The sequence below is a fragment of the Corvus hawaiiensis genome, chromosome 25 (assembly GCF_020740725.1).
Source record: "Corvus hawaiiensis isolate bCorHaw1 chromosome 25, bCorHaw1.pri.cur, whole genome shotgun sequence".
Classification (NCBI taxonomy): domain Eukaryota; kingdom Metazoa; phylum Chordata; class Aves; order Passeriformes; family Corvidae; genus Corvus; species Corvus hawaiiensis.
Genome location: NC_063237.1, coordinates 5,814,304 through 6,076,827, shown reverse-complemented (window position 1 = coordinate 6,076,827; position 262,524 = coordinate 5,814,304). Strand labels below are relative to the sequence as shown.

The following is a 262,524-nucleotide window of genomic DNA, read 5'->3' as shown; positions in this document are numbered from 1 at the left end:
AGCAGAGGGGATGCTGAGGGTCAGGCATGGAGCAGCAGCTCCCAGAAGGTCCCCGGGGATGGATTTTTGCTCCTCACCAGGCTCAGCTCTGCCCTCACACCCTTTCCTCCAGGCTGTACAGACCGGGCCGCATCTCCAGATCATCACTGCACCAAAAAGAGCCTCTTAGCCTCTGATTTAGGACAAATCCCAGCATTTCCCGTGGACAAAGCCAGCCTGCAGGAGCTGTTGACACCAGCTCCCTCCCCAGCTCTGAAGTTGCATTTGTGAAATGGCTGTATTGATCCCAGCAGGTAATTACTGGTTAATTACTGATAATTGCTCCTACCACGGCAGTTCCTGCAGTGGCTCTGTCACTTCTCTCGAGGTGAGGTCTGCAGTGTTTGATAAATTCTCACCTCATGTTTGAGAGCTTAACAGGTTTGCAGCTGTTTTGTTTGAGATTTGGTTTGGGGTTTTTTTTTAAAGGATGGTGGAGGGATTAAAGAAGCAGAGTGAGTCTGTGGTGTCCCCTCCTCCTTAAAAGTGTCACCTGTCCCTTTTACCACAGGTGTGTACGTGGCACGCTTTTGGGTGACACTGCCCTGAGAGACTGCAGGACACAGGGTGGCAAGAGAGCAACTGAGATTTGGCAAATAAATGGTAAATAATTAAGGATATGACTCCTACAGGGCTGATTTTTCACTGTCACATAAATAACAGCAACAACAACAATAATAACAGGCCAATATTGCCAGATACCAGGGGGATTAAACATCAAATTAATGTTTAGCAAGGTTAGGATTAAGCAGAAATAACAGCTTTATGATTAGAGTCTGAAACTGCTGCTGATAATGACTGATTATGCTCCTGCAGAGGAAGAATTACAAGTGCTTAAGGACAAATAACCCTCCCGAAGTTGCTGGCAGCCTAAAGCTGAGAAGCACAGACATAAATCATCTGTGTAATGGGGCTGGTGCTTTGTGGACAGAGCAGGGAGGTGAGGGAGGATGTGAGTGGTTTCCAAGAGATAAAACGATAAAACACTTGCTTGTCTCCATGTCACCGCTATCAAAGCGCCGGGGAGGAGTTAAACTGAGCAAAAACAGGATAAAAAGAATCTTCTCAAGTCCTCTCTGCGTGGGATTTTGGAGCCCTTGTGGCAGGGCTCTTGTTTATGTGAAATCATTTTATCTGGAGCTTGGCAGCGTCTGTCTGCAGTTTCCAGCCCATTAGGTTGGTGTTTATGGAGCTCCTCACCTCCTCTGGGCTCCTTCCATGGACTGGTTTTCCATGGGTTTGTTTTCTCCCGGCCTGGACACGGCAGCAAGGCAGAGGCAGCAGATCTGTCCCGCCGTGTAAAGATGGAAATGGGGGAGAGAGAGAGTCCTGGGGGGAAGCCCCACTCACAGGGGAGAGACATGGAGCAAGTCCTGACAGAGCCTTTCACAGGAAAAAAGCACTGAGCAGAGCTGGAAATGGGGCCGGGACACGGGGTGGGAGCAGTGACAAGTGAGGAGACTGAGTGGGGAACTGCCGTGACAGAGGGACCGAGTCTCCTCCGCTTGCAGGATGTTCCATCCCATTCCATACACAAATCCACCTGCTGAAACACCCCTGGTGTGTGGAAGCCCCATCAGACTACTCACAATAAGGAAGATAAACCTGGGGTCCCAACTGCGCCGTTTCTTTGTGTCAGTTCGAAATTCACGGTCGTGCTAACGCAGCAAACGTGATTTTGTCTGAGTGAGGCTCTCCCAAAGGCACATTCCTGCAGCAGACACAGTGATGGGGAGTGTTTTCATCAAATCTCCCTCACCAGAGATATTCCAGAAGCATCTGGACACCATCCTGTGCTCTGGGATGAGCAGGGAGATGGGAGCAGGTGGTCCCTTCCAACCTGGGACCTATCCTGGGATTCTTTCTGCTGGGATAGTAATATTTGCTCGACTCATAAACAGAATTTTCTGGGCCATTATCACAGAAAACTAAAACCCTGCTGCACATGGATCTGTGTATTTGCAGGAGAACCTGAGGGGGGAAAAAAATCACAAAGATTTAATGAATTAAAAACGAATTTTCATGGGATGATGGCACTTCAGCACATTTGGAAACAGATGAAACTCTTCAACACATTAAAAGGAAATCAGACAAATCCGTGATGTGTGTGTGCCACATCCTCCCCATGTCCCCTGCCACTCAACCACCGTGCTCAGAGTTTATTGTTGTCTACTCCGGGCAGTGTTGAGCTCCAGCACTTCCCAAACACCCAGTTCCTATGGATGAGGAGCAGAGGGTCAGGCTGCCCCCCACCCATGCTGGATTCCCCTTTCCTCCTTTTGCTGTTGCATCTCCCTCCATTTCCTCCCAGCCAGGAAGAGTTTCACAGAATCACAGAATCACAGAATTCAGACGAACACCGCTTGACTTTTGGAAGTATGAAGTTTTTCTGCTCCATGTAATTACTCCAGATCTCCAGGCAAGCCTCAGGCAGCTCTCAGCCTGGCTGGAGTCCCTGCTTTTTCCACAGGGAGGGAAGCTGGGCGTGCTCCCTGGGGATTCCAGGAGGGTTCCGCAGTGAAGTACACGATGGACAGATCACAAAATGACCAAAGGCAGCAGGAGGGAGGGCCAGGGGGGCAAAATTTCACTGGACAGGGCTTCTGGGTGGCCAGATTTCCATAAAAATTTGGGAAATCCTTTTCCTGGGAGCAGTTCATGCACTCCCCAGTGCAGAAGGGCTGCAGAGAGCTGCAGTTCATGAGGGGATGTTGTGGGCACGCAGTGCCTGTGTGTTTGCACTCGGTCTGGGCTCATCCTGGCTGGCCTGGGCTCTCCAATAAAAAATAAATGTTTAAAATAAACCTTTAGCATCACTGGAGTGGATACAGAATGCAGAAGGTTCCGGGCAATTGGCAGAAGCTGAAAAGCGTCCATTTAAAGGCAGTGTCCTTTAAGAGTGCCAGCCCCAGGCAGGAGCACAGCCCAGGCAGGAAGTTTGTCAAACGCTGGTGACTAATTGCAGATTAATAAGGCGAGGGAAGCTGCTGGTAGCTCCTCACTGCTCCTCCTCATTGCCCCTCCATCTGTCTCCAGGCAAACACCAGTGAGATGTTTCGTGTGATGCATCAGGCTCTGGAATCGAGATAAAAACAACGAAAAGCAGAAAGAAATCAACACCAACTTTCTGAGGGAAGAACGAGGCTCCTCTGGCAGAATGGGGACGTTTAAGGGTTTCTGGTTTCAGGTTACACTGAGTAAAGCCCCGGTTTGTGGAAGCCACCCGTTGCACACAGAAGTGATGATCCTGGCTCTGATCAGGTCAAAGCTCTTGGACTGAGCTGCCAAAAGGACTTTTGATCTGCAGCAGCCTGGAAGGGCCAGAGCTGGGTGGAATTGTGGTACCAAGGCAATAACTGTGGTGCCAAGGCGGAAAGAGAAGCTCCATGTCAGGCTGGTGAGGAGGAAAAGCTCTTTCACCATTTGCTGGTCACTCCCAGGTCTGGGATTTTCCAGCTTTCCTGCAGGACTGTGCAAGCACATTTCATTTCTTCGGTGCCTTGCTCTCTCTGGCTGATTTACTGCACCCAGGACAGTCTGGCCATCGAGTTTGGCTCGTCTGGCTCCAGCTGGCTGCTGCCCCTTGGAGAACTTCCCTCAGACCTGTCCCTATCTCCCACCCTCCTGCCGAGCCATTCCTAACCCCTGACCCTTCCCACTTCTCTCTGAGCTCCTTTTCCCTGTCCTGCTCCTGCCTGGGGTGATGACGGCAGAGGAGCTGTGCCCGGGAGGGCTGTGATGGATGGGCTCTGCCTGCAGGACTGTTTGCTCCAAAACCGTCAGGAACCTGACACAAACCCAGCCTGTGGCAGCTGCGGGCTCTGATTCACGGCCCACACGAGGCCTCAGGAGCACAGGGCCCGTGCCTCCCCCACTTAGCTGATCAAATGAAAAGAGAAGAAATTAAGTCTTCAATTAATCTTCCCCTCTCCCCACCAGGCTCGCCTGTGGTGCTGAAGCTGATCCACAGCAATTTGCCAGGAGCCAACAGGGAGAGGGAAGCAAGCTGGGAGAAGGGGCAGGTCAGATGTTTTGCCCAAACATCAACAAGAAGCCAAAGAGACAAAAGTGCAGGGCGTGACAAAAAAGTTCATTTTTCTAAAGTTAATATTTTACTCACTGTAACATTAGTAGATATAAGGAGTTGTTTCATAGGATCAACATCTCTGACATTCATCTGTGACCTTCAGAAATAATGTTGGTCCTAAAGCCTGGCCAGCCCAAGCCCAGATGAGCAGGAAGGAAGGTCAGTGGTTCCTGAGTGAGCACCAAGATGTGATGCCCAGAGATGGGCAGAAAGTTTGGCAAAAGAATCAAACACCACCAGCGTGGGTGTGAAAATGGTGCTGAGCCCCCCTCACCTGAAATCACGGAGTGATGGCTTCCCAGCTCAGGGCGCTGCCCTGGATTTGGGCAGGGACACAATAACAGGGTTATTCTTGGCCAATCTATCAGGGGACAGTTGGTTTGCTTCGCTGCTTGGCCACCAAAGGCAACGAAAAAGAAGTTATAGGAAATACAGAACCGGCTGCTGCCAGGTTAATTAACCAGCCGGGTTAATGAGTTTTCGGAGCTGCAGGTGGCTTCAGCAGCCGTGTGCTCCAGGGGCATGGAGCGGTGCTGCCGGTGCTGCCACGGGAATTGGGTGAGTGGAATCAATCTGAGGCCCCAGGGCTCAGTGTCTCCCCATACGGATTCGATTTCTCTGATCTTTGTCGAGAGCGAGGATCGATTTTACTAAAGATGATGCAGAACAAAAGCCCTTTTCCTCATTTACTGGAGCTGCATCCAACCAGGCTGTGTGAAAACAGCTCCCTGATCCCTGGAAAGTGCCCTGCCGGAACTTTGCTTTCGGTATTTGCACCAGTTTGGGCTGGATTAGCCAGAAACCCATGAATGACTGTTTTCTTTCCCCAGTCCTGGATTACCCTGGATAATCTAAATGTTTTCAAGCTGGGAAATAAAATGACCAAGTTAAACATCCCTCCACAAGCCTGAGAGCTGAGCTCTGCCATGGGGATGGCTGCTGTTTAATTACTTTGCAGAAGTAAAGGGCCTTTCTTCATTTAATGACCTCTGCAGCACCTGCCGTGCCAAGCAAGAGGAAGGACGGTCCTTGTGCTTTGAGCTGGAAATGAAAAGAAGCCTCCCAGAACAGCTCCCAGCAATTCCTCCCCTCCCAAGAGCCAGCATCCCCATGCAGCTGGGTGAAGAGTTCTCCCTCCTGCCTACACAGCCAGGTAAACGTGGGCTGGCAATTAAAGTCCGGATTTCAAACTCTAAACGAGTTTGCCTTTGATTGCTGTGCGTCAGTCGCAGAGCAAATCATGTTTATTCATGACCCTGCCTCCCAACCCGCCCGGCGCAGGGGGAGCTGATGCTCCCTCCACATCCAGAGGCACAGCTCCTAATTCCTGGTCAGCAGCCTGGTAGTCCTTTGGACAGCTAAAACCAGCCAGTCTGGGTCTGACACAGCAGAGGTTCCAGGCCAGGCTGGATGGAGCAGCCTGGGCCAGTGGAAAGCTCCCTGCCCATGGCAGGGGAGGAACTGGATACATTCAAGGTCCTTCCATCCCAAACCATTCTCCGGTTCCATATTTCACACAGCACCTTCTTTGTGCCTCTTATCACCAGGCTGCAGAGTGTGGGATCGATGGGAGAGGACACAGCTTCTCCTTTTCTCCAACTCACTCACCTTTATCCTCCACTGAAAGGGGAATATTTCCAAAAGTGGCCGGCAAGAGCTGTTTACAGAGCCCAGCTCAGCAGACGTGGACATTTGTTCTTGGTTATAAACATGTGGTGGAACAGAAACCTGCAACAACTGAATAACCCCGAGCTCACTTACCCAGCCAATTTCCTTTCACAGGCTGCTGAAACAACGGCTTGTGGAAATTACTCAGGGCAGCCATGGGAAATCAGGCCCTGGACTGATCACAATTTTGTCTTCCATTCATATTTATATATTTGGCTTCATTTCCTCAGCTGTTTTTCCATGTATGTGATTGTACCAAGACCTGGACACCCCAATTAAGTAATTTTCCACCCCAGATCTCCTGGGGGTGGACAGAGCCTTGCCTTGCACTGATATTCTTTGCTCTGCTGCTCTTTGCACGTGGGAGTGCACACATAGACATTAAAACAACACTCAGCAACTACCAAAGGTGAGGACAGGATGGAGCTCTGGGTGAGATCCATGGAATTCTCCAATATTCCTTTAGAGACTGGTGTAAAACAAAAAACAAAACCAGTTTGGGTGGAGGTTTGTGACAAGACCTGAGCTGTCACAGACTGGGCTGTGCCTCACTCGCTGCTTTGGGAATACTGGAAATGGAACATTCTCAAGTGGCTGAAAATCTTCTCCACCTCAAGAGCTCTCCCCAGGTGGAATAACCTGCAAGGTTTGCTAAGAGTTTTCAGAGATCCCTTATTTCATACAAATCTTAATTGTCAAAACGTTTCTGAGCCATGGAAGTCAGTAGTGGCTCCCACTGGCAGGATTAATTCTGGTCTAGGTGCAGCGACAGAATCTGGCCCTTGTGGGGGGATGAAAGACCACCTGGGAAGATTTTTCCCCTAACCAAACCTTAGTCCTGATTCTCATATTGTGAAATATTTAGTGTTTTGTGTGTAGGTCTGGCACAGTCCTTCACACCCGTACATCACTCTCAAGCAATGCCCAGTAGAAAATCCAGATTCTGCTTCATTTACTTGCTGTTTTGGAGAGCCAGAGGAACAAAAGAGGTGTTGGTTTTTTTTCTTCAGGCTTAGAATCCTAATCCTTATTCTCCCAAGACCCACAGAGCCCACAATAAGGAGATATCACCCTTTATCCTCAAAAAATGAGGAAGAGATTTATCATTGGGAACGTTTCTGAGCTGTCTGGCAACACCTGGAGAGATTTATTGTATTGTGACACAGAGAACCCTCATCCTGGGCTGGGAGCATCGTGAGAGCACAACCCAAGGTGAAGGAGTGGACTGAGACTCGATATGGGCAGTCCCAGAAAAGTCCTCTAAAAACCTCCTGTGCCTTATTTTAATAACACACAAAAAAGTTATAATTTCTGTCATTTGAATTTCAAATCCAACAGAAAGATCTACCTGATGCTTCTATTTTAAAATGCAATTCTTTCTTCTCTTTTCTTTTCAACTCCTTTGCAGAACCAAACATCATGTTTCATCTCCAAGCACTGAGATTAAAAAAAGCCAAAACAATTAGTGGGGAGCTGATGAAGGTGACAGGGTCATAATTAGTGCTGTTCCTCTCCAGCATGTGTTTATCATGCTAACAGAACAAGTCACTCACAGGGTTAGAGTCATGAGCTGCAGGAGCACACATGCCTTGTGCAGCTCTCACACTGCTGGGGCTGTTCTGCAGGGGGAAAAAAGCACAAGTTCAAGGTTTTAGAGAGAGTTAGAGCAGTCAATAAACAGGAATGGTTTGGATGCTGCTGGGGGCTCAGTAGTCCTGACACCGTAAAGCCAGAAAATTGCTCCTATGTGGCATTTTAAGGGTGGTCCCTGCTAGGGCAGGAGCAGTCCTGGTGATAATTCTGTGATATTCCAAAAGAAAATGGGTTTGTAGCACCAGAGACTCTTGTACTCTGCAGCATCTGCACCTGCACGGTGAGCACAGAGAGCAGGAGATGCTGGAGGCAAATCCCTCAGGAGCCCCAAACCAACCTGGGGGAAATCCGTTTAATTAAATACTTTTAAAGAACCCTTTGCAAATCCCTCCTTTCCACCCTCCGCACTCAAACACTGGGTGCTCCTCACAGGATTTTGCAGGGACTTGATTAATCTCCCTAAAACTATTTTGTCTTCCTGTATCCACAGCTGAAAATGAGCAGCAATTACCCGGGGAGGATGTCCCTGTGAGAATCCCTTGCTAATTAGGCCTTAAGTGATTAGTTCCCTTCCCATCCTGCCCTAAATCTCTGTATTTTTTCCTCCCTGGTGTTGGAAAGTCAACTGGAGAAAAAGAAACAATCAGCAACTATTATTTAACTATGTGCAAACACATGTCCAGGAGGAGCAGAGCAAGTGGGGAATGGGAGTTGTGGAAGCTGTGGAATGAACTTCACGTGGAATGTCCATTTCTTGCTCTGAAATGGGATTAAAAATTGGCTGATTTTGAAAGGATAGCAACAACTCTGCTTCGAGATACACCAGCCCTCCACTGACAGGCCAAGGAAGAGCTTTCCCTGGTTCAACAATCCTGCAGTTCGGTGCCATATCCCACTGGCAAACCCAAGAGCCGCTGGCTAACCAGCATTTCCCATGGCTGAGCCCTTGCTTTGGCTGGGCACTTTTGCGTTTGTTCAGCAAATACCTGCAGGAGAACGCGCTGAGCCATCAGTGCTGGCTGCAAACCACCCCGGCTCCATCTGCCCCGCTGCAGGACAGCTCCACATCGCCGCAATCGTAATTAACCCATTGCTGCCTTAACGAGCGGCTGTTTGCTCACTGCTGGCCCGCTCGGGGTGCTGAGAGAGCAGGGTTAATAAAAGGTGCTGCTTTAGAGCCCTGACGTGAGAGGAAAGTGCCCGGTTACGCTCACTGCCACCCGCTATTCGCGCTGCTCAGCGTTACGGGGATTTCTTGCTGGAATATGTGGGCAAATTCTAACGCAAGAAAAGTGGGAATAGGGCATCTCATCTCCCAGCAAATTCTGGCAGCGCTGAGGCAATTCCAGCTCCTCTCTCCCTGCCTGGCATCTGCACTGGGCTCTTTGGAGCAGGAGCAGAGGATCCTCCAGGTTCCTCCCTCGGTGCAGGAGCAGAGAACGCAGACTCGAGGCAGGACGCTGTGCTGGGGCGTTCCAGAGCTGCTCGGATCCCAGCCAGGAACAGGCAGATCCTGCTGGATTTGCTGGTATCAGACCCTTGTTTGCCAGAGTTCTTTTGTTCCCTTCACCTGCCTTCTCAGAGAACAGCCACACTGGGAATGCTCTTTGGAAATCATGTTGGAATGGGGATCAATACTGGGATCGATGGGGCTGTCTGACAGCCAGGATGGGCTCAGGATGACAGGACAGCGACAGAAGAAAGCAGGGATGGGGGGTTTGGTTAATAAAGTGAAAAGGTCAGGCAGCACAAGAGGTGACAGACAGGGAAAATGCCTGGGAATACCCTGTGAAAGGATCTCCTGCTTCCCGAATTCCAGCCCCGCAGCCAGACAAGAGCCGTGCCAAGTCCCACAGCTTTGCAACCAGCTCCTAAAGACAGAGCTTTCTTGTCTGTTGGTTCAATAAACAGAAGCCTGTTATCATATTTATTTGCTGATTGAATCTAAATTACAAGTGAGCTGCAAGCTGCAGAATGGCTCTGTGGAATTAGCAGCTCAATCCCGCTCTTTTTTAATAAGGGTTCTGATTGCAGCAGTGATACATCCTGCAGGCTCCGCGGCTAAGCCTGAAATGAATTCAAAATAAAAGGGAAAAACAGGAGTGGAGACAATCTCCAAGTGTCAATTTGCCTTTTAAACCCAATTTACCAACTCCTGAAACAACCCTTTGCTGGTAATGGAGGAATTAGTGAGTTGGAATGCTCTTCGGAAGATGTTTTTTCCCTAAATAAGCTGGGTTTTAATGTTTAACTGGGAGTTCTGGCAAAACTTAGGGAAAAGCCAGGTCTGGGAGCCCAAAGTCAACTCCTGTCCCCTGGGCAGAACCCTGCTCATCAGGCATTCAGTGCTGACCTTTCCTGCTTTTATTGAACAGGGCTGAGCGTCTCCTCCGGGAGGGCGGCGTGGGCTCATCGAGGCAGGTGAGCTCTCGGCAAACAGAGGTGAGTCTCCTCCTGAACTTTGCACAGATTCCCAGAGGAGACACGAGTGCGTGTGCCAGGGATGAGCATCCCAGCCCTGTAACCCCTTCAGGGATGCCCTGGGAAGAAGAAAAGGCTGCAAATCCAACCCTATCCCGTTTTCCCAATGCTGGTTATTGTGAGGAGATTTCCACTAACAAAGGTCCTTCAAACACAGATCCATAATAAGTAGCTTTTCTCTCCTCAAGAATGAAACAGCCCAGCTGGGAAAAAAGGCACAATTTGTGGAATTTGCTTTGAATTTCCCTCCCTCAGAGCATCCCCAGATCCTGAGCAAGACTTTTCCCAGGCTATGTTAGCACAGCAAAATGCTCCGTGGATGAAAAGCCATCCCAATCCCAAGGAAGGGTGCTAACAATAGAAAACAAAGTGCCAAGTTCACATTCCTGCGTGTGACAATTCAAAGGTGTAATTTCCATGACAGTTTTTCTCCCTAATTAGAAGCATAATTAAAAATTACACTTCAAAAAAATGAAGTAGTTTGCACTTTTTTCCCCCCCCCACCTATTTAGGGGTAGAAAATCCTTTGAGGATCGGTCTAAAAGCGAGATTGCATGAGAAGAACTACTCTGAAAAGTCCTTTGGAAACAGAATGAGCTGAACACTTGGAAATTCAACTCTCACTGTGCCCACTCCCGTTTGGGTAGGAAAGCAGTGCACTGACATTAACTCTGGGTCAAGCCCTGCTGTTGTTTGCCCTTTTTGTCCTCTCCCGCCATTTATCACCCAGAATTACCCAGGTCCCAGGGTAATTTTCTCTCAGAGCACAGCCTTCATTAGACACTCAAGAACTGAGCTGTGAGGGCACAAAAGTGCAGGGAATGAGGCAATTTCTGCTGCTCTTTGGCAATTTTGGAGCATCAGGACACTGAACCGGGTCGGGTTGGTGTCAGTGGTAAATACAGGGAGGTTATGGGCAGGAGCACATGCAGGGCATCTGAAATGGAACTCAAATCAAAAATCTGCAGTGCAGATAAATATCTAAAGTCGAGGAATTTGAATTTTCAAACCTAACTTTCCTTCTCTCCATCCTGCATAAAATCGTAAAGATGAAACACCCCTGATGAGGTACTTCAGAATTTTTATTGATTTCTGTCTCAGATGTGATGGTTTTACCAACAAACGTGTGAACCAAGGATGGAAAACTTAGACTTCAGGCAAAAAAAAGAGCCCATGAACGTTCACCCTTTCATGGGAGCCGCCCAATTTCTGTGATGACAGGCAGAGCTTCAGAACACTCAGCTAATTACACGGTGCTGGTAATTATTGGTATAAAACCGACGTTAAAGGCAGATGAAAAGTGCTGGTGTCATTTTTAAGGCACAGAGTTACAGGGCTCAGAAATGTCAAGTCAAAATTTCAGTTTGAAACACAGTTCCAAGCCTTTTCATGCGTGTGGTTTTTAATCTAATGACAAGCTGGAACCCTGCTCTCACAGAAATCACATTTCCAGAGGAAAGCTCTCAGGTTTTATGGATCCTGCTCCTTCTTCACAAGGGCACATCCAAACCACCCCTCTGGCACCAGAGCTCTGTTTTAAGGGAGATTTTTTGGAATTGTTTGATTTAAAGGGAGAAACCATCCAGTTGTGTGGTGCAACGTGGGCCAGTGGCAGGTGTCCCTTCCCATGAGAGATTGGGATGAGGTGAATTTAAGGTGAATTTAAGGTCCTTCCCAACCAAAATCCTTCTGAGATTCCACATTTTTATGAAATCCTGCCTCTCCCAGCTCCTGTTCAGCCACACAGGTGGGTCAGGGCTGCCTCTGCCTTCAGCAGGCTGACAGCAGCACAGAAAGAACTCTCTATATTAATGTAAATTACACTTAATTAGTAGAAGACAGTAAACTTGTGCTATAGGCAAAGAGATACAAGATTGGATGCAACATGAGCCATAAAATCCGAGGCATCCTACCACACACACCAGGCCCATCTGCTGACAGCAAGCCCTGCTCTAAAGACTTTGATGCCTTGATTATGCAAATCAGGGCGATTATTCCATCCTCAAGACTCCAGCAAGATAATTACCCAACAATAAATCACCACAACTCAAGCGGCTGCAAATGAATTTTAAGCTTTATCGCCATAATTGCAATTGGATGGCGGTTATTAACTGAGCAGGAGAGAGGACATCAGGCCCCAGAGATCCCTCCCTGCTGCTCCTGAGTGAAATTGGAATGGTTTGGCTTTGCTCAGCCTGCCTGGAGGCTGCAGAGGGGTTTCATTTTCAGGAATATGGCTCGGCTTCTCTATAAATACAATTTTCACCTGCCCACTAGGCTGGTTTCTGGCTGGTTCAGACTCTCAAGGACTGAAGCAAAGCATATGGAGCGAATAGCAGGGTTTTAGCAGGTCCTGAGCATAATTTTGTTCAAATTATCACCATTTGAGAGGAAAAAACCTCAGTCTCTTACCTAAACCTGGTTTGGTGGTGACTCTTACCTGCCTGGAGTTCTCCAGGTTCTTGAGTATGAGAAAGCAAACCCAGATAAAATCTTAAAATTAAGCAAAGCACAGCTCCTGCAAGAGCTCTACAGAACAGAGGGAAAGTCCCCAAGGCATGTTTTATAATAAAAGTTAAGCGCCGTCATTTTTGGCTCCTTCAGACTGCGTTTCCTTTGGAAAAAGCCACATTCCAAGCGAGAAGGAGCCAGGCCTGGAATTCCCTCCAGCTGTGCTGCAGCAGGAGCTCCCCGTTCCCTGTGCCACAGGTGCCTGTGGTGCTCCAACAAACCAGATGATGTTTCCTCCAAGGTTAATTTAATTTATGTTCAAACATAATCAATTATATGGATTTAGGACAGACATTTGTTGCGGGTTTAGGTGATAAAGGATGAGATCAATTACAAACACGTTTACAAAGGAGGGAAGTGCCTGATGGTTTGGGAAATTTAGAGATATTGAGAGTATTTGACGTCTATATTAACTCAAAGCCCTAAATGGGCTGGGCTTGTTTACATTGCTGCAGTCTTATTACAGGGTGAATTTTACCAGCTGTCTTGCTGAGCAGTCATTTAGCCTTAAACTATAGTTAAAACTGTCATGGTTTTAAGCAAATTATATTGCGTAAAGTAATTATTTCCCGAACTGCAAAGAGGATCCAGGTAGCTCGTGAATCTCATTTCTGAAAAAGAGATAGGAAAGAGCCCTCCAGGAAAGAGCCATGGATTGGGAAGGGTTCTTGCTCCAGAAAAGGCCGAGTCAGCTCGATTCAGTGAGCTGAGCACATCTGGGAACAGAGCAAGCAGGAAGGGAGCAGATTCCTGCTAAACCAGCCTGGTCCTTAAACGCCTTGACCATTGATCCCAAAATACCCAGGCAGAACCCGTTTCCTTCCCAAAGTGTTCCTGCAGCAATAAACAATTAATCCTGGCGATTAACACAGGCTTCAGGCTGGCTGCGTCTGAAGGAAAGCGCTGAAGAGGCGTTTTGGGGGAAATAAACGACAGCAATTAAGGGCTGGGCAGGGTAAGGAGGAATATCCTTCATGTTTGGTCTGGCAGCAGCATGGCAGAGCTCTCAGAGAACCCCTAAAATCCCTCTGCAGCCCATATTCCCTGTGTGCAGCGGGAAGTTCCCCTCAGAGACCCCCAAAAATGCCCTTTGCAGCCCGAATTCACGGAGTGCAACAGGCGGCTTCCAGCGGGATTTGTTGAAGGGCCTGAAAACTTTGCTATAATGAGTTCTTTGCTGTAATCTATTCAAAGCTTTGTCTCGCAGCCTCTCAGCAGCAGACTGTGGCCTGTGGGTGGCTGTCCCTGGGGTTTTCACTAATCCCGAGCAAGTGCAGCTTTTCTGCCTCATTGAGAACCCGCCTTTCCCCGGCTTCTGAGCCTCCCCAGCTCCTGAACTTCTCCCCAGCTCCCACTCCCAGCTGAATGTTTGGGTTCCCTCGCACTCTGCAGGATGTGTGTGAGTGTGAGTGGCACCAGGAAGGGCCCATCTGTTTCCCCTCCTCTCTGCTCTTCCCATCTCACAGCAAAATGAAGAATCCCAGCCCAGGACAGCAGGGCTGGCACCGTGAGGCTGTGGAGTGGCAATTTGGCATTAATGACCGTCAAACATCCATCATGGGGGCAGAAAAGGGATCTGTGGGCCTGGTTTAAAACGTGTGCTGCCCAAAAATCCAGCAATTAAACCCCTCATCAGCACAGCAGGGCAAAGCACCATCGACTGTCCACTGAGTGGCCACTACAGCAGCCCAGAATGATGTAAATTAGGGATTTTGAGGGCTATTAAAATGCCTTTTTTCCCCCCAGAAAGCCAGGCAGGTTATTTAATGCAGATCCTTCTGCAATCATACCATGACAGAGGCACAATGAGGCAAAATTCCCAGAGGGTTCTGGATCCTAGAACTGCCAGGAGTCAGCCCTGGGTGTGGTGCATGGCTGTGGGATGTGACAAGACTGGCTTTGATCATCTATCGAAGTGTTGTCAGTCTCCCCCTGTGTCTCGGGGAGGAAAAATTGCAGCTGGAGCATTGATCAGCACCAGAGATCGGTCACCACCAGCCTCAAAAACAAGCAGCCATTAAAAACCTGGAGAAAACCGAACTTACCTGCACAAGGTGACATTGCCACCTGCCCCGGGGACCAGGCAGAGGAGCAGGAGGAACTCTCCAGTGCTCCAGGGCTGGCTGCGGCTGTGGGGACTCTGCCCCTGTGAAATATTCCCACTCCCTGTGAGCCAGAAGCACCCTGAAGTCAGTGGGGGTCTGTTGCATCACGGAGCAATCACAATTAACTCTAATTACACATCTTCACTGGCTGCCGAGCTTTGCAAAAATAACAAGGAGGCAAGAAAAAAAGAAAACCTCAGAAAAGGCAGAAGAGAGGCTCTTGCAATCCAGGTGAATTTTTCCAAGCTGATTGCCAACACTCAAGGCTCCCAAGGGCCTTTGTTAGAAAAAGCACCAGACAAAGAGATGGAGACAACAGGAAGACTCATCTCCTTCTACCTTTTAAAGTAACCTAGTTCGGACCCAAAATTTGGGACACTCAGATATTTGGGGGCCATCACAGCTGAACATTTCTCTGCTTCCCTGGTGGGACACAGCTCTGACAACACCTGAGCAACCTCATGGGTGCTGGAATAGCAAGGAGCTGAATTTTCTCAAGTTTAATCAGAATTAATAACCTGCACTGGGCCAGGTGCTTTTAAATCCTCCTCCTCTTGTCCTTATCTGTCCTGCAAAATATTGCATTCGGGGAGGCGAGCTGCTGGTGAGGAACAATGGCCCTGCCACGGAATCCCTTTCAGCAGCACATCCTTTATCCTCGTCCACAACAAGGAAATTAAGAGAGTTTTTGTAGCTTCCAAAAAGCCGCTCTGAGAGCAGAGCCTGTGCTCTGCCACCCCAGCGTGCACATCCCAGCCCTTCATCCACGGACAAATTGCTGTGGACTCCCTGCTCCGAGCCTGGATTTGCTCTCCAGAGAGCTCAGCCAATGTTTTCATAAACACTGCCACAGCAAATTTTATTCTATTTGAATATGCACTGATAGCATTTCCCCAGCCAGGGGTCCTGTGGGGATTGCACAGACCACTTTAGGGGATAAAAGCAACCGTAAGAAACAGCAATCGATTAAAAAATATAAAATATATATCAACTGCAAGCCCATGATAATCCAAAACTCTGTCTTATCTTTAATGAGACAGAGGAAAGGCCAAAATGTGCCCAATGCCCCACAGGAGATCAGTGGTGCAGGTAGGTCAGATCCCTTTTCCAGCCCTCTCTCAGATTAGAACCTTCTGGTGTACTGCTTTTGGGAAAAACACAAATATTTTGAGCCCACTATTGAGTGCACTATTGACGTTATTGGTTCATGGGAGTAACAGCATCCTCCTGGCCCACCCTTGGGAATGTGCAAGAAGAGGAGAATTCATTTCCTTCCCAGAGATATCAATACCCATCTTGGCTTCTGAAGAAATCTCACACCCAAGACTATTGATTTCCTACACTTGAAATGAATGGATCCAGTCAATTCCAGAGCTGTGTGAACAGATTGGACTTTGGCTCAAACACACTGGGAATGCAGCAGCTCCAGGGCACCAAAAGCAGGTCAGGGGCACCAAAACCTCCTCGGGGGCCACAGGAATGGGGTGAAACACGATGTATTCCACAGCTGCCTGTCTCCCAGGGGCTCCAGCAGGGGAGGACACCCTGTCTACCTCTTTCTGCAACTCGGGGACTCCAAAAATGGCTGTTTTCTTATCTGGGGGGACACATTTCACTGGACTTTGCAGCACTCAAAGCACAAGCCATGCCCTCAGCTCATCAGCTTCTGCTGCAGCCCCTCATTGTCACCGGGGCTGATGAGTCACTGCCTTCATTAAGAGCACAGCACATTTGGTGGGACATTTCCTGACGTCTCAAACCGCATCTGCAGCCACGTCCAGAGCCTGCATTTCCCAGGGCTGGATTTAATATCCTGCAATTAAAAGCCAGCCTGTGCCAGGCCCTGGGTGCTTCCTCTGGCAGGACTAAGGAGCTGCCACACCCCAGGGCAAGGCAGGGAGAGAATCGTCCCCCAGAAGCCAATTCTGACCAGTAATTCCCTGTGCTTCTTCTGCTGAGCAAGGCAAAGGCTCCCTCCGCTCTCCAAGTGTGCACAGGAGGCTGGGAATGCTGCTTGTTTTGGCAGAAGAGATGAGAAAACCACAGAGCATTCGAGTTCAGAAGGCTCATTATGACTAATCTGCCTTCCTGAGCTGCAGGTCTTTTACTCCAGAGTCAGATATAGGCCTGCCCTGGCAGAGAACATCTGCAAGGGATGCTAATTTGGATATTTGTAATAAAGGTGGCACAACCTGCAGGCAGATGACTCTGCAGCAGCGCTGGGAGGGAGCACAGGGTGGGAGAGGGGCTCTGCCGGGTCCCAGCCGGGTCTGCAGGAGGATCCATCTCCAGCACTGCACCAGCCTGGCTCTCTGCTGCTGCTGGAGAGGCAGACTGGGCTCTAGCTGGGGAAATATTCACCCTTAACTGGGATTTAGCATTTCAGATGTTAACTTTGGGGTGGGCTGTGGGTGCCACAGAGAAAGGTTGAGCAGCCTGGGCTGACTGTTGCATTTTCCTCACTCTCCTCCTCACCTGCACAGTGCTGACCCTTGGCTTTCAGGAGCCTGAAGAACCAGCGTTTTGGACAAGTTGCTGAACATCTCCCAGGAGTTAACAAGCACCCTTCTCCTGCAGTGAAACAGGAAACAGGGCGAGTTCTGCACCATTCTGAGCTAGTTTTTGTGGGTTTGTGGGGTTTTTTCACTTTATATGAGACCTGAGAAACATTTAGGAGTGTGCATGATGCACTTGTACCAGTTAATCAGAGTTGGAGAGGGTTTGGGTGGGCCTTTTTTATACAGGAGGAGGAGCTGAGTGCAAACTCAGGTGGTTTGCTCTGAAAATCTTCCTCATTTTTATATTTATTGAATGTTGATGCCAGAAAGAGACAGGCCTGACACAGAAAGCAACAAAGTTGTGATAAACTTGCAGGGAAGTTCATTCCACCGTTCAGGATTGGCCCTTAAAAAAACTCTGCCTTATCTGAGGTGAGTCAGAAATGTTTCCTCTTCAGCATTTGTGGCCAACTCCTCCTTGCATCACAGAAATCAAACTGTCAGTCAAGACCCCACTGCTCTCTTCAAAGCTTTCCACACCAGCAGCCTGTGACAGAGCAGCAAAAGAATGAATTATCTCATTGTCAGGGACTGATCCTCCACTGCCATTTCCCTTTTCTGTGGGGTGGCGCAGTGCAGGAGGCACCTGATCTCCTTCCATTCCCCGTGCTGCTCCGAGCCTTCTGTTACAGAGGCAAAAGGAGAGAACATATGGTAAGGAAATACAGAACAGTCAGGATATTTGCCCCAGGAACAGCACTCCACAAACCAGAAAAGCCCTGAAAAGAGAAGATTTTGTTCCTTATGAGAAGGTTGCACTTGTGGGTTTGAAGTTTCATTTTGTTCTGGCTTCGGGTTCAGGGCTGGTTTTCTTTTATCTGTCAGTTTTTCTTGTTCTTGTGCTTCATTTTCTCCCGTGATTCATCTGACTCTAGGGCAGTTATTGAAATCCTTGATACGAAATGCAAGGGAAATGAATCTCACTTTAAACTTCCTAAGGACATCTCCATCACCTGATTAAAGTCTCCTGCCGTTTTTTCCAGATCTTCCCCTTACAGAATGAGAGACAAGGTGCATTTCTGGCAAAGGCAGATGTGATTTGTAGCACATCTCCCATCAGGCCAGCCATTATTTTAATCCATCGTTTTCCAGGGGAAAGAAAAAATGCTTTTTTTCTTTAGTAGGACTGAAAAAAACCCACACAGAGATGACTTTTACAAGCAGTTAAACTCTGTAAATCAAAATGCTGAGGCAGATGGCAAAGAGTCAGTGAGACTCCGAGCTCGTTCATTAAACACCTCACTCAGTTCTCAGTTATTAAATTGCTCTTTTCCTGACTCAGATTGGAGTTGATTTTCTTACGGATGGCTGGATGGAAAATATTCTTGGAAGCCCAAGGAGTCAAGGAGAGGACAGACTCTTTTCGGCCTCAGAGGAAGCATAAACATCTCAAAGCAGTCTTGTCCATCCATTAAATAAATACATTTATTTTGAGGCAAGCAAAGTGTATGAAAGCTTTGCTGTCCTGCTTTCCAGGAGAAATAATTGTTCTATAGTAAGCTCATTTGGCTCCCTTGGCATTGGAAAACTCACATAAATCGGATAAAAAGGAAATTATTGCAGTAACACTTGGAAAGTTCAGGAGAATTCAGTTTGACTGTAGCTCTGAAGATGACTCAGAAAGACAAGGGTGTGCACACACAACAATTCAGGAATGCAACATCCCAGGAGATTTAGGGTTCCACCATCCAGAGAGATTGAAAGCAGCATTTGAGAACCACTCCTTTGGAGAAAATCCCCCAGAAACTGAATTTCTTTAAAACCTCATTACAGAGATGGGTTTCACTGTGTTCCTTCCTTGTCTAGGGCCGTTTGGTAATATGAAAAATACATTCAGAAAAGGTTTTGAGCCATTACTGCAAAAAAAAGAGGAGCTTTCTTAGGAAACACCCTTCAGATTAGGGACTGCTAATGCTCTGAAAGTGAGGTGGTGTTAAGGATATTAAACTATAAGAACATATTAAAATTTTGCAACAGCAGCTACACTTCCAGGAAATGGTTTCTCTTGATATTTGAATTGCAAAGAGATCTCTTTACCAGCACAGGGAGTGTTTAAACAAGGAACACTGCTGAGAATTCCAGCCGGGGTTTTTAGCAAATCCCCAGGACGTGCTGGGACTGGGAAGGATGCAGGTGAGTGATGCCCCTCCTTGGCAGTGCCCTGTTCCGCTGCACCGGAGGTTTACAAGCTGTTAACAGCGGGAACAACACCTACAGCCCGCTTCCTCACACGGAAATTCCTGCTCTCCGTGCTGGCGGGCCACTCCATGCTTTCCCTGCCATGCCAGCAGCTGAGCACACGCGGGGACAGCGCTAACCTTGGAGCTCCGAGGGTGCCAGCGCTCCAGGAGCATCCCCGGCCGAGCATCCCCGGCGCTCACCTGGGAGTGCCTGCGCGGGGCAGGGCAGCCCGCGGGGAAGGGCTGGTCCCCCCCGAGGGGTTCCTGGGGGTGGGAACCCTTCTCGCTCCTCTCTCCGGGGCTGCGGTGGGAGCGGCTGAGCCCCGCCAGCCCCCCCGGCCCCGGGCCCGCGCTCCGCCCGGCGCTGTCCCGGTGCCGGGGCCGGTCCCGGTCCCGCATCCCCGGGGCTGGAGCCGCCCATCCCCGCCGGGGTGAGTCCGTGGGATTCGGGGGAGGAAACTTCGCCCCCTCCCCTCCCCTCCCCTCCCCGCAGCAGCAGCAGCAGCAGCAGCAGCAGCAGCGGGCGAGGCAGAGAGGGAAGCGCTGCGGGAATTCGCATCCCGCGGCCGGAGAAGGGAGCTGGAGTGGAAACAGGTTGTTGGGATCTCTCCGTGGGAGGAAGGGGCGGCTCTGCTCAGCCGCTAGCCAAGCCTGGGCTCTGGGAAATGGAGACGGAGCTGCTGCCTTGCCAGCCGGCGGTGTGCTGAAGGAGATGGACAGCGAATTGCTGCGGGAGAGCCTGGCCCCGGGATCGCCTCTTCCCAGGATGCTGAGCCACTTCCCGAGCTCCTGAAGTTCCAGCGGTCGCTGGCTCAGCCCGGGGTTAACCACGGCAAGTTCCACCTGCACCACTCCCAGCTGGCAGGGGTCAGGCAGGTGATTTTCTTTCTTTTTGCTCCTCTGCTTGTGCGTGAATGCTGAATACCAAAAAGTCTGCCTGAAAGCCTGGGAGAGCTTGAGAAAAGCCACGGTGGAGAGTTGTGGTGTTTTGGATATATTTGGCACACAGTACTCACACCTCTGCTCGAGGGATTCATATGGCTTGAAGGTAAGAGATTCGTGTCGTGATTTTCTTCCAGAAATACAAATGTTGTGAATATCCCGGTGAGGAAACACAGACAGCAGTGGCTGCTGTGATCACCACTGCCTAGAGATGTAAATAAGGACAGGAGAAAAAGGAAAATATTTGTCGTTACACCAAAAAGATCCATTAAGCTGTTCCCTTCCGCAAGAGAAGAGGTGAGAGCGGGTTTTCAAACTGAAATTCAGGCTGTCTCATTTCTCCATCTAAACCACTCACTGCAAAGCAACAAACAATTGTTATTGTACGCTAAAGAGGCATCTGGAGTTGCTAAGAAGCTGGGCTCATTTTTAGAACTTTGATGTTTAACATTGCATAGACACAATGGAGAGCGAGAGTGACAGGGAGAAGTGGAGGAGGAGGATGTGTAGAGAGGATGTAATGTAGGTACATTCCAGTTCCCCAAGGAACAAGACTGTTCAGTCAAATTGTTTGAGGGAAAACACTCTTTTTGTCTCTTACCACATTCATATTTTTACATCTGGTAAGGCAAAACGACTTTCAAATGTAATGCTCAGTCTGGATGGAGAACAATCTTCCCCAGCGGAGAACAGGGGGTCTGTCACCCTTTCCTGAAGAACCCCTGGAAGGAAACCTCTCCGAAATACTTCTCTGAATGCTGCAAGCACATTTTGTGTGAGGCTCACAGTCGCCTTTGTCTCAACCATTCCTGTTTGAATCTTAATACTTTTTCCATTGCCCTCCCAGTTCTAAGTTCCATCCAGCTTTTGGAAACCAGTGGAAAGTGTGGCTTTAGGGCAGGGAATGAGCCACCAGGATGGTGCTGGGTCCTGCTCAGGGCTGGAGTATTTTTGGTCCAAATTGTTGTCTGGAGGTTGTTTCTACGCAAGATAACACATCCCCACTTGGTAATTCTCAAGTTTCTCTCTCATCCCGACTTTCCCATATGCCAGACATGGAGCTGCAGAGCCCCCAGCATGTGGAGCATGAATCACTGATCCTCAAGTGAAGCTCCAAGTTAAAAAGAAAACAGCTTGGGTTGTGTTATAAATAACCAGCCCCAGGGTTATGATAGAGCTGGTCAGATAGGTTACACATGTAAAACAGCGTGGGTTGGGTTTCCTACGTGTTCGGGGTTTCATGGAATTATTGTTCTTTAAACACACAGTGGTCTTAAGAACTCATGACCCTGTTTTTTTATCTCTTTGAAGTAATTGCTTGTAGTAATCTAGAAAAACCCAACCTCTTGGCAATATTTCTGACTCCGTCAAGTAAAGAGCGCTGTTGTTTTTATCCCCCCCCTTAACTTCTTTTCCATACTGCAGAAATTCTGTTACATTCCAACCTTTCTTCCTTACGTCTGAAGAGTGTTTTTGTAAGAGAACTGTCCACTGATTTATGAACCACTGTGTAAAATCTGCTGTGCTTTCCACATTTCCACGTAGCTTCCATGGAAAAGAGGTTCACTGTCCACTGGAAAAGCACGAGTGCAAGTGTTAGGCTTTAGAGAGAAGCTTGTGACCCCTCACAAGCAGGGCACCAGTCAGTGTGGGTATATTTTACGTTGTACCCAGGCTCAAAAAGCTCCTTCCCTGTGACGTTCTGCTCCTGTGTCACTCTCACTCCGCAGGAAAGGCTTGGGCACGATTTAGACGGGATCAGTGAGCACACAGTGTCCCCCACGCCCACCCTGACGCTGCTCCCACACCCCAAATCACCCTGAGCTGAGCGGGTTCCACCGCTGAGCCTGCCCAGCTGAGGGGATTTATTGATTTGTCCCTGCACTGGTGTCACGAGGGCGGCACAGCGTGACCCCTCTCCGTGCACGCCGTGCCCCCGTGCCAGGCAGCAGGACACAGATTGCACTTCATCTGCTCAGCCCCGCTCAAGAGCCAGACACCTGCCTGGCGGAGATACTCAGCTCTGCCTTAATGGCACTTCATGGATGCTTGGAATTGTTCCCCCTCGCCCTGCCCCGGCTGTTCCAGGCTGCACCACCAGCAGCAGAGGCTGCAGGCCCGGGGCAGGGGTTAACACCAGGGACAAACCTGCTGGGAAATGCAGCTGGAGCAGAAAAACCTCACTCTGCAGCCAGGCTGAGGGTCTGAGGAGCGCAGAGCAGGCAGCACCCGTGACAGAGCTGCTCCCCCTCAGTGGCACAGGCCTGGCACAGAGAGTTCCATTCCCTGGCTGCTCTTCTCATCAAACCCATCCTTTGCTCTAATCAGCAAATCTCCACCCTCCCATCCTCTGTTTACTTCAGCTTCAGAGTTCTAAATCAAGCTGATGGAACCATGGAATATCCTGAGCTGGGAGAGACCCACAAGGGTCATTCTGTAACAAATACCACACACAAATTCTCTGAAACAACAGCCAAAAAAACCCATTGAAAAATACTTATCTTCAAGGTTTTGTAGCTCTCCAGTTATGAACAGGATGGATTTGGCTCATGCCCCTCACAATCCTTTCAGGATAACTTGTTTTCAATTTCACCCTCTGTGCACAAATTCCTCATGAACATGGAGGAAATCTGGGAATCAGAGCTGGATTTCCCACATGCCCAGAGCTGAGATTCCAGTGCCAGGAGATGCAGGACGGGGAACATGTCCACACTGAGCTGTAAAGCCTCCTGCCACAGGATGTCTGGATGCAAAGCATTCCCAAATGCTGTGGGCCCTGGGGAATTGCAATTCCAAGGGAAAGAAGTCCACAGATTGTTAATAAATGCATAGAAACCAGGCTGGCACAGCAAACAGCTGGGTGATGGGGGAGTGTTTGCAGACATATCATAAACATTGCTCCATTCTACACTCTTGCCCAGGCAAAGGCAACGTTGGATAAAAGGATCCCAGACTGGTGGAATTTTGACCTCCCAGGGTCAAAAGGCCACAGGAGAAAATAGATTGGGATGAATGTTGAAATGTATTAAGGCTTGGAATATAGGTTTGGAAAGCTTTGTCTGGGATCAGACTTTGCTGTCTTTTACAAATAAAAACTTTCAGTAACTCCTGAGGAGCAGGGAGACTGAGCAGTGAGTGCCAGGGTGCTGCCAGCGAGATCCTTCGGGGAAGGGGGAGGCAATTGTTTAAGTCCTGTCAGATGCATCATCCCTTGTGCTGTTACAAAACCAACCTATATTCAATCTGAAGTGATTGCTAATAACTATTAACTCCTCTCCCAATTGTTCCGCTTCAATCATGTTTTCTCTCGCTGTCCTTCACCTGGGTATTTTTAACATTATATATTTTTTTTTTTTGAAGATGTGACTATGTGTTCAGTTGCTGCTTCTCTGTACATCCCTCCCAATTATCCTGGTGGGTATTTTTCTCTCAACCCCCCAGAATGGGTTTATTTCTGGTTTACTCTTCCCTGTTGGTTTCCATGTGGTTATGTGGGAGGCTGCACTTTCTTTATCAAAGCAGAGAGCCATGATTAGTCCATTCAGAAAATGTAAATGCAGCCTTATGTGTTCTGGAGCGCTGGGGAGAGGGAGAGACTGCAAGGAGCAATAAAAGCTGTGCTAATAGAGCACAGCCCCGAGCCCTGCAGGGCTGCCTGAGCACAGGGATGGCCACACTTCACATTTCCCAGGGAGATAAATAAACCCACTGAGCTGCCTGGGGAAAGATAATCACAGAGCAGCCTGAAGGAGAGACAGCCTCTGCAGCCTGTGCTGGGCACTCTCTTGGCTTTGTAGCTCCTTTCTCCCTCATTTATCCCAAATTTCTCCATAGCCTTGGCTGTTCCGGTGTGAGGTGTCCCAGGGTCTGCAAACTCTGAGTGGCTGATAAATACACATCTATTTATCTGATCAATACACATATAAATACCTATATTTGATTCTGCTCACTGCCCCAGGTTGCCAACTGCCAGCGCTGGGGATGGATCAGCAAAATCAACACCATTGAGAGTGCTCATTGCAATCTGCAGCTTCAGAGAGAGAAATGAACCCTTCACCAGCAGCTCAGGTTTTTCAATCAGCTCCCCTGAATGCTGCAGCTGACACACTCCAGCAGAGAACTTGGAGCTATTACCTAAAATACGGCACCTTGCGAATTACTTGTCTAAACTCCGTCCTATTTTGATATCTCAGGCAAACTGGAGCTTCAGCAAATTGAGATTCTCTGCAACAGGCACTCTCTGACTCCCAGCCCCTTTGTATCTGCTTATTTCAAGCTTCTGCATATCTGCATGACAGCTGAGAAAAATGTGATTATCTCTGGGATTACTGGAGTCTGGAATTAGATTTCCAACATTTCACCTGTTTTCTCTAAACACCTTTGAGTTCCAGCCTTATCTCCATCCTTGGAACCCACCCCAGAGAGGGGACAGGCCACCTCCAGCCTCCTGCTCTCCTTGAGACATCCCCACACAGATCTGGGAGGTGAATTTTAGTCACCCAGATTTGAAAAGCCACAATTATAAAGAACTTGCTAATTTAAAAACCCTTAAAAATAGAAACACCCCCCCCCCCCCCCCCCCACACACACACATTCACATACATATTGTTGAACAGGAAGAATCACTCATGTCCCAGTACGTGAATCATTCATCACCCCCATGAGGTTATGGATGCTCTAAAAATGTGTTTGTGAGTACTAAAATGGTGATTATAATAAATACTACGGGAATACTGCAGCCCACCATGTCCAGGCATGTGTAAAGCTCCTTATTTGCACTTTGATGGCAAAACTGTAAGAATTAGAGGGTTTTCTTTCTCTCACTAACTAGGAAGTCAAAAAGTCAACATCAGAATTTCCATGTGGGTAGAGTCCTACATATTGGTTTATTTTCATTTGTAAAGCAGGTTGTGGTCCATGACTGGGGCCTGTGCTGTATAACAGGAGGTTATTAAAGCATTACAGTTATTATTGTAAAGCATTATTATAAAGCATTATTATTAAGCACTTTTTTTTTTTTTTTTTAAAGTGGCACATAAGGTACCTGTAAAATTTAGGTTTCTGCTTATCTTTCCTCTCTAGAAAATGAGACTAAAAGAGGAGTCTTCTCCTCAAATTTAGCAATTGGATGCAAAGCAGGATTTAGTGTTTCCAAGGATAGCACCGAGGGAACTGCTGGGTCAGGGGGATCCCTGGCTCTGGCTTTATTTCCAGACTGGAGACAAGGACTGAGAGTAAATTCCAGCCCATTTGGCCACACGGAGCTCCCACCCCCACGGATTTATATCCATGGATAACTCCAGGGCTTCCTCCCTGTCTGCTCAAGGCTGCTGGGCATTGGAGGCCTGCCTGCTGCTCTTCCCGAGCCCGGATCATTGGGAGTGGGTCAATATTATTTAAATTGCTGGCCAGGGAACAGAGCCAGGGCTCCCTGGAGCTGGGGCAGGCTCAGGGCTGGGAATGGACCAGGAGTACAAAGCTCAGCCCAAACGAAGCCACAGCAGTTTGCACAGCAGGGAGGTGCTCAGGGCTGAGTGTTCCAGGCACAAAAAGCCTTTCCCAGGCCTGTCCTGGCCCCTTGTGCCCCTGTGCTTTTTACAGCAAAAGCTTTTGGAGGAATAAGGACTCTGAGAAGCCCAGTGGCTGCAGCACAGTGAGAGCTCGGGTGGCACAAACATTTTTGGAGCAAGATCTGAGGAAATTGGGCAGATTTTACCGTCCTTGTTGCCCCAGAATGTGTGAACATGGAGCACCTGTGGTGGGATGAGGCAGCACTTTTAAAAATGTCTTATTTTGATGCCCCAGTGTTGGTTCTGGAGCGCTGAAAGAGCCGGGGCTGGCTGAAAACTCCTCTGCCTAAACTGTTCCCGCTGGCAATCAAAGCAAACCAGCACCTGCACAAAGTAACTGCTTTTCTCACGACTTCTCTTCCTTTCCTCCCCCCACAACACAGATTCGGTGATTTCTCTGCCAGCTCACCCTGTTCAGCTGCAAAGGCTCTGGGTGCAGAGCTGCTGACAGGGGTCGATGTCCGAGACAAGGCATCACTCCTGGCACTGCCACTTTACCATTCCCTGGTTCCACCAGCAAAGCCCAAACGTCCTGTCTGGAGTCCAACCTGCATCTCCTGCGAGAGATGTTCTACTAAGGAAAGGAGAATCCATTCTGTGGGAGGATGTTTCTGCATGTGATGTCTGGTTCTCTGCACTTGCCTTTGTCATCCTTTCCAAGTGTTATTTTTATTTATCTCAGGATTTTTGGTTTTTTTCCCGCTCAGTGTGAAGGAAGAATCAATTAGGAAATTACAACCCTGACAGCAAATGACAACGAGGGATAATAATATTAATAAAGTCAAGATTCTTTGGGGCTACACTTTGCAATTCAATTTTTACCGTTGAATTCGTGATTCAGGAGGCCTCAGAACCACAACCATCAAAATTTTCCTTAAGAGACAGAGTTTGTAGAGACAATAAACAGACTTTAGAAAAAAGAATGAAAAAACCCCCAGGCAAAGCAATTACTAAAGAGAGAGTTCAACAACTTGCACATGTCCATCAGCTTTCAGGGTTCCCATGAGGGTATTATTCTAAGACATCTTTGATGCGTCAGGTGGGACAACACAGTGACCACTAAGAGTGGGTCTGATTCCTGATGTGAGGGAAAAATCAAAGTCACAGGAACAACAGCAAGCCCTGATTACAGAGCAAATCACATCAGTGATTTTTTGGGGATTTTTTCCTGGAGAGAACCACAGGCTCGAGCAAGGGATCTGCGCCTGAGCATGGAAAAGAGAATATTTATTTTAGGATGACAAAGGCCAGTGCCTGCAGCAGGCTTTTCTTGGGCTTCTGTGCCTGTTTCACCTTCAGCAAGTTGGGCACCTGTCTTCAGATCATGATTTTAGTCCTCTGCACTGTGATTTTTATTGCTGATGAATTAAACAGCCCTGGGTTTAGTCCTGCCTGGGCTTCCACAATAACTTGTACCCAGCACCTTAATTAAAAACACTAGAGCTCCTTGTAATGCTTCATCTGAAAGAAAATCTGCTCCCTGCCAAGCAGGTGGAAAATATTCATGGCTTTCCAGAGCCCTGCTAATGACTTTGTGGATTAAAGGGAAATGGAAATCATACGGAATTCACTGTCCCGATTGCCGGATTTAGGAATTGGGTTCGTAATGGATGGAGTGCGCACTTCCCAGCAGGCTGGAAATTTTGCTGACTGTGTAAAAGTCAAATAAAATTTAGGAGAGCAGCAGCTGAGTGTGTGCAGTGATCCCAGGGCTGGGACAGAGCGAGAGAAATTCCTCAAATCCATCAAAAAATGGAGCTTTGAGTCGCACGTGGCTCTTTCTTTTTCTCATTTGAAATCTACTTTTGCTGCCTGTGCTGCAGCAGCTGAGGGCCAAATCCATGTGAAATCACAGCAAAAATCCCATGGGGAAGAACTCCATGCCTGGGAGCAATAATTCTTCCAAGAACATGAGCTTTTGTGGCAAAACAAGAAACAGCAAACGAGAGCTTGTGGCTGCATGGGTGGGGTAAGCAGAACAGAGAGGGGACACGGTGATGCAGCAGCGTCAGGGTGGAAACACAGAGCAGGGAGGAATTAAATACTGCAGGTATAAAAGGCAACGAACCGTTCTGTGTATCTGGAAGCCACTCAGGAAGGTCAGACCGGGAAGGTCAGGCAAACACTTGTCATGAGTGGCCCCAGGGCAGAGCAGGAGCCGCAGGACTCTCCAAGTCCTTTCCAGGATAACAGATGCTGCTTTCCAGAGCTGCTGATCCAGCACGATTCCTGCATGGCTCAGTGCCCACTCTGGGGCAGCAGCTGGAAAAGGACGAGTCCAGAGGTACCTCTTTCTCCTCTCCTTTTGCCTGCAGAGACGACAGGGGTGGGTGCTGGAAGTCAGGATTTGAGCTGAATAGCTGAGCTGATTTAGCCCAGGGATTAAATGATTAAAGATCATTAGGATTTGAAATTTGAGGAGCACTGTATTATCGAGGAATACTTGAAGCCTCCTCGCCTTCCCTCTGTGATTGGAGCCACGAGGGACAGGACAATAATTCATTAAGCGTTTTCTTGGAGTTTTAAATGCAGGGAAGTGGCACTTGGAGCAAGCGGGAGCCACGTGAGCGCTGTGCTGATTGACACGTCCTCATCAAAGCTGCTAACAGCGACTCGGTGGCAAATATTAGTCACGGATGGTTGGGGGCAAACTCCCACAAATCTGAGGAAAAGAAGGGGGGAAGGGAAAGGGGGAAAAAAAGAACCCTCCTCTGGAACTCGCTGCTTTTGGCAAACATTTTCGCAAACAAGCTCAGGGGGAGGAGTGGCAATGGAAAGAGCAGATGTTCAACGAGTGCTTGGTGACATAAGTGGAGGGCAAATATTTGATGGCTTCAATCTGAATTATTATTATTTACTTTTAATAAAGTGTGGCTGAAGGACTCAAGAGCTGAAGTATCCCTGTGCCAGGTGCTGCATAAACGTGGGAAGGAGGGGAAGCAAAAAGGGTTTATTCAGCTGAGGAATTAACACAGTCTATTTCTGCAATTAAACTGTTTTACACTTCAAATGCCAAGTGCCAAAAAGTGAACATTAGACAGACAAAACCAAATAATGAAAAAAATTCCTTAAATATTTGCCACATTTTAACCAGCACTTAGAAGTAAATATTTTGTTCAAATTTCAGCCACTTCTGTACATAACTAAGGGGGGTGGGAAGTGAAGAGATTCAACCTTTCCAATTCCTCAAAAATAATACAATTGGCTCTGTGACTGATTAAGGGTCATTTGCAGACATTGGTGGACAATCGCAAACACAGCACAGATTCTACAGGAATATAGATCACCAGCATTCATGGAGCTGGGAATTTATTAGATTAGTCAGAGGCTCAGATCTCATCAAAGAGATTTGGCATTAGGATACAGATAAAGGAATTATGAGGCGAAAAAAAGGGCTTTGTACAGAACAGGATGTTGGGTCTATAGTAATGCAATATTTAATAAGAACCAATATCTTCCAGGCTGAAGAGCTGTCTCTGACAGAGACCATCTCTATGTGAGAGCACAGGGAAGGAATAAATCCTTCCCCTTTAGCCACTGAATATCAAGATGTGCCCAATATTTCTGGTTGTCTGTCCAAAGCTGAAAGCACAGAGTCAGAAACGATTTTTAAAAAGGCTTTTCTGCCCATCCTCTCCACCCAGCTGAGAAGTGCTCAAGTGGGCTGTGTCTGGAGCAGCTCCAGCTTGAAAAATCCATCTGCCAAATGTTGCAGAGATCAAAGCTTGCCCTGTACCCACAGATGCTTAAAGAGCAAGAGGAACCCATGGCTCTGCTCGAGGAGTCTGCCAGGCAGGAGTCAAACCTCTCCCGAATTCCAGGTGGGCAGGGGGAGTGCTGGGCTTTTCTGGGAGGAGATTGTTGCTGGAGGGAACTATTTATACCCCAAACTGCTCCTAAAATGGTTATTTATTAAAAAAACCCCAACCAAACAGCACAGACAAATCCACTACAACCTCTCCTAGCTGAAGTTACTGGGTTTGACTGTTTAGCATGTTGGAGTGAGAAAATGTTCAAACTGGAGAATTTCTGATAAAACCATATTTGGTTGCAAGTCTTGAGTAAAGACAAGGCCTTAATCTTTAATTTTAGAGATTCCTTTTAAAATGGAATCTGCTTTTTATTAGCAGAAGGACAGGTTAAAGGAAGTTGCAGGAGTATTCCTCCCCCTCTAGGGAAGGTATCACTGAATTCTTCCCTTCCACGAGGACTTGCCAAGTAACCTGGAAGGATGAGATTTTCAGAGGGCCTGAAAGCAGCAGGCAGTGAATTCCCAGAGAAATTCATCCTTCTCCTGAGGGTCCAGCCTGATGTGTGCAGGAGCACAGTCCTGGGGAAGGTTCTGGTCCATCACAGGGATGAAGGACAAATACTCTATGAAAAAACTTCTTCCCTTTCCTTCCTGCAATGCAAATCCAAACTCGGGCAAAAATTCCACAGGGAAAGAGGGATGACTGAAGGAGCAACACCACAAATGGAGAACCGAGAAATCTGCCTTAAAACCAGGGCTCAGCCTCATAATTCTAGAGTTACAAAGCGCTGGGATTGTCCTGCCAGCCCCTCCCAGAGCCGGGAAACCCTCCCTGCATTCCAGAGGAGGAGCTGAGGCTGCTGAGGGTCTCTGCTGCTCGGGAGGGGGTGAATCACAGCCTGGAATTTCTGCAGGGAGCTCTGAGCAATGCGATTATCGGGCAGGGAAGTGCTGGGAACAGAAAATATTGTGGCATCAGCAAGAGCAGCTCGGGTGTGTGACTCGGAGGCCGCGGCGGCAGGGGGTTGCTGTTATCCACAGAGCCCCTGCTCAGAGCTTGCTGAACAGCAAGAAAACTGGGATTAGGTGCTCAGGGGGACCTGTGAACACTTTCTAGCAAGAGGATCCAATTAGATATTATGCAAAGCCAGGAGTGTTTCTGAATCAGAAGTGAGCAATAGCTGTAATTAATATACCTTTGATATCTTGGATAGCAAAGGATCTGGAGAAGGGGAGCCAGGAGAAAGGCAGAGGAGGAAGATTTTCAAGAGGCTTTTGGAAGGAGCCGATGTTAGAATTGTTGGTTTGATCGATATGAAGGTTGCAGTGTCGAAATTAGAATTCAGCCCCCTAAAAGCCCCAGCCTGGCCAGGATTTTTGTCTCTAATTCCATCCCTGTGGGTGCAGAGGTGGCCAAACCTCCTCCCTGTGCAACGTGCTGGTTCCTGGAGACCACTGGGAGGGCACGGGTAGTGTGGAAAGCAAAGCTCTGCCCTCCCCAAGCCACAGCCCCTGCTCAGAACCGCTCAGGTGCAATCAGTGCCAGGGCCCTCGGTGGTCCCGGCTGTCACCTCCCCGCTCTGCACTGAACAACTCAGTGCCCGGGGAAGTCGCCTTTATTTAAAGCCACCAGGACTCTGCTGGGTGAATTCTGTGGCAGCTGCTCCTGCAGGAGCCCAGGGCAGGGGGATGGGGTTTTTCAGCAGCGTCAGCAGCGCTCTCAGGTCAAGGCAGAATTTACAATATTTGCCTCATTCCTGGCCTTTCCTCCTCCTCCTCAATGCCTGCAGACACCGTCCCCTGAGCAGAAATAAATGGGAAAAGGTTCTCCCTCAGTGCCAGCTGTTCCACACCGTCCTTGCTCTCCAGGGAACCACGACCAGGAATCCACAGCAATTCTGGGCTTACATGCAAAAAAAAAAAAAAAAAAAAAAAGTTAAACTATTCCAGAAGCTGCTTTTTCTTTTTTCCCCCACAAAACCCCTGAACAGGGAGACAAAGCAGCTCCTCAAACACACTTTCCCCTTCCCTTTCTCTTCCACCTCCTCCCTACTCCAAAAAAAATTTTTCCTTGATTGGAATGTCTTTGTTGCATTCTCAGTGGAGCCCAGCAAACATCTTGAGGATAGAAAGGATGTCAGTTTGACAGCTTTTCTATGGCCCATTGACTCCAAAATTTCAGAGGAAAGTGACAATATTCAGGGAGGCACTGTACTGTGCAAATTCCACTTAGACATTGATTTCTGTGAAAAGCCTTTGGAGAGGATCTGTCTGTGAGCAGTCTCAGCAGCCTGGTGGGACCTCTGGGCAACAGCAATTAGGAGGAAATATCAATCTGGCAAGATCTGCAGGCAAAATACCTCGGGGACAGCAGGCAGAGGCTGTTCTGAGGCTGCTGGGGGAACATCGCCCATGGGGGTATTGTCACTGGGGGCTTTGCTGTGTTTCCCTGCTGGGTGCACACTGAGTTCGGCCCCAGAATTGTGTTTGGAGTCCAGAGGAAAGCTTAGTCCCTGAAAGCTCAGCCTGAACTCCAGAATTCATCTTAAATGTGTCGTGTCTGAGAAAAAACCTTAGGGAATTCCATGCAGAAGCAAAGGCTGCCTGAAGTTTTGGCAGGCAGCCCCCACATCTTTACCAAGCAGATGCTGCAGTGACACGAGTGACAGTGGCTGACACTCCTCAGGATTTTATGCCTGGAAGTGTTTGCAAGGAGGGTAAAAACCAAAAGGAGAGTTACACCTTTTTCTGAGGAAAAAAAGGTTTCAGATCCTGCCAGGGACACGAAGGGTTTTGTTGTGTTGTGAACATCCCACATTTGCCAGGGAGATCTCGTGCTTGCTTGCCACAAGTGTAATTAGATGATCCATCACGAGGAGCCAAGGAGAAATACTGGCACGGCAAACAAACATTTTTCAGTTTGCTCTCTGGAAAAGAACGGGGAGCTGACAGCAGAGGAAGGGAAACCTCTGGCTCTGCACTCCCAGCCTCCCTCCTGGCTGCCTTCTCCCACAGAGCAGATTCCCTCCAGCTGCTAGAAAACTGCTTCCCAGTCAGGTTTGGTGGAGCAGGGCCCCTCAGGGAGGGTGATATGAGGGGGATGAGCAGCAGGGATGCTCGCTGGATGCTGCTGCTGCTGCTGCTGCACTGCTGCCATCAAACACGAGGCTGCAACCTTGCAGCCCTGTCCTGCCCTTGACCCCGCGGCAAATCCATATCTGGATTAGCTCAGCCACCCGGGACATCTGTGGGGACTCTGGGTGGGAATTAGAGTGGCTTTGCAGCAGTTAATTCACAAGAGAATTTGTTCTCCTTTGGACTCTTTTTCCCTTTGAAACCAAGACTCTGTTTTGCCTCTGTAGAGGAACCTCAGAAGGTCAGAGCCAGGTGCCATTTGCACCTTTTCCCTGTGTTTATGATCCCTTCCCTCTCCCTTTTCCCCAGGAAAATGCAGCTTTCTGGGCACAGGCACAAGTGGGAAAGCACTCCCCTTTCCAGCCAGCTCTTTAAGTGCTTCTTTCTTCTCTGCTGAGGAACTAACAGCACTAAAATCCAAAGTGCTCCTCAAAGCAGGGCTGAGAGACTCACAAAACACCTTAATGGCCACCAAAATGCTTCCAAATGATGCCAGTTCTGGGCCTGGAGAAAAGAAGGTTGTTTTTAGGATTGAAAACTCAAACTCTCCAAAGCTGGGAACTAACAAAGTTGTCCATGTAACTGTAGTTTGTACCACGAGGATGTGTACTGGATACAGCCTTTAATTGTGTGATCACACAGCTTTAACTTCTAGGTTTTGGTGTTTAAGTCTCCCTATTTAATGCAAAATATTTGGAACTTCTGTTTCATTTTCCCAAATTAAAACTTCTTTTTCTAAAAACAGAAACACCCAATCTTTTCGTTTGTACAGCGTTCAACCGTGAGCTTTTAACTTTCTTCATGATGCATATAAAGACAAAAATTATTACTGTGAAAATAGTTCTATTTAAAGAAAAAAAAAAAAAAACTCGTGGAAGATATAGAAGGAAATGGAAGGAAATTTTGATTATCCAGGGATTTTTACACCCTCCCTAACCACCATTGAGTAAATTCCTGATGAATGGACACGAGAGACGAGCTATAAATGGTTCCTCCAACTCCAGCACGGAGCTGTAGCAGCCTGGAAAAGGCTGCAATTGCTGTGCCCATCTCCCTGTCTGTGGCCTTTCCTTTGGGAAGCCGATTTTGTTCCTGCAGGTCAGAACTCAGAAAAAAACCAGAACACGCCCAAGGGGCTGATCTTGCCCATCCCAAACCATTCCATCCCTTTTACACCTCAAAGACACTTCTCCATGTCCCTGCGGGTTTTTTTGGTTTTTTGTCCCACCCTGCATTTTCTGCATGGTTCTGCCTCCTCGAGATAGTTTTGCATTATGAAAGGGCAACGGGAGAAGAGAAAAAATTGTTGCTGTATTTAGCATTGATTTTTTCCCCTTCACTCTGAGTCACAGAAGCTAACATTTAATTAATTTCTGACACTTTGACAGCTCCTAAGAAGACATTTGTAGAGCTATCAAGTGCTGCTGATAGCACTGTCAGACAGACACTTTTTGAATTATCAGCTATTAAGGACCCATATGCAACAAATTTCCAAGGATTATTATCCAAATTGTTCTCTGAATGAGAAAAGCACACAAAAGCTCAGTGAAACATAAAGAAACCATTGTTCCCAGGTGAATTTGATATTTGCAAATGTTTTGCTATTTTGATCACTTACATGGTTTAATAAATCAAAGTCACTTTGTCTTTTGCTAAAGGAAATTAAGTGGTCCTGGTTTGGGGTGTCTGAGAGCATGGCCAGATTTCCCAGTCACTGTGGTCTTTGTGGAGATGCAGCTTGGGAAACATGGAATATTTGCTCCTAGGAAGTGCTGAGCAGGGAATGAGGCCACAGAAACATGGAATTGTTTAGGTGGGAAAAGCCCAGTCAGCCCAGCAGCAGCAGCACTGAAGCAGGTCCCCAGGTGCCACATCCACGGGGTTTTGAGCACTTCCAGGGACACTGACTCCACCACTGCCCTGGGCAGCTTGTGCCAGTGCTTGACAGCCCTGTCCATGGATTTGTTTTTCCTAATATCCAATGTAAACCTCCCCTGGCACAACTTGAGGCCTCTATGAAAGGCTCAGGGGCTCCCAGTCAGGTGTTGGCGTTTCCAGCTCTACCTGCACCACTGGCTGGGTTATGGAAAGGTGAGGAATGATTTATAAACTGAGGCGATTCTCAAATTTGATCCCAAATTGCTTCTCCTTTGTGGAAATCCCTTCTCTCAGTGGGACACAGATGTGGTGTGGGAATATCCATCATTACAGCCCTGCCCTGGCAGTTCTGCAGAGAACCCACCTGACCAAGAGCTGAAATGTCCTCCCCACACAGCCAGGAAAAGCCTTTTCTGGTGGCCAAACATCCTGCAAGTCTCACTGCAAACGTGGAATTTATTTTTCATATCCTGGCACCAGAGAGGGGCCCCAAAACAGCAACACCCAGAACTCCCCTCACACTCCACATCCTCCTTTAGCTTTGTTTGTTCACCTCCCTCAGCACAGAGGAGCTTCTTGTTGTCTGAATTTCAAGTTAATGACACACAAACCTCTGTCCCAGCAGCAGAATTTCTTTAGTATATTGTGACAGCACAGAGAGACAGAAAAGGTCCAAAAGCCACACGCAGTGGATAAAACAAACACCAAACCCTCCGCAGGTTTAGGGATTTCCACAGAAATCCCACGATTTCTCACATTGCCTCTGTGGGAGTGCACAGCACGTGGCCATGGGCCATGGAATGGTGGGGTGTTGCTGTGGTGACACAGTTTTCCAAGGAAAACCAGGAAAACCATCTTCCCAGTGCCAGGAGCTGCTGAGGGCTGTGGGGTGGCACCAGTGCTGTCCCCACCATGTTCCCCTTCACTCTGTGACCTCACTGGGGCAATGGCAGAGGCAGCCCAGCGCTGACTGCAAAGCTGCTGCTGTCAGGTTCCATTATTGTCACTATTCAGGTCTTGGGCTTTAAAATTTATTTATTTCACTGCTGGAGGAAAAAAAATAAGGAAAAGACAAAAGAAAAAAAATAAAAGGAATACAGCCCAAAGCCCCATGAAACACACAGAAAATAAACAAAGTGGGTCATGGCACTTCTGCCCTGAGCTGTGCACACCTAACGGAGCAGGGAATGTCAGGGCACACAAACCCCAGGTACTTTGCCTGACCCAACTTTAACACAGAATAACTGACACAGAAATCTGGGGGTGAGCTGGAAATAAAAACCAGCTTCTGGAATCCCTGCCTGGATCAGTTCTGCATCTCATTTCCAGCCAAACATTTCACCCAGGGCAGGGAGAACAGGCTCCCACGATCGAGGCAGCACAAGCCTGATTGTTCCATTTTTATTTTCCATGCTGACCTCCAACGGCCTCTCCAACACCTCTGCACCAGGGTGGAGCTGGCACCTGGCACTTGGACCCCCATGGATCCCCTCAACCTCTCGTGGTACGACAGGGACAGGAACTGGAGCCGGGCCCTGAACGCGTCGGACGCGGCGCAGAAGCCGCACTACAACTACTACGCCGTGCTGCTCACCCTCCTCATCTTCGTCATCGTCTTTGGCAACGTCCTGGTGTGCATGGCAGTGTCCAGGGAGAGAGCCCTGCAGACCACCACCAACTACCTGATCGTCAGCCTGGCCGTGGCAGACCTGCTGGTGGCCACGCTGGTCATGCCCTGGGTGGTCTACCTGGAGGTAAGGGTTTGGAATTCCTGGGTTAAGTAAGGATGGGGAGGGTTTAGCAGCCTGGAAATCAGCTCCTGCAAGGCCTCCTGAATTTCCCCAGAAGTGTTTTTCATTCCCTAAATACAGGTTTTTTCATTCCCTGAAGTGCAGGGTTCTTCATTCCTGAAATTGCATTTTTCCATTCCTGAAACTGGAGCGTTTTCGTTCCCAAAATTGCCTTTTTTTTCCAGATGGATGTGAGAGCAGGTGGCTTGAAACCCCACTGCTGCTCAGAGGACTAAATGACAGCCCAATTGCACCAGAAATACGGGGTCAGGAGGGAAAGGACCCCAATTTTGTGTTCAAAACCACGCCATGGGTATCACACTGAAACCACATCACATTTGTGTGACTGGAAGGGACCCACAAGGATCACTGAACCCAGCAATCAAAAAAAAATAGCAATCAAGGCCCTGTTTGTGAAGGGCTGCAGGAAGGCAATTGTGGAAGCAGGATGGGAATCCACAGCTTTTATGTCACAATAAAGGAGAGAAAATCACTTTTCACACCTCTGCCTTCAGCACAGAACTGCCCCGAGTTTACAGTTAATTTCCAGGCACTCATTTCGGAGAGGGAATGATAACAGGAGAGGAGAGGAGGGGAAGGAGCCATAATCAATGAGCCCCTGATGCAAAGCAAAACAAACCCACTGACGTGACAGGGCTGCCGAGAGAGCACAATGCTAATTATCACTCGAGTTAATGATTGTTTTCATGGCACCCAGAGAACCTAAAGCCTCGTGCCTCTGCTGAAGCTCATTGACACGGCTGCAGGCTGGTGGGAGGGCAGGGGCTTTTTATGTCCTTCTGCTCTGTTCCTTTTTTACCACAACCCATTGGGAGAAGCTCCTGCTCCCTCACGTCCGGCCAGAAGAATCTCTCAGACCGTTTTAGTTTTAAGGCAGAAGAATAAACCACAAATGAGGCAAAATTCTCTCCCCTTTCGGGATTCACGTGTCCAGGTGGTCAGGAGCCACAGCTGCCTTGATCTACCAGCTGGACAATTTTCTCCAGGTTTTGTGTCACAAGCTTAGGCAAAAACTAAAATCAAAGTGAAACACTTAAAACCCCCCCAGCCTTGGTGCAAAGAGATCTTTTACCTCCAAATTTTGGAGGTTTCCCCTACATAAATGGGAACACCAAGAGAAAGAACGGCAGTTCCCAGCTTCTCCCAAACCATGCCCTCAGGTTTTGCAGAGGTTTAGATCTGGCTGGAAACCTTTGCCTTTGGGCAAATTCTCCTCAAAGTTCCTGATGTAACTGTGTCTTAAGTGCTTTTTTAATCACCTAGTATTCATCTGTCACTCAGGCTTCAATGCAGTCATTCTTCCTTCTTTATGCTGCCTATGGTTATGTATATCAGAGCAGAAATAACTGAAGAATAGATATCTTATTCATTCTATTTTCAAATGCAGTAGGGCTCTATTTTTGTTAGAGGGAAATATACTTTTTTTTCATCACATGTCAAACACAGCAGTCCGAATAATTGCTACTAAACTTAATTGGCAAAGTTCAGCTTCAACAGCAAGAGAAGTGAAGAGAGAAAAGGCTACTGGTGCCTGGAAGTGTTATCATTAGTTCTTTGTCTTTAGCACATCGTGTGGGGCGTTAAAGGCTTTTCACTCTGAATTAAACTCATCTTGTTCACCAGAAAAAAAAAAAATATAAAGGTGAGGAATGCCTACCCGGATTTTTTAAACTAAGAAATGATGGGAAGCTCCTGCTCATCTGCTGCTGACCTTTGCTGGGTGTAATTGGAAAATTTGTCTAGGAAAAAGCTGTAAGTACAATTAGAGGTGTTTGGGAACTGAAATGAATGTATTTCCTGCCTCATTCTGCTTTGAAATACTTCAGAGAGCTGTTTAAGCTCCTTCATCTTCCCTTCTGCGTTGGAGGAGCCTTGTGCTCCCTGATGTCACTGGAATGTGAGCCCAGGTTTGCTGTTTGGGCTGCCCAAATCCGCAGAGAGCAGCAGGGTGGAATTAGGCAGGATGGGATCACACCGGCCCTGGGGGGAATGGTTTGGAAGGGGCAGAGCTCTGCCTTTGAACCAGCACAACCCCAACCACCCACCAACCTCTCCATCTTGGTGCCAAACTCTCCTTTTGTGCCCTCTCAGCAGCCCAGCCCCAGGGAGTTGCTCACCGGCCCCGTTCTCTCTTCGCAGGTGGTCGGGGAGTGGCGCTTCAGTCGCATCCACTGTGATATCTTTGTCACCCTGGACGTCATGATGTGCACTGCCAGCATCCTCAACCTCTGTGCCATCAGCATCGACAGGTGAGGGCTCTGTGCCACCAGGCTGTGCCAAACCCAGGGCAGCAAGTCCCAGCCACCTCTGTGTGGTCTCATTTCACCTGGGGCTCGGAGGCTTGAAAACGGTGGGAGTTTTTTGAAGAGCAACTTAAAGGATCTCGATGAGCTCTGAGCAGGGATTTTGTCAGGAGGTGAGGAAACACTGGTCCTGGGAATGCAGATGGGATCGTCTCTATGTTCCCATGAGCTTGGTCCTTCTGTTTGTATTCTGGGATGGTGCAGCAGGCCTTAGTGGGAAGCGGTGGAAGAAAAACTCCACGCTGAGCTGACCCAGCCTCACACCTCCTGGTGTGGCTGCAGCCACCCTGGGACATGTGAAACCTGCCTTGCCTCACACTCCTGTGCTGGGCCAGGAGCTGGGTGCAATGCCAGCCCTGGCAGGGTGACAGCAGGAGGTGTGTGTCCCCTGCAGGTACACAGCCGTGGCCATGCCCATGCTCTACAACACCCGCTACAGCTCCAAGCGCAGGGTCACCGTCATGATCGCCGTGGTCTGGGTGCTCTCCTTTGCCATCTCCTGCCCGCTCCTCTTCGGCCTCAACAACACAGGTGAGGGCCGTGCCACCTGCAGCTGGCTCCTGGCATCTCCCTGGGTCCCCAGGTAGCCAGGAATAAATGTGGGATCAGGTTTGAGGTGTACGTGAAGTGTTCTCTCCCACTGTCATCCCTTACTATTTGCAGGCTCATTCTGGGTCTGTTTCATCTCTTGCTGTTCCAGAGCAGGTCTCAGATTCATCAGAACTGAGGTGATGCAGAAGTTCACACAACACCAATCTGTGTTACCTTAGCATTTGTCCACTACAAACTCAAAATCCTTCTCCTTTTAAAACACATGAAAAGGAAACCCTTGGGACAAAACCTTCCCTGAGGCAGGAGAGAAAAGGACGGGCGGTTCAGCCAGCAGTTTCCTGGGAAGACTGGGTTGGGTATAGCATGGGATCAGCAGCCTTTAGCTGCAAGGCAAGCAGTAGCCAGGGGCTTTTGGGGTGATGTGCCTCCCTACAGCCTGAGGGGAGCTGGCGTGGTGGTCCCCTCAGCGGGGACAACAATCCTGAAAGGTTTTCTCTTCCAGATGAGAAAGAGTGCATCATTGCCAACCCTGCCTTCGTGGTGTACTCCTCCATCGTGTCCTTCTACGTGCCCTTCATCGTCACCCTGCTGGTCTATGTGCAGATCTACATCGTGCTGCGGCGGCGCAGGAAGCGCGTCAGCACCAAGCGCAGCAGCCACGTGCTGGACTCGGACACGCAGGCCCCCCTGAAGGTACCCAGCACTCTCCATCCTCCCCCTCCCTCCTCCTCCTGCCCCAAACGACCCTGCCTGGACTAGGCAGAGCACCGGCTCGCAAAGGTGGATGCTGTGGTCAGTTTGGGGTCCCAGTTGCACGCTCTGGGTTCTCAGCTTGCTGGCTGGTGCTCCTCAGGCCTTTCTGGATCTCAGGGGGTGTTCCAGCAGCAGATCTGCACCAGGAGCTTCTGCATGAACCCAGAGCATTTCCTTGGGCTGGGTACCCAAGAACAGAGGCTGCACCATTGTCTGAGTCAGGCCTGCAGAATCACAGAATCAAGGAACGGTTTGGGTCAGAAGGACCCTTAAAGACCACGGGCAGGGACACCTTCCTCTATCCCAGGTTGCTCCAAGCCCCATCCAACCTGGTCTTGGACACTTCCAGGGATCCAGGGGCAGCCACAGCTTCCCTGGGCAACCTGTGCCAGGGCCTCACCACTCTCGCAGGGAGGAATTTCTCCCTAATATCCAGTCTAAACCCACCCTCCTTCAGCTTAAGTCCATTCCCCCGTGCCCTACCACTCCAAGCCCCTCTCCAGCTTTCTAAGGTCTCCCAAAGCTCGGTGGCAATGCTTGGCACAGCTGGGGTGCCAAGCTCCTCCCTGGGAAGGACAGTTCTGCAGGGAAGCAGCCTCTGCCAGCGGGAGCTGTGTGTGAGGGAGCCCAGCTGGGCGGGCTGGGTGTGAAACCACTTGTCAAAACACTGCTCTGGCAGCACACGCAGCACAGCCGGGGGGATGTGCAGTCCCAGAGACTCCAGCTCCAAACTCTGCTGCCTCAGGGCCGCTGGAAAGGGGGCAGCGAGACAGGGACACGCAAACACCAGCAGAGCTTCGTGGCCTCCTTCTTCTGGTGAAGAGCACAGGGGGTAGCAGCCTCCATCACTGCTCCTTCTCACAGCAGTTTTCCATCCTGCTCAGCCCCTCAGCCACACTGATGAATTCCTGATTAATTCCTTTGTATTCCCACGTGCCTCCCCTTACCAGCTTCCCTTCCCAATCCCTCTCTGCCTGTGTAACCTCTGAGCTGGTGCTTGCCCCTTAGGACAAATGCACTCATCCAGAAGACGTCAAGCTCTGCACAGTTATTGTGAAGTCCAATGGGAGCTTCCAAGTTAATAAGCGCAAAGTGGTGAGTGTTAAAGAGAAGTGGGAGCTTTCCAGAGCCTTCAGCCTTCCCCTTCTCCCTCAGGACACAAGGTTAATTTATGTAGGGTGGGAGAAAAATAAACTTAAGAGCAAAGGTTACCATTCAATCTCAAAATTTAAATAGCCTTCCCATTCCTTGGAGTGAAGCAGGGGGTTTAAACTCACGGAGCTCAAAAAGCCAGATTAAGCTCACCTAAAGATCAGCTCTAAAAGCCATGGCATTTGAACATTTTTGTGCCTTTGATTTCCTTCTCCTCTCTGTAATTTAAATCTTGGACTGCATTGGCTTTGTTGGGTTTTGCTAGTTGATTCCATTTTTATTCATTTGCATTCCGAAAAGCTGAATAAAATCTGTGGAGAGTGGAGACAGCGTCTCCCCCACTTCTGAGCCTCTTTGTGCCAAAAAGGAGAATCCTCCAGTGCAGTTCTGTCAATCCCATCTGCCCAAAATATCCGTAAACACACCAGAGCCCTTTCTCCAGGCGCCATGCAGGGAGGGAGAAGAGGGATTGACTGCTCTCCAACATCATCCAGCTTCACTCTGTAAGGAATGTTCGTTGCTCCTCTCTGTGTATTTACCTGTCATTATGTTGTGGACATTTGATTCTTGTCCAGGAGGCAGAGAGTCACATAGAAGAGATGGAAATGGAGATGGTGTCCAGTACCAGTCCCCCTGAGAAAACGGCCCTCAAACCCACAGCACCAAGTAACCACCAGTTGATTGTGCCAGTTGCTTCTAATCGGGGCAACAACTCTACCCTGCAGGCACCCCTGAACAGCCCTGGGAAGGTGGAGAAGAATGGCCATGCCAAAGAATCCCACCACACAGCCAAGGTCTTCGAGATCCACTCCCTGCCCAACGGCAAGACGAGGAACTTGCTCAAGGCCGTGATCAGGAGGAAACTGTCCCAGCAGAAGGAGAAGAAAGCCACCCAGATGCTGGCCATCGTGCTCGGTGAGAGCGTGCCCTGGCTGCCCTGGGGGCCCTGCAGAAATCCCAGTGCCCGTGTCCAGTGCAGGCTGGTTTTCCAGCCCCCCCCAGAATTCATTTCACCCAATACATTAGAGAACAGGCAGGCAAGGGGCTGCCCGTGGGAGGGGTCCCTCCTCTCCAGCCACGCACCGCTGGCAGTGCTGCACTAAAGGTGCCCAAAGCCGCCCCTCTCGGGGGCATCTGGGCTCCCAAAATGGGAGAAAAGCTCGTGGGCTTTCTGGAACAAAAGGCAGCAGAGCTCAGCAATGCTGGCACCTCTGAAGGGCAGAGTTTCTGCTGTGTCTGGGCGCATTACAGAGCAGAGGAGCTCTTTAGTACCTGGGCAGAACACAGACCAGGGCACTGAGCACGCACACACCAAAATTCCTCTGGGAAACATATTCCCCTTCTGCCAAAGAGAACCTTACTGTTCTCACAGCCCGAGAATCTGCCCAGCTTTCAGCAATCAAAATCCTCCTCTCTCCTTTTCCCCCCCAGGTGTTTTCATCATCTGCTGGCTCCCCTTCTTCATCACTCACATCCTGAACATGCACTGCGACTGCAACATCCCGCCGGCCATGTACAGCGCCTTCACGTGGCTCGGCTACGTCAACAGCGCTGTCAACCCGATTATCTACACCACCTTCAACATCGAGTTCCGCAAGGCTTTCATGAAGATCCTCCACTGCTAAAAGTCACAAACAGCATCCGCATTTTTTTAGGAACGGAGGGGGAAGAGGAAGCGACGCCATTCACGCACAGCAGGGCAGCCTGGGAGGGGGCTGGAGCTCTTGAGTTGGGCACCACTCAGTGCCCAAGCACCTTGTGGGGATGGAGCGAGGTGGGAGGGTCTCTCACCCCGCTGGGTGACCTCTGGACCAGTCCCAAGGGCGCTTTTCAGAGCCACCCTCACGCTGTGTTGGAAGTGGAAGTGCAAAAATTGAGGCGTTCTTGCTCGGTTCTCGCCCGTGGCCACCCGGCCTGGAGTGCACTGGACACAGAGTGGCCACGGGGCCGCGAGGAGGTAGCGCTGGGTCATCGGCACAACTCTCACCAAAGACAAGGCCACCCTTCCCTCTTGGCAGCAGGGGCCAGACAGGGCCTGTGGAAGCTCCGTGCAATAGCTTTGCCTTCACCTCGAGCTGGCTCACCCGGTGTTTAACTGCTGAAGCCTTCAGAAATTAAACAAAAACCAACCCAAAAACTTTCAGAGGTCCCCAAGTGGGTCGAGAAGGTTCTGCCACCCACAGACCCAAGCCCTGCAGCAGCGTGGGCCTACAAGCCACAGGTGGAAGGGAGAAGGGGGCATCAATCTCACGCCAAACCACTGCATTGGTGTAAATAGGAATAGGATGGATTTTGGAGCCCAAGCCAAAAAATAAAAAAGAGATGGAGAGAGAAACTCAAGGAGCAGAACCTTGTCTTGCATGGTGTACATCCAACAGGACCCCCTCATCTCTCATCAGCGATTTCTGCCCACCAGCATCTCATCTCCAGGCTCTGCCCAGGGGTGACGCTCCGGGGAGGGGTGGCGGCGTGGTGAATGTACAGACACGAGGACACTGTGCCAGGGAGGCCCCTGCAGCCCCAGGGGCACCCTGAGCACGCCAGCCAGGTCAGGGCTGGTTCTTCTCACCTAAGTCAGGGACCCCAAGGAGCACCTCGGGTCTGCTTTGCCTCTGTCTCTCCACAGAGAGTGCAGAATAACATTGTGCCTAATTTAAATCAACAGTCAAGGAGATAAAACTGTGCATTTTGGAAAAAGCCAGAATAAAAACCCAAGAAAGCCCCTACCTGGGCCAGCTCCTGAGTCCAAGCTGGACTCTGGAAAGGTCTGGATGTTTCCAGCATCCTTTACTCTCTGCTATCTATTTTTCCATGGATTCTAAGAATTGAAACCCCATTAGAGCCTCATTTCACCATGCTGAATCTGGCACTGCCAAACCCACGCTGTGCTTGCTACTTGTACTCAGTTCACACGATATTTTGCAATATCTCTGTAAATAAAACACAGCAAGGTGAATAAAACCATGTGGAAATAGGTCTGGCTAGAAATTCCTGCAGGATGTGGAGCAGCAGAGGGTTGCAATAGCCATAAGCAGGGGCAGGCTCCCAGGGTGCAGTTTCCTGCTGTTTTCTAAAGGAGTAAAAACACAATTGGGAGAGCAATAGAATCCCTTTTTTCTCTATGCAGTTTGTGGAATAGCCACTCAGTTTCTGCTTCAGATGAGGTTGAAGATCTGCCAGGGTTTCCTTCAATTCCCTGGATTTCCTGTATTGCTAACAGCACTGTCCTGTGCTGCTAGGATGTGTTCCAGCTCTGATTCAGGAAGAGATTATGCCAAGCAGCTCTAACACGTAATCTCAGCTGTTTTCTAAAATTGAAGCAGCAGTCCCACCTTAATCCACAGGTTTCTGTTCTAAACCTGGCATTCCTAGAATGGGCTGGTATCCGGGGGATCTGATAGTCAGCCCACAGCCTTGTGTAACATTTGAACCTGGCTCTTCATAGCTAAAAACATCCAAATTGGGAGCACCAACTTGAGAGATCTCAGGCACACATGAGCTGTTCCTTTTCCCCCCAGCTTTAACCAAACGAATTCACTCAGAGATGGGAATCAACTTGGACTCCTACCCCAATATTTACAGAATGATGCAAAGTCAGGAGGGTTTTGGGCAGAAAGATAGCAACAAGCTACTGGTCCATTTTCCAACTTATTGACAAGCAGAAAGATCCATTTGACTTAGGGAATTAACAGGTGGGAGCTGAACCAAAATAGTAAATATTCCATATATAGACAAAAAAGCTTTAAGGCATTTGGAAGTTGCCACGGGTGATGTTTGGCCTGTACTAAAACCTGGTGTGAGCCCTCAGGATAAGTGGAATGTGAATAATATCTTAACTTGGGGCTGTAATTTCACTTTGTGTCCAGTGTTAACCCAAGGAGAATCCTCATCTCCAGTGCTGTGTACCTTGCTCCCAAATTTTTTCTTCTGAATTTAGAAGCAGAACCTTACAGCTCAACCCACCTGAACCACTACCTGAAAAACTTCCAAAAAATGTCATGGAGGAAAAAAAGCTGCTGGAAAAGGGCCCATGTCCTTCATGTGCTGCCAGCTTGGGCCAAAAATCCCCAGGTATCATTTCCCAGAGCTTCAGTGTTCGCTGTGAGGAATTACCTGCAGCCCATCGTTCATCCCCAGGACATTTTAAGCTGCTCCTTCCTAACACTCCCGGCTAAAGTGTGGGAATGTGAATATCCCCAGTGCCCTTGGGAAGGTGGCAATGCTAGCTCTGGCCATCTCTGCAGCAGGTTTTCCTTCCCCATAAAACTCCTGCACTTCCAGACAACAAATAAAGCACTTTGCACCCTGAACTGAGCCTGCAGAACCCTTTTGGAGACAGCACCAAAACTCATCCTCACCTCTGGCTTTCCAAGGAATAAAGCAAGGCCAAGAGCAAGGACAGTCTGTGCTGACACAACGAGAACCAGTGGCTGGGATGGAACCTGTTTGTAGGAGCTCCTCAGAACCCATCACGAGTCAGCTGCACCCCGGAGGACTCGGAGGCCTCTCGCCCACAGGTCTGAGCCTGGCAAATCCAGACCTCACTGTTCCTTCCACTCGGAAAAAAAAAACCCTCTGCTTCCCCAAAGACTTCTGCTGGCAGGACGTGCTGGTGGTGGGAAGGGTTCAGAGCTGTTTTCTAAAAACACCTTAACGAGAAGATTTCATTTCTTTGTTCCTCAAGAACTTCAGAGCCTTGCTCTAGCTCCTCTTTTGTGATTCATTATTTATAATTGAAGCTTTAGTTCTGCTTATTGAGTCTTCCTGTTTCTGCTTTCCCTCCCTGTGATTCCCAGCTTGCTGCAGCCCTGGGTGGGGCTCTCTGCACCCCCAAACAGGTTTGAATTAAAAGCCAGTGAATTCTGCCTGCACTGTATTTGCTGCTTGCCTGCTTGCTCCCACTCCACAGAACTGTTAATCTTCCTGGCTGAAGAGTAAATTCACTCCAGTAGGTCTAACCAGCTTATCCAATCCTGCTGAAATAATAATAATAAAAAAAGGAAAACAGGAAAAATAAAGCCACTACCTCTTGTGGTGAAAATCCCCAGTGCAAACACGACTCCGCAGGGAGTCAGGAATGTATAAAATGCCCATCACAGGTACATGTGGCACCAACCAATGTCTTCATGCAGCACTGTAATTAAATAGAGACTTGCACAAGCCACCCTGATGTTGATCTGGTTGTTTTGTTCTGTTTTACACCAGTGCTGGCGCTTGGCTCTGAGGGCTCAGGCCCCAGGGAGCCACGGCTCTGCTGCAGAGTTCAAACACACGCAGGAAAATCTGCCTTCACATGAGATCTGGCTTTTTTCTGACTTGCTTCTCAGACTGTTCTCCCTTTTCCCCCCTTATCTCAGTCTGTCCTTGAGAATTCTGCTGTTTGTCTTGCCTGAAGCCACAAGAATCAGACAAGGGAAGGGAGAGGTGCAGAAAGGCACAGACAGAAAGGAAATGGTCTGAAATTTCTCTCCTCTCCCAGACAGAAGTGGGCTGGGGAGGGTTGCAGGAGGAAGGGGTGGAAGGCAGAGGTGCCTGGCTGAATTCATGCTGGAGAACTTCATTGTTTCATTTAGGAGTATTTCTATTTATGCTGCACTGTTTCCTCAAGCTACACACTCAGGTGTTTGGTGTTTCTGCAGGTGGGCACTCAGCCAGGCTTCATCAGCACTTTTTAAATGAAGATTATTTTCTTTATATAAAAGAAGAAGAAAAAAATAATAATAAAAAGAAAATCCTTCCCACTGCTAGGAAAGAAAACTGTCTGTCCATCTCCAGGAACTAACAAACTAAAATTTCAGTTTATTGGCATTTCAGATACAAAGGTCTGCTCACTTTTGAGCCAACACAGAATAATCCCTGCTCTGAAGCCCTCAGTTTATGCAGAGACCAGAATCTCCAGAGCTGCTGAGTTCAAATGAGGCTGAATTCTCCTTCTTGGATGATTCAAATCAGTGCCACCATGACTGAGGGAAATGTAGGAGCTCCAAAGCCCCCCTCTCCCCCCCCAAACACATCAGAATAAATGATATTTTCAGATCAAACAGGACACACCAGGCTGTTTTCAGCCTGTCTGGCCTGAGCCTGGCAGGATCAAAGGCAGCTGCTCTGAGGTTCACCCTTACAGCCAAATTTTATTTCTGAGCCTGTGGACAAAACCCATTCACAGCATCCAAAAGAGATAAAAAGAAGGATCTGCCCATCTCCTGGGGCATCTGAGTGAGTTCTACTGCTCCAGGTCAGGCCTGACACATCCATGGGTGTGCTTTGTTCTGCACACCCAGGGAAAAAAAAAAAAAAAGATAAAACCAGTTACTCTTGTTAAATTAACTCCCTGTCTTTAATCAAAGCTTCTTTTAATGACTCCAACTGCTCCCCCAAGTCTTCCTGACGGTACCAGCCTGTCTGCTTCATAAAGAGCTTTTGACTCACAAATAACAACTTTCTTCACCAAAGAAAGAGTGATCATGGTGGACTAAACATAATTAAGGCGCAATGAATAATTAACAGACCTAGAAATGCCTTTAAAGAGACTTAAGAAGCAAAGCAAAACCCTTTCAAATGAGAGGAAAACATTGTGCCTCACCAAGCTGCCATGCTGGGCCCGGGAAAAAGAAGTGGGCTAATGAGAGCAAGTGAGCACATTTAGCCAGTTCAGCTCTGCCTCCCTGCTGCAAGCCTCCCTGGCACGCAATCAACAGCAGCCTGGGCCCTGCTGAGCCTGCCAGGGGCACAGCACCCCCAGCCCAGCTGCAGCATCCGTGCCAGGCTCAGGGAAGGAAGGCAACAGCGCAGCTTTGTCCCTGCTCTTCTCAAAAGCCATTTTTCCTGGTTTTACCCAAGCCCCCGCCCGCCAGGGGAGTTGGTGACACGTAACAGGGGCACAAGGTGTTGCACCTTGTCAGCAAAACAGCCACAAAAGCACAGGGAGCTGATGGAAATGGGCTCTGCAGGGGGATTGGGTGTTCAGCTGCTGTCCCTGCACTGGGGAGGCTCCTCAGCACAGAACAGATGGGGTGAATCAGCCTCCCAGACCTCCTGGCTGAGAGGGGACAGCCTCATCAGCAGGGCAGCGGCTGTGTCTCCTGCCTGTCCGGGATCTGGTGGCCAGAGGTGCCTCTGGACTCCTGACTCTGCACGAACAGGCTGCTTTCCCACCCCACGAGCCTTCATCCCCTCCCCTCCATTATCCCACACCCCCTTCCAGAGAACTCCCTGCTGGAAGGGCTGCCCTGAGCCCCTTTGGGGCAATGCCACAGCCCAGCTCATCCTGGGGACAGAAGCTGCATCACCTTTTTACCCCGAGTCTGGCAGCCTTGGGATGGGGAATATCACAGGGATATTTAGGGTGACCAGTTCCTGCCCACAGCCTGCCACACTGCTGTTCAAATAGGCAGGGCCCAGGGACACATAAAGCTGTGCCTGTGGCCTCAGGACAGCAGGACAGAGAAGCCAGGCACTACTCAGATCCTTTTTCCCATGGCTGATCTTGTGGGCTTTTAATGCTGCACACTGGGAGAAAAATAAATCAGCAGAGTCCAAGTGTCCTCATGGCTGTTTCTGCTTCCTATCTGTATCCAGCTGCTCCATAAACCCTTCTGAACTGTGTGCAGGGCAGATGTAAAGGGCTGCAAACATCACCTGGGAGAAAATCAGGTCACAACCTCAGCCTTTGTCACTGCATCAAATGTTTCATAACAACCATTGTCAATATTTATTTAATAGTGCAGCCACAAAGCTGATTTTTCATTCAGGCCATGTGAAAAAAGCAAGAAAAGCCCAAACTGACATCAGCCAGAAATGTAATCTCGTCCCCAAGTGCTAACAGCAACACAGAGAATCTCTGAGCAGCTCCTGAGCGTGAGTTCAGAGAGCTCTGTCAAATCACCAGCTGGAAAATGTACAAAGCTTCAGAGGGAAACCCAGGAGCTGCAAATCTGATTGAACAAGACAGGTTATGAGCTGGGAGCTCGTCTGTGTGAAGAAATGGGCAGTCAGTGCCAGTCTAAACAAATATGTACATCTCTCTCTCTGAACACCTCCCTCCCCCTGGGACAGCTCCAGTCAAAAACAAAAGTGACTTTGATCTGGCATAATTCTTCGAGTTTGCTAGGAAAAAAAATCCCCCAGCAAGATGGCAAAGCGGCTGCTGTGGGTCCTGCGGAGGGACTTGGCACGGCAGTGACTGTGCTCACAGCGGGGCCAGCTCTGGGGGTGACAGGAACGTGGCATGACGAGCTCTGGGGAGTGAGGTAAACCCACCCTGGATCAAACCCACGGCGTGAGACGAGCCCATGACACGAAATGGTGATGATTCCGTGATATTAAAGAGCTAAACTCCTGCCTCTGCCTCCCTCTGGGCCGTGGGCTGTGTTCCCTGCCAGGGAATCGCTGGGATAATGATGAAGAATGTGAGGGTTTGACCCAGAACAGAAGTGGGAATGGGCCCCAGAAGCCGACCCCACTGAGGGGGCTGGCTGAGAGCAGAGACAGCGGGGAAATGTTGGTGCCTTTGTGTCACTGAACACCCACCTGGCACCGCTCTGCTCTGACTGCCAGTGCACGAGCAGGAGCAGGGGCTCAGCCTCTGCAGGCTGCAGCCTGGGTGCCAAAGTCACACCAAATTAACCTCGGGGACGCAGATTTATGATTGAATTATTGCGGCTGGCATTTTACTGCGCTGCAGTAATTGAGTTTGTGCGTGTTCCCAGCTGGTGGCAGATGCTCCGGGTCACATTCCTTCATCATGTTTACATCAAAATGCCTACCTGGAGCTTGCTGGGAGGGCAGATTATGCAGGCAGTGATTTGCTGGGGCTCAGGTAGTGCCTGGTAACCTGTTTAGCTCTGCCTTTGTGTCTGAGCCCCCCTAGCAAAGGGAATATTCAGCTCCTTGGCAGTTCCAGGTTGTCTGGGAAGGAACACGTCTGATTGCCTTTGTGATAAACAAGCCCTAAATCACTTCAAAGTTGAGGCCAGAATCACTGGGGAAGATTACAGACAGTGAAATAGTAGGGACTGGAAAGTGATTCAGAGATACCAAGGAAAATCACAGTAAATTCTACCTCCTTAATTAAAAAAAAAAGCAAAAGGAAGTTTTCCATGAGCAGACTGAGATGCTGCTCTCCACCCAGCCAGCCTGACAGAGCTGGGAACAGGCATTTAAACCCCAAAGCCTTGGGGGAAAGCTGTCACCCTGTGGGTGACGTCCCAGGGGGTTCATCCCAGCACATCCTTGTGCTGCAGGGGAAGGCAGAAGTGTGCTTAGGGAGGAGGAGCTGCATGGGGCTGCACGAGCTCGCTGACGGGTTTAACTCATTGGCAGGAAAGCTGTTTTTGCAGCAAGGCTCATCCTCCAGCTGCCTAAGTATCCAAAATTCTCAAATCCATGCTGATGTTTGAGGCACCATTTGAAATTTCCCCCTCAGACTACAAACACGGTGAGGCCAAGGCATGGCCCAGATTTTCCAAGTGAATTCCAGGGCTGGGCACCCTGCTGTCCTAGATGGGCTCTGAAAAAGGTTGGAAAATGTGATCTTGGAGGTCTTTCCCAACATTAATGATTCCGTGGGGCCAAGGAGATGCAGCAGCAAGCCCCACGAGCTGCTCCCAGACTCCCAAAATGACCTCAAAAGCAGCACTTTCCAAGCTCACCAGATTTCTGAGGAATTCCGCTTTTTCTCTGGTTTTTTCTCTTTCTCTCATGGTGGTTGTTGATTTTTCCCTGTCACTTTTTAATGTCTGAGTGGGCTCATGTCCTGTGGCATTTTCCAGCATTCCCTGGAGCAGAACACGACTGTGCTCAGCCAAAAGGAGCAACACATTGGGCAGCAAACAGCCCTCAGCTCTCCCGGGAGAAATCCTGCTGGGGGTTACAAAACAAGGACTTAAACAAAATAAAGGCAGGGCAGCCTCAGCAAAACCTTTTGGCAGACTGGAGTCTTTTCCAAGGCGAGAAAATTAATTCCCTGAACTCCTCATAAGGATTTTTTCCTGCTTGGAGCAGATATTAAGAGTTTGCCCAAAGAACAGCAATAAAATCTTGCTGGTGGTAAGAACACTGCTCTGCCTTGCTGAGGAACAGGCTGGTGCTGAAGAGCAGTGAAAGTGCCATGGAACGAGGCCAGAAATGCCCCAAACCTCAATTCTGTCAAAGCTGAATTTTTTCAGTGTCCACAATGTTTCTCTTTTATTTCTAAAGTAATAGCCCTGCAGCACAGCAGCAAACAAAGGCTCATTTTAGCCCTTATTGCAGCTAATTACTGCACCCCCTGATTGCTGACCCTGCCTAATGCTCCTTTCTGGAATTGCTCCAGATGGACTTGGGAGTCTTTAATGGGATATTTTCTAACCAGCGAGGCTGGTGGGGGTTATTTATTTATTTTTATTCAGAAGAAATTCCCTCCAGGACGGGGGGTTCAGTCACATTCTCTGGGTTTTCTCTGGGATGATTTGGAAGTGATCTCTGATATTTTTTTTAAGGGAAATTCAGAGCAATGTGTTCCAGGGATGGTTTTCTGTTCCTCCCAGCACGCTGCTGCCGCTCCTTGCCACAAAAAGAGCTCTTCAGACTTACAGATTCCGTGATTCCATGACCTCCCAAACCCAGGCTGAGCAGCAGATTCATGGCTCTCAACCTCTGAGGTGCCCTGTTGTTCTTACAGGAGGGATATAAATATTTTCCTGGGCTTTGTTTGGGCACAAAAGATTTTTCCCAAGGCCACAGAGGGTGTGAGGAGCACTGAAGTGCCAAAAGGAGAGCCTGAACTGTGGAATCTCCTCCCCAAACTGCCCCCACAGAGCTGAACTCCACCTCTCACCTCCAAGAACCTCAGGCTTTAAAAACAATCACTTTTGGGCTTGGGTTTGTGGGGATTTTTTCCCAAATAAGAGAACGAGGCCAGTAGCAAATTGCACAAGAGAAGGGTTTCCTGCTGTGCTCTGAGCCAGAAGAGAGGAAAGCAGCAGATGATCAAAAGATGTTGAACTTGCTGGGGATGAGATGCCTGCTAGGAGGAAACAGCAAGTGCTCCTTGATTCCCAGTCAGGCCCCTTTTCCCCATTATTCTAATGGAAGTGGAGCTCACACCTGCGTGCACTGATAGAACTGGGTGGGGAGCTGCTTTCTGAAGCGACAGCGTGGTTTGATTTCAAAGCAAGGGGACAAAACCCCTCCCCGGAGCTGGGGAGTAGCGCAGGGAAGGGCTGGGTAGCCCGGGCAGGGAGCAGCCCGAGCAGGGCAATTCTGCCAGGCTGTGGAAAGGCTGAGAGGAGCCAGGCACGTCTCACACTGACGTCTGACACAGCACAGAGCCTACAACCACCTCCTTGCAAGGAAAAGAAACACAGAATTCACTATTCCTTCTTACATTAAAATCACTCCCTCCTACATTCACATCATTGCTGTCAGAAACATCTTGATTTTCCACACCTAAGGGGCTATGGAAAAAAACAAGCATTTCTGCTAAAAATAAGGGTTTCTTTTTCCCCACAAGCTGTATTTATTCAGCTCTCCTTTCCTCTAAAACGCAGCATTATTTTAATTTTAATTTAATCCCGTATCTGCATAATTGCAGCACTGCCAAACAAACAAATCACAGTCACTGGGAAGCAGGAGCAATGCAAAACGTGGATTTAACTGACTTCATTTCCAAACATTTTCCTGTGAACATTCCCCACAGAAGAGCTGCACTTCTCACTGAGATGTCCACGTTTTGATCACGACAAGCATCTCCCCTTCAAACAAATTTTACATCAGAAAATTTATATTATAGTCAGATCCCGCACTGAGAGCACTTAGGAAATCAATCCAGCCCCAGCTTTCACCCCTTGTGAAACCATCCCCTGGTTCTGGTGATTTATTTGCTCCGAGTTTCTTTGTGTGCTGTTTGTGGAGAACACCGGGTCTTAAAAGTCACACCCTGTGTCTTAAAAGTCACATCCATTTCCCATGGATGTCTTGGATAGAAATGATGGAAAGGGAACGCGGGCAGCCCAGATGACACCCCAGGATTTACAGAGCACGGGGTGACTCCAGCAGGGATCAGGGGGTGCAATGACATCAGCTTTAAGGGACCTTAAATTTCCCCCTCCAATTTTCCATCTTAACCAAGGGACCAACCCAAACCATCCTGGGATTCTCTGAGGGTTTTGAAGGGAAATTGATTTGAAAATATCCTCGTGGTTCAGGCTGTCTGGAACTGCTACAGCACAGAGAAGTTCAGGGCAGCACTCCAGAGTCATTCCACAGAATTCCCTGGCAAAATCAGCAATACCACCCTGCTCACCCAAGCAGCTCTGGGTACCTTAAAAACACAATTTTTGAGGCAAAAAGGTCAATGATTTTGATCTTTTTGAATCCAAACAAGCTGTTCAGGAGGTTTCTGGCCTGCTGCTGCTCCCATGCCCTGCCAGGAGCTGCCTTGGCTGTGAACTTTGGCAGCCCTTGGGTAAGAACATGAGATAATCAGCAGCAGATTTATCAGCAGGGACAAAAGACTGAAATGGAGTTGAAAAAGGGGGAAAAAAAAAGTGGGGGGATGGAGATCTACGAATAATTTTAGAAATAAGCTGCAAGTTGCACAGTCACAAAGCGGAGGCTGGAATGCACTTTTCCAGAGTTTGTAAAGACTCATTTAATTTCTATAGAAACTGAGCAGCAAACAGGTAATTTTCTCTGCAAATTGCTTCTATCACCTCTGGAATGCTTTGCAAGAGCAATGTATTTCCCTCGTGTCTTCTTAATCCCCTGTTATTTTCATTATAAATTTAATTAAGCTCTTGTAGAGAACATTCCATGACATAAGAGCTGAGTTTTGTTTTTCTGCTGCAGCGGGGACAGAAAGGAGCTGCTGAATTATGTGGCAATTGGATTGCTTTTTTTCTGGGTAAATATTTCAAATGACACCAAGCAGGGGAGACATTTGCTGAATCAATACAGCTGAAGCTGAGGGAAGGAGCTGCACAGGAAGGACTGAGCATCCCAAGAATTCTTTCCAGCCAGGCCTCTCCTCCTTGGGCAAAATTAGGGAGCATCAAGAGCAGATAAATCAGGGAAATGCCAGGCTTTTAATGCCCCACACAGCTGGGGAAAGGAAGGAAGGAAACTGAGGAGATGCTGGCACAGAGGATGGGAATTCACTCCGTGTTATTTGATGGGCACAAGCTACACAGATCCTTCACTGCAGTTACAGCAGCCTCTAATCCCACCCTGAACATTCCCTTTCCTTCTCCAGCCCTTTGAAAACCTGCATCATAAATCAGTATTTTCCTGCTGTCTCTCTGTTTCCATTCTTGAGGAATTTCTGTATACACCAAGCTTTTTTTTTTGGGTGGTTGCAGAAAAAGGTCCATTTTTTACACTCCCTGCAACCCAAAATGTCACCAACATTTCACTTCATAACCTGCCCAGCTCCTCACTTCACCAATGGCAAATGTTAAAAATGAATCATTTTATTACAATTTATTTTAAATGGTATCTAAAAGCTTTGGTGTCAAAGCATCGTGAAAAACTGGGTTTGAATCAAATACACATCAGTTCTTTAAGTTAACATAAAATGAAAATTAAATTGGTAGAGGTTGAGCTGTTTAACCCCTCTTTTTAACCCGTTTAATCTCATGTTATCAGGCAATAACAGCTCTCCTGCAGAGCTGGGGGTGTTTGTTTCTATTTCAGCCTCTTCCCAGCTCAGGTCATCATCCCACCAGGCACGTTTGGGAACGCTCAGGAGCCACAACGGGATTGCCAGAGCTGCACACAAGCGCTGCTCACTGTCACAAAGGAATCAAATCCACCAAGAAGATGTTTTTCACAGGAGGGATCAAGCTCTGGAACATCTTCCTGAAGGAAACCAGGAATTATTTCCCACGAGAGACACGACTCAAACCTTGGCCTGCAAACAGCCAGATCTCGTGTGGGATTGTTCTGGAATTTCTTTTCCCTGTGCTGCATCCATTTCAATACTCTCTACCAGTGATTTTTCCTTCCTTCCTTGTTTTATTTGATTCTTGTTACAGAAAGGAGATGTCAGGAAATCTGACACATTGCTGTGCCAGCAGCAGGTGAGAATCTCACGATTCAATTCCCACCTGTGCCAGGACCACTTTACACCAATTTTCTCTGTAGGAAAACATGGAATAAAAGCAATAAAACCTGTGGAAGATGTGGGCATGTGCTGTGCACAGCTTCAGCACTGCCTGTGTGAACAGGGAGTGCATAAATCCCTGCACAGGAAGGATTCAATAGGAAAGCACTGCCTAAAGTATCACCAAGCCAAAATGTTCTACGAGCTTGGAAAAGAACTTGTCATCAAATAACTTCATTTTCTTTTACTCTCTTAAGTGTTCATCCTTAAAACCTTCCATTTAAAAAGGGGAAATATTTTCCTGTAATCAGCAGGTGACAGGACAAGATGCTTTAAGGCATCACACCTGACGTGGGAAAGCTCAAGCTGTAAATTCCAGAGCTGATGAATTTACAAATCTGTCCTTCCTGGGATAAGTCTGGGTCTTGGAATCTTGGCATCATTCAGAGTCCTGTTCCCAGGTTTGTTCTCCTTGCCCTGGAGCAGGGTGATGATGTTCTCCCGCTGGTGCCTCACTGCCAGCTGCAGGGCCGTGCACCCGGTGATGTCCTCCACGTCCAGCAGAGCCCCTGCCTTGAGCAGGGTCTTGATGATGGCCATGTTGCCCTTGAGGACGGCGAGGTGCAGCGGCGTCCAGCCCACCTTGTTCCTGGCATTGACGTCGGCCTGGCACTCCAGGAGGTTGATGACGCTGAGGAAGGAGCCCCTGAGCACTGCGAAGTGCAGGGGGGCCCAGTGGGACCTCTCGGCCGTGTTGGGGTCGGCCCCGCAGCGCAGCAGCTCGCTGACCACCGGCTCGTCCCCGTAGCGCGTGGCCAGGTGCAGGGGGGTCCAGTCCATGCTGCCCTTGGCGTCCAGCCGGGCGCGGCTGCCCTTCAGCAGCCGGATGATCTCAATGTGCCCCTTGAAGGAGGCCAGGTGCAGGGGGGTCCAGCCTTTGTCCGTCCTCAGCTCCACGTTGGCCCCGTATTTGATGAGTTTCTCGCAGATCAGGTACTTGCCCCTCACCACGGCCAGGTGCAGGGCGCTGTAGTGGTTCTGGTCCAGGCTGTTGACAGAGATCCCGTTCTTCAGCAGATAATGCACCACCCTGAACTTGCCCCTCTCCACAGCCACGTGCAGCGGGGTCCTGAGGTTCTTCTGCTTCCTCTCCAGGTCGGCTCCCTGGCTGGCCAGCAGCTTGACCAGGCCGATGTGCCCGAAGCAGGCGGCCACGTGCAGGGCGGTCTTGCCGTCCACCTCCTGCGTGTTGGAGTCGGCCTGGCGGGACAGCAGCACCCGTGCCACGTTCTCGAAGTTGTTCTGGGCCGCCAGGTGCAGCGGGGTCCAGCCGTCGTGCTCCTGGGCGTTGACGCGGGCCTGGTGGTCCAGCAGTAGCCGCACGGTCCTGTCATCGCCGTGCTGGGCGGCGAAGTGCAGCGGGGTCCAGCCGTCCTCGTCGGGCGCGTTGACGTCGGCCCCGTGCTCGATGAGGATGGAGCAGATCTCCGGGAGCCGCCTCTGCACGGCCATGAGCAGCGGGGTGCAGCCGCAGCCCGCCGGGCTGTTCACGCTGGCCCTGCAGCTCAGCAGGAAGCGCACCTTGCCCACGTTGCCCTGCATCACCATGAGGTGCAGCAGGGTCAGGCCGTTCTCGTGCACCCTGCAGAGCTCCTCGGGCACCATCTCCTCGGGGCTCCCAGCCTCCCTGCACGGAGGTGGGACAGGAACCTCCTGGTTATCCTTTCCTAAAGGCAGGGACACAAAATGGGAGAAAAAAGAGTGAAACAGAGTGGAAAACTCCCAAGAAGGGAGGGAGAGCATGTGACTCCTGATAGAATGACATGAAATAAAGTCATTTGAGAGACAAGGAATATAAAATAAGGCCAGACATGCAGTGGGATATTTGGCCTCTCCCTCACAGTATCTATTTCCTGTATAGTTCATTTTCCTTAACTCAAAATGTCACCCATGTGGAGAACCTTATGAGCCACATCCTACAAAAAAACCAGACAATTTTTGTAGCTTCCCCTGCTTTAATTTTCAATTATAAAGTCAGTCCCCTACTTACCCCCACTCCTGGTGTCTCGGGGGAAGGGGAACTCCTCTTTGTCACTCTTGTTTTCAGAAAGGGGGAAAGAAAAAGGGTAAGACAAAGTGTTTATTTGCATCCTGTAATGTTTGCACAAAGTTCTTTGCTGCTGCTCTGCAGTTTTGTGTCATCATTTGAGAGTTTTTTATCCAATCCGATTTTTGCACCCAAAACTCAGCTGAGCAAATCATGACACAACAGGAATGGAGGAGCCTGAAGATGATCTCTGGATATCCATGAGCTTTTCCTCCTCATGCATATTTGCTCCCAAATGCACACATATTCTGCTTCCTGACTGCACGGCAGCATCCCAAAATTATTTCCTTTGTTGTTTAGGGACCCCCAAGCCCCCACCTCTCCAGGCCTCTGGTTGCTTGCACAGCTTGGCAAAACCCCCTAAATACCAGTAATTCCCAGCTCCTATTTCTCCCTGTTTTCTGGGCACAGTTACTCCAGTGGCTGGGATTACACTGTGACTAGCCAGAAGCCTGATTTTTTTTCTTAGCCAGAGAAACACGGGGATTTGAAACTATTTTTTTAATTTCTGTGAGAGTTGTTCAGACTGGAACATCCTCAGTTCTGTGCCATGAGCAGAACCCCTGTGATTCTGTGTTTGCTTGTGTTTCTTTCAGTCTCTGAGGCCACCATGATAAACCCACTTCACCTGAGCAGGTCTGGAAAAGGGTTTTCCTCTTGGACTATTTAGTGCATTTGTTAATTAATTTGCAAGAGTTTTTTATCCCCATAAATGAATTACAGAGGCACAACCTGTGCAGACACACCCTGCAAAGGTGCTGATGTGCACCTCTGAGAGGGGAAACAGCCTCAGGATCTGTAAGAACAAGGAGAAGACTCAGTGGAACTTCCTGAGGGGTGCTGGGGGTTCTCCTCACCTGCTGGCTCCTGGAGATGGCTGGTTTGTGGGACATCTTCCTGACAAGGCGCTCGTTCTCCGGGTCCAGCACCAGGCTCTGGATCAGTGCCAGCAGCACGTCTGTCTCCACAGGGATATCTGCCAGGGCAGAGCAGTTCAGCTGTGCAGACTGCCCCGGGGTCCAGAGCCAGGCAGGACCCACGTGACAAGGAAGGGAAAAGGGATGAAGGGGATGTCTGACAGCAAAAGGGCACCAAGCTGTTAAATCTTGGAGATGTAGCTGGGAAAACTACACATAAACTTATCCCCTGCTTGTCAAGCCATGGCGCTGACCCTTGGCTAATCCACATCCCAGTCCCACCTGCAAAGCTTGGCCTCTGCTTGGGGTCTTGGTCCCAGCACCTCTTCATCAGGTCGACCATCTGGTGGCACTCCCCGGGCCAGTCGTCCCTGACGAGCTCCAGCCCCGGCCTCTTGCCCGCTGCCACCTTCACTATGATGGCCATCATGTTGGCCCCTGGAAGAAACCAGCACACTCTGGGTGTTCTCCCAGGGAAAACGGCTGGAATAAACATTCCAGGGGTGCAGGGCTCGTGTTTACCTGCGTAAGGTTTCTTCTGCATAAGGACCTCCCAGATGACGATCCCGAAGCTGCAGGAGAGCAGAGACCGTGAGCACTTGGGCATTAAATGCACTTACTGCTTCTGCTTCTTGAGAAACGGGAAAACCAGCAAGGAAGTTCTTCAGGAGGGAAGGATTTCATCGCCCAGGCCAAAAAAATCAGGCCTTATGATTCTGCCTCATATGTCTCTCTTAAGAGTGGGGTCATCACACTCCAAAGGGTCTGTGCAGTGAATGAGTGACTTGGAGCCTTTCCTGTCAAAGTCAGGCTCTCAGTGCCTTTTTTCCACTTTATTCACATTGGGGTTTAGAGCCCTGGGAACTGCAAGTTCCTGTGGCCATGCAAATCTCCCTTTCCCTCTTGCCTTGGGTCACTCTGTGCCGTAGAGGCCAGGGAGCTGAGGGCTTTCCAGACACAGACATGGAGCTCCTGTGAATGTGCTGCAAAGCTCTTTGCCCAAAAGGAAAAAAGCCAAGTTGAAATTTCTCTGCCCATTCCTGACCAAAATGAAGCTGAACACTGAGGCTGATAAGCCAGTATTGAGGTTGTTTGAAACCCAGAATGAATCTCAGCAGTGACTGGGATGAAAGAGCAGCACTGGCTGTTCTGGGCTCTGATCTCAGTCATTTTTATAAGAACTCACAGCAACAAAACAGGGTGTGATGGCACCTGGCAGTGCTGCAGCTCCCCTGGCTGTGTGTAAGAGCCTGGGGACACCCCTGGGTGCCCCGTGGCAGCCCTCACCTGTACACATCGTACTTGATCCCCGGGGGTTTGCTGTTCTGCAGGAACATTTCGGGGGGGATGTAGCTCAGAGTGCCCCTCAGAGCTGAGCTCTCGATGTACTGCATCCTGCTGGATTGCTCCATCCACTTGGACAGCCCAAAGTCCGAGATCTGCAAGCAGAAACAGGGAAAGTGCCCCAAAATGTGTGCTCACACTCGTCCCTCCTCCTGTCACCTGGACATCCTCCTATCCTTTGGGGTCAGGGACAGGAGAAGGTGCCCAGCAGCTGGAACCTGACAAAACCCTGACAATTTGCAGCCACTGAGTCCAGTTGGAGCCTTAAATTCCCAGTGCTGGCCCAGATTCCCTGTATGATCTTGAGAACACCATGTAATTTGTACACCAGCTACTTCTTAAAAGCCCCACAGGTCGATCTTTCACGGAATGTTCCTGAAGAACCTGATTTACTGGGATACTCGTTTGGCAAAAAGAACCTCTCCCTTATTTGAGAAATAACGAACCCAGCACTAAGGCCATACCTTGACGTGCATATTCCCATCCAGGAGGACGTTCCCTGGCTTCAGATCCAAGTGCAGCAGAGGAGGGCTCATGCTGTGCAGGAAATTCATGGCCAAGCCCATCTCATGGATCACCCGGAATTTCAGCTGCCAGGACATTCTGTGAGTGGGAAGGATCCTCTCCAAGGACCCCCTGGCCATATATTCCATCACTATCCCCAGAGGGCTGTTGCACACCCCGTAGATGGTGACGATGTGCTGGAATTTGATTTTCTCCATCTTGCTTGCCTCCTCCATTAGACAGTTCATGCTGGTCCTGGAAAAACGAAAACAAAACCCAAAAAATACAGTGGAAGCAAGAAATTTTATCAGTTGATTCACAGGCTCAGTAACTCTGTAGTAACTCAGTGATACCCAGCCTTTCTGAGCACTGCCTACCCCAAAAACGTTCATCCCAATTTCCCCTTGAGTTGATGATAATGATGCCACACAGTGATCCTCTGCAGACTAAAATCTGACATAGAAGGTCTTGTGACTTCCCAAAATGAGCTGAGGTTTATTTGGGCAAAATCAGCCACCACAAGGAAAGAGATGAAAAACTTGCACTTATTTCGGTCCTTAGCAGGCCTCCAGTGACCACAGAGAGCCTGTGCTTGTCACACTCTGGTGAAATGGCTTTAAACTGCCAGAGGGCAGGGGCAGCTGGGATACTGGGGAAGAATCCTTCCCTGTGAATGTGGTGACGGGCTGGGGTGGAATTCCCAGAGGCTGCTCCATCCCTGGCAGTGCCCAAGGCCGGGCTGGAGCAGCCTGGGACAGTGCAAGGTGGCCCTGCCCATGGCAGGGGGTGGCACTGGATGAGCTTTAAGATCCCTCCCAACCCAAACCACTCTGTGAGTCCATGAAATTCCCGGTGTTCCCCTGGCAGCAGGATGCCAGGAGCAGGCACAGCCCCGTGTCACGCCTTGGCCATTCCTGCAGCTCCACCTGTGCCTGCAGCCCTCTGTCCCTGGGCACTGTGACTCTGCTCCCAGGGGGAACCCAGGCACGTCTGCTCCTCGCTGCCAGCTCTGGCAAACTGGTTCTCCAAAGTTTCACCCTTCCCGACCTGCTGAACGGGTTTGGGGTGCCCGGAGCGCTCTGGAAGCAGCCAAGCAGCAAAGTGCCAGGAGTGCCTTTAAAAAGCACACCCTGGGAACGGAGCTGAGCTGCCAACAATTAGGCCAGGCCATTAATTGATCTAAAATGGTTCAGCCAAGCAAAATCTTCTGCCAGACTTCCTCTGGCAGGCTCCTCACAGTGAGACCTCCCCGTGGGCTGAGGAATCTCAGGTATTTTACTACAATTGATAAGACACAGAAGTAAAACTGATTAATTTGACTCTTTTTTTTCCTCCCCCAAACAAGAACAAAATGCAAATATAATATCTGCAGAGCAAACTGAGGACAGTCACTGCTCAGCCTGAGCTCAGTTGTTATCAGTAACAAGAAATCACACAAGTGTGAGATTTTTACCCAGGCAGGATCCTTCCAAGTTGAATGGAGTGAAATTTTAAATTAAATAACTTCATCAATGCAGTTGTTTCTCCATCAGCTCTGGCTGTATTGGATGTTTTATCAGCAGTGGTTGTGATTACCTGGCCCTGCGCCATCTCCAGACCCAAGGTGGGCACCAGAAGGGTCTCTGCAGGTGAGAGACAGAGCAAGAAGTCGAGAGGAGCAGGCGCTCCATGGAGAGGAAAGAGATGTCTGGAGGCTACGGGAGCAGGGCAGTAAAACCAGCTGTAAATCCTCTGCCCCTCATCTCTAAACCTGGTGATTTGGGTGATTAATTCAGTGTGATTGATACACATCAGCCTCAATGGGCAGTGAAAGCTGCAAGTAAGTCACCAGGCTGCTTTTATGCATGTTTGAGATGCTGCCCTCAGCCCCAGATGTCAGCCCTTGTTCCTTGTGTCCCTTTGCACATCCACACACGAAACAGGGAAAGGCAGCACTCCACACCCTTTTCCCACTCCCTTTGGGTGCCAAACCCTTGACTTTCCCTGAGTTTTAACCCCAAGTCCATGCAGCTGGGATGGCCAGTGAGGAGCGGAGCAGAGCAGAGCAGAGCAGGGTTACCTGTCCGTGCTGGAGTCCTGCAGCAGGTACGGGGAGCACTTCACTGCATAGACCGTCCTCCACCTCCTGTGCTTCACCTGGTACACGTGGCCAAAGCCTCCACTGGCCACTCGGACCCAGTCATCCTCAAAATCCTCCTTGTTGAACACGGTTAGGCTGCCCAGCTGCCGGCCCCGCTCCGCACTCATGGCACAGCAGGCACAGCCCGGCTGCTCCTCCTGCCTGGCTGCTGCCAGGAGGCACAGAGGAGCTCAGGCTGCCCTGCCCTGCCCGGGAAGGTGGGGATTCACCTGAGGGGAGCCCTGTCAGCTGCTGCCAAGAGGTGGATCCTCAGTGTCGCCGCGTTCAGTTCACACAGGAGCTGCATTAATTCCAGCCTGGGAACGTGGCTCTGCTCTCTCCTCTCCAGCGCTGGGTGGGCAAATCCTCAAAGAATTCCAGGTGGAAAATGGTGCAAACAACAGCCCTTTAGTGGTTGCTGAGGATGGGATTCCTCACCTAAGGCATCCGAACAGCCTGGGGGAAAGGGAGGTGGGGAAGTGGGGCTGGGCGATGCTTGAAGGGAACAGAGAAATGCACGAGGCTCCTGTGCAGAACTGTACATGAGAGAGGTGGAAAACATTCTAGAAAGATGAACAGAGGAAAAAAAAAAACAAACCAGAAGTAGCTGGATGGAGAGGTGGAAAACACTCTAGAAAGATAAAGAACAGAAAAAAACCCCAAACAACCAGAACTAGCACATGAGTGCATGAGCCTGAGAAAATACCTCAGCAGAAATACCAGAAATGTGGTAAACCAGAGCAGTCCCCTCAGGGATAAAATAAAATCTGCTGTCAAATCCCTGGAAAAGGGTGTTTGGAGGAACTAAGGATGGTCAGAGCAGTTCAACCCTCCCCGTGTGAGCACCAGGAGCAGCACCCACACCTTCAGCTGTAAAAGGGTTTAAAGACACTTGTCTGGGTCTTGTGAATTTGTGTCTTTAATGCCTCAGCTCTCTCTGGAGGTAACTCAGTGTCAAAAACGAGGTGGTGCTGCTTTCCTCAGTGCTACTGCAATACAAATAATAAGTAGCACTGCTGCAGGGTAATTGTCTCACTGCCAGTAACCTTGACTTGGGATTTTTAGTTCTGCAGCAGAATCTTGAAGAAAACCTTGGAGGAAGCTTGACCCAGGTGGAAATGTGAGTTACTTCTATTACACTGACACGAGGTGCCCCAGCAGTGGACTCCCTTCTTTTAAGGAAAGAAGGAAAAGAAAAGGGAAAAAAGCCAGCTAGGCTCTGCAGCCTTTTAGGGAGAAAAAAACCCCATTAGAACCTGATTGTTGCCAATGCCCTGGCACTCCCTGGGAGCTGCCCACCAGCAGTGATGCCCTGCTCCCCTCCACGCCCACCTGCCAAACACTGTTTTGGAGCTGAGGACAAGCACAACAGGGCCCCATTCCCTCAGGTTCAGGCACAGACAAGACAAACACTGCGATGCTCAGGTTTTATTACAGAGAGTTCAGGAGGCGGGGAGGCACTGGGGGAACACGATCAGTCCATGGCTGCAGAGGGGCAGCAGCTGCTTCTGTCCCTCCCCACACCTTGCAGGTGCATTTCTGGGCCAACAGCTCGCGGATGTTCCGGCTCTGACAGCAGGAACAGCAGCTGAGGAGTCCTGCTGGTCATTCCCAGCACACACAGGGAGATCCCTGCCAGAGGTGCCTTTCCTCGCCCACTCTCTCTGTGTCGCAGCTCCTTCCACACCCCACGAGGTCCTCTCCACCAGCAGCTGCTGCAGGAGGTCCTGGACAGGATGGAGCAGCCCCAGTTCCTCTGGGACAGAGGGAAGTGGGCCTGGAGCCCATTGGGGGCTCTCCACAGCACCGCCCTGGCTGCCCTCCCACAGCCAGCCCCTAAACCCCAGCGCACTCCCAGGAAAGCCTTGTTTGTATCCCCCATTCTATGGATGCCTCTCCCCCGTGCATTCCAGCAGATTCCATCTGGTACTGGAGTTCTCCGACCATTTGTGGGAACTTGTTGGAGAAAACAAGAGGACTAAAGGGAAAGGAGGAAGGGACTTGGCTCCTCCGAGGTGAGGAAAGCTGTAAAGCCGAGGGAACACATCTCTGGAGCTCTTGGGTCCTGTCCACACTCCCAATTCCATCATTTTTCCTACCATTTCTCCCTGGTGGCAGGCTCCAGTGCTTTATTTCACTGGGTTCTTCTGCCCCTGATCTCCTCTCTGCTTCCCCATTTCTGTGCCCAGCCTGTGCTGGGCTTCCAGCTCTGCTCTCCCTGGCAGCTGGAGCACTACAACGATTCCTTCTCTACTCTGCAGTTTGTGGAGTCGCTGATGCAGAAGGAAAGGAAGGAAGGAGAAGCAGGCTCGGAGCAGAGGTGGCATCTCCTGCCCCCTGGCTCAGCAGAAGCTCTACAGAAGCAAAGCAAATTCAGCTGCTTCTCTGACGGCTGGGGGAGCTGCAGGAGCAGTTCAGCTGCTCGAGATCACAGCCCATGGAATTCTCCGAACGGGGGATAACGGCTGGGCTTGGCTTTCTGCCGGTGGTGCAGCCACAGGCCCATGAAAGCACTGCCCAGGACTGCAAAGCCAGTGAGGGATCCCAGCAGGATGGGCAGCAGCATGGCAAGACCAGCACCTGGACACAGAGAGAGGGAATCGAGCAGTGAAAAACGTTCTTTGCACAAACAAGACACAAGGAGTTAGGGATGGTGCCAGTGGGTTTTGAGAAGTCTCTCGTGTTGTACCAGTTCAGTGTCACTCTTTTCTAATAGCTATAAACATCTAATTAACATTAACCAGCTGCTGTATTTCACCTGTGAACACTCCTGACCTATGGCCAACCTCATTCTGCACCAAAATGCTGCAGTTCCTTACAGATAGAGAACATTCTGCCTCATTTTTCTCCTCTTTCCTCCCCCTAAAGCTTCAGTTCCTTCACAGGATGCATCTGGCTGTGTCTCCTGGCTGAAACTCTGTGGGATGTGACACTGATTAACCACAATATTTGGGATTTAGGAAGGTCAAAGCAAAGCTGAGGAGTTGTTGGGATATAATCTAACCAAGAAAGTTGTTAAAAAGATGCTGTTTTCCTGCAGCAGGAAAAGCTGAGCAAAAACTTCTGGAAGAGACAGAGAAATAGAACCAGGAGAGCCCCACCTTCCACTGGTTTATACAGAAACCTGTTGTTCATCCTCCAAACGGGCCCGAGGGAGACCAGGTTGTGCAGGTTTCCATAGCTGGTCCTGTCACTGGGCTGGGGAAGGGGCTCCACACTTTCCAAGCAGTCCTGGGAAAGACATGGAAAACACCTGGAAGTGTCCTGAACAGAACATCCTGGCCCAGGGCCCGGGCACAGCCCCCAGGCATCCTCAGGCACCTCTGCTGTCATTGCAATCCTTGGACCTGCACAAATGTAAATCTTTATTCTCTGATTTCCTTTTCTTAGCGATTACCAACTATTGCCACCACTCCACACCATGAACTGCTGTCCCAGACTTTAACCAAGGACTGGGTGCCCATGGGGTGACCTTGGTGTGGAGACTCTGGGAGCACCAAATCCCTCCTTGGTGCTGTGGGAACAGATCCACCCCACAGTACCTGCTCACATCCCGGCTGGCCTGGCAGGCAGACCCTCAGCTCGCAGTGCAGGTAGGCCACGGAGTGGTTCAGCATCTGGAACAGCTGGATGGAGAAGCTGGCGGCTCTGGAGCCGCTGCCCTGCAGCAGCTGGACATGTCTGCATTCCCAGGGCAGCCTGGCAGGAACAAAAGGCAAACAGCTCCAAATCCCAGCTCTCCCTGACTAAAGCAGGATCTGCTGGCACAGCTCTGCACAAACTCCACACCACACCCCTGCGTCTACATCCGAGATACAGGAAAATCCCCCAAACATCGGCATTCCCGGCTGTGCCCGCCCTGCTCAGGAGCCCGAGAGCAGCAGAGTTGTTTCTGGGACATTGGTTTTGCTGTGGTGTGCCAATCGACCCCTGAGCTGCCTCTAAGGCACATTTCACACCCCAGTGGGTTTACAAACCCCGGTTAATGGATCCTCCCGTTCCCCTGGCCTCGAGCAGACAGAAGAGATGCTGGTGGAGCAATGGGGACGTGGAGAAGCATCCCTGCACTGCTCTGTCCTAGGATGTGCCTCCCCAGCAGGAAGGGGATGCTGCACACCTGTGACAGCCCCTGGGGGGAGCAGGATGGTGTATTCCCATAAATCCTAAATGAAGGCAGATCTTTCCCATTCCCACCTGTGGAAGAGGCAGCACTGGGCACCCGCAGCCCCGGGGCTGGCAGAGGGGGTCACGCAGCACGAGTGGATCTGGAGCAGGGCCTGGCTGCTGTTGCTCTGCAGGGCCACCAGAGCCAGGAAGGTGTCCTGGGAAGGCTCTGATCCAGGGATCTCGGGGGCTGTGGCCCCTGCAGGGCTCAGGCTCAGCCGCACCGAGTGGTTCCCGGAGCCGCAGGAGTCACTCACGATGGCAAGGCTGGGGAAAAAGGGAAAAGGGGGGAAAAGGAGAAAAAGGGAATAAAATGAAACCCATCCAGGCTGCAGCAGCAACACCCAAAGCAGGGAGCCAGGGGTACTTGCCCATCCAGCACGGTGACATCCGAGTGCAGCCCCCTCCTCTGGTGTGAGTCGCTCCCCAGCGCTCCAGGCTCCAGTGTCACCGCTGTCCCCAAGCCTTCAGCTGCTCCGTCTGTCACTTCCCTCGTCGTGCCCCCCTCCTCTGCCCCCTCCGTGCTCAGCAGCAGCTCCTGGGCTGAGTCAGTGCCCGCAGCATCCAGCCAGGGATCCCCCGGGAGTGTCAGAGCTGCCAGGCTCCCAGGGGAATTCGAGGGGCTCTCTGGGGCCAGAGGGACCTGGATGAGGTCCCTGGCTGGGAGCAGCTCAGGGTCATTGACAGCGGGCTGATGAGTGCCCTGATTAACGAGCCTATTAGCAGGGACAGAAACTGCTCTCGGTGTGGGGGGCCCGGCAGCAGTGCCAGGGCTGGAGTGGGCAGAGTCCTGTTCCATGGCAGCGTCCTCCAGAGGGGGGGACACCTCCTCCAGAGGGTGGGATACCTCCTCCAAAGGGTGGGATACCTCCTCCAGAGGGGGGGACACCTCCTCCAGAGGAGGAGACACCTCCTCCAGAGGGGGGGATAGCTCCTCCAGAGGGGGGGACACCTCCTCCAAAGGGTGGGATAGCTCCTCCAGAGAGGGGGACACCTCCTCCAAAGGGTGGGATAGCTCCTCCAGAGGGTGGGATAGCTCCTCCAGAGGGTGGGATAGCTCCTCCAAAGGGTGGGATACCTCCTCCAGAGGGTGGGATAGCTCCTCCAGAGAGGGGGACACCTCCTCCAGAAGGTGGGACACCTCCTCCAGAGGGTGGGATAGCTCCTCCAGAGGGTGGGATAGCTCCTCCAAAGGGTGGGATACCTCCTCCAGAGGGTGGGATAGCTCCTCCAGAGAGGGGGACACCTCCTCCAGAGGGGGGGACACCTCCTCCAGAAGGTGGGACACCTCCTCCAGAGGGTGGGATAGCTCCTCCAGAGGGTGGGACAGCTCCTCCAGAGAGGGGGACACCTCCTCCAGAGGGGGGGACACCTCCTCCAAAGGGTGGGATAGCTCCTCCAGCGGGGGGGACACCTCCTCCAGGGGGAGTCTGGGTGATGCTGGGTGTGCAGCAGACACGGGTGCCTGAGTGGGCAGCTGCCTGCTGGGCACTGCCTCTCCTCTTGCTGCCCCCTCACCCTTCCCCAGCGCTGCAGAGAGCACCCCTGAGGAGCTGAGCACCCCGTCTGGGGCAGGCTGCAGGGCTGGGGTTGGCAGGTGAAGCCGCTCTTTGCCTTCGAGTGAAGCAGCGACTCCGTCACCCTCGGCTGCAGGGAGAGGAGTCCCTGCTGCTGCTGCTGCTGCTGCTGCTGCTGCTGCTGCTGCTGCAGCCTGGGCCGTGCCCTGTGTGGGTTTGGGATGTCCCTGCAGGGCAGTAACAGAGCCTGTGGACACAGATGGTTGGGCTGGAGTTAAAGCCAGGCTGGAGTTGTTCCCCGGGGCTGCTGAGGGGGGCTGTGGTGTCCTTGTGTTGAACACGGCTGATGGAGACATGCTGGTTCCCAGGGATTTACCAGCTCCTCTTTCTCCTGCACTGGTGCTGGTTTCAGCTGGCCTGGTGCTTTGTCCCGTGCTGGTCTGTGAGAACAGCCCAGCAGGAGCTGGGGAAGGTGCAGAAGAACTGGCAGACATCCCTGCATGGCTCACCACAGCCAAAACTCTCCCAGAAACTGGCGTTTTCCTTTGGACCTCTGTGGAAAGCGGAGTCTGCTCTGGTGCCAGTGTTGGTCTCTGTGTGGTTATAAAGGGCTGAGGCACAGTGGAGGTGAGTTCCAACTCCAAACGTTGAGTGAGACCAGGTTTTCCAGCAGTGATGGGGGTTTGAGGTGCTGTGGCAGGCACAGGGACTCCAGACCGAGCTGTGCTGCTGCCCTCTCTGGAATCGCTGCGCTCATTCCCAGCTGGAAGCACGGAGGAAGCTGAGGACGTGCTGGGAACAACTGGTGATGGCAGCAGCTTGGTGCCTGGGAGCCTTTGTGGCCTGGACTGCAGGGTTTTGGTGCTGGGAAATGCCCTGGGCGGGGGACTGGGGGTCAAACACCCCGTGCAGGGGGCATGGGCAGAGCTGGGGGTGGGCACGGAGCCTCCCTGTCCGTGCTGGCCCTGCCCTGCAGCCCCGGTGCTGCTCGCAGGCTCTGGGGAACCGCGGAGTCCCTTTGCTGGCAGGAAAGGAGCTGCAGATGAAGATTGTGGCCTTCCAGTGGTGAAAACCACTTTGGGGGAAGACTGGGGGCTCTGAGTGGATACCAGCTCTGGTGGCAGCGGGGAGGTGCCAGGCTCTGCTGACAGGGGAAGCAAAGCAATGCCTGTGGCCTGCTGGGGATGGGGAGCAGGAATCTGCATCTCCTCGGGCAGCCTGGGCATGGTCTGCGCTGTGGGGCTCGTCCGTGGGTCCAGCACATGACCTGGGGCTGAGGTGACAGCTGGGGACAAGCCCCTGAGGGCTGTAGGATTAGGATCAACTGGCACTGGCTCTGAAGTTACTTTTGCTCTCTCTGCTTCTTGCTTGGACACAGTGGACAGAGCAGTTTCAGGTCCCACAGACTTCCCACTGGGATAAGAAGAACTGGTTTTCACTGGGATATCCTGGCTGCTCCCAGTTGTCCCCACATTTGTAGCCAGGTGGGCCACTCTGTGGTCACCCTGAGGAGAGGGCAGCACCTGTGAGTGTGCTCTGTCACTGGGCAGCAGGACAAACACAGGCCTGACCAGAACCAGGCTGGAAGGGCTCAGGTGCTGTAGGTTTGCAAGGTCCAGCACTGAAGAATTGGATGCTGCCAGGATTTGCTGGATGGAAACCAGCCCCCCAACACTGGCATTTGGGAATTCTGTGGGGAGAGGGGAGTCCTGCATGGGCTGCAGGCAGATCATGCCATCAGTGCTCTTCAACACAAAGGACAAGAGTGGGGACGAGGGCAGCAGGGTCAGGGGGTCACCTCTGACTGTGCCAAGGTTCCTGGCAGCTGCATCGAGGGACATCCTGAACTGGTGCACCAGAGCCTGGGCCAGGGGTGCTGGGACCTCACTGGGCACCCCTGGGCCAGGATGTGCTGTGGTGGAGCTGGGATGGCTTCCCTGGGCACGGGACAAGAGCAGGATTGGAGCAGGAGCTCCCAGCTTGGTGGGGCTGGGAGGGGGAACTGCCTGGTCCCTGTGGCCGTGTGCTCCAGAGGGGCTGGGCACAGGGCTGGCTGCTGGGGACAGTGGGGGAGAACCAGTTTTGCTTCTTCTCCTGGAGTCGTGCTCTGTGCTCACCTGCAGCATCCCAGCCGAGGCTCCCTGAGGTACAGGAGGGGCAGAAGCTCCTTGGAGCCGGGACCCAGAGCCAGGAGATGTGGATGAGGTGGTTGGGGTGTGGAGGCCTCTCCCAGCAGGGCTGGGGAGGCCCATGGGCTGCATCCCAGCACGAGGAGGAGCAAAGGCACCGGGAGGCTGAAGCCCTGCCGGGACAGAATCCCAGGGCTGGAGGTCTGCATTCCCAAAGGTGGGCATTCCTGGAGAGAGGGGGTATGTTGCTTCTTTGAGCTCTTTAGCAGTTGTGGAAGGTTTTAATGTGGAAATCCACAACTGGCTGGATGAGGATGAGCTAAGAGAAGGCTGTGGCCTCTCAGGGGAGGGAGATTTTCCAGGTCTCCCTGTCACTGCCCAAGGAGCAGCATCTCTTTGCAGAGCCAGAGCTGCCGTTTCCTGAGAGCTCCTGTTGGTCTCTGGGGGAACATGTTTGGTACAGCTGAGAGCCCTGTGCAAAGAGAGGGGCTGTTGTCCATCAGTTGTGCCAACTTGGAACGGAGATGGAAGAAATTCCTCAGCAGCTGGAGCCTCCATCAAGAACGAAGAAGAATTTACGCTGTCTGGTGGGAGGGTGTGAGGAGCAGGCAGCTGGGCTGGGTGTCCAGAACCGTTTGTGACAGCTGAGGTTGAATTTCTGCCTTTGTTGCCTGTGGTTGCCTGCTGCAGAGACAGAAGAGGGGAAGCCTGAGCGGGCCTGGCCTGTGTTGTTGTGGAATAGACTGAGCCAAGATCCCCTGGAGCTGGCTGTGGTGGGATTGCAGAAGTTGTAACTCCAGCACCCAAGCTCTGAGTCTTCCTCGGGTGGGCAGGTGTCAGCCCTGCTGTGGGGTCAGGCTGGGCTGGAGGGTTCGTGTCCTTGGGCCTTTTCCCAGAGAGAGGTGTTCCTGTGGGCAGCCAGCCCTCCCCTGCTCTCCCAAGAGAAATCCCAGCTCTGGGGGGAAATGGAGATGCTGCCATTTCTCTTCTTGGAGGATGAAAATCGAGCGTTGGAGTCAGAAGAGAAGTTGTAGGACTTGGCACCTCCCTCTGCTTGATGACAGGAGGGGAAGAGAGAGCTGTGACCTGGGGAGAGCCCTGGTTTGTCCCTCCACTGGGAAAGGGCTGGGGCAGCCCAGAGCTGGAGCTGGGAGGGCTGAGACCAGCCCCAGGAGAACTTTCTGGTTCTCTTTGCAGTGCCAGAGCTGTGGTGGCCTGTGATCCCTGTGTGGAGCCACGCCGGAGCTGTCCAGGAGATGTGTGTCCATCCTGGGGTTTTACGGCCGCTGTGTGCAGCGCCTCAGCCCTGCCCAGCTTCCCAGGCACAGCCCCAGGCAGCAGAGCTGTTCTGTTTGCAGCTCTCCCTGTGTGGGACATGGAGTCAGAGGTTGTTCCACTGGTGGGATCAGCTCCTGGGCTCTGGAAATGCAAGGTCACCTCGTCCCAGTCAGTGACGGGCACAGGGCTGTGCTGGGGCCCAGGCTGGGCTGCTCCAGCAAAGCTCAGGCCCAGCATCCCACTGGCACCATGGTCACTCCTGGAGGCACCTGAGGAACAGAGAACAAGCCTTTGGCTCAGCTCTAATGAGCCCTGAACAGCTCCAGCAGCCCTTCAGGAGAGCTAAACTGAGCAGGCACTGCCGCAGCCAGAGCCACACGAGAGCTCCGGCACTGCCACTGCCATTCCCATTCCCACCCCTCAACCCTTCCCAAACCTCATCCTCTGCTGTTCATATTCGCCATCACATGAAGGACCTAAAGCATGAACCAGCCAGAGAGGAACCCTTTATCTCCACTGTAGAAGATGCAGGGAGAGGGAAACCCTCAGGCTGGCCAGGGACATGCTGGGAGCTCTTCCACAGCAAAGCCAGATTAAAATAAACCTGAATGAGCTCCCTCCCCTGGCTCTCCTTTACCACCCTCCCTCCATCAATATCCCAGTCCCATCAGGAGCTTCCTGATCCATACAGGGTGTCCAGGCAGGTTTGTTTTGGCACAGAGCAGACAGAACACAGCAACTTCTCAAACCCAACGCAGACACTTTGTCATTGAAAAAGGCAGACCCTTTGTTTTAAAGGTTATTCTTTTCTCCACACATTTTACTTTTTCTGTCTTCACATCAGAAGGCTGATGTTCCAAATTATACTTTCCAAGGCACAGACCAGAATGGATTTTCCTCCCCAAAAACTTTAAGCATTTTTCCTTAGGCACCTGCCAGGAAAGACACAAATCTAAAATCTTGAGTGTTATGCATTTAAATTGTGGTTTTTGACAAAGGCAAAGCAGAGGTTTAGCAGCTTCACAAAAATGAGAAAATTATTAATTAGGTGGAAAATTCTTTGCCATTTCCCAGGTTGATCTTTCCTGAAGAGAACAGCCTGCCTGGGGTCACAGTACTGCTTCCACCAGCTCAGTTAATTCATGTGCCCTCCCAGGGACGCTCACAGGCACCCAGCAAGGTGGAAAGCCACGGCTGGAGCCCTGCTGTGAGTGACAGCAGCCCCTGGAGCTCGGCTGGGGCAGCAGCAGCACAAACCCATCACTGATTTCGTGCTGTCAGAAAGATCTGGCAGGACAGCTGCCGAAGGAAAGGCAGCACAACGTGGCAGTGCTGTGGTGCCTGGAAAAGGGGATTCTGATCAAGGCTTCAGCAGCACCAGTTTGATCCTCGGTGCTGTTTGGAATTACTCAGGAAAAGGGATTTTTAATTTGTTTTCCCCTAAGGGGACAGTATTTTCTTTGGGGACTGAGCTCAGGTAGAGCAGCACAGCGATGTCCTAGTGTGGGGCCACTCACACCCTGCAAAATGAAACCATTTCACCCAAATCCTGGGCTGCACAAACAGGGAGCTGCTCCTTCATCCCACACCTGAGGCTGATGGCACAACACCGAGAACAGAGCAAAAGAGGCAGAAAAGCCGCAATTTTTGAGATTCGAACATTCCCATTCCCATCACTCACCAGACAAATCCAACAGTCCAGCTGCCAGCAGGATAAAGATGGGGAATTTTTCCTGCATCTCATGGAGCAGCTCCTGAGCCATCCCAATAAAGAATATCCCAGCTGGAAGCAGCTCCCTGAGGAGCCTCTGCTGCCTCCCAGCAATGGGCATTTGCTGCTTGCTCTGAGAGGCAGAGGATTGGGTTACTTTATAAGAGCTTATGCCAGACACCAACCAATAACCTGACCCAGGAAAAAATCCCTGTGCCAATTGGAATCAATCGGTTTTTAACAAAAGAGCAGAGTGTGTTCAGGTGGATTTCCCATCCAAAAGGTGGAAAATGTGACTATGAACACGAGAGGGTGCTTGTGCAGCCCTGGGGGAAGAGTTAAAAGAGTCCCTGGAGGGCTGGGTGAGGATGTGGAGGGGCTTGGGTGCACCCAGAGGAGGGGAACAGAGCTGGGGCAGGGCTGGAAGCGCCTCCTGCGAGGCTCAGGGCTCTGGGATTGTCCAGTTTGGAGAAAAGGAGGCTCAGGGACGACCTCCTGGCTCTCTGCAGCTTCCCCAGGAGGACATGGAGATGTGGAAGAGATGGAAAAGGAGGTGCTGAGCTCTGCTCCTTGGGATCCAGGGACAGGACTGGCGGGAATGGCTCGCATCTGCATCAGGGGAGGCTCACACTGGATGTTAGGAAGCATTTCTTCACCAAGAAGGGGGTAAAATCCTGGAAAGGCTTCTTGGAGAGGGCATTTTGTACAATGCCTTGAACAGCACATTTCGACTTCTGTTCAGCCCTGGACTGGGTGATGTTGTAGGTTCTTTTTAACTGAACTATTCTAGAATTCTGATTTTTTTTGCCAGTTTGTGCCAATAAAAACATCCACAGAGATCAGCCTGGATCCCAGGGAGGAATGAAAACCACAGTGAAACAAGCACAGAACTCAGACCTTCCTAAGAGCCCAAGAAGAGCCCTGAGGCTTCTTGGGCACAATCACAGCTACACCCCTTTTTTTTCAGCCATGAAGCCCCCAAATCCCTGTAAATATTCCCCTGAAGGCAGCGAGCAGCACCCAGCAGGGATCTCTCAGTGCCAGGCACACAAACACTGAGCCAAACCTGCAGACAGGCGGAGGGGACAGGAGAGAACATCCTGACACAGCCCTGGCTGTCCGAGGGCAGTACAAACCTGAGCAAAAGGCAGATAAGGCCCATAATGACAGCTGGGAACAGCAGGGACAGCCAGGGAGAGGCGATGGCTCCCGAGGGAAACAACAATAACCCATTCTCCAGGCTGAGAAAGGGGAGTCCAGCAGGGAACTCAGCAGTGAGGGGCTGGCAGATCCCATTTCCAGCACCGGCCGTGCCCCTCACCTCCCTGTGGGAGCCAAGGTCAGGGCACTGCAGCTTTTCCCACTCCCTGGGAAGGAAAATCCCTGGCACTTGTGCAGCTCCTGAACCCTCCACACAGGATTTGGTACCTGGCTGTCTGGGCAGGCTGGAGCTCAGTGGCAGGAGCTCAAAACCCCCCCAGATTATTAAATTGAGATTATCCACCTCATGCTTTGCACTGAGAGGGGAGAAAAACCCCGTCCCAAGTGCAAGAGAATCTCCTTCTTCCCCAGTGGGAAGCTGATGCAGCTGCTTTTGAAAAAGAGATGATGGAGAATTTGTCAGCCCCTGTTCTGAGGGGACAAAGATTCCCCACAGCACTGACACCCCCAGGTGCCAAGGAGGGCAGCTCAAGAGCCATTTTAAAGTCAAACATGACTGGCCTGTGCTTATTCTTCACAGAAATGTAACAAATTCTTCTGTTTCCCGTGTTCAAAACCAAGACAAGCAAAGAGCTACATTGTATTAGGCTGTCTGTGCTTTAACAAATGACATCAATTTGGTAAATGGCCATAAATGCAAAGTGTTATTTTAGTTGGTAGCTGAGATAATAAATGAACTTCTTCCTCTTGGTATTGTTTCACTGGCTTCTGTGGGGGACCAAAACCACTCCAAAAACCCACTGGAAAGCCAATGTGCTTTGAATTAATTTTATTAAAGAAAAGAAAACTCAAGAAGAAAGTCATATGAAGTGTAGCAATGGGGAACAAAGACACACAGACCTCCCTATAGCTCCGAAGAAGGTAATTTTATTGTAGCAAACCAAGGTTTTTATACTCTAAACTCAACAGAATTGAACCAAACCTTAACAGAACTTAACTGAAACCTAACTGAGAAAGGCACTCATTGGCTGCTGTCTCGGTTTGAGACAAGTTTAGGAGGAAACCTCCTCAAAGGAAGGTCTCCTCTAGGTGTCGGCACTCCCTCCCCCACCGAGACGGAAGGAATTTTCTTGGAGGAGAGTTCGAAAAGCTATTTATTTACCGAAACGCTATTTGTTTAACAAGCAGGGTGCCCGCAGGGCCCGGGGAAAAGATGAGTAACTGTTAAGGTGTGAAAGCTCCTCGCCATGGCGAAAGCTGGCGCGTTCGGAGCTCTTTGCTGTAGCTGGGTCCGGGCTGGGGTCCGCGGGGTCCGAGACTGGTTCTCGGATCACAGCCAGGCCGAAGAGCTCCGAAAAGAACCACAGGTGCCAGAGGATTGCTGTGTGCAGTCTGGCAAACACCTCTTGCCTCAGCCAAAAGCAGGAAATGTGACTCTCCCTCTGCGCTGCTAAAGCTGAGCAATGCGGGGAGGTGAGCTCACACCATGCCCAGGAATTCCCAGCTAAAGCTGCAGGACCCATTTCTGGGCATCAAGCAGACGATAGGGGAATACAGAACTGTCATAAAATCACCCCAGCACAGCTGCTGCCCCTGCGGTGTCGTCGCTCACGAGTCCCTTTGCCCCACAGCCTCCTGCTCATGTGGTCCTCGCATCTCCCCGTGATGCCTTTTCCTGGTCTTAAAATCAAGAGGCATACATGGTTAGAAGGGGAAAAGGGATTTTACCTTGGTATTTATTTTTAAGGATCCTTAGGTGCACACGTCCAGGTCATATGCACCGAAATGCACCCCACCGAGTCTATCTCTCTCTTTCCCTGTGTCTCTGTGTCTCTCCTTCCTCCCGCCCCAACATTGGGTATAACATTATAGGTGTTACTAATTAGCAGATCTATCAAAGATTCCCCAATGAGAGGCTCGAGTGAGCTCCCCCTCCCCAAGGAACCTTCCCCTGGATGGTTCTATCTTGGTTTACAGAATATGTTCTGGAGAGGACCTTGGGCTCTGGGGCACACTGATCCCCAGCTACGAAGCTTCTAAAAAGTTGACTCTCTCAGCTTGACAAACAAGTCCAAGAATGTAGGCAAAAAGCACTGAGAATACAGAAGTTGTAAAAGGTATAACAGGGGTATAAAAGAAAAGGCAAAAATCTTCATGGCATCACCCAAGCACTCACTGCCTCACGCTCCCAACCAACTCCCAACCAGCTCTCAACCCACCACCCGATCTGCAGCTGAGCCCTTCCCAGAGTACCTTTTGGTGAACAGGATTGAACAATTTTAACACACTTAACAAAGGTAAAAAAGATTCTCATTCTTATCTCCTGCAATGAAGGGCACTTGTGGAAGGTTTCGGAGAGTTCAGCTGCTGTGCACGTACTTCATGGAGGAGTTCAGGATGGAGAAGCCATTGAGTTTCCTCAGCTGAGGAATGTGCCTGGAAAGACAACAGAGGGAACAGATGGTGAGTAAAAAGTAAAATTTTAAAGCTTTCACTGCTCTGCCCAAACTTCCAGGGGTGTTTAATGCTATGTTCAATAAATTCCTCTTCAAATAAAGTTTCTAGATAATAATACTACAGAGTTAATACAGATAATCTTAATATAGAATTTCTAGATTATTATTGCCCTCAGAAAGGCACATAGATAATATTCTTCAAATAGATGGCATTCCAGATTGATAAATCTAAGCAAAAAAGGTGTTTCCCTTTTATATTTCTGCTGCTATATGAATCTCAGGGCTGATACTTTCTCTACTGCTCATTTGGGATCTACAGACTTCTAACATCACTTCTGTTCTTCCAGCACAGGTAAATGCACTCCTTGAAAGGTGTGAGACAGATAATTGACACCCCAGGAGTCCTAAAGCAGGATCTGGGGACAGGATCACAAGAGGGAAGACTTACACTGCTTGGTTTTTCAGGGATTATCACCTAATAACAAAAAAGGGAAGAAAAAAAAAGTGAGTTTTTGGCCCTACCTTGGCTCAGCCTTACAGAGCCTGCCCAGGGCAATGGCTGAGTTCTCCTGCACCGAGGTTCTCTGGGCATCACCCCCTGCCTGCCTCAGCAGCAGCAGCACCACGTTGGAATCCAGCAGGGAAGTCGCTGCCCCGGGAATGAGCAGGCACTGGCTGAGGCAGAAAGCTGCATTCCCCACAATCAGCTCATCCTCTGACTCCAGCAGCTTCAGCAGCACTTGGAACCCTGGCAGGAGGGGGAATCACTGTTAGATGCACTCAGAGCTGCTCCAGGTGTTCCCTGCTGTCTGCAGGGAGTGAGTTTGGTGCTGTTTTCCTAGAAAAGCTCAGGGAGCAAGGGAATTTCATGGCAATTGCAGCATTCAGGAGGCTGCCTCAGCTGCACTTGCCCAGATGTGTCTCTCACAAAGAACTGAACGTGCCACGTTGAATGCCTTAAACCAGAAATGCTGTTGTGGAAAGGACAGCTGGAAAAAGAAACATAAAAAAGGCTTTCTGTACATCCTGAGCTGCCAGAGCAGCTCAGCTCATCTGAGACCTGCCCCGAAGTACAGCAGAGTGCTTTGGCTCTGACACCTGAAAGCAGCAGCAACATCTCAGGCCAGAGATCCTGAAACACTTAGAGATCACTGAACACTGTCTAGAAAAAGCACAGCCATGGCTTTCTCATCTGTGAGGCTTCCTCTGGCAAACAGAGCTGACAAAATAAGAATCAGTGACTGCTCACAGGTTAATACCCAGAGTTTTGGTGGAGAGAATGAGAGTGAAGTGTTGCTGCTGATTTGAGGGAATGAAAGCTCAGTCTGCAGCTGACAGTGAGAGGAATCTGGGCTGCACAAAAGGGAGATGATGCTCTGAAAGGCTTTTAATGAGAGGAAATCCTTGGGGTTCAGGTTGAACTGCAGGCACTGACAGCTTCTTGACAGGTTCAGCCATTTAAATAAAATCTAAGCATTCTCTGTAGTTCTGTTAGCATTAATTGGGGCTGGGTTTTAAAGCAATCCAAGCAGTGTTGTACCACAGGAGCAGAGCAAACAGATCAGAAAAGCCCATCCCTCTGCCTCCAGCTCCACCTGGTTTTAATACCAGGCCAAATATCTCCATGGAGGAAACCATGAATAACCCCAAACCCTGGAAATCAGAAGTTTCACTTACTTTTATCCCATTTCACCAGCTCTTCCTGAGCTTGCCTGCTGCTCTTGGTGCAGATGGAAAGGGTCTTTATGGCATAGCTGGATGTGAGCTGCCCTGCAACCTGATGGGATTAAAGCAGGGTGAGCAAACACAGCTCATCCCCACTGTGCCCCAGAACAGTTTGGGTACCCTGGGGAGACTCAGGTATTCCTCATGCCTGAGCCCAAATATCAGATGAAAACCTTTACAAGGCATTTATCTCAAGGTGAACACAGGCTGAGAATCACATAAAACTCATTTAATTCCTGCCAGCAATGAACACACAAAATTCCCTGGATCTCTGCAGCCAAATCCCTTTCAAACCATCAACTCCCCTTGACAAGAGCCCAGTGCCACAGATTTTTTCTAGATTAACTTGATCTGCATAATCCACATCTGCTGGACACAGATATACAGCAAAAATTAAAATAAGAATTAAAAAATTTGTTTAAAAGGCTTAAAATGAACCCTGGGAGCGCTGTTACAAGTACAACACTGATGCAGACACATCCTCCAGGGAAAGGAGAATAAACACAGGGGAATTTAGGTTTGCTCAAGGGACAATGCAGGCAGAAATAAAGAGAGTTTCATTTACTTTCAAGAATTTGAGCATTTTCTTCACCACTCCTCCTTTCACCACTTCTTCCACTGCTGAGGGAGACGCTGGCAGGGCATGGCTCAGCACTCCAGTGGCTCTCTAAATGAGGGAAAAAGGAGAGAGAACAAAAGGAAATGTTTATTGGTTCAGGCAGCTTAATTGTTTTGTTTCTTGCAGAGTAAGACTGAAGTAATTAAAGTGCTAAAAGGAGAAATTCACAGAAATTAAGGGAATCCCAGAATTACAGAATCTAACAAAGAACATCTTTAGGATGTGGCTTTTTTATTGTTTCCTGGGGACTGAGCACAGCAGAGCTTCTGGAGACTCAGCACGGGGAGAGATGAGCCCAAACTGGCACCAGCACAACTCCCTGGGGGTTTATTCATTAAAAAATAAAATTACAAATTCCTGGTAGAGACCAGCCCAGCACTGCTGGCACGGAGTGAAGCGAAACAGCTCAGAACAGCTCCTGAGAGCTCAGGGAAGGCACTCAGAGCCCACATCTGCTCCTGCCTGGAGAGAGCAGCTCTCCCTGCAGTCCCACCCTATTCCCAGGAGCACAATTGTAATTCCCATACAAGAACTGCAAAGCTGCTGAACACCCCAATTGTTCTTGCTTTGCTTCTCCATTGATTTTTAGAGGGTTTTATGTTGAAAACCTGGCTAAGGATGAAACGGTATGTAAGAGTTTCTATCAGCAGATTTCAAGAGAACAGTGAAAACCTCTTGCATCAAGCCATATAATGATGAATATAAAGCCATAAAATGATGACTATAAAAGCAGACTATTATTTCTTTATTGCTATTAGGAACGTTTCAGGCTTCAAAGCCTCCTGCACAGGGCAGAGGTTTGCTCTGAAGAGCTCAGGAAAGCCCAAACCAGCTTCTGTTGGTGACTTACTGTGACAATCCTTCCGTCCTGATGGCTGAGCAGAGCCAGGCACCTGCCACTGATGGGCACAGCAAAGTCCTGGAAAACACAGGGAGAACTCAGGTCCAGCTGGGGCTGGGAGGGTTGGAGCAGAAATGGGATCATGGACAAAAGAGTCCCCTGGAGATCAGGGGACACCAGTGAGTTACCAGCTCTGCACCGCCCCAGGGAACTTAGGGAATTCTTCCTTCTTGATGGAATGCTGAGTTTTGGATAATTTTGGAATTATGGAATTTGGATAATTTTGGATAATTTTGGAATTCTGAGATGCCCAGCATCTCAGAACATGGCACAATTGGAGAGTGATTCCAAACAAAACTTTTATACCACTGTGGAAAGATAATTTACGTGGGTTTTTTCCCTTTAACTGTATAGAGAAGGTGGTGGTGGAGGAGAAAGTTCTGTCATTTTTTTCACTTTTCAGCCTACTTAAATTGTGAACTACCCTTAAAAATAACCTGCAACACCATCATTTGTGTTTAACTCACAGAAGCTGCATACCTGGATGGTGTCATTGGATTCAAGCAGCAGGTTCATCATCAGGCCCAGCACTGCCAACACACACTGACTGTTCTCAGGGCTGCTGCCATCAGAGCACTCATCCTGTGTGCAGAGCAGGGCAGGGAAATCAGCTCCCAGGGCCGGCACTTCCTCAGCCTTCTCGGGGGAGAGAAGTCCTGGGAGAAGCAGAGCTAAGGACACCTTTGTGACACAAATTCCTGTGTCTGGTACCCAAAGCTGCCCACTCCAAACTTGTGATGTCTGGGCTGTTCCAAAGATCCCTTCCCACCCTCTGGACCCTTCAGTTTTTGAGGACTGGGTTCACACCACAGCCTCACCCTTTTAAGGGGCACAACTGAGGACGGGCTGCTCTGAGAGTTTCACCCAAAATCCCAAATGGAGTGAAAGGTCTCAGGGCTGTGAGGGGAGCAGACAAATGGGAGAGAGGGCTGGGAACACTCCCCAGGTTGCTTTACCAGGCAGGCCTGCCAGCACTCCCTGCTCCGAGCCAGCTGTGCCCGCACCTCAGCATCTGCACACAGGCTGCCCACCATGCCCACAGTGAGGGCTGTGCCCGCTGGCTTCACCTGCCTGAAGCGCCCCTGAAACACAGGGAGGGAAGGGAAAATTCACACCAAACCAGGAGGAAACAGCACATGTGTGTGCCAGCCCCTCTGGCAACGGGAAATGGGATTCCAGGGTCTCGCTGCTAAATCCCAGCTGCCCAAGGTTTGCAGGTTTCCCTCATTTCCAAAACGGATCTCCTGCTTTAAGAGCCCTGGGGAAAAGGGATGGATTTTGTGTTCCCTAACCCCAGGCTGTGAACATTTCCTACAGTCACTCACTCAGGGTACAGAAGAGCTGCTGCAGCTGTAATTCCAGCAAGGAATGTTCAGAAAGAAGAGCAACAAACAGTGGAAGTTGTGTCATTATTGTCTTGCTGCTCATTTGGAGAAGTGGGAGTGTTTTACTTCCCAGCTCTGCCACTCTGCAGCAGAACCAACCTTCCTCCTTCCTCAGCACAAGTTTCTGTACCAACACATTTTAAATTTGCTGCTGGAATAAAGGATACCCAGGAAAGGGATTATTTACCTTGGGACCCAATGTCATCTCCTCACCCTGAGCCCTCAGATTAGAAGCAAAAAGTCACAGAAGCAGTTGCTGACAGGGGATTAAAGTCACATCAAGAAGAGCACAACACAAAACTGAAGGTGAAACTATCAGTGGGAATCTGCAACCAAGGCCAGAGTTTTTACTGAATATTAAATTAGGGATGTGTAGGACAAAATGTTGGAGAAAAAGAACATTGTCCTGACCATTTCTTGCACCTATAGAGCAGACACAGGATATGTTACACCAAAATAAACTGGAAACACAAAATCACCTCATTCCTACCATCAACTCAGTGAGTAAAGCCCTGGAAAGCAGGACCTGATGCTTGGTTTGGAACCTGTGGGGGGATAAAAACCCAAAGTTTTAGGCAAAAAACACAGCTAAAGGCAAGACAAGAGCAACAGGAACATCAGTAACCTCACAGCAGAGGTGGCCAACAGCCTGTCCCTGTTCCATTCAGTACAACTCAAAGCACAACTTTACAGAAATGAATGAGGAATTTAAATTACCTGTCGGCCACAATTAAGTCAGACAGGATGCTCATGGCACCATCAGCCTCTTCATCAGTGTTCCTGACAAATGCCATCAAAACCTGCAGCCATCTGCTGCACCAAAAATTGGTGTCAGCTTTGGTTTCATTACTAAAGATCAAAATTCTGTTTTTTCAGGTTGTTGGTATTTCAAGCCACAGTTAAATCTGCCTTTTTTAAGCACCCTCTGACATGTGGCTCATTCCTTTAACCTTTCCTCCCCAGGAAAAATGAACAATCTCTCCTGTTCATCCACGACTCCTCCAAAGCAGTAAATGGACATTTCTCCTCTGGTTAACTCTGGGAGGAAGCAGCAGGACAGTGGGATAAAGGTAAGGGAATGGTGTTTCTTCTCCCATCAGTGAGTCATGGCAACACTAAATAACCACAAATCCCAATTATTAAATGAGGAGAGACCCTCAGCTGCAAACCAGGAGATTTTAGAGGCAGCAGGGTGAGCTCTGCCTGAGTGCTACACGTGTTTAAAGGAGGGCACTGAGCACCCTCCTACTTTGTTTCAGACATCAGAACTTCCTGCAGTTCTACCCCACACAGCCAACTCTCAGTTTTGCCAGGCCAGGCCTGTCCCAGGAAGGGGCAGAAGCCTCAGTGAAGTTTCCCCCTGGAGCTGGGGCAGGGAGTTCTGAGCACTGAGCTCAGCCTTCCAGGGCATTTTCCTGGCGTTGGTCACCTGCTCAGCTCCTGCCTGGCCAGCAGCCTCCTGCTGCTCTCGTTCTCTGAGCAGAGACAAATCAGTGCCAAGGTCTCCCTCTGGATCTCGTGTGTCCCAGAGGAAAGCAGCTCTGGCAGCTGGGCACTCACTTCAGGCTGGGCCAACAGGAGACGCTGATTTTCTTCTGGAAAAAGGAGAGAAAATCTCAGAGCAATGTCACACACTGGCATCCTCATTTTAAATTTTTTTTTTTTTTCAGCAGGAATATTTTATTTGGCATCAGCTGAACCCCACAAGTCAACACAGGCACCAATATTCTGTATTTCCCCTTGTGGCACCTGCACCACTTTACCACCCACCCCAGCCCATTTCTCACCCACGTGGGTATTCCCTAAAAACAGAGGCAGGTATCTGCCCAAGCACTACTGATGGCTTAATTCTAAAAGAATTCAGCCTTCTCTTCTATGAAGCTCTGCTTTTTGCAGCTATAACTGCTTAAACCAGAAAATTGTACAAGTGGTATTATCCTAGGAGCAGCAATGATCACAGGGCATTTACTCTGCACCCCTTGGGTGGATTTGAAATGCTCACAGAGTGGAAATTTCATCCTGCCAAAGCTATGGCTGCATCCAACACCTCCTCTGACCTGTAAAACTCGGTTACAATCAGGTCTGGGTGGACCCAGGTGCTCTGGGAGAGGGGTGGCCATGCCAGCCCAGTCCCAGCCCCAGCAATGCCACATTAATTACACGTTAACAGGGATGAGTGGGCATTCCAGAGCTTTACCATTCCCAGCACAGGCAGCTTGCCACAGGAGGAGAAGGGAAACACACAGCTCCACCTCAGCAGGGCTCTTCCTCTCTGCACAGAAGGCCCTGAACGAGAACAGTCAGCTTGTGAACAGAGCAGAGGATGGACCAAACCAGTGAGAAACAGCCAGGGAATAAAAATTTCTGACTGCTTCATCCCTCAGGTGTGTTTGCAGGCACCACCCAAAATATGGATGAACCCTGAAGAGTCTCAGTGCTGCAGGTCCCAGGGATGCTCCTCTTCAGGCTGTGGTACAGAGCTGAACACCCAAATATTCACTGATGGCCAGAGCACCAGGGGGTGTAGCTGGAGCAACCAACTGCCTTCAGATGTTCTTTTATATTCAGGTTTTTTCTACCAACCTGTTCTCACCACAGAGATAGGATAACTGCCCAGAAAGAGCAGACACAACAGCAATTAATGAATTCTCCTCCCTGCATCTAAGGGAGCACTGTTTGTGTCAGAGTGAGGTACAAGTCCCTCCATTCAGACACTAAAATCTGGTATTACATTCTCCTCTGATCAGTTCATCTGCATTTCAAGAGGTGATTCGGTTTCTTGAAAACAATATTCCCATTTCCTCAGGCTGGAGCCCCCACTGTCCCCTCTGGAGAACTCTTACCCTCTGACAGGCTCGTTCCCGAGGATACTGAAGCCATTGTTTGTCCTAAATAACGTCTGCCCGGTGCCTGGAAGAGGCAGAGATAAACAGCTCAGGTGTGTGATCCACACAGCCAGGCAGGCTCCTGCTCTTCCTGCACAGTGCTAAAAGAAAAGGTCACTGCACCAGCAACTTTGGGGAAAAACATCATTGAAAGAGGGGGCAAACTCCAGGAATGAAGAAGTAGCAGCAGCTTGGAAGCTGCAAATTGCTCTGATTCATGCCTGGCTTGAATGCCTGTTGGCTTCAAGTGTTTAGGAAGGCTGAAACACAAAAGTGGCTTTGTAACTCAATGGGCTTTAACAGAGAATTACAGATACTTCTGAACAAACGAGACCCAAATCCCCAAGAAGTCTCAACAGCTCAGCTACATCATCAGTGTAATTCTACAAAATGCTGTAAACACCTGAAATACCTACTGGCCACACTGAAACATCAAACATTGCCAGTTTGATGTTTTAAATACAGGAACAGTTCCTCTGCTCCTTTAAAAACTGCTCCCTTGCCCTCCTCTGCCTGGGTTACAACTCCCCAAATGAACAACTTCTGCATCAAATACTCACAATTGTTCAGAGCTTCTGCCAGAAGCCTGATGCCTGCTGTGTAGTAGAGGATATCCTGGCCAGGGGTGTTGATCCTCTGCAGCAATTCCTGGATGGATAAAGCAGCAGCATTCCCAGCCTGGACTTCCCTCGCTGCTCTCTCTTCATCTCTCACCCTCTTCTCCTCCAAGTTGGCCTCATTCACACAATCTGGGAAATCAGAAGGAAACCAAGCATGGCAGGGAAATGGTTTCTGTTCTGTTCCATCTTCATCAGTAAACAAGTGAAGAAATATCCATTGCTTACCTTTAAACAGGTTTTCCTTTTGGGGATCAATTTGCAGCATCTTCTCATAGCAGTGCCTGGACTTAAAGGGGAGAAGAAAAGGGCTCTCAATTTCAGATAAAAATAGGATGATGATATCCCAATCAGACCCCAAAAGTTTTTGGGGCCACAGTCCTTAATAAATATGAAAAATAAAATGTATGGAGACACAGATGTCAAAGCTCTCCAAAAAGTCCAGTATTCTCAGTCCCTACACCTGCCTGCTGCTGCAAATTAAAAGGGAATTTTCCAGTAAAACCCAAGGAGCAAAAAATCAGAGTTCCAGTGAGAAAACAAAAAATGAGGCATAGCCTGAAACTTTCTTTCTCTCACCCACCAGAAGCAGAACAAAACATGGTCCTGTGGCCACAAAATTCAGCCAACTTACCTCACTGAAGTGCTGCAGTGCCAGGTGAGCTTTCCCCATTAGAAAATAGGCTTTGAGACAGTTTTTATTGCACTGGGTTAAATAAGAAATTATTATTAGTTATGCGTTTAGAAAATGAATATTTTAATATTTTTTCCAGCCTTCTGACTAATAATTAGAGCTGCCCAAAGCAAAGATTAGGGTATTTATACCCTTTATTAGAGGTGTCTAAAGTTTTCCTGCTGAATTATTGCCCCAGGGACCCAAGGAACACAGGCTTGGGGTGAGGGTGGAAAGCAGGGTTTCCAAAAGGTGATTATTTCCTGCTCATTTGTGTGTCAAAATTATGGATTTCTGTAAACAATGCTAATCTTAGAGGTCTTTCCCATTGGACAGTTTGGGAATTACCTTCAATGCCCACTCACAGTCACTGATGGCTTTTTCATACTCGTGGAGCTTCAGGTAGGCCTGAAATAAACCCCAAAATAGTCCAGGCAGGAGAATTAGAATCCTTCAAACAACTTCTGCCCACTGTTGTACAAACACTGGCTAATTAAAAAGAATAAAATTAGGCTGCTGATTGGCCTGGCCATTGATTTTGCAGGGTAATTCCCATTCTGAACTCGTCTGCCATCTCCCTGGATTTTCTAATTTAGAACAAATTTAATAGAACTCCACACACACACAGGGCAAACAGAGAATGCAAAGCAAATACTTCGTTCTACAGTTTTAGAGGTGATCCCTGAAAAAGAATCACTAAAAAAAAAATACCAGTGTATTAAAATAGAACTGTGAATTGGAATGGTTGTTCTGGAGAAGCAGGGGTTCACCACATCCAGGAGGGAGGAGATGTGAGCTCAGGATGGAATAATCACTCTCACATAACAGAACAATGGGTCTGGGTTTTATCCTGGCACAGCACCACCAAAACCAGCCAGAAGTGGCTCCTTTGCTCCCACTGACCTGTGCCCTGTTTGTGTACAGCTCCTGCTTGTCCTTCAGCTTCTGCAGCCCCTCCGTGTACCTCCGGATGGCCAGGGCAAAGTCTCCTTCCCTGAAAGCTTCGTTGCCCTTCTCCTTCAGGGCTGCAGAGCAGCAGAATGCATTGAGAACAACAATTCCCCTTTAATTCCCCCAAACGGCGGCTGAGGGAACAGAGGCTGTGCTCTCCTGCTGGAAGAGCCACCAGAATTCCAGGCTGCCCATTATTTGCAAGGCTTTCAATGCAGCCATTCCTCTTTCCAGAGGGAAAACCGAGCACTTCTCTCTGCCCAGCCCAGACTCCCTCCCTCCATCCCAAACCAGCACCACAGTGAGGAGAACACGGAGAAATGCAGGATGCAACAGCTCTGTCAAATCCCTAACCCTGCTCCAGTGCTGGGCTCACACAAGCAAAGCAGTGCCTCCCCCAGTCCCTGCCAGGTCCTTTTTGAAGGCACCAGCCTGAAGTGCTTTCAGCACTCACCATTTGCCAACTGCTCATTCTTCTTCCTTCGCTGGGCTCGTTCTTTTGCATCCTTTTCCAAAGCTGCCAGGAAGGCGCCTTCCAGCCGGGAGAGTCGGTGGCGTTTTAGGGAATCAAAAAAACCAAAAAAACCCCAAAAAACCAAACAACAACAACAAACAAACTTCATTTAAAAAGAGGAAAAATAAAACAATTTCTAGGGCATTTCTGAGTCATTTCTTAATTAAAAAAAAAATACTAAGGGGCCATTACAGCAATCAAAGTGGAACGTGATGACAAGCTGTCACAGATAATGATGATGCCACCACTGAGGATCTGCACACCTGCCTTGCTGCAGCTCCTCTCCAGGGGCAAACAAACATGTTTGCTTTTAAATTCAGAATAAAAAGTGTTCAGGTGAGGAGCCAGAATAGAACAAGGCTCCTACCTGTGAAAAATACAACCGTGCTGGTAAGACCTTGAAAAACCTGATTGAATTTTGGTTAAAGCCACTGCAAAAGTCAGCTTGGACTTTGACAGGGGTGGCATCAGGTCTTGCATGAACTCCATCCCTTCTAAAACTGGTTTTAGAGCTGTGGCAGACTAAGAGGAGCACTGTCCTACCTGCATCCACTGCCTCTGCCCTCGCCATGTCCTGGAAAAACAGAAACACAGCACAAATATTTTGGGAAAAGCCACAACAGCAAAGGAACCCTTGCACAAAGCTACAGGGAGCACCCAGGAATATCTGGGTACATCTGAAATATCCAGATTGACACACAGAAGGATCATCCATTTGACATTTAAACAAAGGATGGCAAGGATTTGATACATTTTGACATTCCTGGAAAGCTTCCATTTGTGCCTTTAACGAGGCAAGACCTGAACTGTGTCCAGCTTTAATTTCAGAGGGAAAAGCCCTTACAGAAGTGTTGATGACTGTTCTGTTCACTGTGGTCCTGCTCTCCTCCTCCTCCTCCTCCCTGCTGGCTCCTTCCTCTCGGAGCCTTTTCTCTATCTCAGCAATGGCTTCTTCCTTGACAGCCGAGTCTGAGGAGTTCAGGCCTTGCAGCAAATTGGCTAAAAAGACACAGAAAAAAAAATTAGATATATATACACACACAGGACTTCAAGCATGAAAGGACCAGGAGTTCAGGTGGCACCTGCTTTGAAGGCACTGCTGACCAGGATGGCTTTTACCATAAAATTATAGAACCAAGGAATGGTTGGGGCTGGAAAAGACTTTAAAATGCACCCATTGCCATGGGCAGGGACACCTTCCACAGAGCAGGATGCTCCGAGCCCCGTCCAGCGTGGCCTTGGACACATTAAATGAACAGAAACATTTACAGAGTCCATTTCCTGTGACTTCCAGGAGCCACCTGCAGTTTCTGTCACCACAATCGAGATTTACAAAAGAAAGCGGCTCAGCATCCCCAATAAAACAGGAGACCCTCAGCACCCACAAAGCCTCCCCTCACCCGAGCTCACAGGGAAACCCTGAACAAACCGAACCAGAGCGGGGAGCAGCGGGAATTTTCCCCTTTCCCACGGATTTTCTGCCTTCCTTTCTCCCGCTCCTCCCTCTCCCTTCGCTCCCTCCCTGCGCTGTTCCCCCGCCGGAGCCGCCGCGGCCGCCGGGCCTCTCCGGACACTCACCGACTTCGTCCACGCGGCGCAAGAACCGCTGGAAATCCGCCTCGGTGTCCTCGTCGCGCAGCATGGCCGGGGGACAGCGGAGGAACGAGGGGACACCGGGGGACACCGGGGGACACCGGGGGACAGTAGCGGACAGCGGGACCCGCCGCGGCCGGGCCTCGAACCCGTGGCGCCGTTGCCGGGGAGACGCGGCTGCCGCCGCAGCCGCGGGTGGGCGGGGATATGTAAATGAGGGGGCGGGGTCATGCGGAGGGGGGCGGGTTATGCAAATGAGGGGGTTTATGCAAACGAGCCGGCAATTTGGCGGGAAACCGGCAGGCACCGCCCGCGCGCTCCCGGCACAAAATCCCGGGATTATCCCGGCTGGAAAAGAGCTCCGACACCACCGAGCCCACTCTGTGACCCACCCCCACCCTGTCCCCAGCCCAGAGCACTGAGCGCCACGTCCAGGCCTTCCCTGGACGCCTCCAGGGATGGGCACTGCAAACCTCCCTGGGCAGCCCCTGCCGAGGCCTGAGCGCCCTTTCCATGGGGAAATTCCTGCTGATGTCCGGCCTGAAGCTTGCCCTGATTTTTATACCAGACTCGGCTTATTTTTCTTTTAAGGCCTCCCTGAAACGCTGTGGCTTTCCCGATCTTTGGGAGGCGGCGGCGATGGAAGCTGTCGGCCGCTGCACGGAGCTGCGCTGCCAAGGGATTGCCATTCCCGGCACATCCTCATCCCGGGAACGGCACATTCCACACGGAGCGCACCCGGCAGCACGAGGGCAGCTCACCCTGGGGCTGCTGGCGGTGAGATGGGGACTCACACCGCAGCCACATTCATCTGCCTCCGCTTCCACATCCCGCCTCGTCACACGGGAGATGAAATCCTGAGTGCCAGAGAGGTGCTGAGCTCCACAGGCAGCCAGAATCCCCCGTCCCTTCCACCCCCTTGGCTGCAGGAACAGCCAGGATATCCCTTTCCCCCCCTCATGCACCAAGCCCCAACGATTCCCTTCCCTCCTCTCACTGCCATCAGCTCTGCCCACACCACCCTCCATCCCCAAGGGGTTTTTTTCCCCTCTAATGAAGCTGTTCCCAGCCCAGTGCCCAGTTAAAAACACCCACGAGGCCACAGCTGGGGCACTGGGATGCTCAGGAATTTGGGTTTTATTTGTTATCCCACAAAACCTGGGGGATAAAGCCACACCGTGCAGCAAATGTGCAGAGGGCAGAGACATCTTTAGTCTCTGAATACTTCAAAAAGCACTTAAAATGATGCTCTGAAGCACGTGCACAATGTTCACGTGCTTATATCTGATTAAAAGGCCAGCTAATTTTAATTTCTAGAAGGGATGAGAGAAAGAAGCAGCACAAAAATGTCCCTCCGCCTCCCTCCAGCCCCCCAGCCCCGCTCAGACTTACCCCAAATTCAGCCCAGCCTGGGGTAAAGGAGCCACACTCAGCCAAGGTGATGCTGCCAGTCAGGTGCCATGGCCTTAACAGAGGGAGAAATGAGGGAAAATGAAAATTAAATGGAAATTAAAAGGTCTGAGGGTTGAGGAAACGGCTGCAGAAATATAAAGATCTAATAAAGGATTTGTCAGTGGTTTTGCCACCGAGCACAACCCCAGCTCCAGGGGCAGCAAAATCCCTTTCCACTTCTGTGGGAGGAGAGGGAAGAAGCCCTGAGCTCCTCCAGGTTAAAAAGGTGCAGCAGGGAACCGGGCAAAGGCAGGGCACGGGTTCCATCCAGCTGGCACGGTGGACAGTGACCGCGGCATTCAGGGAACCCTGACCCAGAAAGGGCAACCCCAGAGCCTCCCCTTCAACCCCAGCCAGGGACTTCGGGTCAATTGATGCCTCCCAGTTGAAAGCAGTTGGTGTTTTTTATATCAAATGGTCGGGTAGTGACTAAAAAAGCTCTTTTTCAGTGAAGTGGAATCTTCTGTGTGAAAATCAACTCTGTTTTGCCTGAATTTGTGAAGATAAGACAACCCTCCCCTCCCTGTAATCCCCAGAGTAAAAAAATTAAAGTTGCCCATTTGGACAATTTTTAGCTGAAATTTAGAAAAAAATATCAAGACTTTTAAATGAATTAATTGAATAAATTAATTACATTCAAACCTCAGTTATCAAGTTCAGGCACCCAATTCAGGCTGGGCAGAGGACACCTGTTAACCCAACGCTCCACTCACGCTTTCCACAGCCAGGCAACAGAAAAGTGCCTTTTTTGTGGGGAAAAAGCTCCTCAGTAGCTGTGAAACTGCATTTTTGTGTTTGTTATCTCCAGGAAATAAGTAAATAAGTATAGAGGGACAAAGAAATCAACTCTGAAGTGCTATTAGTGACACTCAGTTGGGATGAGGCAGCAGGACCAGGTGCTGGCCCTGGCAGAACAGCTAAAGAAGGGCAGACTGCAGGCATCAGCTTTTTTTTTTTTTTTTTTTTTTTTTTTTTTTTTTTTTGTAATTTTTATTTGAACACAGTATTCTGACAGAATGCAAAGTCAAAATCCTCAGTTAGTATCAGTATTTACACCAGTGAGAATGGGGATAAAGGTGGAGTCGATGTTTCACTCGGTAAAAAGATTTTTTGTTTTTTTCTTTTTTTAACAAGATAGAAGGCCCCCAAAAGTAGGGAATGCTGGGGAAGGATGGCCATGGAGGGGCTGAGAACAACTACCAAAACAGCCTGGTGGTGAAAAATGTGGGGTTTGAAGGCTCCATAGAAAAGTGTGAAAAGAAAACTCCACTCTGGAAGCTGACGGGCGGGATGCACTATTGTCACCTGTACGAATGGTGCAGCACGAGATGGCAGCGCTCCTGGTGACACTGGGGAGGGACACGGAGCAGCCAGGGCAGTGCCACCGGCCCCTGCAGTGCCACCAGCCCCGGGGATGGACACACGGAGCAGCCAGGGCAGTGCCACCAACGTGGGGCTGGTCCCTGCCCGTGGGGACCCATCAAAGCTGTGAGGCCACTGCTGGCTGGGAACGGGCTACTTGGACATGAAATTGAATTAAATTGAATGATTCCCCCTCGAGGGCGATGTAAACCCACCACAGGTGTGGGGAGGGGTCATGGGAGCACTGAAAGGAGCTGCTGGACACTGCTCAGGGTTCCCTCCTGGCTCGGAGCGGGGCTCACTCCATCTGCCCCAAACCAGAGCTTTGGGATGGAAGGGACCTTAAAGCCCAGCCAGTGCCACTCCCAAAGTGCCACTGGGTGCGAGGCTGGGCTCTGAGCTGGTCACCTTTTGGGACAAAAACGCCAATCCAGGTGGGGCAGCTCCCCCAGTTCCCACCTGGCAGGTGCTGGTGGAGGTCCTGGGGCAGGTTTTTGGGAGGGGTGCTGTGTTTCCTTCCAAGCTGCCCAGCTCTGGGGGGTTCCAGCACACACAGGTGACAAAAGCAGCCAGAACTCGGCACAGAAGGGACAAACTGTGCTCACCCACGGGGATGGAGGCACCAGCGCTGCCCCTGCACTGCCCAGCTGTGGCAGGGCCACGGCTGCTCTTCATGGATTCATTTCTTTGGGGAAAAAGAAAGGAATCCTTGGGACCATGAGCCCAACTTGCCCAGGGCTCCATGGACACTGCTGTGACGGTCATGCAAGGGCTGGACTTGACACCAGGCTTGGCAACGAGGCCCCATCCTGCCCCAAAAGCCGCCCAGGACGGGCGGGGAGCCTCTGCCTGCACCTCCATCGCCCTCCCCGTGCACCCCAGGAGCTGAGGAAAACAAAATGCAAGAAACCCCACACTTAGCAAATGACAAGACCATTGTTTTTCACAGCTGGAAATGGTGTGATGCCACTGGAACAGACTGCATATTCCCAAGGAATACATGGATACAGCCTCCACACCCCCCTCATCCTTCTGGGAACGCCAGAGTCAGCTCGGGTTGCTTTTCTCATTTAAAGGCTTCTGCTCTTTGTAAGAGTTGTTCTCTTTCTGTTTTTTTTTTTAATGATTTTAATTCCTGAATATTTATTTTTTTTGTTTCTCAAATCTGAACTAGCGCTACACCTTCCACATCCAAACTATGTTGAAGCTTTTATTATTTCAATACTATGACAAAAAACACGGTTCACACTAAAATAGTCACGCACCCACAGTGCACAAGCTTGCAGATCTAAAGTAGAATTAAAAAAAAAAAAAGAAAACAAAAGGGAAAATAAAAATAAAAATAAAAATTTAAAAAAAAAGGGAAATAAAACCCAAAACCCCAACAGGAGGAACATCTCTATACAATGGGCTGGTCTCTCCCTACATTCCTCTGCCTTCCTTCTGCTCAAAGCTCCTTTTCACCCCCAAATCTCAGTGTTGCTCCACGATTCCTGATAATAAATCCAATTAATCAGCTCTCCCACCCCTAAATCTGTGTTTCTCCATGATTCCTGATGATAAATCCCATTGATCAGCTCCCCCCATCCATCATTTAACCCAGGGGCTGCCTCACCCCCTTCCCCAGCTCTGCAGGGTGCCAGGGGACATCCCTGGCACCGAGTTCCAGCCCCTGCTCCCGACTGCAGGAGTTGGGTCCTGCAGGGCACAGACCCAGCACACAGGAGGGGATGGGATGCACCAGGAGGGTCCCTTGGGAGGGACCTCCAAGGATCACCTGGTGGAGCTGCACCTGCAGGAAGGGAAGGGGCTGGAATCTGCCCAGCGCCTTTGGGCAAAAACATCTTTGCTTTTATTTTGGCTTTTTTTTTTAGGGTCAGAGGGCATGGTATTTACTGAAAGTGGTATTTTCTGAAAACTGGTATTTACTGAAACTTGAATTTACTGAAACTGGAGTAGTTTTCTGAAATGGGGATTTTCTGAAATCGGTGTTTACTGAAATTGGGATTCTCTGAAACTGATGTTTTCTGCAACTGGAATTTTCTGCCACTGGAATTTTCTGCCATGATCAGGAGGGATTGATTTGGTCACACACCTGAGCCCAGACCAGCCCAAACTGTACAACCTCCCTTGTGCTCCTCAGAGCTCCGGGAGGGTTCCGTGAAGGAAAGGGGAGAATGTCCTAAAAAAGCAGAGATGGTATTTCTCTTATGCAGTCAGGCCCAGGTCCAGCAAGGGACTTCAAACTAAATTTAAGCACAGAAGGATTTTCTCCAGCAACTCCCTCACCCCAAGCAGAACCTGGGGATTGCTGGCTAAAGCCCTTGACTGGTGGCAAGTGGTTTGAACACCCCCACCCCCCAAAAAAACCCCAAACCAAACCCCAGCATCGCTTTTCTTCTTACTCCAGTAAGAAATAATAATAATAATAATAACAATAATAATAATAATAACAATAATTAAGAAAAGAGAAAAGGGGAAACGACTACTGTAAACATCCACGGTTGAAAATGTCTCCCTTTGCAAAGCAAGCATGCTGCTACCCTAGTGTCTACAGGACTGGATTTACTGAAAAACCAAAAAAAAAAAACCAAAAAAAACAAAAAGAAGAAAAAAAGGCAGCTATTTTACACATCCATTTCAACACAACAAAAGTTAAAAAAATATCTGTCAATTGTAAACACTGGAAAGAACCCAAGTTGGCAAAACAAAACAAAACCAAAAATTGAACGTAAAATTTAAAAAGAAATGTAGAGTCTGAATACTGCAAATTGAAATACATCCCCCGAAGCTGCAATTTTGGCATTCTTCCTAAAAAATAGATAATAATAAACCCCAAATAAAGGTCTAACGTGGCGAGCAGGATTCAGTCACAAAGAGCTCGAGACACTTTGCATACTGACCAGATACAAGGTGAACAGAAATTATAACTTATTTATGAGGCTTTACATATTTCAAACTCGACTGAAAAGTATAAAAATAAATTGTGGACTTTGTTCTTTAAGCACCAGCTGTGCCCAGCAGCACAGTGGTTATCTCTGCTATACTAACAAAGGAAACAACAGGGTCTCTTTTCATTTTTTTTTTGTCTTTTTTTGTGGTTTTTTTTTGTGTCTAGGACTACTTGATTTTGAGCTTCCCAGCCACACTGCAACCAGCATTGCAATTTTTGCTTGTTTGAATATACACAGGGCCAGCTGAGCCCTGATTTGGTGACGGGTTTAACCCTGTTTTTAACATGTTTTACTTTTTCAAAGCAAGTGCACAACAAATAGAACCTTTCTAGAAATCTCAAAGAAACCAAGAAACAAAAATCAAAAAAACCCAAAAAAAAAAAAAAAAAAAAAAACCAAACCAAAAACAGAAGAAGAGAGAAAAAAAAAAAAGGAAAAAAGAGACATTCCCTCCCTCCCCCCATTTATGCATTTTCTGGTTGGTTGGTTGTTTTTCTCTTTTAAAAAAAGGCAACAGACACTAGAGGAATGAGATGGGTGTGTGGGTTGTGATTTCAATGCTCGGGTGAAGGTTTCTGCCGTCCCCTCTGCCGGTGCTGATCATGCTTTGCTCTCGTTCTCATTTGTTTGTGTGGCTTCGTTGGGCACCGTCTTCACTTCTGCGGGAGGGCTCTTCCTGTCCGGCACGGCGCCTTTGTCCTCTGCGGGCATTTTCCTGGGGAGAGGCAGCAAAGGGCACAGTTTAGAGGCACGGAAACACCGCCTGGGCCGAGCTAGCCACAGCGAGAGAGCGTCTGTCTGGAAACAAATCGCCCTGAGAGAGCAAAACCAGCATTTCCTGAGGCAGGACTAAGGAACACCAAGCTCAGCTCCCCCACCCTGGGTCATTTAGTTCTAGATTAACCTTTCTTTTGGCTTCTCCTGCCCTGGGTTGGCTCAGGGCTCAGCTGCAGGGGTGCGAAAAGGAGCAGCAGGACAAACTCACACGGCTGCAGAAGGATTTGGCTTTGGCACCCGAACTCCCTGCTCACACAGCCTGACACCTGAGCAGCAATCCCCTTTTTTGTGCTCCTACAGGAAGCCAGTCCTGAATTCCCCAGGATGCTGCAGGAAGGGGAACGTGGAAGATGGGAATTCTGTCACAGCCATTTTCACAAGTGGGAGGGAGGTGACCACCCTGAGAGGTGACAACTGCCAGCCCAGGCAGTCCAACATCTGCAGCACAGCTGGGACCCTGCCCCAGCCCCCAGGTGCTGTTTTCACTCTCCTGCCCAACTCAGGGTGCTGCCTGTCTCAGCCAGGCTCACACTGCCCCAGCCTCCTCCTGCCAGCTTGGGGACAACTCCAGAGGCTCCAACGCTGTCACCTTTCCACAGGGCACTGGTTGCTGCCCAGCCTGACACTGAGTGAGTCCTGAAGCTGCTCTGACCTGCCAGGACATGGGATTTGGGGGGTTGTGCTCATTGACCTGCAGGACCTCAGCACTCTGAGGAAAGCTCTTCCTTTTACACCAAACTGGACTACTTCTGATCTCTTCCATGAAAGAGTAACCCAGGACAGAAAAAGCTGCACCAGAGCCTAAAGAGCAACACGTTTCTGATAAATCCCCAGCTCCCCTTCCTCTGCCTCCCTGGCACAGCCTACTCCTGCTCTCCTCCTGGCACCTTCCAAGCCAAGCCCTGTGGGCTCTCGGGTGAGTTAGTTGGCTCAGGAAACAGTGAGATTAGTCAAGAGAACACCCAACAGAGGACACAGCACAGCACCAGGGCACGAGGGACACAGCACACAACCAACACAAGAGTAAAGGCGGCCGTACTCGGTGCTTGCGGGCGCGGCGGGGGCAGAGCTGTCTGCAGCGGCAGCAGCAGGCTCGGGGACTTGCCCACCAGCCCCGCTGGCAGCAGGAGGAGTAGCAGTGCCAAGAGCTGCAAAAACATCCTTTGCAAGATCAATGTCTGGTGGCTTGAAGGTCCCTTCGTCCATTTTAAAGTCCTCGTTCTGCGAGGGGTTGGCGGCGCTGCCCGAGGCAGCCTCGCTCTTCACGTTGCTCGGGTTCTTGGGGGTCTCTGCTGGACTCTTCACTGTGCTGGGCTGCACAGGCTCCTTCTCGGGGCTCTTGGCCACCTCCTGCTTGGGCTCTGAGGGAGCTGGAGGGCTCGTGAGGTTGGCAGGGCTGGGGGCGGCCGGCTTGTTCCCGGCTTTGGCGGCGTCGGCCACCGCGGTGCTGGGGCTGAGCACGGCCTGCCCCGGCAGGACACCTGAAGACAAATTACTGGTGGCTGGAGCAGAGCTGGGGGTATCGCTGAGATCAACAAGAGGGGCCACTTTGGGGGTGGAGGAGGGCGGCGATGCCGCCAAGGCGGCGGCCGTGCCTTTGGCCGGGGTGGCCTGGCCGGGGGCCGTGGCGTTGGCGTCGGGAGTGGCCGTGGCCGGCGGGGCAATGCTGGAGGTCAGCGTGGTGGTCTCGCTGGTGGGGCTGTTCTGGGCAGTGGCAAAGGTTTCAGTGATAGTGTCAGAGTTAGTGGTGCCCGTGGTGACAGAAGGCAGCATGTCCTCCACGGTGGCCGCAGTGTCGGCGGGGTGCCTGCGAGGGGGACACGGGGACGAGAGAGAGAGAGAGAAAGAGAGAGAGAGAGAGACAATGAAGCCCCGAAACGACAGCAGGGAGAGGGGGCAGAGAGGGAGAGTGAGGACAGCACACACACGGGACATGGAGAGGGACTCAGGAGCAGAGACTTGCAGAGGTCAGACATGCAAAGGGAGCGAGGCTGGGATGGCTGAGGATAATCAGGAAGAGAGAAAAAGCCAAGAGGACATGACCTGCAGGAATGGCTTGCTCGTGTGCAGTGTATGGGCTGAGGCAAATGGGATCCTGTCAGCTTGCAGAGACTCTTCTCTCCTCACCTAAAACTTTCCTCTCAGCCTCTGCCCCTGACCTCCCCAGGCAGCTCTCTGCCAACTCCCTGAGCCTGCAGCCCTGTGCCACCTGTCACCAACACCACACGGCCCCAGCGTGGGCCCCTGAACCCAACCCCTCACCTTGTCCCGTCCTGCTGCTGCAGGTTTGTCTGAAGGCCTGCACAGCCCTCATCAAACCTCAACTTCTTTTCTCCCACGCACATTAATGCAGACTCAGGCCCCAGTTCAGCTCTCAATTCTCTCTCAGAATGCTCGGCCTTGCCGTGACTCCACATCCAGGGCTCAGCTCCTGGGGAGGATCTCTCCCCATGGGTTCAGGCTCTCACCCAGCACTGCTGGGACAGGGTTCACGCAGGGCTCGCTGCCAGCTGGGGCTGATTTTGCTCTGGATCCTTTGCAGTGACCCTGGACAGCGCTGGACCTCCACACTGGACAGGCTGGCAGAGGAAACACTGCTTCCTTCCCCTTTCCCTTCCAGTGCTGGAAACAGGAGTCACTGAAGCTTGAGAGGAGGAACCTCCTCACTGGCATGTGGAGATTTTACCTTTCTTCCTCTCTTCCTGCCCTAACTCGTGTTCCTGAGGGATTAGGGCAGCTGAGGGCAATGCAGTGACCCTGTGCTAGGGCTGGCTAAGGCCACATACTCTGGCTCTGTCAGCGGGGTGGTCTCGTTGGGCTCCGTGTGCTTCCCCCCATCGTGGTTGGGGGTCCTCTCTTCCTCCGTCCGCACCTCCACGATGGGCTCCTTGGACTCATCCTTCCTGTAATGAGGGAATGGCATGGGGAGGGATGGGCTCCTCCTGCAAAGACAGGCTGCAAACGCCCACAGTGAGAGAGACACGCGGGGCTGAGCGGGGAGCGCTCCTTGGGGTCACTCCTCCTTCCCCAGCACACAACTCCGGGGTGATGTCCAGCACTGGGCTGTCCAGCACTGAGGCCACCTATTTGATGGCTACCAACAGGAATGAGACAAAAAACCAGAGGAACAACTCCAGAAACACCTTCCTGGAAGCACAAAGCAAAACCCCAGCACCCTCCCCACAGAGATGAGGGCCCACAGCTTCCTGAGGCAGCTCCTTTTCCGTGAGCTGAGCACAGAGGGAGGGATGTGAGGGGCAGTACTCACGAGAAGGCCGCTTTCCCCTCCTCCATGTCCTTGCCCTTGGCCCCCGGGCCGGATTTGCCGCACAGGTTGACGGCGATGCACATGAGCAGCCCACACTTGTTCAGGAAGTAGCAGGTGACATCCACGGCCACCAGCAGCGCCACGAAGACCACCACGAGGATGCCAATGATGGCAGCAGTGCCCAGGCCTGAGGCAGGGCTAGTGCTGGCTTCAGAGACCAAGGGAGAGAAGAGAGAAGGCGCTCGGGTTAAACGCTGGGGGTATCAGGGCTCAGATTTGGCTGCACTTTAGTTGCTTTTAGGAAGTCCACCCTCTCTCTAGCAGCCCTGTGCAGTAACCAGTGCTTTTTCCTACAGACCATTTCCCTGAAAGGATGGGCCTGATGGGGCTTTTCCCACCCCTGTTGGAATAAAGCCTGAAGAGCAAACTGCAGAATCCTCTCCTGCTGTGCACACCCCCAGCAGGGCTCCTGCTTCCCACCTCCTCCTCCTCCTCCTCCTCCTCAAGAGGAAGGGCCAGAGTGGCTCTGGCACTGCCAGTCTGGCCCAAGAACCAGTGGAAGCAAAGCCCAGACTCTGCAGCAGGATTTTTCCTGGTGGGATACAAAACACTGGGCGATGCTCAGTGCTGGTGAGCCCCTGAGGTGGTGAAACTGAGGTAAAGCCCTCCCTGGAGCTCAGGTGAGACCCAGCTCTCCAGAATGTGTTCACAGCTCCCCAGCCTCTTACTACCACAGCCCCTGGAGCCCCAAACCCTTGGAATCTTCGCTTTGCAGAACCCCCCAGCAAAGCCCCTTTATCACCTCAGCCCCATTTATGCCGACTGTGACAGGTGAAAAGCCCTTCCCAGGGCTCCAGACAGAGCCACACCCTCTGCCACGCATCTTTTTGTTTAAAAACAGGAGGCAGAGCACCCTTACCCTGGGGCAGAGAGGTGGTGTTTCATTTTGTGACCCCGAGATGGATCAAGGAATGCAGATTCCAGCAGGGTAAGTAGGGAAAAGCCACTCTGAGGCACCTGACTGTCACTGGGATCACGAGTCCAGCCCCTGGCCAGCAGAACACTGTCCCACAGCCCGGTCCCTGCCAGCAAACTGCACAATTACATGAATTAATCACCCTCCAATGCCTGCAGGGAGTGAGGAGGGCACGGATCTTCCCTCTTTGAATGTGTTCAGGATCCTTGCGTGGATCATTCCATAACTGACGTGCTGGGTCACACTCCCCATCCGCATCCCCTCTCTGGGCAGGGGCTCCTTGGCAGGCTCCTAAAGGCGAGCCAAGGACAGCATCCCAGGCAGGATCACAGGATCAGAATTCCCTGGGTGCCTCCAGAGCTGGAGGGAACTGGAATTTTCCCCTTCTGGAAAATTCCACTCACACCAGAGCCCTGCTCTTTGCTTCCTCTCCCCTCCCAGCTTCTCCAGGAGATGTCAGCCCCGTCAGCCCCCCAGACTCCTGCTGGGACAGCCACAGACCCCTCTGTTGCCCCAAACACCCAAGGAGAGCCCTGAGCAGGTACCACCCTCCCCTCCAGACCCTGTCCTGCTCCTCTGCCCCAGGAGGAGGAGGATGGAGGTGGTGAGAACCAGGGCAAGCCTGCAGAGGAATGTCCCTGTTTTTGTGCTATTCTGGGATTTTACACCTCAGGCAACGGAACTGGGCCAAGGTAATTGTCTGCAATTTGGGTTTCTAGGCTGGTAAGGGAGCCCTGTAATTTGCAGGAACTTTCAAACCTTCCAAGGACTGGCAATAAAGAGAAATAATACAAAAATCCTCCACGACCCCATGAACTCGGGAGGCTCTTGGTGCTGCCTTTCTTTTTCCTTGTAAAGGAATTTTGCTGTTGCTATAAAATGCAGGAATCATAGTGGGGATTATTCTTTTCACAGACTGTCCCATCTGATTAAATGAAATTGATCTACAAATACTTTGAAGAACCATTCCCTCCATCCTGTAGCTGGATTTATGTTGTATTTAATGAAACTAATATTTAGACATCCCTTAAGGGTTTGCTGGGGCCTAAAACAATTCTGTGTACAAAGGAAATGGATAAATAAATGGGCTGTGGAACAGCAGCTGCTCACACTGTGTGTATGAAATAAATGTAATAAAAAGATGTTGGACATTTCTGACCTGATCCAGAGCACATCCAACCCTTCCATTAATCCCCTTCTGCCACTCTCAGGACTAAGAGGAATAACATTTCCACCGGTTAAATAAGGAAACACAAACCATTAAAGAACTTCTGGAGTCCTTAATTCTAAAGAAGTGAAGAATTTATTAATTACAAATGATATTTTCCAATGGAAAATGAGCTTCCTGCAAGACTGGCTTTTCTAATCACCCTCATTTACAGCGCGCAGTAAAATCACCCATCAGTTTTACTCTTGGTACAGAAACTGCCCTGTCAGAGAGAGCTCAGCTGTGGCTTCCTAGTGGGGTCTCAGCTAGAGAATGTTCAGGCACAGAGACAAAAAGGGATGGAGAGAAGCAGGGGGGACTCCAGGCATTTCAAAGGTCCTACAGGATTTGGCAAAAGAAAGAAGAAGGAACAAAACAAATAAAAATCCATTTGGTGCACCCAGAAACAAAACCCAGGGGAGAAGCTCTTTGTTCTCAGTGGATGCCAGCAGCTTTCATTTGCACACATTTAAGTTTCCTTTGCACGAGGTTTTACAGAGCTGCTCCCTCACACACTCCCCAGCTCACGGTGGGGAAAAGGACCCTTCTGTCCCAGTGCCATTCGCTCTGCCAGCGACACAAACCCAGGTTTCACCATCTGGGCTTGTTCCCAGGAGCACACAGCAGCCTGGGGAGCTTTCCCTCAGGACAGGGCAATGGGGATTTCCCAAACTCCTGCTGGACTCTGACCTCAGAGCTCCTCCAAGCTCTGTTGTTTTCCCACGACTGACTCCCTTCCCAGGGATGAAAAAGGGAGTATCAGGGTATCATGGAATGGTTTGGGGTGGAAGGGACCTTACAGCCCATCCAGTGCCACCCCTGCCAGGGCAGGGACACCTCCCACTGTCCCAGGCTGCTCCAAGCCCCAATGTCCAGCCTGGCCTTGGGCACTGCCAGGGATCCAGGGGCAGCCACAGCTGCTCTGGGAATTCCAGCCCAGCCCCTCCCCACCTTCACAGGGAAGAATTCCTTCCCAAGATCCCATCTAACCCTGCCCTCTGGCAGTTTGAAGCCATTCCCCCCTGCCCTGTCCCTCCATCCTTTGTAAATAATCCCTCTCTGTTTTTCCTGTCAGCTCCTTCAGGTCCTGGAAGGGGCATTTAGGTCACCCCAAAGCTTCTCTTCTTCTTCTGAACACAAAGAGTGACAACAAAATCCTCTTTTCTGGAGTAAACCAACTCTGCCCCAGCTGCCCCCCCTCCCCTCCAGCAGCTCCAAGAGGCTTGTATTTAAAGAGAACTTGTATTTAAAACCTTTTAGGTAAAACCTTCTGCTTATCCCCCAGAACCTTGGACGTGCAGACACCTGCAGCTGCTCCTGGTGGAGCAGGACATTCCCAAACATTCCTGTCCATGAAAGCAGCCAAACAATGCTCTGACCAACAACTCAGAGAACATGGAGGGACTTCAACAAACTGTGGGAATCCTGCAGACCCTGCAAGGCTCTGCAGCCCCTCACCCACATGTGGGAACTGCCCGTGCCCGTGGCATGAAAACCCCAGGGTTTGAGCATCTTCTGCTTCCAGGCCTGAATCTCTGCCTCCTCTCTGAGCTGACTTTTCTAAAAACTCTTTTTAAATTTTATTTTACTCACATCAAAGCCTGGGACCTTGAACATGGGATCCCCAAGGGTCTGACAGATCTCTGGTATCTGTGGTGTTACAAATCTGCACAAATTTGTGGTAAAAAAACCCCAGTTCTGCTCCTTATTTTCACAAACAGAAGGAAGCACTTCTCGAGTGTATTCCACGCTGCTGGGCTCCTGTTTGCTGGTGGGTATGGCATTAATGTCAGCCACATAAATGATGTCTCAGCTGCTTGTCAGGGCTCTGCCACAGAGAATCCTCCCCTGCCCTAAACCCCTCTCCTGGGGCAGAAGCACCTCCACAGGTGCTGCTCTCTCTCCACACCACACTGTGCAAAGTTATAAAGGTAATTTTAATAACTGTGATTTTGGTGAGAAACATCTCAGCCTCAGGCACTGACCTCCCACTGTGGATAAGGGGAAATCCACAAAAAGCTGATCTCAGATCTACAGATGAACTCAATGAGTCCAGTTAGAGGGGAAATCACACCATTTTTTAGTGTTAGGATTATCTTGCTGCACTTCAGTAAACTGCAAAGCTCTAACAAAGTGTCTACACTCTACAACACTGGAAATGAGGGGTTCTTGTAAAAAAAAAAAAAGAAATCCACAGGCTTTTGTGTGTGACACCTGCACCGAGTTTTCATTTACAATTCAGACAGAAAAGTTCACAACTCGTAAGGAACAAGATCTGAACAAACACAGCAGAGCATAAAAGGCAGAGTCAGACACGAGTGAGGGCAGGATTTGGTTTGTCCCTGGAAGAATTTTGTCAGGAAGATGAACCCCACCCAGCTGAGAGGGTTTGAGACCGTCTGGACAGACACTTCAACAAGGGAGAGACCCCAGATTTTAGGAGAGCATCAGAGGGGATGGATTTCCTATCACAAAGAATTCAGTGGGGTTGTTGTTGCTGGGTTGTTTTTTGTGGTTTTTTTGGTGTGGGTTTTTTTGGGGGGGTGGGGAGTTCTGGTTGGTTTTTTTTAAGAAGCAAAGAAAAAAAATCATCTGAAGTTTGCTCAAGGAAATTCCCAGAATTTGCTAACAAAGATGGTTCTACTGCAGTTTAGACCATGGGTTAATCCTGTCACACGCACAGTTCACCAGAAATATTATTAAGGATCAGTAATAATAATTTTGCTGGTCAGGTAACTTGATCCAAGCTAAGATTTTCTGTTAGAACAGCAAGGAAAGGGATCTCTCTGTGATAACACAGCAGTGGAAAACCAGGGAATGTTAGAAAAGCATTGGAAATTTGTGTGTCCATGGGCTGTGTCTGCCCACCTCCACTGTGGGCCAGGAGGAATCTGCACACGAGGGAGTGACAAGGACTCGACCACGAGAAGAAGGAAAAGCAGCAATGCCCCCAGTGTGATTCCCAGCAGATGTTTATAGTCAGAGCAGCACAGCAGGAAAACCTTCCAGACATTTGAATCCACATGCAAAAGCCCCCAGAGACATCTGGGCAATCAGCAGGATGGTCTCTGACAAATCTTCTCTTTCTTTTTACAGTCTGTGGGTTTGGGTTTGTGGATGGGGCCTCCTTTTGCACAAGATCAGCACCAGATGTGCAGAGAAATCAGTAAAAAGCAGGATCTTAAAGGCTTTCAGCATTGCACCTTCCTTTGATGAAAACAGCAAGCAAACAACACCAAAAAAAAAAAAAATCTTTCTTTCCATCCGTTTAAAAGGGCAAATTCATTACAAGTAACAAAAAAAATGTTAAAGAGAAAAAACTTGGCTTAAACCTTTTTTCCTTGTTACAAAATACTGACTCTTTCAAATTAAACATTTTTTTTAAAGTGTTCTGTGTTTGTTTCTCTTTTTTTTTTTTTTTTTGTCTGAACTGACACAATCCTCTGAAGCAAAATTATCTCCTTTCACACCTTGCTGGGACCCAGGCCTTCCCAAGCAAATATTGCTTTATTTGACTCTTTTTTTAAGTTTCTAACAGAGCAAAAGCAGAGTCACTGCAGAAAGAAGCAATGAGACAAAGGAGGACGATGCTGATGGACTTCCCAAGGTCGCTGCAGGTGCCAGACAGTGGTTCCCAGGAGGGGGGGATATGGTTGTTTTAAAAACAAATTTGGTGCATGTGGCAAGCGTGGATGTTTCCCGTGAGATCCAAGGTGACCATGGATGACAGACATAGGAAAGGAGTCAGGGGGAAAAGGGAGAGGGGAGGGAAAGAAAGGAAGAGAGGAAGAAAAAAAAGAAAGAAAAAGAGAGAGAGAGAGAGAAAGAGAGAGAAAAATAGATAAAAAAAATTAGGTCATAAATACAGAAAACATAAGAATCAAAGGTTTATTTAATCTCGTAAATTAAAATGGCTCAGGGTTCCAGGAGCAGCACGTTCACCACAAAAGGGTCAGAAGCTCAGCAAAGCCCAAAGCTGCAGAGCAGGGTCCAAGGCAGGGCAGGTGGGGTTTGCAAGCAAATGAGATTAAAAATGATGGCACAGAAGGGGCTCAGCGAGAAACACAGGGAAATGGGGGGCTGTGTGTGAGGGGACAACGCTGCCTTCACACAGGGAGAACAGGGAAACAAGAACAGCTTTGGTGCAGCAGAGAATGCACCTGCCTGTCCAAGCCCTTCCCCAAAGCTTGGATAACAGATCCACATCATCCTGAGGGAGCACCACGGTCTCAGGAACGCTCTGACTTTGCCATTCAGCCTCCCAGCTGCTTGGGAACTACTCCAATGCCAGGATGATTATTATTATTTCTGAAAATAACACCCTTATCCTTCCAGCCACCCTGAGGCCTCTGCACAGGTGAGGGGAACCAAGGACTCTACACAATAAATGCACATTTTACTGCAGGGAATCCCTGGTTATTGCTGTCAGGCACAGCACTGGCTCCAACCCCTGCACAGCTCATTTTGAGACAAAACCACAGAAATGCCACAAAACAACAAGGAAAGGAACACACAGAGCCTCTTCCTGCCACAGTTTGGCAGGAAAAAAAAAGACCTGTGGGGCTGCACAGCAGAGAAAAAACCAACCTGTCCCTGGAAATATTTTCCTCAGTGTTATCAGTGTGGGGATCAGGGAACACCTTGGAAGGCCAAAATGACAAAAACCCTGGAGAAAGAGTCACAAACCCAGCAGTGACCATGTCACTGCACACGGACACAGCACTTTCTGAGGAGCAGCTGAATTCCAGCTGCTGGGGCAACCCTGCATTCCCCAAAACTGCTTTTCCAAGGGCAACATTGGAGCAGCAGCCTCAGATCCCGGCTCCTCCTGTGCCTCACACCAAGCTAAGCAAGGAATAACTTCAGAGAGGCCAGGGAAGTTTCACCTGTGATAACCAACTGGGGTTTGCCCCATTTTTTAGAGGGTTCCTGCACATGTTACAACTGGATTTAAAGGGCTCAGAAGGGGAGCAAGGATCGGAGCTGTTGGAAATGAGAATCACAGAGTGAGTTGCTTAATGAGTTACTGAGGGTGCTTCCACCCGGAACTACGCCCTGTTCAAGCACCCCTCAGTCTCTCCTTTGCCCCATCTCCCTCCTCCTCACTGCCAGTCCCACTTCTCCAGCCCAAAGTCACCCATTTCTGTGCTCAACAATGTGATCTGCCTCGGCCAAGGGGGATTTCAGCATTGCCATGAGGTCTGAGCTGTTTCCTTCAGCCAGGGAACGGGCACAGGGGAGCAGGGCAGGGACTGAATTCTCAGGGAAAAACTGAAGGAAACTCTCTGGTTTCAAGGAAAAACATGAGACAGAATGAAATCAAGTAAACCCCCTCAGTATGGGCTGTCAGCACCAACCCTGGGGGTGCAGGGAGGACTTGACTCAGCATCCCTCTGTCTTTAACCACCACAGCTTTAATTTACAGCTACTTCAGCAATCCCCTCCTCAGGTTCTGGTTGCTTTGTGTGGGTTCCCCCCTTCCCTTTTTTAAATGCCCACATGTAGAAAAGAAATCCTAACTGTCCTTTCAACAGGTTGTCACAAACTGCTCGATTCCAGTTTCTCAGCCAAGAATTCTGCTCGCTTTTTGAGCACACTAATAAGTACAGTCTGTCTTAAGAGCTTCCAGCAGCACCCTAAAGCTTTTGAATTATTTTTCCCTAATGCCCTCCCCAACACGAAAGTGTCGCTGTTTGAAAATTACTGTCATTTGGTAATTTGAATCGAAAAACGCTCAGAGAAAGATTTTCACTGCCTCCTCTTCCAACTGCCAGCAAACTCCTGGTGCCTTTATTCCACCAAAGATGGACAAACAAGCAGGAAGGGAGATCTGGGAGGGAAATCTGCCTTGTGAAAAGCATCACCCTGCAGAGCTGAAAGGTCTATTTGAGTTTAAAGCGGGAATTTCACTTTCTGCTCTCAGGAAGCTTCTTCCTACCTGCTGCTCTTCCCACCTGACACAACGAGCCAGCACCCCCTGGGAACAGCAAGGCAGGGATTTGCCAGGGAGCGCTCCCACCAACGCCGTACATGCCTGCCACAGGTATGTACACAGCCAAACCCCTCAGCTTTGGATGGGGGAACCAACCATGAGAGAATGGGCTTCAAGCAAGCGAGCTGTCAGGGTTACTGGGGCACATTAGGGGCGGCTCTGTGGCATTAATGGGCAGCAGAGTCCACGGGAGAGGCGGAGCAGCAGTACCTGGGATGACGGTGGGCTGGGCCGAGGTGCGGAAGGCGTAGTGGGCTGGCTTGGACTTGCCCTGCTGGTTCTCAGCGATCACGTACACCTCGTAGTCAGCGTTCCAGTCCAGAGACTTCAGCATCACGTGGTCGCTGCCCGACGGCAGCCGGATCTCCGGCTTCCACTCCGAGGAGTGCTTCTGCAGGGAGGGCACAGGGACGGCGTCAGGAGCAGCCCAGGGCTCGGCAGCAGCGTCACCCCACACAGACACCCCGAGGGTGGCACCCGAGGGGTGCCAGCGACGGGCCAGGCTCTGCCCAGCATCACGGGCCGCGAAGTAAAACACAGCAAGTTCTGCCTCAACAGGAGGCAGGGTTTCTTTCCATGGAACAGGCACCCAGGGAACGTTGCCCTCTCTGGAGACATCCCAAACCCACCTGCACGTGTCCAGCTTTGGCACGGGGCTGGGCTGGGTGACCTCCAGAGCTCCCTCCAACCCCAACTATTCTGGGATTCAGTGAAACCATCACAGGCTGCTGGCTCTGAGTGGAGAATGAGATGCCAAAGCAGCCTCTCTCCTGCTCAGAATCCTGTTTTCTTCCTCACTTCCTCCTCTCATCTTTGCCCCATCACTAAACTTCTTTCAGAGGGCAAAAGCTGCAACTTCTGTTCCTCTCCCCCCTGCAGAAGTGCTCTTTCGCATCTCAGCACGTCAAATTTAAACCATCTGAGTGACAGAGATTTCTTTCTTCAATTCACCCCCTCCAAGAGCCCAGTGAGCCCGGAGCAGCCTGGGCTGTGCCACTGATGCCTTTTCCTGGTCTTAAAATCAAGAGGCATACACGGTTAGAAGGGGAAAAGGGATTTTACCTTGGTATTTATTTTTAAGGATCCTCAGGTGCACACGTCCAGGTCATACGCATCGAGATGTACCCCACCGAGCCTATCTCTGTGTCTGTCTCTGTGTCTGTCTCTGTGTCTCTCCATGTCCCTCCCCCCAACATTGGGTATAACATTATAGGTGTTACTAATTAGCAGATCTATCAAAGATTCCCCAGTGAGAGGCTCGAGTGAGCCCCCCTCCCCAAGGAACCTTCCCCTGGAGGGTTCTATCTGGGTTTACAGAATGTGTTCTGGAGAGGACCTTGGGCTCTGGGGCACACTGATCCCCAGCTACGAAGCTTCTAAAATATTGAGTCTCTTAGCTTGACAAACAAGTCCAAGAATGTAGGCAAAAAGCACTGAGAATACAGAAGTTGTAAAAGGTATAACAGGGATATAAAAGAAAAGGCAAAAATCTTCATGGCATCACCGCACTTACAGCTTTGTACTTGATCAGGTAGTGCCTGATGGGGGAGCCACCATCGTCCTGCTTGATGACGTTCACTTTGATGGAGTTTCCATCCTCTCCTATGTGCCCTTCCAGCTTGGGGGCGCTGGGTTCCCCTGCAACAACGGGGATTCAGCGTTATTCGTGTAAAAACAAAGTATTATCAAGGAAAAAGTACGCAGCAAAATCAGAAAAATGCTTCATTATCCTCGGCTCAGGGTACCAGCTGACCCACAGAGGACACCGTGTGTTTGGGGTATAAATATTTGCCACGCCCAAGGATTTCTTGCATTTGCACAACACCGAATCTCCGGTTTTGTGTGTGCTGGAATGGAGTCAAAGAGATCCCACCCTCCCCCAAGAACATCCCCAAGCAGTGACCAATTCCTCGCTGCCTCTGTTGCAAGAACTGCTGTGAAACACCTGGCAAACATCAAGAAGGGCTCTGTGGCTGCTCCTGTGGGCTGGGGATGTAAAGAGCATCACTGAAAAGGACCTTGTGCCTCTCACACAGACCCAGGTCTGCACTCTGAATTTGTTTAGGGGTTCTGGAGTTGCTGCACCAGAGACTCACTTAAATGAGGGTGAAAACACTGAGCAGAACCCCAGAGCACATCCTGTCACTCAGCCTGCACTGGTGGAACTCCAGTGGGTACTACTGGAGAGAGCTGGACCCCTTCACTCTTCTGGAATAACCATTTTTAGGAGAAAAAAAGCTATCATTTCCCAAACTGCACCCCTGCCATCAGCAGGAAATAGAAATCTCCTTTCCTTCTGCAGGGCACACTGATTTACAGCCCCATCCCTGCAACCCACAGCTCCCAAACTGCTTCTCCTACTCAATTCCTCCACACCACGGGAGGATCCCAATCCCACCTTGCACCTCTGCTAAAAATGCCAAGTACAGAAGGTCTGGTTCCGTATTTACACCCCCTGGATTTGTGTCCAGCTACTCATGGGCAGCACAGGCATTCCTGAGTGGCCAGAGGAAGATGCATCCTCCAACATCCCTCAGAAGTTCATCTTCAGAAGGAATTTGAAGCCCTTTCCCCGCCCTCCTCCCTTTCAAAGGAGTATGAGCACAATTTTTTGGTGAAATACCAATGGGAAAACTGTGAGACCTGGGCTGAAAGTGTGATTTAAGATGCATTCCCTTTCCTTGCACTGTTCCAAGAAGGGAATCAATCACACTCCAGGAGAGTGGGACACGCACATTTGTGTTTCACAACACAGCAGCTCCTCTGACGGATGTAGAGAGGCAACACTCCTTTTTTCCAGGTTATATTTTTGCATTTCCAAATCCTTTCCTTGCCTTTATCCCCATCACAAGGCTCCCACACACCCCCTGGACATTCCAGAGGTGGATTCCACCCTGGGACAGCTTTCTTAGTGTACACTGAACATAAAAAGGTGACACAAGGCTGGTTTAAGGCACAAATAAACAGGAAAGCTTCATCCTCAGCTGGCCATACTGAACATATCAGTTAAACAAGCAATTACATTTTTACCCTCAATCCCAAAAGACAAACAGCACCACAAGTCCCTGCTTTTGACTGTGGAGTTGACTGGAAGGAGCTATTCTGCACTAACTGTGTTGTGGTTAGGCACTGATAATTCACAGATCCCAGGAGCAAATACCTGGTTCTGTCACTTTGTGCCCCACAGCAGCTCCCAGAACAGGCAGGGGCACTCCTGGCTGCTGCCCTGGGTGAACCCTGAGCCACCCGAGACCCCCTGAGCAGCAGTGCTGAATTCCTGCCATATTTGTGGCAGATGGACAGAACAAGACCAGCATCTCCTTGGTCCCCTCTAGCTCCGAGATAATTAGTAATGAGTACAGAGATTTTGAAGTGCTAAGGGAACACTGCACTTGCAGAATCTGACCTTTTATCCAACACAGGCTGGATTTTTTTTCCCAGTGATTGAGCACCAAGACTAATAGGAACACCCTTTGGAAAGATGCTTATTTTTGATTTTAAATGTCAGAGATGCTGCTGTACTTTAGACACAGCCATTCCCGTGATTAATTACTTGCTTTGCCGAAACTTTTCTTACCTTTTCTTCACTCTGAATTACCTAATTTCTAGCTCCTGATTCACTCCTTCCTCCCCCAATACTTTAAATTCATTTCTGCTTTGAGAAACATTTCTCTTCAAATAAAAGAATCCTCCTAAGGGCTGAAAACCAACAGGTGGAGCAGTGCAAGCCCTGGTAAAGAACAGCTTTCTCTCCGTAAATACACGTTTATTTAATTTATCTCAAGCAGGTGGATGCAATCCAGACACAGGGCTGTAAAATTAAAACTGGGTTAGTGTGTCAAACAGAGGAGGAAGTAGTTTAGTGGGAAAAGTTTAGTCCAGCAGAATCAGCAACCCTATAATGAGTGAAAATGTGAGTAGCTGAAGAGAGAAGGTGGTCAGCAGCAGGTTAGAGAAGGGACTCATGCTCAGCCATGCATCCTCCCTGCAGCACGGGGCTGCAAAGCAAACCAGCATTACAGGGGTGCTTCCTGCCAGGGCAGCTCCCGTTCACACACGGCAGAAATCGGCCTGTCCCACCCTCCTCAGAGCCTTTAAAACAGGGCAATCCTTTAAGGACCCCACATGATGCTGCTGCTGCTTGGCTGGTTGAGAGCCAGCAGCTCCACAGAGTCCAGATTTCCCCTGTATAATCCTCAAATATCTGATTAAAATCCTCTCTGCGCAGGAGGGGTGCAGGACCTTGTGCTCCCAGTGACAACGCCGAGGGACTCGGGCTGAGCCACGCTCAAACTTCACCCCCAGGACACTCAGCAAAGGACAAAAGGCCCCCAGCAGGTGCTTTACCTGTGGAGAAGCTCTGCCTTCCTTCCCAGCAGCCAGGTTTAACTCGCAGGAAGGCAGCAGCCTTTGCTGGGAATCCAGGACAGCCCATCCCTGCAGTGTCCCTGCCAGGGCTCACAATCCAGGGGGAGCTCAGCCATCCCCTCCCTGGGCTCCAAATGAACTCAGGGTGAGTCTGATCAGTGAAATAAGGACTTTTCTCCAGGCTCCCAAAGCCTGAATGGCTTCCCAAACCTGCTGGTGAGAGGGGAGCTGAGGGCAGTGCTCTGAGCCACTACATTTCCAATTTATTTTTCATCCACTCCCTGCTAAGCCATTAGCACCAATCCTCTCCTGCTGCAGGGAAGCAGGAAATGTTTCCTGGTATCGTCTCAACCCTTTGGTTTCTCTTCAGTGCTTCCTTGCCCTAACACTGGTCTGTTGGATTTCACAAGTTCTTGTTTTTATTACGTTTTTCAGAGGGTGCCACAAGCACCGGGCGTGGGTACAACCTGAGGTGGGGGGAGAAGAGAATATGAAAAATCTGCACTTTAAACTGAGCTTAAACCCTTGCCCAGCTGGCAGCAAGGAAAGGTCCTGCATCCTCCCTGCGCTCAGAGAGGAGAATTGGCAATTTTGGCAGCAGAGGAATGAGGAAAGGGCTGATTTCTGCAATCTTTGAGCACCACGTAAACAGGACTGGGAACAGACACCAGGGAGAGCCTCCACGAGGGGCAAAACCACCGAGAAAGAACAGGCTGGGGGTCAGGGGGCACACGAGGGAAGCAAACAGCAGCAGCAGAAATAAGAACAAAACCAGAACGTGCAGAAACGAGACAGCCACGTCTCCCATCCTCCTGGAATTCCACCAGAGGGAAGAGACCGGGGACAGGGTCCTTCTGTGCATGCAGTCATGTGGGAAGGTTACTGGTGTTAGTTTTGTTTTCCTGGCAAACCCCAGCCTAAATCCTTTCCTGGGGGTGGTTCCAGACAAAAAGGTGATTCCAGAACTCCTGGATTGTAAAAATCCAATTGCTGCCTGATTCTCACAGTTCCTTGTTTGGCTGGGGCAGCAGAAAAGCAGGAGCTTCCCTCCCTCCCTCCGCCGAGATTGTGCACAGAGTGAAGCTGTAAAAATCACAACGCTGCAGGAATTGTTCTTCACCACCCCACACTTTGCTGGAGACTGATCCCATCTCCAGGAAGTGCCAGGGTCAATCATTTGCTTCTTGATTTGATGAGGATCAGCAGCTCCTGCGAGCTGAGCTCAGGTTCAACTCTTGCCAGGCTCCCAGAGACTCCGTGGGAGGAACGAGGGGCTCTGGCAGGAAAAGTGCAGCAGCACCTCTGATGTGAACTGTGTGAGCTCTGGCTCCCAGCAGGAACTCTGTGTGTGCTATTCTACAGTATTTGTATGTAGCATTTTATATAGGGTATTTTATAATAGCATGTTATATAGAGTATTTTATAATACAGCTCTCATCCTAGCTATGCTTAAGTTTTACTCACAATAAAAAGAAGATTATTTCTTAAATCAAATTGTGACACGCTTCCCAATAACCAGATTTCATAAGGAATTCAGGATTATTTTGGAAGGCTATTAAACATGTACAGTGTGGATGTGTGCACATATCCCTCTGTAAATGTGTGTTTTATAGGGTCAAAATGCTGCTAAAGCAACAGGAGAGAGGGTGCTCCCAAGATCTGAGCCCTAACCTCCCGTCAAATTCGAGTCTGTGGTTGGTACCCTGAGAGGCAAAAGGATTTTGGCCTTTGGTGTTCATTCCAGAGGTTTTTTAGCACCATCCTAGGACAGTTCCTTGCAGGACTCTGAGAATGCAGAAGCAAATGACTGAGCCAAGTGATTTTTTGGGGTTTTTCTCCTGTTTTCCCTGCAAGTTTTTTCCAGCTCAGTGCAGCAGCCTGAAGTCGAGTTCTTCCCATGCAGACAGTGACGAGCAACTCCTCCAAAAAGGCTCGGTGGGAAAGGAATTTTTTTTTTTGGAATTTGGAGATCCCGGAGGGGAATCCTCACCCCAAAAATCTAGGCAACCAATCAGAACAAAGTATTTTACCTTCTGTTCACCAGCGAGGACGACATCATCAGCACCATGCAAGCCACATGACAAATTCACATGATACGCACGCACATGAGTTTGGTTGAAAGGAAAGTGGAGGAGGTCACATGGAAAATACAAAAAAATTAAAAAACTGATGTAAACAATGGGCAAGGGAAAAAAATCCACAACAGAATTACAGAGTAAATAAAAATAGGAGCAAAATTAAATTAGCCAGCATATATCAGAAACACCGGGGGGGACAGTAAAACCGCCTGGAAAATAAGAATATTAAACCACAGCAAGCACTGAGTTATAGCCTTGTGTTAGGCACAGCTGCGTCACTGCTTAGTCATACAAAGAACAAAAGGAACTAAAATCACTGTAGTGTGTGCCAGGACTGCTGGAGGAATCCACAAAACTGCTGGGAAGAAAAAGGGAATATTGTTATTCTGGGGCAGCGGAGGCAAAAGGGTCAAAATCAGCCCAAAACGAGGACAAACCTTGGCACCCCACACTGGTGTGCCCTCCCTCTGCAGCACAAACGTGCTCCTAAACAACAACAACAACAACAACAACAACAACAACAACTGCAAAGGAGAAAATCCTGCTGAGGGTGACCATTGCCAAGGACAGATTTCCATCCAGGAGCTGTGGCTGGATTGGGGTCAGTGGGGGCCACCCAGCAGTGACACCGAGGGGTTGGGGTGTGCAGGGGGGCTCTGCCAGCCAGGACAGGGCAATCCATCACCAACAGGGCCCAAGGAAGGCAGCAGCTGCTGGGAGAGATGGAAGAGTGCAGGGAGAGTGGCAGGGAATGAGGAAAAATCAGCTGCCAGCTCGGAGCAGAGCACTGAGCCCAAGCTCTGCTCCCCTTCCCAAATCACTTCATAACTCGCATTTCTCATGCTCGTGTCTCTGTCTCATCCTAATGAGGCTACTCCACAGTGCTCTGGTAGTTCCCTGTTAATTTGATGTATAGAGAATTAAACCCTTAATCTTTTGGGTGCTTGTCTCTGACAAGATTAAGGACAGACCATTAGCGGGGAAAAAACTGATGGCACAGAATGTAAAATCCATTTGTTACAGCCAAGCTCTCAATCCATTCTCTTTGAACACAGGCTCACAGAACTCTGGGCACTGTGAAGGAGGGAGGTTTAAGAGTTACTGTGAGATTGCCTGCAAGGAAAATCAGTGTCTTCTGGTCTGGAAGAAACATCTCCCAAACCCCAGTAAGCTCAGCGTAACCTGAGATTTCAAAACAGACAAGAGAGGCTGCCTGAACTCATGAGAGGAAGCTTTAGGTAAAGACCAAGGGCAGAATTAGCAGCATAAACAGAATAAAATGGCTTGGATTGGAAAGAACCTTAAAGATTATCCAGTCCTGGGCAGGGGCACTTTCCACTATCCCAGGTTGCTCCAAGCCCCGTCCAACCTGAAAAAAAATCCCCGTTTTCAAGTGAGCTCAACCATTGCAAGGCAAAACAGATCCCAGAGTGGAGAGAGCTGCAAGGAAAACATCAAAACTGGTACAGAACTATTTACTGGAGCAACCTCAGAGGGTTAAATCCAAGCAGCCACATTCCCAAACCTCTTCCGTGCCTACAGACATCTCCCACACGCCACTGATCCCACCAAGCCCGAGCCCCAATAATGCAGTGAAGAAAACTCTGCAGCCTCATTAGGTTTCTGTCCCTGCCTCTGGTGCCACAGAGCAGCTCTCATTTCCTAATTGCTCCTGGTTTCATTCACTGAACTCCCGAGGTGAGGCAAGGGGAGAGCACAGATCACTCACAGCAGCAGCAGTAATTAAATGATGCAGAGCCAGAGGAGCAGCTGCCCCATGCCAGTGCCCTTCCTCTGCTGTTGAATTTCACATTTTCACAGGCTGCAGCACAACCCAGCATACAAATGTGGGCACTGTCTGCATAAATGCAGTGAATACACAAATAACAGCCCTGCTCCTGCTCAGAGCAGAGCCTGAACTTCAGTGCAGGTGAAAAGAGAAACTTTCACCCTCAAAAAGCCAACACCCCTCCTCCTCCTCCACACACAGCCCCCACAGCAAAAAACTGTGGAAAATGTTTATCAGTAATTAGCTCTTAGGATCTTTTCTGGGCAAAGATTTTGTTTTTTTGAAGGAACAAAATGTTCTGTAAAACATGAACCCAACGTTTTCCCTCCAAGGGAAGCTGTCTCCAGCCCACACATGAACAGCCAGGAGGAGTCTCTGCCTTCTAAGGAGTAAAGAATGATTAGCAGCCCCTGCCCTTTGTCCTCTCCAGCCCATCCTCCAAGTCTGACAGGAATTAAAAGGTCTCTTCAGCACCTGAATGCGTCAGGGATTGGGGTTTGGCACTTTATAAATAAAAATTGCTGCACAAGGAACACGCTGGCTGTGGGCACTAGCAGACACAGGACATGTAAAGCCACATGTAAGACCATGAAACGTGCCAGTCATAAATGCAGCATTAATTATAATTAATTATAAATTCCTGTGACTGGCCATACTCTCCTCTCCCTCCATCCCAACCCCCAGAATCATCCCACACTTCATGCTTTTAGTGTTTTCCATTCAGAAGCAATGAACCATTTCTAACCCCCTTAGGTAAATACCTCAGTGACCTCTGATTCCCACAAACACACTCTTTATTATTGCAAATTCCAAACACACACATGCACCAGGTAAACTCAGATCTTAAATGTTTTTCTTCTTCTTCCTTGACCACCCAACCAACGAGTGAGTCTGAATCCAGTTCCCACCTCAGCCTGGGATTCCTTGGGAGGTCTGAGACCTCTTTTAAGGCAAGCAGGGCACTGGGGCTAAGCTGGGATCTCTCCTGCAGGATATTCTACCTCCTCATTTGCATCTTCTTCCAGCCTCCAATATCCCTAATTTTAATACCAACTGTATCTCCCTATATTCAAAGCAAACAGAGCGAGGCAGGGCAGCAAGGAAATTATTTCATCCACATCCCTTTTGCAAAGGCAGCTTTATCACTAAAATGGGAAACAGGAAAGGAAAACATTCGTTTTGGAAATGATAATCTGTGGGGTTTTTTTTCCCTCTTTCTCTCCCTCTCTGTGCTTCTTCTCAATCTCTTATTCCCATTTTTCAGCCCGTGCTCGGCGGAATGAGGGGCGGAGGGGCAAGAGTGGCACCATGCTGGGCTCTCAACATGCTCACACAGCAAACTGCTGCTAACAGACACCAAACAATGCCACAGAGCCCTGGAATTCCCTGGATCCGGGGCTCCAGCAGCACAGGCAGCACTCCAGAGCAAGGGGAGCAGTCCCCAGCTACTCACTCGGTGCCGCTGAGCTCTGGGATGCGGCGGGAGGCTGGGTTGCTATGGAAACAGGAAGGATGGACAGGACACAGTCAAGGTGAGGCACTCCATGGGAATCAGGGGGAGAGGCAGGGCCAGGGGTGACAGGAGGGGAAGAGAGGAGGTTTAATGAGGAGGGAGGTGAGGGTGACACCGAGGCCGCGTGGCGGGCGGGTGTCACCCACAGAGGCTGCAGAAATCCTGCCCTGCTGCTGTTTGCCAAGTCAGGGACGGGGGTGCTGGCAGCCCCAGGGCCCTCCAGGGGACAGGGAAGGCAGCCTGCCCTGAGGCTTTCCTCATCCTGAAGCGTTCTGAAGCTCCAAATCCCCAGGTTTACCCCCCCTTTTGGCCCCAACCAGCCCATTAATGGACTATTTGGGAGGCCTCCAGGAGCAATTCCTGAGGACCCCCCTCCTCCCTGCAGGACACCCAGGGAACAAAGAGAGAGGAGGAAAATTGGTCAAAGAACCCTAAAGGTGTGAGCACCTCAGGAAATAAATGAGTTTGGAGAGAAGCCTGCACTCCCCAGAGCACAGACTGTGCAAGCACTGACACCAGGATCTCCAGGGCACAAGGACAAGGAATGTCTTTGGTTCCACACGTCCTGGGAAGAACCCAGCAGGAGGGACAGGAGCTGGGAGGGATTTCTCTGTTAGTGCCCACAAAACCTTTAAAACCAAAAGAATTCTCACTGCTGTGCCTCCAACAGGCAGAGAACTGTGGGGACATGAGGAGGGTAAACCAGACCATGGGAAGCTGCAGAGCAGCCCCAGGGAGAGAGATCTGGGAGGAAAAACCTCCAGGGAAGCAGGAAAACAGCCAGGGGTGTTAGAAGTGCACCACACTCAGTGAAGAAATCATGCAGAGCACACAGGAGCAAACCCCTCCTGCCATACTCACTCTCTGCTGCACGGGAGGTGGGGGCAGCAGCACTGGCTAAAGAAAGAGAAATAAGGTGAGCAAAGGGAGGGGAATCCTGCAAAATGCTGCCAAAACCCAGGAAATGAGAAGATGTGGAATGTGGAGGTGATTTTAGTGTTGGTTTGCAGGCTTGGGGGTTTGTACACGAAGATGTTTCGGTACCAGCCCCACACACAGCACACACACGCTCAGGGCCAAAAACTCCCCCTGCTCCCCAGGCCTTTGTTTGGCTTCAGAGTCGTAAGGAAGACGAAACTAAGAAAAGCAGCAAATTGTTAAAATGAAAATAGAAAGCCAGGTCAACTCAGATGTTCTCTCAACCCCCAGAATTCTCATCTGTGCCAGGATAATACATAATTATCACTAATTACCTCATGGAGAGGCCCTCTAAGATAGACAGAAACTGCTTTTACTTATTGAGGGAAATTAAATAAATCAAAATGACTTCAGACTTATCCCAGCAGGCATTAAAAACTGTGTCAGGTTTTACATGCAGACAGAAAGTTGAAATAATAGGGCAAGGAAAACGAGTGGCTTTGGTTAATCTGAGCTGTAAAATTCCTGAAACATCTTTGTGACCTTCAAATCACACTTGGGGGGGACACAAATTCTTCCTGCTTTTGACTCTGCCCACAAACAGGCGACTGGAATTCCAGCAGAGATGGAAAAAAAAGGGCATTTCTGTGGTGCCATTTCCTCAGTCAGGATCCGAGATGGGCTCTGGGAAGGAGCAGAGAGAGAACTGGAGGACACAATGCCCAGGATGATCCCAGCTGCAAAGCTTGGAAGAGCAGGATGGATTTGTAAATGAAAAATGGGTTAAAGGAGGAAGAACTGGAACTTACCCTGCAGCTGGGGAGCACAGAGTGCTTGACAGCCCATTGCCACATGAAAATTAAAAAAAAAAAAAGCGAAAGACTCCAGTACAAAAGTGAAGGAATGTTCTGCAAAACCACCTACCTGTCCCCAGGTGAGGGCCATGAGGCTGGGCAGACAGGTCTGGCGGTGGGGCTGAAACAGAGCTTTTCATGTTCTTTTTCCTCTCTTCTCAACTGGATTTTTCCCCTCTTCCTGCAGCACTGATGTGGATCCCCAGCCCTGCCCTCCCTGGGGAGCTGTTGGTTATCTCCAATTCCGAAGGGCCCCAACCCTCAGCCTGTAACCCTGACCACGATCAGCCTCAAGGAATTATTTCTCCTGGAATTAACAGGCTCCAAACAATTTCAGGCTGCACAAATATTCTGGAAGTGCCTCCCAGGTGCCTCCCTAACTGCTGCAATTTGCAATCCTGCCTGTCCATCTGTCCATCCATCCTTCCCCTTCCTGCTCCACTAAATCCAAGCTTTTGTCCAGTGCAATCTTTTAAGGGGGAATGGCACAGGCGTGATTCAAAATTGGGGTTAAAAATAAAAATACAAAGAAACCTCTCCTGTTTTTTACTTCAGGAATCTCAAAGAATGTGACAGCAGCTCCTTCGAGCTTGTCCTTGTAATCCTGGGAATAGCAGTAGCTCCCCACAAGGATGCATTGATAAATGGAATAATGCTCAGTGGGATGAAGAGGTTTCTTTAGGTCCACTGATCAGCTCTGATTGGAAAGGCACAAGGCTCTGGAGCCATCCCAGTGTTTCACTCCCAGTTACACAGATCCATCACATTTCTGACTCATTCTGCACTGGGGAGGGGGGAACATGTGGGGTTTTTTTAAATGTAGTATGAGATTTATTTATTTTATTACTCAATCTACACAAGTGCTGGAAGACTGGCCAGTGGTAAAAATTATTAGTGAGAAGAGGAAAAAAATTTGAATTTTTTTCTTCCGTTTTGTGCATTCAAAATTGTGGAGATATTCAAAATTTTGAAGTTTTTGTCTGGCTCTGGTCTAAACCAGATCTGCAATTTAGCTGAATTGATTTCCCTGAATTATCTCAATATCATTAAAATTGAACAATTTTTAATGGACTCATAAATATGAAGCCTTCCACTACTCCACTCTGTAGTCAACAAGCTAACTATAATTATTTTTATTATTATTATTATTAGATAATCACTACATTAAATATTTCAGTTGCATGCTTTAGAGCACAGACAAAGAGTTAACCCTAATTCTGTTCCAAAACACAGCACAGCGACTACTCCAGAGTCAGTGTTGTTAGGAAATGGACACTACCAGTTACTGCAATCCTAAAGCCCCTGAGGGGAAAAAGGCACTAAATTAAAAGCTAAAAGTTCTGGGTGTTAGAGGAACACTCTAAAAACACAAAGAGAGAGTGAAAGAAATGCAGAGAGCACTTACGTGGGTGAGGGATGCCTGCAGTTTATCCACGGATGGGACACAGACCAAAAACAAAATAAAAAGAGATAGACACACACACAAAAAATAAACGTAGAGGATGTGAGGAGACAGAGAATATGGAGCCGGAAAATCCCAATCCCAGTGCGTCCTGCTCAGCAGTGATGGGCAGAAGGTGGCAAAGAGGAGCCCAGGCACAGCTCAGGGGGCTCCAGACATGCTCGGGGTGGGCTGGGAAGTGCCAGCCCCGGGTCCAGCAGGGGGGTCTGGAGAGAGAATTCTGGCAGAGCTACAGAGCAGCTACACAGGGCTGGGAAGGACAGGTGCAGGGCTGAATGCAGGGGCAATGGGAAAGAAGAGCCACGGGAGAACCACCTCTCCCTGCCTGCTTTGCTCACATCTCCCCTGCCCACTCCACTCTTTCGGTTTTTTCCTCTTTTCCGCCTTCCCACCTTGAAGAACTCCCTGGTTTTAATTCCTTCCCCAACAGGAGGACAGTGCTGGGCACAGCAGAACATGGAAGAGGGCCCAGGGAGAGCAGAGAAGAGCCTGAGGAATCCATGGAATCCCCTCAAGTGCTGCATGGGCATCTCAAAGCAGGATGCGCAGAACAGAGAAACCCTCCCTCCCTTCTCTTTCCACAACCCAAGGCCAGTCCTGTGCTCAACACCTTAATCTGCAAAACAAACCAGCCTTGTGACAGTGCCATCACATTCTCTGTGACCAAAACCCTTCTCAGCTGCTTTTTCTCATTGAAATTCTCCTTTCCACAGTCCCTTCTCTTTGGCAACACCAAGGTTGAACTGGAAACACCAACCAGTGCAAAGAGAACAATTCCTCTGCCTCCTCCCTTCACAGAAGATTTTTTAATGATCAACAAAATCCACTACAACCCAAAAACCACAGAGAAAACAGAGGGTGCAGCCAGGTCTGTGAGAGAGAAAAGGTGTGATCCATGCATGGCAGAGATTCCCTGGGGAGGTCCAGGAGAGAGAAGCAGAGGGGGGCTGGGCTGTACTTACGAACTGGTTGTGTCTTGAACTCGGCGGGCAGGCTGAGCTCCCCCACGCCCTTGCCATTGACTGCTGACAGCCTCACGGCATAGGTGGTCTCAGGCTTCAGCCCCGTGATGGTCACCATCCCCTCCACGTTGGCTGGGGCAGAAACAGGGGGGGGAAAAGGCAAAGAAAAGCTCAGGACTCAAAGAAGGAAAGAAACAAACTCTGTTTTCCCCATGCAGGGAGAAAAGAGACAAATAAACCTGACTCTAGCTGGGATCTCATCACTCCAGCGGGGACCTAAACCAAAAATTTCAGCTCTGCACAGGGTTGGTGGTGAAAAATCCAGCTATGGAGTAGAACTCTCCTTTCCACAGTCCTCCTCAAATCAAAACTCTTTTGATTTATTTGACTCCAAGATGGATTTTATGCTGTGAGCACTGCTATAGATCGCTTCAACAAGACAAGTTTGCTGCTGGAATAGCAGGGTTTATTTTCCAAGAGGGACTAAAGGGTGACAGATGGGGGTTGAAAAGCCTCCTGTGGGAAGCAGCAAGTGAAAACTTTTATTCCAAGCACAGGGTTTGTCACCTTGCTCAGAGAGATCTGTGACAGAGCTCTCAGCACAGCCCAACTCTCATTTCCACTTGAAAATTCCAGGTGTCACTCCCAGCAAATGTTTAAAAACCTGTCTGGGGCCTCCAACCCGAACCCTCCACCCTCCCCGGCTTTTCCCTCAAGGAAAGTCACTTTTTTTTCAGTGCAGCTGGGTAAGGAACCAGCTTTTTCTGTCGTTCCTACCTTCCTTGGCATCGTAGAGCCTGGAGTGCCACTCGACCTCGCCCAGGGCCCTCCACTCTGCCTTGTACCTGAGGATGGGCACCCCGCCCGTGGCCTCGGGCTCGTCGAACTCCACCTGGGCACTGCTGGAATAGGGCTCCACTCTGCCGATGGACGGGGACGAGGGGGTGTCTGGGGATAAGGGACAACAGCCAGTGAGACACAGGGAACTGGGAAGGAGCTTCAGTGGCAGCTGGGAACACCAAACAGCCCCTGGCAGCATACAGCAGAGGAGAAGGGCAGGGCTGAGGCTCGGAGAGTGTTTAGGCAGCTTTTGACAATGTTAATTAGTGCACAGCTCTTCATTTTGTCTCCTCTCTAAGGGGCTGGAGACTCCCAGTCCCTTCTCCAAAACAAAACAAGCAGGGCAGTGCAGCAAAGGCATCCTGGGTGCCACTCTGTGCCCACAGCCCCTTCCACAGGGCGCTGCAAGGCAGAGCTCGACCACTCCCAATCTGCCTCTGTGGCAGCCCTGGAGCCCCTCCCAGGGGCTGGCACAGCTCTGAGGCTCAGGTCCTGCATTACAGCTGCCAGGAGGGCATTTTGCTGATTTGGGGTGCACAAATCAAAGATCACAGCTCTGACAAAGCGCTCTGGGAGCACAGAGAAGAACGAGCCCCTGAGATACAAGGGAACAGAGATGCTGAGCAGCTCCAACCCAACACGAGATCCATGAACAGCCTCTCCTGCTACCCCAGCAGCACAAACTAGCAAAGCAGGGCCACTCTGCCACCTGCTGACACATCCCCTGCCCTCCAGGCTCACCTGCCTGCACCAGGATGAACTCGGAGGACTCCTGCCCGATGCGGTTCACAGCAGTGCAGTTGTAGTTCCCAAAGTCATTCTCCGAGTCTGGGGTCACCTGTGCGGGGAAGGAAGGCTCAAGCTCTGATCACAAAACCCTTTTCCACTCTGCCAAGGCACCCTGCATTTAGCTGGGGAGAAGCTACAATAAAATCCAGGTGTTTGTGCTCCCAGGGCTGTCCATGGGGGAGAGAACTGCTGTGGGCAAAGATCAGAGGCGAGGAGGGGCTGTGTCTTCTTGTTACCTGATTTTCTTTATCTTCTATGACCTGATATTTCTCAGCGTTTATATGCTAGAAACTTCCACCAACAGGACAACACTTAATTCCTTTCAGCATCAGTTATTGGATGGCACTGAGCCCTCCTGGCTTTCCTCACCTCCAGGTAACTTGCTGAGGGGGTGTTGTAGATCTTGATGTTGCTGTAGTTGGAGCTGGGAAGGAGCTGCCCGTCCCGGAACCAGGAGATGACAGCGCTGGGGTAGGCAAACACCTCACAGGTGATGTTCACTTGGTTTCCTTCCCAGGTGTACACGGCCACAGGGCCCTGGAGCTTGGGGGCATCTGAAAGACACATTTGGGAAAGCAATTGGAGCCAGCCAAGCTCCCAAAGCAGCCCAGGCAGCCTCACGGTGAGGAGGATCCCTTGGCTGGAGTCCACCTTAATGCGGGAAAGGGAACCTAATATAGGAAATGGGAACTGTCCTCTCTTCCAGGGGGATGGGGAGTGTCTTTTGCTGAAGGGCAAAACCTGCTCAGCCCCAAAGCTGCTCCTGCGCAGCGTGGGAGGAGCGGGCAGCAGGATGGATCTGGGAAATTGTGCCAGGAAAGTTGTTCTAGGGGAGAATTTTGATTCCCACCAAATGGGACTGCAGCAGATCCGTGGTGAGGTGCGAAGAGCATCCCAGCTGCAGACAGCTGGAGCAAACACCCTGCAACATCTCAGACAGCCTTTTACCAGACTGAGTTGCTTCCACGCCCTCACCCCCAGCACCACGCACATGCTGGGACAGGGAAGGGACAGGGAATAAACCAGCTCCCTGTAAACCTCCTGTCCTGGGTTGCAGTGTATTCTATTCCCATCCTCATGAGCTGGTGAAATCAGGTGGGGCAGTGTTTCCTTGCCTCCTCCCCTCAGACTATCTTGCTGTTCATGGCCCATCATTGTCCTGCCGCATGACTCCCAGATAACTCCCTCCGGACTATCTTCTGTTAATGAGCCTAATCAACACTTGGCCTCATGACTCATCACCCCATTGTGAGATGCTCCACCCAGAGGGAGGAACCAAGCATCCCATCGTGGATATAATCTGAGACTCTGAACACCAGAGACACCCTTCCCACTGGATTTCCAGAGGACGGGAGCTACACAGCCACCACTGGACCTTCTGAGGAAGAGCAGCCCCTTTTTTCTACAGGATCACCGCTTCAGAGGACTGCAGCCACCATTCTACCAGACTGCTGACTAACAGGGTGTCAGGCTGTATCTTGACTCTGTCAATCTGAACCAGCGTTTTCTTTTCGTTTTTCTTTTTTCTTTATTTTCCCCATTAAATTGTTATTCTGACTTGGTGCACCTCCCCAGCCCGCTGTGCCTGCTTACACTGCACTTCCAGGTACATGGCCTGCGAGTCCTGGCCGATGGTGTTGCTGGCGGTGCACACGTACTCGCCCGCGTCCGTGTACTGGATCTCCTTGAGGGTCAGCGAGGACACGCGCGCGTGGCTGCGCACGATGATCCGCCCGTCCAGCGTCTGCACGAGAGGGGAACGCCGTCAGAGGCCGAGCCCCGAGCCCCCAAAGGGACAGCACGAACTCTACCTCACGCCAACCCTGCAGAACTGGGGGGATCGCCTCACCTGAGGTCAGGTGAGACCATGAGAGGCAATTCCAAGAGTTCCCTGTCACGCAGGGCCCACTGCAGTGGCTCAAAGCACTCAGGAGAAGGGGAAAACATGAAAAGAAGGACCAAAGTATCAGCTGCTACTGCACATCTGAGGACGAAGTCGAGCTTCTCCCCAGAATGGGAACTGCAGAGATCCAGCTCTGGTTAAAAAGTTTTGCCAGCATGCAAAGATAAAAACAAGGAAACCTCCCCAAGAGCTTCCAGTCAGAGAATCCAGCCCTTCCTGCTCTCTCAGCAATACTGGTTTTATCTCAGTGGCCCTGAAATGGGGTAAGGAAGAACAGATCCAGAGCTCAGAGCTGAATCAGGCAAAAAGGAAGCTCAGAACTTCCACCTGAACGTGGCACACGAAGAGAGGAAAGTGCAGTGAAAAGGGCGAGAAAACCCTGCCTCAAGAAAATTCCAGAACCATTTCCCACATGCAAGAGAGTGTGGGGATGCCACTGGCAGGGAGACAAGGAATGTAAAATCCAGGGGCATTGCCAGGGGACTGCAGCCACCCCACCCGCCCCAGGCTGGGTGTTTTCCTCTCCAGTTTGTCACCAAAGCCCCCCTGCTCCCTTAATCCATGAAAACACAAAGCCATGGACTCCTCTCTCCCTCCTGGTGCTTCTGCCTCAGCCTGGAAGCTCTGAAGCACCAACTCTCTCCTCTCATTTCTGATTCTGCAGCACAAGCACAAGGGAGTAAATTTGGCACCCTCGTGGCTGTGCCTGCTGCTGCATCCTGCCACTCTCCAGGAGCATCTGTTTTCTTGGAAGGTACAGGACAAGCGCTGATGAATGAGTAAAAATCCTGAGCATTTCCAACAGCCAAGTGCACAGAAAACATCTCTGGTATCTCAGGTGTCAGACCTCTGGGCCTGAAACTTCTCTCTGTGCTGAGCTAAAGGTCTCAGGCCCTGAGACTGACAAAGTTTCTACAAATAAATGTCACTTGTCACCTCTGTTAGTTCCAGTATCAGTTCATGTGCACCAGGCCAATTTCAAATGCACAAAAATAGAATCTTTGACGACACACAAACAACCACAGGTATTTTTCTCCTCTCTTTTTCCCTGCTGCAATCCCTGGCCAATGCCATGAGCTACAAAATCCATCCCTTTCCTGCTGGGAACAGTTATTCCATGGACACATGGTGCTGTGGGCATCATTTCCTAGAGCCTTACATGAAAGCACTGTGGTATCACACAACCCAAACCTGCTTTCATCTCACTCCCCTGGCTGACTGCACTGCTCTCCTTTTGTCTGACTTGTGATTTCCCTCCAAACCCCAGCTCACTTCCAGCCGGATCCACGGATGCCATGACTCCAGACCTGGGGGAGTATTCTCAATACTTGTCTCTGTCACCTCACCAGAAGAGTATAAGGGACAAAACACTGGTGTAGGATCACCACAGGTAATTCTAGAAAAGGCAATTTTACACCCAAATTCTCCTGCCTTTCTCCCTGCTCCCTCAAGATCCAACACAAAGGAGTGCCAGGAAATCGTGGTCAATGCTGATTTCATGAGCAATGCAACTGATTCTGAAGATGAAGCTCTGTTTTTTAATGCAAAAAGGGACAAGGAAGGAAAAAGAGAGATCAGGAGAAAAACGTCTACCCAAGAAAGCACACTACAAGTTTCCTCTATCCCCACTGCAGCCCATCAGATGCTCTGGCTGTTGGAGACAGGACAGGCAGGAACCTGTGAGCCAGATGCTGACATCTGTAACCCCTTTACTTAAATCTCCCTGATTCCAAGGATCTGGGCCAACAAAACGCTTCCTGTGCTGGGGAGACAAGCTCAGGGACACGGGCAGTAACCCATGGCACAGAACAGAGCAGGATGCTCTCTGTATTGCCAATTATTGCAATTCATCCTGAGGCACTGCAGGTATTTTTCCCCAAACTCTGGCCATGCCCTGGGGCGCAGCCACTGCGGGCACACCTGGCCCAGAGCTCAACAGCTCAGGGCTGAAGGGGCAGAGGACAGACCTTCACCTTCTGGAGCTTTCAGCCCTTTCCCAAACAAACATCCACGAATAATTCCACACACTCCTGTCTCCTCACGCACTTCCCACGTCCTCACAAACCCCCTGAAAATCCTGACCACAGGCAGGAATTCCACCGAAGGAAGATGAGGGGTCTGTCCTTGCTCTGTGCTTGCAGGGCAGTGTTTGATATTTGTATTTAACCTGCAGCCATTCCTCAGGCTGCACCAACTCCCAGTTACCAGAGGGGCATCACCGGTTTGGGCTGTGACTGAGGGAGCACAGAGATGCTGCCAGGACTGACTTCACCTCCTCACCCTAAATTCCTTTAGTGAAAGTGAAATACTTAATGCCAAACATTCCCTGACCTCCATGCTGCTGCTGGAATCCACTGCTAAAAGCCTCCAGGCAACTTTAAAGCAATTTTAGAGAGATATCCTGCACCCCACTGGGGTATTTTAAGATACAGAGGCAGTAAGAAATTTAGAGACAGCAAACTTAATAGTATTAGTGCTCAGATTAATCAAAAGCTGCAGAGAGAGAGCACAGAGAAAACACTGGGGGCAGGGAGGGGACAGCTATGACAGGAATTCATGTGAGTCCTGGAGAGATGCAACTACTCAAATTCCAAATTCTTCAATGCAAACTGCTCTGAATATCTGATGCCTCCACCTGCCACAATCCAACAGATTATTCTGAAGAAAGAATGGGCAGGATCTTCTCAGCCCCACATGAAACGCAGCTGGGTGGTGCTTAAGTTACAGCTTCACTTTGTTCAGTCTCTGGGATTTAAGACGGCTTAAAAATAATTTTAAAAATCAGAGCCTCCACAAAGTTCACCCTAAAAATACAAATCCAAGTCACCCAGGTCTGACAGCTCATTTTGTTCTCCACCTGACCCCTGTAATTTGCTTGGGAACTCTCCTTTTGGTCCACTTTGAAGCAAGAGTGCTACAAATCAGGTGCATTATTATTATTATTATTATTGTTATTATTATTATTAAAGCACAGCACTGAATGTGAAATAAAATCAACCCCCATTTGCAACCCCAGTCACTGCATTATCCCACCTCCCCCCTCGCTGACCCTTGCAGATCAAAGACAAATAAAAATAATTGAGCAATCCAGAGCATTTTCTGGAGAAATGCTCCTCGTGAAAGGTTTCTCTGCATTGACTTGGAAATGGAACATGATGCAGTTGTCCTTTAAAGAGAAGGTCAAACTGAAGGAGTGCCATGAGCAAATAGGTGAGTTGGCTGGAGCAGAGGAGGCTTTCTTGGGGAAAAATTACTTTCCCAAAATACAGGTTGGTGCTAATTCTTCCCTCTCTGAAAGAGAGGATGATTCACACTGGTAGCACAGAAGAAAATGGTGAAAGCAGCATTTTACATTTGCTTTTAATTTTAATCTCATTTTCTTTAATTTTTAAGTGACAAGCAGAGTTCCTCACTCCCAACACAGCTACTTTGCTCATCCAAAAAATGCATCACCACATGCCAAGCATTTTCTACCTCTAGAAGCTGTTTCTTTTACGTATTGGTATTTAACTGGATCAGATTAATGCTCATTTAGTTGGTTACTGCACTAGAGATTTGTTAATCTGTAATGCTTAGAAGAGAAACCAAAAACCAACAACCTAAGAAGTTTGCTAAAGGTCTGGTAATCTTATACCTCTTGTTTCTCGGGCCGGGTCCACGAAGCCTGGAGAGAACAGATATAGAACACAACAACAACAACAGAAAAAAAGCAATAAAAGTTTATCAAAGGTTGCTTTCAGGTACCAGTGTTTGCAGCACATTGAGCTGTGTGCACATGCAGGCTCCGAGCTGTGCATCTCCTGTGCGTGGGGGGGTCACACCTTCCCTCTCCCATCAATTTAGGTTGGCATTCACCATTTCACAGCCTCTGAATTGGTCTTTAAATGACTAAACAAAGGCTGATGGCACCTAAAGACTGATTTATTACATATCAGTGACTTTCCTTTGTCACATCTCACCTTTTCTACACACCTGCTGCTGAGGAAGTAGCCCTGGCCACTGAACTGCAGACTACAGACCTGGTTTTCTCCAGGTCTGTTTGCCACCCCACACCGATTAATTAACACTGATTAATGTGCTCATCATGCATTTGGAGCCCTGTTTCCATGCAGGCTGTGCCAGGAGGAGCAGCAGCCCTGGAGCTGCAGAGCCCTGGCACAGTGGGACAGGACCCCCCAGCTCCAGCTGCCCATGGTCAGGGATGGCAGCACTGGCCCTGGCTGGGCTGGGGACAGCCCCACAGCAGTGAAACATGCACAAACCTTGCATTAAAGCAAATATTTCCCACTCACAGAAAGCCACCAGCAGTGTGGACCGTGTTCACTGCACTTCACAAAGAGCCAAGCTGCTGCGCTCCATCTTCCCCCTCCAGAATTTCTATTTCAGGTATCTCCTGATCTCTATTATTTCAATTGATCCCCTTCAGTTCAGGAGTCAAAAATCACCTGCTATCCTGAGAGCCAGCACGGCACCACTGGCTGTGAGGCACGGTGACATTGTGTGGATGTCACAGCACACATGAGTGACAGGGATGGAGATGGAGGCTCAGGGAATGAGAATCAAAACCAGAGCATTGCTGCCACGGGGCTTCTAGTGAGCACTGTGAGACTGAAATACCAACAGATGGGGGACACAGCCTCGTGTGGCAATGGCTCTGATGAAAGCAAATGGTTTGTTCGTGATGAGAAGCCTGAGGTGGAGCTACCAACCTCTGCAGGGGTTGGGGCACTCCCAAGACCTGGTCATTTCTAGGTGTGTATATCCTGCTGTGCACAAGGTGCTTGAAAGCTGAACAGGCAGCCCAATAACCCAGAATAATCCCTTTTTCAGTCCCAGTTATGTTCAGGGACCCGCCTTGTGAGTCCCCTTCCACTCCTGCTCACTGCTCTCTGTAGTGTCAGCACAGGGGGACACTTCTTATCCCTTGGTGTCAACCCAAAGGAAGACAAAGAAGGAAAAAAGCCCATTCCCAAATCCTCAGAGTTTGCTGTTTCTTTGCAATGGCCCCCAGGGGTGTGGGGAAAGAGGCAGAGCCACACTCCCCATCCCAGAGAATTCCACACTAACTCTTCCTCACCAAGACAGACCAGCTCTACCCAGCACCACGCAGGGAATGAGGGGGGAATCCAAAGCCTCGTGCACCTTCAGATTCCTAAATTATTAAAAACTCATCCATTTGCTTTAGCTGCCAACAACACAGAGCTGAGAGAGGCTGCTGGGCAGCAACAGCAACCCAGAAAATGAGAGGAAGGGTGGACTGGGCTGTTTCTAGGACAGCACAATGCAGTGATGGGATTCTCCTGTCAGAGGGGAGACAGACACCTGTAATTCATCCAAGCAATTCAGATCCATCCAGAAATCTGCATTCTCCTGCTTGAGGAACAGGGAGCCTTGTGGGGCAGCCCTGGGGGAAAGGCCCAGGGACAGCACACAGGTTAAACTGTGTTTGGGATGCAGGAGGGAGAAATCAGAGCTGAACCCTTCCTCTGTTCTTTGACTCCTTTGGTGAGAAGATGTTCCCTTTATTTTCTGCCCTCCAGGGAATGGTGACGAGGCTGGGAGAGCAGCTCCCAGCGAGATCCAGCTCTGGATAAAGGACCAAGGACCTGCAGAGTGTTTCCCTCCCATCCCCCCAGGCTGAGCTCCACTGCTGGGTGACAAACCCAGGAATGTCCCCACAACTGCTCCATGGAAGGGTGGCAGAGCACTCAGAGACTGGGACATCCCAAACTCTGCTGGGAGACATGGCTGAACTAAACCTTGCTTTTGTGGGGGGGTTTGGGTAGGTTTTCCAGAACGTTCATGGGAGTTAAGGCATCTCTACCCCTCTAAAAATCTACACTGAAGGATGACTACAAGAGCAAACATGAGGCAAGAGAGAAGCATCCAAGTACCTGGATAACAGAAGTATGCAAAAATAGGGCTTGGTAATTCTTAAAATAGCATTGTTTATCCTGCATCAAAGACCATTCATTTCCTTGTGCTGTCCCAGAGAAAGAAAGTGGAGAATAAACTGAATATATGCCTTTGTAACAGACTATTTAATGGAATTAAATATTCTAATAGAATTTTCTATAGAATATTTATATAGCTATTCTGACCTAAGGATTTGCTGGACATCTGAAACATTCACCTCAACTTAGAGCACAAGATAGAGAATGGGAAAAGTACAAGACAAACCAAAATAAAGTGCACACACACACACACACACACAGAATAATCCAGCCTAGAAAGTGCATGGGATGTGATAAAATAATGTTTGCCCTGAAGGTTTGAACCAGCACATGGACACATGGCAGTACCTCAAACCTTGCCCTCTCTCCCATCTGAAAGTTTCAGAGTATGAACATTTCCCTTACTATTGATCACCACCCTGAGAGCATCGAGCAGGATGTATGAGTCTCAAAAATCAGCAAAAATTAGTTAGCAGTTTTGCCACTGAGATCTCCATGGTTTAACTGGGCTGCAGAGGGGGGGCTCTTCTACCACTTGGTTTTGTTTTTACATTCTCCTCCCTGACCAAGCTCTGTCTGTGGCTGTGATCCAAACTCCAGAGCCAGCAGCACTGGAGCCCTTGGCACCTCCCAGGGCTCTCCTAACAGACACAAACCCACGAATAAATAACCTCAAATCCTGCCCAAACAGCCCCCAGTCAGGCTGCAGCTTCTGCAGGCACTGGAAACCTCTCCCTGAACATTGCAGGGATTCACAGCAGCCCTGGGATCCAAAAGATGCTAAGAAAGAACTGAAGCTGGAAAACTTTGGCACCCTGATTAATAAAGTTACACATGATCAACGTGGGGAGGGGCTGACGTCATGGGGGCAATTAAAAAAGCTCATTTAGGAGCTGCAGTGCAGGACAGCAGCTGTGGGGACAAGTGACAGTGGACACCTCTGTTGCTCCAAGACTTTCAGAGTGTCACCTGCTGCCTCCACACTGAGCCAGAACCTCTGGCATGGCCAAGGCAGCTGAGCCCTGAAGCATCCTGTTATTAGGAGATTATTAATTAGCAACAACTCCTCATTCCCACTTCTGTCTAGGCATTCTCTGGCTCCAAATTCTGCCTCCTGGTCACTTATGAAACGTCTCCAGTACAGCAGCACGTCCTAACCTCATCTAATCAAAGGAGCTGTCACCATCAACAACACAAGCACTCTTTTTTATGAAGAAAAAACTGCTAATTATTTTTGCCTTTTAAGAACAAAATGGTATTGATGGGATCAACAGAACAGGTGAGCACAAAAGGCAGCCAGGCTTTTGTGCTTCAGGGATGTGCAGTGTCAGAGGACAGCAGGGAGGAGGAATGAACAGGCTCATTTCGGTCCTCTGCATCCTGCAGAGGGAGCAGCCCTCACCTGCCACCTGCACAGCGCGGGCAGCTCTGGCATCAGGGTGCTCATTCCCACCTCCCAGAAGCCTCCTGCAACTGTAGGAACTCCTCTGAAGAGGGTTTAGGGTCTCCTCAATTTAATCCACCCCTGAGTGATACAGCAGGCATTACAAAGCATCTCCCCAGCTGCTGTAAGCCGAGGTGGCTCCTCACGGGAGGCCACGCGTGGCGCTGCTCCGGGCGTGCTGTGACCCTTGGCCCTGCACCTGCTCCCCGGGCAGGGGGAGCAGCAGCATCTCCACGTGCATCCGCATGCAATTCCAGGCCAGGGACAGGCAGGGACGAGCTGTGCTGAGCCCACCAACCCCACAGGGCTTTGGGAAGGGTTGTACCTTCTCCTCGTTGCTGATGTTCCGCGTGGAGGTTCTCCAGGTGATGGAGGGGATGGGGTCCCCTGACGCCTCGCAGGTCAGCGTGATCTGATCCTCCAGCTCCATGGCTGTCTTGTTCTCCACGTAGGTGATTTTGGGTTTGGCTGAGGAGGAGAAGAAAAAGGAACCTTCGCTCAGGTGGGGCTCAGGATGAAGCTGGTCTGCCACCAGCAGAGTTTGAAACAAGCAGCACTGGGGAGAACTGGGACAAGTTCACTGCAGCTGGGGAAGGAGCAGAGTGACATTAAAGAGGGCACCTCCTTGCAGAAGTAAAACACCTAACAAACCTCTTCTGCTCATTCTCACAGCTGAGGCTCCTAAGAGAGGACCCATTTAAGAGTGTACAAATGCTCAGCCCTCAGGATTACCAGCTCACTCTTCCACCTCCCTGCCCACTTTCCCTGCCCCAAATTAGCCTCTTGCTAAGCAGCTTTGTCCGGTGGCTGCACGCAAGGCAGGGAGAATTCCATATTCCTTAACACTTCCAGATTCCTGGGATGCAGGAAAGCTGCTGATTCAGTGCTACAAGCCTGAGGTCACTCACACAGTGGTGGGGTGAACCTCACCTCCCTGTCCAGGTTGTAGCAAGCCCCACTCAAGTGCTAAAGCCCTTTTAACAGCAGCTTTGGTGGATCAGGATTCAGCCTGGAAGGTATTTCCAGCAGCCTGGGAGTCTGATCCCAGCAGCCCTGCCCGTGTTTGAGCAGAGGGAAGCAGAGAGGAGCTGGGCTGAGTTTCCCACACACACACACACGGTGGCAGAGGTGCACAGGCAGAGCAGCAGCTCGGGATCAGCCCCAGCAGGCGTTAACTGGGATCAGCAGGTTACTCCCAGCTCACACTGGTGTGACCAGCACCCAGCTGGGCTGCTGGGGGTGCTCAGGGGCTGTTTACCAAAGACTTTGAGGTGGATGGTGGCGTCGGCCTCGCCAGCCTTGTTCTCAGCGATGCAGATGTACTCGGCCTCGTCGCTCTTGTCCACCTTCTGGATGACCAGCTCGGAGCCATCGTAGTTGAAGCTGTATTTGTCCTCATCCTCCACCTCCTCCACGGGCTCTCCATCCCTGGGGGGCACAGAAGCAATCCAAGGCTGGCTTAGGCTCGTTCACACAATTATTGCACTGCAGCTCCTCGTGCTGAGAGGGATCAGCACCTTCTCCCTTCCCCACGGGCTCCAGAGCTCAGCTTGTGGCCTGTTCCCAACTCCTCCTGCCTCAGGGCTCCTGGCAGCCGAACCCCTCAGCCCCTGACACACCACAGAGCTGTAACCCCACCGAGGGTGGCTTCTTGCATACCGAGGCACCATTCCAAGCTGCCATCAGCTTTTCCACGTCAATTTGTGCTCATAACCTGCACCAAAGGCTATGGAACTCCAAGAACAGTGTCCCTGCAGTGTGAGTCACTGCCTGACAGGGAAATGCAGGAAGCTGGGAGGGGACACAGCTGACCTGGCTGAAGGATGGGGAGCACTGAAGGAATTCCTTGTTTTGCTCTGCTTTATTAAACTGTTTTTACCTCAACCACCAGGATTTCTACCCTCTGATTCTCCTCCCCACCCCACCCCCCTGGGTGGGCTCTGTGCTCCCTGCCTAACCCACAGCAGAAGGTGACTTCAGCCCATCATGAGGCCATTCTTGTGAGAAAAATCAACTCATATCCCAGTTAGAACATTCCCTGCCCTCCAGCCCAGCTTTCCAGGCCTGGGGAATCATCCACACCCCAGCAGGACACTGCACACAGCTTCTTACTTTGTCCACGTCACGGTGGGCTCAGGAAAGCCGTCGGCATCACAGGCCAGGGTGACAGACTGGCTGAGGTTGGCAGTGGCATTCATGGTGCTCTGCCTGGCACGCACGGAGGGAGGGACTGCAAGAGAGGAAAGCCAGGGCTGAGTTGGAAGGGACAGAAGGTGTGAGCGAGAGGGAGGCTCCCTGTCCATCTCTGAAGCCACCAGTCACCCAAACCCTGTCACCACCACCTGCAGGCTTTGATCCATGGGTTTGAGGCACGAGCTCTCCAAAACCATCAGCACAGGGGAGAAAGGTCAAAAAACCTCAGTGTGGTGGCCAAAACCCCTCGTGAGTGCCACCAAGCTCAGTTCCTCACTCTTAAGCTTCAGGTTTCTTGACATGTTTTTTTCCTGTAAACACCTGAATTTTCCTGGTAAACACTCACTGGATTCCATGGACATTTTTATTGGACACAGCAGAGGAGGAGGATGCTGTGAATCTGAGGCTGCAGCCCCTGCTCTGAGCCCTGAGCCCCTCACCATTCACGATGACCTGGATGTCTTTGAAGTTGATCTCCCCACGGGCCAGGATCCTCCCCTCACACCTGTAGGTGCCCTCATCTGTCTTCTTGATGCCCCGGATCTGCAGGTAGTTGTTGGACAGGACGATGAACCGCACTGCAAAAGACAAAAGGAAGGGAAGCTCACTCCAGGTTCTCCTCTCTTCGCCCCTTCTGGGCTTGGTGGAATAAAATCTCTCTCCCCACCATTAACTGGAGATGCTGCTGTAGCTGGAGCTGCTTCTGCCAAGGAAGAAACATCTGTGCAGAGCAGCCAACTGCTCTGGTGCTGTGCAGTGGGAGTGCTCTGAGAGATGAACAGATAAATGTTCACACAGACACGTTTACACTGCATCACATCCGGCAATGAGCAGTTTGGGACTTAGCCCTCCTGCCCAAGAGCTCCAACCTCACTACCTGTGTGCCAGGGGTGGGGAACCTGCTCAGCTGCAGTCAGGGCCTCCCTTGGGAAGAGAGGGAAAAGTTCTTGCAAGGAGCTTTCAGCCCCTTTTCCTCAGGAAAGCTGGAGGGTGTCACAACATTCAGCTTTTCTGTCTGATGGCACTTCTTTGATCTGTTTTGGTTCTTTTCCAGCATTCCCTGGCTGATTCCAGTGCCAAAGCCTGATGGCCATTTCTGTGGGAACACGACTGCCCTGCCATTGCCAAACCACAGCACCTGGAAGAATTAAATTCACATCCCATGGCCTCGTGTCAGGCACAAACTGCTTCTCCTGTCCCTTGTGACCACCAGCATTTTGCGTGTGAGCCCTGATGGGAGATGGGAGACGTTTGACCCTGGAACGGACAAGAACCAAGACCTTACCATCCTTTTTTAGGATGACATCCCTGCCTTTGTGCTTCCAGATGATGGTGGGGGGCAGTGAGCTGACCACGTCACACACAATCACAGCATCGTCCCCTTCCTTGAATTCCTGAGGGGTGGGAGCGTTCTTGAACATCAGCTTTTCTGGAAGCAAGGGAAGGAGAGGGTCACTGCAGCTTTCTCAGCACACCTGGCGCTGTGCTCCTGCCTCCAGCCTGAGGGAAGCACAGAAACCCCCAAACCCCCAGAAATCTCCTTGTTCCCAGGGGAGGATAAAGGTCTGAGTGAGTGCACTGCCCACAGCACCCCCATTTCCAGCCCTGTGCCCACAGATCACCACTCTGAATAACCCCCACTGCAAAATGTGAGCTTGGCACTGCTCGGCCTCCCTGCAGGGAGGGAGGAGCTGCTCCCAGGGCTCTGCTGGACAAGCTGAGGGCTCATTACAAACCCTCTGAATGCGTGGGCCACTCTACTCCACACTAGAGGTGTCTGTCACCCACAACAGCTCCTCTCTCTGTTTCTCCTGCCAGAAGCACCAGAACCCTCTCCTTCCAGCCCTTGCTCTGCTGTCTTTCAGAAGGATTTAAGCCGTGGAGGTGCTGGAGAAGCCCTGACCATCCCATTCATCCTGACTCCCACTTACCCCTCCACACCAAGAAAGGAGAAGGCTGCATCTTCTTAACACCCCTTTCCCTTCACCCTCCCTCCTTCCCCTTCAAACCTTTTCCTAGGAAGGTGAAACAGTTTCCTCTCTAATCCTGCCTCATAAACGTGCAAGAAAAAAGCCTGGGAGGCGCTGCCTTACGGAAAATCTTGACGTTGACGGTGGCCTCGGAGTCGCCCTCCTCCAGGCTGCTGACCACACACTTGTAGATGCCGGCGTCGTCGATGTTGGCGTTGTAGATGGTGAGGGTGGAGGAGAAGTCATCGTTGCGCACCACCGAGATGCGCTGCTGGTTCGGGGTCAGCCTCTCCCCGTTCGGGGAGAACCACGAGATGTCCTTGAACTTGGCCTCCCCTGCCACTGGGGGTGAGAAAAGAGCACAGTGAGCCAGCCCAGCTCTGCACGGCTCACAAACCCCGCTGCTGAAGGGCTCTAACCCACCCCAGGCGGCAAACACCATCACAGCCCGGTGTACTTTCATTTTTAACTCATTAAATCCAGGTGCCCTCAGCCACCACACACCTTGACATAAGAAGAACTTGGATTCTCCAACGCTGATCTCCCCTTGGCTTGGAACAATGTCCACTTGGAGAGAGGCTGGGAAGGGAATGAGCACAGTTAGACAGGAGCAGTGATCTCCAGCAAAAAAGCTTTGCCAACCTTAAAATCCCCACAGATCCCTTATTACAGTCCAGTATGATGCCTATTTTCTGATCTGAATTGCTGGTTTGAAACAAGAGAGGAAGGTTTGAAACACGGGAGGAAGGACAGCACCCCTGCCCTCCCCATTCCCATTTACCATCAGCCCTTCCCAGTGCACATCCACGCAGGCCCAGTGCCCTTTTCCCCCAGCAACATCCCTGTCTCCTTCTTCGCTGCATAAATTATGACCCATTAGGCAGAAAATGTAATTGGATTCTGGCTCTCCTCCAGCTATAGCTTAATTCCAGGCAGATCTGTGGCCTAACAAGCCCGGGTCAAGTTGAATTTGAGGATGCCAAAATAGGTTTTCTTTGGAAAACACCCTCTGTGTTTTCATGTAGTGCATGAAAATCTGCAAATCTCTCTCCCACAGCAGCTAATTTTACCTCCAGACCACAGAGGCATTATTTCAGCTGCCAAGCACACCTGGGGTTTTAAGAAACATGCACTGCTTCAGGAATGAAAACCTGGCTGTGTGTGCCAATGGCAGCATTCCTTAAAGTGCTGGGGAAACACATGGATTGGGGGATAGGCACTAAGTACAGAGCTCCCACAGCTGAAGGAGCACTGCCTGCCCTCATTAGGAAAGGGCAGGAATATCAGGATTTTCTGAGCACATTCTTTAGCCAACAGCCACCCTGACACAGCATTTCCCTCCAGAAAGAAACTGGAAGCAATAATCGGAGCCAGGATAATCCCAGCACAAGGTCCCTGCACTTTTCTGGTTTCCCTCTCTGGAGTTCAGCAGGTTGTACTGATAAATGCTGGTATTCCAGCCCAAAACACTGGGATACAGCCCCAAACACCAAGAACCCAGCCAAGACTCAATTTGAAACAGAGCTTGGGAGCTGAGTGCTCCAGTTTGGGCCACGGTCACATGGAGGGCTGCACGTCCTGCAGGGATTTCAAAAAGGACATTAAAGTACCCCTGGACCTCCTGAGTAACGGGAAGGAGCTTGGAAAACCAGCCCAGGGAAGGGCTTTTAGAGCAGCCAGCAGGCTGCTTTCTGCTCAGCTCTGGGGTGCTGCTGAAATGGCTCGGAGCTAATTGAGATCTAACAGAAATTCATCCCCGTTTTTCCCCCACACTCCACTCTGTAAATGCAGCCCTGGCTCTCTCCTGCACTCATGAGAGTTTGCTGCCTGCTGCGAAGGCAGTGGCACAGGCTGGGGTTGTTAATGCCTTTCATTCCATCCTCAGGTGATTTCTGTTCCAGCCAGAATGGAGAAGAAAGGCTCTGTGGAAAGCACTTGAACTCTCCATCACCCCGAATTCAGCATCTGGGCTCTACCTTACATCTTTTTTTAGGCCTGTCTGTGCCACATCAGCTGCACAGAACGGGAGGAAATCACACAGCCAGGGAATATCTCACTGCAAATACAGCCAGAAGGGCCAACTGGAGATCAGAGCCCAGGCAGCAACAGCCAGCTCGCAGATTTTCCTGTATTTATTTCCAAGGCCTCAGCTCCTTCTGTGCATTGAAACGCTGGGTGGATTTTCAGAGAATGAAACCTGGCAACCACCCCTGGGACACAGGAAGGCAAAACTTCTTGGAGTTTTAGAAAGGAGAGAAGGAAGGACATCCCTGGTTCTGCCTCATTAAGTCAGTGCTCCCTCTGCTCCCCCAGCTGCAAAATTATCATTAAATCCCATAATTAGTGGAATAAAGAACAGCATTTCTGCAAAGGTTGTGCAGAGAGGCAGCGATTCCTTCACTGCACCTCAGCACAGTCCCTTCCCAGTGTGAGGGAGGCACAGGAGGAACCTCCTGGCATTGATCCTAACTCCAGAAAGGCACTTTTCAAACCCAGGAATCGCCACGAGACAGAACTGTGGCCTCCAGGATTAACAAATCCACTTCACAGCACCCTGCTGCTTGTTCAGCCCAGAACAGGATGCTCAGGTGCCCCGAGGTTGATCTCAAGAGCCAATTCCCTCCCTTTGCCACTGGGATTGGGAGGTCCCAGAGCTCACCCGTGCACAGCCACACCCAGGGGAGTTATTACAGACACAGAACTCTGAGAAATCCCAACATTTCTGTTCTGCCAGAGACGCCGAGCAGCGAAATTCTACCGGGCTTTTTTTCCCAGTCTTCTGCTGGTGGTTCTGTGGAGGATTTTGGACAAGCTATGGGGTTGCCCAGCCCGGAGTTTTGTTCTCTGGGTGTTTGCAAACACTTTTAAGGCTTTGTCCTACAGATCCCTGGAGATGAAATCGGGCACCGAAGAGCCCAGCTGTGTTTGTCCAGCAGCTTCAGCCACAGAAACTGCAGGTAACTTCTGGAATTCAGCTGCCAGGAGAAGGAAGCATCCCTCTGAATGACTCTGAATGAGTCACTTCCAGCTCATCTGTCCTTATTTTACACCGGGGAGAGCTCAGCCCTGGTTTCTGAGGCAGCCTCCAGCAGCACAACGATTTGCTGCCATCTCACCTGGACCAACGGGGCCGGCAGAACAATGGGCCGTGCCTGGATTCACACAAACAATCGCTCCCCACTCGCTCAGCTCTATTGCTCAGGCTGTGATCAGCCTAACAAAGCCAGCACTGCTGATTTTAATCACTATTTAATCGTTATTTTTGCTTCGCAGTTCAGGGAAATGGGGACTATTTTTTCCACTCTTCATTTAATAGACACTGTGAGCACATTTGTATTCTGCTTCCAACTTCAAGCAATAAAGGCCTTTTTAGCATCACATAATAACTGCATTAAAAGGCCTCTTCATAATCACACAATAACACTTTTTATAGCTCTGCCCTCCTCCATATCTTTTATCTGGTTACAAAGTTCCCCAGCCCCCAAAAAATGCTGAATAATTCCCCATTGATTGAAAAAAAAAAAAAACCAAAAGCAAAAAACCCAACAAATTTGCTAATGCAACTTCCTGTTCATCTGTAGTTCAATATAATTAGTTTTGCATCTCAACAAAAGAAATGAGCTCAAATTAAGCTGTGATTTTGGTAATAGGCAGGGAGGCTGTGTCCCTGCTGGGCTGAGGCTGAGGTTAGGGCAGGAGGCTGTACCTGGGCAGTAAATAAAGTGCTAGGGGCAGCACAGAAAAGTGGGGTAATTGATGGTATTGGGTTTGTGCCTGCCCAAAGTCCAAAGCAGACGCTCCAGAAACAGGAATATTGATGCTTGCCCTGCTCTGGAAGGTGTGTCTGGCTCCACAAAAGCAATGTCTTGGAACACTGAATACACTCAGTTACAGATTTCCCATGAGGTTCTATTCCCTCAGATAAATGGGAGTCCATCCCCTCACATCCTTTCCTTCCCACAAAACCATTGCTGCTTTACAGCCCCCATCACTTCACCACTGACCCCAAAAGGTCCCCATTTGAGCCTCGGAAGTAAATAAGGATCCCAGTCCTTTTGGCCTCACCTCAGTCCAGCACTGGGGTCATTCCAGACTCGGATCCCCAGTGATGCATCCACACTGCAGCTCCTGGGTTGTTACCTCTGGAGCCCCATCAAGGGCTAAACTCAGTTCTAAGGGCTCTTCCTGCCAGACTCCACTCTCACCGTGACCCCAGGCAGGGAACCTGGATGGGGTTTGCCTTGGCAGGTGTCTCCAGGGGCAGGAATGCCTGTGCTCCTGTCACGGGTAACCCAGGTAACGATGCACTGCCACAACACGTGAGCGAAGCCCAGAGAAAATGCAACATCAAAAAGCCATCAAGAATATTTGGGCAAATAAAGCACAGCATGGACGGATTCAGCTGTGACTGAACCCTCGGTTCCCTTCCCACAGGCTGCACCTTTGATTTCCTTCATTTCTAGCAACGATTCACCAATTAAAATAATTCCAGAAATAAAAACCATCAGGAAAGAAATATCTCCTGGATCTCATGGCCACAGCCCGTGGAGTAAGGGCGGGATTTGTAAAGCTTGTGAGCGAAGCAGATTATGGTGAAAGCCCTCAGGATTTAGTACACAACAAAGGCTTAACAAGACAAAGACAAGGCTCCTGTACACGGTCACTTTATTAAAAATACGCTGACTGCTCAGGAGGAGGAGGCAGCAGCTGGGATTGATCCCAGCTGGGCTGCAGATCCAATTCCTCCCCCGTCGCCATGGCAACCACTCCCTAAATCTGCCAGGAATTGGAGGAGGGGATTGCTGATTCCTTTGGGGAATATCAGATCGTGGAAATGCGGGGAGGGAGCAGCAGCTCAGCACGGTGCCACAACAGAACACGGGAGAAAGATGTGACCCAAGCCACCTTTAGGGGAGGAGCATCCCGAAATAAACACACCAAACCCCAGCTGGTGGCCCTGGATGTGAGGGATGCTTCTCACCCTGCTCCTAAACACCCCATGATGTGCCAGCAGGCACAGAGGGAGCATCCCCTGCCCTGCCCTGCAGCATCCCAGCCCCAGTTCCAAACCCACAGGGGTTTGGGGAAGGACTCAGCTCTGGCACAGCATCCCAGAGCCAGGGGAGCTCTGGTCCTGGCAGAGCTCTGGCTCCGACTCCAGCCACCCTTCTGTCTGTTCTGCCCACAGCTGGAGGATGTGGTACCCCCAGAGCAGGTCCAAGGTGGATTTGGGGGATGAGAATCCCCATTTCCAGTAGGAGCTGGTGGATGCTGGGGCTGGGAGCAGGGTAATTCACTCACTGCTGTAAGACAACCAGATGCTGCTCACTTTTAAACCAAACAGAATTCAAATTATTCTATAAAGCAGCACAACCTGGGCAGTGAGGAACCTGCCTGCCCTGGGGGTCTCACCCAACACACCCTCCAAGGGACAGGGGGGCTCTCGCAGCCCAAATCCAACTCCACCCATCCATCTCTGCCCTCCTGCAGATGCCTGTGGACTATTTCACACTGCACCATGCCAGGGAAAGATGTGCTTGGCTATACAGCTGAAATCAGGGGCCCAGGCAGCTGTGGCACCACGAAAACACAGCCAGGGAATTCAGAGAGCTTTCTCCTCTGCTTCGTTTCAGTCAGAATTATTCTGCTTCTGAACAAAGTGACATGTTCAAGCTGATGCAGGGAATCTGTGCAGGGAAAAGGGAATAATTCCTATTATGTCCACGTTGTGACCCCATCCTTTCTACGTACAAGATCTGCTCACAAGCGCTTTTAATTTTTAAATGACCACAAGGCACACAAAAAAATGACACTGTTAACACCTCTTCCTACAGAAATTTATGAATCGCAGTAAAACTTCTCAGACTTCTCTGTAGTTTTACATGGAACACAATTATATGCCTCTTTTGATGACAGTCTTGATAAAAGCTTTTTATTGCTATGGATCATAAAACTAATAGTCCTATTTACCACAGCAAATATTTTCATTTACCTGAGGCAGGGCAAGCCAGGATGCTTTATGGAGCCATTAAATCAGAGTATGGACAATTTTAATTAAAAACCAAGCAAGTTACAATCTTCTGCCGGAAGAGAAATTTTGGTGGGTGACACTGAATTGTGGGAAGAGCCCGGAGAAGATGAGAAAAACAGGATTTGTAAAAGCTCAGGATTCAAGCCTAATCTTGCTGCAGCCAGTTTGTCTTGGCAGTGTGCTGAGCAGCACAAACTGCATCCTTCAGGGGAACACAGAATTACTGCACTTGTAAGGCAGGAGTAGCTACAACCCCGAGGCTCCAGGGAGCTCCCTGGAATTCCTCAAAGGAAGCAATCCCTACTCCCTGCAAGCTCCATTTCCCCCACAGCCCATCAGTCAGCCCTAGGAGCGTTTCTAGCCTGAGATTTGAGCTTGAAGTGTTGAAAAGAATTCTTCCCCAGCCTTTTTTATGTGGTGATTTAGTTCGGGGGAGGTGTTTTTAGCAATGGTTAAAGCTGAACCAGCTGCAAAGCCTGAAATTCAGTATTTGCTCCACAGAAATTATTAACTCCAGTGTAACATTCCCTGCAGTTACCAGATTCACTCGAGAAAGGCACATTCCAGGTCCAGCTCATTCATTCCATCCCATATTGCAGAATAATTTCTCCCTTTGCCTATCACAGGTTCATACTGGAACTCTCAGGAGGAAAATAAATCCCTCTCTTCTGTTTCAGTTAAAAGGAAGAGGAGAGAAAACACTTCCAGGGATGGGGCAGCCACAGCTTCTCGTGGCAGCCTGTGCCAGGTCCTCCCCACACTCCCAGGGAGGGATTTATTCCCAATATCCCATCAAACCCTGCCCTCTGGCAGTGGGAAAACACCAAATACTCCACCTGCATTTCAGAGACTTACAGCATATCATGAATCGTGGCTCACAAACGTGCTTTGGAGAGACTGCTACAGATTTTAGTAGTTTAAATCCATATCTGGAGCCATCTTCTGCCAAGTGTGAAGTGTCAGAAATCAATACTTTATTTAATGTGTCAATTAATCTTTCATATGTGGTGGGACCTGGGATTTCTGTGGTAGCTGAGTATCACTGGATAGTTTAGACTGAGCTGAAAATCACAGGCTTAGCCTGACTCCTCTGTAAGGAACAGGAATTACCAATGCTGCCTCACAACCTAAGATTAAACAGCCTCATTTTAACTTGCTACATTAGATGAAGAAGAAATGTCATTAATAAATTAATTAACACTAAAAACATGGGAAGGCTGCTTCACTAAATAAAGCCACACGGGAAGAGCAGAAGGCACCACAAGGAGGCAAAAGAACAAGAGCACATGTCAGTATTTATAATTTTTATCGGTTTTTAGACAAGCCTTCGGTGATGATGAAGAAAACCATCTCAGTCCATGGCCAAAGCACTGCCACAGGGCAGACTGTGAAGATGTTTCTGGGAATTTGGGGGCTTGCTAAAAACATCAGTGCCTCTGGAAATACCACTGTAATTTGTGGGTAACATTTCAAGTGTGTTAACTGCAAAACCTTTTGCAACCACCACACTGACAGAACCTCCAGAGTATCATCAGGACTATTAGAACCATTAATAGCCTCCACTGAATAAAAACCCAAATATTAACATAATGAAAACAGAAGGCAAAAGTCTGGGAAGAATAACATGCTAATACACTGCCCTATTTGCTCAGCAAGAGAGGAACCAAAAATCCCTTCAGGCAAGAGAGAATTGAGCTTGTTTACTGCTCTCTGCTGCTCACCACTGTTTTAACTCTCTGACTGGGAGGATAAAGCCAAGGTAAAGGCAATAAATCAGAGCCCCTCCTCACTCAGCCACTCCAAGGCATAGAACAGGAACAGTTTACACAAACCCAAATTCAGACATCATCTACAGCTCCAGAAGCTCAAAAATGGGTGATGCCAGGGAAGAAACAAAAAGAATCTGAACCCAGCCAGGGTATCCAAAGGCCTTAAGCATCAGCTGTGACTGACAGGATAAACACTCCCCAAATTGCCAGGAGCCAAGAAAACGTTTCATCCACTGTCCTCTGGGAAGTCTCCAGGAAACCCAGGGAGAATTCAGCCCCGCAAACACAAGACATTTAATCACTGCAACTCATAAGTTATGCAAGGCAGACAAAGAACATTTCAGCTGAGCGTTTGTGCTCCAAAATTAAGAGAACTGTCAAAGAGTTCAGCCCTGAACCTCTCTTGGCCTCTACAAGCAAGACACTCTTTGCAATAACTTACTCCAACACTTGCAAGAATTTACTCCAAGAAAACCTCCAGTGCACTCCAAACACAGCTGGATTTTCACACCTCTCCTTAGGCAGTAAAATACAAGATGTAGGGACAATTGAATGAAAGAGAACCAGACTCCTGCTGCTGCTGCTGGCTGCTTCCCGTGACACTGCTTTTGGAACAGATCTCTGAAAAAACCCCAATAACGTGAAGAAGGCACACACAGAGATTCATCTTCTCCACACAGATCCAAACACACAGGGCACAAATACGCCTCAGAGTTGGTTCCTTTATTCCTTCAGTGCCATATTCTGATTTCCATCTCCTCGGTGCATTGGTCTCTCTGGGTTTGACCGAAGTCAGAGCAGTGGCCTCAGGCACCACGTGCTCAGCATGTTTAATTTATGCTGCACACAGAAAATACCCATCAAGAGGAACCCTCCAGGAGGAAAATACCGGGTGCAGGCTGTAAATTCGGAGAACACAGCCTAAGCCACAGCTCATCACTGCCATGACCAAGAGGCTGCCTTGTATTAAATCCATAAAGGCTTTTAATCTGTGCTAAAACCACTGCGACTCCACCAAACTTAATGACCAAAATGTAAGCACAAATCTATAACCCCAGGGAAGCAAAACCAGCCTGGGCAAGCCACACACATCAATCCAGCACTCTGCTCTTCTCCCAGCTTTGCACTCTGCTGCACACCCATTTTTTCCGTCTTCTCCAGAACTTCTCCTCACAGGAGGGAGCTATCAGAACACTTTGATCCAACTGCTGTCAGAAAAAGCTTGAAATCAGTGGCACTACAATTAAACAGAAAGAGCTGAACACTAGAGTGGTAACCATGACTTTTGGAATACTGGGCCATAAATTAAGGGTCCAAGGCAGGATTTCTCTAAAGAAGTTTTTCTCTCTCAGGCTCCATGAAAAACCTCAACCCCCAGACCCTCATTTAGATGTACAAATGGCCCAATACTGAGCACTAACACCTCATGTCTGGAGATTCTTGGTGCCTGCTCTGCACCCTCGGATCCCAGACCTTTTATTGAGATGTGCTCCCTAAATAGGCACTGTCACTGGGGATTACCCAGCCTGGAACTGCAGCTAAGCCTTTTAGGGGAGGGGCTGCTTTGTCTGCAGTGTAAAGAGCATTTTGCACCAGGCCCCTGCTCGGTGCCACCTCCAGGGCAGGGATGAGCCAGGGGCAATACCTGGATGCAACCACGGGCAGGAGCAGCTTTGGAAATAGAAGCAGGCAAGGTTAATCCATGGGATAATGAATATCCAGGGACAGACTCCACCTGACCCCTATTTGCTAATGGCTGGGAGTGCTCTGTGAGGCCTGAGGATTTATGTCTTCTACAGCTGCCTTGCGTACATGAATTTCCTTAATTCTACACATGGATTTCCTGAATTCTGGCAAGAACAACACTGCCAGGCACAGGGTGGGATTGCTGCGGGGTCCTGCAGGGCCAGGGGTTGGACTTGGTGATCTTTCTGAGTCCCTTCCAATTCAGGATATTCTGGGATAACTTCTGCAAGTCCCAAAATCTCGAGATGATTTTAAACTCTGATGTGTTTGACCACTGTTAACAACAGGGCTCTGGTGCAGTCAGGTTTACCCCCTTTTCCTGCTACTTACAATGTTTTTATTGCAATTAGAATGTAGGAACTACACACTGAAAGGGAGCAGGAGGGGAAAGAGATGCTCAGTGATCTGTGAGGGCAAAGACCTTTAAACCACCTGAGTCTTCCTGCTGGATTCCTCCGCTCCCACACTCCCTGCTCCTCTCCAGGGTGTGAAGGGACAGCACAAGAAGAGCAGCACCGCTCTGGAATACAGAACAACAGCCACGAAAGGCAGCAGGAGTGAGAGAAATGAACTCTGAGAGTAGCAGCAGGATGAAAACGCCCTCGAAATGACAAAACCCAAACGCAGACACAGAGCAGAGATCGATGCAGAGGCTGTGCTGAAAGGACAAACCCAAGTGTCGCTGCGCGGCCATGCCTGAAAATAGCACAACTCCTGCACCACTGAAACCCTCCTGGAATCACCATCTTTAATTGCTCTTTACTTCAAACCATCCCCAGGGAGCAGTGAGATGCACAACTGTCTCAATGTCCCAGATACAGTATCCTGCTTTTATCTCCACCTCCGCCAGCCAGTATTTGTTTTTCCATCCCAAGTCCCAGCCCCACATTTCCCAACCAAAGAACCAGGAACACGAGGGAAAATTAACACGTGGCAAACTCCACCCATCATTTCAGGCTGAAGAAAGGAATTTGTTCAGTACAAAACTTAATTTGGGACAATACAACATCGCCCATCAACAAATGTGTGGACAGGCAGCATGAAACCAGCCATGGCAGAAGGTTCTGGATGTGCTGAAGAGCATGGATAAAACGGGAACACCTTCTTCCCAACAACTGCCATTAAATAATAAACAATAAATAGGAAATTTCCAATAAATTAAATACATTCCTCAATATCTACAGCCCTTTGGTTATTTGCAAGGTCCTTTTCTCACCATCTCCCAAAAAACAGAGTTCAGGATGTCACCTTTTCCCTGAGAAAACTTGGCTATAAAACCCCTGCCTTATCAACAAAGACCAGGAAAAAAATCCTGCACAAATCAAAAACTGAGTTTATTTGACTGAATGAACAGTAAAAGGTAAATGCAGGTTTTCTGGGTTATAATAAACAGAACACTGGTGGAAACTGGGGCAAGTAAGGCCAGGAAGAACAAAGAACAGATCTAGGCTGCAGGAGAAAATCTTGAGAGAATGAGCAATGTCCCTGACATTCTTTAGTGGCAATAAAAGTGGAGAACTGAACATTCCTTATAGAAAAGGAAAGGAAAACATGTCTTCAGACATCCTCCCTTCATCCCCTGCCCACCAAGCACATGAAATAATCCTTTGTAAAGTCCATGAAAACTGGGATTCCTGCCAGTTTCCTGAATTACACGTGGAGGGGTTTTTATTCCCCTCCTAAACCATATATTTTAAGGTCAGAAAGCACCACTCTGCTTATCTGCTCCTTCAAAGGATCCGGGAAGGAATGAAGGCAAAACCTGCCAGGAATGGCTTCGTTCAGCCCCAATATTCATTGTGGATAATCTGGATTCTGATACGTCAGGACAGCCAAGAAATTGCCTTTATTTCAGTCAAATTAAACCAAATTTCCTTGTGCCTACAAGTCAGGCACTCACAACATATGATTCCAACCCTGCCCTCTTTCATTCAAATTAAGATCTCCAAAAATCCAAGCACAAACTCGAGCCATCCATTACCCACCCAGCACCAGGAATCATCACTGCACCCAAGGACAGGCGCATTTTCCACTCCAATTCAGAAAGGGCTCGGACTCAGTCACACAACACAAGGTTAATGGCCATGGAAGGGCAAAAAGGACTTTATGGTCCCATTTTCCAGGATGCCCTATGAGGAAGAAAGAACTGACATCAAAGCCAGTTTAGCAAATGGAAAAGCAATATTAATTTTCTCCCATTAAAAGCAACAGGTTTGAGATGGCCACTTCCATCAGAATGCCTGGAAGACATCAAGGTCCACAAACTTCCAGCTCAACCACCTCCCATCCATGAGTTGGTTCCACTCAAATAATCCCAGTTATAGTATGGGTTTTGTGTCACAAATCCAGAAAAACTGACACGTTTTTCACCCCTCCGCTCTGTGACTTTCACAGGAAAGCAACGCAAAGCACAGCTTCAAACTCTTCCTAAAAATATCTCGTGATCTACTGCCTTAAATTACACCACATCATTTCTGAACTTCCCTAGAGGTGACAACAGTTCCAGTGAAGCAGAACTCCCCCTTGATCTGCTCGGGTATCTCAGGGTGCATCAGGAATTTCACGTGGAGAACCAGGCTGGAGCCTGTGCTGGGAGATGCTGCCCAAAGCCCCCTCTCTGCTGGGGGGGATTTGGGGTATCTGTGCAGGGCCAGGAGCTGGATTTTACTGATCCTTGCTCAGGATATTCTGAGGTTCTGGGAAGATGCAGAAAAGGAGCAGGGGAAGGAGGCAGCAGCCACCTCCCAGCCCTCCACTTTTCCGTACTTTCTCTCCCTACGTTTTTTACCAGGAACAGATGGGGCCCCTGCCCCGTGCCCGCTCGAGTTCCCCCCACAGCTGCCCAGCTCTGACACTGCTATTTCTGCATCTCTGGGAGAGATTTCTCCTGCCACTAACAACTGCTTGCTCTGCTGGAATGAAGACCACAGTGAGGCTGGGAAGCTCTGTCCAAGCGTGGAGGGGTTTATTTTGAGCCACACTGTATTCCTGGATCCCACAATGAAATCCCATGAACGTGGCCCCTCCTCAGGAGAAAAAAGCAGCTTGGGCAGGCTGCAAGAAGCACGAACACAATGCAGACCAGAGAGGTAAAATAATCAGCATTCCTTATCCCAGAGCCATTGGATGGGAAAGAAAACCTTGTCCACTCATCCTAAATTGCTTCTGTTCTGCTTGGGTCAGTCCAAAATGAAAACCCAAACCAGGAGTTTCCAAAGCAGGAGGCAGAGCTGGCACTAACAGCAAATCCTCTCTAAATAATGGCCTCATTTGGGGCATGGTGATCCCAAAAGCGCCACAGCAGATTCCTGTGGAACACTGGAAACAAATCTACATTTGCAATCTCAGGTAAAAAAGGGAGGAAACCCAACCCAGCCCAGCCCAGATGCAATTCAGCACCACCTTCCCCGCTGGATCTGCCCCTTCACTCTTTTTGCTGGGATCAGAAATGTAGGAGAGGCCCTTGCTCCACTCTCCAGATCCCACTCAGAGAGTTCCAGCATTTCTTTGTACCACCCCGCAACCCACCAAAATGCCTTCTAATTTCCTGACAGCAAAATTACCCCAGTTCTTCCAAACAAATAAGACTTGGTCACTAACTCGTCATTACCAAGTGGTGGTTTTGGGTTTGAAGCCTTTTCTTTCCTGTACCCACACGGAGAGCATTCAAAAAAAGCATCCCTGGCAGTGTCCAAGGCCAAGCTGGATGGGGCTTGGAGCACCCTGGGATAGGGGATGGTGTCCCTGCCCATGGCAGAGGTGACACTGGATGGGATTTGGGGTTCCTTCCAGCCCAAACCATTCATCAATTCCATGATTTTCACCCCAGATTCGCAGACTGCCAGCTCCCAGTTGTACAGGCCTTCAAATGGAATGTACAAATGGAACAGGAAATCCCTTTCCCAGCCCTCTTAGGGTTATTTTCCACTTCTCGCTCAGCATCAGGGTCTCCAGCGTTCCTGCAGATGCCACACACTGAAAGATATCCCCAAGAATGAAGGCCCTGCCATGGGAACAGATGCACTGGCTCCTCTGACACCCTGCGCAGGGGTAGGAGCTGCCTTTCCAACAACGGCCTGGTGCTCCAGACTCTAATCCGGGATCCCCGTGGACAGCTGCCAGCTCGGATTTCCACACAGACATGTCCAGCACAGCCCAGTGAGGAGCAAAGGAGGAGCTGGATAATACCTGACCCACTTGCACGGCAGAGGCTGTGCCTGGCAGCTGCTGGGAGGTGGGCACAGCCCAGCCCTGGCAGCAGGATGCCCAATTCCCAGATAAAGAATGGAGCTGGATCCCAGGAACAAGCCCTGCTGGACGTTTTCCATACACACAAATCACTAACCCAAACCCTCGGAGGCTGCTCACGCTGCCCCAACACTACTTCAGGTGTACAGCAAAGCTTTGCTGCAGCCTCTGGAAATCACCTGGATCCCCCAGAAAAATCAGGAATATGGAGCAGGAGGTGCAGTTATGTTCTGAGAGTTTACAGATCTGTGCTGCTTCATTTTCACTCCACATCTCCCCGCTATGAACTACAAGTGGCCCAAATTCAAAGTGGTTCATGAAGTCCAGTCTCTTTCTTTTGAAATTATCCATCACATCATTAATCTTTTTAATCTTCCCTCATTTATGGTCTGTGTTCTTTCATCTCTAAGGAGAAAAGGTAGTGCAGAGAAATCTGTTAGGCTCAAAATAATTCCACGTAACAACCCCAATCACCAGCAAAGCAGAGCGTAGGAATGAGTGAAGGGAATTCTCACAAAGGAGGTAAAACCAGGACAAAGGAGGTAAACCCAGGAAATTTAGCTGGAAATGACACAAAACCTTCACAGAATCTTCTGTGCCACCTTGTACAGCTAAGATAACACCAAATGATTTATTCAGCTGTGTGTGGGGCAGACAGCGAGTGCAAAGTGCAGCCCCAGCAGTGCCTGATCCGCTCGCTCCCAGTGTCCTTCCCTCCCCGGGGCACAACAAAGGCAGTAAAACAGCTCAATTCCAGCCTGGATTGAAGCAGGGACTCAGGTAACCGAGTAATCTGCCCCAGGAAGAGGAGCAAAGCGCTCTCATTGGGATGTTAATGAATGCAGCATCATTAACACTAAATGGCTGCAGAGTTAAACACACAATCTTTGAACCCAGCCAAGCAAGTTAATGGTTGCATCAAACAACGAGGTCAGCCCTTCCACTGCCCCAGTTATTAAAATGGGAATTCTTGTTGTTATAGGATGGCATTAAAAGGAATTTACTGGCGCTTTTATGTTTTACATTCACTCGTGCAGTGCTACAGTTATTCCAAGTATTTGGCACGCCGGGTTTACAGCCACAAAGGGCGTTTTGTTTCTGCTGGAGTGAAGGACAAGACAGACAAGGACAGATAAAAATAAGAGGAAGAAAAGGAGACAGAGGATGACAGAGCAATGCAACTGCAGTGCCACATCCAAAGGAGCACCACACTGAAAGCTGGAGTGGAAAAACTTCTTAAAACAAAGGCAAGCGCTTCAGACCACGCTAAGCAGAAGAATTTCACTGCCAAGGGTAATTCCAGCACTTTTCCGTGAGTTTGTGCTGCATGCCAAGCATAATAAACAGGAACAAGCCGGAGAGACATTTTCAGGCAGCCCCCTGTGCTGCCTCTGTCCTGACCCACCACGTTTCACCAAGATTCTGCAAAAAACCTGCATTTTCATCTTTTCTTTTAGAGCTGATCTGGCGAAAGGCAGCATAAAATACCAGCAAAGCAATGTCACACTCAGGGCTGGAAGCTGCATCCAACATAAACTCGAGCATGATTAAAGGAAAGGAATAAATTCCTTTTTCCCCATTCCAGTTTTGGCCTTTTTTCCAGGCAGCACTTTTCTTCTTGTGCAAGTCCCTGTCCTGAGCTGGATTTATCCTTCCTGCAACAAAACAGCTCCCGGGAGAGGCACCTATGGAGTGCCTCAAACCCAGACTGATCAGTGCAGACCAATTAACCAAGGCTTTAATGGAATCCTCTATCACATTCTCACTGGGGACTGGTAGCAGCCTGGCCTTCCTCCTCCTCCACCTGCCACGGAAAAGGCAGATCCCACAGAAGGAAAGAAACAGGGAAAAAAAGGAAACTCCAAACACCACTGGGCAGCCCTGACAGCCTAACTCCCCCCTTACAACAACACAGAATAAAATATTTCGAGTGAGAAAGATTCCTGGGCTTTCCACAGCAACAACAATTTTGGGAGCAACGCTGTGAGGGGAGGAGGTGGCAGCAGGGGTGGAAGAAGCCCCATATTGTGTGATACCCTACAAACTTCCTGCCAAATCCACCTAGGAAATCAGATTTTTCTGCAAGAAGCCCAACAGGATCCAATATGTGTTTTAGTTAACAAGTCTTACAGAAGAAGCCAAATCTTGTGCTATACTTGGTGCTTTTGGGCACCATCTGCATTGCAGGGTTTCTTCTGTGCTTAAACAGCATCCTTACAAAAAATAATGGGGTTTTGTAGGGTTTTTTTCAGTACAAGGAAAGAATTGCACGGCCCCCCTTGATTTAAACAACATTCTCTATGAAACGCCCTGAAAATACCTGTTATTTTATAAAAAAATCTCTGGCTGCAAAGTGAAAAATCTGAACGTGCTCTGTTTAACTCCACCATAAATTCCACCAGGATCTGTCCAAAATTACTGCAAAGAGCCAGGGACAGCAGGTGCACCTCAAAAATGCTCAGGGGAAGGGTGGAGCTGTGGGGACAGCAAGCTGCACATCCCTTGTCTGGGTGGATGAAGGTCTAAACCAGCTCTGGGCTCCTGAGTATCTCTGCCATGGTAACAGGAATGGTTTAGGGAATGGAGCTGGGACAAACAGCCTGAATTTTGGGATGAAAAATGATTATTTCCTAAGAATGCTGAGCAGCAAGTTGTGACAGACTGTCCCCAAGCCTCGCCACTCCATGCCCTCCACCAGCACCTAAGAAAATCTAAAAGAAATCGATGCATTGGTTAATTAAAATAAATAAATCTGTGCCCTTTCTTCTCTGGATGAAAAGCCAGGGGAAAAAACTGCAAGAGGCAAAGCAAAGCCACCCAGCCCAGGGACTGCAGCACTGGGAGCTGTGTGACACCAGCCCAGCCCTCACCCAGCCAGCAGGATGTTTGCAGAACTGAAGCACCCACGGGAGGCACAGAAAACATTCTCCCCTCAAAAAAAAAAGGAAAAACAAAAAGGAAAAAAAAAAAGGGGGGGGGGGGGGGGGGAGAAGAAAAAAAAAGGGGGGAAAAATGGGAAAAAAAAAACAAAAAAAAGCCAGGCTGGCTGTAAATGAGAGCACTCAGGCACTCAGGTCACTGCAGTAAATCACAGCCCTTAATTTCATGTGAAAGGAGGGAATGTTAGACGACCACAGGACCCTCAAAGAGGCCTTTGTTAGGAGGGAGCCCTGTGCATAAATACATTTCAGAAGCCTGGAGAAAGGAGGCTTAGAAAGGAAAATGCCGCTGGATTTTTTGGCCTTATTTTATCACCTTTCAGAGGATAAAGAGGCTGAAAATCAAGAAGAGCTACAAGTGACAATTAACCTATTAGCACACACGAGGAACCATTTCATCTGCACCATTTCAGCAGCAAAGAGCTCCTCCAAAGGGCTCTGCTGCACCTTTGAAGCCACAAGAACTTGGGAGGAGCAGAAAAAAGCAGGAATCAGGAGTTACCCTGTCCTCATCATTCCTGCAGATCCCACCATCACCAGTGCCATGGATCAACAGCTAAAATACATCACCCCACCTGATAAATGAGGAGTCAAAGGCTCCATCCCACACTTCTGGAGCATCTTCTCCTGCTGGTTATTGTCTCCTCTCATCCCCAGATATTTTATAGTGGATTTTACAGCACTGCAGATCCTGCCTTGGTGAAACTACGGTGGAAATTCCCATGGGAATGTCAGTGGTAAACTGGGGAATGCCACCCAAAATCCTCACCAGTGACTCCTGCATCTCCTGACACTTCATCCTGAGCTTCCATCACTTCATTGACAGCTCCCTGGAAGGTCATATGTGAGCAGGAGTTGATCCAAGCTGGAATTTCCCCAAGATCCGAGCCCCGTTCTCCAAGAACCACTGAAATAGCCTTGAAAAAAGCTTTTGGAGCACAACAATCCCAAAGCCAGGGGCTTTAGGTGGGAGCTGAGAGAAATTATTTCAAACCCCACAGCCAAGTGACACATCAGGAATAAGTGGAGAGAGCATTAAAATAAAAGCTGGACATTTACAGCCAATTAATGGATGAAATTGAGGGGGGAAACAATCTCCTGCAGAAGGAGGATGCTGCAAGTGCTGTCAATAATTCTGCCCAAACTAGCAACGTGCTGTATCCCCTGCATGACTCCAAGGTGGATTTGCATCTTAAATTCTGCATTTTTTCCCTAAAAATGCATGAGGATGGGAACATTTCTCAGCAGAAATGAGTTCCCCTGTTCCCTGACACAACAGGCTGAGGCTGTAATTAAAGAGCTTGGGGATGGACGCAGCACTTTTCCCAAACTGAATCCCAGAGTAATCACAGCCTCCTGGGAGCATCCTGCCCTGTGGTGTGGGACAAACGGGATGGTTCTCAGCACATGGTGTGACTGGGCATTAAATCATCTGGGAATAAAGTGGCTGAGCTTGTATTCCATGGACTCTGTGCTTCTTCCCATGCTGCAAATGTGTGGAACCCATAATGGATCAAATCACCCCCCAAATTCAGCACCAGGAAGTCCTGGGCCTGTGTAATATGTGGGAATAAGCACAATAAACGCTTGGGAAGGGCAAGGACTAAACCCAAGCATTGCCTTACTGACTTAGCTAAACACAGTGGACAAACCATTAAACAAATTGGAGCCTCAAAACTAATAAACACCTGCCCTCAATCCATGACAACAAGGCAGAAGTCTCCATGCAAATAGCAGCCAGCTCCTGCAAACAAGAACTGGAACCATTCCAGAGCCAAAACTGGGCTTTCAGTACGAAGCAAAATTTGGAGCTCAGCTGAGAAGAGGCCTGGACCGAGTTTAGCACGCAATTAAAGCACTGCTAATTTATTGTGCAGGAAATGCAGAACTCCTGCTCCTTGCAGGACGGATGGATGGCTGGACAGAAGAAGGGAGCAGCAATGAGGACCAGGCAGACAGGAGGAAACACAAGTCCATAGGGAATGGATTATACATGGCTTAAACGGCCTAATCCACTTTGCTTTCAACAGGTCCCACATAAACAAGGCTCCAGTGCATGTTAAAATACAAGCCCCATGAAATTCTAATGAAAAGCAATATGCAGTTACAGAAACTAATCTGCTAAATGGAATCATTTCATAAGTGGCAAATTCTGCGAGGCAAGAGCAGTCATGAAATAACCTTATCTAATAACCAATATCTGAGAACAGCGTGAAGATTGGGTTTAGGGGACAGCAGCATGGAACAGGATGTTTTTCTAGCCTGAATTACTGAAGTTATGAAGCTGTTCTGAACTCTGCCCCTGATATTCTGCTTTACCTCGAGCAAAACACTGACCATCCTTGTGTTCCTCCTGTGATGCTTTAGCTTGACTTGTTATTTTAATATTTCCTTCAGGTCGGTGACAAGCTCAATAGGGCACCAGTCCTGCCAGGCACTGGAGATTACTGTCATCCAAATCATTGCAATTATGAACAGGAACAGGAGCCATACCCCAGTGCCACGAGGAATCCTGTCCCCAGCTCCAAGCACGTCCCCATCCACTGCCATTGCCTTGATTGTGGAGATGAACACACAGAAACCAAACCTCGCTGCGCTTCTGACAGCTCATCAATGGAAATCACATTTCCCTGCATCACAGTCACCAGGCATCTATAAATCCCTATTTTAAGGCCTGTGGGCCAGCACTGTTAAAACCCAACAGATGCAAGAATAGATTTTGCCACAAGGTAAAACAGGATTAGGAAAAAACCCCTCAGTCTTTCTTTTCAGGGCTCAGCTACTTCCTTTGATGGGATCCAGTCTCGGCGCAAAGCAGCAGCACATAAACAGCATTTGTTGCCTGCAGAGCTTCCTTCCACACACATTTCACTCCTTACCCCTTGAAAAGGGATAAAAACCCCACAAACTGCTTTTCAAGGCAGCTGAGCTTTGGTTTGGTCTGATAAAGGGACGTGAGGCCGTGGGTGGAGCAGTTCCGTGGATAAGAACATGGAAATGGAGTAGAACAGATTACCAGGGACCTCTGGCACGGGTTAACCCCAGCTGGCAGCCCAGCCCCACGCAGCCACGTGCTCATTTGGGTTTATCAAACATTATCTATGGACAGGCAGCTGATGCGATAATCTCTGTGTGCCTTATCAACTTTGGGGAGTACTCAGCAGAGTACTGACCAGCCCACCTTGTGCACAGCTAAATGTACTGATTAGAACCTAATAAATTAACTAATCAATCAGATACCCACAATTGAGCCCTGCCAACACCAAACCAGCTCATTTTTCCTACTTTCACTGAATGGATCCAGCCCTCATAGCCTCTGAATTGTCCGTTTTTCCTGGGTATAATGAGAATTATGCAGTACAAAATACACATTAAGTTCAGACCCTATCTGGCTTTCTTTAATCACCTCATGCAGATCAATCAGTAATAAAAATACCACAAAGCAAGTTCAGATGCTGTTTGTTGAAAATGATGGCGTGTTCTACAAAAATACTTGGCTACAAATACCAAGAGTCTTTCCCCAGAGGAAATGAGAGGTTTGCTTCATAGTTAGAGACACTTTGGTATTCTGAAATCTGTCCTCACAAGGGAAGGGGAAGACACATTGTTCCCTGCCTCAATATCCACCCATAAATTGAAATGCCACCACAAAACCCATTCACATACGCAGCAAACCAAGCAGAAATATTACAGGGATGAGAGAGAGAGATGAGGGGGAAAAAAAAAAAAAAAAAAAAAAGAAGATAAATTAGATTAGTCTTTTGTTCACTGTGTCACATCAGATTCTCTTGAAACAACTTGAAAAATGAATGTGTCAGGAAATTGGGGCTGCTTATCAACTCTGCAAACTGAAACACCAAAGCAACCAGACAAACTGTGTATTTCCCCCCTCTAATGTGCAAGATAATTGCCATAAATCATATGTTTCATTCCTTAATTATTTTGAAAAGGGAACAGATGATAAAGAATGAAACACCAGGAAAAAATGAGCTGCAATAAAAATGAAGAGGGAAGGGAAAACGCTGTGCAGACGTGATCCTACAGGGGCACTGCTGATAGAATTGGATTCTCTGATCATTGATTAAAAATCAATGCACCTTCCCCCAGCTCACGTGTCCTACCACAAACATCTTCTATCTGGGTCTGGAGCTGCTGAAACTTAGAGCAACTTTGGGCTGCTTTTAGGCCATTTTTTATAATTTTTGCCTCCAAAGGTAGATCATATCATATAGCTGTGTTTGTTTTCCACTGAGCCTCATTCAAGAATTCATTTCAGAAAGGAGATTCCTCACAGAGAAATGTCACAGTCAAGGCATCCAGCACAGCCACTGACTCCCAAAATACAATTCCAAGGGGTTTTTTCCAACACCAAAGCACTGAATATACATTCTACTCTTTAAAAATGTTATGCAGCTCTTGGGAGCAGCGAAAAAAAAAGGGAGAGGCAATATGATTTATAACCCAGGGAGAGGAAAACAAGGAAAATTCAAACTGAAATACGTTTTGGGACAAGAAGTGATACAATTTATTTATTTTCTATATTGTCTCTGTAGGGAAATTCTGCCCATGAATATGTCTCTTGTTCATTCTGGGGCATCACAAGGCATAAAGTGCAGCCAAATCCTGCACCAAGCTCTGGGAGCTTCCACTGGAGACGAACAACAAGGAGATGGGGTTTGTCTTTGTGTGACCCTGCCACCTTCATTAGAGTCAGAGCCACTAATTACGATCCACGAGCTCCACGCCCACGAGCACTCACAGGGTTCCTTTCCAAGCAGATGTGCAAAGAATCCACAACGTTTTGTTCAGCAAGGATTAAGAACAGGAGAAACTGCAGGCAGGCTTGGTACGAGTGACTTGAGAATTCCAGTTCCTCCAGAAATAACCCAACCTGCACTTCCCAAAGCCTGGCAGGGAGTGACAGGTCCCAGTGACAACACCATCAGTGGCAGCACCCCTTCAGTGTCTCTGCCTGTGACACGCTGAATTAACAATAAAATCTCATTATAGAAGAAAGAAATACCTTTGGCACGATGCTAAATTAGGTTAAGAGCAAAGAAACCAACTGGAAATTCAAGTGGCGTGGTAAGAAAGATGTTTTAAATACAGCACAAACCCTGTGAGTCTTCCACACAGGGCACTATTTATAGCAATTAAAAATCAATCAGAAACCCAAACACTGGAATTACTGCCCTGAGAACAGGCACATTCTGTTCCCTGCACAGGGCCCTGCCTTCCTTCAGAGCTCAATGCTTGTTTTGTTTGCACAATTATCATTTTAAACCACAATTTGCACGTTTGTCCCTGGAAGACTTTGGACATCCAAGGAAGAAGCTCTGTGGCCTCCCCACACCTTGGGAGCAAGGAATTCCTTCCAGGATTGTGCTGTCCCAGCTCCCTCCCTTAAAGGCTGCACACAGAACAGGGAAAGCTGTTCCCAGTGACACCAGCTTGCCTGATGGCTCAGAAATGGGTCTTGATCAGGGAAAAATGGGTAAAATCAGCTGTTTCTCCAATTACAGGAATCCTGGAAGCCAACTGTGATCCCAAAATGCTGCACTGGTCCTTCCCAAAACCCCAAGGCTACTGGGAGGGGTATCCCCATTCCCAGGGACTCACCAGCCTCCCCATTCCATTCAGATATTCCAATTCCTGTCAGTTATTTCAGGGTGTGTTCCCAACCCCCTCAACCACACCGCTTCAGAAAAAGATATACAAGGACAAGCTGTCCCACTCATGGAAAATTCTAGCAACACCACACGTTGTTGGGGAAAAAAATATTCAATAAAATCCCAGCACCACCAAAATCCTCCCCACAACCAAGGATTCACAGGGATTTAAGGTGCTCACATCCAAGGGGAACAGCCTTGTGTGCCTGGTTTGGAGAAGTCTTAAACCAAGGACATTAAGTCAGGATTGTCTGCAGGAGATGATAATTTAAATTAACTTTAAAAAAAAAATAAAAATCAAGCAGCTGCTGCCAAGGGAAGTCTTGGCTCCAAGTTTTTCTGGAAGTGCTCTGTGGGCAGGCAGTGAAAGGCTCCTATACAGCAGTGCTGGCATCCCATTATTTCCGGTTCTCCCGCCTTTGGCTGCATGGGATGGTTTTCCTTGCACAAGGAACCCCAGTGCTGTAAAAGGGCATCTGTGCTGAGCAGTGGTTTAATGTTCATTTTACATCATCTGTGCACATTTTTTAAAAATTACACTTTTTAGTTAAGCTTCTGGGTTGCAAGTCAGGCAGGAATTTGGTCACGGAGTTCAGGTTCCCCAGGAAGAAGGGTTTTTACTGGGGTGCTGTGGCTTCCCAGAGGACCCACTGAAATCCAGATCCTGTAAAAACAAACGTTTTGTCCAATTTTGGCCAGTTTATGGGGTAATCACATCTCCAGAGTGTTCTCCAGAAGCACCTGAAGGTGAAGAACTCAATACAGAGATGGCAATAACTTCTCTGAGCAACAGAGAATAACACACAACAGAGAGAAAATGTTCTAAGAAGGGTTAATAGGGTTATAAAAAGTACTAATAGCTGTGTCCAACAGGATATCCAAGGACAGAGACAGAATGGATTTAATGCACATTTTATTCAGCATCAGTCTTTGCAGGTGGATGCTCTAAGGTGCAGCCCAGGGTGATGCTTTCACTACGATAAACTCAGGACATGCTCTGCAAGATGCTCCCAGCTGGAATTTTGTTTTTAAGAGCAGAAAATCCAGCACGGGTAGAACTGTCCCTGCTGGAATATCCCATTTGATCAGCCAAGACAAGACACCTGGAGCCAGCAGCAGCTCTGGATGCAGACAAAGCCCCTGGATGCCAGAGCTCGTGAGGGACAGAGGGTGAGATGTGACAAACCCAGGGGAGTGCTCTGTACCCCACTGCAGCAGCACAGGCTGGGCCAGCAGGGCATTCCCCACCTCTAGGAACTGCTGCTGCCAGAGGATGCTCAGCACCTCCCAGCAGCAGCTCCTGGAACGCTCCCTGGGGATGCTCAGGAAAGCTCATTCCGGGCTGAAGCTGCACTAAGATATTTGGAGTTTCTGATCTCGTCACTGCTAAATAAAGGACTGCTCTTGTGAGCACATCAGTCAGGTACACAGACATCTCCTGCAGAAAATAATCACTCCCAGGCTTCGTGTCTTCCACACTGAGACCACCCAGTGAGGCTTGCAAGGGTTTTTTTATAAAAACAGTTACTCACTGTTCATCATTTTCCTTGACTAATGCTTTTCACATCACCTTCTGCACCTCAGTAATGCTCAGCGTGTTGAGTTCCAACACATCAGCACCAGCCAGGTCTGTTCTCCCCAGAGCTGTCACTGTTAGATTCATTCCATTCCTTTACTCAGGCCAGTCCAAGTGACATTCCAGCAAATAAAATCATCCTGAAGGCGACTCAAGTTAAACCAAAATACTCAGGCAAGCACACAACATGCACATAAGCACTAAAAACCATTTCTGACACTGGGCAGCATTGAAATTTCCTTTAAACAACTGGATTAGCTGCTGGATTTGGCTGGACTGGATGCTCAGCACAGCTAATAATACCTTACATGGGGCAGAGCAGCCAAAGCTGATCTCTGATTGTCATGTCCATTATTCCCCTGGATCTGGACACTCACTGACACATCCATGAGCTGAGAAGCAGAATAGGAACAACTTCCAGGCTACTCTTCCCCAAGGGTTTCAAAAATATGTGAATGAAATCACTCAGAGCTCATAATAAATGTATTGTGCCTTCTAGGAAAAGAATAATGCTAATAAATAAAACCAGTCAAGGCTGTGGCAAGACAAAAGGGTTAAGGGTGAGTTAGAGGAGCCCCAGTAGCCCCCACAAGGGACTCGCTGAGATCCACCTGCTCCTGTTTCAGGTTTAAGCACAATTCCACTTTGAGATACCTAAAATAATGCCAGGTTCAATGCAGAAACAGCCAAAACCACGACCTTGAACCAAACCTGACCCTGACATCTGGGGACAGATGTGCCTGGTGAATTCACACACACTTCATGCAATGAGAGGAAAAAACGATTTGGTGCCTAAGTCAGTATGGCCAGGGAATCCAAACTGCAGGTGGAATCTGTCTGTGTGACAGAAAAAGATAAAAATCAAAGCTTGCTAATTGAATATTTGAAGGAAAAGATTAAAATGTTCTGTTATAAATTTTTCTTTACAGAAAGCAGAGCTGTAGGCACAGTTCTGCCTTCAACCCTGCAGCTGCACAGATAAAAATACCCACAGTAACCCAAGATAATTTCAACTCTGGAGTAGCATCTACGTAATTCATGTCCAATCAACTCCTTGCTAAAATCAGCCCTGACTCATGAATGACGGGGGATTTCAATTTTAAGAAACATTTGCTTCTCCTGTGGGAAAAACACAAAGTGCTGTTTGCTCATCCTTGTTCAAAAGTCGGCTTCAAGCATCACACAATAAAGTGGAAGCTTTAGATCACTAATACACAAATAATTAAATATGTATTTGGATGATTTTTTTCCCCCTTTCTTGTATCTACTGAAGAAAAAGCCAAGCCCAAAGGACAATTCCCACAGAAGCCAAGAATTCTGCCCAAGCAGAGAGCTCCAAACAGCACAAGCCAGCAATTGTCTGTGGAGGGAACAATGGATCTTTCTACTGGATGAGCTCATTAAAAAATACACTCAGGAGGCCTGGCTGGGACTCAGAGCTCACATGCAAGGTGATTTTTGTTATCAGCCAGCACCTCCTGGGACATCCTCACCCCTCGCTTCATCACAACAGAGATAATGAGCTGCAATTACAGCAAGACACAATTGAAAATAAATAAATAAATGCATAAATTGGTTCATGACAGGGTGAATACAGTGAGTGACCTGCAGGTTTTGGTCAGAATATTTGAGTAAAATCATCTTCTGTCAGAGGCTGTTGAATTTACTAAAGCCTCACACCAGGCACTCTTCTTTTCCTGGTCATTACACCAGTGTTTTGCATCACTTGAATTCCCCTTTTCATCACCTGCTCTATTTCCCCTACTCTCCCTCAAATTGCTGCAAACTGGGAAAAACAAAACCCGCAAAGTTTGATAACAGATGGCACCAGAAATGTGGGATCTCCTACATGCCTGGAAGCAGGAATTCAGTCACTTCTGTCATTTAGTGAACAGCAACAAAAACCCTCAGAGAAGGTGACTCACTGGGATCCTGACACAGAATTATGGGGAAAATATAAATAAGAATGAATCTCTAAGCTTCAATTACCCACAGTTTTGGGGTGGATGAGGCAAATAATGGAGCTTTTAGGAAGAAAAGAGAAAGAAACATCTTTTAATGTTATTTTACACCCAGCCCTAACCCAAACCACTGGGATGGTGCTTCTGTCACCCCATTATCCCATCCCCATCCCTCCCAATTCCTTCCTCTTGCTTATAAACACATGGATTCACCACCTCTGCTTTTCTTGCTGTTTTTAAAGCACCTCATTTTGCAAAAATTCAAATTTCCTGCATAGAGACACCTCCTTCACTGCACAAATCAGGAGGGAATTACCCAAACTTTCTGGGTGTCCACTTCAAAGAATACCCCAGGAAAACGTGGGCACATTCTCCAAAAAAAACCAGACAGAAATACATAAATTTTATCTGTGCACAACAACTTTTCCTGCAATCTCCCAGCTCTCTCCATCTATGCCAGAAGTTTTCTCCCCCTTAATTACTCTTTGCTCTGAATTAAGCTGGATTTTCCCCTCTTCAATGAGGACAATTTCCCCCTTCATCCTCATTTATTTGCCAGCATTCAAATTCTGCTGCTTTCCAAGTGCATCCCTGCTAAAATCCTGACGTTCCAGTGATGGCATTTGTGAGCAATTTCCTGCCAGAGATTTACATCTTGTGTTCCCCCTCACGTCTTCCCCACTCCCATACCCCTGAAACAAAGGAAACAGCAAGGAGAAGCAGTTTGGAGCTGGAACAGTGATCCCATTGTCCTCCCAAGACATCAAAGTCCACGATGCAGCTGCTCCTAATGGGCACCAGAACAAGGAACACGGGGGCTCATGCCTGGCTTTGATTAATTGGCAGTGGCACCACGATTTAGAACAGGATTTTGTGATTCTGCAGCAGGAACCTGTCACGGATCAGGCAGGGCTCATGCAGGACCTGCTCATTTTCATGGGGAATGACTGCAGTGGCATCTCCCCTTTTCTGCCTCTTCCAACCAGCACGGGAAGAAATGTAGGGATGAAATTCAAAGATAATGGGAGCTGCTATGATGAGAAACAAAGGCAGAGCTACAGAGATTAAAGTTAGCACTCAGACGGTGAAAATATACTATAAATGAGACTGATCGATACAAGTGGTTGATATAAAAAATGGGAATGCACTGGTAACGCATGGATGTGATTTTCCTACTTATCTATAGTCAACGTTCATCCTATGCTTTCTTTTTTTAGATAGAAGGAAAACCAAATAAACATTCACTGGAGTTGTAACCAAAGCTGTAAATGGAAATTTCCCAGTCAAACACGTTTCTGATGGGATCCCCCAGGCCCAGGAATCAGGAGGTCCTTGGTGCCACCTCCCCCAGGACTAGATGACCTTGTGAGCAGGGATTCACTCCTCGGGGTGCTCTGAGGGACATTTAATGTCATCTGTACATTTACTGTAATCCTGGACACTGAATAAAGTGCTTCCCATCACCTCACACAGCAGCTCCAACCGCAGGTCCCCTGCCAGCAGCCTGGGCCAGGTGTCCCCAGGGAATTCAGGGGATTTAGGTTAAGCACCCATCTGTCTGATTCCACACCCTACACTGCCTTCTCCAGGCTTTTTATTCTGCAAGGGGAAAAGCTCCAACTCCAGTCACAAACACTTGCTGCTGTTTCTGTACAATCTGATTCAGGAACCTCTGCAGCGTCTGATCACGGCCTGGACACCACCACAGGGCACACACCCAGAGGGCATTTAACTGCCAAAAGCAGCAAAATCCTAATTCCCAAGTGCTCTTAGCTGCATTCCAGTCCTGGCAAACCCAGAGCGCCTTTCTTATCTTTGCAGGGTGACAACACCCTGGTTTGAAACTCACCAAAGGCAAAACCCTCCCACCAAAACAAAGAAACAAGTTCATGACTTGCTCTCTTGAGAAAAGCTACAACAAACCCAAACTACAACACAGACTGTCACTGTTGCAAAGGGCACCTTCACCGCTCACTGATTCCAGGGCCATTTATTCACCTGTTCGGCTTTTAAATTAGATATTCTTAGCCTTAACATCTCCTCTTTCTTCACCAGATCGTTATATCCAGTAGAGAGGTTTTCTACATTAAAAAACGCAATCTGTAGGATGAGAATCCAAAAGAACTCGCAGAGCTCATTGTACTTCTCAACCATATTTTATTCCCTTTTCTTCAATCCATTTACCATGTCCAGGGTGGATGGTTTGGGGACTTTTTATCCATCTCAACAGCCGGAGTGGGAACACCACACAAGTTCCCTTCCAACAACAAGGAATGACTTCACTCTTGTTTTCCTCAGCATGCAAAAAAACCAAGGGGGGAAGGCCATATGCAAAGCCTGCTCCCAGAATCCTTTCCCTTGCAAATTCACAAGCAGAGTGTTTTCCATCTGTTTGCAAAGAATGTCAGATAATAAATTACTATTCCACCTTCTGTGCTGGAAAACAGAACAGAAAACAGTGCCTGGAGTCCCCACCCACCCTGTCCCCCCTGCCCAGCTCTGTCAGCAGCCCTGATTGATTCTCCACCAGCACAAATCCAACAGCCCCGGCCACGCTCCAGTAAATCCCCCCTTTTTGGGCCAATTTACAATCAGATCTGTGAGGTGTCCAAGGGACAGCAGGCACCCGTCCCCATCCAGCCCTGGGGACAGCCAGGCTGCTCCCAAGCACTGCACATGACAAATTCATTAATAATCCATTGTATCCAGGAATGTCAAAACTTCAGTACGCAGCAAACAAGAGAAAAATGTTCTGAAAAAGAAGAAAAAAAGTGGCAGTGGGAAAAAGTCAGGAAATAATGGATTTAGGAATTAATAATATATTACATCCCAGAATTAAATGGAATATATATAAATCAAGGAGTTAGGAAACAAGGGCATTAGGAATTAATTCAAAGCCAGGACACATCACCTAATGCTTCCTCACCAAGGGTTAAATTCATAAATTTGTGTAAAAATTAATGATGTCAAAAGGAAAAAAATACAGATTTAGAAAAAAAGCACCCCTGTCAATGTCACAGGAAGGAGTCCCATAGACTGCAGTGAGCTGTGCCTGAGAAACATCACTAATTATGTACTGGAGGCCAAACTAACAATTGAATCCGCAATTTGAGAGGGGAGAAGGGAAAAACAACGAGAAACCCTGAAGCAGACAGAGAATATCAGCACATCAATCACGGCTTTGTGGTGCTTAAAACACAAATGGCTGAAGGCAGATCTCCAACTACACCAAACTGGATTTGAGGTCCCTCCCTGCGTCGCTGCAGTGCCTTGGTTGCTGAATCCTGCAAACGGCTCCACGCAGGTTTTGGATAGGGGAAACACAAATTCCCTGGGGAAACGTGCAGAGCTGCAGAAATCCCACACACAGCCCCAGAAAGTGCAGCTGAAGGAACCATCAACATCTACAATATGCTGAATTCTGGGAGTCACTGCTGTACTTTGTATTTATCTGAGGCTCCTGCAAGGCTTCATCCCTCCAACCACAGGCCAGGCAGAAAACAGCTATTTCCAGCAGCACAAGGGAGGCTGATTTCCTTGGAAAGCCACGTACTTCCCAATCCCTTGAAAGGAAGACAAGGGAACAGCCAGGCTTTGCTTCCTGGAGGGAGGGAAGGAGAGCTGCACACTTTCTGTAGGAACAGCTTCACTCGTGAGGCACCAGATTAAAACACCCACGAGTGCTGAAGTCAAGCGAGGCCAAACTGCAGCCCTGCTCAGCTCCCCCCTGGCTGGAAGGGAAAGGAGATTAGAGGAGGAAAACAAGGTAGAACCAAGCCTTATTCCAAGTTTATCCCCATGGAGCATCCTAAATCTCGAGTCCAACATCTCCTGGCCCACGTGAGATTTGTGATGCCTTCAAGGGCAGCATCTGGTGGCACAGGGAATGCAGGGGAAAGCCAGAAGAGATGGAATTATGGATTCCTGGGATAACTCTCTGCTCTTCCACCCTCATCAGCAGGACACAGAGGGCCCTTGGGGGAATCTGGGTACCAAATTTACCGAAAGAACTTCCATGGCCATTTCTGCCCCTGGAGCTGGGATAAAACACACCCAGGGCCCTCCAGCACCACGACACTGAAATCATTTTGGTGCTAACCAGAACTAGGACTGTGTGACTGCAACCCACCAGGAATACTCTCATCAGAAAGGTAAGAATTTATCTTTGTGCTGGATTCTGTGATGGTTTGAGACACAATTATGGCAAACCCAGCTGCCTGCACCAACACTGGCCCAGCCTCTTTCTGCAACAACAGAGGATGTTCACTAAGAAAAAGCAGGTATTTATTTAGAGATGTCTTCCCAGTGCTAAATATTTAAAATATACGCTCATGATTGGCCTACTCCATCCAAAACTCCACTGAGGTCATGAAGAAAACTGTCTATGCATCCACCAGACAAACAGGTAAGTACTGAGCGTCCTCATCACCTCCTTTATGGTTTCTGTTCAAAAAATAAAAATCTCCCACTGCATTTGATGTCTTTTATCAACAGCACAATAAATCAGTGCCATCTAGTGGAGTCCAAAATGTTAACCTGGACCACAGCTTCCAAATCTTACCTGTCTTGAATGTACAACCTCTCAAAGAACCTTCCCTGCAGTGCAGGCAGCTGATCCATCAAATACAGGAGTTTAAAACACTGTACTTCAGTCCCCCTCACCTTCCAGAAACCTGCAGGACCAACACCTGGAGCCCAAAACACACCTCCAGCATCAGCAGGAACTCACCTTTAGAGCTCCTGAATGTGCAGCCAACAGCTCTGCACTTACATGGAATATGGGCCAAAAATCAACGAAAATGTTCAGTACCAAGGAAAAAAAAATCCTGTGTTGATTTACAGTGATTGTTCCAGCAGTTTAGGAACTAATAATGCATGAGGATGGTTAACAGTGGTACCATCACATTTCATTAAAAACACCCCAATTAGCACGGTGGGATTCTGTATTTCTCTGTTTCAGCCCCTCTACAAGGGCACCAAGATCATTCAACTGCTCTAGGAAAGTAAAATTTGTCCAAACAAAACAGGAGCACACACCACAAGTTAAATCAAAGTCTCCTCCTTTGTGGTGGTGAAATTCCAGGCTTTTAGATAAGCACAAAACACGATTAGTTCCCTTTCCATTGTTAAAATACCATTTCTGGGTTTATGGGATTATAAGGAGTGCTCACACACCATTATTAAAAAAACCCCAAAAATATGAGCTGTGAGTGAATTAATTGGCAACAGAATTGACCAACAAGATCAACAAGATGTGGTCCAGCTGCTGCAAGATCCCACCCCAAAGTTATAAAGGGAGATTAATTCCTGGTAAGGCTTCCACATATCCAAGGAGAGAATTACACATCCTGTCTGTAGCAAAAATCACCTTTTCCTTCCCCAATGCTGCTTCTGTGGGCTCCCATTTAGCAACACCCATGAATTTTACAGTTTTTGCCCAACTGCTCCAGTGAAGAATCCTGGTTCCCCTTCACAACGCTCCCACTTAGCTCCAACGTGGGACTCTTTTTAAATTGCCAGCAAACATGGAAATGCAGATACTCTGAAAGGTTTCTGGATCTGACGCAATGCCAGGCAGGGATATTTTTAGTTCTAATCCATTTAAAGTGCTAAATTCCAAGGGAATCAGCAGCATTGCTTTCACTCACCACTCCAACTAAATTCCTCTGGTCCCACTACTCACTGCAATCTTCAAGGAAAAGGAGATAAGAGAACCATTCACCTGATAAGAAAATACCTTTATCTTTTGCTTTTTTAATGCTTGGAGGTATTTCTGCATGTGCCACTAAATAATAAATCACACACAATGAATCTTTTGGACACAGAGGACACTGCAGGAATGCATCAATAATGCAGGGCCTGAATGCACAAAATGAGTGAGTGTGGGATTTGCTATTTTTATCTCGAGGCTGCTTTGGATGGACCAATTTAGGTTGATGAAAAACAACTCCTGGGAATACACAGAAGCCTTGGAATAAGGCACTGATCACTCTCCAGACCTGCCAGAGCGACTGCAGCTACAAACCAGAGCCTGAAATTCAGGGCTGAACACAACAAAAATGGTCCACAATGAGGTTGTGCTTTCATTCAAATCGAGATCCAGTCTCAAAAAACAAGACTTCTTCATACAAAAATAGCTTCTTTTAACCAAAATAATGGGGATTTCAATAGGACTTTCATCTGCAGGTAACTGGCACGTTCAGCCTTTTCTTTGGGGATTAACAAGTAACTAAAACAGAGACAGGTTATCAGAAACTTAAGTACACCCATTAAAAAGCAAAAAGAAAGCTTTAATTTATTGGTATTAGATAGCAGTAACAGAGATTGTCCTAAAGGACAGCCTTTAGAGTTCTCTCATCTCCCACAAGTCATTACTTTCACATTAAAATGATGCAAAACCCACAAGCTTGTGTATAAAACACTTACTACTACTATTGTTTTATGAGCAAACACCAACAACTGCCATTGATAAAAGCAGAAATAGCTGAAGTGTGTCTGCCCAGAACACAGAAAAACCCAAGGCAAACACACTCCAGGGACTGCTCCAGCAGCTTCTGCTCCAAGTGCACCTTTCTACCTCGAATATTCAAGGACTCCTTAGTAAAAGAATGGAAAAAGCTGCTCCAGAAAATGTGTGTTTTAAAAAAGAGCCCAATTCAAAGGGTTTGAAGCACAAGTTTTCTTCTGGAAGAGAGACTGAGGGAAAAAATATCCCAGGACTGGGTTTGTTCAATGCTTTGCTGATGATGCTGAGATTTGCTGCAAAGCAAAGGAGATTTTTGTTCTTACAACAGAACCTAAGTGTGAAATAGCACAAATGTTGACAGATTGGTTTAAATCCTCCCAGTGCTCCCCTTCAGCAGAGCTGAGAGCATCCAGCAAGGAAAAGAGCACTGTTTTTATGAATTTGCTGTGTTTTCCCCTACCCACCCACAGCAAGTCATTAATGAGCAGCAGGTCACATTAATTGCAGTGTGAGCAGCAAGGCAGGGCCTGGGTGGGAAAAAAAACCCAAAACATTTCCTCTTTCAGCGAAATCCCTGTTCTTTCAGCAGGTGTAACAAAGATCAGCACAAGTCATTTATTTCAAAATAAATGGCCACTCTGCAGATTTCCACTGATCTTTACTCAAGTAGCCACTTGGAACTTTCCCAGGGCCAGGTGATCCCTCAGTACCTGTGAGCAGGTGAGACAAATTCCTGCCTGGATATTCCCTGGGACTGTGCCTGACGTGGATAAAAGCAGGATTTACCTCCTCGTGCCCGATACTGTGTGCAAACAAACTGCACACCAGCATGACCACGAAAAACACACTTCTGTTTGGCCAGGAATAAAAGCATCCAACAGAAATACCCATTTCTAGACATGAATAACTTTTATTCTATTAAGCACAAATATTTCCCAGTATTTCCTGCTCTGGAGCTAATATTCATGCTAGCCTGAAGTGGGAAATTAAAACCACAAACAATCACTGCAGCACTATGTTCTTTTTGTCCACGAAGCACAAACTACTCCAAGTTTGCTTGTATTTCATGAAATACTCATTTTACAGAGAAATGGAGAAAAATTAGAGAGTGAAATGGCCAAAGCCCATCCCCAAATAAAATAAAATGGCAAAGCTAGAAGTGAATCAGTATGAAATTAAATCTCTGGTGCTGTAGCTCTTCTTACAGTGAGTTCTCTGCAGCAGAACAAAAGTTGCTCCAGATTGTCTACAACAAATAAATTTACACAGTTTATTCCCTTCATGCATCCCAGCTTCCCTCCTCCATTCCCAACAAAGCCCAGCCACCAGGGAGTAGGGAATAAACGCTGAGGGCCTTCCCATTGCATCCCAGAGATCATGAAGAGATTAAACTGCAGGAGGATTTAGGGAGTGTGCAGTAATTCCGTGTGTCTGCTCCCAGCCCCAAAAGCACGTTAGACTTCTGAGGATTATCTGCTGCAAACACAACCAAAACACGGCTCCAGTTCTCTGTTATTTTGATTCCTGCAGGCTCATAATAATTCAATAAGTTCCTTGGCCAAGCAGCTGTTGATTGTATTTTGCTAAAATGCCGTGCACAAGCGTCTGATGACGTTCTCTCATTCTTAACATACTGAAAAATGCAAAATTAAGTCCTAAAATATTATAATTAGCCAATAATGAGTGGGCATTTTGCTCACTAGATCCTGAGCTGCACAGACGCTGTTAAGCACATTAACAAATTTAAAAGAAGGTTTAAAAATGGTTATTTTAAGGCTTTCAGAGCACACCCAGGTGGGCACTAACAGCTTCATCATAACAGTGCCACAGCTTGCACACAATTAATATTAATGAGATAAAAACAATATGAAGGCAGTTGTTATTACAGGGAAATAGCCACATTGGTTGTATTTAGTACTTGCTGCTACACTTAACCTCTAAATACTGCAAGTGCAAGGAGCTTTATATGAAATTATGAGGGAAATAAATGGGAATTGTCTGGCAGGGATGGTTTGGGGGTTTCTTTCTGACCGCAGTGACACAGGCAAAGCTCTGCTACCTCATGAAAATCCACCCATTCCTGCCCCAAAACATCCACACATAAACCCAACAGTTCGCACTAAAATACAGCAAAACTAACATTTAGCAGAAGAATGCTCTCCCCATCTCGTTGCCTTAACAGCATCACCAAATTACAAAAATTCCTCATGTTCGCTACAAAAAGACCCTGAAAATACCATTTTGAACACAGAGAGCAACAATAAACACAGAAAAAATCACTGCAGTGATTCGTTTCCACAAAGACCTTTCCAAGTTAAACCCAGCCCAGCCTGAACATCATCACTCAAGGCTGTTGTGGCTTTTTTAGCTCCTAGGACACCTGTTTGGAAACTGCTGCTTTACATAACCTCATTCCCAAAATTCACACCAAGAGGGAACTCTCTGCCAGTTTTCTAGCAAAACAAAATAATCAAGTGTAAGAAAATATGCCCGAAGAGTTAATAAAGCAAGGAAAAGCAGGAGGAAAGAGACACCAAGGACTTCAGCAAACAGCTCAATAATATTGATTAAACACAACCATAGGATAACATCTTTGGGTTTGGGGAGCACAGTGGTATTGGTTGTCTGAAATGCAGCTTTTCCTTCCAACAAAAGGTTTTCTTCAGCAGAACCAGTGTCACTACAGGGATGGATCAGTTTTCACCTGTAGTCACAACAAGACCTGTTGGTTACTCACAACCACAATTTGCAGCCCAATTCTCCTACTCATTGTGCCAAAATAAAATTCCCACTATGCTGTACTACTATATATGTGTGTAAATATATATATATATATTTTATCTGTACATCTTCTCCTTCAGAACACCAACCCATCACCCATTGAAACATCTTCACTGCTCACTAAAATCCATGTTTCAATATCTGTGTGGTTTTGGGACCTGTACAAAGAAAAGGATCCAAAATCTCCCCTTTTCTGGATTTTTCTGTACAGACACAGCTCATTAACACCTCGCCCCACACTGCCCCAAAGCAGCAGCTGAAGTTACATAAAACCTCATCACCAGAGGAATGCGGTGGCCTGGGAAATCCTGTTATTCCCAAACTCACACAACCTGAAATCTCCCCAACCTTTACCCCGTCCCCGTGTTTCCCAAAGGCATCGAGACCTAGAGCGTGGCCTGCTGTGATCCCAAAAGGCAAAACCACGGAACAATATTTTATTTGGAACCCCAATTGCCCGACCAGCCACAGATATCTGCAGGTTTCATTGTGAATATTCGGCATCGCGGCGCTCGGAGCCCACGAGCAGCGGAGCGGGGCTGTCCTTCCCCAAACCCTGCCCGGATTCTGCTGCTCTCAGCCCCGCCACTTGAATGGCATAAAAACCCTTTTGAGCACGACAATCGCAGCCCCCCCTCCTCCCTTCGGGCACACTCTGGGACTCCTCAGTGCCGGCACAATGCAAATAAGGCAGAGTTCCTTTGAAAGGGTGATTAATATGCAAAGACAGGCTGCTCTTTAGCGGGCTCTGAAGAACCACCGCCGAGCATCCCCGAACTCCGAGGTCCCCTCAATTACTGCCCGTGTTTATTTTAAACATCAGATTATGCAATAATGCCACGCATTAAAGCCCAATTTGCCAATATTGTGCAAACACCACCGAACTGGCTGCTCCTCCTTTGTAGCACGGTGAAACACAGCCTTGAATATCCCACATATGAAGGCGCTGAAAAAAAATGGGATTAAAATTGCTGAAAGCTTAATGCACATCAATCTTCGTGGTAAAAAGAACTGCACTTGGAACTCACTGCAAAGAACTGTGCTTTTAAAATACATGTTTAGGGGTTTTTTTTCATAAAACAAGAACATTTACAATCCTACAGTTTGATTTCAGGGACAATTAACTAAATTCTGCAGGAAAATATTGCAGCTCTTGTGACAACTTAAGAATTTTTTTATAGAGTTGCTTTTGGGACAAGAGATATTAAACATCTGGAAAAGCCCATTCAAATTTGGAGGCAACAATTTTCTATTTCCATTGTCTAAAATCTTTATCACTTTATTTCATCACTTATCACCTACTCAACTCCACAGCTCAGCCAAGTCTCTCCTCTGGAAAGGACCTTGAATTTCAAGCATTGATTCACACCAAACTCTGCCTGAAATGTAACCTGAATATGTCACCTGACTCATTTCTTCCTCCAACCCTCTATTTCACACAATTCCCCATTTCTTTACACAGATTTACACACTCCCATTCAAGTCTTTGGAGTTATATTTCACGTTAATCAGTGTGGTAAATTATAATTAACCATAAACCCGTAACAAATCATTAACATTCTTGTTTATCTTAAAGATTCGAGGGTGATAAATATGATTAATATAAACAAAGAAAGGTAAATTAAATATTCAAATAAGCTTCTATTCTATTTTTATAAGAGTAGAGGTAGGAAAATCACAGAACAATTGAGATTGGAAGGGGCATCTCGAGATTATCCAGTCCAGGAGGGGAAGGCAGCTGCAGGAGGTCACCAGGCATCTGGCTAGGTGGCTTCTGAAGGCTCCATGGATGGAGAATCCACAATCTCTCCACTCAACCTGTTCCAGGATTCATCCAACAAAAAAAGTAGGGATTTTGGTGTGCTTTCATATGTTCAGACAGGATTCGCTGTATTCCGCTTTGTTCTGCCCCTGGGCAATCACTGGGGTGATTCTGGTTGTCTTCACTCCTTCCCAGCAAGAATTCATCCACGCCCACATCCCCTCGAGGCTTCACTTTCCAGTCTCAGCTTCTTCTCACACCAAAGATGCTCCAGTCCCTCTTCCAGACTCTCTCCAGTAAATCCACAGATTTTTTGGCACTGGGGAGTCCAGAATTAGACCCTGCACTCCAAACGTGGCCTCAGCAGTGAGGAGCAGGTGGATTTTCAGAAAATTACCCTGACTTGCCTGATTTTAATAACAAATTGGAGAAAGTACCTACCCTGATTTACCCAATGGCTGTAACAGTCTTAAAACTCAGCTATGAAGAAAACATAAATATTTTATTCAAGACATGACGAGACTGACAATTCTGGAACAATTAGAACAATCAAGAGTTTCTTTAAATGGATTCTGTCCTGGCTGACAACGCCCTGCTGAAGTGATGGATATTTAACTCAAATCAAATGGCTCCCCATTCTGAGAAATCGACCATTTCAATGGATTTCCCAAATATTTTCCACATTATTCTACCAAGGCTGTACTGAACCAGCCAACTCCCAGTTTTCCCAACAACCCCTGCATCTGTCCTGTCACAAGATCTGGGATGCAAATAGAGGATGGATCAACCCTGCCACGTTTCCCATTACTGCCTGCAGCCTAAACTTAACGTCCTTGCATCAGATTTACAGATATAGGGCTGCATCCCTGCCAGGGCCCAGTGCAGCAGGAATGGCTGCAGGAGCGGCGCCTGCCACTCCCTGGCCTTTGTCCCCTCTGTGACCTGGTTTTCAGCCTGAATTTACCTGGGGACAGTCAGGGTCTCACAGACCTTTGGTCTCTCCATCACCTGGCAGGGCAGGAGCACAGAACCCACAGTGAGCAATTACAGAGCTGAAAATCTCCCACATTCCCAAACCCCAGCTCTATTTCTGAGCATGCAGAGGGAAGTTGAGACATTAATCTTCAGGCACAAGCATCTTTTTTTTTTTTTTTTGTTCAAACCCAACATGGCTCCCTGACTTCTGCTGCAAACACCAGATCTCCGTCCTAATTATTATTCACTTTTAAGAATTTGGATAACTCCCCCAGCTCTTAAGCACGGCTCTGTGTGACTACACCCCACAGCTGCTGCTGCTTCTTCAGAGGAATCTTACAGCTATTTGCACTTGCTTTGCAGGATAAACCTCCCATTGTGTGCTGTTCCCCAAAAATCAGCTTTTCCGGCAGCTGCCTGGAGATCTGGAGCTCTCAGGACTAAGGCTGTTGATGTTCCACATTTGTCCAAGTCAGAATTTAGCTGAAGCACCTCCAGTACATAAATTCTTGTGTTAAAAGCAACCTCAGAAGCCAAAGCTGTAACATGGTCCAAAAAATGCTCTGAGGAAGCTTTCAGGTGGCTTTGGGTATTTTCAAATACGTCAGCACCTCCCCTGTACACCCCAACGTGCTCTGGCACAAGGTTTTTCATGGAATCCCAGGATCACTGAGGTTGGAAAAGCCCTCCAAGGACATTGAGTCGAAGCGGTGACCAATCCCCAACTTGCCCAGTAATTCCTTGGACACCTCATCGATGGGGAATCCAAACCTCTCAGGGCAGCCCCTGCAGACATTTAACCCTTTCCATGAAGTAATTCCTCCTGAAACTGCTTTTTGTGGAACCAGAGAATCACTAAGGTTGGGAAAGGCCTTGAGGACCATCAAGTCTCATTGTCAACCCTGCACCACCACCGTGTTCACCACCGAACCCTGTCCTGAAGTGCCACAGTCACACATTTCTGGCCACTTCCAGGGATGGTGACTCCATCCCTTATCTGTCATTTATCCTTGGAAGGTCTGGCAGCTGCAGGCATCACTTATGGACAGGGATTATCTGCCTTCCCATCGATACAGTGGAAACTACTGGATTTTAAGCCATACATCTACTTTAATGTGAAATTTATCCCTGATTTTTATCCATTTTTCTCCATTCCATCTACACCGCAAACCAAAAACCACAGAAAAACCTCCCTCCAACGGCAGGAGCAGGCGCTGCCATTTGGCTCTCACGGTCACTTCAAAAGGCATCGTTCCTAATGAGCAGCTGCATTTCCCCACCAGGAACTGCGGGGCCATAATGGCCCTGCTGCCAAGCCCTCCTCATTTCCATCCCTGTGCACAGCCAGCCCTTTGCTCCATGCTAATGTGTTTTCCTAAACAAAAGGAGCCACAGCCAGCTGACCTTCAAATTTGCTTCTGTGATTTGGATGGCTCAAAGTCTATTTGCCTGGTGGCTCTTTTTTTTTTTTTTTTTTTTTTTTTTGGGAGCGTTGGGATGAAAAGCGACACATTAATTCCCAAAAACCATGCGCAGAGGAACCATCCAGGAGAGAGGAGCTGCTGGGAGCCGTAGTTCCCTGCACAGACACACCCTCAGCCGAGTTACTCCCATTCTCTCTGTTTATAAACAGCAAGGAAAACACCACAACTCTGTTTCCTTGTGGTTTTCAACCTTTGATATTTACAAGTGAGTCGCTTTGCTTGTTTCACATCACATTTCACATCCCTGGGAAAGGACAGGATTGGGAGATAAACAAAGACATCATCTTTTCACTGCACCTGAAAAACACTGCCATGGTGGTATCAGATACTTGAACCTTTCTCATAATTCCCTGCATCAAAGCCACGACACAATTCCAAAGGAAACAGCTTCTCCCAGGCTGCTTACAGAGACATCTGGGCAAGTTCATAATGCCCACCTTAAGTTGGAATCACACTGCAATACACTGCAAAACCGATGCTTCCAAAACCACACCAGAAACCCACCGAAAAACCATTTTTTATATCACCAGGTGTGTTAAATAATGAGAAAAACCACAGGATGGCCTTTAAAATGAGGAAATAAACTGTGCTTTGTCTCCTCCCCGAGCTACCCCTCTGTTCCTCAAAGACTGATGGCAGCAGATGCAGGATCCCCTCCTCCTCCTCCTCCCCCAGCAATTGGTTCTGCTTCCCTGGCAGCCCATGGAGGAAATCCATGGCATCACCCTCCCACCCCCAAACAAACAGGAAAACCCATAAAAAACCCCCCATGGCATTCTCTATCCACGAGAAACCATCACTTGTACCCGACGGCAGAGCAGTCTATCCTTAAAATATATTTCTGGAGACGAGCCAAGAAAAGTGAAGGCACTTTCAGCCTGGAGAGCAGCCACAATCTTTAACACTTAAAAACTGGGGATTCATTAAGCTACTATTATATTAAATGTTCTTAAAACAACCCCCGACAAAACCCACATGCAAAAGACCCAACAACAAAAAAAACCAACCCTAGAGTCAAGTCGGGAATTCTCAAGTTCAAGTGTCAGAGGGATAAAGTTGATACAAAATACTCTCTATTCTTTAGGAAACCATAGTTCTCAGGATGCACATGAAAGGAGAGGAGCCATCTGCTCTGTCTATAAATCAGCTTCTGAATTATCAGAGAATGTTTTCATTTTACAGCAGACTAAATAAATCAGCACTATCACAGGCCAGGGGGATAGACACAAAATGTGGAATTATTCTAAAAGACGTGGTTTGGTTGTGAACCTACCCCACAACTGTGCTCAGACAACAGCTTCCTCAGGGATTCCTCACTAATAAATACCTCTCTCTTGCCTCCTCTTATATTTAAGCTTAAGGTTTCCTTAGCAGCACGATCATAAAATAAATATAATAAAATAAATTAAAATAAATAAAACACCCTCTTGCACTGACATCTCCACAGCCTCCAAAGCAAAATCCCTTCTCCCCCATCACAGACTGGTGAGCTCAGCTGGGAAAAAAAAGACGGTACGAGACCAGAGCATCCTTTAGGGTGGAAAGCAGAGCTTGATGTGCTTGGTGCTGTTTTCACCATAAACACTGCTGCTGCTTTGTTCTAGCTTTTTAATATTTTATTTGGTTTTTGTGTTCTCCATTTTATGCTGATTTAACAGTTCCAGCTGTGCAGCTCCCTAGGCAGTCTCCATATTCATAATTATTATTATTGGATAAACATGTATTTGAGTCAGGCAACAGATGATATGCAGATAATTTTTCTTTTGCTTACTCCCATTTATTTCCCCTGGAAAAAAAAAAAAACAAAAACCAACCAAACCGCTTTATTGTGCCCTCCCACAGCTGAGAAAGGCTGTGTGAATGTGTCAGGGAGGCGATGGCTGTGCAATCGCAGGGAGCAGTCTGGCATCTCAGCACGGGTGAGAGCAGGAATGTGCAGAGACAGGGATGGGAGGGTGTGGCCGGGCCAGATGCAGATCTGGATACCGGGAAGAGCTGCTGGGAACGGGAGCACAACCCCTCCGTTATTACACGGACCCTCTAATAAGCACGGGTTATTTTTTTTAAATAAAGAGAGGCTAAATAGCAGCGCTTTGCCGCGGGAGAGCCGGGTACGGTTCAGGGTGGGTGCTGTGCTGATGTTAAACAGGTGGCTCAGATTTGGCAGCAGCCCTGGGGACACTGGTGGCACTGGTCCACCGCGACAGCGATTGTCACCACGAGAGCTGAGAGAGCCCCAGCAGCGGTAATTGCTTAAGCAGATAAAAATCCTCAGCGTGGGGAGGGGTGGTGGGTATGGAGCAAGGGGAGAGGGGAGGCTGGGCAGGGATGGAACACGGCAAGGACACACCAACACCTCCGGGGATCGCGGGGACCGGGCACAGCACCGGGAGCCACACACGAAATGCGGAGCCGAGAGGGGCTGCCAGCCGAACGCGGTGACAACTGCGAGGGGGCGATGGCACAGGCAGCCCGGGCGGTGCTTCAGGCCGGGATGCTCCCGAGGGACGGGGGAACAAGGGATGAGGAGCTGGCGGACAGGACAGCGAGCAAACACCGGCGGAGCGCAGCGCGGCTCGGGGAGCGCTCCCCGGGGAGCGCCGGCACGGACAGCGTCGGAGAGGGGGGAGGGAGGGAGGGATGAATGAATGGATGGACGGACGGATGGATGGATGGACGGACAGCACAGGGATGCAGCCCGGAGGAGGGATGCTGGCCGGGGCGGGGCCGGCACAGGTGTGGCCGCTCCATCCTGCCGCTCCCGAACACGGGCGGTGGCGACCCGGGCGGCCACCGGCGGCTACCGAGCGGCCACGGCGGCACCGCTCGCGCCCGGGTCCGCTCCACAACGGCAGCGCCCCGCGCCCCTCCTTTTTTTTTTTTTTTTTTTTTTTCCCCCTCCCTCTCCTCCTTCTTCTTTTATTATTCCAGCCGCTCTACGGCGATCGCATCCCTCGCTCCCTCCCTGCCCGCGTCCGTGCCCCGCTCGCGGAGGGCGGGGGGCATCCTCGCTGCGCGCACCGAGCCCGCCGCCACACCGCCAGCGCGGCCGCCGCCCCCGGCGCACGCAGCATCCCCTCCGCGCCCATTGTCTGCGCTCCCCGCGCACCGACCCGCACGGCCCGCGGGTCCCCGGGGCAGCCCGGCCGCCTCCCCCCCCCCCCCCCGCCAGCCCCCCGCGGCCCCGCCGTCCCCTCCGGCTGCGGCGACGCCGCGCGGCCCCGCGGACCCCCCGCACCCCCAGAGCCCCGCGCAGCCCGGGGTCCGCCCGACCCCATTGTTCGCGGCGCGCCCCCGCCCCTGCCGCCCTCCCGCCGTACCTGCGGCTCGCAGCAGGACGAAGGCGCAGGGCAGCACGGCGAGCAGCAGCAGCATCGCACCGGCGGGCCGGCGAGCCGCTCGCCGGGGCTGCGGGCGCGGGGACGGGCGCGGAGAGCCGTGCCCGGGGTGGCCGCTCCGCTGCGCTCGCTGCGCCCGGCGCGTCCCGGCGCCGCCGCGCTGACTGACAGCGGCCGCAGCGCGCAGCGATCCCTGCGCGCCGAGCGCGCCCGCCGATCCTTCCGCCGCGCCGACAAGTAGTGCCGCGCCCGCTGCGCGCCCGGCGGGAGGCACGAGAAAGAAAACGTACTTGTTTAGGCAATAAATAAACGATTAAGTAAAAAACCCAAATAGTTACTATTTCTTATTATTATCACCGTCATAATTAATAGTTATTATGGGATTAGAATATAAAATATTCTAATGTGTATAATATGTATTCTAATTTGTATGTAAATATGTGTATGTGATATGTATTAAATGCGATAGAAAATGTGTATATATTATGTATTATATATATGTGAATATGTTATGTATTATATATATGTGTATATGTTATGTATTATATATGTGTGTATATTATGTATTATATATATGTGTATATTACGTATTATATATGTGTATATATTCTGTATTATATATATGTGTATATATTACGTATTATATATGTGTGTATATTACGTATTATATATGTGTATATATTATGTATTATATATGTGTATATATTACGTATTATATATATGTGTATATATTATGTATTATATATGTGTGTATATTATGTATTATATATATGTATATATTATGTATGTGTATATATTACGTATTATATATGTGTATATATATGTATTATATATATAAAAAGATGTATGTAGCTTGTATCAATGATAGTATATTACTAATAACGTAATAGTAATTATACTAATGTTAACGCTTATTAATTCTTAGAGTGCATAATTAATATAGCAACATCCAATATATGAATTACATATTGTATCATAGAGTGTAATGATATAGTATAAAAATAGTATATATTACATGTGTGCTATATTATATTATATTATATTATATTATGTTATATATATGATATATCATCTATCTTATATATTTATATATGCTATATATATGCATATATTTATATATGTGTAATATATATGCGCCATATATTACATATAGCACATACGTAATACTTACATATATAATACGTAATACAATAAATAGACAAAAATAATACAAAAAATACAATAAATATATCTATTATTTATATTATATTTATATAGTATAAGGTAAATATACTCCGTAGTATAGTAGAATATAATAAAATATGTCTTTATACCATATTATAGTATAAGGATTATAGTATATGTACAATAATATCCGTATATAACATATACTTAGAAAATAATTATATACAATAGTATCTGATGAAATAGTAGTGACATTAAAATATATCAGCTGTTATGGTGTATATGATGCTAATTATTAGATCCTAATAATTATCAGAGTGTTAATAATGATGATGATGATGGAATAATAATGAAATAATTATTATTGACAGGAAAATCACAGAATGTCCTGAGCTGGGAGGGACCCACAGGGATCATTGAAGTCCAGCTCCTCACATCCCTCATTACCTGGGCCCTGTTTTTGCCTCCTTTAGGATCTGTGCTCTGAAGGGGAGAAGGGGAGGTGTCCCTGTACCCCTGTAAAAATGACCTTTAGAACATCCAGGATAAGAGATTGTGGCAGTGCACAGCTGTTGTGGACACACCTTTTATAAACTGAGAGGTTTCCATGAAATCCCAGGCCACAGAAATCAACAAAAGAGTAAAATACTTGCAAAGCAGGAGTATTCCTCTGTGGTAAACAATAGTCTTGGAGAGAACATTAAATCAATTAAGCAGCTCTTTTTCCCTGCAAGCTGACATCCCCAAAAATTGGAACAGAAGGATATGTGAAGAAAGAATATTGCACACAACAAATGCCATCAATTATTTTGAACTGTGGGGGAGCAGTTGTTTGTGTTGGAGATATCAGCAGATCTTTATTCCTATTAAACAATATTATAGCCCATGACGTGGGAGTTTTAACTCCCAGGGTGAAAAGAGGGAAGGACTCACATGGAATTCAGCAGAGGAAAAATCACCCCAAGCCCCCTCCAGCTCAGGGATGGGGCAGAATTAAGGGGGATCTGGAGACATCATTTCTCCTGTAGCAGAATTCCAGGAATAGGGGCTTTTCTCTTAAAAATACTTGACAGAGCAAAGACACCAATTGTCTAGTCTGAATTTAAGCCTCCAAGTAATTTAAAAACAAAATCATGGATTTTATGATGAAAATCCAATGGAGACGAGTCCCAGGCATATCCAAATCGAATGAGGTGCTCCAAGTACATTACCTGACACATTTCCCCTTTTTTTGGCCATTAACAGAGGTTTATGGGCTGTGCCTGTGCATTTCTTTTTGTTAATCTATAAAATGAAAAGGGGAAAAAATCCCATCGATCAATAACTGAACTGCAAGTTTCAGTTACTGACTTCACGGGGTACTTGGCACAAAAGGGAACAGGAAATTTGAAGTTTTCTGCCACATTTAAAAGCAGCAGCAGTGGAATCTGTCAAATTAATTCCACTTCTGCTATGCAAATATAATAAAAATGAATTTTAACTCTACAGGCATTTCATAAATATGAGACCCAGATCTATGAGCCACGAAGCAGAGTTATCCCTTACTTGTAGGCTCTGCAAAATGGGCATAGTTAGGGAATGCACCTCAGAAGTCCCCCTGGTCAGAGGGGGATTGTTCTGTGCACTGCAGATGTTTATGATGATGGATAACAACACTATGCAGAATGACCTCAAATCAATATTCTTCACAGCCAGGCAATAAAAGCAGAGACAGGCCCTTGAAACATCCCTCTCTTTGTCACAGATTATTTTTAAAAGTCTTAATATAGAAGAAAAGTAAGAGTATCTCCCTTTCCTTCTTTAGACAACACGGCTCACAAAGATATTAATGTGGTCTGGTGATGTCATAAACCATAGGAATGAGGGTGAAGTCATCAGAATTGGAGGGGTAAAATTACTGCCCAGAAATTCAGAATCCGGGCCCTCAAAACCTCTGTGTTTTATGTCCGTACCAACCTTGATCCTGCTTTTCTCCCAGAGTTCTGCTTCCCACAAACAGGGGATGGTTCCATGCCCAGAGCTGTGAAAATATGGATGTGGCAGCTGTTAGTCATGGAAATATCCAGGGAAAGGGACTTCATGGAGATGCTCTGTCAGTCTGACTCACAGCTCACATGTCACCCCTGATGGCATTCCTGGAAGTCACCTGCCAGTTATGGGAATAAAGGAAATCTTCCATCTTTGAAGTTGAAATGTTAAATTCAATGTGCACGCTTCTGTGTATAAAACCATTACACATGTCCAGTGTGCAGTAAATATCTCATTTTAATATTTTTAACCTACCCAGTCAACCCTGATGCTTCAATTCAGAGGAGAAAAGGACAGAGCAGAGTCATAGAAATTAAGAGGGGTGTAGGGAGTCCATTGGGATGAACTGACTGTTCTCTTCCACTCTTCCCACAGTGTCACTGGTTTTTCTTTTAATTTAAAACACTAAAGGTATTTAAAGCACCTCCATCACCCAGTGCCTCTAAATAACAGACATCAGCATCACTACTACCTGGCTATTTTAAAAGAACAGCTGTTCTAGTTGCTGCTTTTATTTATAATAATATTAATTCCAAGCCTCACCATCACATCATGCGCATTAATGCAAGTGTAAAACCAGTATGTGCAAAATGAGCATAGAGGAGACTCAAACAAGAGGGTGTCTCATGGTAGCAAGAAATAAATGATTGTTTTAATTGAAAAACTCCATCCCTCAGTCTGCTTCGATTTAAAAAAGTATAAATATGCCTGGCAGGAATGTTCAAGCACATGTGGAAGTTATGAGGAACCACATTCTCTGCACATGGAGCTGCACTGCCAGACCCAAACTCGGCAGATTTATTTCACAGAATTGGCTCTAAAGCATCAATGACCAGTGGACTCACTTAGAAACTTAATGAGGGCTCCCCCATCCCCCAAAAGTAAGGAATTATCCCCAAAAAAGGGCAAAAAAAGAGTGATTTACAACTTTTCCCCCCTCTCTTTCCTTACCACAGGGAGCTCCTTGCCAGGCAAAGCCCCAAAAGATGAATCCACTGAAGCAGAACTGTGCTTTAAACTTTCCTCTTGCTGAGAGGCCACTAAACAGGATTATGCTGATTGCCTACAAGGCAGGCAGGTAGACAGTCATTCCAAGAGAAGAAGGAATCATTCCATTTTTAAGTCAGCCCAGAGCAGAGCTGAATGTTTCCCCAACATTTTTTGGTTGTGACTGGATTTCAGGCACAGAAGAATAAAACTTGTAACAGAACCTCACTCTGTGATTCTGTGTTATGTCAGCCTCACATTTCTCTAAAAATATTGTGGAGAGGATAAAAATACGAGTAAAGGAGTGTTTCTATTTTTACATGATGGTCTTAAGATGGTGCTGAAATGCAGTGAGAAAGAAAAAGATCCTGGAAAATTCTTGCTGTTGAGGCAAAAATCATTTTTTCTGGAACGGAATACATCCTCTGCTTTATTACCAAAGCCTGCATGGAGGCTCTGGGATTTACAATATCCAGGTTGTTTGGAGGCAGCTTCCCAGGCACGTCTTGACATCAAAATTCAGCCATGAAACCTTTGGGCACCACGTTTGGAATTTAATCTTTGCCATCACCAGTCTGGGGGCCCAAATTCACTCGTGAGCATCACCCAGAGACCCCAATGCAGCTTCTGCCCCTCCCATCCTGATTTTCAGAGCTCAGTCTTGTGGATCTTTCCTTGATTTTTAGAGTCAGTTTTTAGTGCTGCTGCTCTTGGGCCCCAATCCAAATTAAGGTGATATTAAATGATCCCCTGAGCACAAGATGCTGCTCCATAGGCACGTACTTCATTTAAAGCATTCAACAATAATAGATGTGGTCGTTTTTATCTACAGATATGGGTTAGGAGGTCTTAGGCTGGCAGGAACGCCACTCAAGCCATCCAGATGGGATCAGGAGAACATCTTTAGTGTGGCTTTAGCTCTCTTCACACAAGTTTCATCTCTGATGAGGAATTGTTGGGCGACAAATAACTGGTTCTGCGCTGGCAGGAGCGGTGCCAGATGATGCAAGATGATGCATTTCTCTGGCAGATGTCTGCCATCTGCACAGCTGCTCCAGCCTCTCTTGGAGAAGGGCTCTGCTCATTATGGAAGGGGAAAAAAAACAACAAAAAAACCCCTTGATATCACTCAGGATCCTCTTTGAAGAGATTTTGATCCCAGTCAGGTAGGACAATCAGGGACAGACACCGCGTTCGGCAATCAGAGGTGTCCCTGGGGCCTATAACTTGTCTTGATCAATCTCCTGAAGACAAACACATCATTACCCCTAAAGAGAGCTCAGGTTGTGCAGCTTTCCCTGCTCTCCAGCAGCGGCCCTGGCAAGCCACTGGAATTCAGCACATTCCCTTATAACTTCATATTTCTCATTTAATAAACCCTGGTTTCCCCAAGTCCTTATTTGTTTGTAAACCCAAACTCAGTGCATTTGAACAGCGCAGTCCTTGCTCTGACACAGCCAAAATAGGCAAAACAAAGTCACCTTAGCTGAACACATTTAGGAATTTGATTTAGTGACGTGTCTTGTGCTTCCTGGGAACCTGTGGCTGGAAGGAAGCTGAAAACTGAGCCTCAGCTTAAACCGTGCAGCAAAAGGCCAATCCTCAAAGCAGTAGGATGGAAATAGATGCAAGAACAATAAAATATTCCCTCCCCTCTCCCTCATGCCCTTCTCCAAAAGCTCCATTACAGAAATGTGAGTAATTAAAACCTAAGCTGTGATTTGCTCTTCCAAGTGTATTTACAAAGCCTCTGGAACTGTGGGCTCTTGCCCTTTTTTTTGGCCATTTAAAGGTTTGTTTCTTGTTATTCCAGTTCCAGATTAGAAGGGATGGAAATATTTTCCTCTTCAAATCCAAGCTTTTCTGCAAAGATCTTTTTTTGAATGAAAGTCATTGCCCTTCCCCAGCCCACACTCCCTTTGTATTTCCCATTTTTTTTTGAAGCCTAAACCAGCCCCTTGGGCATCCTAACATTCGTCACTGTATCAGAGCAAATGACTCATGATTCCAGGGGTAATCAATATCCACAATGCACTTCTTTCCCAGCACTGCTGGGAGTCAGATGCAGCCATAGAACCACGCCGTTAAACACAGCCCTTTGTGCCAGGGTTAAGTTTGAGATCAGCATTCACTTTATAAACAAACACCTCTCAAAGTTGTTGCACTGGCCAAGGAGATCACTGACAATATTTCAAATTTCTATCTTATGTGTCTGACCAAGCTTCACTTGTGAAATAATGCCACTACAGAAGAGGCTTCTGACTCTGCACTGAAAGGATTCTGTCCTAGGCTTAGGCTGGTATTTCCTATTTTTGCTACCAAGATCGAAATATGCAGCAGAGGGAGCAAAACTGTTTATTTGTAGGACTTTTTAAAATGCATGTGGAACGTGCATATTCCTCTAGGACGCTTGTTGAACACTTAAACTGCATTTTTAAACTCCATGAACTCCTTTTGTACTGGGGGCTCCCCTTCCTCTCACTCCTGCTGAAGCTCTGTGTAATGTCTATGAAGTTGTTTATGCCACTGAAGATGGAAACTTGAAAACCAAAACAAAACAAAAGGGCAGAGGCCCCAAATCCTCTCTAAAGTGAGAAGTATCTTATAAATCAGAGATAGTTTTATACTGGTTTGCTTTTGGCCAAGGGTTTGTTGGCTTGTCCAGCTTGAAGACTTAAATCCACCCAAAACGTGGCTGTTTTGCCCTCAGTGAAGCCTTGGCTCTGTTGCTGGCAGGACAGGGATGCTGCTGCCTCCTGAGCCAGCCTGTCCCTGTCCCCCTCAGCCTCCCCACCCACCCTCACCCCTCGTTACTGGCTCAGAGCTGAGGGCTACCGAGCCACAGCGGGGCACCTTCATCTGCCTGGGGCTGTGGCGTTAGGCAAAGGCTCAGCAGCCCAGGGCAGGGATGGGACATTCTTTCCCTGAGCTGTAGACAGCGATCCTGACCACTCCAAAACCAGGAGGGATTTAAATCCTGCGTGACTCACTCCCTTCTCCTCTGCAGGAACAGCTGCAGCACCAGTGACTCCAGGGAATCTCTTCCCTGGCAGAGATGCTCCATCCAAACTGGTGGGGCCACAGGAGCAGGGCAGGGATTGTCCCTCTGTGCTGGGGTGGCACCTCCAGAGCTCCTTCCACTCTCCCTACGAGAAAAGACATTTCTTCCTAAAATTCTTTCTATGATGTAATCAAAAAATATTTCAGAATTGGGAAATCTACACGACAAAGAAAATGCTGCTTAATCCCAGCCTCATCTTCTGCCCATTGCCCCCATTTATGATTTAACAGCATGGAAAAGGCTGCAAAATAATTCATCGTGGCATAAAGGATGTGTGGTCTCACTGCTGGCACAATGCAATCTTCCAAATTGTGCTCTCCATATAAATCACAGAACAAACGGAGCAAATAAAAGGAAAATACAATAGCAGAGGATTCTGTTTCACGTTTCTGTGCTTGTTTCCAGTTCATTTAAGGGATACACAGGGTTATGTGTGATGAGTTGACATTGGGCACCTTTCTAGAACTCAGGGAGAATCACATTTATGATCAGCCAGATGACAACATTGTTACCTGAGACTATTGGGGGTTTTTTCCTCACTCTTTTTTCTGACTTCATGATGAAAAAAAGTAATTTTCAGCAATAATTTCTGGAATTTTCCCCTGGATTTTTAGTTTGAAATATGGCTCATGAGAATTTAAGCTAAAAGTACAACTCACCAGATTTTCTTCTGTAGCCCCAGGGGTTGGGATTTTTTGCATAACAATCTCTTGTACAGCAAGACCTGGTTTCTACTTTCTCAGCTGAGGAGTAATTTTGTATTTCTGGCCTTCTTGGAGTAAAATCCCAGCTGGAAATTGGTACTTCCCCATGAATAGAGGCATCATTTTCCCTGCTGTCCCCCTCCATCCCCAGCACCACAAAGAGCCCTTGTCAGGGCAGAGCTGGACGTAAACAATCCCAGATGAGAGCTCCAACACATCCCTCTCTGGAATACTGATCCTTGAGCAAAGATGTCACTCGAAATCAAAGCTGTTTTTATAAAAGGAAAGGGGGAAAACCCTTAAAGGTGTCGTGTGTGTGTTTGGGGTGGCTTGGGAGGGCACTGCTGGCTCCCAGCACCACCACGGAGAGTGTTCAAGGCACTGCCCACGAGCAAACTGAGGCAGGCACAGGGTAAATTACCTGGCTTGGGCCTCTGCCAAGGGAATTGTATCAACACCACTCTTGTCATGTACAACATTACGGGCGCTTTAATGCCGTTAATTTATGGTGGTGGCTCAGGAAGGGAAGAACACGGGGTTTGTGCTCCAGCAGGGTGACAGCAGGGCCACATATGGAGGCAAAAGATGGCAGTGCCATCACTACCAAAAGCTTTGCAGCCTGAGAAAGGTTCCCTCCTTCTGCTGCGAGCCTCAGCCCGTGAGAATCCACAGCTCCAAACCCTCTGCTGCCAGTGGCAGGAGAGAATTCCCACTTTATTCTGTAAAAACTGGTGACTTTATTGTTCCCCCAGGTTCGTGGGAGGCAGGAGGTTGCTGTGTGGGCTCCCTGTCCCACCACAGGATAAATCCCCCCCAGCAAACTGGTGACACTCAGCTCAGTCCCCAGCACAGCCCCTGGAGCCCCTGGCATTTGCTCCCCGCACTCTGCCCGTTCTGCAAAGGAACACAGGGCGGGATGCAGGGGGAATAGCAATGGCAGAGCTGCTGGAACTGGCTGTTCCAGCCTGCAGCACAGCATTCCAAGCCCTCAGCACAGGGATGTGAGGCTGGGAGCAAAATCCAGCTCTGTTCTGTGCTGGGGAAAGTGCTCCCTTCTCAGACACATGGAAATACAGGATACTCCAGGCCAGCCTCCTGTGCCAGCACTACCTGATCGCTGCAGGTGAGGCATGGAAAAAACCACCTCTGTTTCAAACTCTGGCATTTCCAAACCGTGCTGGGCTGCTCCAGGGTGCTCATGGAACATGGTTTTGCTGTGAATTCACACAAACTCGGTGCAGTTGGTTCTCAGTTCGGACTGGCAGCCTTAAGCCTCCTCAGAAAGAACCATTTTCATGGTCTCCTCACCATAATAATCATCATTCACTTTTATTTTACAGGTGGAAAAAACGGGGCTGGGGAGCTCAGGCAGTCGGATTTCAGAGGCTGAACAGCCCTGCTGAGCTCTGGTGCTCACTAATACATCACCTGCTGCCTTCTGCTGTGACCTTCTGCAGTTCTTCACAGTGCCCCAGCCTGTGAAATGTTCCCAGACTAATTAGCTGAAGTGTTTAATAAAGAACGGGGCTATTGCTGGTAATTTAGCATCTCATTTCTGATGTACGGCGTCACTGTGTGTATTCCTGAAATCAGCCATTTATTCAGGCAACACATTTTCTGGCATTGGGAAGATAATGGCTCCCAATTTTCCTTGGTTTAACCTCCTGCAAATCTGCAGGACTTTCTGGAAGAATAATTTCCATTCGAACATTCCCTGACTGAGTTGTCTTATTTTCCAGAGAAACCAATAAAAAACAATGAAAAAAAACCCCAGAATGGAATTAAAAATGAAAGGTTTCGCTCTCTCAGCAGAAAGTGACAGAGGCCAACTTGGAAAAGTCCAGGATTTGATACAAGCAAGCTGCATCCTGGCAGTAAAACCCAATTCCAAACAGTTGACTGAGCCAGAGCTTTGCTGTGTTATTATGGGGGTGCTCAGAGCAGAAAATTTGTCAGATTTACCACAGACATACAAAAAGTTACTGAAAGCAGCTGCAGCCAAGGTTTCTGCTGTTCCAGCATCCACAACTAAGTTGGGATGGGACAAGCTGGGGAAATCTTAGGGCAGCATTGAATGTGGGGGTAGCTCAAAGGTTTTTGGGGCAAACAAAAAATTCCCACTGCCTTGGTGGAGCTCTGGGCTCCACTGAAGCTGCCAGGATGCTCTGCTGCTGCTGGAATCTTCTCCTGAAGGTACTGAAACAATTTCCCATCCTTCTTCCTTGCTGCAGAGCCCTTTTTAGGAGCCATAGTTTGCCCTTTTTATTCTGATTTTTGCTGATTTATGCCGTGGCACGTCTGTGAATCCCCAGACTGCTGCTTTCCCGGGGAGAATAGCTGGAAGCCCTTTGGAATAACCAGGATTCACCCTCTCCCAGTGAACCCACACCTGAATGGGCTGGTCAGGGGTGGAGGGCTCAGGGGTTGGGTCTGTGCATTTGGCATTTGGAACCCACAGCAGGAAGGGCAACGGCAAAAGCAGCCAAGCAGCAGCTTGAAAATGAAAGGAAAGATGTTTGTGAGCTACAAACGCTTCACGGGTTAAGGGATTCTCCTGGCCGAGACAGAGGAAAGAGTCACTGCCGCGATGCTGAGCCACGTTCCGCTGCTCTGCAGCCGTTCCCGTTGTTATTCCCGTTGTTATTCCCGTTGTTATTCCCAGCTCCACTCCTTGCCCGGAGCGCGCTGGTGGCTGCAGAGGGAGCAGGGATTGCTTTTGCAGGCTGGACCTCCAGCCACGGCTTTGATCAGTAATTGAGGAGCCCTTTCTTCCCCGACCCTGATTTAGTGCCCCTCCCCTGGGGGAGGAAGGTTCTTCTGGCTCTGCCAGACCCCTGCAACCATCCCAAACCCTCCGGATTGTTCCAGCCTCAGCTGGTGCATGGTTTGAAGTGTTTGGAGGTGAATATGGGCAGGAAAACACATCTCCTTCATCATTTACTCACTGGCTCCGCGCTGTGCTTTGAGATTTCAGCTCTCGCCTTGGGCCGGGACGGGGCAGCTTCGGGAATTGTAATCCCTGAGCAAACACTGCCAAGGTGCTCCTGGAGGAAGGGCTGGAGCTCGGGACGGGGCAGCCCCAGCCAGGTGTCACTGGAGCCACCCCGCAGCAGCCTGGCACGGGGGTCACAGCTTTGTCTCAGTGTTTGCCAGCCCTGGGGGCTTCTGGAGTTCTGAGGATCGGCTGTGCCAGGCTTTGGCTTCCTGGAGAGCCACAGCACCATCTCCTGCCTGCTGCTCCTCTGAGCTGCCCACCTCCCCGTGCTCCGCTGCCCAAGCTGTGCTGCACAAACCCATTTTCAGAGCTCCCGACAGCATCCCTGGCGTTTCCCCGGGAATTGAGTGATCCACTGTACCGCAGCTCTGCTCTGACAAACTCAAATTCCCCTCAGCACAGGCTCATCCGTCAGGGAATGGACTCTGAGACGTGTGGGATAATGGGGTCCTAAATTGAGGGAAAGAGGGTGGTCTGATGAAGGTCGTTTGTATTTTGCCCTGGAAATTCATTATTTCCGAAGTCTCCTGGCAGGGAAGAGCAGTTCTGATTGGCACCATCAAGGTGGAATCCAGTTTCCTGCAGGGACACAGGATTTGGGCTCACCCATCAGCTTTCCTGGGACATTCCTGCAATCCTGGTCCTACTGTGCTGCTGGTATTTGTCCCAAGAGGAGCTCAAAAGAAAGAAGAAAACTGGGACTTTACATTTACAGCCTATCTATGGCCCATTGTGTCCTTGTTGTTATCTGTGAGGGAAAAAAATCCATTAAAATTTGGAGGTGGGAGATAAATAAATGCAATTATACTTCTGGATATCAGCAGCAAACTCCTGACAAAGTTCCAACGTTGTTTTGGTGCTGGGGATTAGCTGATAGTGTTAAAAAACAAGGCTGAAATAAAGAAACCTTTAACTGACAAAACACAGATTTTCCCTTCCTGCTGCTACCAAATGTTCAGGAGGAAAGGGTGTAAACTATGATTAGGAGGCAGAATATTCGGCTCAGAGCAGGTGTGACGTTTACCAAAGACACAGATGAAAGTTGGAGGGTTCGGGTGTGAGTGGTGATTATGTCCTAGTCAGTAATTACAGCCTTTGTGTCTGACAAAACACTGAAATTCCACTAAATCCTGAGCTTTAACCTGGACTGGGCCAGATTTCCCATCCTGCTCATCATCTGGAAGCACCTGCAGAGTAGAAAAAAAAAGATCTTCTCTTGAGGAAAACCCCCAGCACCACCTGGGCTCGGAGTTCTCGCAGAAGAGAGGCTTTCTTCCCCCTCTGTTTTTATAACGTTTGCGTTTCAGTTGTGGTTTCTTTTGATGAGTTCATTTGCCTTTGTGTGGTTTGTCTGATTGCGAGGCATTCCTCCACTGAAAGAACATAAATATTTACAGAGCACCCTACATCAGAAATGTCTTTTGTAGCGAGATCCCATCGCTTACAGCCTGCAAGGAAAACTTACAATTAACTGTGACGGGTTGCTGGCATTTGCATCCAGGAGACAAATCCAATTTGCTGGGTTTGATAGCACCAGGATTGGAGGTTTTCTCAGGAAAACATGGAGCATTGTTAAAAGGCAATTTTGGCCTAAATTCCCAGTTGAACATGTTGTGATCAGGCAGTGAGAGGATATAAAAGTGAGCTCTGTAAAAACGTCCCGGCTTTGATTTGGTTCCAAAGCATGGCAGCTGATGGGACAAAGGGAACACCTGCAGGAGCCCATCCCTGGGAAATCCACACACTTCTGAGGGAGCTTCAAAGCCTGCTGGCTCCAATTCCTGCTCCTCCTGCCACAATATCACCACTGGGGTGTGGTGACAGCGGCTCCATCCTCGCTCAGCCCCTCCAAAGCAAAGCCCAGCTTACACCACGAGGTTTTCACAAGTCCAAATCTTTCAGGGACAGGGATGCAGGACTCTCTTAACGCCTCTGTCTCTCCAAATATCTTTTCCCATGTCTCCATTCCATCTTATTGTCACAGGAAATTTTGGGTTTGGTGAAAATCTCCAGGGAGGTTTGGAGTGCCCATCCCTGGAGGTGTCCGAGGAAGGCCTGGACGTGGCACTCAGTGCTCTGGGCTGGGGACAAGGTGGGGATTTGGCACACCTTGGACTTGATGGTCTCAGAGGGCATTTCCAACCTCAGTGATCCTGTGATTCCTTGGAAAAGTGATGCTTTAACCCACCAGGGATGAAGGCTGGAGAGCAGTGAGGTGCTCCCCAGCACAGGCCTTGCTGTTGCCATGGTGATGTGGCACTGGTCTCAGCTAAAGTTCAGCTCAGCTGGGCTAAATCCAGCTTTTCTTTGTTCAGGTTGGGATGCACTGGTGACAGAGCCTGTGGCATCTGCTCGGTGTGGGCTGGCTGTTTCACAGGGAGTGACAGGAAGGACACCCATGGCTGGAGACAGCAGCACTTCCAGGGCATCCTCCCCCTCTCCAGGGTGACCCCATAGTTCCTGTACCTGTAATTCATTAATTTAGGGGTATTCAAGAGCACATTCTGGTAATTCCATTGTTTCTTTTGTTTGGCCAAGCAGGGAAATTCCAGCAGCATCTTTCCTCACCGTTCCAGGGCTTTGCCGTATTTCTGTTGCTGGCTGTGACTTCACCGTGGGCAGTGCTGGTGATGCTCTGGAGCCATGCAATCACTTCAATTGGAGCAGACCCCATGAATCATCGAGTTCTCCCAGCACTGCCAATGTCCCCAGGAGCCACATCCGCATCCTTTTAAGCCCCTCCAGGGATGGGGACCCCGCAGTGCCCTGGGCAGGCTGCTGACTCCAGCACCTATTGGAACAGTGTCCTCAGCTCTACTGAGCACATTGCCTGCCCCTTTCCTGAGATCTTTCTCCTCAGGGAGTGCTGTGGATGAGAGGTTTCCCTGCAGGCTCCCCGAGCTGTTGGATTGTGCAGAGCACAAGGATCTGACACAGATGCGGCAGGGAGGTGAAGTTAAACTTCCCCCATGTGGAGATAAACCTGTGTGCACATGGAACAGTGAGCCAAGGTTCCCCTCCAGGGATGAAATAAAACCATTTTGTGCCTCTGGTTTCTGGCTAACAGACAGCACCACTTCCCACTGCTCTCTGGATCATGAAATTCCTGATTTCCACAGGCAGAGCTGCCCTTGCAGAGGTGGTCATGGCACAGCTCTCCCGCTGATCCGTGACTCCCTGGGAGCAGAATTCCTCCTTCCCACAGTCCCTGACCACTGAACTGGAGTGGAAGGGTGGCTGGGGCTGGATTTCTTCCCTGCTTGTGGCCTGGCAGTCCTGCAGGGGCTGGTGGTGGCTGTCGGGGTAACCCAGCACACAGAGTTGCACAATAAACGGAGGAGAGATGAAAATATTGACAGGAAACGAGACAGGATCCATTATAATGGAATCATGGGATGGGCTGGATTGGAAAGGACCTTAAAGCCCATCCAGTTCCACCTCCTGCCATGCACAGGGACACCTTCCACTGTCCCAGGCTGCTCCAAACCCCATCCAACCTGGCCTTGGACACTGCCAGGGATCCAGGGACAGCCACAGCTTCTCTGGGAAATCCATTCCAGGGCCTCCCCACCCTCACAGGGAAAGATTTCCCCCTAATATCTCACATTGTTAAAACCATCTAATTACTGAATTGAAGAGTATTGACTCCCACAATTGAGCGTTTAAGGGCCAAATCTCAAAATGCTTTAAAATGACAGCCAAGCATTGCCTGGTCTCGCTTCCAGGCCCGATCCCAGTGGGACACAGGACACTCTGCTCCGTGTCACATGCGTCAGTGTCACCAGTGGCAGCAGCAGAGGCTCTGTCAGTCACTGATATCGCCCTGCTCTGTTACCTCTCTGCATTCCTTGGTGCCTTCTGCTTCCAAACATAATTTCCTTGCCTTGGCTGCAGCCTGTGGCTCCTGGCACTCTGTTCTCTGGTGCCTTCTGGCCCTGCATGTGTCTAAATCAGCCCAAATCCCCTCCTGGCCCTGCTGCTGGGGGTGCAGGAAGCCTTTTTTGCACAAGGTGCTGCCCTTCCAAATAAAAAATCCTGCTCAGAACCCAGCAAGAGGTGCAGGGAGCCTGTCAGCTCCTTCCTCCCCAGAGTTCAAACGTGGGCTAAAGGAGTGCAGGGCCTTTCCAGCACCCATCAGGCTGAATTACAGTGACACAGTGATGCATCCTCCTGCTGGGAACAGGGCTTGTTTTCCTCCCTCCCTCCCTCCCGTCAGCACTCTGCACATTTCAGCCCCTTTTCACTCTGTCTCCTTCAGACAGTGCCCTGCACGTCCTGTCTGCCAGCTCAGGTTTAAATGCTCTGCAGGCCTCCTTTGCCCCAGGACAAGGGACGGTGAGTGGGACAAGGGGTCACAAAATTCTCAGTGCTGGAGTCAAGCAGGAAGCTTGGAAAAGGCTTGGGGAAAAGAGACAATTTTCTCCTTGCTGTCCACCCACCTGGCCCAGCAGGGCAAAGAGGATCCGATATCGTGTGGGTGAGGAATGCACGGCCATGAAAACAAACATGGTCTGGTGATTAAAGCCCACATTGGAGGGATCTGCAGAGAGCAGGGGGGACAGCGGGGACAGGGCTCTGGGAAGGGAAGTGGGAGCTGGCTCCTGTTCCTGGCCACTGCTCCGCTGTGTGACCTGGAGCAAATCCCATCTCCTTTCTGTGCCTTTTCTCTCCGGGTGTCAAGTGGGACGCTGGCCCTGCCCGCGTTCCCAGGCAGGCAGAAAGGCAGGCTCAGCGCTCTTTCCCACGTCACAGCCCCCTGGCAGCCGGGGGGAGGCAGGGCCTGTTACTGGGACACGGGGACAGCCCCTGTCCCGGGCTCTGGGCAGAAACAGGACAGAGGCTCAGAGGAGCTGGATGCTTTTCCAGAGGCAGCTGGCAGAGCTGGAATGGGAGTGCTGGCCCAAAGCATCGCCACCCAGGCTCCCGGAGCATCGGGGGCAGCGTCACCGCTGCCAGCTCTGCTTTTGTGCTGTCACCTGCTCATTGCCCACCCCAGAGGTACCAAAGAAGCAGCAGAAGCTCTCAGAACACCCTGATGTCCTCACAGAATGCCTTTAAAAAGCTTTTGGGAGCACCAGCAAAGTGTTTTTGCCACAACAATCTCCGAGCTCTGAAGCTCCTCTTCCCTGCCACATCTGAGCTGCTTTCCTGGCGTGCTGGGAAAACACACCTGCGGTGCAGCACGCTTCCCCTGGAGCTGCAGGTGTTCTCAGGGGCTCTCAGGGCAGTGGCAGCTCATGCTGAAGTGTTCTCTGTGTCTCAGGGAGCGTCTGTCAGGGATGGGGATCAGAGCCAGCCCCGGGGAGCGCTACGGCCACGGCGACAGCAGCACAAAACACGAACCCTGACAAGCAGCAGTGGGGGGATGAAAAGCTCCTGTATTTTGGAGCAGGAAAACTGGCAGGGCTTGGGGGGAAAGCACAGGTACTGATGTGGGGATGCAGCTGCAAAGGGAGCAGAGCTGTTTACACACACTCCTGGTGGGATGGGACGGCTGCCGCCCGAGCTGCAGCAGCCACGGGGGAGTGGAAGGTAGCTGAGAGTGAGGAAAATGCTGCTGGGGAGAAACCACTGCTGCTCTGAAGAACCAAAGGAATGCAGTTCTCTGTTTGCAAGAAAGAAATGAACACATAAATAACCAGCAGAGCTGTGTAGGACGCAGAGGAATGGGTGTATCCCACCTGTGCCCTCTCAGAGAGCAACTCTGGACAACATTCCCAAAGCTGTAGGTGCCATACTGGGCATTGTTGAGCTGGGAGAGGCTCAGCAGTGCCAAGCCTTGCAGCAAACACCTGAGAAAGCAGCAGGAAGATCCATGGAGAAGATGGAGAGGTGGGAGTGCTCAGCCTTGTGGTGGTGACCCACTTAATCCTCCACACCTTAAACGGTTCAAATATTTGACAAATGACTCCCCCCACACCTTTTGGGCTTGGGCTGTTTTTCATCTCCACACAGAGATGCTGATTTGATAAAGGTTTGTTTTCCTGTGTCTGGCAGAGAGTTTCCGTGGAAAATAGCCCAGGCTGCCTTCTGCAAGCTGAGATGGGCACAAGGAATTCAACTCCAGGACAGTCTGGGGCAGTTCTGAGCGACAGAGAGGAGCCTTCCACTGGAAATGCTTTTTCTGGGCCCAAATCCTTGCTCTGCACCCAGACACCCATCTCCTGGCTGGCAGTGATATCCCATTTTCTGCCAAGGAGTACAGAGCATCCCTCTTCCCCTCCTGCCTGAGGAAGCAGCAGGGAGATCCATCTTGTCTTCTCCTTAGCTGTGTTTTATAGCATCAGTACCCACCTCTCCATGGCTGTATTTTAATTGCTTCTCCCCCCTCATGATAAATGCAAAGCTCACAGAACCCATTCAGGGAGGAAAAAAACCAAAGGACTGGCAATAAACCCAGCGTTTTCTAATGTATTCTTCCTCACAGAGACTCCTGGCCTCCAAGAACCCATCTCTGAGTGCAGGGAGGATCTGAAAGCATTCAGATCATGCACACCTTATCAGTTCGGGAAGCAATAAATAATAATAGCAACAATAATTTGCAATTACTTCCCAGTGTAATTTAGTTTTTTAAAGGAGAGCTCCAAGTACCCTTCCTTTTTCCTGAAGAGGCTGTGACCCGGGCCCAGCGGGACTGGAGAGATTTAATTGTGGCACTGAGTAATTTCTGTGATGTGGAGCACGAGGAGCTGAAGTGGAGCAGGCTGGCAGAGCGAGCAGTACATCGTCTCAGGACCTCTGCTGACATTCAGCTCTTGTGAGAATAATTGTGGGACAGGAAGGTGACTTTTTACCTTTTCAGCTCTCACCTTCACTGGTTTGAAGCTCCATCCTGCAGGTTCCTACCCAGGTAGGGGCCAGCAGTAAAATTGCCTATTTCCTGCCTTTTGAGAAGGAGCAAAGCGGGTGCTTTATTACCTGACATTTGCTGGGAGTTTGGGGGAGGATGTGGCCTCTCCCGCCCTTTGTTTTTCACTCTCCTATTCAGCAGAGGAAGCAGAATTGGCCTCTGAGGCATTAAAACCCAAGAGATTTGATATCTAGGGCTGCAATTGCACCAAAAGCTACTGCTTGAATTAAATTTGGGGGTTGGTTTCTGCACTGAGCCAGAAATGAGGAAGACCCCTCCTTTTAGGGGATTAGATGGAGGTCTCTGACAGGACCTCCTGATTTATTGACCTTCTCTTACTTCTCAACGTGGCTGCAGCAGAGACCAATCAATTCAGTTTTTCTATGAACCAGCTTTGCATGTCTCTTTGATTGCATTCTTCTATTAAAATACAGAATTCCAACAAGATAAAATGAAACACTTTTTTCTTTTTTTTTACAGATGCCAAACTAAGGTTTCCATGCAGCCAAATCCCAGCCCAGGGAAGATTGGGAATGTCTGGGGTAGAGGGTTTAAATATCAATGCAAACACTTCCTAGATATTTTCTAAATATCTGAAATACAGAAACCATCCTTGACTGCTCTGAATTTCCTCCTTCTCTCAGAAATGAACACATTTTGCCTGGTGAATATTGCACTGGCTCGGTTTTGTGAAGGACACACATTTCCCCCAGGTGAACACGAGGAACTGCTCTGCGTGAAACAGAGCAAACTCCCCCCTCCCTTTTTCAATTGGAGAAGTTCCTCCTCCACTGGCGGCTCAGAACCGGGTCCCTGCTGAAGGATTGGGTGTGCTTGAAGTTTGACAGATTCACCTGTGCCTGCATTTTTCAGTCCTGAGGAGAAGTTGGACGAACTGCAGAGCGAATAATTCTTCCTGCCTTCAGAGCCTCGTGAAAGCTCCCAGCTGCCATCAGACATTATTCCCTGGGGAACACCAGGATCCCGTCCATGGGTGACTTCAGGTTTTTTTTTTGTGTTCATGATAGAAAGGTGGGAGGGCAGCAGAGAAACTGGGCTGCCAAAAACAGGGGAGGGAAGAGACACAAAGAATAAATTCTACATCTTTCGTGTGAATAGTGAACCCTTTCTTTAGCAGCATCACGGATCTTGGCAGGTTAACAGCTTGGTAAATGTCATATATAGATTGATAGATGATTGCAGTTCATTCTCTGCACTCTGCTGACCCACAGCAGCTGAAACTTCAAGGCAGCTGTTCCTGCTGAGCCTTGCTCCCCTCTCTGCTCCCTCCACATCCTCATCACACACTTTGACTTCTTGCTCTTCCCAGGATTCTCCTTTCCTTGCTTTGTGGCCCAGTTTGTAGCACTATTTTTAAGAGCAAACCCTGCTCCACTCCCACGTTGGGATGGATTAAGAGCTTGTAATTGCTGCTGCTTTAACTCCTCGTTAAGGAGCTGCCCAGAGCCGTTTAATCAAGGCAGCAGCAGCTGCCTGGCTTCAGGAAGGCTCCGGTGGTGACAACAAGCAGTGGCAGCTGGGGACACATCCCTGCTACCTGGGGGCCTCTCAGGGCCCAGCAGACGTGAAAGCAACGCTGCTCCCCATGGAACTCCTGTCCCAGGGGAGCCTGAGATGGTGCCGGGGTTTCTCCTGCGCTTCACTCCCAGCACGGAGCTCTCCCGGTGAGCAGAGCCCTGCCAGCATCACTCCGTGTGCTCCCCCAGGCTCTGTCAGGACACAGCAGACTCCACAGAGGAGGGATTTGGCCACAAACACTCCCTCGGATTTTCCTGGGAAAAAAAAAAAACAAAATTAAAAAGTTCTCATTCTAAATCTGCGGCTCGGAGAGATTTGGAACCCTCCCACTTCTCACTTCTCACTTCTGCAGAGCTCGTCCTGCGCTCTGTGCTGCCAGGGTGGGAAGGGGCTGTGCAAAGTCCCCCAAACTCCTGCATGGAGAGCCCTCAGCAGCACCCCCAGCCCCTGACGGTGCTGTCCCCTCTCTGCCAGCTGCTGCCAGCCCTGCTGCCCCACTGCCCCAGCCAGCCGCCCTTCTCCTGGCGTTCGTTCCCAGAAACTGGGAATTGCCAAGCTGCCCATGGGCTTTGTGCGTGGAAGGAGCATGCAGCAGGATCTGAAGGGGTTGGCACAACAGCAGTGGCGGTGCTGCGCAAACACTGAGGCAGCACAGGAGTCTCTGTGGGACACAATTCCTTCCTCAGTGATTCCTGAATCAATCTCCAGGGCAGGGAATGGGAGAAGAGAGAGCTCACCCCTTTCCCCAGTGATTCCTACATTCTCCATCCCTTGCTCGATCCTTCCCCTGCAAGGACTTTCTGGCAGCTGCAGCCAGGATTTGTAACTTTAATTTTTGCTGGTTGCTGCTGCTCAATGTCTGTCTCCAAAGCAACCCTCAATGTCTGTGTGGCTCCAGATCCAGGTCTCTTGGCCAGCAATGCAGAGAGTCCCAGAAAACTCTGTTACATTCCTCCTGGAAGGGCACAGGGAAGGAGTTCCAAAGTCTAAGCTGTGGATGGAAATGTTGCTTTCACACAATATGCAAATGAGCCGTGGAACTCCTCACAGAGTCTCCAGAATATGGCAAATTTGGCAAGGGAGCTGAGACAACCCCACATTTTGAGGTATTTAGTGTCCTGTTTAAAAACAGTGTCTGACTTCCACAGCTCTGAGCAGACGCCTCATGCAGCATCTGTTATCTCGCATCCCTCCAAAATGAGGATTCTTGTCCCTTTCCTTGGGCAGAGGTCACGGGCTGGGCTGGCTTCAGAGGGTCTTGGTCTGAGACCACCACCCCACCTTCCCCTCAAACGAAAATCTACTTCATTTGCTTTCAAGAATGTTTAAATCATGTTATTTTTTGGAGGAAAAAGCAAGGTAAGGACGCCCTGGAAAGCTCCATCAGGTGGATGAGACACCCAAAACTTCACATCAGGTTTTGCCAGTAACAAACCTGTCAAAGCACTGAAAATGGCTCAGTAATTGAGACTGCAGTGGAGGAGTTTTAAGAAGGGATAAATGCATTTGGAACGATGGGATCTCAATTTTAAGATTTTGGAGTGGGATTTCTGTAATTGGACAATTTGCAGGTGGAGTTATTTTTACTCCCTAAAATGAAAAGCGCTGTTTACTCTTCTCCTGGCCTGCGTCCCTGCCTGCTCTCTCTTGCTGAGGCCCAGCTCACATCAGCTCACATCGGCAGCTCCCTGCAAAGGCAGAGCAGATTTTCGGTGTCTGAGCACATTTGGGTGAGTGGAGAGGCAGCAGGGAGCATCTCCTTGATGGAGCTGCTCAGCACAGCCAGCGCTCAGGGCCACAGGAGACTTGGAGCCAGCGACACCCAGACAGGGGCTGGGGCCAGGGGAATCCTCCTGGAGGCCTCTCAGATGGACTTTGCTGCTCCTGAGGCCAGGGATGGGAGAGCTGGGGCCAGCACCATGTGCAAACAGCCAGGTATGCTCAGCTCTGAGGGATTTTTCTGCACTGACTCATTTTATATTGAGTTGAAACTAAATTGAGCCGGCCACGCTTCAGCATGTGCCTGTTGGAATGGCAAATCCACAGGGAGAGCAGCTCTTTGCAGGCTGGTTCTTGGGTAAAAACAGCAAACATCAGGAGAAGTTGGACCACAGCAACAATTCTGGTCAAGTCCTTCCTCATTGAGCAAAACTCCAATCAAACCTGTGGTGCAATTCCTCCTAAGATGCTGTTACAGATTCCCCCTGGAAGGAAACCCGTCTGAGCTGCAAGGATTGGTTGGATTATGAGCAGCCTGACTTTGAAGCAGCCCTCAGTCTTCCTGGTTTGGAAGGATGGGGATCTCAATATTCACTAATTAAACTATTCGTTTTAATTAGATACCACCACCAAAGAAGCACTCCAGATGCAAAGGGGATGATCTCTTTTTCTCTCATTCTTCCTTTCTTTCTTTTCTTCCCTTATTTCTTTTTCTGCTTGGCGAAATGTTTAAATGCCTTGTCAACACAGAAGAAACACGGGGAAAAAAAGTGACACGATGAAAGATTAAGGAAAATGGGGAAAATTAACAAAGCTTGATAGGCAGGCAATTAAAATCGAAGTGAAGGATCGTTAGTATTCATTACCAGAAAACACGAGCAGGGAGGATTGTGCAGCTGCTGGAAATCCCCAGGATCTGACTGGGGAGAAGTCATCCCAAAAACCCACTTGCTCTTTTGGCTGGTGAAGTTTCCCCTGGCAGTTAAGTGGATTAGCTGCTTTTTGTTGCCTCTTCACCCTTCAAGCCTTATCTGGGCTAAAGAGTGTGTGAAAGGCCTTTGAAATGAGGTTCTTGTCAGGGCTTTCAGGGAGGTGAAATGTTTAATAACTCCCAGCCACAGTGACAGGGGCTGACTGCATCCAGTCCAGCCAGGGACAGGCAGCACCTCTGGAACAGGAGAGAGGCAGGGAACAAGGAGGGGAACGTGGGATTCACGGCTCTCATGGTCCCAGTTCTTACCAAAGAAATGAAAGGAAGAGGAGGAGGATATAGAAGGTGAGAAGGGTGAAGCCTGCAATCATTTCAGGCTTAAAGGCAGACAAGATTCCGACAATCTGAGAGAAATTTGAGGGAAAAGGGAACCAGGAGTGGCTTGGGACGTAATCCCTGCAGCAGGAACACTCCAAGCCACCCGCAGGTCCCAGAGGAGAGTCAGACTGCTGTGTCCAGGAGCAGCTCCCACATCCGAGGAGATCCCAGAGTGTTAACCCCCCTCAACTGCAGCAGGGGATGGGAACAGCAACTGCAAACAAGACACCTTGAACATGAGCTTAAATGTGCCTAAAAACCCCTGTCAGGATATCCTGAAACATGTTGAAAGCACAGCAAAGTTGTTTTCATGTAACATCTTCCAAGGTACCATAAATCAGAAGACTGGGAGGGTTTGAACCATTTCTTTCTGAGGGAAGAAGTCAAATCTGATCTGTTCCTTGAGGAAAAATGAAGTGCATTAACTGATCCTTTGGGGGTCCTGTACGTTACTGAAAGTCACTGGATGAAGACAGAGGGATTTATAATTTTTTTTAATAGTTGTGGGTGTGAGGAGAACAGGAATTTCCACCTGGTGTCACCTCCATTCCTAGGACACCACCACCAGTTTTTCTGGCACCCAATTAACTTCAGCAAACTTGTTAATCAGCAAACAAGTGATAATCACCTACAACAGAGTGCTTGAACACACAGACAGGGATGTGGGCAGAAAAGAAGCCAGAAAGCTTTGGGAAGCCTTTCCTGCCCTGAACTTGTGGCCCCACGACTCTGCTGCTGGGAGATAAAAAATCCAAAATCCTGCCTTCTGCCGCAAGGGAAAAACCCCAAAACATTGCAGGAGCTGCCCACTTGCAGTCTGGGCAGTCAGGACCTTCCTGACAGTGCTGTCAGTCCCAGCCTGACCCCTCTGGGCCTCAGCTTTCCCTGCCTTTAATTGTGGAGTCTTCCAGCCCAGGCATTGATTTGCTTCTGGGGAGCTTCAGGCTCTGCTTTCATGTTGGTAATCTGTGATCTGACAGATTAGGGGGATTATTTAGGGCTGGAGCCCCAATTAACGATGCTACTGAGGGGCAGAGCAGAGATGAAAACTACCCCTGGCTTTTCATCTCCCTGTTGTAAACACAAACTCCGTTCTAGGAGGGATCTTTGGCTGGACCAAGCCCTGGAGCTGATGGCACTTGAGCTGCAGGCATAGGATGAAAGGCTCTGGGAAAGGGGCAGGTTTAAGTCCCACAGATAATCTGCATTATTCCTGCTCCCCACTGATGCTGCTGGTCGTGTTCACCCCTCTCCTTTCCCAGGAACTCTCTTGGAAGACTCACCTTTTATATAACTTATCTGCCAGGAGGGTTATGATAAATGGCAGGACACAAACACGGCTTTTCCAGGTTGGGTTTGGGGCTTTTTGTTGTTTTTTTTTTTTTGCCTTCTAGCAATTCAGGAGTGAGAGTGGAAGCAAGACCGAGCTGCAGCTGCCGGGTAACCTCGCAGTGGCATTGCTGTTCCTGCCCTCCCTGCAGCCCCAGGTGCTCCAGGTGCCTCACGCTCCCAGTTAATGCCTTCCCTGTCTGGATGAAGCAGTGCTTTGAGGCTGGGGCCAGACAAATTGGTCTCTGGGGAGGACAGGGATGTGTGGCAGCACTGGTTTGCATCATCCAAGCAGCAGCATCCAAACAGCCAGGCCACCCCATTCCCACAGCAGCGGGGCTTGGGGAGACGAGGCTGAGCCTGGGGACAGGGATCCACCTGGGACTGTGCATCATTAAGCCACAAGTGGGGATTTTCTCTGTGTATTTTGGGATTTAAAACCTCTTCCATTTCGAATCAGGTCAGGCTAAGATGACTCTGAGCACGCTGCAGCCCAAGCAGAGAGTTCAGGCAAGAGGGGAAGGTGTTTGCATCACTGAAAACCTTTTAAAGTTGCAAAGCTGCCTAAAAGATTCCTTAAATACTCGAAGAGCAGCATTAAAGCAAATACCCTTGCCCCTGCTGGCTTTGGTGCCTGCCTGGGGGTGGGATCAGTGTCCCAGGGTCAGGGCTCCTGCAGTCTGGCATTCCCTGCCCCCAGACCCATGGAAAATACATTCCTGGAGAAAGACGCAAGGGGTCCAGTCATAACCAGGTGCTCAGAAGCATCACAGTCCGATTTTAACCCCCCCAGTATCTTGGTTAGGAAGAAATATCAGATTTCATTTTGTACAATCACGACCAAGTATGAGGATTGTGCCTGAAGCTCCCCCGTGGAACGTGAGAAAGGATCGCCCTGAGTTTGCCCCCAGGGTGCCAATGCTGAAGGTCCTGGCCCTTGTAGGTGTGATGGACTGGGCTGTGTGTCTCTTCTGAAAATTGAGGCTGATGCTGACCTGCCACGAGAACATTCTGAGCTCTGTCCAGGTTAGTTCTGCTCCTTAACTGCCAAGGTGAGAGTTTAATGAACAGAGGGAAGGTGCAGGATTCCCACTTCGTTCAGTGTTTGTTGCCTTCCCCAGTTGCTCTCCAGGCTCTTTGGATATGGAAGGAACCCCCCAGCAGATCCACAAGCTGTGAAAACCCGAACTCCTTCCTTGTGCCACCCCTCCCACCTGCCAGAACCCACAGCTCTGAGCTCTGCTAAACAACATCAGTTTCCTCCTCCTTTTGCTTCCTGTGACAATCCACACGCCTGCCTTGCTGGATTATCACCAGGACGTGCAACCCAAATCCTTCCTGCTCCACAGATGGAGAGGGAAGCCTGCAGCCAGGAGAGGGGTAGGGATGGCTCAGCTCCCCATGGTTGCTGGGGCTCTTTATTTGCACCGAGGCTGCAGAGTTGGTGCCTTCCCTGCTCCATGTCCAGAATATTAATCCAGCTCCCATTCCCTGGGCCCAGGGGAGAGCTCCCTGACAAGGTAACCTGTGCCTTTGTCCCTTTGATAAATGAGGCACCGTGTTCAGAGCATCTTCTTGATATCTCTTTCCTGGCCTAAGGCAACCAACACGTTCCTTTTCAATATCTGGGCTGAACTCTGCGGGTTGAACAGCCCCGATCAGAACATTTCCCTGTTCATCACTCAGCTTTTGCTCCATCTGGGAATGCCACCCATGCCCTGCTGTCTGTGCTGGCTCATATTGGTCACTTTATCACGAGTGACAGCCCTGGGGATGAAGGGGAAGAATTCAGAGGTTCTGGACAAAGGTTTGAGCCCGGTGGTTCCCAGCTCGTGGTTCATATATTGGGATAACCAAGGTTTCCGTTTTAGCTTCCTCCCCTGCTCAGTGCTTCTGATTCCCGGTCCAAAAGTGGGAGAGAAACGCTCCTAATGATTCTCAAGCACAGAGCCAAGGCAGAATTCAGGTTACCTGAGCATCCTCAGGGATATCCCAAGTGAGGATCGTGGTGGTCCCCTCTACATCCTCTGCACTCGAGTGGTTTTAACCCCCTGAGCATCTGTCATAAGCACCTGTTCTGCCCTTTCCTGAGCTCAGCTTTGGAAGGAACGCCGTTGGAATTGCTTGGCCATGTGCTGCTGCTGGGATGGCTGGAGAGCTCAGTGAAACCAGGAGCCACTCACACACAACAAAACCCCTCTTTATCCCCAGAGGGATCTGTGCCAGCTCATCCTCCCAGTGCCAGGAACTCCACGTGATTCACCAGCAATTTCTGCAAAACAAAGCCGGGACCCAATTCCTGCCTGCAAATCAGGGACTGGGAAACTTCCCACAAATCCTTCAAGCCTTCAAGGGCTTGTCCTCAGATGTGAGGGCTGTGTTCCCTCGGGATGGGATCTGCTCTCTCCACCCCAAGGAAATGTCCAACATCACCGGTGAGATCTCCGGATCCAGGCTGCTCCCATGGGAAACACAGGATGTGTGGAGCTGCTCCTTGCAGGCACTTTGATTCCTGGCTGCTCCTGAAATCAGCTGCCTGAGGTCTGGGCTGACTCAGCTCCGTGATTCATTTTTCATTGATGAATTGGGAGAGCTGCTTAAAACCAGAAACTTGGCAGCAGCGAGGCAAAAGAAATATCCCTTAGAATGAAAAAGTGAGAATGGAGGTGAGTGGGGAGTGAGGTATAAGACAGAATCTTTCTCTTGCCATCGCAGGTGCTGTTTATTCCCAAGTTTTCCCTGCAGTTGGACTGGATGGAAAGGGAGGCACACGTCCTGGCAGGGCTGGTGAGGCAGAGCAGTCTCTGCGGGTGCGCTCAGCCACCTGTGAAATTGGGAACATTGGAGCTCCTCCCTCTGGGGCTCCCTGCCTCTCCCTGGGCTGGCAGGGATGCTGAGGTGGGAAATGCTTCTTCCCAGAGCCCGCTGATCGAATCCATGTGAAATCTCCACCTGACAATGAGGCTCAGATGCCTGAGCCGGGGCACAGCTCCCCAGGGAGTTGCTGCTCTGGAAGTTTAACTCTTGGAAGAAGTGTTTGCTCTTTTAGTGTTCTTCTTTCTTTTCCTCTTTCAAACACCCTGAATAAAACAAAAATCTGTGTATGAAGTGCTGATGGCAGATGTGACACCATCCCTACAATCCCTATCTCAGTTGTCACCCTTTGCTTTTAACGCTTCTGCCTCCGCCTAATCCTTCTCATTGCAGCCCTGTCTCCGGTGCTTTTTTCCCTGGAGATTCCATAATGTTGTGTTCAGCCGAGGAAAACGGGGTGAATTTCCAGCTGACACAGGTTGGATGAGCTGCAGCGCTGTCAGCAGGGCTGGGATGATTTACTCTGACCAAACACGAGCAGCTACAATAACTCACAGCTCTGTGCTGCTGGAGGCTTCTGCACCCACTGCTTTTGTCAGCCTGGGAATGTGCTCCCAGCTCATCACGCTTTGGTTCCGTTCCTGGCAGCCTCCTGTGCCAAGGAGACAGGGAAAGGTGATGCCCACTGCCCTGGAAGCTGATCCTGGTGTGAGACACACTGGAGATTCATCCCTGGGGCAGGACATTTGGGGATCAGGCTGAGGTCTTTATATAAACAACATTTCCATGCAGTGCTGGAGGGAAAAATCCTCTTTTTCCCAATTTCAAGCCTTGCCCATGGCAAAGGTGTCATTCAAACCTCTAAGAGGGAGCTGTAGGTCTCAGAAAGGGGGGGGCTCTGATCCTCAATCTCATTTTTTTGAGCTTGAGACACAGCTTTTCCAAGCCAAGCCTCGTCTCCTTGCCAAGCCGTCTGTTAAATATTGCGGAAATGTTCGGAGCAAACAACATATTTATCCTTTCAGAGCAAATGATGGGTTTGTTTCCAAGCAAGCCCCCGTTCTGCCGTGATTTATTCCTGCAGCCTGCACCTCTCATTCCCTTTTAAAAAACTTATTGAGTGCAGGTGATGTATTTTTGACATGATTGATTTTGACCTGCTTGGGCCTGAGCTGAATGAATCAACACTGGCAATTCCTGTGCCTGTGCCTGAGGAACAGCCCAGTGGATCAGGGCATCCTTCTTCCAACTGAAATGTTACAGCAATGGCCCTTGTTTTCCAGCTGAAGAATCATCTCCATCACACCAAACTGCACCTGGGAAATGGTAGGAATCTCACAGAGCAAACCAGGGGTGGTTTATATCCTTTGGATTCAGCTTTCACCTGTTCTAAGGGACTTCAGGCTGAAAAAGAAATGTAGGTGGGTTCAAACCAGCAGCTTGTGAAATATTTCCCATTAATATTTCCCATTAGTATTTCCACCTGAGCTTTCTGGTGAGAAATCCTCTTGTCTTGCAACACCTTCCCCTTCACATTTCAGCCCACAGAGGCTCAATTAAACAACTGCACTCACTGTTGCTTCCCTGAGCTCAGATCCTCGGGGCTTGTGTTTCCTGGCAAGCTGCACCTTGGGAATGCCGAGTGCCCAGGTGTGCCTGGGACACCGTCAGTGCTGTTTGCCTGGGTTTTATGTTTATCCCACAATTACAAACAGAGGGTTCCCAAAAATGAGGGGGTTTGCAGGAAAACAGCTCCTGGAGCCAGCCACTGGAGGGAGCTGCTGGAAGGAGGCTGGGCTTGGGCAATTTAAACCAGTCAAAATTTGATTTAAAACGCCTCGGAGTCACAGCGGCTCCTGCCTGCAAACAGAGATGAGGAGGGATGGAAATACCCAAGTCATGAGCACGCAGAGAGGGAGGGCTCCAGCCACCGTCCTCCAGACCTGCTGAGCCTTTCACATCCATCGAAAATCTGAAATATTGTGACAGAATGTGTGCAAACACCCTGGTGTGGGGGTGAAGCCAAGGCTGGAGGGAATCCCCACACTGGGAAGAGTAATAAACACCTGCCCAGCATCCCCCGAGCCTTCTCTTTCCAGGCTCAGCCCCCTCAGCCTCTCCTCACACAGGGGATGCTCCAGTCCCTCACCTCCCACTGTCCCAGGTGGCTCCAAACCCCGTCCAGCCTGGCCTTGGGCAGTTCCAGGGATGGGGCAGCCACATCCTTACTGGGAATGAAAGAGTGGCCCAAGGTGTTTGTGTTTCACTCTGGGGGAAGGCAGCCTCAGCAGGGCTCCTGCATTTCGTGCTCTGCTGTTTCCCAGTCAGTGTGTTTTGTATTTCTGGGAAGTTTCCTCATTCCCACTCCAGCCTGGTCAGATGAATTCTGCAGAGGGTGAGAGATGTTAAAATGTAAATGCAGGTCAAAAGCCTAAATGCTGCTGTAACCTCTCCTCACTCCTGTGCTGCCCTGAAACCGACCCAGCCCTGGCTTTTATTTTGTAAAACCAACCCCCAGCTTTGCAGAGGTTTCAAAGGCAGCCCTCTTTTGGCCTCTCCTGTATCCACTGGTAGCAGATGGAAATTCCTCTTCTCTCCCTCTCCTGGAGCTGAGCCCCTGCAGGGATTCAATATCTTTTAACACCCTCCATAAATAAAATGAGCTTCCAGGAGAACAAAGCAGCCGGGTGGGGTGCAGGACATGGGCCCAGCTGGGCAGCCTGGGCAGCTCTGGGGACCGGGGGGGTGGCACAGGGACAGATGGCCCAGGGAGGGCTGCCCAGCCTGGATGTCACACCAGGGACATTTGCCTCAATTCATTACCGGGGAGGGGCTGCCCCCTCATCTGGCTCCTTCCTGGGTCGGTTTATGAGCTCTCATAGCTGATCTTACCTAATTGAGTTATCTCCTAATGAGGTCTGTGCTCTGTATGGGCGTTAGGGAAAGAGGGACTGGAGAGTGAGAGTGAGAGTGAGAGTGAGAGTGAGAGTGAGAGTGAGAGTGAGAGGAGAGGAGAGGAGAGGAGAAGATTCAACGGGCTGTTCAATGTTCAGGGTTTTTCCACACATGCCAAGCACTGGATGTCACCAACACCCCCCTCTGTCACCCAGACTAATCCACTTGTCCAGGACGTGCCCCGGAGCACTGCTGTGATCCCCTGGGAAATGGAGCCAGAGGGAAGGAAGGAAGGTCCTGCCAACACCAGAGAACTTCCCCATCACAATCATCTGTTGGGCTGGGTGTTCACGGGCAGATGAAAGAGCAGAGCAGTGCTGAAGGGGAGATGAAAATGGGAATCAGCTGGGAATGGAGCACAAGGCTATGTTTAGCCTTGCCAGGCACGGAAAAATATTTATTTCCAGCCTCAGGGATAGAATGGGAGCACGTAATTAAAGAGCATCAGTGATGAAGGCCACGCTTTTGATGCCTTTCTGACCCCAGGGAGCAGCTGCAGCAGCCCAGGAGCAGAGCTGGGGACACTGGTCCTGCCTGAAGCAGCACCAGCGTCACCACTCAGGATTTTTGGGGACTTTGTGTGCAGCCACAGTGCTGGCAGGATCCCAGGTCGGGGCTGGAGGGATCAGGCTGGTGGTGGATGTTCATCCAAGCCAGGCCTTTGGATAAATCTCTCCTGGTTTTCCGTAGGTGTGGGGATGCGTTTGGGCTTGCGCTGCTGGGAGGTGACAGAACAGAGCGTGGCAGCTCGTGACAGGGGGACAGGAGGAGCAGGGAGAGGCGATAAAAAAAAGCCATGCGGGAACAGGAGCTGCAGGAGTGTCGGGCTGGGAGAACAGTGCCAGCCCCAATCCCGGCCATAACCAGGAGCTGACAGCAAAGGCCGTGCCTGTGGCAGGCTGCATTCCGTGGGAAGGGGGCTCGGAGCTGCTCTCTCCCCAAATCCCCGCCGCTGTGCCCGCAGCCTCCTTCCCCAGCCGCTCCCTGCTCGTGTCACAGCCGGGCTGGGGGCTGCTCATGAGGCTGGGCTGCTGGATGGACCCCGGGCCGGGTGTTTGTCCCTCTCTGGGGCTGCTGTGCCCAGGGATGGCTGTGCCGGAGGGGGCTGCGGGGAGCAGGGCCAGCACAGGAGCTGCGGCACCGCTGGATGGGCTGTTCTGGCTCCGGAGCTCCTCGGCACCGGCCCCTGTTTGCTCCTCTTGCCTCAAGGCAGGAATTGCCGGCGCTTTGCTGAATGCGCTGGAAATCCCTTTTCTCCCAGTGCTGGGGCTGGAAAATCTCCTTGAACTTCCTCTGTTGCGCTGCTGCTGAAGCATCCCCGAAACGCTGCTGGAAAAATCCCAACAGTGCCCATTTCTCTCCTTCCCCTCCGTCCTGGAGCTTTTCCAGGAGGTTCTGCCTGAGGTCTGAGCAGCTCCAGCAGCACTGGGGGCCGGATCCACCAATTTCCAGCCCCTCTCTCAGACTTCTCGGCAGGATTTTAAGGGAATTAAAGCAGGGTTTGCAGCAGGAGCTGTCTGAAGAGCCTCCAGCTCGTCAGGCTGGTGGTTTGTGTAATTCCTGCTGCATGTGCAGCAGGAATGTCCTCCTGGGAATCCCGTGGCTTTCATGAAGGTTCTCCCACCCCTTCACCTGCAGATCCCTTGCTCAGATTGCACCCAAAGTGTGGCACAGCTGGACCAGGGTCACCTGGGGAACTCAATCCAGCAGGAACTGAAATACAGGATGAATTTTCTGCACCTTTGGGTACTTTTGGCTTCTCGAGACCTTTGGTAGCGTAAAAAAACCCATGTCATGAACAGAAAAATGGGCAGAGAATGCCAAAAAGCTCTCCTGTAATGAAAACTCCGGTGGAATCCTCCATCCTGAAAGCCATCCCTGCCAGTCTGTGCCAGTTTGGGGGGGAAAACAAGTTATTCCTATTGGATCAGCACATTCGTCCTTAAAATGCTGGATTTCCAAATTTCCTGCTTGAAGACTTGGATGGGAAGCAACTCACAGGAGGTGCCAGCCTGGTTTTTGTGTGCTCCATGTGCGCTCCTGGTGACCTATAAATAATTAATAATAATGAATCTGCATACGCAGAGCTGCAGACAGAGCTGCTCTCATGCCTGTGCCCACACAAAGAGTTGGGCAGAGGCTGTTAGGGTAAAAATAACTCCATTTTCTGCCTTACCTGGGTCATAAAATTATAGCACAGACTTTTATCAGATTTACAGCCCCAAAACTTTAACTGCAGGTGCAGGTTTTGGGCAAAAAGAGGAGTTGCTGTGCCCTGTTCACCAGAGGGATAAAGAGAAAAGGGTGTTTGTCTCTTTTCCCCCTCTCCAAGCTGCCTCTGCCTCTCATTCCCACATTATTTTCCCCCATCCCAAACTGCACCATCAGGAAAATTTGTCCCAATAAATGATACATTGTGTGCAACCTCATTTTTGGGCCTTCCAAGTAATGGCAGAGTGGGACTTAACAAAAACCCGAGTTTTCAATGCCTTGTACATTCATTTTTTTTTTAACAAGGGGTTTTATTTCCCATTACAAACGGTGCATTCATGCATTGACAGAAGTCATGCCTGGATTCCCTGCACTCAGGAATCCACATGGATTTATGATTTACTCCTTTTTTCCCTCATGCAACTCTGCCTTTCTCCAAGCAGTTTCCAGATCGTGCCCCTACACCAGGATAAAATAAAAAGTTGATTAATTATGAGAGATCTCTCACAATTAACACTACAGGGAGAGAGTAATTTTTGATTTCCAAAGGGCACATCTATTTCAGAATTTGAAAGCCATCACACATCCAAGGGACCTCCTGAGAGAGAGCAAAATTCACCGTCCAGGATTTTTAATTCCCCTTGAATTTAGTGGCTCCAGGAAAGCACAAGGGGCTCACTCAGCTCATGAGAGAATAGGAATTTTGGTGTGGAGAACTTTCTAGAAACAGGTCACCAGCATCCTTATTTGATATATTTGGGGTTTTTTGCCCAGGATCCCCTATCACCGTGTGGCTGCTCAAGCTTCACTGGCATTTTCACTGTGTGCCCTCCTGTTTGTGGGTTTCTGTTCCATTTCCCCTCCTCTCCTGGTCGTAAAATGCCCTTTGGAGAGTTCTGTTAGTGTTCAACTCCATTTATTCCTCCAATTGACAAACCAGGCAGGAAAACTTCCACTTCATGGTCCAGCACAAGCTCTGTGTAAATTGTGCTGCCTTGAGAGAGTTCTTTTTAAGGAAAGATATTTTATTTCATATTTTAATTGACCAGGAGGGGTTTAAAGTTTGCTGCATTTAAATCTCACCTTCCACAGATTTAATCTTCTGTTAAACTCCTATTTTTGTCCAGCCTTGGCACATTTTTGAGGGCGATTTCTCATTTCCCAGTAAATATGGAGCAGAATTTCCTCCCTCCACACTTCCCTGACCTCTGTGGCAATTAAACACCAAATATTTGGGAACAACTCGCATTCCAGGCCTCCCATTTGGATCTGCACAGAGAGTCCACTCTGAATCCAGCCCTGCCAGGAACCAGAGCTGCCAACTGCAATTTTCTGGCTGGGGGCAAGCGGGCAGCTTTCAGGCATATGTTAAATTCAATTTGAAAATGAGCATTATTGGTCCCAAAATCAACAGGGGGAGGCAGAGCAGGCCCTACTCCCTCTGCTCCATGGGGTTTGAGGGAAGGGGGGAATGCTCCAGCATGGGGCCGTTTAGCAGAATAACATCCACACTCCAGATTTTTGAAGGCATTTGTAACTACAATGGCCCAGATCTATATCTTAGAAAAGCCCAAATCAGCTCAATTGCACCGAGCCAGAGCAGGCAGAAAGCGTGGCCCAGCTCCAAAAATATCAGCAGAGCTGCAAGCGTTGACACCAAGCAAGGATCTGGCCATATGTAGATCTGCAGGAATATTTTGACTTTCTGTTTTCCCTGCAAAACATTGGCTAATTGGCACCGTTTGTGTTCCAAAGGCAGCTGAAATCGGAGCTGTGTTTGTGTGTCCCTGTGCAGGGAGGGATGAGGAGCCTCACGGATGTCATCTTTGGGAAGGGGCAGCAGCAGATTCCCTTTCCAAGATCTTGTCCTTGACTCCCAGCCCATTTCCTTCCAGACCTTCCATTTTTTCTGGCTATTTGTTGTTTTTGGGGTTTTTTTTCCTTTCATTTAGAAGAAAGGAAAACAGGGATTCTTAAAGAAGCGAGGTGGGAGAAACTGAGCCCGATCCCATTCTCTGCCCCCCAGGCTGCTGGGAGAGAGGAGGTTCAGAAAAAATGGGAGTAAAACTGAGCCTGGAAAGAAGGGAAGGTGTTTTAAGATGCAGTTTTATTTCCTCTGATTGGATTGGCCATAAATTAAATTAATTTTCCCCAAGTGGAGCCCCTCTTGCCCCTGACAGCAACTGGGGAGGGATCTCCTCCAGGCAGGGTCAACCCACCCCAGATGGGCAAATACTGAGTTTGGGTTTGTTGGTGTGGAGCCTGAGATGAATCCCCACAGGAACCCAGCTATTTATCGAGCAAAAAAACCCCTCTCCCCTCAGGAGGCCCCGCTGCAGAACCAATATTTGATTTTAATTTGGTGTGTACAGGCACTTGCAGAACAAACAGGGCTGCTGACGTTGTTACCTGGGCTCCTGGAGACGCTCCATCAGATACGCTGCTCTCCTCAGCCTGCTCTGCCCACAACGAGCTCATACAAAACTTTTGGGAAGAGAATCAGACCTTTTCTCACTAATTCCAGTGATGTCACAGCTCTGGGAGCTGCCCAGTGCTCCCAGTTCCTCCTGGTTGTTGCTCACGCTGCCAGTTTACACCCAAACCTGTGTTTTCCCCCATCCCTGGTGTCTCAAAGGCTCTTTGGGGTTAAAAACCCCCAAATTTTCAGCAGAGGCAGCTGCTCTAGAGCCAGAGGTTGAGATCCCTTCAGCCCTGGGACTCTGCCTTCACACATCCCACAGCTGGAAGCACAGGGTGGCTGCAGTGGTTCCACCAGGGACTAAAATTCCCTGAGGAGTAGCAGATGAGGCTTTTGGGGGGATGGTCACCATGGTACCTCCTGGAAAACATATAAATAAATCCTCCCCCCTGCCCTCAGCTGGCAATTTTCCCTGCCCCAGTCACTGGGGCTGGGCCCAGGACACAATTTCCCCATAAAACTCTTTTTTTTCACATCGACCTCATCTCCATCCCTCACAGATGGGTTCAGCATCCAAAGCCATCCACTACCTGCATGTCGTTCTCCTCAATACTGCAGCAAGGGAGCATTTTTGTTCTGCTTGCTTCCCGTGGATTGCTCGCTGGAAGGGAGCTGCAGACCCTCTGGAATGTTTTATTATGCAGAGTCAATACTAAAGCTTCACAGGTTGCATTAAAATATTCATTTTCAAAAAGCCTTTTCAAGCAGAAGCTTTGAACAGTGCAGAATTTGGCCTCTGTGAATGGCCAGGATCCAGGATAACGTTATTCCTAAGATTTCCATCTGAGTTCTTCCACAGCTTCTTCACTCTGAACAACCCTTTCTTGCCCTTGTGGGGATCAGGAGCTCGGGTTGGATGCAGCTTTTCCATTTCTTCTCCAGACCCCACTTGCAGTTTCTCATTGCATCTGTAGCTGACAAGGCAGATGTCTTCAAAGACAGAGGGGTCACCAGAGGAAAATTCCAGCTGTGTCCTGCTGGACTCGGTGTCTTCACTCTGTCATCCCCGTTTCCCTCCCTGCTCCCTCAGGGAAAGGAATCCAATTCTGTTTGCTTTGATCAGACAAATGTTTTTCCCCCAGCTGCTCCATTAGGAGCCTGTTTAGAGCCCTAATTAAGGGTTCTGCCACTTAAATCAAGTCCAACACCACGCAGAGAGCTGAGTAATGGGACCCAGCTCCCCACAGCAGTTTTGTTATTTTCTGCATAAAGGGAAATAAATGACATTTGTGCAAGTCCCCAGTCTGCTGGGTTTTCCAGCAGTGGCCTCCAATGAAAATTTCTCTTCCAGAAAATAAGAGGGAGTGAGACACATTGAAATGAGACCCTTGAAAGAGGGAAATCCTCATTTACAGCCAGAAAATGTGACCTGGGAAAAATCCTGTCTGCTCCCTAAAATCCCCATTCAAAACCTCAACACCATCTGTATCCCAGACCCTCCTTTGGCTGCTCCTGCTGCAGGGATGCTGCCATGAGGGAGGTGGATTTTTCCAGCTGAATTCGTCACCATTTCCCTTCTCCTTTCTGTAGCCTGGGAGGAATTACCTGCACTTGGCTTTTACCTGTCTGGAAAGCAGCAGGTTTTTTCAGTGTTTTCATTCTTTAGGGTAAACACTTTTGCTGCTCCACCTGTGGCTGCTGCTGTTTATGTTGTGGTGTGATGTGCTGATCTCCAGTGGCTGTTATTCCCTGATTTCCCTGCACTCCCTCACGTGAGGAAGAGCCAGTAAATCTCATTTCACTGGGGTGTATTAATGATGAATTCACACCCAAGCCTCTTTGCAGGCCCTGCCTTTAGTTGTTGTGTTTACACCTCCAAAAAAGGAACAGTTTTGCTCTTGCGCAAGAATAATGTTGTTTCCAAAGGATGATAGAGCTCCATAGGGTAAATGTAAGAGTTCTTAGGGGCAATATTTGTGCATTCCCACCTGCAGCTCAGCTTCTGCAGAGAAAGGGGCTCAAACACAGCCACAGGGGAAGTCAGGTGCTGCTGTCCCGCCTGCTGGGCTCTACAGAGGTGACCCCATTTCTTCAGATGAAACCCCAGCTCCACCTTCTAATTCCTCTCCTTTCTGTGGGAGAAAGGCCTCAGAACACAGCCATCCTGTGGGACACGTTGCCAGGAACCTCACCTGTCCAGGTGAGCCCAGCCTTGCCCCGACCTACAACAGACCCTGCAAGAAGCAGCCGAGCCCCGGCTTCCGGCAGCGTTCTGCTCCCAGGCAGGAACAGCTTGCCAGGAGTATTTTGAAACGCCTGTTGGTGGAGAGGTTAAACCCAAATGTTCCTCACATCCTCTCAGCCGGTAATAAATTGTGCTGCTCCTCCAAATGCTCAGTCTGTCTGGGGCTGAAGTGTGAACGGTGCCACCCAAAGGCAGCCTGACCCCTCCGGGTGCCAAAACACAGCGATTCCCCTCCTGAGATGTGCTTACAACTTGACAGCACCGAGGAAAACATTCTTCCCCTTTCAGAGAAGACTTTCACAAGCTGCTCCAAGTTATTTTTTGCTCACTGTGCCACCCAGGAGCTCCATGGAAGTGGAGCAGGGGAAGCCTCTCCCTGCGAGAACACACACTGGAAAGAATTTGCCGCGCTCCCTCCTCTCTCTTTGGCAGCACAATTTGCTTGTTCCTCCCTCATGGGGTGGCACTGGCTGTGACTTCTGTGCCATCTTTTAGCTTTGTTTACAGCACCCTGGTTCCTCCAGACACCGGACAGCAGGCACTGGCTCTCTATTCCATCCCTCTAGGACAGGAAGGCAATATTTAACCTCTCTGTCCCCAGCCCCCTTATCCAGGCCCTCACCGGCACAGCTCAGTGCAGCCCCATCCATTCTGAGTTCTGATTTACACCCTTGAGCTGTAGCCATCCTTTGACTTTTTTTTTGCTGTGATCAGAAGTTGCTTTGATGGCTCTGCTCTCCTGCTGACAACGAGTCACCCCCAAGTGATGCAAATGCCACTGCTGAGGTGCCTGCCAGCTGTGCCAGCTGTGCCAGCTGTGCCACCTCCTCTGCTCAGGCCCTCGAGGTGAACTTGCCTCAGTAGGAACAACTCCATGGCCTGTAATTCCAAATCTATTAACTCTGAACATCACACAGCACATAAACTTAACTGGCCCTTGCAACAGAGCAGCGAGTTCCTGTCCCAGATCGGGCCATAAATCAGCCCCAGAGGCCGGCCCCGATCGATGGGCAGGAATTATCCCCAACATCAGATTTCATCATACATGACTTCAACGATTACTTGGCTGTCCTGTGGCGTGAAGAATCACGAGAATTAATGGGCTCCCTGTGCCCAACCGAAATGTTTATGGGGCAGGATCACCCAGCCTGTATTTCTCACTTAAAACCCTGCATTAATTTCTTTGCACCTACAAGCAGTCAATCGTTTTTTAAATTCGCTGTTGCATCAAAACCACTGAGACTTTATGGGATTTTTTTTTTAAGCTATTGTTTTACAGTCTCCTTCTCCAGCAAGCTTTGTGTTCCCTCCATAAAAGAGTTCTGTCCCTCCAGACTTTGTCTGGGGCTGCTGCACAGTCAGGGCTGAGCTCTGGGCAGCAAGAGCTGACCTTGGGCACGGGTTGTGGCACTGGGGCTGTTTGGGGACAAATTAATGTCCCCCTGCTTCAGAGCTGTCAGTTCAGCATGACCTAGTGTGGATCATGCAGGGAATGCGGGGTGCTGGCCTCCCAAATGTGATTTAAGTTGATTTTCCTAAACATTGCATGGTTTGAGCTCAGTCGATGGAGCAAGTGAAGGGTTCAAGCTGTGATTTCATATTGCAAATATTTATCAGTGTCATCAAACGCCTCTGACAACGTGTGCCAAGTCTGTGGGGGTTTGAAGCGCTGTGGAAGAGACTCCAGACATCCCAGGCTCTGCTCCTTGCTCTCCTGACTCCACTGCAGCTCCACGGGGGAAATACTTTATGCAGCTGCCATGAGCAGACACGGTTCCGCCTCTGAAGGTTTTTGGAAAGATCTGCTTTCAGCCCCGTTCCAGATTTCTGTGCCAGTCACAGGTGGATTTCAGAGCTATTCTGATGCCTGAAGATGCGATCCTTGTGACCCTGGTGCCTTACAAACAACTTCCCATCCTCACCTGGCTTTCGGTACCAAAATCTCCCCTTTAATCTCTTGGGTTCCCAGCTGTCAAGTTTGGGGGGTTTTTTGCATCCTGGGAGCTCCAGAGATTAATTTGTTCACATAAATGGTGTGAGACATGGGGAGGAAAACATCATTAGTAGGAGAGGACAGCAAATTTTAAGCAAGAAATATTTTTTGGTGCATTTACTCCAGATGGGAGGGGAAAGAGGTGGGGGAGGCTGATTTTCCCTTTCTTTAGAAAGGCAGCAATTAAAACCTTCACATTTTTGTGCATGAAGGGAGTGAAAAAGTTTTCCAAATCCACCACAACAATCTCCAGGCTGTCAAAATTTTTCAGATGATTGTGATGTTGAGAAAACAAATCCCATTTTGAGACAACCTCCTGAAAGGAGCCCCTCCAAGTGCTCTGCAAACATCACAACAGGATGTTTTGATGCTGAAGGCACTTCAGCCCCGTTGTGAGTATGAGGAATGTCAGAATTGACACAAATTCCTACGACACATCAATTCCAGCAGGGAGGGAAGCATTTATTAAGAGAAATGGGAACAACCTCAGCATCTCCCGTGTCAGAAGAGCAGCTGAGGATACAGCAGCAGGTGCTGGGATGTTGTGTCCCCCCAAACCTGCCAGAACTGACGTCCCCAAGCGCTCAGCTCAGCTCCTGTCAGAGCTGTGGGGACTGTCCCTGTGCCAGGGAGGTCCCAGTGACAGCCCAAACCGGGCTAGAGCAGGGCACAGCTCACAGTCCACGCGAGCAGGGCTGAGGCAGAGCAGTGGGACGGCACCACCTGACCCGTCCCCATCCCCATGCTCCCAATCAATCCCCCCGCAGCCAACAACAGCCCCAGAGCCAGGCAGAGATCGACGGGGGATGTGTGACAGAATGGAAAATCCTGTGGTGCCCTGGGGAGAGGCCGTGCCAGCCCCGGGCTCGGAGCCACACGAAGCACAGCTCTGGCTGGGTTTTGGTGCTGCAGAGCCACAGCTGGGCTGCCCATGGTGAAAGAAACCCCGGGCAGGGCTGCAGGGAGCCAGGCTCAGCCCTTCGAGCTGCTCCAGCCCCTGGGTGGCCACTGAAGGCATCGCCCCTCCCTTGCTGGTGCTTGGCACACACCTGGAAAGAGGAGCAAATTGCTGTCTTTAGATGGATTTCCCACTCCTCTCCCTGTCCAGAGCAGCTCCGTGCCTGTGTGCTGTGTGTGGGTGCACAAGCATTGCCTGGATCTCATCAGTTCTTTGTCAAAAATCCATTTTCTTGTGGTTGGAAATAAAAAAAAAAAAACCCACCCCAAACAAGTGATGTGACAAAGAGCAGTGCCAGCATTTCCTGAGCGGGATTGTGGGACCAGAGCCGCACGTGAGGAACAAGGGTGGGCTCAGCACCCTTGAATTTGGCTGCTCCGTTTGTGCAGGCTCTGGGGCAGCAGCAGCAGCCTGAGCTCCCGTCTGCCTGCAGAGCTGGCTCTAAATGAGCTCTGGGGGTTCAGAAGCTTGGCACAGCTGGAGAACTCTGGCCTGAAGCAGCCCCTTTTCTCAGCCTTGATGTTATTTTCTCATTCCTGTGCCACACAAAACCAGACCAGCACAGTGCCTGCCCTGAGAGCCCTCCAGCACAGAGCTCGCAGCGTGTTCTGTGAGCTCAGGGCGGTCAATTCCCCGTGGGAAGGGGTAAAACTGACTCCAGGACTCCACACCAAACCCTGAGCTGACTTTCTGCTTCATCCTCCCATTTTCCCACCCACTCTTTCCTCCTCCTCATGTCACATTTGGTTTACATTTAGTCATTACAGAAACCCCCAAGTTTTGCAAATGTAAGAACAATTTTCCCCCTAGAATATCGAGTTTCCCCTGGCAACTGCCTCAGCTCCCGGATTCAAAAATGTTATTTTCTTGGCCTATAAATAGGAGAAAGAGGCCAGCTGTAGTGCAGATGAAATGTGTCCTACATGGTCTGGGATTCTCTCCCGTGTTCTGGGAGCTGGAATCAACTCCTGTCTCTCTCCTCCCTTTTCCACCTTTTCCTTTTTAAGAGCTGGAATGTGATATAACCACGTGAGGAACTCCAGGAACCTGCACTCCAGGTCTGTCAAACCTGGTGTTTAATGTCACAAATGGCAACGATTCCTCCGAACTCAGCAGCCCTTGCTGTCATTCCAGAGGAGCAGAAATCCAAGGAACAGCTTTTTTCAGTCACTTTTCTCGACGTGAGTTTTATTCCCTCATGAGCATCACCCAATTTCCCGGTGATAAAGGGTGTCACTGGGACGTAATCTCACATTCAAACAGATGCTGTGTGGGCTACGAACAATCCCCTAAAAAATAGAAAAACCGAAAGCTTCTTGCTTTTACGGAATTTAATTAAAGCCAGGCTTGCTGTTCTGATTTAGGTGCAGTGGGGCTGTGTTCTGGAGAAGGGAATAAGACAAAACTGAGCCTAAATAAGAACCCCTGGATCTGAGGAGGAGGGAGCTGTTCTGGTGACAACCTGCAGTGATTCAGAGAGAATTGGGTGGAGTTTGCACCAAAGTCTGCTTTTGTCTCATCATTTCCAGCAATTCCCAAAGCAAAGCTCATCCTATAAGAGCTGGAAAAAGCCAGAACTCAGCAGAGAGGCTCCTCTGACAGGATCTAAGCTCCAGAATGCCAAGCAAGGAAGGGATTGGGCCCTCAGGAGCGATCTGGTACCTGCTGCTCACCCCGCGCCCTCCCGGCTCCCTGGGACAGCTCCCGGCCAAACTGGGGCTCTGGGATCTCACCAGGACGGGGTTTATCCACAGGGGGACCCCAGCTGGGGGGGGCTGCAGCAGCTTTTAGGAGGGTTCTGAGCTCCAAGCAGAGACGTGGAGGCAAATCCAGCGCAGCAAAGGCTCCCCGCTGTTGCCAGCCTGGAATTCCCTCGGAGCCCTGGCTGGGATGATCCCATCAGCAGCCTGGCATATCCTGGCACGTGCAGGGAAGGGCACAGGAGCTTGGCAGCTGCTCCCAGCTGGAACCGGGCTCTGGTGAACCTGGGCTGGCTCTGCAGGAAGGGCTGAGCCAGCGCCAGCTCCTGCAGGGGATGGAGAGCGGCCAGAAATCAAGGATTCCTCTTTCCCCTCCAAAGGACAAACGGCAGAACAAGCCCACAAGTTTATCGGGGCCACTTTGATCCCAAAGAAACTGGAATTCTGCTACATACTGATCCCAAAATTCAGCAGGAACTGTTCCAGGTCCTACCAGTGAGCACGGGATAATAAATGAAGATTAAGGCAAAGTCCTTAAGGGATTGTGCTGAAGATTATTTCTCTGAACCAATTAAGCATACAAATTAATTTCCTGAGGGGATGAGGTTTTATTAGAAAACAGCTTTTGCGGAGACCCTGGAGTTTGCTTTGCTTGTGATTATTGTATTTTTTTCCCCCTGAATTTGTTGTGGATGCTGCCATCGCAGCAGGAGAACATTTGCTTAGTCAGGCTGTGCTTTTCTAGACGAGCTCTTCAGTAATTTTGCTGGAAGCGGACAAATCCTAAATTGTCTGAAAAGGAGGTTTCACAACCCAAACTTAACAGCTGCCCCCTAATGCAAGAACAATGTGGTTGTTGTGTCAGTTCTGGATCAATACCTGACTCCATCAGAGGCACCAGGACATCCTAAGTGCTTTGCAAGGTGCATTAATGCATCCTAAACCTGTCCTTTACTCTTTAGACCCCAAACTTTTGTCTGAGCAGGCTGTAAATGATCTCCTGTAAAAGCTGTGAGAAGCAGGAATCTTAATAAAACTAATTTACATTTGGTTTTTTCCTATTCCTCTCCCCTCCACCACAAATATAAAATTATCCTTTGCATCACAGGTGGGCCCTTTCCAAGGGGATCTGAGCTACCCTGAGATTCCCTGAAAAGCCAAACTCTGGATTAAGAGCTCAGGCTGAGCCCATAAAAGAAAGGGAAAGAAATTCCTTATTTCGTGGCTCCCTAATTCCATATATAGGGCGGTGTGGGACGAGTACAGCTTCAGTTCAGGGGATGGTGCTTAGCCAAAAGGACCTTTTGGAGGGATTTCTGTGAGGGAGTGACTCCAGCACGGCCTTTCTGGGAAGCCTTTCCCCAGTGGGGCTGAGCTCCTCAGCAGCCTGATGTGTTCCAGATGAGCAGGCACTCAGACTGGGAGCTCTGATTGGAAGGTCACCAGCGAAAAGAACAGAGGGGAAAAATGGTTCTTCTCTTGCTCGTAGCCTAAACCTGGTGTTTTTCTGCAAATTGCACCAAATGAGGGGCTGATAACTAGGTTCTGCAGCCCGAGTGAGAGGACAAGAAGTGATGTATGGATGTGTCTCCAAGCACAACAGCCAAGGTCTCTGCCGGGGCAGACTGGGAAGGAGATTTGGCACTTTTCCAGACCACAAGTTTATTTTTATGAGCTGGCCTGCACGGGTCAGCAGCGTGCCTGCAGCCTGGAACAACACCAGGGAAAGCTGCTCCTATTTTGAAGGACTTCTGGATAAATGTCTCCTTATTTCCAGGGCTGCTTCCTGCACACCACGTCTGCAGGAGGGGCAGCTGCTCATCAGCTCTGTCTGCTGCTCTGCAGCTGAATAAAACTTTTCCATTCTGCAGACTTTCTAGGCAGAGAAAACCTTGGAATGGAATTCAACAGATGCAAGAGTTGAATTTTGTTCTAAAGGTCAGCGACTTCTCCCTCTAAAATGTATTACTGGACTCAGCAGTTACTTTAAAATCACGGAGCTCTGCGTTGGCAAAGGGTTCACTCTTAACTATCTGGAATCTGATCATGATTTATTTATGGTTTTGAGGCAAAACCCTCCGTGAATTTCCACGGCCAGCGGAGCCCATCCTGTGCCACCAGGGGCTGGATCTGGATGCAGCCCTGGTGTGAAGGAGACGGACTGGTGTCCCTTATAAACCCCTGGGGGGCTGCTGGGGATGATTTTTGGGATGCAACCATTGTTTTCTGACAGCCCCGTGGTGACAGATGCCTGCCTCAACCTTTGCACTCCAGATGTGGCACCCTCTGTACCTGCATTTGTCACTTTTTATGGGACTGGAAGAGAACTGACCTTGCCAGTGTTGTTCACTTTGCTGAACTGTCCCCATTTCCAGAAAAATTGAACCAGGTCATAGGAGCGGAAGTGATACCAGCAACAAAAAATAAATCCCTGCTTTGCAGCAGGTTTAGGACCAGCATTCCCTGGCTGGAGCTTTGTTTGTGGTGCTGCTTTTAACTTGGAATGCTGAAACCTGCAAATAAAAGGTGAGAGGGACTGAATCCTGTGCAGGGAGGTGCCAGCATCGATATCCACACACAGCCTGGGGGCTGGGGGTGTCCAGTTCTGCTGGCAGCCCGTTTTTTGGGAGAAAACTGGAGCTGGAATGGTCACAACTGCATTGAAACACTCCACCAGCAAAATGACTCCTGTTTATTGTTGTAGTTGTAATGGTTTCCCATTCAGAAGGGCCTGTATCAAATTTATACCCACTTAGTATCTTTTTTATTGGGCAGTTAGTCACAGGGAAGGGAAAAAGAGGGAGAGAGCCTGGAGGTCTCTATTTCATTTGCTTAATCGAGGCTTTGTTGTGGGGGAGTCAGAGTTTGCTGATCATTTATCTCAGGGAGGTGGTTTATTTTATTTTGTTCTACTATATTTTATGATATTGGAGGATTTCTGGAGGGGAGGATTTCTGGAGAACAGGACTCTGCACAAAAGACTTTGGCAAGGTCACCTCAAACGTGGGATGAGGGCCTTTGCTTCCATGGAAAGCAGCCAGGATACCCTTGGGACCAGCATTTTCCTTTCTCCATGGTCTGCTCCTGCTCTTCGGCACCAGATTCCCACCCTGGATAATTTTTTATTTTTCACTTATTGTCCCTTCATTTGTTGCCACCCACCTCAAGTCAGCTCTGACTGCCCGTGGCACAAACTGCAATTTAATTGTTTTTTAAGTGAAGTAAAATCACGAGGTCACACCATTTGTCTTTGCCCACTTCGCTCCTGTAAGGCAAGGCTGAGATTCAAAGGCAAGAAGAATTATTTTGACCTTGTCTTGGGCCTAGAAAGGGCTGAAGGAAACCACGCTGATGGTGAACCTCAAACATCAAAGAAATAAAGCCCTGAGAACAAGAGAGCCTCAGTTTGACTCTTCTGGGCAGCCAGAAGTCACAACTGAGGCTTTCCAGTTAAACCTGTGATAAAAGTGGCAGTAATTTTTTATTAGCTTCTTTCTGGCAGCAAGGAGCTCTGCACAAGTGTCAATAAAAGTAAAAACCACATAAATCATGGCAATGGTGCCTTGGAGCAGGAAAGAGGGAAGCTTTTGGGATAGGAAGTGGAAATTTAATGCACTTGGTTTCCAGTGACATCTCTGGATTCCTGGAGCACATTTTGTCCTTCCCATTTTAATTTGGTGCCCAAAATTCCCTGTGAGGTGCTGGTCACTATTTATTGTGCCACTACAAGTGCTGGGCATCTCCTCAGGGGACAAACCAACCTGGGAGAGAGGTTCAGTCATGATCTGCCCTTCGCTCATCCCCATCCTCTGCCTTTTAGCATCAGGCACCTTCTGAATGAGAATTCTGTGATAAGGAAATTTTAGTCAGAGAAAACAGATTTTCCCATTAAAAAGTTACTCAGAAGTGACTGAGATTTAAGGCAGTGATAGGTGAGAAGGACCAAAGCTGAAAATAAAATGTACCCGAATATAACCAGAGCTGAAAATAAAAATGTATCTGAGTTTAATCATATTATGGGTTTAGACTGGAGCTTAAATGATGTTCAATTTAGCAGCTTTGAAAGATGCACTTCCCAGTGCTCATCCTGGAAAGGATCCTTGGAGGAGGACGTTTAATGAACTCCCTGGAAGGCTCAGAACTCACAAGCTGACAGGTGAAATCTAGGACACAACATCTCCCAGCAATCATTTAAAGGGATGCAAATTAAACCCCAGAGGATGCAAGCTCTGCCAGGAAGGAACGGAGGAAGGGGAGGTGAGGGGCTCCCAGCCCCTGGGGTGACACAGGTGGGTGACACAGGGCAGGGAGAGGTGGCAAAACTCACACAAGGCCGTGGAGGAGCTAGGAATTGATCCTGCTGTTCCAAAATGCAGGAGGAGCTGGGTTCTTGGCCAGCTCAGAATCACCACTGCCCTGTGCTGGAGGAGCACTGAACATCCACCCCCAGGGCAATGCTGTGTCTGGCTTTGGGGTTTTTTTAAAAAAAGGAGCATTCAGAGCCTGGCTCTTCCCCTTTCCCACCCCGTTACCTCCCTCAGTGCCCAGCACTCCAGGAACAGCACAACCCCTCTTGCTCTATCCCCTGTTCTCGTTAACTGCGCTGCTGTTGGCAAGTAACAAACACATCTGCAGCCCTGCCTTTGGGTTCATGGCTGCTGGGGTGGAACTGCGCCTTTCCAGTGCACGTCCCACCAGGACACAGAAACCTTTGAAGAGGATCTATAGGCGAAAGGCTCACGAAGGATGTCCGGATTTCAGGCGGCTCTCTTGAAAGCTGTTTATTGCGTAGGTGAAGTTACAGCAGCTCAGGGAGTGGGTATGCAGAGCCAGCCCTACAGCTGCCAGCTCCAGCTGTGGGCATACCTGAAGCCGCTTTCTGGTCAAGTTACAAAGCATTAGATATTTTTCTTTGCTGAGTATCCCAATACATAACAACCAATAAGCACCACACACAATACCTTTACATTTGCCTATAGCCTATCATAGCTACTGCCATCACCATATTATAGTCATTATTATCCAATCACAAGAGTAAGTAAGTTACAATTTAAGCTTACAGTGGAAAATTCTCAGACCTCTCTTCTTCTTCCTACATCGACATTTCTTGTTTGCCTGCCATATCTCTCTTTTTGGTAAAGACATGTTTTCTATTGACTTATGCTCTTCTTGAGACTTATTTACTTGGTGGAAAACATGTCTTTGTTTGTAGTCACATGCCTTTGTCCTACTGCTAAAAATCTCCTTCCAACTCATCTCCAACCTTTGCCTTCTCAGTTACTCAGTGATCACTGTTTCAGCAAAACATCTTTTACTCTATATCAAAACTTGCTTTCATTTCTATCTCATCCCCAGCTTCTACATTCACAGATCTTTCTGCCAAGCCTACATACCTGTGAAACTTTCTTACCAAACCTTCATCCTCCCCAACAGGGATCAATCTCTGGTGATCCCCCCCATGGACATAAAACTTCCCTGCAGCAGGAACACAGGGTTATGTGGCCAAAAAGCATTTTTTGGCTCCTCCCAGCTCATCCCTGGTCACTTTGATTTTTCATATCGATCTCCCTGATGTATTTCCCTGTCCCACCCACGAGCTCATCCCTTCACTCTGGGAATAGATGCTCTAAACTGGAAAGCTGTCGTTTATCTCCCCAGCACATCCCTTGTAAAGATTCCGATAGATCTGTAAGCCCTGGAGTTTATTGGGATAGATGGGCACGTAACTGGGGGATTATCTTAGCAGGAGCTGCTCGGGGAGGATGGATGGATTTCTGTGCAATGCAATTGTGAGATGCATCACGGCATTGGGCTGCAGAAAGCAAAGCCCTGCTGATGGATCTGTGCCATTAGAAAGGCATTTTGAACAGTTGCTTTCTACCCGGAGTGTCAGGAGGCTGGAAATCTGGAGGGGAAGGGTTTTCCTGCCTCAGGCAGCTGAGGGCTGGCAGGGAATGGCTTCCTCGGGGGCCAAAGGGCTCCCTGTGCAAATGTGCTCACCCAGAGAAGGGTTTTTCCTCTCATCAGCACCTGCTGTTTGCAGGGAGAAGATCCGGGCCCAGAAATTGGTCCAAAGGAGAAAAAGTGCCTCAGTCTGAGTCCCCACTTTGTGTTTCAGCTTCATCCAACCTGGCCTTGGGCAATTCCAGGGCTGGGGCAGCCACAGATTCTCTGGGCACGGCCTCTTCACCCTCACAAGGAGGAATTTCTTCCCAATATCCCATCTAAACCTTCTCTCTGTCAGTTTGAAACCATTCCCCCTCGTTCTGAATTGTAAAAACTCCCTCTCCATGTTCCTAAGCTCCCCTCAGCTACCATCAGGTGTTCTTTCCCTCTCTTCTGTTCATTCTCTGTTCATCCTCTGAAGCCTTTAAGTGCGCTGGTGCCCACTGATTATGTCCAGAACATTTTTACCTTAAAATTTTACCTCTTCAGCCCCATCAGTGACAAAATCTCAGCCTTTCCAAACCCCCCCTGACCTATGGGATGAAAACATCCAGAAACTCTTGCACAGGTTGGGTTTGGTCCCTTCACCCTTCCTCTTTCCATCTCCTGGCAATGCAGGCCTAAATTGCCCAGAATCCCACCAGAAATCATGTTTTAAATCAGGCAAAGAGGAAAGGTGTCAGGACTCAATGCTTGAAGAATTCCCTAAATTCCTCCAGGCCAAAATTTCTACCCGAGGAGCAGAGAGCTGTGAACCACTGGAGGGGTGATGGAGCTTTGCAATGCAGCATCTCCTGGAGAAAATACGTGAAAAAACGGTGAAAAAAAGCTTCATTTTGGTGACATATCCAGAGCAGCCACATTGGAGGTGATCTAAAAGAGAACACCTTGCCATCCAGCATTAATATCGCAGGAAAAAATAACAGCTCTGCCTCTCAGTGGCTGGCACTTGATTTTAATAGGCCCAGAGCACATAAAAGCTCCCACAGAGCTGAGACAGACGGGTTTAAATCAGTCAGACAGAAGCCTCTGCCAGCCCTTCCCTCAGCCCTATAGGAGCACATTTATGATCTCATATTTTATTGACGAGGCTGACTTTGGTAAAAGTGCCCTGGCACAAGTGGTTATAAATGTGCATCGTCTGCTCTGTCTAATCCATTAACTCATTAAAATAATTGTCTTAATTTGATTGTTAAAGTGATTAATAGGGCAAGAGTTAAAGGAAATTAATACTCCAAATTGAAGCATAACTGCAGCCGAAAAATAACTCCACGGGATTGATGTGGTAACAAGGTGCAGGCTCGTGCTTAATGAGCCTTGGGGAGTTCAACATAGAAAGGAGAGACAGGAAGAAAATTCCTCTGTGCAGCCTGGCTGGAATGGTTTGGGACCTGGGGCCCAAAGCCCAGCTCCAAGGGCTGCCCAAGCCCACCGTTAATTCTGCTATCAGTAGAGCAGAGCAGAGCAATATTTAATATCAGCCCCTGGTTAATTTTTAGGAGATGTGGGAGTGCCCAGATTAAATGCCTGTGGCTGCAGGATCACTGATTATTCCATAATCACTGAATTCTTAGGGAATAAGCACAAACACACTGCACCTACAAGTGGCTGGGGTAGAAAGGAGAAGCTCTGGATCTCTCAGTTTGCTTTCAGTTCTGTTCACACTCATTCCTTGTTTTTACACCCTGTTTTATCAAAATCCATTCTTTCCCTTCATGGTTTTCGACTTGGGGATGGATTTTTTTCCCTGCCTGGAGCACAGGGAGGAAATGCCACACTATAAAGTGCCAGTTTAAATTATCCATGCAAACACTGCTGGGTTTAGGAGGCTCCTGGCATTTTTTTCCCCTGGGTTCAGAGTGTTTCTTTTGCTCAGTTCAAACAGAAAGTCAAAGCTCACGATGTGATGAGGGTGGCACAGGGCAGCTCCTGGGTCTCACCTGTTTCAGTGCTGTTCTGCTGTTTAATTGCTGCTCTGATTTCCTCTCCTTACCATAATTTCAGGGAGTTTTTGGGTTGGATTAATCAATCCTAGAGATTAAAACACTCCACTTGGCCCTTGGATAAAGCACAGGGAGCCTGCTCTGATGGTAGCGTTGGTCTTTAGCAGAGGAAATCTTAAATTTCTTTAAATTCTCTGCTGAACCTGCTGCTGGCGAGCACTTAAAGCTGTGAAAAAACCCCAAACCACCCCAAAATCTGTAATAAGTACAGCTACAGGCAGAATGCACACATTTCTTGTCAGCCCTCTTGCTATCTAAGGTTCAAGAGAGCAGAAAAAAAGGGGCAGTGAAATAAATATTGGATTAAATGAATGTTTGGAGAGATTGCTCCACACAGATAAGGCCTAACAGGGTGGACCAGGGGCTTGCAGCCCTGGGCAAGTGGAGCAGAAAATACTGCAGAGCTCCCAGGCCGCAAACACCTGGGAACCCTGGAGCAGTTGGAGATTTTATAACTCAGCTTGGACAAGGCCATGTGAACAAGTAAATTGGATATGAAAGGGAAAAAACTGAGAGTAAGAGAAAACCAGCAAAGCATGGGCAAGAGTGAGAGTGGCAGGAAGAGAACAACTCTATTTATCTCTTATCCACGGCACGGACAGCAAGAGCCCCGTGCTATAAGCTTTAGATATATTTTATATATATATATATATTTAATGTTTTTCTCTTTGCACTCCTTCATTCTCTATGACAACAAAATCTGGCTGCCCAGATGTGCAGTGAGTACCAGAGTGAGGGAATAAAGGCTCTGAGCAGAACTGCAAGTTCCAAAAGTAGCTCGGGCTGAGGTTTTAAACAGACTCCAGACTTCTCCAGGACCATGTGAAGGAGGGGCAGGCACAGCAGAAATCTGTGTGAAACCTCTGAGGAAACACAGTTGGGCTCCATCTCATGCTGGAATAGTCTGCACTGACTGTTTTAAAACTGAAGGGTGGCGATTTATCTATTTGTTTTCTCTTTTTCTAACAACCTGAAGGTTGAAGCTCAGTGCCAGTGGGTATTTATGGGCTGGGTGGCTGGAGCACACAGAGCTGGGAACAGCTCTCACTTGGAGTCAAGGGCTGTGCTGTAGCAGAATAAACTGTGAAGGGAGAGAGGAAATCCACAGGAGAATAGTCAGTCGGCAGCCAGAGTCACAGAATTAATCAGTAAATGATGTGTTTATTGCCCCAGTGGGAAGGGAAGGCAGACTGAGGTCTGCAGCAGGAATAACTTGTCTCTTTTTTCAGGCCAGAATGAGGCTGCAGAAGTTTCACTGATTTCCTCTGTCGGAAATGTCTGGGGCAGCTCTTGGAGAGCCACGTGGCCAAAGTTCTCCTGCTCCTGGGAGCAAATCAATGCCTGCACAAACCACCAGGAACTGTGAGGGCTGAAACCTCGTGTTCCTAAAAGCAGACACAACATTACACAGGGCTGTTAATTCAATTAATGGCTTTAGCTTAACTACCCCTGTGCTGCTCTTGGTGGGCTGATGTAAAATCCAAATTTCAATGGTACCAGCAAAGGTTTGGGGTGTGTTTGACCCCACTCTGTGCCCTCCTTCTGCAAGGGACTGGTGGATCTGAAGCTCCAAAGATATTCTGGAGTGTTTTTAAATGCAGAGCCACAGGGACAGAGCTGGAATTAAACAAAGTGATTATTCCTAAACTGGAGCATTCACAATGGAGACAAATTGTAATCACACCCTTGGGATCCTGCAATCACCAGCAGCTCCCACCAAGCCCTGGCCCTGCTCCTCTGGGGAGATGGGAAATGAGAAAATGTATTTTCTTCTGGTTCTTGATGCTCAGCAGAACTTCCTTGGACTTGCCAGGGGCACTTTTTTCTTTAATTCCTCAAAATATTTAAAGACCCTTTAAAATACCAGGCTGACATGCTTCAGAACGGGTTCTCCAGGAAAAGAAAACACTGAGAAGCAGATCTGTAATAACCTTTTCCCAAAGGCATTTCCAGCAACCTATTCCTGTCCTGCTGTCTGTGCGTTGTTTCATAAAAGGCACAAAAGCCAGGGCTGGCTCAGGGGAGCTGCCAAATCACAGCATGGAAATTTCCCCATCCCTGGAAGTGTCCAAGGCCAGGTTGGATGGGCTTTGGAATGGTGGAAGGAGTCCCTGCCCTCGGAGAGAAAGAAAAGAGAGAAATTCCTGGCCAGGGGAGTGGGGTTCTCCTCTGGCTTTTTGATCTGCATCCATTTGACTTGGAGCTGGAACAGCAGAGGTGTTTATTAACTCACAGGATCCTGTTTCTCAGGGGCCCCTGATGGAAAATAAACCTTCCAGCTTGCTGGGATCAAGAGTTCAGCAACACCGAGGGTTTTCCACGAGTGACTGAAGATAATCAAGTTCATTCCAGGGAGTGTTTTAAGAGTCCCAGAGCAGGCAGAGAGGAAGCAGTGCAGCAGGTCTGCCCAGCCAGAGTCCTTTAAAGAAACACATTGACTGAAATATCCAAAAATGGGAACTGCTTCTGCCTATTTTAAGAGCAAAACCTCACTCAAATGTCATCATCTTCAAGTGTCATCCAGAGGGAGAAGGACGCAGACAATAATCCATTTCTGCTTTCAATCAGCCATCAGACCTCATGCATCTTTTTCCTGAAGGTAGAATTTGCTGTGACATTTGGGCTTGGCTGTGAGTCTGCCGCTGCAGGAAGGAGCCCTGTGTCACTGAGCCACTGCAATTCACTGTGCACAGCTCCTGGTGACAGCAGTGACACCCAGCCAGCCCCAGTGAGGGATGGCAGGGCCGGGGCGCGGGGCTGGCAGGCACCAGGGTGGCTGTGGATCATCCTCCTGCCAGGAATGACGGGCATGGATCAGGGCTGGACAGCTGCAGCTGTTCCCATTCCCTGGAACAAACCCCTGCACTGCTTTCTGACACAAATTCTGCCTCAGCAGCCTCAGTCCTGCAGGGCAGTTCTGCCTCCGGGGTGGATTTCCTCTGGCTGAGAGCTGAGGGCGCAGCTTCAAGGGGGGAAATTTTCCAAGGAGGATGGAGAAAAGCTGGGAGAATTGTCCAGCCAGTTCCTAATTCCTCTCAGTTAATGAGCCTGCAGCAACCTGCAGCTCTCGGGGCTGCTAAAACAAGGCTGGGTCCGTGTGCCAGACCCCAAACCCGTGCTCTGAAAGCTTGGCCCTGCTGCCAGGTGATTCCACAACCCCAGAGGGGACAGGGCAGGACAGACTGTCCCTCTGGTACTCCAGGAAGCGACGTGACAGCCACGATTTCATCAGGGAGCTTTCAGGCATAACTCGGTTAGGTGGGCCCTTATCTCCCCCGAAGCTGCAGCAGCAGAGTGCTCTGGGGAGATTTGATTAGGGGCTGACATCAGCCCATTTGCCAGGAAAAGCAGGGATTTGGGGTGCAGGTGAGAGGATTTAAACTACCTGTGCCTGGCTGGAACAATCACATTTATCCAAGCACAATTATGCCCCTGTCTCTGAGTTTTCACTAATTTCTGTACCCCCCCTCCTTCCTTTGCCCCCTTCTTGTGTGGGTGACACCTTGAAAGCTGAAATTAAAGTTTTCACACCTGGCAGCTCCTGCTGCTGGGGTTTTCCATGCCCAGGGCTGGGCTGGATGATGGGATCCAGCATCCTCCAGCAGCAAGTGGAGGTTCTGGATCTGTCACCTGACATCACAAAAAGAAAATAACATTTGCCCCACGTTTTTTTGGCTTAAATTGCCCTGTAATCCAAAGGCCACCTCATTGCCAGCTCCTGCTAAAGATAAGAGTTTTAGCATTTCCCTGACAGGCCTGTGACATCCCACAGAACACCAGACAAGGCAATTTGTTAATCTGCCAGCGCTGGCATTAAATATCCCCCTTTGTGTGTTGACAACACATTAGTGAGAAGTCAGACCTGGGGACCATTTTCCTCCTGAAATGCTGAGAATTTTGTGTATAATTCATTTCCTCACAAAATGGGAACTTAAGGGCACATGAAAAGAGTAAAATGGAATTTGTGGGAAGTGCCTGAACTCTTCAAGACATTTTTGTGCCCACTCCAAGCCCACTTTGGCTCTAAAACAACTGCAGAGAGAACAACTTCAAAGCTGGGGAAGGGTCTGCTTGGAATCTCTGGGGCTGGACCAGGAATTCTGCATAAAAGACCCCTTTTTCCCTCGTGTTTGCCCACAGGTTGTGTTTGCAGAGCTCACTTGCTGATAACAGCTGCCTGGCACCTCTGGAAGCAGGGAAAAGCCTGGCTGTGCCATTTGGATGCCTTTGATGTTTCCATCAGCTCACACAGGTAATTATGGGCTGGGGAGCAGCAGGGAATAATGCACTGGAGAGGTTCTGTCTCCTGAGACAAAAGCTGTTTCCAGGCTTTCTGCTCCCCTGGCAGTTCCTGAAAACTTCCTGGCTGGTTTGAGACAAGGGGGATATTTACTGGCATCCTAAAATACTGCTCTTGCAGTATTTCCCCTTAAATTGCCAAAAGCAATTTAAGGGGAAAATGATGTGGAAAGGTAAATTGGAAATTGGAGGATTTATTTGCTCTGCTCTGGAAATGATGTTCAGAAAGATGAATATCTGAGGGGTGGGGTTTGTACACTCCTGAGCACCAGGTTGGTGCTTTCCTCCACAAAAGAATTCCCGTGTTCTGCCTGGGATGCCTCTGGATTTCCAGCCCAGCTGGATGTTACTCCAAGGAGTTATTCCACCCTGCACAGTGACACTGCTGCCTCACACACAAACCCAGTGGGGTCAAAACTCTCCTCTTGTCTCAACTGTTCAGCCACAAAATGTGTCTACCCATAATTTCCACGTGTAAATCCCAGAAGGAAAACCTTGGTTTTCAGGTATCTGGGAAGGCTAAATATCTCTTCTGCATTGGCAGGATGATTTTTTCCCCCTGTAAGGCTTTGAAATGAAAGCCTCAAACAGAGAAGAAAATCTAGAAAATAAATTTCAGAGGGGAGCAGAGTTTGTGATGCTGATCTGCGGCAGGAATGTGCCATCAAGCCCCTGTCCCTCCTATCTGCAGGCAACACAGGCATTTTTCCTCCTTTAAGTATCACTTCAAGAGCATCAGCTGTGCACTGCCTCCAAGCACCAAACCCCCTGGAAACGGGACTGCCTCGGGAGAGAGCTGGGCACAAAAAAGAAAAGGATCTCTTGCTTATTTTTGTTTCTACCTTGCACCGTTATTTATTATCAGCTGCTTGCAGGTACACAGGCAGCCTCCCGGGGGCCAGTGCTGGAGAGACAGAAATGAGTTTACTCAGATGCTGCTGTCTCTGATGCACTCTAAAATTAGACTTTGTCTCCCTGGATTCTGTGTTTGGATGCAGAGGAGCGACAAGAATTTCTCTCTCTCTTTTTCTCTATAATCTGCATTTAGAGGGTGGGAGCCGCTCAGGTTTTTGACAGAAATGGGAGGAAAAATGGGGGGAAAAAATACATCCTGGGGTCCCAGCTGCCAGCTTCATCACCAGCAGGGGCTGTTGGTGTGGGCTTTGAGCCAGCCCTGCTTCCAGGTGCTAAATCAGGAAGGCAGTGGAGCTGCTCCCATTCACTCCCAGGGAGCTGAGCCACCACCAGGCTGCTCCCAAGGGAGAGAATAACAATAAACAGAGGGATTAGAAAAGGGCTGAGCACGGGAGGAGGGGGAAAACGTGTTGGTGAGGGAAGATAAATTGGGCAGCAGCAGGAATTGCTGTCGAGGGAGCACAGATGGACAGAGGGAGCTCAGGGAGGTTTTTCAGGGAGGCTCTGAAATTCTGTTTCATCTCCATCAACTGTGGACATGCCCTGACTTTGCTCAGCCCCTCTGGGCCCAAGCTGTGCAAACCAGTCCCTTTCAGAATAAAGCTGAATTCACCTGTCATTTGTCACTGTACAGAGAGCTTTCCCCCCCATTTCCTTGCAGAAAGCTTGGGAGGTAATTAATATCATTAGAAATAATTGCACCAGGTGCAAATTCCTCTTGGCTTGGCTGCAAAATAACCAGGCTGAGCCCTCCGTGAATCGCAGGGAAGCTGAGCCCTTTCCCCAGGCCTGCCTCTTCCACTTAATGTGTGCTCCCAACAAGGTTAGTCCATTACAGGAAACTGGAGTTAGAGGCCCTTTTGTTTACTGTGTTACACAAATTCAATTTGTCAGAGAGCTGGGTTTATGAATTAGGAATGAGGGACGTTAGCAAAATTAAATGATAAGGCCTTGGCCAGCATCCGTTGCAGCTGAGATCGGGCTGATAAATTGCAGCAGCCAGGCAGTGTTTGGTGAACTAAAACAAAGGCACTGTGTAAATATGTAAAAAAATCAGTATTGGGCATGAATATCTTGTATCTCCTTCTTCCCTGCCCTTGTGGTACAGAAAACCGGGAAGGAAGCAATAAAAAATCAGGATTTCTCCTTTGGTGGATGTTGTTTGCAGCATCCTCACATCGCAGGCTGCTGTTTGGTCTTGTTTTTGGGGCAATCCTGCAGCTCCAGCCTGGATTTTGGGAGCAGACTGGCACAACTATCCCATGGCAACAGATGATCCTCATCTTCTTTTCCAGGGAAAACTGCAGAGCTCTGGAATGCTGCACGTTCAGGTGGAAGGGCCCCCAGCAGGGAGGGATACAGGGCAAAGCACTCGGCTCTGAAACACAAGAAACCAAGGAGAAGGAATTCCACACAACAGGAGGGGGTGGGGAAGGACTTCCAAGCAGGGTTTGGGTCTCTGTCATGGGCACTAATGATTCCCAGACTTTCCATAATGCAAAGCAGGAGCTGCACACTCCGCCTTTGGATGTTCCAGGAGAAAAGCTGAGCTGAAAATCCCCGTGGCAGGGCTGTGATCTCTTTTTCCATCAGCAGATTGAGTCCCTCCCTCACTGAGCTCCCCAGGAATACAGGCAGGGAAGAGGAATGTTCTGTTTGGCTTTCTGAGAGAGGTGAATGCAAAGTGCAGAAGCATTTTCCTGTCCCTCACTGCTGTACCTGCTCTGGAGTTGATCTTCCACAAGTCACTGCTCTGCTGACACCGAAATTTATGGAGCTGGAGGCACCTGGCTCTTGAAGGATTGTTCCTTGGGTGAGAAAAATGTTTTGCTTTGCATGGCTTGGCCTTGCTTGGAAAAAAACTTTCAATTTTTCTTGCTGAGTTCTGTTCCTGACTGTTTTCATCACAAAAAAAGGACAAAACTTGCCTTCAGTACTGGGGGAGTGAGAGAGGAGGAGGAACAAACCAAGGGAAAAATCATTACAAAAGACACAGCAAATTATTCAGCTGCTGTGACATGGCCAGAGGGGGAAGAGGAAAGTTCCTTGCCTGGCTGGGGTTGGAAACTTCCTGCCTGTCATTCGGCAGAGAAAACATTCAGATATTTCATGTTAATTGTCACTCAGGAAAATTTCATCCTTTCCAGGAGAAAAGCAGCCCTGCAAATGCTTCAGTAATAATTTTCATTTGCTGAGAATGACACCTGAACCAAAAGGAGTTTCCCATTTCCTTCTTGCCCTAAAGAGGAGGTGAAAATTTTAGGGAAAATACACCTTTGCACCTGAATGTTCATGGATTGATTTCCCAGAGCTGCTGCTAATCAAGTGTTCTCTCAGTTCACACAATCTTAGTTAAACCTTCCCACCAACGCTCCTCTCCAAGTCCATACAAATTCCTCACCCAGAGAACCCCAAGCAGAGCAAAGACTTCTTTCATCAGTTGTTGAACAAAATCTGAGTCAAGCAGCCCTGGCCCTGAAAGTCTTGGTCTCTAAGCAGGCAGATAATGAGAAATTTAATGCTGGGAGACAGGAGACAGCTCTGAAAAGTTATAGGAGTGGGCACCGAACCCGGAGCAGCAGGACAAGGACCTCGGGCTCCTCCCTGCCCTGCCCAGCCTGGCCAGAGGGCCCAAAGGAACTGCTGAGGGCTGGAGATTGGTTCTTTTATCTTTGCAAAGCATAAATACCTAAACTAGAAGCATCATATCAAGTTTGACCAAATTTTTGTTCCTATAACAACTCATGCAATTCTCAATTCGGTTTCCTAGGCCATGGCTTTCAAGGAGGAAAAGGTCTTTATGGGATTCTCTGGAAAAAGGGCAAGGGGAGGCACTCAGAGGATGCCCCTTTGACAGCCTCCAGGTAACTCAGAGAAGTCCCCATGCTGTGAAACCTGTAAGGATTTAGGGAAAGCTTTGCCCATAAAGAGCATCACAGAGCAAGGAAGAGATTTGAGACAACAACAGAGGGGTCACACAGAGGAAAACATGAAAATGTGTGTGGTGAAGAGAGCTCTCGGGGAAAACCAGAGCAATTGGGATGAACAGAAGGGTTTGCACCCAAATAATCAGGCAAAGACGCTGAATCCCCGGACATGAGAACTGAGCTTTGCTGTGGCCTCTCCAAAGCACAGCTTGGCCCTGGTGAAGTTGTTGTTGCTTAAAATGGTCCCAAAATTTGAAAGACCACCCCAGAATCCTGTGTTCTTTTCCCTCCAGGGCTGAAGAATAGGTTGTAAATGGGTTTGCTTTGGTGCTAAAAGCTCCCAGTGCCTGACCAGCATTTCCCCTCCTTGTGTGAGAAAGTAGAGGGAGCAGAACAGGCCCTTGGGGACCCACCAGTCGTGTCAGCGAGCAAAGGCTGGGACAACACTGCCAGTTCACAGCTTAGATCCATCTCCCTGGATATCTGCTGCCTGTTTCACCCTTTGTGTTTACAGAAAAAATAAATCAACAAACAAAACGAACCAAAACAAACCAAAACAAACCCCTGCACCACTGCCAGCAGCAAAAGGATCCTGGAGTGTGCAGTGCAGTTCCTTTGCAGCTCCCTCATTCCATCCCTTGTTTTAAAGCAGTTCTCTCAAAGATCTCCTGATAAAACCCAGCATAAAACCCCCTTTTTGAGCAGAGGCCCCAGTCACCTCAGGCTCCTTGGGTTCTCACGAGGTGAGCAAAGTTGTTTTCACCTTGCCTGGGTGATCTTGGAATACGCTCATTAAATGAACAGCTATGAATAGCCCTCTGTCGGGCTGGAAATCAGGGGTGTGCTTCAGAGGGGAACCTCCTCGAGATGAGCAGGGGGAGCAGCTCCCATTCACAGGAATGAAGCACTTCCCTGATTCATAAGCTGGATGTGCCAGCTGCATGCAAAGAGGGCTGGATCAGATTGGGAATTGGGAAGTGACTGGTTGGACTGGGACTGGAGGGGATACAGGATTTACCTGGCAGGCAGGCCTGCAGGCTTTATTTTTATTCTATTCATCAGTCTGGTTATTTTAGAAGTGATTCCCTGGCACCTTGTTCTGAGAGTCACACTCTGAAAAACTCTGTTATTCCAAAGAGCCCGGGACTTCAGTAGAACTCCTAATTCCTGAATGTTCCAGGGGCAAAACTCAGAGCATTCTTCTGTGTGCTTACGCTTCCTGCACCAAAAAAAAGCCATTTTTCAGTTGTGGCTGTAGCACATCCATGACCGTAGGGAACCCAGCAGCTCTGCTTTTTCCTGTGCGTGCAACTTGGGAACAACCTGGATTTAGAAGGTGGCACCTTCTGAGAGGTATTTTCTCCCCAGGGATGGCTCCTACACACCCAGGGCAGCCACCCTGGCAGCTGTGGCAGCTCCTGGGGAGGTGACAGCATGGCTGAGGCTGCAGAGCCACCAGCACTGCCCGTGGCCCTCGGGGAACTGCAGGGTTTAAAATAAATGTGCTGAGTGTATTATTCAGGAGCCCCAGACAGCAGTGGCCATCTGGCCACCGGCCCGAGCCAGGAGAGCTCCCACTGCCACCGTCAAAGGCACGACAAAAGTCCCAGGGAGATGGAAATTGCTCTGTTCTCTCCTGCTCATGGCTGCTCTGTGCTGCAGAGCTCCTCCTCGGCCCGGTGCTGGCTCCAGATGTCATCAGAGATTAGGACCAGGCTTCTGGAGCTGGGCTTGGGTCCTGTCCTTCCCTGTTAAGCTCTTGGTGGGGAAGGGAATGTTATTTACCAAGCTGATTTTTTCCCCCCCTTTTTTTTGTCCATGTGCACATTTTCAGAAAAACCCAACCCCTGTAAGGTGACCCAGAGCACCAAGGGACCCAAAAGGACTGAGAGGGCTCTTGTCCCCTGGGTCAGCCACGCAGCCACTGACAGGGGACACTAAATGGCTCTGAAAGGGCTTTTCAGGGCAGCTCTGGGAAAGGCCAGGCTCTCACTGCCCTGCACTAATTCCTCCCCACATTGTTTTCTTAACCCTCTGCTGAGCTTTGCCCCACAGAGGAGCCCGTTCCCACTCGTTTGGGAATCCCAGGAACAGCCAGGGAGGTGGCCCTGGAGCCAAGAGAAGCTGACCCAAGGACCAGGGAGGCAAAAGCTGATTAAAGTTGAAGGCCAGGGGTGGACTAATGACAGAGGGGTTCAGGGGGTAAGAAAACTGTGTAAGAGGCACTGGGAGAGAGATGCTGCCCATGCAGGGCAGCTGTCACTGGATCCTGTGGTTAATAAAATTCAATATAATAAAATACAATATTCTCATGAAAATAGATCTGAGTAAAGCCCCATCCCCAAAGGAGACAAATCTGAAGTCGAGCAATGGGAAGGAGGCACATGTGGGGATGTGGATCACCAGCAAGAGGAGAAGAATGGACCCAGCCCAGCCCCAAAATCCCATGAACAGCACCATCTCTCCCACAGGAAAATTTAGAAAATAAAATGCTCAGGAAGAGCTGGAAACCCAGCAAGGGTGACTCGAATGATGTAACAGAAAGAACGAGGCAAAAAGAAGCAGCTTTATGACAAATGAGCCACTTCAGTGCTGCGGGGTTTTCTCTTGTTCATCACAGCCAGTGTGAGCCTCCAAAGAAAAGTAAATACTACAAGAAACACCACGGAAAAACATCACGGCAGCAGCCACCATTAGATCCCTAACCAAAAAATCCAGGTTTCCTCTTCCCCTGACAGTGCTTCCCACCTCCCACCAGTTTTATGGGCTCTGGGTTATAGATGTTTATCACATTTTTATAGATATATTTATATATATTTATTTTATATATATATATTTTATATATATATATATAGCTTTTCCTCTAGATTTACAGGCAAGGGCATTTTTTACAGCAGCCAGACTCTCATTTGTTGAATTTCTTGCAGGAGCCACGAGGAAGGAGAACCTTTAAATCACCAGGAAGCTCTGACAATGCAGACCCTACTGTGCAAGACTGCTTTTAAAAAGCACTTACTTTTTATGGCCTAATTTAAGGCGACATTGAACGTTCTCAGGAAAACCTCCTGGTTCCTCCAAGGGTTCTGCCCTGGTAAAGTGTCTGAAAGTCCTTCCCTGCATCAATTCCAAGCCAAATGCTTTGTGAGCCTCTTGGAGCTGAACCAAATGGGCGAATTTGAAGTCAACATTCCTGGGATAAATCACCTGTCCGGGTGTGGAATGAATCCTGCAGGGCTCTGGTGGCCTGGACTGCTTTTATTTCATGCACATTGATGCTGCTCTTGTTGTTTGACCCGTAACTGCTACAGGGGAGGGTTGTGCTGGGGAAATGATGGGGAGCTAAAGGCTTTTATGATCCCAAAATTCAGCCAAAAGCCACAACAAACCACATCACCTGCATCCCAACTTCTGTGCTGCCTGCAGGGACCCTGCCCAAACCACCTTTACACATTTTGCTTTACAGGTGTTGCACAGGTGTCAAAAAGAGCAAGGGGAGCAATGCGCTTAAAGATTCTGTATGAAAATTAAATCATCCTCCTCTTTTACAAGGCCTTGAATGGAGGTTTTTTTACCCTATTTTCCAGCACATGGACAAGATGGGGGCAGAGGACTCTGTCACTTAAACACAACCATGAACTGAAGGCAATCCCTCAGGCAGGGACGCCTCCAGAGCCTGAACCTGAAAGAGAACAGGATGGAAAAGTGATTTTCCAGCTCTGGAGAGAGGGGCCATCTCTTCCCTTCGCTGTGAGGGAGGTGAGGCCCTGGCACAGGCTCCCAGAGAAGCTGTGGCTGCCCCATCCCTGGAATTGCCCAAGGCCTGGCTGGATGGAGTTCTGAGCAATCTGATTTGGTGCAAGGTGTCCCTGGCCTGGGTGAGTCCCTGCCTGACCTCGGGTGGAATCCCTGCCACTTCCATGACAAATTCTCCCACTCTGTCCTGGGAGCATCCTCACCTTGTAAGAAGAGACCCCAGCTACTGCTGGAGTGATGTTTGGCTCCTGAAGCATTTAGAGATGCATGGGAAGTGTTTTCCAAATGGATAAATAAAAGCTCTGAGGCTGCTCTGCCTGGAGAGCTGCTCACGCTTGGCACCAGCCCCGTGCTCCCAGCCCCTCCTTGGCATGGGAAGGGCTGCACTCATCAGCAACGCTTCCAGCCAGGAATCCAGATGGGATCTGAAGCAAAACCGGGTGGGAGATGTGGTTTAAGGCTCATTCTGCATGAAGGGTGCATCTGTTTTTGTCTTGAAGGTGTACCTTGAGTTCACGTGCCTCTCCAGCTCAATGAGCCTCCCCTGAGCAGAGCGTGGCACATCCCCGTTTTCAGTCCAAGGGAGGTTTCCCACAGGGAAGGAGACATCTGCTGAGCATTGCACATGTGATAAAAAGGGAAGGCAGCATTCTCCTGCCCTCCAAAAGCAAATCCAGGACTGTTGGAGGGTAAAGCAGGAGGGGAGCAGCAGCAGGGATAAGCAGGGAGGGGCATGTTTGTCATTAATACCAGTGCAGAGAGAAGAAGCTGCATCGTTCCAGCACTGCCAGCACCAACCCAGCTTAAAAAGGGAGGAGGTTGCAGAAACTGCTGCTTTCTGCCCCACAGAAAAAAACCTTTTCCAGCCCAATCTGATGCAGATCTGTCCACGACACAAAACTCTACACAAGGTCATGGGCATCTCCAGTGGTTCCATCATTTGAGCAGCTTCTCTCCCCAAATCTGCAGGGGGCTTGGTTGGTTTCTTTATCTGGATGGGGTTGGAGGGAAAGGGATTGCTCAGCAGCAGGGCAAAAAGGGTTTGTGAGGCTAGGGATGCTCCCAGCACCCGCAGCAACAGCACCTCCAGGGCCATGGGGTTTTGGGGTGCTGCATCTGCCACGCTGCGCAAGCACAAAGCAGTGCCACTGCAGGGCTCATTAGCCCTCCAAAGGGATGGTCCAGCACAGTCAGGGCTCGGAGCAAATTGCCTTTTCTTATCTTTAATACAACGTTTAATGTATACAATGCATAATACAACAGGCTGTGAAACCCAGGACGGGGTCTCTGCAACACAATCCCCCTGGAAGCGGAGCTGGATTGATGGAAAGACAACTCTCACCTCCTTCTCTCCCAGTCCCTGCCCAGTTCCAACTGGTGGTGACTATTTCCCCTAAATTCCCTTGCAGGAGCAGCTCTCCCAAGCACCCAGGAGCGCTGGGCTCCATTTGAGCCTCCCCATCTGATTAGATTTATGCAAATTCCTGTATTTATTAGCATAACAGGAAGATTGTTCTGCTGCCTGGGAAGAAACGAGCCCCTTTATTCCAATAGATGTGTCAGCATGGAGCAGTTAATAAGATCTATTTGTAATCCATAGGTAGGCACGATAAAAGCAGGAGAACTCGGCACTTCCACAGGCAGAGGAGCTGCTGGGAATATTGGTAGCTGGGAACTCGGTGTAATTATTAGGAGAGATATTTAAATACTCTTCAGGGTAATTCTGGGGAGTGCAGGGGAAGCCAAACACACTGAAAATCTTGTTTTAGCTTCAGCTGTTGAGTGGAGCAGCCAGGAGGGAGGTGAGGCCCCAGCCAGAGCCACCCCACCACACTGGAGAAGATCCATGGGGTGGTGAGGAGAGGAGAGCTGGCAGAAGGAACCCACAGCCCAAGGAACAGAGCCCCAAGACCTCTTAAGGCTAAATTCACCTGTTTTCCTTGGTTTAAGGACTTGAGGGCACCATAAATTTGGTTAAAGTTGGGTTAGATACAAGATCAGCTGCAGCTGCTCTCTCCAGGTTTCAGTTGTATTTAAAATCATGGAATCATAGTTGGAAGGGACCCACAAGGATCATCCAACTCCAGCTCCTCGCCCTGCAAAGGGCATCCCCAAGAATTTAACTTGGTTCTTCTCGGCCTGTAAAGGCTGCAAGTAAATCCCACCCTGATTTATTTCGTGGGGGAGGGAGTTCTGAGCAGTCCTGTGCATCAGCCTAGCACAATTCACAAGGAGGATCCCAGAATTCCAAATACAGATTCCCATACCCAAGCCCTCCCTGCCTGCCACGGTGGGGGAGTGCCTGGGCCCCTGCGGTGGACACCAGAATTGCTGTTTCTGTTTGTCCCTAATTAGCTTCCAAACGATGTTTGCAACCTGCTAAAATGCCCACTTAGGCTGGGGGGAGCAAACGTTGGCCCATCTGCCAAGAGGTTCTGCAGCAGACGTTTATCTAAATAGAGAAATCAGCCTGCTATTCATATCTGATTAACAAACACAGCCTCTAATTAGCCCATGTGATTAAGATTCATTTGAGGAGTCACTTCAGCACATACATTAAAGCATCACTCCTTTGCTCAGTGATGGTGATAGGACAGGAGCGAGTGGTCCTGCCTCGCTCCAGCTCTGAAGAAGGAAAAGCAGAAATATTTAAGGCTGTGTTCAGAGGAAAGGCTCAGAGCACTGCTGGGGCAATAATCCAGGCGGATTTTCCCTCAAGGAGATTGTTGTAGAGGAGCTGTAGTCCAGACAGGCTATTGAGATGAGAGAATTTGCTATTTTTTACCAGCCCACCAGCACTCCCCGTACTGGATCCAAAACCTGGCTCCTCCAGCACAGGGAGAAATTCCCCAGGATTTAGGAAAGACCCTCCCAGCCCAAACTGCTTGAATTTCCCAGGCAGAACCTCCCCAGAGCACCATCCATGGACCTCTGCAGCTCTCCCAGGGGATCTGACTGCTGGGAAAGTTGCTGCCTGAGTGTTGCTAAATAAAAACACTTTGCCTATTGTTCCTCTGGTTTGCTGCAACAATTGCCACAATCAATTTGATTTGTAATGTGTCCTGTCCTCTGAATCTCTGAGTTATTAACCTTAACAATGTCAATGAGCTGCTGCAGTAATTGAGTCGCAGCAAATTAAGGGTTGAGGTAATTATTAAGAGCTGCTTAGTACACAGGAATATATTAATATGTTATTGATGCCAGCAGAGCGGGGGCTTGCAAGGAGAGAAGAATTCAGAGTGATTGCAGCAAGGGAATAAACCTGGGCAGCCCCACATGCCAACAGGTGTGTTGGAATATTGATTCCAAATCCCTTGGAATTCCCTTTCATATTTATAGAGCAATCACGTGGCGAGGCAGAGCTCCCAATTATCGGCCTGTTTTCCTCCCAGGTGATGGGCTTTGCCAGCCAAGGAAAGGGGGGAAAGTCAAATGTCATGAGGTTTTAGCCACTTCAAGATTTTTGTTTGGAATTTCAATTTAGTCCCAGTCTATTCCAAGGTTGTGAAGAGATAAAATAGGAAATACAGCATATTTCAGCATAAAGGCACAACCTCATGTACTTTCTTTAAGTGAGTCACTGGGGGAGTGTTGCTGTTGTTTTTATGAACATTATGTGTGCTGTTAACATTTTCACTTTAATTAAAACCATACTGAAATCGAAAACGAAAATTCTGAAGTGGCTAAAAACCCACTGAAAACCCCCCCAACCTCAGAAAGGAGAGAAAAGCTGAAACCTCACAAATGATGGGATGTGAATGAGACATTCCATAATGGCTCCTTCAAAAAAATCACAGTTACCTGGAAGGATTTTGGAGCTGCACGTGCACCAACAGGACAATCGGCTCTGCCAGCTGTACATGAAATAATATAAGCACCAAAAAACCTCTTCTCATTGCTTTAGTCTGCAAAGAATCACCTGAGCTGTTTCCAAAGCATTCAAGCTGAGCTAAAAGACAAGAACAATAAAGCGGAGAAAAGAATGTTCTGGGGGAAAACATGGTGTTACGAGTTTGCTGCTTCTGCTAAATATTAATCTGCATTTCCTCTGGTATTGCACTGCTCCTACAGATGAGTTACCTATTCCTCCAGGCCTGGTATTTTAAAAGCTGTTTTATTTTTCTGGAGATAATTTCTCTGTACAAACCCCCCTCTGTCCCTGTTTCAGAGCGGTGACAGTGGCTGCAGGAAAGTGAGAGGCAATTTCTCACCTGCCCGATGTGATTCTGCTATCTCCACATAGAGCACAAATCTCCCATTACCTCGGCCATGCAGAGCATGCAAAAAACCCCCCTCGCTTCATTTCCCGGGAAGGAAGATGTGATATCAGCCAGAAAGAAAATATCCATGCAAATATTCCTTCCCTGGGCAATCTGTGTTTCTAAAGTTCTCTTTTCCCCACAAAACCAGAATGTTTAGGCTGCTGCTGCTCCTGGAGGAGCCATCCTCTGCTGCTGGTGAGGGTTGTTGCTGCCACTTCCAGGCATTAAAGATCCTTTTAAATCTGTTTGGTTTGGGATGGGGATTATTCCTTTCCCTTTCCACAGGAATAAGGGATTTGGCTGTTTTTTCCTGCAGGGTTCTGCGGCACAAACTAAAAGAGAAGAGATAGAAAGGGCAAGGGAGGGAAGGCAAACCCAGGTATCCCAGTGGCAGCTGGATTTTGAGATATGAACGTTCTCCAGCTGCTCAGGTTCTCTGCAGCCTTTGGGTCCTGAGGATCATCGGGGTCTCTGTGGGAACAGAGGGGAGCAGCTCCTTCAGTGATTCCTGCACGCTCCTCCCTCCCTGGGAACCATCCCAGCTCTCCTCCTGCTTTTCCCTGTCCTACTGCCCTGAACAGGACTGCCGCTTCTTTTCAAGTTCAACTTGCAGTTTAAATTCCCTGTCAGATCCGATGGCATGGGGCTGGCAAACAAAACCCTGGTAACACATCGTGGCTGTGGCACGAAATCCGCTCGGGTGGGAGGGGATTGGGATGAGCTCGCCATCAGAACTGTGATGTTTTCATCTGTCACAGGAGCCAAGCCCTGGTTTCTGACAAATTTATTTGCAAGGCAAGCGAGTGGGCCCTGGGAATGGAGAAATCTGAGCTAAAGAGAGAATGTGGGAAATGCCTCTTTCCCTCTCTTTTGACCCTGGTGAGGTTCTTCATCAGCTCTGCTGAGCACCACCATTAAGAGGCTGTGATAAATTGACTGAGTTAAAATAATCTGGAAGAACGATGGGCATTTCCACGGAAATTCATCAGCAGGAATATTCCCTGCACCTCTCTGGAGGTGGAGGAACGACATGGATGTCCAAGCACAAAGCCCAGGGCTTGTCACCAAACCACTGCACCCAGGCAGGACTGTTCACACTTCTGCTGCCAGAGGCTTCCTTTGCCGTAGGACAGAACCCTGCTCCAGGCTCCCAGGGAAACAATTAATGTGAGGAAATAAGGAAACCAAAACCTGTCAAAGGAGATTTCTGTGCTGTGAATAATCAGGGTGGCAGCTGCCCATGGTCCCTGTCAGGTGGGATGTAAGTTTATTGTTATAAAAAGGCTTCCTAGGCATGGTTGGGATACAGATTTTTTGAAATTTTTTCCAAAGTTCTTCCTGTCTAATAGAGGAAAGAGTGTGTGGAGGCATCAGGAGTTCATGCCAGGGGGTAGCAGAGGGTGCTCTGGGGCTGATGAACAGGGAGATGATGCCCTCAAAGCCACCCAAAACAGTGGCAGAGGCTGCAGCTGGAGCCAGCTTAACCCAGCCTTGCGTCTCAAAACCAGGCCTTTGGGAAGGGGCTTTGCAAGAGCCAGCAAATGGTTTTGAATAGACCTAGAGAGAGTGAGAGGTGCTGATAGTTTCTAATTAGGGGGACAAGGAATTGTTTTCCGTGAGTTCCCTCCGTGATCTCATCCCTAGGAAGCAGCCAAAAATATCAGGGCACCCTCGCTTAGAAAGGAGCACATTGTTCCTTGTGTCTCCTGGCAAAGGGAGGGGTGAGGAGCAGGTCAAGCATGAAAATGTGCTCGAAAATCCCCCCCAGGCCCCAGCAGCCTCCCCTGGGTGTCTTTCCAAGTATCCACACCCAGCCCAGGGCCACCAGCTCCAGGTGATTCCCAGCTCCCGTGGCCGGGACCTTCTCAGGCTCGGGATGGGTCCTCCTGGGGAGGGAGGGAAATGCTGTCCCTAATCAGGGCTGACATGGCAATTTTCTCCATCATGTCACTTGTCAAGGGGGCCAGCAGCCTCCCCTCCCAGCCCAGGGCTTCCCTGGGAGCCTCCCCAGACCTGCTGAGGAGAAATAAATCAATTATGGAGCCCAGCAGCTGCCCCTGCTCCCCAGCAGCTGCCCAGAGGAGATGAGGAGCTCCTCTCCTCTCCTGGGCTGTGGGGCAGGGTGGGAAAGGGGCAGCAAAAGGTCTCCTGGAGCGATGTGAGCATCACAAGGACTCCCTCACACTCCTGGCGGGCTGCTGACAGCCCCCCTTGGGGTGAAAGGCTCCAGTGGGGCCTGGCTGAGCAATGGGGTGGTGTCACCCCACTGCAAATGGCACTGGGACCCTGCCGTCCCTGTCCCCAGGGACGCTGGACGTGGATTTCTGCACAAAGCAGCTTTGGTTTGTCCCCTTCCAAAGCCCAGAGCTCCCAGCCAGCCCTGGTTACAGCACAGACACTCCTGGTCCAGCTCAGTTAAAGAAGACAAAGCTGATGGAAAGCATAAGGAAAAGGGTCCTGTGGGATGCAGCATCAACCCAGGCACTGAGCGATGCTCTGTTCTGAGCACACGGGCCAAGAGATCCCACTCAGAACTCGCTCTGAATTCTCTCAGGCCTACTCATCAAAACAGAGCTTTTCACCCCCCTTTGTGCTCTTCACTTGCATCTGTTGTTTTCGGGGGAAAAAAAGACTTGTACAGAAATTCCACGTTTTAGAAAATCTCTCCTGGAATGACCCAGCTAAAGGATTCGGATCTCTGGTTTCTAGGGATGTGTTTTGGCCAGGTGCAGGAGGGCTGGTGCTGATGTCAGAGGAATTAAGGGCTTTAATTTTCCTTATTCCTCTCAGGATTCGCTCACTGACCCCACGAGCTGCTCACTACCTTTGTCAGTGCCCTCCGTGGGCAGCTCTCCAAATCAATTAACGTGATTGTTTCACTCCTCGGGCCCACAAAATCACAACATTTACAAGAAATACGTGGGGCTGTGCAGTTTGTCATGGAAGTGTGGCCGGGATGGAGAGCAGTTAGATCAGCCAGAGCCCCTGCCACCCCATCTGCTGAGCACATCCCATTCAAACACCTTTCCCTTTGCTTCAAGAAGTGTTGTTAGTTAAATATCACAGGTAGGGGGAAAACACGGTGGTTTTTCACATTAGTTCTTCTCAGATACACTGGAAGGGGAGATTACAAACAGCTTTTTAATGTGATGGAATGGTTGGTGTTGGGAGGGCCCTTAAAGCTCATCCCATTCCAACCCTGGACCCCTCCCACCACCTGGAGCATCTCATTCCCACCTGGCCTTGGACACTTCCAGGGATGGGGCAGCCCCAGCTCCTCTGGGCACCCTGTTCTGTTTATTGTCACCTGTCTGGAGCCCGGGCCAGAGCAGCCCCCAGCTCTGCCACGCAGCAGGAGAGCAGCAGGGAGTGTTCACGAGCTGTTCCAGCTCCTGCGCACGCTGCTCCCATTCAGCTTTTATTCTCCAAGAATAAATAGCCCGAAGGGCCTGCAATAATGGTTAAATTGTGCAATGTAAATTAAAAGCAGGAAGAAAGAGCAGGAGCCACTGAGACAGGAGAAAGCATCGCTCTGCAGGCAGGATTGAATCAGAGTCCCCCGGCTGAGCTCAGCACCGCGGTGGCTTTTAAAGGTCCTCGTGCACCAGTGCACCTCATTTTCCCATTGGTGGGCTGAGGGAATGAGAAATTCTTCCCCCCAGCCTTTAGTCTTGTCTACCTAAATGATATTTTGCAGTGGAAGTCTGTGATACGTCCCGTTCAAAGGCTCATCTCTTGTGTGTGACCATATAATTACACAGAACCCCGGCATCCTCCCTCTCTCCTTCCTGAATCATCTTTAGCACTGAATAATTGGATCAAGCACCAAAAACTCCCCTTGCAGAGTGCATGGCATCATTAAGCCTCCAGGCAGGGGGATTATCACCAGCAGGTGATTTTAATTTGCTGCAGCAGCCAGCAAAGGTAAAAGCGACACCGATGTGTTTGGAATCTTATGTTGCTGCCTCAGTTTTCAGAATGGAAGAGACAAACTGAGGGAGAAAGTGTTAAATTAGGAAAAAAACCCTTACAAAAGCCTGGGATTTTTAAGATGTTTGTACCTCAATGAAATGTAACAACGAAGAGATCCCTGCAGAAGTTCTGTGCCAGTTTGTGACAGAACATTTCGTTCATCTGAGCTTAGCAGCGATTCCCAGGAACCTTCGTGCTGGATTGCTAAGCAACCCCATCCTCAGCTTTGTGGCTTCTTAATACCCCTCAGCCCCATTGCAGGATAAGCTGCAAAGACGAAACTCCTGATTTAGGGAGAGGATCAGGGCAGTACAAATGTTATTTGGTAGTTTTACAGGGTGGTTGCTGATGGAATGGATTGAGAGCCTTTGGCACCCAGCGAGTTTTCTTCCTCAGCGTTCAGTGCTGGAAGCTTTCAGGATTATCAGAGTCCAGTAAGGGAAGGAAAGATTGATTTTAATTGCTAAGTGCAGGAACTAAGCTTCCTCTTGGATTCTTTCCCCTCTGTGCCAGAGCAGCACCACCCTTCCCTCCTCCACCCCTCAAAGGGAAGGATTTTTTCCTAATATTCCATCTAAACCTCCTCTCTGTCACTCTGAAGCCATTCCCCCTCATCCTGTCACTGCACATCCTTGTGAGAAGTCCCTCTCCATCTTCCTCACGGGCTCCAGTGCCTCACACCTGAGGAATTTTGTACCAATGTGGCTTAAAATCAGTTCTCAGGCTGCTTCAGACAGCATGAAGTGTGCCCAGAGGATGGAAAAGTGACTGTAAAAGTGGGACACTCCTTGTTTGGGCCATCAGAGACCTGAGTGAGTGTTACATTAACAAGGTCAGAGGGGGCAAGCTCCATTTCCTGTGATTCTATTTGTTCTTATAACATGGGAAACACAGCTTAATGCTGTTCTCTAAATTGATTCCCAGCTGACTTGGTTTGAATGGGAGTTATAAAGCGAAATGAGAGCATCCACACTCCTTTGAGCACCAATGAAACAACACTGCTTGGAAATTCGGCCTTTAAATAAATCATGCCCACCTTCCAGTACACACAAACCCCATCAATCCCTCAGATAATCCTGCTTCCCCTACACCTGGAGTGACCCTTCTGATGGAAAGCACAGCAGGTGGAGGGTTAAGGGGAGAGGAGCAGTGGCAAGTAGGGAATTTGAGGGAATGCTCTGGGCTGGTGAAGTCCAAAGGGGAAAAATCCAGCACTGTGTATGTGCTGGAAAGCCAACTGCAGTTAGACCAGGGATTAATTTAATTCCCAGGTATCGTATTTTATTTCAGAGGGAAAACAAGAGAGGGGGGGAAATCAATGTGAACATTCTCCTGCTAATATTGTCAGACAAGTGTAGTCACCATGGCAACAGGAGGAGCAGCATCTCAGGGGTTGTGTGTCTGGTAAACACATTCTCCAGATTTCCATTTCTTCTGGTGTTCAGCAGAATGTTTGTGCTGAGCCCTGGCACGATCAATTATCACACTGATACCACCCAGGGCCAGATCTCCAGGCTGGGTGTTCAGCAGAGTCACCAAATGTGGAAATATCAGCGATTCCCTGTGGGAAAACAAACACAGAGCCCTCACCAATATTCCTGGGAAGGAGTTGGTGAGGTCTGCTCCCCCTTTGGTGTCCTGAGCCCTGGGTCAGGGTCTCCACAGCCAAGATTTGGGCTCAGTCTTGTCCACACAGAGTTTTGGTGGGTTTGGAGCTTTCCTCCCAAGGGCTGGTGCCTGATTTCTGAGCTGGAAGAACCTTTTGGTCCCTACTGTTCATCTGCACCCTGAGCAGGCCCACGTGTGCTGGGAGCCATAAAAACCAGGGCAGCTCACACATCAGCTGTAACAACGCAGAGCTTAGCATGTCCTCTCAGTACAAACCCTGAAAAAAACCCTATTTTAATACTGTACCTCTTCCCATCTCTCCTCAGCCCAGGTGTCACTGCCCAAGACACAGCTGGCGAGGTGGCAAAGCTGAAGGTGGTGTGGAGTGAGAGGAGACCTGGGCTGTTCAGTGCTGAGAGCTCTGGAGGGCATGGAAGGAGATATTTTGCTGTATGGCCCCTGTGGGGGTGTTTTCCCAAGGAATGTGTAAATTAGTGCTGCCTCAGCCCTCTCAGGAACCCCAGTCCTGCTCATTTCCTTGCTGCTTCAACATCTTTGGTTCATTCAGGAGCTTCCCAAGCTCCAGGCTCTGTTCCACGCCGATCTCCCAAACAGATCTGCCACGTTTCATGCTGGGGTCAAGGCAGGAAGAAAGAAATGCGAGCAATGTGCAAGTCTGCCTGAAAATCCAGACTGAACAGCTCCCAGATGGAGTTTTTGTCCAAGGTTCTTCCCCTTTTAGCCACTGGGTGCAATCAAGACATGGCCTTAATTCAAAGACAGCTTTTCCTCACGTTTTTCTGCCTTTGCTTTTCTGGAACCAGTCTGGTGCTGAAGGAAATCTGAACAGCTTCTGCTGCTCTGCTCAGAGCCCTGAACCTCAGCAAAAGTTCATCAAGTGCAGCAGTAAAAGATTCAGGAACAACTGTTTTTAGAAGAGGAAGAAAACACGGAGATTTTTGCATGCTTGTCTAATAATCCAGTTACTCCAACTGGGCCTGCCACCATTGCCTTGATAATTCTGACAAGCAGCTTTGGGACTCAGGAAATTCAGGTGCACACCTGAAATGTGCTGCTCATTTTAAAACAGAGACCCCTGAGGGAGTATGGTTGGTTACAAAGCAGAAATACACTTTTTTTATCTTTTTTTTTTTCTTTCAGAATGCACATTTTTATCTCAGGAAACCCATTGAGAAAAAGCAAATCTGGGGCATGAATAATAGCAGGCTGCCAAAAGGCTGCAGGAAGAGAGAGCTGGGCTGTGGGCCCCATGCAAGGTTTACCAAAAAGCTTTAATTCTGTGTTTTGTTCCTCCATTCACATTAAAAATAAAGCCTCTTGCTGAACAAATTTCCCCTGAGGCAACATCCTCTGAAGGTCTCCTGCCTCTTGCAGTGAAATCTCTGCTTATCTCAGTGCCGAGGCTCTGCCTGTGTTTTACAGCAGCCAACACAGAGAGATTTGGGCTTGTCCATCCCAGACCAGCACAGACAAATCAGGGTCAGAGAGGGGCGAAGGAGCCAGCAGGGAGTGAGAAGAAAGTGGTTTATGTATGTATTGTTATGTATGTATCCCTCTGGTACTTCAAAGTTTTCTGGACACTGACCAAGACAGGAAAAGCACCATTTTTGCCAATCTGGGTGGCCCAGCTGAGCTGCTGATCAGCGTTTTAGGGGTTGGGAGGGGACCAGGCTCGGTGCCACTCCTGAGAAGCGGCTGTGACAGGGACAGGAGCCTGTGCCTGCAAATCCCCCTCTGGAAGTGGACCTAAGCATGGGCAGCCACGTGGAAAGAGGGAGTGAAGGACAAGTCTCTCATCAGCCCTCTCAAATCTCCTCGTTACTGAACAGCAGAAACTTCCAGGGAACAGCAGAAACTTCCAGGGTGTTTATCCCGTCCCCAGGAGCACAAGCACAGACAGAGCAAAGCCCTGGCTGAGCTGTCACAAAAGGACTGTGAGGATGCTCCTGCCTGATTCACCTCTCTGGTATTTATTTCTCTCCATTCCCAGTTCCCCCCATTGGATTTAAAACCTTTAATAACATCACGAAAGGTTAAAATCGCAGGGAGACCTGGCAACAATTTCTCTTTCTGCAGCTTTTCTGAACCAATCCTTCTCTCTCCCTTTTCCCCTAGAAACAAAGGGATTTGCTCTCCATTCCTTGGACTTTCCCCGAGCCTTTCTCATTCCCTTTCTCACTGGGAATTCTAAATCGGGACCACACCACGATGCTTTCCAGTGGGCATTGACTCAGCGTTCAATAGCAAACGTGTTCTGATTTTCTCCCCTTGATTAATTCTGTTAGGGAGGTGATGAACTCCACCCCTGACCTCCCCTCCCTGCCTGTCAGGGCCTTTCACTGGTTCCAGGCAGCTTTTAAGCAACTCCAGTAACTCCATCACCCCTGCAGAGCCTTTTTGTGGCCGGGAATTGAACATCCCTTGTCCTCAGCGGGGAAGTGAGATTAATGACTCGGGGATTTCAATATTCATGGCGTGGGGAGAGGTGCTAACGCTGATGGAGAGACCTGCAGCCCCTCTGCAGCATCGCCGATCAACCTCACCTCTGCTCCTGGGAGTCCACTCTGGGAAGGGCAAAAATTGCTTTGCTCTCCTTCCTGTCCTGTGCAGGACACGGTGCTGATGACCCTGCAGTGTTTTCCTCAGCAGATTCGCTCTTTGCTACCTGAACACTGAAATCCTACAGTTCCTACCCCTCAATTCACTGCACTCCGTGTTAGCAAGGGTTTTCCTTGGCAATGAAATGGCAAACTCTCTCTTCCTGTTTCCTTGGATGTTTTTTCTCTCCACTTAACACCTGAAGAAGTCTCACAAATCAGACAGAAGCCCTTTCAATTTATTTTCACTCTGATTTAATCAGGGCAGCTCTGGAGGAGCTACACCCTGATCAAAGCAAAGGCAGCGTGCACTGTCCCAGTTTATCTGGTGTTTTTGTACATACGTGTATAAAATACCTGCTCAAAGAAACAAAGCAGCCAATTCCTGAGCATCCAGAGCTCCTTGGAATCACTGCAACCTTGTGGAGGTTCAAACCCCTCCCTGCCTGGTCCTTCTGCTTTGCACTGCCTGAGGTTCTCCAAGGGGGATCATTCCCAAAATCCAGGTGCCTAAGATCAGCCTGAGCAAGTTCTCTACACACTCACCCAAACTCCTTTGTGATGGAAATTTGGCTCCCTACGAGGGAGAGAAAAATCGATCCAGTTCCCGTCTCAGCTGGGGAAACCTGAACACAGAGCTCCAGCAAATTCCCCCCTGGGACTCCCCCGGAGCCGGGGTCATTGGGAGGAATCAGCCCAAAGCAATTTCCCCCCTTCAGGGGCAGCAGTGACTTTGAGCTGACTGGCATTTGTGCCCCCAGCTGCAGCAGAGCCTGCCTGGTATGAGGGACCCCAAATCCAGCTCCAAATCCCGTTTGGGAACCGGCGTTTCAGAGGGCGCAGCAGCGGCATTGAGGATTCCGCAGCGAAGATTTTACGCAGCAGGATCAGCCACCAGCAATAAAGAGTTGAAACCAATCCAATTACCAGACTTTGCAAAGCTAAAAAAAACAACCCAGAAATTGTCTAAATTTGCCTCCTGGCTCCATGGCACCAGCACAGAAAGCAGGGCTGCAGATTGTCAGGCTTGTTTTTCTCGGGGTGTCACCCACTGCCTTCTGTGTGAGGACATTCTGTTTTTCAAGGTTCAGGCCTGGGTTTTTCACTTTACACAAACAGCTGAGAAAATTCAACAAACATTTGTCAGATTCCTTGGAACTGGGGCGAGATGGGGCTGGAAGAGCTTCTCTGGGCTCTGCTGCCCCAAGGCACGATCAGCCTTCACTGACCCCTTGCTAAGAAAGTCAGTTCCCTTCATGTGATGAAGTTCCTACCAAAGCATTTATTTATCCCTTGAACAATCCTCCAGCTTTTCCTCATGTATAACTTGGAACCAAACTGCTGAATTGACTGTTAAAAAAAGCAGTGGTCAAAAAAATGACAATTTATGGGACTTGTACAAATCAGAAGGGAAGGGGGATGGAGTCCCCTTGTAAGTCACCCACGAGAGCAGCTGTGCATAAATAAATATTTATGGAATTGTTTCAAGCTGCAGCCAGCTCTGTCTCCAACCTCCCAGTTTCTGTCTTTAATCTACCACAAGGTTTGCAGCAGATCACAGGGAATCTCAGAGCTGACATTCCAGCAAACAACTGCAGCTCTCAGGTGTCACTGCTGCTCCATCCCCCAGCTCCCAGCTGCTGTTTTTGTGGATATGGCAACAAACAGGAAACCTGGAGCTGGCAAAGTGAGCACAGATCTACAGCTCAGCCTGCTACCAACTCTTACCCATGCAAGAGCTGAATTAATTATTATTTCTACCACCTTAGCTGAGCTTGATGCTCCTCTCAGAGCAGCTTTCATCAAAGATTTTACAGCAGTGTCATGCACGGATTTATCATTAATTATTTGGCCATTAAATGGAGAAAATAATTTTAAAATCTGAGCCACAACTAAATCAAGCAGAGTTGTGGTGCAGTTCCGCCGCTCATCACAGGATCACAAATCCACGTAGGGGATCATTAATACGTTGCATTTAATTAGATCATGTACTGGTCACATAATGGTGCCTGTAGTTAAAGAAAACAGATTGCTGATTACAAGGAATAAATTCAGAGATTGATCAGATTAGTCACAGAATTGATGTTCGTGGCACTGACCATCCTTAAGCAGGTTCAGAAGCTCAGCAGATGAAGGGCTCAGGTTGCGTGGTTCTGCATTTTGTGCTGCTCTGCATTGGTGTCAGAAATGAAAACAGGGAGTGCTGAATCCATCTGAATCCATCTGAATCCACCTGAATCCCTGCCTGGATCCCTGCCTGCCCCAAGGACACCTCTGTGGTGTTCCAGGGATGAGCAGCCCAGCCCAGCCCTGCCTTTGAAAGCAACACAAGGAAATTCCCTCCTGGTGAAGCAGGAGTTTTCCAGTGGCACTGCCACGATTCCAAAGCCCAGCCCTGTGCACCCAGCCCAGCTTCCTGAGGCTCTCTCCCTGCTCCTCCCCTCCCCAGCCAATTCCTCCCCACCGTGCTGCATCCCTGTGGAAAAGGGCCACGTGCTCAGCAGAAAGCAGCAGAGGCTGCTGCTATTCCCGAGGAAAGGAACACTCATGGAATATCCCGGGCTGGGAGGGACCCACAGGGATCATCCAGTCCTTGCCACCTGCCTCGTTCCAGTGACAACTCGCTCAATCCAACTAACCCCAGGTACTGGCCCAGTTTGTTTTAAACCCCAAAGGGAGCTGTGAGGAGAAGCAGAGCTTTGAGGCACAGAATGTCTGGGAAATCATCTCAGCCCACCGTGTTTTCCTGCACTTCCCACCACACAGCTCCCAGCACTTGGCAGAGCTGAGTGCCTCGGCAGCAAAGGCTTGAGAGCCTCAAGAACAATTCACTGCCATCACCACAGATCTTCCCCTGACTCTGGATCTGTGGCTCTCTCCCAAACAATTCCCCCCACTGAGGCAGAGAGCTCCTTAAAAAACGCATTAAGGCACACAAGTGGGTTCTTCACTCCTCTCTGCTTTCCCTGAGAGGAATAATGCACTTGATTCCCTTTGATTTTTAAATTTTAATCCCTTTGTTAGGCACACATGGCACTGCTGGAAATGGCACAAAAGAAGTGCTTTGTACCAGGAGTGGAGAGCTGAGCTGAGATCCCACTGCAGACCTGCCTGTCACAGCCCTCCTGGGCTTAAAAAGGTCATTGTGGGTGTTGGGACCATCCCAAATATTTCAAGTGGCCTATTGGTCATCCTTTGGGATCCTTTTAGTTATCCTGAGTAGCTCCTGTTCTCGTGGAGAGCCAGGGAAGGGCCTGACAGGCTCAGGATAGGCTGAGTCTTCCCTAAGACTATCAAAGTTCAGGTTAATTTTACATTTGCCACTCAAATAAGTGCCTCAATCCCCATCTGTCTCCATCTACTCGTGGTCATCTGTTTTCCTGCAAGCTCTTCTCTCAGCTGAGATATTCTCCAAGTCTTTCTGCTCCTGTAACTGAAACTGGGAAGACTTTTCCATCAGGTTATTCCCAAAACCCCAGAACTTTTCACTGTAGCTGGTTAGGGAATGTGACTCTATTTTATCACTCAGCTTAAATCTGGGAAAGCAGAGTATCAGATGCAGCTCAGGGTGTTGGATGTGTAAATAAAGCAAGGATTAGGCAAATTCCATGAGTCAGGAAATCCCTGTCCATGCAAGGCCCTGGCTGAAGAGATCCCTTGGAGGTGAACCACAGAATGAGCACTTGGCAAAGCAGGTCTGGGAATTCTTGCACTGTTTGCAGGGACAGGATCCCCCACAGCCAGGAGAATGTTCCCAGCTCTCCAGCAGTTGGATCCTACGTGGGTGAACGCCAGGGACGAGCTCTGACTCCGGAACCAGAGGTGCAATGACCCCGGAGAGCTCTGCTGGTGATGTTGGTTGGGTTTTATACTCACAGCCACATTCCTGCCTCTCCCACCCCGACAGCTCCACTGGAGCTGAGCTCTGGATAACAGCACACAGGGACACCACGACCTGGGGGGACACCAGGGGCTTTGGCCACGATGATCCTTTAAAAAAAGGGTAATTCCTAGTCCCAGCATAGGAGATGTCATTACAACTGCTTTAATGTGGTCATAAAACACAGACAAGCTTTGAAAGCTCATAATTCTTTCATAGAGATATTGTTTAAATATTTAATGCCCACATTAATGATATTCTAATCCTTTTGGAATATGTGAATTTGCACTCATTTGCATTAATTTTGACTTGCTGGCAGTTTTGTTAAATCACATTAGAAAGGGGCCATAGACAATGGCTGCTTGTCAGTGGGGTGTTTGTTAATTCTCACCACAATGCCTGTGCCAACACCACCAGTGCTTTAAAAACAGCCTTTTGTGCAGGGAGAAAGTCCATAAAAGAATATGATGTTGCCTTTTTAATAGGGAATGGGAATCCTTTCCTTTCTTTTTTTTTTTTTAATTTTATTTTATTTAAATTTAAATTTAAAGTGCTGTTTGAGATCCCAACCCACTGGGAGCAGTTCTCCTCCTGGTGAAGGCCAAAGCTGGTCTGGGTCTCTCTGTTCCTAACTCATCTATTTTTGGCTTCCTGGGCTCCTAGGCCAGGCAAACTCTTTAATTAAACACCTGCCCTACCATTAAGCACATTCAGACCAGCAGTGACATCGGGGCGTCAGTTCACTGCCATGCCTGGCATTAAAAAGCACATTTCTCCAACCTGGTGCTGCTCTAAAGCCTGGGAACATCCCCTGGGTGCCCGAGTGGGAGCTGGCCCTGGCCCTTGGCACGGCGGAGCTGGGGAGGATCCTCCTGAGCCTGTCAGGGCAGCAGCTCCCCGTGTTCAGGGTGTTTTCATTTGCTGTCAGATGCCATTACCCAGGCACAAAGCGAAGGAGAGGCTGGGCTGGGCACTTCTGGGGCTGAGATGTCACCTCCAGAAAGCTGGGACAGGACAGGGACTGTCCCCACGGCGTGCACAGCACCCGGCACACCCAGGGCCGGGCTCTGACACTGAATAATGATTTTTTTTATACTTTTGTGGAGTCTGTTTCTGTTTTCCAGATCTGAGCTACGGCACGTGGAGTTACGTTTGCATTTCTGAAATGCAGACCATGCTTTGCCAATCAAACATTCCATGCAATACCTGACAGGAGCTGTTCTCAGGGACACAGAAATACCTCACAAAACACACCCAGGAGGGGCTTGTCAGGCAGGAATCTGCTCCTTGTCTCTCAATACCCTTTATTTCCCCTTCGGATTCCTCCTAGAGATCTCCAAATCAGCCGAGCATGTGACAAATGCACCTGCCTGGATATTCCCTGGGACCCCAGGAGCTGCAGCTATTCCTGCTCCGTGGATCTGTTCCAATTAAACCGCCGTCAATGAATCAATAACTTTGTTTTCCCAGCACCTCCAGCTCGAACAGGAGGGGGCTGGCAGAGCTGGGAGGGCTCATCTGGGCCAGCAGCAGCACATTCCCACATCATCCAGGCCTCCAGCTGGATTCTGAGGCTTGGAACTGCAGGCACAGCCTCTGCGAGGCTCTGCACCATCTGGATATTCCTGCCAGGCGTGGAGGGGTTTGTGTTAAACTGCCAGGGATAAGCTCTAGCGTGGCTTTACATTTAAAATTTGCCTCAATAAAGCCCAGCTTAACGAGGCTTGGAACAAACTGTGTGTGGTTTTCGGGGTTAAACTCCACCGGGAGGGGATGGTGATGTGCTGCACCTCTTCCCGCTTTTCCCCTGCCCCAAAACTGTGCCCCCATTCCCCTTTTGTCCTGCTCCGCTTCCCAGTGACGCTTCCCCACTCCTATTTTACATTCAGCCCTAATTTTCTCCTCCATCTCCCACGTGATCTTTCCACTTGGACGCTCTCCTAACGACCTTTGGCTGAATCTATGTCTTAATAACATCAGGATGTCTCTAACAAGTGTCTGCTGATATACGCAAGAACCTTCTGCTCGGGACTTTAATCATGAATAATAGAAACAATTTATGAGGCCCGAGGAGAGTGAGTTATGAATCTCCCAGCTCCAGGCAGACAAGATAAAGCAGATGAAAAGGACACATCGTCCATTTACTTATTTTTAAAGGTTTGTTTGCTGTGGCAGCACGTGAGCAATGATCAAACACCTGTTAGCAGAGCTGAGCTTGTTCAGGCCCTTATCTCCCCGTTTCGCTGCCTGATGTGGCACCTCACACCCCTCCAATCTGTTCAGCAGCTTGGATTTATGGCAGCAGAGAAATGTTTAAGAGCAGGATTTCGAGGAGATTTGTTACCAGGTAATTTAGTGACGTTGCAAATGGAGGTGTGAAGAGTGGCAGGAGCCACGGAGGAAGGGAAGGAGACGGGAAAACAAAACTTTCCAGAGGGAAAAACCACACATTTCCAGCAGGTAAAGCAGTGGCATCTTCATGGCAGTGTTGTGTTTTACAGAATGAGCTAAAAATGGCAGGGTTCCACTGGGCTTCCCCTCACCTCCCTGCCAGATTCCCAACGTCAGCCCACAAGGTGAAAACAAGGACATTTCTAGGAAAACTGGCACAATTTGAGGCCATTTCCCCTTTTCCTGTTGTTCCCTGGGAGCAGAGCCCGATCCCACCTGGCTGCACCCTCCTGTGGAGTGACAAGTCCCCCCCCCGAGGCTCCTTTAAACACCCCCAGTAGTTACAGCAGCTCCAAATCACTGCAGCAACTCCCAGCCAGACCCTGGCAGGGATAAAAACCCCTCAATTCCCACTGGCACAAACCCGGGGTCTCAGCCCACGGTGGTGGCACAGGCAGGATGGAGACTCAGCCTCTGATTATCACACAAAAATCCAACATTTCCCCACTCCCAGCAGCCTGGAATTGTGCTCAGGTCTTTGAGATGCTTTCAATCCGAGGACACCAGAGAGGAGCACTTGTGATTGTGGCAGAGCTGGGGTTTTCCAGCACTGGAATGGTCCAAAAGGAAATCCCACATGGATCCCCTGCAGCTGAATCACGAAGCTGCTGCGGAGGAATCTCCCTCTGAACCGGGTTGGGTGAAAAAGCAGCTTTTCAGTGAGATTATTACAGAGAAAAGTGCTTGGAAATGCTGCTCCTGGCTCCCCTGACAGGAGCCCAGCTCTGAGCCCAGCCTGGCAAAGCCTTTCCCACAGCAGCTCAGATCAAACATCCCTCATCCCCAAACACAACAGAGCCTGAGCTGCAGCAGAGAGCTCTCAGTGTTTTCCTTTTCACTCTGCAAGATACACACAGCCCCCAAACTTTCTGCAAGTTCAGGGAAATAAAAAGAATCTGCACCTAAAGCTGTTTCTGGTTATCAGATTTATTTTTTTTTTCTGTGAGTTTTAGCTTAAATGTTAATATTCCTTTCACACAAAGTGTTTTACACTTCCTGCTCTGGGAGGACACGAATTCTTTTGATAGAATGTCCCGGCTTCAGCATTGTCTGATCAATGTCTGGGAGCCACCAGTGGAAAAAGAAACCCCTCTAGCTCAGCCCCCAAAGCTGCAGCCATTAGAAGCCAAGATCTTCAGCTGATATAAAGTGAAAAGATCCTGTCCCAGCTCTGTGCTGACTTGGCTGTTCTTTGAAAGGGAATTTTCCATCCTGTTGGGTATCTGGAATGAGGCTGGATCTGGAAGCTTTGGGACAGCTCAAAGATATCTTTCCCCATGGAAAAAAAAAAATTAAAAAGAGCTTTTAACGCGTTCTGGTGGAAGAGGATTTTCTTGTATGTTTTATTACTGCTCTTCCAGACAGAGCTGGCTGTTTATCCACAAGGAGCAGCCACAGGTCCTGACTAAGAAGGTTGTTCTGAGATTAAACGACTTCCCTGGGCTATCCAGGGAGCTTCTGACAGCACCAGGAACGAGCTGAGCTCTGTGAGCCACTGCAGCCATCCCGCCCACCTTTAACCTCCCCTTGGAGCTGGGATTGCCATTCCCACAGCCCCAGAAATCTCATTACAAGGCTGAAATATGTGCTAAGCTCACAAGCAGCATCCCGGGCTCCCAGCTTGGAAGGGAGAAAGGGGGAGAAGCCAGAGGCACTTCTGGAATAAACCTTCCTCAGGGCAGAGATCAGATTGCCCCAGAGCCCTGCAGGAAATTCTGCTCAAGAGTAAGTTTAAGAACTGCAGGGAGGGAATTTGGTCACCAAATCCACACCAAAATCCTGCAAAGTATTGACACCTAAATGCCAAAGGATCAGCTCCAGGCATAGCTCTGGGTTTGTTACTTTTGTTCTCTTGATTCTACTAATTCCTGTTTATTTCTGTTTTCTGTGCTGGTTTTACAAGCCCAGTAATGGAGATTTCCTATTGATTTCTATTTGGGTGCCAATAAATCCCATTAAAGGTAAATTGGCCAGCTTGGTTAAAATTAACCTTTCAGGTCAAAGCCTGGAATAGTGTTGAATAAATCCCATTTTATGAGCAGCTGGAAAAGGTCACGGACATGGGACTGGAACAAAATTCCTTTTCCTTTTGCAGCTGGAGAACAACTGGACCCCACTCCTTGTGCTGGCACTGAAAGGCATTGCTGAAAACAAGAAACAGAAAAGCCAAATGAGCTCCAGGATTCCTGAGAAACCCATTTTTTCCTGTTTGATCCCACTTTTAATAATGCAGAAATGCCAGTTCCATTCTAAATACAGAAAGTGCTGATTCCATTCACACCCCAGCATTTGAGTGGGAAAATGAGATTTAATCTAAGAGGGGAAGATGCTGAAAACCATAAAGTTCATAACAAATAACTCAGTGCAAGGCTCAGTAATTAAACAATTTCAGAGCAACATTTGCTCTGGGTGCTTTCTGCGAAGGAAAATGAGTTGTTTATGAAAACTGAAATACATTATTTATTCACAGCAACTCCAAATAACTTCTTTCCAGTTAAATACATTTAACTCTGCATTTTAATGCTGTACTGAATTGCCCTGTCTGGGTTTGCTGTGGTTCTCCTTTGCCTTCCCACCCTTTTTGGGGATGAAGGGAGAGTTTCCTTTATTTATTTATTTTTTGGCCTATGTAGTGCTTATTTCCAAAAATAAAAGGCAATCACTTTGAAATACACTTCTCAATCTTATACATAATCAATTTTTTTTTGTTGTTTCTGCTTGTGACCAAGGTACAAATTTTTCTAAGCTGAGTTTCAGTCCCTTCAGACCTTTTAATTTCCTCCCCTCAACAGACTGATAAGGATTAATAATAACACCTGACACAAAGGCAACAAGGAGAGATAAGTTATTACAATTCTGGGACAGCAGCACCTTCCCTGCCTTTAGAGATGACACAAAATGCAGAGAAAATTACAAATTTTTTGCCAACAAAAGGTTTTAAAGAGCCCTGCTGATAGATGAGATCAGCTGGTGGGGAGAGGAGGGTGTGGAGCCACTGGAAAAATCCCTCCCTGGCACAAATTGTGGCAGAGAGACCCCTGAGAAGGAAGGGACAATGCCTGAAACCTTGTTTTCCTGGGGGTAGTTCCAAAAGGGGAGTCAGGTGGGTGGATGGAGCCAAGCAGAACAAAGAATCAGGGGAAAAAACATCCAGGGCCAAAAAACCCTCCTGAAAAATCAGGGGAAAGCCTCTATTTTCTGTGCTGGGGTAAAGTCCTGGATTTTTAAGACCAGGAAGGATCATTCAGATCCAATTCACTGCATAATTCAGGCTGCTCAAATCCATCCTGCAGCTCCAGCATCTCCACCACAATTCCTGATGGGAGGACAAGGCATTTTCCATGGAATGATTTCACACAGTTGAAAATCCTCCCTGTACAGGACAAATCTGGAGCTGGTCTGGCTCACATTAGAGCCTCTTTCCTCCACATTTTCCTTGGAGAACAGAAAGGAACCCTCTAGCTGGGGATACATCCCGATATTTGTGTCAGCCAGAACAGGGGCTGGAGTCCAACCACCCCATATTTGAGCTGAGTGCCCTACAAACACAACATGGCATGTCACAGGGCCCCTCCTGTTTCTTCCACCTCACCACTTCTCCCATCAAAATTGGGATTTTTCACATAAAACACCTGAAAACTCCAAAAACCTGGCAGCTGTAGCAAACCTTTGGGATTTGTGCCTGGTGGGATAAATCCACTAGAGAAGAAAGAATTTTCCAGAGCCACCCTTCACCTCCTGGAGGTTCCCAGCCCTGATTTAATGCCAGCAATGAGAGGGTTAAAGCAAAGAGGAAGAGTCCTGTGCAGGAGGAATTCCTGTGCACTCCAGGAATTGCTGGATGAGTGACCAGAATAAATCCCTGGCACACCCAGAGCTGGGGTGAGGGCTGGGATGATGCTCCAACACCATTAACCAGGAGCCAGCAGCTTTCCCTCTGTCTGCTTTTATTCTGCCTTTCCTGGCAGCAGCAGAACGTCACCAAACAGTGCAGGAAGGAGTTAAAAGCCCAGGAAAACCTCTGGATTTACCTACAGCTCAAACATGGGGTTTTGCCTGAGCAAGGGAGCTGAGCACATTCCCAGGGCGGGTTTGTTTAAATGCTTTTTTAGAGGAATCGTAACCAGCTCAACACCCAGCGCGTTTTAACGCTTTAAAAATGATGGAATGGGAACGGAACGGGAGGTGAAACTCCGGGATTGTGGGAACTGGAGGTGATGGAGCCCCACTGGCGCATCTCTGAACAGATGTCACACATTAAAACAGGGATAAAATGGAATTTCATGGGGTGGATCCTGAAGAGTGACCCGGATCTCTTTTCCTTGGGGAAGCAGCAGCACCAAATCCCTGTGAGGGCTCCTGGGATGGGGCCAGCAGCTTCCTGGGGTGAGCCTGTGTCCTCAGCAGCACCCCTGGTGTCCCTAAAACAGGTCCCTGTGACAATGCAGAAGGCATCCCGTTGCCATGGGAACAGAGGAGGATGCTCAGCCTGGCTCTGAGCTGTTGGCTGGGTTATCACAAGTGGGCTTTCCAAGGAGCTGAGGATCAAAGCTCTCCTGACAGGAGCCAAGTCAAGCAGCAGCAGCCTCACAAACAAGCTCCCACTCGTATCCTGGAGCTGTGAGCCCGGCCTTGGAGGGTTTTTCCAGAATTCACAGAATCAAGGGATGGCCTGGGCTGGAGGGCACATTGACACTTCCACTGTCCCAGGCCTTGGACAC

At 49.0% G+C, this 262,524-nt stretch overlaps 5 protein-coding genes and 2 long non-coding RNA genes across 36 annotated transcripts; 3 read left to right on the top strand and 4 right to left on the bottom strand.

Moving 5' to 3' along the window:
- The first annotated feature begins 19,074 nt into the window (after nucleotides 1-19,074).
- DRD2 (dopamine receptor D2) lies at nucleotides 19,075-46,233 on the top strand. Of its 7 annotated transcripts, none has more exons than XM_048328874.1 (8): nucleotides 19,075-19,175; nucleotides 35,949-36,252; nucleotides 38,449-38,558; nucleotides 39,007-39,143; nucleotides 39,667-39,857; nucleotides 40,926-41,012; nucleotides 41,645-41,984; nucleotides 42,501-46,233. In XM_048328874.1, exons 2-8 carry the CDS (start codon nucleotides 35,980-35,982, stop codon nucleotides 42,692-42,694), a joined length of 1,332 nt encoding a protein of 443 aa, XP_048184831.1. In that variant the 5' UTR covers nucleotides 19,075-19,175; nucleotides 35,949-35,979; the 3' UTR covers nucleotides 42,695-46,233. The 7 variants fall into 7 exon arrangements, with proteins under 7 accessions (XP_048184831.1, XP_048184829.1, XP_048184830.1 ...); XM_048328872.1 differs by lacking the exon at nucleotides 19,075-19,175 and adding an exon at nucleotides 19,211-20,094; XM_048328873.1 differs by lacking the exon at nucleotides 19,075-19,175 and adding an exon at nucleotides 19,211-20,098.
- Nucleotides 46,234-52,570: 6,337 nt separating this feature from the next.
- ANKK1 (ankyrin repeat and kinase domain containing 1) lies at nucleotides 52,571-62,646 on the bottom strand. The gene is made up of 8 exons (XM_048329062.1): nucleotides 62,081-62,646; nucleotides 59,982-60,276; nucleotides 59,461-59,612; nucleotides 58,696-58,745; nucleotides 58,456-58,611; nucleotides 58,114-58,232; nucleotides 57,200-57,245; nucleotides 52,571-56,876 (listed from the first exon to the last, which is right to left on the bottom strand). The coding sequence occupies exons 1-8, from the start codon at nucleotides 62,266-62,268 to the stop codon at nucleotides 55,540-55,542; spliced, it is 2,343 nt and encodes a 780-aa protein (XP_048185019.1). The 5' UTR covers nucleotides 62,269-62,646; the 3' UTR covers nucleotides 52,571-55,539.
- A 907-nt stretch (nucleotides 62,647-63,553) lies between these two features.
- On the bottom strand, nucleotides 63,554-67,148 carry LOC125338270. Its single transcript, XM_048328832.1, has 5 exons — nucleotides 66,676-67,148; nucleotides 66,335-66,571; nucleotides 65,683-65,839; nucleotides 65,242-65,371; nucleotides 63,554-64,720 (listed from the first exon to the last, which is right to left on the bottom strand). The coding sequence occupies exons 1-5, from the start codon at nucleotides 67,101-67,103 to the stop codon at nucleotides 64,569-64,571; spliced, it is 1,104 nt and encodes a 367-aa protein (XP_048184789.1). The 5' UTR covers nucleotides 67,104-67,148; the 3' UTR covers nucleotides 63,554-64,568.
- Nucleotides 67,149-75,011: 7,863 nt separating this feature from the next.
- TTC12 (tetratricopeptide repeat domain 12) lies at nucleotides 75,012-89,351 on the bottom strand. Of its 10 annotated transcripts, none has more exons than XM_048328769.1 (23): nucleotides 88,405-89,348; nucleotides 87,370-87,825; nucleotides 86,767-86,844; nucleotides 86,265-86,386; nucleotides 85,710-85,769; nucleotides 85,323-85,394; nucleotides 84,917-84,977; nucleotides 84,632-84,820; nucleotides 84,030-84,096; nucleotides 83,384-83,472; nucleotides 82,616-82,781; nucleotides 81,904-81,996; nucleotides 81,677-81,731; nucleotides 80,758-80,883; nucleotides 80,282-80,383; nucleotides 80,049-80,109; nucleotides 79,751-80,007; nucleotides 78,847-78,948; nucleotides 78,234-78,333; nucleotides 77,079-77,304; nucleotides 76,480-76,536; nucleotides 75,675-75,780; nucleotides 75,012-75,556 (listed from the first exon to the last, which is right to left on the bottom strand). In XM_048328769.1, the coding sequence occupies exons 1-23, from the start codon at nucleotides 88,466-88,468 to the stop codon at nucleotides 75,551-75,553; spliced, it is 2,715 nt and encodes a 904-aa protein (XP_048184726.1). In that variant the 5' UTR covers nucleotides 88,469-89,348; the 3' UTR covers nucleotides 75,012-75,550. The 10 variants fall into 10 exon arrangements, with proteins under 10 accessions (XP_048184726.1, XP_048184734.1, XP_048184730.1 ...); XM_048328777.1 differs by having other exon boundaries at nucleotides 75,012-75,780; nucleotides 87,370-87,400; nucleotides 87,671-87,825; nucleotides 88,405-89,345; XM_048328773.1 differs by lacking the exon at nucleotides 78,234-78,333 and having other exon boundaries at nucleotides 75,012-75,780; nucleotides 79,751-79,819; nucleotides 79,930-80,007; nucleotides 88,405-89,351.
- A 2,799-nt stretch (nucleotides 89,352-92,150) lies between these two features.
- On the bottom strand, nucleotides 92,151-178,303 carry NCAM1 (neural cell adhesion molecule 1). 15 transcript variants are annotated; one of them, XM_048328765.1, is made up of 24 exons: nucleotides 178,172-178,303; nucleotides 135,949-136,023; nucleotides 135,568-135,786; nucleotides 134,760-134,903; nucleotides 133,915-134,052; nucleotides 133,394-133,511; nucleotides 132,540-132,709; nucleotides 131,607-131,749; nucleotides 127,518-127,547; nucleotides 123,574-123,724; nucleotides 122,350-122,534; nucleotides 121,933-122,029; nucleotides 121,129-121,299; nucleotides 120,352-120,483; nucleotides 119,333-119,347; nucleotides 117,017-117,052; nucleotides 116,096-116,137; nucleotides 112,806-112,808; nucleotides 107,921-108,045; nucleotides 106,618-106,798; nucleotides 98,233-98,440; nucleotides 97,751-97,867; nucleotides 96,004-96,771; nucleotides 92,151-94,902 (listed from the first exon to the last, which is right to left on the bottom strand). In XM_048328765.1, the coding sequence occupies exons 1-24, from the start codon at nucleotides 178,224-178,226 to the stop codon at nucleotides 94,788-94,790; spliced, it is 3,438 nt and encodes a 1,145-aa protein (XP_048184722.1). In that variant the 5' UTR covers nucleotides 178,227-178,303; the 3' UTR covers nucleotides 92,151-94,787. The 15 variants fall into 15 exon arrangements, with proteins under 15 accessions (XP_048184722.1, XP_048184709.1, XP_048184711.1 ...); XM_048328752.1 differs by lacking the exons at nucleotides 116,096-116,137; nucleotides 117,017-117,052 and adding an exon at nucleotides 117,998-118,048; XM_048328754.1 differs by lacking the exons at nucleotides 116,096-116,137; nucleotides 117,017-117,052 and having other exon boundaries at nucleotides 178,172-178,302.
- A 13,147-nt stretch (nucleotides 178,304-191,450) lies between these two features.
- On the top strand, nucleotides 191,451-197,094 carry LOC125338321. Its single transcript, XR_007208241.1, has 2 exons — nucleotides 191,451-191,635; nucleotides 196,459-197,094. It is a non-coding gene; the product is annotated as an uncharacterized LOC125338321 (long non-coding RNA).
- Nucleotides 197,095-204,173: 7,079 nt separating this feature from the next.
- Nucleotides 204,174-204,989, top strand: LOC125338324. The gene is made up of 2 exons (XR_007208242.1): nucleotides 204,174-204,415; nucleotides 204,590-204,989. It is a non-coding gene; the product is annotated as an uncharacterized LOC125338324 (long non-coding RNA).
- The last annotated feature ends 57,535 nt before the right edge of the window (nucleotides 204,990-262,524 follow it).

Coding starts and splice junctions, on each gene's coding strand:
- DRD2 (XM_048328874.1), top strand. CDS start 35,980: ATGGATCCCCTCAACCTCTCGTGGTACGACAGGGACAGGAACTGGAGC. Junction 38,559..39,006: donor TGTGCCATCAGCATCGACAG/GTGAGGGCTCTG, acceptor TGTCCCCTGCAG/GTACACAGCCGTGGCCATGC. Junction 41,985..42,500: donor GATGCTGGCCATCGTGCTCG/GTGAGAGCGTGC, acceptor TTTCCCCCCCAG/GTGTTTTCATCATCTGCTGG.
- ANKK1 (XM_048329062.1), bottom strand. CDS start 62,268: ATGAGTGCGGAGCGGGGCCGGCAGCTGGGCAGCCTAACCGTGTTCAAC. Junction 58,746..59,460: donor ATCAAGTACGATGTGTACAG/GTGAGGGCTGCC, acceptor GCTCTCCTGCAG/CTTCGGGATCGTCATCTGGG. Junction 58,612..58,695: donor GCAGAAGAAACCTTACGCAG/GTAAACACGAGC, acceptor GGTTTCTTCCAG/GGGCCAACATGATGGCCATC.
- LOC125338270 (XM_048328832.1), bottom strand. CDS start 67,103: ATGGAACAGGACTCTGCCCACTCCAGCCCTGGCACTGCTGCCGGGCCC. Junction 66,572..66,675: donor GATGTCACCGTGCTGGATGG/GCAAGTACCCCT, acceptor CTTTTTCCCCAG/CCTTGCCATCGTGAGTGACT. Junction 64,721..65,241: donor TCTGTATAAACCAGTGGAAG/GTGGGGCTCTCC, acceptor CTCTGTGTCCAG/GTGCTGGTCTTGCCATGCTG.
- TTC12 (XM_048328768.1), bottom strand. CDS start 88,468: ATGCTGCGCGACGAGGACACCGAGGCGGATTTCCAGCGGTTCTTGCGC. Junction 86,387..86,766: donor GAATGAGCAGTTGGCAAATG/GTGAGTGCTGAA, acceptor GCTGCTCTGCAG/CCCTGAAGGAGAAGGGCAAC. Junction 85,395..85,709: donor ACTGTGAGTGGGCATTGAAG/GTAATTCCCAAA, acceptor TATTTAACCCAG/TGCAATAAAAACTGTCTCAA.
- NCAM1 (XM_048328765.1), bottom strand. CDS start 178,226: ATGCTGCTGCTGCTCGCCGTGCTGCCCTGCGCCTTCGTCCTGCTGCGA. Junction 134,904..135,567: donor CGTCAACGTCAAGATTTTCC/GTAAGGCAGCGC, acceptor CCTTGCTTCCAG/AAAAGCTGATGTTCAAGAAC. Junction 133,512..133,914: donor CATCCAGGTCATCGTGAATG/GTGAGGGGCTCA, acceptor CCTCTCTTGCAG/TCCCTCCCTCCGTGCGTGCC.